The 288358-nt window shown below is 41.3% G+C and overlaps 4 protein-coding genes across 7 annotated transcripts in view; 2 read left to right on the top strand and 2 right to left on the bottom strand.

Annotated features, from left to right (window-relative positions):
* SLA (Src like adaptor) overlaps positions 1-27618 on the bottom strand; it is a 45540-nt gene extending 17922 nt beyond the window's left edge. Inside the window, exons 1-3 of one of the 3 annotated variants that reach the window (XM_075211690.1) lie at positions 27334-27618; positions 3180-3269; positions 1446-1545 (exon numbers count right to left, since the gene is read on the bottom strand). In XM_075211690.1, coding sequence (XP_075067791.1) covers positions 1446-1545; positions 3180-3237 — 158 coding nt within the window. In that variant the 5' untranslated portion in view covers positions 3238-3269; positions 27334-27618. Of the gene's footprint in view, positions 1-1445; positions 1546-3179; positions 3270-23034; positions 23146-27333 lie in introns of those variants that run through there. The other 2 variants (XM_075211691.1, XM_075211689.1) reach the window with 2 other exon arrangements.
* The window catches only part of TG (thyroglobulin), a 186108-nt gene extending 129429 nt beyond the window's left edge, over positions 1-56679 (top strand). The window contains exons 42-48 of the mRNA XM_075211467.1: positions 32617-32781; positions 34600-34767; positions 40039-40220; positions 50543-50650; positions 54013-54153; positions 54868-55058; positions 56404-56679. Coding sequence (XP_075067568.1) covers positions 32617-32781; positions 34600-34767; positions 40039-40220; positions 50543-50650; positions 54013-54153; positions 54868-55058; positions 56404-56513 — 1065 coding nt within the window. The 3' untranslated portion in view covers positions 56514-56679. The remainder of the gene's footprint in view (positions 1-32616; positions 32782-34599; positions 34768-40038; positions 40221-50542; positions 50651-54012; positions 54154-54867; positions 55059-56403) is intronic.
* An 82941-nt stretch (positions 56680-139620) lies between these two features.
* CCN4 (cellular communication network factor 4) lies at positions 139621-217464 on the top strand. The gene is made up of 5 exons (XM_075211692.1): positions 139621-139821; positions 205272-205548; positions 208509-208766; positions 210995-211188; positions 213145-217464. Exons 1-5 carry the CDS (start codon positions 139774-139776, stop codon positions 213445-213447), a joined length of 1080 nt encoding a protein of 359 aa, XP_075067793.1. The 5' UTR covers positions 139621-139773; the 3' UTR covers positions 213448-217464.
* Positions 217465-221769: 4305 nt separating this feature from the next.
* On the bottom strand, positions 221770-264744 carry NDRG1 (N-myc downstream regulated 1). 2 transcript variants are annotated; one of them, XM_075211687.1, is made up of 16 exons: positions 264595-264744; positions 252651-252725; positions 250963-250998; positions 240501-240606; positions 238151-238271; positions 236699-236761; positions 235687-235747; positions 233617-233703; positions 231451-231507; positions 229986-230089; positions 229838-229894; positions 228272-228323; positions 227753-227800; positions 226193-226228; positions 225696-225747; positions 221770-223278 (listed from the first exon to the last, which is right to left on the bottom strand). In XM_075211687.1, the coding sequence occupies exons 2-16, from the start codon at positions 252714-252716 to the stop codon at positions 223019-223021; spliced, it is 1206 nt and encodes a 401-aa protein (XP_075067788.1). In that variant the 5' UTR covers positions 252717-252725; positions 264595-264744; the 3' UTR covers positions 221770-223018. The 2 variants fall into 2 exon arrangements, with proteins under 2 accessions (XP_075067788.1, XP_075067789.1); XM_075211688.1 differs by lacking the exons at positions 250963-250998; positions 252651-252725; positions 264595-264744 and adding an exon at positions 243910-244016.
* Positions 264745-288358: the final 23614 nt, after the last annotated feature.

Below are 288358 nucleotides of genomic sequence, written 5' to 3'. Positions count from 1 at the left end.
CCCCCAAAGAGGAAAGGGACTTGTGGCATTTCCATATCACATACCATCTTGAAAGGCTGCTGTTAGGGCAATTTATCCTTAAGGGTAGGGTGTTATAGACAGAGTGACCCTAAACTGGCTTTGTCCATTTTTCATAATATTGTACAGTCTATAATGGCTGAATTTTTTAGTATTTTATACAAGTGGAGGGGGGCCTAGAGAGACAGAGTGACCCCAAACTGTCTTTCTCCATGTCAATTAATATTGTACAGTCTATAATGGCTGAATTTTTTAGTATTTTATACAAGTGGAGGGGGGCCTAGAGAGACAGAAACCAAACTGGCTTTCTCCATGTCAATTAATATTGTACAGTCTATAATGGCTGAATTTTTTGGTATTTTATACAAGTGGAGGGGGGCCTAGAGAGACAGAGTGACCCCAAACTGTCTTTCTCCATGTCAATTAATATTGTACAGTCTATAATGGCTGAATTTTTTAGTATTTTATACAAGTGGAGGGGGGCCTAGAGAGACAGAAACCAAACTGGCTTTCTCCATGTCAATTAATATTGTACAGTCTATAATGGCTGAATTTTTTGCTATTTTATACAAGTGGAGGGGGGCCTTGAGAGACAGAAACCAAACTGGCTTTTTCCATTTCTTTACATATTTAACTATAAGTGTAGGGTGTAATATACATTCAAAGACGATGGCTGCATTGCCAATATGCATAGATGGAGAGGAAGACAATCTGTTTTGTGTGTAGAATAGGCCTACCAACGAAGAATTAAACTGTTTTTTTGGATGATTTATTACCTCAACAATTAGATTACTTGTCTCTAAAACAGTTGGAGCACTAAATTGGGTTAATTTAGGCCCAAAAACATGGATTTTCCCAAAAAATAGCAAAACAAAACCAAACAAAACCAAAACCAAAACCAAAACACGCAATGGCGGTTTTGCAAAACCAAAACCAAAACCAAAACACGACGGTAATCCAGATCCAAAACCGAATCCAAAACCAAAACACGGGGGTCAGTGACCATCTCTATTTAGTAATAAGTGAGTCAGATTAAATAGGAGGGAAGGGGCTATGAGTACATTTTTATAACAGCTTTTATAACAGCTTTCATAAGTTCTGTATGTCAACCATATATCTGCAGGATATAACAATTGGGACAATTTGCAAATGGTTTTATTCTAAATTCAACAACAAAAAAATCTATTGCAAACACATCAATATATATCTCGTCAAGGGCTAGATATAGAATACTAGAGGTCTACAAGCCTCCGAAAGTGAACTATTCAAAAAGCAGAGTGACCATTTTCAAAGACATTTAGCACAAGGTTTGGAATGATAAAAGTGTATATGCTGATAATGTTTATTCTCCGTAAGAGAATAGTACTTGCATCTCAGAATATTAATATGTAACTTTCTTAAGGTTCATGATAAACATTATAACTTACTCTGAAATGACCCGAAGTTTTTCCCCAAAGTAAAAGATGGGCTCACTCACATCAGCTGGGGGATAGTCATATAGAACGGCCAGAAAATCACTGTCACCTGCTGAATGAAGAAAGAAACTAGTATAAATCTCAAATAAATCTGTTAAAAAAATAGTACAGCTAATTCTAATTTAACATTATAATGTTTCTGTAAAACGCAATAAAATGTCTAGACCACAAACAGACTTACTCTACATCACAGTATAGGCCTGGTTTAGAGTTGCATGAATAAATGTTACTTATGGAAAATTGTTTGCACTGCTGATACTTACAACTTACGGCCATTAGTTAGGCATCGGCATGCGCATGGGGAGGCGGAAAGGGGATGTTTATGTGTAAGATGTAAGTCATCCAGGTCCCTTAGAGATGAGTCCAAATTTGACTTATACATATCTTTAAAATACACCTTATAGGCAGGGGCTGCACAGGCTGGGGTCGGGGGGAGCTTGTGCCTAAGGAGTTGGGCCCATAGTGGGCTACCCTGGGCTAGGTCACAGGGCAGTCTGCTTTTAATGTCCTTTAAAATGTTCCTAATGGGCTGCTGAGCCGAGTCCTCTGCCAGCCAGCCCCTACTTCAGGGGCAAACACAGGATTTGTAGAGGGGGGGTTTCCACACCACGCTGCCAGTGGGCGTGACCAGCATGCATGGGGGAGTGGCTATAATATTAGACAGTGCTTGGCTGCTCTCCAACTCTTCCTATACCCATAATGTACATGGGCAATGCTGCGTGCGCTACTGTTAGGTGCACGCAGCTCTCCCTTTTCAAGCAGAGCAGGGTCCAGCCACCTCAATTATACAGTGCCCCAGGCTTGGAGGGGGGTTTCCAGGCACTAGGACCCCCCTCGGTTTGTCTATGTACTTATAGGAGGCTATCATTGCGCATCAAATACGTCTGTTGCAAATTTCCATTTTGATGGATAACCACTAAAAACGCATAACAATTCTCTTAATTGCCCTTCTTGCACACACTAAATATATTGGATATAGATAGGGAATATGAGCCACGGCTGTTAAGAGATTTCTGCCGTAAATAGTATTGTGGAAGAACTCCGCCTTCCTTCTAATACAGTGATTGGCTATGTGACCCTCCGAGACTTCACCCGCGGCCCAAGCTCCTTCCTGCTTTATTGTCACGTTTGTTTCTTATTACTTGTAACACTTGTTTAAAATGGCAGCTACTATGTTATTACAGATAGCTGTCTATTTCTTTGATTAAATATATTGTTTTAACTTATTACTGTGATTAACGGTAAGAATAAAACCACGGAAACCAAACCTTTCTACATGATAGGATTTGTGAGTGACTCTACAGACCACATCTAAGATGATGGACTTATGCAGTGCGTGTGCTGTGCAGACACAATACTCTGTTAATATGAAGCCTTTGGTTTATCTCTTTATCTAACGGCCCATTTGAAGGCTAGAGGGCCGCACTATGTTGCCCCCGGAGCATATACTGATCTAATAGACCTGGGACCACGACCGTTTGTTGTATTTAGTAGGGAGTGTCAGGAAAGAGTCCTGCAAAGCCTAATAACGGGGAAGGGGGGTGGGAACAATACTATTTAAAGTGGATAATCCCTTTAAATCAGAGATTGTTAATTCTTTCATCACTATTAAATACCATGCAAATGATATGCAAATTGTTTCATTTTGGGATAATTGTTCATATTTACAGTGTGTTAAGAACTGACCTGTTTGGGTTGCAGCAATATTGTCGGGCGGAGGTACGTTTTTCATCATATTCCCCATTTCTGTTTTATCCAAAGTTATTGATCATGTGCCTAGGAAATAAGAAAGTGAAGTAACAAGAAATGATTAGTAGGAACCTGTCACTTCCTGTCACACTCAATATTTCATAACCGAATTTGTTAAATCTATAAAAACCAAGACGTTGCCACATATTCCTGACATATATAGGCACCAATTCAGTTCCCATAGTGGTGCCGATATCCGGCTTCCGGACTTTCAGTCACTTACAGTATTTCTGTGGTCTCTCCTCCAAAAGTAATGTAAAGTATGTAATCTGTTCATTCTTAAAGGGCAAGCAAATCCACTATATATAATACTGGTGCTTCTCTACCTCTAATCAAGGGTTACAAGAGGTTATAGTATGTGATTGACTTGTAAGTCTTCTAGGCTACAGTACTGATCTATAGAGACAATGATTGGTGGATTCATACATAAGGTTATTGCCTGATTTGTCATCACTTTATAAAGTCGATCTCCTAGATCTGGTCGCTATAACTATTTATGATGGAAGATGATGCTGTATTAAGCTTTACCTTTCGAATAGGGTTTGAACATCTTACTTAATTCAATCTTCATCTACTTGAGATTAGCTCTCACTAGTGGCCTGTGAGATGCTCTAAATATTTACCTGTACTTGTTGAGTTCCAGAAACTGAGTGGCATGTTTGTAGCAGGTCCTCTTTTGTTATGTACAAACTATTTAAAGTCGGTTTCAGATCCTACTTCCCCCACAACACTAAACAATGTTAAAGTGATTCTCACAGATGAGTTACAATGAAGCATACATTTACCATTGGTTGGGTTACAGGGGAAGGGCTGCATCCATCTAATCAGATGCCTCTGTTCTGTAGATGCAGTCCTGACAGCTCTGCAAATTATACTTGCAGAAAGGCTAGATCTTTGGATTGCAGGGGAGTAAACTGTGCTAGAATTGGTTTAAATTGAAAATTTAAGGTGCAAGATCTTCACATGGGATTGATTTATGTAGGTAACGAGAAAGGTAAAATGCGTTAGAGTAGAGGTGCATAAAGAAAGCTGAATTGTGTTGTGTGAAGGAGATGTGTATATAGAAGCTCAAGGTCTTGTATACAAGGTCTTTAAATCTCATTAAACATTGAGCTGGGAATAAATTCAGATAGAAGAAGCAAATTTGCACCTTGGGAAAATAATGTTGCACTGCAGGGTGGTGCAGAAAATATGAAATGTACAGACAGATTTAAAGTTGAGACAGGGGAATGCTCCAACTTAACTCTAAATTCAAGCTGTCCAATATGTGTGTGCTACATGGAGAAACATTGTAATAATAATAATTATAATAATTGCATTTGCATCTTGTCTATGGTTTGTTCAGGTGTAAATTTGTACTCTTCAGCTGGACCCGCCCAAAGCTTTTGTTTCACTTTCCTTTTCCTCAATTTCAATGTTGCATTCAGCAACATTGAAATTCTATGTTCTATGAGAACGCTCAGTTAGTACAAAGCACATTGTTCTGCATGGGAGCTTTGAGAACATACTTTAACACTCTGTTCAGGTTTTGACTCTCCTGTTAACAAATGTGATTTTCCAGCGCTTGTGTGTACGAGTCCTAAGAGGTGTCAGGAGTCAGAGCTGAATTAAGTGTTTGAAAGTTAAGACCTTGCAGATACTGAGTTGAAGGATGTGTCTATTATCTTTACAGTAAAGGTTTGTTTATGGACAAGCTTGTGATTAGGATCTGTGGCTGTGAGAGCTGTTATCAAGAAACACAGAGTTCTTCATAGAAATAGAGAAGTTGGTCAGTAGCAGTTTGTAGAAGTTTCCATTGACTTAGCAGTTTACAATAGGAAGCCACCGCAGCACTGTGACAGCGAGATAAGATGCTGCAGATCAAGTTCAACACTAACTTAAAGGACTCATTTTAAATGTGTTAGGGCTCAGGGTTACCCGAATAAACTTTTAGAACTGATGGTTTAGAGGTCTTTGCCTTTAGCAGCTGCCTTTCCCGTAGAGCTTTATGTGCTTGCAGGTGCTCAGATGCCCCCAGGTCTTAAGCTCTAACGTAGTACAAGTGGGTTGGGTACGTTTTCACGAATGTGAAAACACCGACACCGAAGAATCCTACACAAAAAAACTGAGGACTTTGACACCGACAGGGATATAATCAAGACTTACCTGAGAAGCGACATTTGACATTTACGAACACAGCGTTAATGTCTTCGGATTTAGTACCTGTCAGCATGGCGCTGTGTTTGGAAACGTCAGATGTTGCTTTTCAGGTAAGTCTTCATTATATCCCTGTCGGTGTCAAAGTCCACGTTTGTTTGTGTAGGATTCTTCGGTGACTACGCATTCGTGAAAACGACTACCACCGGTATAAGTTTATCCCTGACAGCCCGACTAGAAATAGGAGGCAGTAGACAGGATCATAGCGGGTAGTCAGAAGTAGCCGAGGTCAAGGGTCTGAAGCGGCAGCGTGGACAGAAACAGGCAAGGGTCAGGGCTGGCAGCAAGCAAGAGTACCTGAGAAACAGGTCAAAGGTCAGGGCAACAAGCGAATAGTCAGAGTCAGAAAAGCCAACGGTCAGTAACGGTGGGACAATCAGAAATCAGGAGCCAAATGAAGCAGGTCAGCAAACAGTAACTGGGAGCTATAACCAGCAGGGAGGCTAAGCCCTCCCTGCCTTATATACACATATGGGCCAATGGCAGCCTGGGACATACGCCCAGTAATTATCCCCCAGAAGTTCCATAATTATTTAGCAGTCCTCTGCGCATGTGTCCAGCTGTCATCTGTAGCCGGGGCGCAGCAATGATACAGAGAGCTTCCCGGCCGTTGCCCTGGTGACGTCCGGGACGGTGAGGGGTGACGTCCTGGTCGTCATGACAACCGGGACACAGACTCGTCGACATCAACGAGCCACGGCGGCTCGTAACAAAATGGAGAAAACTAATAAATCTATCTACTTCAACATATTCGTTGTGTGTATGTTCTGCAGTAGTTAGTTAATATGCATTCAACATTACCAAACAACGTATTTTATATAATGTTTTATGCGCTTGTTTGGAAAATTGAATTGCATTTTTATTATTACCTCTTGTTCAGAAAATATCAGCACATTCCAGAACACTGTACAATAAGGAGACAAAGAAATCTACCCCGAAAACAGAGATGACCGTAATAATGTCAACATTTTGAGCTAGTTAAGTGTCGGAATGGAACAAGACATTCTGCAGAAATGTGAATTTCTGCTGATGCAGTCATCTGCGGAATCCCAGTCTGCTCTGCATTTGTAAATACGCATTTAGCTAAATTTATAGTATATAAGTCAGTCAATTTATTCTGCTGTATGGTCGGGGTGATACTGGGAATCCTTAGAGCTAAATTACACAAGCGGTATGTGCAGCATTTCACAGCCAAATGTGTAATGAGGTGAATATTACATAAGTTTTTAAATTTCACTTATTTGTAACTAAACCATACACTGAGGGTGAGAACGGGGCAAGCTAGACCTTATTATGTAAAGGAAGAAACAGAAATAGGCATTCTATGTTCACTAATGATTTAATAACAACAAATACATATTTCCCATTTGGAGCTGAGTGGTATAAAGGACAGTGAGAAAGTACTTTTAGGGCTCAGTTACATTTAGGCACTGGAACGCTGTGCACATGGTGCAGTTTGCATTTCATGGTCTACCTTTTGCGCTGTGCACTGAAACTACGTAGACATCAGTACCATTGATCGAGTACACCCTATACTTTCATTACTTTCAAATGTAGGATTTTGAAAGCTGAACATTTTAGGATAAAACTGAAGATTTTAAGGAAAAATAGGCTGGACTTTGAAATAACTTTTTTTACACTTTCTACCATACGCATTTTCACCTGGAATCTCAAAAAAGACATCGAAAAGTGATCTTATGGGGTCAGTTCCCAGGAGTGTCCTGTGAGTGTACACCTGTTTATTTTCATTGTGCATTTTTTGTGCAGAATGAAATGTCTGGAATGTCCCTATAATTTTGTTTTGCATCATTAAAAAAAAAAGATGTGTAGTAATGTGTAATGCACAGGCTGCGGCCACTGAAAGTAGTTTTCCCATTGGTATTTTTCAAATTATGTTTTCTTACATCATGGAGTGAAAATGGATTTATTAGGTAATTTTTAATATTGATCAGAACAAAATACTCTGTAATGTCAAATGATAAAAAAGTATCCTAAAGCTTTTTATTAATTACAAATGAAACCAATATACCTGATCGTTCTGCTCCTCTTCTGTTACTTTCTCTACCACACCCTTCCCTCCTGCTCTCCCTCCAGTTTTGCTTTCCCCCCTCTATCGACTCCTTATTACCTCTTGCACCTTTTATAACCACCATCAACCCACCCTTTACCACCCTCCACTTCTTTTCTTCCCTTTCACCCTCCCCTGGACACAATATATTAGGAGATTTCCTTATCCCCACCTTCCCATACCTGGATTTGATGAGAAGTGTATTCCTCTTTGTACACTGCCTTAAACGCATCCAAATGTTGCTGTTTAACTTTGTCTGCCAATGGCTACAAATTTGCAAACTCTTCAACCCCGATATTTCCTATCTCTTTTGTCTACTTCCTCTTTCCCCTTACCTCATATTTTCCCTACCCATGGGCTTGGGGGGGGGGTTTCTCTGCCTGACATCACATGTGTTTTACAACTTTACAGCTGCTTCTGATTTTTCACGATCACCTACAAACATAACTAACCTTAATACGGAGGCCTCACGCCCACTACATCCACAAGTTATTTTCTCATAACGTCAAAGGCCTTAATAGTCCTATCAAATTTTGCATGGTCTGCACAGACTGTGCGAAGAGACACATGATGTTAGATCACAAGAGTCTTCCTTTTGGCCCTCTTTATAACCTATGGTCTATCTGGTTAAATGGCAATGAGGAGTTGCCAACTTCCTGTACACAAGAGTACAGTTAGAACTTTCAGATCCTTCAGGTCACTTCCCCAGAGTCTTTGGAACTGTGAAGGTTCCAGCAATCCATTCTGAATGTGTTTTCCTGACATACTGTATATATATCAATCTCGCTCTCTTTTGCAAAGGCCACCTGGTAGTGGTTTGCAGACTTTAACACAGGGGTCAGGGAACTTTTTTACCTTTTGCCCCAAAATATATTTAGATACGCCGACATTACCCCCTTGATTTGAAAGGAAGGAAATCATATATTATTAATTATTGGAATTTAAAATGTTATTGAATCTATTAAAACTTTCTTTGAAAGCTTCAACTTCAAAACTTCAGGTTTTGGAGAAATGATGTTGCTTCATTTTTGATACGAGAGCATCAATATTGGGGCATTTTGATGTCAGAGCAATTTGGATACAGTCTTCAGCGTCCAATCGATTTCTCTGCTTTATTTTTATGTTCGTTAGAGTGCAAAATCCTTGTTCTCGAAAGGTAGGTTGTTGCAAAAGGCAGCAACGTTTTGACTGCCGGGTCATGTGCAATGTTGATGCCTTTGCAGCTGTTGACATCCAAAAATATGACAGATCTGCTTTGTTTTCAAATGCAATACGTGCTTCATTATTGCATCAAAGCTCAAGAAGTGCCTCTGCCAACCCTTGAGGCTCTTCTGGTACAACAGCAATTTCCCCTTTCAAAGGGGTCTACAATCCAACTGACAGCATGTGAATCGGCAGCATTACCCCCAGGAATTTCATTTTTACCCCGTTTGGGGTAATTTACCCCTGTTCCCTGACCACTGCTTTAACACTATCATGAATACTAAAATGGACAAATCTGTTTGAGAATTGATTTAACTCTTCATACTCCAAAACTTTTCCTCAATCTCATGAACTCTCACTTACTGATTGATATATTTTGTTGATTCACCTCGCGCACCCCCATGCTTCCTGTACCTTCAGAGTCTATATCTCAGCAACTGTATTTCTCAGTAACAGCCTAGTCCCCACTTCTTCGCTAATCTCAGATCGGGTTGGATCATAAAGTGTTAGAGACTATTTTACAGCTTCTTGACCAAGTGCAAGTTCCTGTTAGATACCATCAGAATGAGTCATTACTACAGGATGATACTTTATTACAACCTCTTCACAGTGATCTAGTCTCTTATTGTGAAAGGGCTTAAAGTGAGCAGAATTTTCAGTGGAAATTTATAAAGTTTATTTGATGAAAAGAGAAAACTTGATGTGATTACTACAGTGTAGGCTTCTGCTGCAAGAAATCAAAAGTCAAGCAAGCATAATACATATCCCATCAGGGGTGTCTCTAACCGTTCTGCTGTACGAGACAGTACAGGAAGTGGGGCCCCTCTTATCACTTATACAAATCAACATACACATTCAGAGCGGAGTAAACTGTAACACACATGCAGTGTTTCTATGATCACCATTCCAGGTCCAAGAGATGAGACTGTAACAGTGTATTAACAATATGAAGACCATTCTTAAGACTAACTCCTTGCATTTTTAAGTAAAGGTTAATAGGTTAAATCAGTGGTTTCCAAACTTTCTCAGTTCGAGGCACCCTTAGGGTCACCATAATCTTTCCAAGGCACCCCCTAAGCCAAAATAATTACCGGGTAGTCCTGTTTTTTCAGTAGTTGGGTCAAAATGACGTAAGATGTATTTAGGCCGCTTCATCATATCACTGCGCCCCTTCACCATATTACTCTGTCCCCTGCTTCGCCATCTCAATCTCTCTGTCCCCCTTCAGCGTGTGTCTCTGTCCCCCTCCTTCAGCGTCTCTCTCTGTCCCCCTCCTTCAGCGTCTCTCTCTGTCCCCCTCCTTCAGCGTCTCTCTCTCTGTCCCCCTCCTTCAGCGTCTCTCTCTGTCCCCCTCCTTCAGCATGTGTCTCTCTCTCTGTCCCCCTTCAGCGTGTCTCTCTCTCTGTCCCCCTTCAGCGTGTCTCTCTCTCTGTCCCCCTCCTTCAGCGTTTCTCTCTGTCCCCCTCCTTCAGCGTCTCCCTCTCTGTCCCCCTCCTTCAGCGTCTCTCTCTGTCCCCCTTCTTCAGCATGTGTCTCTCTCTCTCTGTCCCCCTCCTTCAGCATGTGTCTCTCTCTCTGTCCCCCTTCAGCGTGTGTCTCTCTCTCTGTCCCCCTTCAGCATGTGTCTCTCTCTCTCTGTCCCCCTTCAGCATGTGTGTCTCTCTCTCTCTCTGTCCCCCTTCAGCGTGTGTCTCTACCTCTGTCCCCCTTCAGCGTGTGTCTCTCTCTCTGTCCCCCTTCAGCGTGTGTCTCTCTCTCTGTCCCCCTGCAGCGTGTGTCTCTCTCTCTCTCTGTGCCCACCTTCACTCCCCTTTACTTACCTTCTTTCCTGACGTCCTCTCTGCTGCTGCTCCTCACTGAGGCTGGACGGACGCGATGACGTCACGCCCGGCAGTCAGTGAGGAGGAGGATCCGGCGCTGGATGATTGGTAAGTTTTTGGGTTTTTTCTCTTTTTTTTATTGGTAGGGATCGCGGCACCCCTGTGACAGCGCCGCGGCAACTCAGGGAGCCGCGGCGCACACTTTGGGAACCGGTGGGTTAAATTGATGCTGACCGTTCGTGTCTATAAGTAATCTTTCATCACAAAACAATTTCTAACATTTATACCAAGTTACAGATGGCCGTATAATATTGCATTGTTTGTTAAAATAGAACTTAGTTGACGAATGTTAATTTCATCAGATTACCCTTGCATTATTGCTATTTTAAAAATACAGTTTAGCCATAGATTATGTCAGCTAGTACAACGTTCCTCAATGTTTTCTTAACTGTTCATTCCTCAATGTCAGTAATCTTTTTTTTGTCAACTACGCCCAATAATTAAAGGTTGATCATGTGTTCTCTAATGCCGTAAATGTTTACCATGTACCCCCTTCAATCTATAAAAAAAACATCTAAATAAGTATTAATTATTATAAAAGGTTATTTTTACCAACAGGCTGCCAGAATTTTTTGCCAAGGTTATTGAATCCTGGGCAAAAATTCCATCAGCCTGTTGATTTTGATATTTTCAATTTTTAACCTGAAAAATGCTCGCTAAATCCATGAGGTGCATTGAAGACCTTAAATATAATAGTATTTGTCTTTTTCCATGTGTTTTTAATATTTATATCGACGTACGCCAGCTTTAAATATATAGAAGAAATGCGTTTTTCTGGAGCTGGGTAAAATTTACACTTTTAACATTCAAAACAGATGGAGCTGTTTTTATAAATGCCTCTTGATATTCATTTGTGATTTCCACATTTACCATTATTGACAGGTCAGTAAAATAACAGTAACCCCTTATTACTGTCAAATCTAACATCTCTTAGCTTCTTAAAAATTAAGCAGACTTATGAGAGGATGAAGGTTCTCATTAAATACATTTTACATTATCACTCATCTGTTGCTATGACACAACATTTTTCATTGTTCCCAGTACCCCATGTAAAACTTGTTGCAAACCTGGTCCCCATGGCTGTCCCGCAAACTTCTCTATCTAAAATTATTCAGATTTGTGAGTGAGTAATTGTTTAGAGAGATTCAAAATGTAATTATTGAACTCACAATATCTTTATTGCTGTTGTTTTGTTATTTAATGCATATTGCCTCTGTATATGTTTGTGGTGTACTTTTTTTGAAAGTTAAGTTAAACAAGTATACATTCCCTACCTCTGTGGTAATTATATTTAAATTTAGAGGTATGCAGAATTGGGACAAAAAATAAGTCCCACCCCTTATCATATCCAGAATTACCACTTTTGGATGAAATCCCACCTATCTTTACAAGCCCCACCTATTTCTGCAATTCTGTACTGTCCTGCCAAAATTGGGACATTTGGGAAGCATAGTACAGAAGTGGAACGTACTCATTCAATTTATAGGTTCACAGCGGGTGCTTGAAAGGGTGGGGTTATCCAGATTGATAAACAATAGAGAAAAAAAGTCCCTCAGCACACTACTATGAACTAGTGAAAGAGACACTTTTATACTTCTATATAAAAGTGCAGAGTTCTCAGTTACAAACATTTTCAAATGCATGATAAGCCACCCGGCCCGTCAAGGCGCTTCTGCTATTAGTGTAGTCCTAATTCTAAACAATGAGAGTCCCTATTTTTGGGTCATACATATATGTGTTTTTAAATTGAGGGCTAATTTACCAATAGGTCCCCCAAAAAGCTTCCAAATGGCAATACAGCACCAGCACTCCCCATCAGCTACTGATACCACACATGTCTCTCAAACAAACAATACAGAAGTGAAAGTTGCTCAATCAATTTATAGTGTCATAGCAGGTGTTCTTGTATTAGTTCATAGCAGTGTGCTGGAGATTTTTCACATTTGGGAAGTATGTCATTGCATTCCATGGGTAAGGAGCAGTCAGAAGTTCATGAGAGAGGAGTTGGAGTGGGTGTCCAAAAAAAGTAGTATTGAGAAAAGTGAGGATGACTCACAGCATACGGGGTGTGTAGGGTGGAGATGTGTATAAATGCAGTGCATTAATGAGTGAGTGGGGCAGCACGGTGGCTCAGTGGTTAGCACTTCTTCCTCACAGCACTGGGGTCATGAGTTTGATTCCCGACCATGGCCTTATCTCTGTGGAGTTTGTATGTTCTCCTCGTGTTTGCGTGGGTTTCCTCCGGGTGCTCCGGTTTCCTCCCACACTCCAAAAACATACTGGTAGGTTAATTGGCTGCTATTAAATTGACCTTAGTCTCTCTCGGTCTGTGTGTGTGTGTGTGTGTGTGTGTGTGTGTTAGGGAATTTAGACTGTAAGCCCCAATGGGGCAGGAACTGATGTGAGTGAGTTCTCTGTACAGCGCTGCGGAATTAGTGGTGCTATACAAATAGATGCTGCTGCTGATTAATTATAAGTACTGTGGTGAATGATTTAGCATTTCTTATGTCGTGGGATGACCCTTGCGACCAGATTGTGAGAGTGGATAACTGTTATTAAGAAAGGAAACTCACATCTTGATACAGAGATGTTGGTCAGCAGCTGTTTGCAGAAGTTTAACTTATGAAGCCACCGCAGATGCAATTCCTGCTTATCACTATCATATCAAGTTTAAGGGATCATTTTAAATGTAAGGACTTTGAAATGGATAATTCAGCTACATACTGTCAACCTTTTTTAAAGAGCACAACTGTCCTTTCTTTATGTAAACCATATGGTCTCTTGCTTCGCTCTTTATCTTTTTATTACTTATTATTTTTATTACTTAGTTTGCTGCTATCAGGAACTGAAGTAACAAGGAAAGGGGACCCTGCTCGCTAGACCTTGCAGTCTAAAGATAGAAACAAGATCTAAAGATAGAAACAGACCTTCCATTTTGAATAATCATTTTCTGACAATGACAATAGACCACACATAGGACATAAGGGTTTAAAGGTGAAGCAGGATGTTCTTAAATAACAGAATATCGAAAGAGAAAAGTTAACAAAGCAGTAGAACCAATACTCTCCTTGTTTCACTTGGTTGTGTTTTAATGTAAAATGTTGGAAATTGTAGTCAGACTCTTCAGTTGTTTAGGATTTAGTTACTTAATTTTAATAAATAATAAAGTGGCATGGTAATGTTGAAAACATGGTGCAAAATAAAGTAACTGAAACCTTTAGCTCATCAAATGATTTGGACGTTTCCATATCTACTGTTAGATCTAGTGCAAAGTCTGTAATTACCAGCAGCTCTAGACCCAGCCGGACGGCACACTAGCTACATAGTTACCAATGTGTATGACCTAAACACTCTACTGTATATAGGATTGCTGAATCTGATATTAGCTGAATTAATAAATATGCAGATTAAGGGAGTTAGGGAACCTCTTCAGTTGTTGTGGAACGGCAAGTGCCAACATGCTCTACCATGCCTATTCTGTAGTTCTGCCGGAGAGCCGTGGGTTGTCTCCCGCTGCCTAGCAGACTAATGTGTTTCTCCTTATCATGATGCTTTTATAAACTGATGATTATTGGTTCAGAACCTCTCTGATGGTATGAATTTTGCAAATATGCCTGTTCTTTCTATTTCCAATCAGACCCCTCCCCGGCATTCATCTCTCTAAGCGCTCTTTGAAAACCCAACTTTTTATTAGAACTTACCCTACTCCCACATATACTGCCCACACTGGTTCACCCTCACGCCCCAATCTCCAAACTCACTCCTCTTGTCTCAACTATATTTTTTCCCATTAGACTGTAAGCTCTCCCATGAGCAGGGCTTTACCTTACCTATGTTTTCATGCCTAAATTTATTTATTCTATCTTGTATGTCCCTGTTTTATCTATGTCCCTGTTTTCCCCACTGTCCTGTGCTACAGAGCGCTGTGGCATCTTTTAAATTAATGATAATAATAATATGTGGACAATAGTACAAGCAATTCTTCATTATTATTATTCAAGTTAAAATGTCCAGATTCAGTAACTTGTCACAAGTGGCCAAATCTATGATGGCTACGGCCACACACACACACACGTGTCCTAAATAGGCCACCTATCCCAGATGGACTATGAATGTTCCATTCAACACCTGGTTACTCACAATCAGACATAATCAGACACAATCAGACATTGATTGTGGTTGGTGGTTGTCTATGGGCTAATCCACACAAATATTTGCATCCAATTTGGTTTCAAGTCAAACCAAATTGTGCGTCATGATTGCTGCATGTATGGACCTGATAAGAGGGTAGGGGCAGTAAACCTGTAGGTTACACAATCACTAATTTAGAGTGTAGTCTATCACTGCATCCTGTGTCTTCACGACCTTTAAATACGACCAATCTCAGCCTCTTAACAGGTCTTTGGTTATAACGAGATGCAGAACACCAAGGTCATCAAGCTGAGGCATCTTTGATCTCTTCAATCACTGTTCTGTCTACAGATTAATCCACAAACACTGCAAATTACTTAACATGAGATGTCTCAACAACCCTCTATAAATAGTGTTATTTCCTAACACTCAGCATAGGATATCTTAAATACCGTGATGGTTCATTAGCAGTGGATAGGGCAAGTCGTTGTGTAAGTAACTTCCTGCTTTAAGCAAAACATTATACATTAATTGTGCAATAAAGAAAAATAAAAGCTTTAAGACTCCATTTGATGTAAAGTGGAGCTGTCACCAACGCTTAGTGTAGGCATCCGTCTTGTGGGCTGAACTAGTTTACAGCCTTTCCAATTGTTAGTTACCAGGGACATCACTAACATGCTGGCTGACTAATATTCATGAGGCCTGACTAGTATTCATGAGGCCAGACTAGTATTCATGAGGAATGACTAATATTCATGAGGCCTGACTAATATTCATGAGGCCAGACTAGTATTCATGAGGAATGACTAATATTCATGAGGCCTGACTAATATTCATGAAGCCTGACTAATATTCATGAGGCCAGACTAGAATTCATGAGGAGCTTGATCCTAGTGAACTGATAGGCTGCATTGTAATAAAGATTAGTTTAGTCCACAATGGGTTATAGGTGAACTTTCAGAACCACAGGCAGAACTAGCGAGCTGTGGGCCCCGGTACAGGGAGGCGGGGAAGAGGGAACCGAGGCCACCAATCCTCTGCATCTGTCATGCAGCAGGCCCCTTTATCTCCATGGGCCCCGTTGGTAGTTCCGCCACTGTTCAGAACCACCCGACCCAAAAGTTACCTTTTGGCCCTTGCAGTCCTGGGAATGCTATAGAATACTGGTACCCAAGAACTCTATGACAAGGTAGGGTTACCGCTACCAATGAGTATTATGTATCCATGGTACTCCGAGATAGGTCTCATGGTCAAGAAACAACGACTACTTCTAAGTCTGTTGCAGAAGTACAGAAATTATGCAAAAGTGTTTTCCCATAAGATCAATCTATATATTATTCATAAGTGATTTGCATCTTATGAAGGATTTTTTTTAGGCTATAATTGATTGTTCATCAACCAAACAAGGGGGATTGAGGCTACTTACTTTGGAGAAGGAGACAGTGGCCAATGTTCTTGACAGTTTAATTTGTCGCTAATTATTTTTAGATGGGAGTTGGTACTTAGAGTTTTATAATACACAAGGTATACACGGTGAGTTCTACTGTCATTGCTTATAAATTGAGGTCTGATATTATTTAGTGTTTATTAGGATAATGTGTGTATTATAAGGCATAACACACCCCAATGATAAATTAGTGTGAATATTAGAGGTGACCTTGGAGATCCATAACCTTTACTGAAGCACTCAGGCTACGATCCAGTGCATTTATATGGTCATAGAATTCCTCAGTGACTTATTATATCCTTATAATAGAATCCCATTCTGTATTGCTCTGATGAGAACTTACGACCTGCAGTCTACATACAATAAAAAGGCTCTTTGTGCTATTTTAAGACACATTATTTTAAAAATAGAGTTTTGGTTGACAAAAAAATACCTGTGGTTACCAGAGACCTAGAAAACAGAGAAGTATAGACCTCGATATGGAGGGCAAATTTGCTCCTAAACACTGCTAATAATTGAGCCTCAATGTTCGTCACTTACAATTACAGCCTTCGGCTGGGCTTCCGTTTGTTCCGATGACGTGGCCGGTTGTCAGCCACCTGTCTCTTTGTAATATTTGGCTTTTGATTTGCCGAGCTAAACATTATTATAGAGGACAGTGTAAGATAATCAGCAGATTGAGAGGGTGTTTCAGTTTCAATAATATAACATTGTAACGCTCATCAAATAAAGTAAGTATTTCATTGATGAGGAAATATACTTGCTTTACTGCTGTGGATTTATTTCAATAATGTTAACAGCTCATTTAATATTTCTGGATTGAAGGGGGATTGTAAACAGCTATAACGCCAGAGTGATTGCCTACATCCCACAAACATTTGCCTTAGATTCCAAAGATTAGGGCAAATTTTCTACAACACTGAGGAACACAAAACGGATTTGCAATCCAAATCCAGTGACTGGAATCTTTACCTTACATATTTCAGATACAAATACAAATATTTATGGAATAATACACCCACTATTGTAAATGATATGGTAGCTAGAAGTCACAGAGGTCCAAGGGGTATACATACTAAACGGCAGGTTTGCAAAAGTGGAGATGTTGCCTATAGCAACCAATCAGATTCTAGCTGTCATTTTGTAGAATGCACTAAGTAAATGACAGCTAGATTCTGATTGGTTGCTATAGGCAACATCTCCACTTTTTCAAACCCGCAGTTTAGTAAGTATGCCCCCAAGTGTTTTTATACACGTCAGAGAAATCCAAAGTTATTTCTAACATCTGTAATATATTATTGAAGGGGGGGGGGGGGGGGGGGCGGGACTTATACCCTAAAGTTCACACATTTCCTGACAGAAAACAATAAAGTGTAAAAAGTCTAAAATCCCTTTGGATTGTTTTGTTTGCTCCATCGTGTGAAATGTTTAATACACTTGTAATATCAGCACATGGGGGCTTTCCCGAAAAAAACACATCAGTAAAGTAAAATAAAAAGTTTACTTGAGAGAAGCAAAAATCGAACGTGTCCTTATCTGAGCAAACATACGCAGCCCTCTATGCAGTACACACAGTATTTTGTGCCTTTAGTATTACTAAAACATGAATTACTGTAGTCTACTGAACACTTGATGTAATTCTCAATAACAACTGCACAACAGCAATACAAAATACTGTTATGTAATTACTACAGTGAGAAAGCAAGGAATCCAGCATAACATCAGGGTAAAAGTCCCAATGAAATCAGGCCCGGTGCTCCCATTAGGCAAGGTTAGGCACTTGCCTAGGGCGCCGGGCTCTGGAGGGCGCCTGGAGGGCGCCACAGAACTGGAAATTAATTTTAAAACTGTGCGGCGACCGCTGACCATACCTGTCACGGCCGCCGCACAGCATTCAGATGCATGGGGAGGGGGGGAAGAGGCTATTGCTCACCACCGCCGCCTCTCTGCTCCGTCTCCTCCCCTCCATTCACTAGTGTCAGTGAGTGGAGGGGAGGAGACGGAGCAGAGAGGCGGCGGTGGTGAGACAAGGTAAGAAAAGACGGGGTGAAGGGGAGGAGGGATGAGGGAGGAGGGCGCCGATTTTTGCGGGGGGGGGGGGGGGGGGGGGCGCCGATTTTGCCTAGGGCGCCATGGACCCTAGCACCGGCCCTGAATGAAATACATTCGGGAATGTGGGGACCGTGAAAAATGTGTGAATTCCAGAAAACTGTAAAATTACGGAATGTGAAATGGGGGTTTCACTGAATATCTAGATCGCTTAATACCTTCCTTCAGGATTAATCCAGGTGTGGAATATCTATATTAAAGGTGCATTTAATGTAAAGAAGAATATAGTAACATAAGTGGAATTTTGGAGTTACTGACCCTGCCCTCAACCGAAAATGAAATTTACACCTGTACACTTAACATTACTGTCTCGCCTCATAACCTACTGTGTAGTAAACAATCTAGAACTCAGAGAACATCAATAAAAAGTCTTGAATGGTTTAATACTTCCTAGTAACTGATAATGTTACATGTTTCTTTTCTTAAATACCCAGCAGGGCTTAGTTAATAACATGACTTATAGAGCAATAAAGTTCTGTAACCCAGAGCAGCCAATAAGATATCAGCATTAAGAAGTTTAGCAGTCCTAAAATGAAAGTGATTATCTGATTGGTTTCTATGGGTTACAAGATATGTTTTCTATGTACCATTTTATTAAATAAGCTCTAATTAATAAAACTGTGTTATCAACATTTGTGCTATTTGTTTTTGGAGTGAAACATATTTATTGCAAAAACTGGCAGCAATATTACTTTTAAAATAGAGTAGTTGGTGCTGTGTACTATGTATCAATCAGTGCCTGTATCCACCAACTGCCCGGAGCCATTAATTAACACAGTACCTGTAATTACTACAGGAACTAGCACAGTGTCTGTAATCAGCAACTGCCCAGAGCCAGGAACTAGCACAGTGTCTGTAATCAGCAACTGCCCAGAGCCAGGAACTAGCACAGTGTTGGTAATCACAAACTGCCCAGAGCCAGGAACTAGCACAGTGTTGGTAATCACAAACTGCACAGAGCCAGGAACTAGCACAGTGTCTGTAATCACCAACTGCACAGAGCCAGGAACTAGCACAGTGTCTGTATCTAACAACTACACAGAGCCAGGAACTAGCACAGTGTCTGTATCCACCAACTGCACAGAGCCAGGAACTAGCACAGTGTCTGTATCCACCAACTGCCCAGAGCCAGGAACTAGCACAGTGTCTGTATCCACCAACTGCCCAGAGCCAGGAACTAGCACAGTGTCTGTAATCACCAACTGCCCAGAGCCAGGAACTAGCACAGTGTCTGTAATCACACACTGCCCAGAGCGAGGAACTAGCACAGTGTTGGTAATCACAAACTGCACAGAGCCAGGAACTAGCACAGTGTCTGTAATCACCAACTGCACAGAGCCAGGAACTAGCACAGTGTCTGTATCTAACAACTACACAGAGCCAGGAACTAGCACAGTGTCTGTATCCACCAACTGCACAGAGCCAGGAACTAACACAGTGTCTGTATCTAACAACTACACAGAGCCAGGAACTAGCACAGTGTCTGTATCCACCAACTGCCCAGAGCCAGGAACTAGCACAGTGTCTGTAATCACCAACTGCCTAGAGTCAGGAACTAGCACAGTGTCTGTAATCACCAACTGCCCAGAGCCAGGAACTAGCACAGTGTCTGTAATCACCAACTGCCCAGAGCCAGGAACTAGCACAGTGTCTGTAATCACCAACTGCCCAGAGCCAGGAACTAGCACAGTGTCTGTATCCATGAACATGTAATCCCATGAGTAACTACAATTAGTATCCTGCTATCTAATGCTTCTAGTATGACCTACACCTCTTTGTCAGCTTGTCTGGGCCAGGCCATCTTTACCTTTTGTTTCTTATCACTGTATGTTATTTGTTTGTATTATCCCCTCAATGTATAACGCTGTGTAATATGTTGGCGCTTTATAAATGAAATAAAAAAATTATAATAATATTGGTATAATAAGGAAAAATAATATTAGCATGTATTTGAAATTGAAAGAAAAAGTTAAATAGACATTTATCACAAAAAGATACTAAGTAACAATACAGTATAACTCTGCAATCCAGATATGAGCAGGTTGTGGTCGGGCCCTCCATTGGGGTCCCATAGTAATATATGCAAAGCGTTCTATACAGCAGCACCCCTTTTGGGGGTCCCAGAACAATGGTACCCTGACACCGGGGGTTGCAGAATCTTATGATGAAATTAAGTTTCACGGTGGGACAGGCTAGTTTTTCGGAGGTGCTAAATTTCCCCAATAAAATCCCCTTTTGTTTCCCCAATATACTCTGTATTTGTAAATTTGCAGTTTGCTGAATTTATAGCTGGGACGAGGACGTATTCTGCTGTGTAGTGTGACACTTAAGGCCCAGTGTGCAACATTTAACAGCCAAACTCAAATATTCTGCAGAACAGATTTAAAAACTTTACTTATCTCCGCTCAGAATACTGACACATTGACACTTGGGATCCCAGAACAATGGCACACTAACACCTAAGGTCTCAGAACAATGACACACTGACACCTGAGGTATCAGAACAATGACTCACTGACACCTGAGGTATCAGAACAATGACACACTGACACCTGAGGTATCAGAACAATGACTCACTGACACCTGAGGTATCAGAACAATGGCACACTGACACCTGGGATCCCAGAACAATGACTCACTGACACCTGAGATACAGAACAATGTCACACTGACACCTGAGGTATCAGAACAATGTCACACTGACACCTTAGGTCTCAGAACAATGACTCACTGACACCTGAGATTCAGAATAATGACACACTGACACCTGTGAACCAGAACAATGACACATTGACACCTGAGCTCCAGAACAATGAAACACTGACACTTGGGGTCCCAGAACAATAACACACTGACACCTGAGGTCTCAGTACAATTGCACACTGACACTTGGGGTCCTAGAACAATGGAACACTGACTCTTAGGGCCCCAGTACAATGGCACACTGACACCTGAGATCCCAGTACAATAACACACTGACATGTGGATTCTCAGAACTGACACAAGATTCCGCTGATGCAATCTTCAAGTCCAGCTTTTATTTTACCATTCTGCACTGTATTTAAACCTTCGCTTTTTGTTGAATTTATAGTCTATGAATACAGCTTGGATGACAACAGTAAATGAAGACCAAATTCTGCCCGTGAAAAGTAAAACTTTGTGCCCATATGCAAAAAGAGGCAAATTTTTAGTTTTGAAAATTTCACTCAATTCTATTCTGAACAACAGGCAACACGATCAGGTAGACAGTGATAATCCAGACACTATTTATTGTGTAATACAGCGACACATGAAAAGGCTGAGCTAGGGTGGGTACAGAAATGTAGCTCTAATGTGTACAGACATTTATTCAAACAATACACAGTAACATTGAGACAACTTTTATCTATGCAGAAAAAATTGCTAGTATGTGTTCCTTAAATCTTTGCATACATATATTTTACATATACTTTTTATTATACTGTTTCTTTAAATAAAGTCGGTCACACATAGAGATTTGCTATAAAAGCACAAATAACTCTTATGATCTTGAAGCTGTTAAATGCACTGTACTAAAAACAAACTTAATAACATAAAAACTAGTCCCTTTTTTACCCTATGAATTGCTGTGTTTCTATGTTTCTGTACAGTAAATCATTTTGAGAGTCCTTCATTTCTGGAGTAGTCATTGAAATTCCGCATAATAAGCGACACTTGTCTTTTTCCCACCAGGGAATGGCATTTGATGGGAATTTAATATACACTTTTTAATCGGATAATTCCTAACTCGCCATCCCCAATATAATTCGCATCAAAACTTAGTATGAATAATTTTTACTGGATTTTTCTCAGCTTTAATTATGTGAGAATCTCACACAGCAAAGACCACTGGAAAATTTTGTATTCGTGGCTACTTGCGTATAAATGAAGATTATTTTATTGACGTTTTGTTTATTAGTATACTGTCTTTAATAACAATGGATAATTATAATTGAAACAGATAATTAACCTCATAACTAATGTAAAAAAGAGAAAAAAACAAATGCAATTTTATGTTTTTTTGATTTACTCTGAATGTTTGTACTTGATTTACGATATATAATGTTGCTTTGATATTTTTAGCTCAAGCTATTTTTTTTCACTAGTGGTCAACTTCAGCGTAGATTCGGAATATGGGGGCTGGCAGCTAGTGCAGGCTATACTTATTGTGGTTTATGTCAAACCATAACAAAAAAAAGCCAAAAATCATCAATTAGAAGACTGCCAATTAAAATACTAACGGCACACGGCTTCCAGCCACAGAGCTGTTGCAAATTTACTGGGCTAGAATCATTACCAGGAATTATGACTTATATCCAAGTGTGTCCATCTAAACTAAGATTACATTGTCATCATTATTCTCGTTTAAAACTTATTTATTTCAATATACTGATATATAGCCCTTTCAGTAAATATTGTAACGGATTGCTTTTAATTTAAGCATTGTGATGGAAGAAAACCTTTCTTACCTTCACATATAGTAATAAGCACAAAAGAAGTATAAAAGTCCATTCTATTTAGCGCCACAAATAGTTTGCACCTTGCAAGGGAAGAGTGCGCCACAGGAAAGTTTCGGTAATCGCAGAATACGAGCGGATACGCAATTAGAATGCAAGAAAAATGTGATGTAATGAGCAGTAATTTAGCGCAAGTAAAACTCAAACATAGGAGCAGTTGTTCGGTCTCCCAGTTTAAATTAATGTTATTTCCCTTTAAATAAATTATGCAAAAACCATTTACCTGTGAATATCCCATGGCAGCAAATCCACGGCGCCGCTGTTGTTCTGTCAGCCTGCAGCCAGGAGAATGGCAGTGACGACTATAGTTTTACTGTTATGAAAGTAACACACTCAGGCAGAACGTCAGTTGCAACACAGGCCACAAACTTCCTCTGTGTTTGCAAAGAAAGTTTCTATCACTGACAGAGACGTAAAGTGCCTGTTTTAATCAGACCTACATCCACCCTGTGCTGCAAGTTATTTCTAAGCCGCAAAATTTGAAAACTTGATCTTACCTGGACGCCAGAGTTCTTTCCATGTAGAATCCATGCAAACTAATGTTCTATCTTTTAGTTAACACTCAAGGGATTCATTTTCTACCCCTCCTCCAATTATAATATGTCCTCAATTACCCTCATTGTGCAAAAGCATCACTGAGAAGCCCTGCTGGAGAAGCCCTGCTGGAGAATCCCTACTGGGGTGTACAGCTACCCCCATAGCATCTAATAGCCTATCTTCATGCCAGGTTCCCCAATATCTTAAAGCAGCAGTGTCCATAACTTGATACTTTTCTTGTTTTTCGACTTCGTACACAAGCATTTTGCCGATTATTACACTAGGTGCCACACTAGAAATCTGCGAAACATTACCCCGCCCTGTGTTTTCTTTATAGATAAATATTGGTGTATTTTTGAACCCCTTCTTCTTTAGCGTCTGCTTTACTTACTGGAAATAAACTGTATGGTTTGAATGTCAGTACAGTTTTTATCCTTCAGAGAATCATTCAGAAGTTGCACACAACTGGTTGCCATGTATTTGTGAAAGTCCACCCCACAGCGTCACTAACGGTCTTTTACAAAGCCGCAAACTTGCGTGTCTGCTGCGTAAATGCTATCCACATGCCATCTTTAATGAATGTGCCTGTCTGTCCTTGAAAGCTCAAGGATTTTGTGGGCCAAGATGACGGTATCGTCACAGGGATGGGGTGGGGGGGGGGGGGGGGGCAATCTTTAGCATCTTCTAATGTAAATAGCGTGGGTGACATTCGTTAAGTGTCGGCTGGGCACCTGAATGGTTATAGCTATAAACTCACGTGCAAAAACTTGATTTAATTTTGGGGGCTGGGATTATTTAAATGACATTCAAGGGCTGCAAAAGGCATATTTGGAGGGGTGTTCCCTGTTTAATATGAGGCAGCAGAACATTTTTAATCCCGCGAAAAGACTTGTTTTTTTTGCATCCTCAGAGGTGGTGGAAGTAATTAGGGGGGTGGCCAGTCTGCAGGGGGAGTGTGGTCAGCCCACAAGGATTGTGACATTTGCTTAACAATTGCCACTTCGCTGTTAATGCCCCTCTTACATTGCTGCAGACACAAGTTTGCAGGTGGTTACAAGAGGTTGACCGGTGCCAGAAACCTTTGCAGCGCTGCAACAAATCACGTCATTGAAGGGGTAGACATGAGACAGACGGTAAAGAGGGTCCTGCCTGTGGAGCTTACACTCTAGCGCAGGGTTTCCCAAACCCAGTCCTCAGGGCTCCCTAACAGTGCAGGTTTTCCATATCTCCTTGCTGGAGCACAGGTGTATTCATCAGTGACTGACACATTGTAACAGATACACAGGTGGTCCCAATTATGTCACATGTGATCCAGAAAACCTGCACTGTTGGGGAGCCCTGAGGACTGGGTTTAGGAAACCCTGCTCTAGCGGGATAGTGTGAAGCTGATATAATAGGAGCTAGTGGGAAGGCAGTGGGTCATTTGCATGATGATTCCAGGTTTGCAGGTGGCCTACCTCGGCTTTGTAGGAAATGAAGTGAGTTGTACTTGGTTAAAACAGAATTTATTTTATAGTTTAAGTTTTAAACTAACATATAAATGATTGTACGGATGGGTAGGACTGTTGGGCAGTATCTGCTGATCCTGGCTATAGATAAATGAGTGTGAGCGTCCTTAGGAAACTGGAGGGTCCATCTCCCCGTGCTCACCAAATATCGTCCTAGATTGAAATTACCGAGACCTGTAAGGTACAAAGTAGTCTCTCTGCGAATGGTCTGATTTCTGCTATGTTTATTTTACCGAATGAGCTCAGTTTTTCTTTTAGTTTTTTTTTGGTCCGATGCAAAATTATTTATGTAGAACTAAATAATTATTTTTTAACACATCTTTGATTTCGTGGCACTCAATTATCAGAAAATTCATTTTCTGTTTTAAAAACTATTTTGTGACATGCAAAGATTTCGAGGCACACAAATTCATTTTGTGACTCAGAAAATTGATTTTGCAGTTCAAAATTATTTTTGTTAACGCATGTCAAACTATTTTGATCTGCGACAACAAAAGAGGGATTTTGTGCATCTGGAGTCATTTTTTGTTTTACAAATTTGTAACACAGATTTATTTTGTGGCACAATAGATAAGAACGTACATGTTTATTCTTAAATATCTAGAGAAAGTGAGTGACTGAGAAATGAAGCCTTGTGGTAGATGATCATTTATGTAACTAATTAGGGTGAATCACTGAGTAGCTTCTGACTAAAGTACCCCTGAGGGAAAGCCCAAGTTTCTTAAATTTACAGGTGCTTAATTGTCAGAAAAGTCAATTTTAATTATTTTTTCCAAAACAGTGATTTATGAAAGCTGCTTAATAAAATAACATTTAACGCCTCAAGCAATGTAGCTAAATTAAAGGGAATTGATCAGTGTTTGACTGGGGTATTACAGATAAAGGCCGATCTTCTCACCAGGCCGAGTGCTGGGCAATCTCTTTCTAAGAAGGCCATTCACATGGTCAGTTTGTTGACAAATCTGGCGACAGTAAACCCAAACATAATACTTTGGTATGTTCCTGAGAAAGGTGTCTTGCCTCTCACTGAATGTCAGAAAAACTCTGCTTGCTCAGAAAATAACTGTACTGTGCCATATTTCTCAGAAAGTCTATCACACAATCCAAGTGTGATTTACAAAAGTGTAAAAGTCCAGTGCAAATGTCCATTTTTATAGGTAAGTTCATGTATTTGTTACCCAAGATGGTGACTTTTGAATGGATGTACGATGTTTCATTTGAAGTGACCGTTTTAATTTTTGCACAATTATTATTATTATTATTGATTTATATAACACCCCCATGTTTCTCAGTAATCATTCACATCAGTCACACCACATTGGAACATACCGTCTAAATTCACCACTGCACACACACTCTGCACTCACACTCCACGCACCAGCAGGAATCAAAACCATGTCCCCTGCATTGGGAGGCAGCAATGCTAACCACTGTGCATTCCACAATGTGCATTTTCAGTTGGATCAGCAAATCTTCAAATTTAGGTGCTTTCCTATTTTACTGGGGAAATTCCAAGAACTGGGAGGTGGGGGTAAACCTTGAAATACGCTTTTGGACAGATAGGTGCATTGCCCAAATAAGAAGTCAGTTTGGTATGTACTTATCTGACGCTCTTTAAACAACATGTATGCACCTCAAATCTTCATTATAAGTTACCAAGCATGAACTCTTCTGAATGCTGCAGACAACATCAAAACTGGCGTAAAGCGAACGCTTGTGAGAATGTGTGTATGTGTACAGGTCTGTTTGTTTCTTGAACTATCAGCAGCAAAGTACATTTAATAAGCTGTGAAACCATGTGTTAAATGCTTTAAATGCTTTGAAGTGCGCGTGTGCACGAGGCTTTAGAGACATCATTACTGCAGCTCTAAGTTAGCAATAGTCCATACTGTAGAAATTATATAAATCCAAAAAACATACTGGAAGGTTAATTGGCTGCTATCAAAAATTGATCCTAGTGTCTGTCTCCCTCCTGTGTGTGTGTGTGTGTGTGTGTGTGTGTCTATATTAGGGAATTTAGACTGTAAGCTCCAATGGGGCAGGGACTGATGTGAGTGAGTTCTCTGTACAGCGCTGCGGAATTAGTGGCGCTATATAAATAAATGATGATGATGATGATGATGATAAATCAGTGTATCCTATACATGAATCAATTTTGAAAATTTGGATAGAGCATCGATGCCTGGAGTTTAAATTGTTTTCGTTTAAAAATATTGTAGTCCCATCGTAGAGTTTTTCTCTGTAGATTGAAAGCTCAGTTGTCTTATTGAAATTGGATTAATTCTAAGACGCCATGCTGCCATTCTTAAAGACACAAGTCCTTCTAGCAAGGACTGTGAGAGAAAAGTAGAATTAGTGGTTATGGAAATGACAACAACAACAAAGCAGAGAATGACTCTACCACTTACAATAATTGAATTAATATCCCCCTTTGGGAGATGTTGTTTTGAAACCATTATGTGTCAGTACCCGCTTACCTCTAGTTACCCTTGCCTTCCGCTCGCCAGCTTCATTCTGTACCAAAACCTGGGCACCATGCCCTTGGGCTCCACTTCTCCCTCAATCACTGGCTCTGGTAGTTGCACTCACACGCCTGGGCATAGATGCAGCTGGCTCTGGTTCATTCCCCCACCAATTCTCCTTCTCTTTTATAGTTTTTAGTGGCCTGGGATACCCTTGTATTATTGCCATGTGTGGGTATTCATATCTGTATTGTTATTTGATCTTCTATGTGTTTATTGTTTTGTCCTTTAATGCTATGTATTGTTTTGGTCTATGCGCTCTGTACAGCTCTGTGGACCCCTTGTGGCCCCCTATAAATAAAGGATATTATTAATACTAATAATAATACTAGAACTAATAATTATGTGGCTGAAAGTACTTTACGTTAACTTGAAGTCACTGTTATCTGAAAATGTTGACTTATACATCTCTCAGGATGTGGGTAACTTTGTACGCTGTCATATCTGAGAATGGTACAAATTGTCTTGTATTCTATTTGTTGGGCAATATGAGTGACATCGGGAATAACAACTTGAATGATTACCACATATGTTAAAGGAAGATTATCTTCAAACAAGTCGGATGTTTGAACTTTGTTACTTATAAATTTGCGTAAGGTACATCAGTTTGAATCCTACTGAATGTATGGGAAATTCATTGAGAGTGCACACTGAAAAGGGCAAGGAAATGATCTCTGCCTGCATGATACACAATTAAGGTTTGGATGAAAATACAGAAGGAAGCTGGAAAGATAAAGTAGTAAATTAGTCGCATAAGGCCATAGGTTGTAAAAAGTGAAATAGAATTTATCTCTGCCATTTGTTTTATTAGATAATAATGAACTGTTGTAATTTTATTGATTGATTTGCTCCTTCTCAGTTTGAGTTTTAATGATTTTTAACGAAATGCAGTCCCTGCTTCTCTCCTGTAGATGTCACTGTAGCAATTGCTGCCTATAGGATTTATTTGGTTGACGACTAAAACCTCTCGAGAGACGCTGGTAAAAGTTGTTGATTACTTTTGAATGGGGCAACTTGCAACGATAGCACTCAGGTTCAAGATCAGTGCAGGAGGGGGGTGACGCTTCTGGCCCCCACACATTCAGTAAATGTTTGTCCACTCTCATCACATCCTCCCATTCCCGGTTACAGGACTTTTTTCGGGCTGCAGCCACTGTATGGAGTTCTCTCCATCGCACAATAAGACTCTCCTCTGGTCTACAAACTTTCAAGCGTTCTCTGAAAATTCACCTCTTCAGACAAGCTTATAATATTCCTCAACCACCCTCTTAACCTCACTGTGTTACCACCCGTTACACAATTTCACACAAGACAGCTACCCCCTGACCAACATTGTTGTGTGACGGGATCATTTAGCTTACGAATCATTTTTACCTTTGCAGTCTGGCTGGACTGAAATGCAAAATGTAGACTTAACCTCATGTATCAAACTCTCATCGTCCCATAGATTGTAAGCTTGCGAGCAGGGCCTTCTCACCTCTTTATCTGTTCTGGTTAAAACGTTATTATAATAAGGATGTAGGGAAGGTTTTGCCCATGTTTTAGTGATTACTTTGGTGGAGTTGGGCACCCCTGGGAGAGAGGGAGAGAGAACTGGAACACAGAGTTGTGGTGCCATAAAATTTAACTAGAGAGGTGGCTTCTGGGAGATTATCTGTGTAAATATACTTCGCCCTATACATCAAGGGGTCACTGTTGGCAATAGCATAGTGAAAGATAACATATAGTACTATAGAGGTGACTACTGCAGCTTCACCATTGAGACTTTTAGGTGAAATTGTTGTCTGTAGAGAAAGCATCCAACCTTATTTTCATGTTTGTACATAAATGTAAGTGAAGCACAATTGTGATCGTGGTGTCCCTTTAAAAACTTAACTCATACTTGCCAACTCTCCCAGAATGTCCGGGAGACTCCCGTATTTTGCGAAGTGGGCAGAAGTTAGTCCCAAATGCCGCGGTTCCCGGTTTCCCATTTGGCCCCGCCCCCCACTGTCAAATGACGCGTTTTGCGTCATCACGTCATGGGTGGCGGGTCCAAAATGACGCCATTTTGGAGCCCCGCCCCCCATTACGCCCACCTCCTCCGCAGGCTCCCGGATTTGACCAACAGAAAGTTGGTAAGTATGACTTAACTTGCACAATCTGCATAATAGAAACGGATACAGAGAATTATTGCATACAGCGTACATAACGCACAGCTTGGCACTGTGCCTTTTCTTATACACAGAGTAAAACAGAGAATGATAACTGATGTAACATTCTAAGGTACAGCGGATTCTAAGTATTGTATCCAGTGTACGGAACCGGAGAACCAAGTGGGCAGTTGCTTAGGAATACACAATAACAACAGATATTAAGAATTACAGGACACAAGAAATGGTTCAGACAGGATGCCCTAACGACAGCGTACATAGCAAGAGAAGTGTTAATGTCAGATCGTATATTCATTCATAATCTTAGTACTGAAAACTGCGAGAACAAAAGTGCTGCAGTGGAAACCTTCACATTATTTAAAAGTCATTTTAGGCATTCCTAAAAATGATGGGCAGATTGCAACCAAACTATATGTTGTCTTTAAAAACAAATATATTTGGATGCACCCATTACAGAGAATTGTGCAGGCAGACAGATGTTATTCACAATAACTAGCAGAGGTGAGGTTTCTGGTGACCAAAAGACTTTATTTAGCTCCTTTCGTGTCCAGTAATTAACATACTTAACAAAACCATGTTACTGATGTGAACATAGCAGAACCGCATTTCTCTTCCTACTGTGTGTCTAGATATGAAGAAAAAAAATACTTCCTGAAATACTATTATCTAAATTTGCAGTTGGATGGGGAAATAGCTGTTTTTGATAAAACAAGAAAAAATTATTTTGCAAACTTTTTTGCAAGACTTGACTTGTGCACAACTAGTTTCTGTACTGTTACATAAAACCTGTTCAGAGGAAGATACATTTTCTTTTTAATATGTTGTGAAACTGACTGTAAATGTATGCCTTCTTCAGAATTTATACATATTTTGTCGGTATTGTTTTATTGCGATGTCCTGTCTCCTGTGTATTTTGTTTGGTTTGGTTTTTGTAAGCTGTTGTTTAGTAAGGTCTACCAGTTCAGTGGAAGCAGCCATTGTGTAGTGTGACTCAATATTCATTACAAGGGCCTGACTATCTGAAGTCATGACTAGGCTGCAGCCTAGGGCGAGAGGCTTTTGGGGGGAAGCAAAATGTTTTGGGGGTGAAACATTGTGACAGGGAGAGGTGTAAGCTGAAATTTGTTTTAAAATATAAGAGAATAGTTGTTCTCCAAAGTAAAGAGAAAACATGATAGAAATATTTAGTGAGGTTCTAAAGGCTGAAGACAGTGAGTCATCCTTGGCGGGCGCTTGAGGATAAGCAAGTAGAAGGGACAAAGATGGCAACAGGCGTGGCAGACCCCTCCCGCTTCACATCTTCACTCTCAGTCGCGCTTGTTCATTCCTCCGTTCTGCTATTCAGTTCTGAGATTGCGGTGAAAAAACTTTTCGAGTGGAGCTGAGTTTCGAAAATACGGGAACAGGAAGATTGTGGGGAGATGAAGGGAAATCAATTATAAATTAAGGACGAGTTCGATTTTCCATACTGCATATAAGCCTGGCCTGGAAGACCAGGGGTGCTAAAAGCGTATTGGCCTAGGACGGCCTGAAAACTTAATCAGGCCCTAATCCTGTTTATCAGTCCACTAGGAACTGTTCACCTCTCTGATCTCTGGTGATTTTTGGTTTTCCCACTAGAAATCTCTAATGCACTATGCCTATTTTGCCACACTTCTTCCAACCCCTTCCAAAAAAGGAAGAGGATTAGCAAGGTAAACACCCAACTAAGGTTGACATTTAATTTGCCATAGTACGTTCTATAAGGGACTCTTGAGACATCCAATTAACAGAACTCCTTAAACCATTTTACTTTATTTTGGCATCTAAAAGAAAATATAAGTTGGCAAACTTCTGATATCCATTGTTTTCTTTAAGGCCGGATAAGTGTCCAGATGGGATTCGAAATTTGTTGAACATCATCATCATCACCATTTATTTATATAGCGCCACTAATTCCGCAGCGCTGTACAGAGAACTCACTCACATCAGTCCCTGCCCCATTGGGGCTTACAGTCTAAATGATGATTTCTGTGAAATTACTATTACACTGCTTTACCCACTGGATATTCAGAGCATGGCGTGGGCCAGTGCTGTTACAGGATCCCTTCTGTAGATAGATGGTTTCAATGTTTTTAGGGCTCATTAGTGTAGGCAGGGGCAAACGCAGGATTTGCAGAGGGAGGTTTCCACACCTCGCCGCCAGTGGGCGTGACCAGCATGCATGGGAGCATAGCTATAATATTAGACAATGCTTGGCTGCTCTCCAACTCTCCCTATCCCCATAATATACGTGGGCAATGCTACGTGCACTACTGTTAGGTGCACGCAGCTCTCTCTTTTCGAGCAGAGCCGTGTGAAACGGGGGCAGGGTCCAGCCACCTCAATTATACAGTGCCCCAGACTTGGAGGGGGATTTTCCAGGCACTAGGAAACCCCCCCTCGGTTTGCCTATGGTAGGATTGGTGTTCTGTTAAGTAAATGAAGCACTACAGAGATAGCCTCATTGAAACTATTCAAAGGGTTAGGAGTGTGTTATGGCAAAAAGTTGAATTCTTGTTTGTCATTACTAATCAGAAACCTTTAAACAGACAAGGGAGTACCTGTATATTTATCTTATAACAATTTTTAAAATACATTTTAACCCTCAGTGATACTTTCAGCATATTGTTTGTTTAAAGATTTGTTTTGTACTAGCTGATTATATTTTTTTTAGCAGAGTTCATGCTAGCCTTTCCTCTCCCTTAAATACACCTCTCTCTAACACACAATAGAGGCAGACATTTTGTGTGATAAACAAATATCCGAAACAAAGGTGCCTTTCACTTCATTTGGAATGTTCCTGAGACACATGGTGCCAAGTAATTTGACAGGTTTCTAGGGAATTAACAGTCTAAGAAGTATTGTTTCTGCACATATAATGGCCACCCCCACTGTGTGTAGGGACTAGATTTACTTTAAAGACTTTTCACTGTTCTATTTATTATATACCAGTGTGATTTATATGGAATCCTGGGAGGCAGCTTTATTATTTGAAAATCTTTTCTTGACATTTTTAAATGTACATATATTGTACTTTTAATGCTAATCTGTATTTTATTCCTAGGGTGGTTCTGCCTTTTCTCCAATGCTGATCGTAAGTGAGAGAAGAGCCCAAGAGCAAGCCAAGTTTTTGGCGTCAGAAGTGGGATGTTTATCTTCGGGAAATGAGGATACTTTGGAATGCTTGCGCAAAGTAGATGCCAACACTCTCAATACAGCACAGACCAAGGTTTGCCAATCCTTTACACTAATCAGTCGCTGCTGGAAGTGCACATTTTAGTGCGGGCGCGGATGTCGCGTTCATTTCTAAAGAAATTTACGCTTTAGATCAGGCCCAGCCAACCTGTGGTTTTCTAGATCCAACATGCACCGCCAGGTATCTGAAGAGCTGCAGGTTGGCCAGACCTGCTTTATATGAATGAATTAAGATGAGGAACTTTCAGGTTGTGTGAATCCTTAAAATAAAGGACTTTGTTGTGGTTCAGTTTACAATAGGTGTGCCAATTAATTAAACTATGACCATGTCATTTAATCACTAACTCCATTATTCCCACTGTAAAGTGATCGATTAGGTGCAAAGGATCCCCAATCTAACTGATTGATAATAATAGTTCGTGCAAAATACTTGCAATCAGTTCATATTAAAATACTCATCCATATCATATCATCCAATAGTCATAATAGTCAAATAATAGTAAAATAATCATACATAATATTGTTATATTATTATAGTGTATGTGGCTATTGTTAAGCAGAAACATTATCTGCCACCAATAATAAACAGCCATTAGTGACTGGCTTCGTTCAATGCAAACAAATTACGAACACAGCACACTTACATAGCCCACCTAGAAAATTGATTGATGAACAGGTTCATTAATTGGATAATAGAGTAATTATCAATGTTTGTAATAAATAGCAAAATGTCAATCATTTAAGCAGATATTGCAGATGACAATAACATTCATAAAACAGCAACTGTTTGTTAAAAAAAATAGTAAATATATTATATATATTTTATCTTTAAGGACAGATCCTTATGCATATACCATATCATCACCATTTATTTATATAGCTCCACTGATTCTGCAGGGCTGTACAGAGAACTCACTCACATCAGTCCCTTCCCCATTGGAGCTTACAGTCTAAATTCCCTAACACACATACACACAGACTAAGGTCAATTTTGATAGCAGCCAATTAACCTACCAGTATGTTTTTGGAGTGTGGGAGGAAACTGGAGCACCCGGAGGAAACCCACGCAAAACAGGGAGAACATACAAACTCCACACATATAAGGTCATGCTCTGGAATTGAACTCATGACCCCAGTGCTGTGAGGCAGAAGTGCTAACCACTTAGCCACCGTGCTGCCCATATACTTATAGATAGCTCATGTAAATCTTTAGTGACTTCTAGTTTCCTTGCGGAACTGGTGCAGGGGATCTCTGAGTAAATTACCAATCTGATAGTCAGACATCCTATATATTCCATGGTAAACCACCTCTTTAGAATAATGGTACCCGGAGGTCTAAGCTGACTATCATTGATCTAGAGTGCGTGATGCGTTATTCCTTATCATACACAGTGATTTTTTTTTAGTGAAACTAACGCTTACTTTTATTCCTGCTCCATAGAGGCGCGAGCGAAAGTAAGCGTTAGTTTTTACCGTATAAACGGTAATAAAGCGCGACCGCGATGTTCTCAGGAACGTGGTGGCCAATTGAATCTGTTCGTGAATAATAAGGCAAATAAATTTCTTAATTTCTCCAGTTTTTCATTTTCCATTGGTTTACCTAACATATTGTTCTTATTTTATGGATAGCTTCAATTTGAAACTAGCCGTCCCTTGTGAACTGGATAACAGTGTCACTGATGAGGAAGGTGTTAAGATACCCAAACATCTACTGTGATCTGTGCCCATATAGATCTAAATCAGCCTCATTGTCCATTAAGATGAGGGCGCGTTCTCCAACCCCCATTTAAAATTTACCTAACAACTTATACATACATTAAATATTGTGCATACTATCGTGCTTTTTATGCAGCTTCTGGCTCTACGTGGACCTTTTCAAACATGGGGACCTGTTGTGGATAGTATCTATCTGCGGGATATACCTTCAAGACTATTGCAACAGACGACATTCCAGAACATTGACTTGTTTATTGGAAGTTCCGAGCATGACGGACTGATCAGCAGAGCTAAGGCCATTAAGGTAATGAAACCTTCTCCTGAAAATATTTACTGTATATAGGCAGTGTCATATTATTGAAATTTCTTCTAATGAATCATTAAGTGTCCACATTGACTGGGACATCCTCCGGCCCAGTTCCACCTTCTTTTGAAGCCACCAGCCCTGGATCCTACATGTATGCATATTCGCTTTATTCATCTTCTTGTCAAAGACATTGCAAGCTAAATCTAGTTCATATACAGCTCATATTCGTCCCTCCAGCTCTATACACCCCTCCTTGAATATTCACGGATATTTCACAATGTCACTGTAACGCCATACACGCTTTCTTGGCGTCATCTGGTCTTGGTCCTGTTCTTTGCTGACCGCAGTCTGTGCATCCTGTCACTGTAACTTTCTCAGTACTGATAGAATATACCACTTCCTTACAAAAGGATTTCTCTAAACAGCTAATTCACTCTCTCATAATTTTCCACAGTAATTTAACATATACAAAAAAAAATATATTCTAACAATAGAATTAGTGGCTGGTCACAGCACCACAAATTATTACTACTATTTATTACTACCTATTTTTTATGAGACGCCCATTCCAAAGTATTCCTTATCTCCATTCTGTCTTCAAGCGACCACCAGACTCATTCAAACCTCTAGCTGTTCCATATCTCCTTACACTCTATGTCAAACCTTTCATTGGCTACTCATAGCCTCTCTAATCCTCTTACTTACAAAACTCTCCATCCCTCTACTACTCGTTACATGGCTGGCCAGGTCTCCAAAATACACTCCTGCTTGTCCACTGTGCTCCAACAGTGATCCCCAGCTTTGTTCCTCATCAACTTCTTACCTATGCCTTTTAGAATATTCTGTGGAATCCTTTACTTTGTCCTATTAGACATTCTCTCAACTTCCTAAGCCCCATTCTGATAAAAAGACCTATTGCCTGTATCCTGAATCCTTTTAAATCTCATATAATCCCTTCTCTTATACCACACATCCCAAACTCTCCCTGTGTCTATGTTGCCTATCTGTTTAGACTCTAAGATCCGACGGTCAAGTTACTACCACTTCTACTAGTTTTTGAATGTAAGTTAGTTTACATCTGTTTATCACTAGTTGTAAATTTATTTGTACTGCACAGAATGTGATTATTACTTTCTACATAAAATATAATAATTCTCACACACCCCTGCACTTGCTATTTTCTATTTTTAGTCAAAGACATTCACTGTAGGCTCTAGATACGGTAAAGTGGGTGTACTAGGTAAAGGTAACTAGGTTAGAAATTAAGGGCCATGGTAAATTAGCAGGCTGAAGTCTCAAAAAACATTGCAGCTAAAAACAAAATAATTTTAAATGATCAATTACACTTCCACATTATGGAATTTATAGTGGAAGTAGAGAAACTCCGAGTCCAGAGGGCCAATTTGAAGCTTGGAATCAAAGTAAAAGTCGTCGTTCCTCTGCCTTAAGCCAACTCCATGACCAATCAGATTCAAGAGAACTTCCTGATCCTAAGTTCTAGTCTCAAGAAGACCACGTAGCCTTCTGATCAAAGTCATATGTTTCCTGTATGCAGACTGAAAACTGCCACAGATATGAGCAGATAGTTCACTTTCTTATAAAACTATTTGTGAATCATGTTCACATCTCAAGTTTAAGCTCACCAACCCCTCCCCATCACATATAATTACACTGCCCGACAAATTTCTATCACTCCAAGTCCGCTTTTCTTTTCCGTCACTTCTTTTCTGTCCACTGTATAATTACTCTTAAGCATGTCTGTAAGTCTTTCCCCAAGCTTACACCTTTAAGTAATAATAATAAAATTATTATATTTAGGATTTATGGCCATGGCAGTACATGTATCGTTGCAATCCTCCTTTTGCTATCACCATCTCAGGATAATGATAGTAGTATATATTCAATGAAAAAAACTACTTACATTTTCTTTCATATATTTTTTATTAAGTAGGATTCATGACTTAGACTAGACCTCTAGCTGGTGCAAGAGATACGGCAGAAAACCAGCGTATGTCTGTGTCCCCCCAAATCTGCCATGGACGTGGCTGCGCGGGAATGGCCTTATTGTATATTGACTACATGTATTCGCCCATTGCTCATCTTGTTTTCTCCCGAAATCGTAGGCTTTAGTGAGTGTCGTTTGCGCTCAAACATGTCTTAGACGTGGCTGGGTTCTGTTGCCTATTGTCTGGTTCTGAGCTTGCGCGGAGTGATTTTGCGGACGATAAACACAAAATCAGCAGATCCGTTTCTTACTGACTCAGGCCCTTTGTGAGTTGTGAATTTGCATTGCAGCATAATTTCTGGGATTTTTGACTGCACTAATGTTATTACTGAATGTAATTGGCATTAAAAATCCTGTGTGTCAATTTGAAACCATTTGCAGTCCAGTTTGTGGTGTTGGTGCAGAGTCTCATGTTAGGGGTATGTGCCGGCTAAATTTCATATCACCCCTTCATTGCTGGTGTCCGCCATTTTTAAATGGAGATATATTATAATTACCCTTGAGCTCTTTATATCATATTATATATATATATATATATATATATATATATATATATATATATATATATCCTTTTGTTCTACTATTCACCTGTATTTATTTATTTGTATATATTTTCCCAAGTGAGTTGTACGGCTTCCATGTGTATGTATGATTTAAGCTCACTCATATCTCCTCCATATTATATAGAAAAAAATTATTATACTGACATCCATCCATCTCTGTGGCATTTGGGTCAAATGGCATCAACAAACGTTGCCATTTCCCCTTGTGGTCTGTACATCCTGTTCCTTCCTGCACGTGGTATACAGTACATGTATATTTTGTATTTGATGAATGTAGATGCTTTTAAGCTGAGAACAACTTGTGTCACATATTGATACAGCATCATTTACTGTATCGAGTGGTGAAGGAATTCCCGTTGTCAGTACTGTTACTTTGTTCTGCCGCTTATTAGAGCAAGATTGTTACATACGTCACGATAACACGTCTGTCCAATCTCTGCAGCGCAAGATTCCCATGGAGTTTATTGTTCTACAATGTTACAATGTTACTGATATACTTTTTCTTGTGGGCATTTAGCATAAAATGTTGTCCTATATCCAATCCTCTAACATAATCTTCAGGTAATATAGAAGTATTGGTTGGCATAGGAAGACCATATCAGCCCACATACTTCTAGTTTTACAGTAATACCTTGTTGTAGTGGAGCACAGGTGAGTTTTTCAGCATTTTTTTTGCAGAAAATTGGCTTAGTTTATTGTCATATGCAATTTTCCGCACTGCCTCCAATCACTATGCTAAATACTGAACAATTTTAGGTGCTGCTTAACATCAGTGAATACCCTATGGGTCTGCTGTAAGTTGCATTATAAAAAAAAAAGCATGGAACGTGTGCGTATTTCCGACCGTATTCAAATCCAAGTGGATCTCATGATATGTTTCGATCTATCTAAACGGTACTTGCCATACGTAGGTGGAACAGATAGAACGCATCAAAAAAATTGTAACATAAACTAAAAGAACAACTCTTTACAGTATAATGATTTACAGAAATATTGTTTTACATTATTTACATAAATAAATTACAGATGAGCGGTTCTGATTCGGAGAAATCTGACAGATCTGAGTTTTGAGGTTACAGGTGAAACCAAGTCATGACTCAGTTTCGCTCAAAAAATAATGGGATCTCAAAACGAGGCAAAATGTACTTTCCTGGAAAATATCGATGCAAAACTCGAAAGTGTTTTGGATTGATATCTTCTATATATAGCCCTCCCTCGTTTTATCGAGTGCCATATTACGACAGGCTGCGTGTAGGGAGGAGATTAGCTGCGGAGCTCTGCTCTGAAAATAGCATTCAGGGTGAAAGAGGGACATAGAAAGCAATAGAATGTGATTATTGTAAAGCAGTTCTGTAGAGATCAGTCAGCAGGAATAGTTTGCAGATCAATTGCTTTTAATTTCAATCTTTCAGAGAGTTTAGACTCGTGGGTACTGGTTGTTATCAATGTATATATAATAGTACTAGTATATAGACTGAGTTAGATATCATTCTGAACTAAGTAGTATATTTAGAGTAGGAAAACAGTGTGATTTTGCTAAATGACTATTTGCAGCAGAATCCAAAAGCCAAATAGATTTATTTCTTTTAAAATTTTAAGTTTTCTAGTGAAAGTAATCTTGTGTAGGGCAGTGACATATGGATTAATTTTGAAAAAACTGGGTGTTTGCGTGTGAGTGTTGCACACTCCCCCAAAAACGCTAAATTATTTAATCTTTTCTATTTTTCAATACTTATCAATTTTTAAAGAGTCATTCAGTGATATCTGTATTTAAAAAAACTGAAGTAAGCACATTAGATAAATTAAACAACATTTTTTTTAATGACATTTAAATTTAATAACAATCCAATGTCATTAGATGTGCAGAAGCATCAGTAGATGTTTAGACAAGTAGATACCCAATTGTAAAGCGATGCCTAATTTGCTGTCGCTATATAAATAAATAATGATGATAGCCAAAGGTGGCCTGTACTCATGTCAAAAACTTCAAAGACTAGTAGGGGGTATTCAATTGACCGCAAGCTTTTTTTTTTTCCTGCAGCGTAAAAAAAAATAAAAATTACACGCAGGTTTTTAATTGCTATAGCGACCGTTTTTTAGTTAATGCAGCATGAAAACTTGTGTAATTCAATTAAAAGAGAGAATATGCAGTAACAGAATACAGCTTTTTTATGTTTTGTTTTTTTATAATCTGGAATGTAATAAATGTTTATATTCTTTATTCACTAGAGTGTAAATAATAATTGTGCCTAGTCAAATTATTACTATTATTGTTGTTGTTATTATTATTATTATTGTAATTAATCATAATAATAATAAAAATAATATTAATAATAAAAATAATAAATATTCCTTTAATTTAACAATAACATTTTGATGCAGCATTTAGTTTGAAAACTAATATTTTCTCTATTTATACATTTTGTAAAGTAAGTTTATATCACTTGAGTTTCATGACAGTACTAAGCTGTAGTATATAACCATTTGGTATGACATTAAATCAGGATAGGGGAAAACAGTGTGTGATGTTTGGTTAAGGTAGTGAACACTCTTTATATATTGCACCCAGCGTGATAAGAGTTGAGAGTTTTGAAAGCAGAGCCTTTGTGGATGACATGTTTTGATAACCTTGTGTTTGAACTTCTCTTAATAATTTAGATCATGCTTAAACTATGTTAAAAATGTCTTTTATTCCATTAGAGGTTTGAAGAAAGTCAAGGAAGAGGTGAGAGCAAAATGGCTTTTTACCAGGCGCTCCAGAACTCCCTAGGGGGAGAGGAGATGAACAAGCTGGTTCAGGACGCTGCTGTCTGGTTCTACTCTCTACAACATTCCACCGAGGACTATTCTGGTTTCTCTAGAGCTTTGGAAAATTCTACCCGGTAAGTTACATTTTCTATGACAGGTTGCTGTAATGACCTATGAAACTTCATCTAGATTTAAAAACCAAAGTTTATTTCTAATAGTATCATCCTACCAATATCTCACATAAAGTACAGACTCATTTACGAAGCTTGCTTGCATTTGCATCACAAAATGTCTTGGTTGGTCATGAATTGAGTTACTTAAAATTTTTTAACCAGTTCGAGACTCAAATTTTCATTGACTCGTTGGCCATATGTCTGATCCAATTTTGTGCTTCAAAATGTTTAGCTTGTTTTCGTCATTCACATTTGAGGATTACGTAAAAAATTTTGTTTTTAAATAATTTTCTTTTTAAATACTATTTAGTTCATGTTTTAAAAAGTGAAAAGAGATTTTAAAATTTTTTGCTAATTCGAACAGCGAACACAATGTCCAGATTTTTGACGTTTACCATTTAAAAACCATTAAAATGTCTCAATTTAAGCTCGATCGTGTGCTTACCAGCTCTAAGATGGTACATTTTTTTAAATCAATCTAAATTTCGAGAAGTTCCCGTGACTTTTTGGATTTTTAAAGCCATTTCAACGAACAGCTTCAAGAAAGAGTTTGAGATCAGTTCGGACATCTCTAGTCCTGAGTGATTTTTATTACATGGGGTTCTATTCTGTGTTTGAAGACTGAGAGGGGTTCTTAGAATGAGACCTGCGTACCGCCAACTATGATCTGGACTAAAATTCAGAGCTCCCTTCTCCACTGAGCAGGTGTCATGTGAGGGCAATGGTATGGTACCGGGTGTGGGGGGGCGGAAAAGAAGTTGAGAGAAAAAAGGAAGTGAAGAGCGTGAATTGGAGGAATGGATCAGAGAGATAAGTGGTCTGCACAGCACATACAATACGGTGGCTGATCCCTGGGGAGGGTACGTACACCAAAGCAGGAAACGGACCCCTATAAATCTGGGCCATCCCTAATAAACACTGGCTCCACACCTTTCAAATTCGGACAAAAACAAGCTTTGAAAAAATGCTTGAGGAGTCCTCATGTCATGTTGGGTGCCAGGCAACTGGAAAATCTCCTGGTGCGGCCAATGGTTGATCCACCCTGATAAAAATATTGTGCTCAAATTTTATACTGTATACCATGCTTGCCATTTATTCTGCCATCTCTTAATTTTGTTAATGTAGTTACCATTCTTTATCCCCCTGTTCCTTCTGGCATTTCCTTTCTAATACAATAGACATCAGCGAGCAGATGATCAACATGTCTTCTAGTAAAGAAATATAACACCGGTCACTGTAGCTTTAGGGAGTGTTTGGTGTAATTACAGTAATTCATTGTTTTAAAGACTCCACAGTTGTCCATTTATTGTTAGTTTATGGTTCATTTTGCTAACACACTGCATCTGTGAAGATTTGGCCTTGAATCGAGGATCCTGGTTCCCATCTCACATAAACGTTTCAATATCTTGTGCAAGTTTTCAAACATGCAGAGTCGGAGTTGTTTCTTGTTTATATTCCACGGTCATTAGTTCTGCTTTCATAGACCAGGGCTCTCCCTGTAGCTCTGTCACCAGACAGAACATGCCAAACTTTAGTAGAGTGCCAATAAAGTGAGAGGCTGAGCAGATCTCTAACCACAGAGGGCCGGATGTTTTATGCAAATTTTCTCAAAATAATACCACTGGGACATTCAGGGTATTTCTTAATCTCTACTGGTATGACACTAGAATTAATTCATTCTTAGATATCATTGCATAGAAACATAAGGATTGTCTTATAAAAGATTTGCCTAACTTATCTTTAGGATTGTCCTTTCTGTACTCTTTATTCTGTAATGTTATAAGTCCAGCTTTTCAGGCACCTCCGCCTCCTTTTATGCTAATGAGCATAGTGGGTGTGGTTTTGTTAAGAACATAATAAATTGCTGCATGAATCAAGATACATTTACAAACTAGGAAATGATTCCCTCTGAAGAGAATAAAGAATGACCATAAAAAGGACTCATATAAAAATTACTAAATTAATAATAACTAAAATAAAGTTTTAAAATAATATAATGATATAGTCGTTCCAGCAAAGACTTTTTTAAGGACCTGTTCAGATGTCTATATTTTGTTTTTATGGAGTACCCCTAATGAATTGATAGAAAGTGCAGAGAGGCGGGGAGGAGGGAATCAGGGCCCCTGACCATCTGCATCTGCCATGCAGTGGGCCCCATTATCTCCATGGCCCCAGTGCACCGCAGCTTCTGCACCAATGGTAGTTCCGCCACTACCTGCCTCTCATGTTCACTGCTAATCTCATTTAATCTACAATACAGTAGGCAGCAGGCCGCTGTAAATCAGATGACACTTCAGATTTTGGAGTCTTAGCCGGATGTGCGTGATTCCATCTTGTCTGTTCCCTAGGAAGATCACATCAGTCCCTACCATAGTACAGCTTGCCATCTATATTCCTTACTGTATAGACACACACACACACACACACACACACACACACACACACACACTTGTTTTTGTTTTTATTGCATCGTCAGGACCCATGTCTGGGACATGGCGTATAGGGACACCCTTTTCCTAATGCCCTGACGACAGAACAATGATAGGGGTAGGTGTAGGAGCGGTTTGTCACCAGAGTTATTACATGAGATTGACACTTTGACTTTGCATAGTACTGACACGGACTGCACGATGGGGAACGTGTCATGTATTTTGACTGTCTGAGGACATCCACATTCCCGTATAAATGAATAAATAATAACAATGGAAAGGAAAGATTTGTGTATCCTGGCGGTCTGAGGACATCCGCACTCCCGCTTACACAGACACTTAGCCATGGAGGCTGAAGCCCTGTTTCAGCCACTTTGCATCATTTCAACAAGTTTGATCCCTCTTTAAACCTGTTATACGGTTCTTTATGTAGAATTTCACCCCCGACCAGTTCTGATCTTTCAGTATGGATGGTTCAGCCATGAGACACACAACACAGTCTCACTTTCTGGGCACCCGGTATGTCTGTATAAACCTCATCAGGTGTTTCTCCACAGCCTGGACCTCCTCTCTGTCCCAGGATTTCCTCCGCACTTCTTTGCAGCCTGAAAGGAAGTGGAGTGGTCCATTATGGTTCTGCAAAATACATAGAAGGCAAAGTTCTTCTGCCTAGCAAAACTGTGTGGTACACCCACCTGCGGAAGCCATGGTTGGGCACTGGTCCCGTGTTGCCAGGTCCATACACCTCCTCTCTTCTGATGTGGAAGTATTGACCAAACGCTTGCCCATTTGTCCCTCTGTCACGGGGGATTGCTCATTATTTGACATGTCGCTCTGTAGCTGGACCGGTTCTGAAAAGAAACAGATATGTAAATGACCAAGGAAAAAATCAAAAGTATACATCAGACACCAGATTTTCCACTTACCGTCTGGATCAATGTGCATCTCGTCCAATTTCTTGCCTTTGAATTTGGCCATCTCCCACTCTTGAGAGCCATTAACAGTTTGCTGATCTTGGCGAGTTGGAGGGTACCTTCTGTGAGGCAGTAATACTGCTGGTGCAACCTAATGTCCTACCCAAGCAAGTCTGCCAGTTGATCCAGTTCTGTGTCGTTTATGTTTAGGTCCTTCGAGAGAGTGGCAACGTGCTTTCGAAGCTTCGTGGAAGACAGCCTGTCGGAATGCTTGGCTCCACACTCTTGGGCAAACAGTCGTATGCAATCAGAGCCTCTGCAGTATGAAAAGACAGCTGGTCTGGCAAACACGTAAATATTTTGGCTATCCACTCCACATTTATTGCTTTTCTGCGAGAAGATCCTCTGCAGATTGCATGGCTGGTGTCAGCAGGATGGGGACTTTTCTCCCTCATGTGTGTGAAGTACCGGCAGAGCTTCCTCTCTTCCTCGGAAAGCACTAGGGACACATCTTCGTGGAGATCTGAAGTATCTCCTGAGGAGAAGGTAGTCAGAAACATTTTTGAAACTTCCTCAATTGAACAAGATCACCTGTGCCAGGGTATATTTTGCAAGTAGTGCCCAGTGGTTAACCGTAGGCTCGGTGGATAGACCACTTCGGTAGGCTTGCTGCTTCTCATCGAGGTACAAGTGCATGTTCCACTTGGACTCTTTAAAAGTTTTCAAGACAGCCAATGAGATCAACCCATTCCATCTCACCTCATATATCTTCCTGAAATTTTGTCTGTTTGCAACCGCAGCAGTGCAGCCCTCCATCATGGCTCAGCATTCCACAATGCTCACTACTTTTGCAGGCCGTGCCCGACCTTGAGTGCCACCGAGGGGTCTTAAATGTACCTGTCTCCTCGTCATAGCCAGTTAACAGCTTCAAAGCGTCTGCAGAAAGTTTAATGGGGTGGTAAAGTCTTCCATCCTCTCCAAAGGGGAAGCTCTTCTGGACTGTGGCAGTAGCCTGCTCATTTCTCTAAGCTTCTGACAGATGTACTTGTGCCTGCCAACATCTGATCCGACCAAGTTGAACAGATGCTGTCCCATCTGCATTATGCATCGGTTATTTTTGACTGCGAGTAAGACGTCTTCCTGGGTCATGTCACTCAAGAGCTTCCAAAAGTCATCACTGATATCAGGTGCAACAGGCTGAGCAAAGGCGCACAGTGACTGCTCTCTGTTCTTGCCAGGTGTGAGCTTCTTGCCCCTTCGGTTTAGCTTACATCTCTTCATGTGTCACCACAGGTATTTCCTTGCAAACAAGTCCTGGCAGGCTACACAGTGTGTGAAGCCTTCAGCATCCATCTCTTTGTCTGGAAGTTTGCACGGGACCAGAACGCCATGGGCTGCCCTCATTGTCTCAGTGTTGTGTGCAAATTTGCCCCTATTGCAAAGATGTGCCATTTGCATGCACCTTTCTTTCGCGTGCTTGGGGAATTTCAGGGCCCAGGCTACTTCAGTCTCATTGGGATGAACATGCTCCATGTGCTGGACAATTTTTAAGAGGGGCTTCTCACAGTACAGGGAGTACTGCTTTTTGTTATATGCCCCGGAGCCATCACTGTTTCTGGATAACGTTTGGACAGACACCGCTTCCTCTCTCTGACCCTCTGTGTTTAAAGCACCGCTGCCAAAAGGTCGAGAATGGTCATATATAGCACACATCTCTGGGTACCCGCACTCTGCTGCACTGGTGGGCAACGGGCCATCACCGCTGGTGTCTGAACCGATCTCCTCCGAAGTGTCAGGGGCATACTCATCTCCACTGCTCTCCGGGTTATAGTCGAAGCTACCGGTGGGCCCTGTCATGCTTCCCTGCCCCCGCTTTACCTTCAGCAGCAGAGGGATGTGACTGTGTCTTTACCCGCTTGGTGTATAAAGCGCCGGCAGGCTGCAGTCATTTTCTCTTCCTGCTCCTGCTATACATTTGGACCGTATACTGGCCTCTGGTGGTGGGATGCTGACACACTCTCCCCTCCGCATTGGACAGACGCACACTTTTGTTCTAACAAATGTAACTTGCGGGAACAATCCAGATTTTTATGCTGAGATAAATCAGCAAGGTCCCCTGCATTCATTAGACTTGCGAAGCTTTGTGGGGACCTAAATTTTTTCCCCACTACGACTCAGGTCCGCACATTGTTGGTGTGTAGACAGGTCAATGTCACCACAGGCATATAAATGCAAGTACACACACACACACACACACACACACACACACACACACACACACACACACACACACACACACACACACACATACACACACACTGTGAGTAATTTCAGCAGAAGCCAATTAACCTGCCAGTATTTCTTTGGAGTATGGGAGGAAACCAGAGCACCCAGATGAAACCCACGCAAACACGGAGAGAACATACAAACACCATACAGATAGAGCCCTGATCAAAATTGAACCCTTGACCCCAGCGCTGTTAGGTAGCAATGCTAACCACAGTGCTGCCAAGGTTATCCAGGTTAACGAAACACTTAACAGTAGAGATTAGCAAAGTTATTGGAAAATTTTGCACAAGTCAAGTTTCAGTACATAACAGGCCATTTTGTGGAGCGGTAAAGATGGTCAAACACAATCCTCAAGGCTCGATTTTGCTTCCCGTTCCGCACAGTGTCATTTTATATAGTATTATACGTATGCATTTTGCGCAATTTATATGTCTAGATGGTACCGTACGTGTCCAGCTGTATGTTGTAGACTGCTAGTTATTTGCATTATATCACCTTATGTCCCATCAATTAAAATTGCTAAAGCAGGACACAGCCATTCCTCCACCCAAAGGGGGGCAATGTCCACTTCACAGTGAGAGTGTTCACACCCTTTATGAGGTCTCTAGCGCTTCTGAAATTCTAGACTGCCCCCAACCCCAACACCTTCCCTTAAAAATCGTTTAATTTCCATGCCCAGAGATAACTGCCTCTGCCATGTGCCGCTCACATAGGGAGGAAGGTAGAGAGGTAGGTAGGGAGGTATGCCGCTCACCAAAGGCATGCCTCCCTACTTTCCACCAGTTGGGACAAGCGAACCAACCGTGGAGCAAAATCGCGCCAGTTGGGGGTTCAGGACAGTTGTGGGTCCGGTTCTCATGTTAGAACATTTTCTAGTCAGTAGATTTATGTATAATATTCAAATGGCTGCTTTCAGGTGTAATCAGAATCTTATAACTGCTTCTACTTGTCAATGACATTCGGTAAGGAAGCGTGGTACAGTATCCTCTATTTATAGCAATGTACATTCTACAGCTAATTCGGACGGGAATGTCTGATATCATGTACAAACATATACAGTGGATTATTTTATATCTGTTCTTTATACAGTGCCTTGGGCTATGCCATGGGGAGACAGCAGACATCTGAACATACTTATTATTAAGTTTTAAATATCTCATACTTGTATTTTATAAGCTCTATTGGGATGCAAGAAACCTGTGGCAATATCAAATATTTAAAATTAATAAACTGCCACTGCAGGGCTCCTGATGCATTGTAGAAATTAAAAAAAATACATGTCATCAAAGGTCATTTTTATATATCTGCAAAAAAACCACAGTGCATTCTTGTTTATTCTTGATGCATTTACATACATTCTACAAGGCTAACTATGCATCATTTAGAGTTTTATGCACTTTGCAAACATAGTGGTGAAAATTATATCACAAAAAAAAAAGGCTCTTACGCGTCTATGTTAATTCCCATGTATCTAAAGATACGTCCAATTTAGAACACACTCGTTGGGTGTATGTTATGTGCACAAATGCATATGCATAAAGCGTCAAGATGCAGCTTGACAGTGTTAGTAGTAAATGTGAATGTCACATTACCCTATTCGTACACAATATAAATATATATATATATATATATATATATATATATATATATATATATATAGAAAGATAATAAGCAAAAGGCGCTTAGTGCAATATTAAAAAAACACCAAAATGTGTGACAATGATTTACATATATATGTGTGTACCTCATACACCATATAAATATAAAAAACATACAAATTTGCGCAGCAGGCAGCTCCTCAAAAACAAGCACTCATTTGCAAGTGCTCAAATAATTCTAAAAGACAAAAGAAGAGAAGCGCCACGCATAGAGTATTAAATGACCAACAATTAGTCTTCTCAAAGTGGCAAACAAGTGAATTGGCCTCGTACCAAAAGACAAATAATAAACAGCTTATCTGTAATTAGATTCCCGACATCCTATATAGACTCCTTGATGTCCAGTCTTTATGGTTCCAGAAGTTCAGATCACTAGGGACTCAGAGCAAAACTATTATGGTGTAGTATGCCAAATAAGGCTACCAACAATTCCTCAGAACTGGGTACCAACACAAGCTCATAACATTATGATCCATAAAAGTGTTTTATTACAAAGATAAAATCCTTAATGTATATAAAATGCGCCCGTACATCATATAAAACAAATATAGGCTTATCTGCAGTCTTTCCTGATGGTAATCACGGATCTCTCAAAACCACCTGGCCGGGGTAGATGTGGTGATCCAAGGAAAACAACACACAGAAGACGCCTTATCCCCCTCAACGCGTTTCGTCACTCGACTTTTTCAAGAGGATTCTGGGTATGTAGTATCTATGATACTACATACCCAGAATCCTCTTGAAAAAGTCGAGTGACGAAACGCGTTGAGGGGGATAAGGCGTCTTCTGTGTGTTGTTTTCCTTGGATCACCACATCTACCCCGGCCAGGTGGTTTTGAGAGATCCGTGATTACCATCAGGAAAGACTGCAGATAAGCCTATATTTGTTTTATATGATGTACGGGCGCATTTTATATACATTAAGGATTTTATCTTTGTAATAAAACACTTTTATGGATCATAATGTTATGAGCTTGTGTTGGTACCCAGTTCTGAGGAATTGTTGGTAGCCTTATTTGGCATACTACACCATAATAGTTTTGCTCTGAGTCCCTAGTGATCTGAACTTCTGGAACCATAAAGACTGGACATCAAGGAGTCTATATAGGATGTCGGGAATCTAATTACAGATAAGCTGTTTATTATTTGTCTTTTGGTACGAGGCCAATTCACTTGTTTGCCACTTTGAGAAGACTAATTGTTGGTCATTTAATACTCTATGCGTGGCGCTTCTCTTCTTTTGTCTTTTATATATATATATATATATATATCTCACGTTGCCTTATAAAATCTAATAAAATACGCACTGCCCACATCCGTAGTTTACTGCTTTATAAATCCAAAGGGAATCTTCATTCCTGCAGTGGTCCAATTATAAATAAGTAGTCTGAATAGGTGTCATTGACTTGATATAATATAATTGCTATGCTCATGAGTTCAGTTACATCAGCTGGAGGGGTCTATACACGAACAGCCAATCAGAAGAAGCTGGATAGCGCTGCTGATAACCATCACGTATCTTTACACCAGGCCTTCAATACCCATTAAAGATCCCTCCTAAGAAGTGTGGTCGGGTCCCTCTCATCTCCCAAATGGCCAAGATGACTGCTGAAGCATCAAACTAATTAATACCCGATGTTGCTCTGCTGAATTGGTTAAACCTCAGCACTAAGGGATTACAGATGTACTAAAGGGTACATTTATTAATTTAAATGTAAATATGTAATGTATGGGTGCTGGTTAGTAACTGGCACGCAGCACCAGAAAGGGCTCAGTCCTGGCGGTGGGCACTGGGAGTGTAAATGTAGTTATTTTTATATTCATGTATTGATTTCTGATGCAATAGCCATTTGTTGGAGGAAGCTTGTTCTTGTAACTTTTCTAAAGAAAATCCCCCATGCTAATTAGGCCTTTTGATGTGTGAGTGTCCAACACATCCTTCAGCTTGAATACACAGCAGGGGGTTGTTACCTATAGACTGTCTTGTTAAAAAGATGGACAAACTAGATGAATAATGCAACCAGCAAGTTTTGGGAAATCACAGACTGATGTGAGTTTTGTAAGTTAAATTGCGTGAAATGCAAGATTAGAGGATATATTACCTCCTAATGGTAATTATTAAATATAATATATCAGATGTTGCGGTGTCAGCTAAGAAAGGGCTGGGTTACCTCCTGTCAAGTTCGGGCTGCAAAACTGTATAAAAACAGCCCTGTTTGACCATTTAATGTATCATTCCATCTGTAACTTCTGGAAAGATCGCTAGTACCAGAAACTGTCCTTATTACGACTGCTTGAGCTAATAAAACATCACTGTTTCAAGATCCTGCTTTGACCTCTACTTACTGGCTGTAATTCCTGTGACCTACAGATTAGACCCATCTAATCTGTTATCCGGCTGTTCTGAGGTTGGGACCCAGCATCCAGTACCAATGCTCTAACTAATGATGGCAGCAGGCCCCTCCTACTGCATTAAGAGGGACGCAATTGTTGTAAAGAAAGGGGATGGTGGCAAGGCAAGCTCAGCCAGTCCCCAGCAACACAGACAGGGTGGCATTGGAGATCCATCCTGTCACAAGAAGTATATTTGAGGATGTGTTCCATGTCTAATTATGTTGCACCTCCAAGTAGCAAGTACACTTACACATGCATGCCCTACTGTATTAAACTTATATTCCACCTCATGGATCCCCATTAAATATACTAACAAAGTATTTGAAGACTAAGGGGTAGATTTACTATAGCTTCTAAAAGGAAAAATGAACATGTTGCCCATAGCAACCAATCAGATTGTAGCTCTCATTTTCTAGAATATTCTATATAAATAAATAAAATAAATTCAATAAATAGTACTGCCTACGCACACACGTGTCTTCTCATAACACAATGGGCCAGACACACTCTAGTTGCAATGTAATTTAAACATTTTATGTAGTGCAAATTGCTTTCCTTTTATTAAAGGTAACTGATCCATTGTTTTCCTGTTTTCCTAGAGACCATTTTATAGCGTGTCCTACGATCAAGATGGCCGAGCACTGGTCTGAGAACCAGAAGGGCAGCGTGTACATGTACTATGTACCTGAGACCTTCTCGCAGAGCAGGTGAGTCAATGTGTTATTAATAAGAAAGACGTGTTATGAATAATCACCGCAATATCGTTCTATATGTGGCTTATTTAGCTAGTATAATGCCCTACAAGACAACCCTAATACATAGGTACACATTAATGTGATACAATAACATTATGGGTAACCCCATTTCCTGGATTAACATGAAGGATGTGAATGACGTATATCGGCCTAAGAGTGAATGGTTATAGGCAGTTGTAGACCGTGGTGTTCAGGGGAACTGTATGGTCTACGGTGCAGTAGTAAACAGTAGAAAAGGGACATTGTGACACTAAAAATAGTGGCAAACAATTAAGTGATAGTAAAATGTAGTAAAATGGGGGACTTCCTGCTTGTGCTTGAGACCCAAGACACCCTAACATGACTGGAGCCAGAATTAGAAAATAAATTAACAAACCATAAGAAATTAAAGGACAGTGATTGAAACAGGGGAATTAGACAGACAGGCCTATTTATCAAATGGAGAAAACCTCTATCTCTGCAGAAAACAGCTGTCAAAAGGTTTAACAAAGGTCATGGTGGTACAAGTATTGCTGCAATCATTGTATTACTACCGCCGTCTTAGGGTGACAATAGTAGAAGAAAATTTACGAGAAAAATTCTTTGTTATGTTATTAAAACATGTTTTCAACAAATAATAACATTACAATATATATATATATATATATATATATATATATATATATATATATATATATATATTTCTTTTATTTTCTTATTTGTTAGTGGAAGGGTGAATTGTGCAGGCACTAACTGGCTAGTCGCTACATTAGCATGTACACTGACCCGGACTGGAAAAGTAAAGAATAGTGATATTTTATCAATAATTGATTTTCTAATACTGTGTTAAGCGGCGATAGAAAATCAGCCTCATCATTACAAGTTGAAAATAAAGGCCAGTTAACTGAGAAAATGACAATTGACATAGGGGAGATTCACACAGAGAGAACGTGATAGAACCAAATAGCTATTAGGGAAGTAACGAAGGGAGGCGTTTGAGAGGTTCAGCACAGATAGAGAGGGGAAGCACCAGACAGGGGATGAGTGACTTAGAGAGTGAAACTAAGAAATCGCAAGTGAAAGTGCAGGTGAGGATGGAGATTAATCCCTGACCAGGTGAATTCCACTGTACACTCACTAACTATTCAATTGAACTGTAATCTTCTTAATGTATGGAAAGCATTGACTAACCTTACCCCACTTTGCATTAGCCACACCTCCAAACCATTAAGCCACGCCCCTAGCAGTGGTATATAGGGACTGCCTTGTGAAGTCAGGACTTTTGGTGTGGTATGGTTCTTAATCTTCTTCAGCCTTATTAAAAGGAAAATAAGTCCAGCATTACCCTTTATTTAGTAGTTGGTATTATGCTAGAAGAATCACGATGACCCATTCTAAATGTCATTAGCCATGTTTTGGGTTCGTCCTATTCCATAGGTTTATATACAACCATCACCGGCACTGTCTTTGGCGGGGAGTGAAATCTCTCCCTTCTTATACAAGCTGCCATAAACATTTGTACATACCTTGTGTGCACTTTAGAAGACAAAGGGCTTCATGTAGAGTTAAGTGCAATTTTGCAGCCAAAATCTGCTCTTAGGTGGTTGTTTTGAGATACGCAAATAAAGGTTAAACATTTTTTTTTATTCAGATAAAACTCCCTGAAATCTCTATTTTACCACTTTATTGTAAAAAATTGGTGTAACTCTAAACTTAGACACAAGTTTCAGCTTGTGGGCAAGTAAATCACAGCACATTTTTATATAGGGCAAATAGATTTACTTCCAACTTTAAATGTTCCAGCTTTTATACACCAAAATGGATTTCATGCACATAATGATAGCTGAAACTGTCACAGACCTTTGTCCTTTTATTTCCCAAATAGTTTATTAATAATATTTTGGGAAGTTCAAAACACTGTAAGGAAGTGCATATAGTCCAGGGTTTCCCAAACCCAGTCCTCAGGGCTCCCCAACAGTGCAGGTTTTCTGGATCACATGTGACATAATTAGGACCACCTGTGGATCTGTTACAATGTGTCAGTCAGTAATGAATACACCTGTGCTCCAGCAAGGAGATATGGAAAACCTGCACTGTTAGGGAGCCCTGAGGACTGGGTTTGGGAAACCCTGGCATATACTCTACATGACTCTGCGTGGTACTATCTGGAATCTGGAATATTTCCTGTGCTGTAGTACTGTATGTGTGAATGACAGGTCTACTTTAAATATACGTTAACATTTGCTGTTTAAGAATTATATTTATAATCCCTGTGCAATACAAAACAAAAATCAACTCCTATGGGCATGCATTTTTGCTTTGTACTATTAACAATTTGACTAATGCAAACTATCTGCAGCCCACGTATGTCTAAAGGATGATGGCATTACTATATGAAGATCCATAAATCAAAATAATTCATTAGTTTTCACCTTAATACAGGTTCCATCAATCATGAAGTCTTGCAGGGTTACAATATAACATCATGTAACTTTAATAATTAACTCATGATATCAAATGAACAAAGTATATTATATGTGTACAGGATAATGAAACTTGATGATGTGCAGCTGTGTAAGGGAAACGACTGCTCTCTAATGTTCGGTTAAAGCAGGATCATTTGCCAAAAATATTTGTGAAGAAAAATCTTAACTCTGATCCAAAAATAATATAACTTAAATAAAATATTCATGATCTATTGCATGAGAATGCTGTTTGTTTAATGACCTTCCCTTCCTGCATGTGAATATTTTCAAAAATGATTCTGTTCAGAGGACCTTGATCCTCATTTAGAGTTGTTTCGCATTAAACTAATTTGAAGTAACATTTGATTTAGACAGAAGCCCATAGCTGTAATTACAGTGGAACCTATGTGACTTATTTTCTGCTAGTCATCATCCTCTCAGTTCCCTTTGCATGTAGTTCAAGCTTTTATGAAGCTATGACCAGGTTTATTCCTACTTCCTACCATTAGGAGAGGTGAGAATTTTGGATGACAAAGTTCATTATCACTGTGTGCTTCATCCTGCATTATTATTATCACTGTGTGCTTCCTCCTGCAGTTACTGTATAAGCAGCACAGTGATTGACAGCAAGTGTAGAGAATTACAGGCTTAACCATCTTTTTTGGGGTGTTGATGACAATAGAACTGCTTTGTAGGAATTTATATATATATATATATATATATATATATATATATATATATATATATATATATATATAAAGCATTACATGAAACCCTACGCGTTTCATGTGTTTCACCATGTAGTGCTATTACATGTTCATTTATTTACTTTCGATTATTTATCATTTCTTGTTTTATTATTCAATACAGTTCTGGCCTGGATCTCCCTGAAGATATTGTATATGCTTTTGGAATTCCCTTCCACTCGAATTATAGAAATCAGTTCTCCACAGAGGAGCAGAATCTGTCTTTAAAGATCATGCAATATCTGGCTAACTTTGTAAAGAGCGGGTATGTAACATGTATCCTGTACACAAGCATAGTAACTATTTCCAATAACTATCTCAGTGTCTCTTATACTAAAAATATTGTTGACCTTACAGGTATCAATATAGTTGTCCAGTATGGTGTTTTTAAAGCAGTTGCTAAAGATTATTCTGTGCATGGCCAACAAACACAAGCATCATGTATATGCAGTGGTCCTAAGTTTTGTTAAGGCCAGTGCATATATATATATATATATATATATATATATATATATATATATATATATTAGTGAACTTTCCTAGTACAATGCATTGAAAACAACCTTTATTTCTAAAAATATAGTTATAGAAAGTATGTTTCCTATATTTTATTATTTTTACACATAGCTATTGACAGTTCTGATGTAGGAAAAATTGGGGATAAGTCAAAGATTATAGACACTGTATGGTTTATTTATTTTCTTATATTAACACTCAAGTTCACTTGAATAATCAGTGTTTCTATATTTCCAAATATTTTGTAGTCTACTATTTTAATGTCTGGGGTTTTTCAAACTTTCCTTCCAAAAATAAAAAAGAAAATCCATATGAAATGTCCCTTACATTAACATGGCATTTCATTGTGTCATTATTAGAATTTTGTTAGGGTTTATTATAATAATATCTAGTGGTTTGCTCTGACACTTCTCGGAGTCATCATATTGAAAATGTTTTCTTATTTAATCTTTTTTTTCCCCAGAAATCCCAACTTTCCATACATTTACTCAAGGAAACGGAACTCTGCGTTGCCATCCTGGACAGAGTACCTGAGTCACAGCAACGGCGATAACTACAAAGAGTTTACTAAACTTTTACCAAGTCATCAGGGTCTGAAAAGGGCAGAGTGTTCGTTCTGGAATGACTACGTCCCAGCGCTTAAATTGTCTACAAGTAAGTTGAGAGAGATTGCCATCAAACACGTTGGCAGATGTCAGGGTGGTCTATTTCTTCTTCTCTAAGTCAGCGTAGAAGTAAATGTCAGGGCTCCAGGTGTCAGGGAAATGAAACTGGGCTAAAAAAAGACAAAATAGAAATGTAGGTGAAGTGATATAGAAACATTTGGGAGGGGGGACAAGACAAATTAGGACAAAGCTGAACAGAACATCGCAAGAAAGTTGGTGAGAGAATATGAATACATTGGGCGCAAAGCTGTGCAGTCCATAATGGAAAGATTTAAATGGTCAATCTAACCACCCGAATCACATGATCAGCTACATTAATATAAGGCGATATGTAAAGTAGCTCTGTCGTCTACAACTCCCGTTTTTGTGCAATGATTCTTTTCGCACGTTGACGAATCAGCGCCTGTGTTTTGTACATTATACCACACGAGCACACATTATACCACACGAGCACCCTTCGGATGATGCACACGACAACTTCTTGCTTGTTCTTTGCTTTTATTGTCAGGATGGCAAAGTAGCTCATAACACAAAGTTCCACGCACTTTCTTGTGACCCTAATCCTAAGTTAACAAAAACCATCTCCCTAGTCACCGGCCAACTTGTTCGGCATCGGTCACACTTCATCATGAATAACTCAGGCTTAAATACTTAAATACACTTCTCCCACCGCCCTAGCTTGGTGAAGAGATAACACTCTGGTCTTTATAGAGGAGTTCTCTTCAGGTGCTCTGCTTGATTAGTCTCACTGCAGACACACTCTGTCAGCTGCTATTAGCTGTGGGAAAAGCATACTTCTAAACCAAACTTCAAATGATGTAAGCTAAATCAGACTCTATATTATTATTTTGTCACACATATACCCCCCACCTGTGTATCTTTAAACTAGGTGCACTGCTGTACAAATATGTAACTCAGTCTGCAGCCGTGTTCTGCAGACAGTCAGGTGAATACCAGCCTCTCTTAGAGGCCTGTGGAAATCCCCTCCCTTTGTCATAATTTTTTATTGTTAAATTAATCAAGCTAATGACCATGCCTCTTGAATAACTCTATTAAAAGTTCCTGTTCCCTGCTCACAGTGGAGGCAGCCTTTTTTTTTTTTTTGGCCAATGCACCCTTATGACTCAATAATGTCACTTTTTCTTAGCGAGATGTGTGGACGTGCCAGGTGCTGTCAGGAAAAAAACAAACCACAGTGTTTGCACACAGTCCTTAGTTGGTCTTTGGTGTGGTTAGGAATTGGCACCTTCTGTCACACAAGCACCTGCAGCTTGAGAACATTTTGTTAGACTCCGTCAAGTTTCACTGTTACAGTCTTTTATTTTGTCTTGTAGATCTACAAACTGGATCTGTGTCCACCAAAAATAGCTTTGAAAATGGACCAACATCTGCAGTCACAAGAGGCGGCCGAAAGCAGGCCCCACAGCGGACAGACTCGTATTGATATAAAGGTGGCGCTTGTTCCCGTTTCTTCCAGTTTTCACACCAGGGTTCATGTCCCAGATAACGGATCTCTAATGATAATAAATAGTCTCCTGTTTGATAGTCTGTCTATTTCAGCCATATTGAATTTATTGTCTCTTTCTTACAATAAACTGATTTACAATGAATTATTTCTACTGTTGTCATTACCGTTATTAAGGTGAAAGACAGACATATTAACATTTAACATTCTCCATTCTTTGTACAATTCATTCCAAAGCGTTACCTGTTTTCTGTGTTTCTTGCTGGTAGATAATCCTTAATATCATGGCAAATGAGAAGAGTCGTTGACAGTCATGCAGTCTATGTAGCAGGTTAGTGTGTGATTGGGTGGATTGGATATAGATAGATAGATCATCATCATCACCATTTATTTATATAGTGCCACTGATTCCACAGCGCTGTACAGAGAACTCATTCACATCAGTCCCTGCCCCATTGGAGCTTACAGTCTAAAGTCCCTAACACACACACAGGCAGACAGACAGACTAGGGTCAATTTTGATAGCAGCCAATTAACCTACTAGTAAGTTTTTGGAGTGTGGGAGGAAACCCACGCAAACACGGGGAGAACATATAAACTCCACACAGATGAGGCCATGTTTGGGAATTGAACTCATGACCCCAGCGCTGTGAGGCAGAAGTGCTAACCACTTAGCCACCATGCTGCCATATATAGATAGATATGAGATAAATGATAGATATTAGATAGATAGATAGATAGATATTAGATAGATAGATAGATAGATAGATATTAGATAGATATTAGATAGATAGATAGATAGATAGATAGATATTAGATAGATAGATATTAGATAGATAGATAGATATTAGATAGATAGATAGATATTAGATAGATAGATATTAGATAGATAGATAGATATTAGTTAGATAGATAGATAGATAGATAGATATTAGATAGATAGATATTAGATAGATAGATATTAGATAGATGGATAGATATTAGATAGATAGATATTAGATAGATAGATAGATAGATAGATAGATAGATAGATAGATATTAGATAGATAGATATTAAATAGATAGATATTAGATAGATAGATATTAGATAGATAGATAGATAGATAGATAACATGAATAGTGAGTGGGACTAGGGTCTCTTTAAATGTAAATGCATTGAATACAGAACTTTTCCTTTCTAATGAGTCTGGAGTGCCGCCCATTATTCATGCTCTGTATGCTTAAATTATTTGGGAAGGCTCCGGGACATGATTATTTCTAAATAGTGTTAGTACATGTCCGACAGCAATTCATGTATATATGTATTTAGCATATTTTATACTGCATTCTTGAGTAAGCCGGAGCAATGTTCTCCAGTTACAGTCACATATCTGACAATCAATCTCTAACTTGCAGCCCAGCCGGTATGTGATACAATAGACAGGAAGTGTGTGTAAAGCAATTATCCTACATTCAGGCTCGGACTGGCCTGCAGGGCAGCAGGACTATCCACCGGTAGGCCCTGCCACATTATAGCCACGCCCCCTCCATTGTTAGGGAGGAGCTAAGAAAACAGCTGACTCCCGACTTGCATACAATTCATCTTTTGGACATACGCGAGAACAGGAAGGGACAGATGCGTTCCACGCAGGCACCTTCCTCTCCAACAGTAACAAGCATGGACCACGAGAAACATCCTCTGATTTCAGCACACTGGGTACCCGGCCACCATCTCTATGTACATCGAAACTGCAAGTAAACAAAGCTAAATTTGAAAGCATCGCAGCAATAACCATGTGATATATGTGGACAGTGATCTGAATATTTATATTGCACTAGCAGAGACTTAAAGAAATACCAATTCCCATCTACTGGACTTGTATGCTATGAACATTATTTTATTGAGATATCAGTGACTAGTCCAGGTCTATATACCTAGGTTTGTCTGATTTTTTATGTATGTTCAATTGATGCCATACCATATGTATGTATATAGAAATCAATGCCTCATAATATAAATACTGTGGTTTAATTGGAGTATTTTATTTGTCTATATTAATGTATTTTTATGTATTTTAACCAGGATTCAATAAATTGTGATAAAACTAACATTAAATGTTATCCCACTAATTGAACCGAGCCTCTTGCTCACAACCTAATACAAGATATAGAAAAATACGAATTGTATTCAAGATAAAAGAATACAAATTTTATTATTAGCATTACACTTGGAATAATACATAAGTCAATGAGTGCTTAACTTTCAGTATATTATTAGTTCGTAAAGAGGGATAACCTGTGTTAATGCTGCTCTTGCAACAGTAGGGGTAGAGCGCAACTCCTCCCCCCCCATTTTTGCCAAACACTCCCGTTAAACTCACTACCACACAGGTGCAGAGAGTCGCGTCTGGGCTCTCTGAACCTGCGCGGTAGTGTGTTTTTCACTTTGAGCAGGGCAGATGAGAGTAGGAGTTCCGGATATCCAACTGCCAAGAGGAGCATGAGCAGGTTAGTAACTAAGTGCGCAGTCAGCCTGTCATTTTAAAAGAGAAGGATGAGCACACTACATTCTTTATATACTACACTATGGTGCTAGCTGTCCTTCGTGGGCTGACCACTCTCCCTTTAGTGTCTGGTCTCGCCTCTATGATGGCTGGCCACACCCCCTCTGGTGGGCCCCTAGCGTTGCAGTCTCCCGGTGGGCCCTTCATGCCCCAGTCCGACACTGCCTACATTACTGGGATTTAACACCTGTTCCGCTTTGTCTCTCTATATATACAGTTTTACTTCATTTCTGCTGTGCACAAGGATTGAAGCGCTGTCGATGTGGTTTGAACTGTGCTGTCTTAACAGCTGTTTATTCAAACATTATTCCAGTCGTTTCTCACTAGATGCTGCCATGTTTTACTTGATTAAAGTTCCCTGCCATGTTATTAGCACTGTATGCTGGAGCAGCACATTTCAACGGATACTTGCAAAAAATATACATTTCTTAACACCAGTAAAAAAGGGAGAGGGGGGTACGGTATATAAGCCCTCTTACCTCTCTGTCTGTATGTATTACCCAGTATTGTTCTATTAATGTTTGTTCCCAATTGTAAAGCGCTACAGAATTTGCTGGCGCTATATAAATAAATGATGATGATAGTTATAAACTAAATTTATGGCAAGTAATGGCACAGCGATTACTGGTACCAAGTTTAATATGCAGGGCCAAACCTAGTGCCAAGTTTAATATGCAGAGCCGTACCTGGTGCCAAGTTTAATATGCAGGGTACCTGGTGCCAAGTTTAATATGCAGGGTACCTGGTGCCAAGTTTAATATGCAGAACCATACCTGGGCCAAGTTTAATATGCAGAGCCGTACCTGGGCCAAGTTTAATATGCAGAGCCGTACCTGGGCCAAGTTTAATATGCAGAGCCGTACCTGGGCCAAGTTTAATATGCAGAGCCGTACCTGGTGCCAAGGTGACAGCACTAATGTGCAAAGCCATATCTATCTCGCTGTGCTGAACCTCTGTCTGCATCCACGGAGCCCACTAACATCAACTATTAGCATTGGGTGGAGGGGAGGGTTTTAATGATTTATGGGTATGGCTAATGGTTTAAGATTTAAGACCTCTTATATTATAAAGAATGTTCAACCACCAACTATTGTTTAGCCCTCCTCCCTTGAACTAGAACTCAAGGGGTTCATGCTGTGGATTCCAGTCAGGGCTGGACTGGCCAGATGGGCCGGTCCGCATGTCTGCCGAGCAGCAGCACTCTGCGCTCTGCTCGGCGGACGGAGAGTCAGTGACTGCCGACTATGTGAGTAATCACATGGGACGGCATCACGTGACAGGCGCCGTCCCATGTGATTACTGTATAGTCGACAGTCACTGATTCTCCCTTGACTGACCAGCACGCAGAGTGCTGCTGCTGCTGGATGTAAAAAGGTAAGTGTCAGTGTGTGTGTCTGTGTGTGTAAGTAAGTAATAGTGTGGCAAACAGTGGGGCTAACACTGGGGCTGGCAAACTGGGGCAAACAAACAAACAAACAGTGGAGGAAAAACAGTGGGGCTAACAAAGAAACAGTGGGGCTAACAAACAGTGGGGCTAACAAACAAACAGTGGGGCTAACAAACAGTGGGGCTAACAAACAAACAGTGGGGCTAACAAACAAACAGTGGGGCTAACAAACAGTGGGGCTAACAAACAAACAGTGGGGCTAACAAACAGTGGGGCTAACAAACAGTGGGGCTAACAAACAAACAGTGGGGCTAACAAACAAACAGTGGGGCTAACAAACAAACAGTGGGGCTAACAAACAGTGGGGCTAACAAACAAATAGTGGAGGAAAAACAGTGGGGCTAACAACCAGACAGTGGGGCTAACAACCACCGGGGCTAACAGTGTGACTGTGGGGCTAACAGTGTGGCTGTGGGGCTAATTATGTGCATGTGTGGCCCCATGTTGCTATAGTGTGCGTGCGTGTTTGGCCATGTTGATATAGTGTGTGCGTGTGTGCGCGCGAGTGCAGTATTTTAAATATAGCGTGTGTATGCGCGCGCGGTATTTTAATATAATATGTGAGGGAAGGGAGGATCTTAATATAGGGTGGGAGGTAGGCTATTTAATGGTGGAGTGTAGGTGGGGGCTAATTATTTAAGGTGAGGTGAAAGAACCTTTAATGCTGGGGTGGTTTAGGGCTATCAATTGAATATGGGGCTGATTTTGGGGAGAAGGGCTATTTATTGAATGTGAATATGAATTATTTGTTGTCGGGGATGGTTGTGGAAAATGGTTATATTTATTAAACTTTAATGCTATTTAATTTATTGCTGGGACTGTTTGGAGGGAGGGAAATATGTTTCGAGTAAATGGGTATACTGTTAATTTAATGTTGGGGCTGGTTGGATGGAAATAGGTCTACTTATTAAATGTGAATATTATTATTATTGTGGGGACTGGAGGGAGGCCTATTTATAAAACATGAGTGCTATTGTTTTAACACCGGGGCTGGTTGGAGTTTTCTAAATCTAATGTACCCATTTTTTTTTTCAAAATAGGGCATCCAATATTCCAGAATCAAGACAAGAATGAACTGAGCTAAAGAAACCAGCTGCTACAAGTGGTGAACGTGACCAAGACAGGTAGGAGAGAGCAGGACAATCTGCCAACTGTCCTGAATCTGGTGGAGCAGTCCTGAATTTGGGTTACTGTCTCCCTTAGTCAGGATTTGGTCTGACTGCAAGGACGGTTGGGAGGTATGTTCCGCTTCACAACATACTGCTTTGGAAGGCAAAGCTGTGTGCTTCTAACAGTAGTGCCTGTGTATTTGTCTAAAATGATAACCATGTTACATAATAGGGGCCCTGCTGTCTTAAATACCTTGGACTTTAATCCACCTCTGGTTAGGGGAAGGGAACTGATAGTTGCTTCCAGTTTCCGGACAGGACACAGACTGCAGAGGAAGCCGAGGAGCTCTAAGTATCACAAGATTTTGTAATCTCGTGAGACTAAGAGCTTCCCTGCTCACTCTACAGGAAGTTCCCACCCGTATGGATGTCAGCAGCAGCAGAAACATAGATAAGTACAGTGGGCTGGGGGTGTCATAATGTGCCTGGTGGATGGTGTGATGTGACTGGGAGGGCGTGGTAAATGTAATGTATTATTATAATGTATGTATCAATGCCCCATGTTGGCCACACCCACAACACAATGAGGCCACGCCCTGTTCGGCGCCACCGATGCGCTGTGGCACATATTTTCTTTCCTGCTGGAACTGAGGTGGGCCTGTGTACTTTAAATAGCAGGGCTGATTTTTAGTCCCAGTCCGGCCCTGATTCCAGTAGTAATTCTGGATTAGAGCAAAGCTAAATTTTCAAAACAGTTCTGTGATTCGGCATCTTTTAAAGTTTAGTGTGAAATTTTGCACATAACTTGGCCTAAAGTCTTTCTGGTCATAACCCAACCCCACCAGACAGCAGAATGAAGTGACTGTCATTGCCTCAGCTCTCTTTATAGACTATAGACTCTAACAAATGTAAATGTACATCTTTGGGAAATGGCCTCTTCCACCGCAGAACTCAATTTGTATGACATTTTGTGTTACTTTATTGTGCATTGAGTACTCATTCTCCGGCACTTCACCGGATCTACTCCCTGTCTGTAATACAGGTAAAAAAAAGGAGGAGCAAACAGCGCTGGCATGAGACCCCCACAGTTCTGCTGGTTGGGGGTGTTGACTATAAGTTCAGTTTGTGGATGGTCAATTTCTTAACTCTTATATACCTGTTTCCATATCATGTAAAAATAGAAAAACGGTTAATTTGTAGACAGGTAAAAATTTAAGAAAAAACATAATTTAATAGAAGCCTCTTAATCAGAGTTATGTTAGTGTTTTCATTTTATTTTACTATACTACCTTTATATTCCAGCTAAGCAAGACTGGGTTGACATCTTTCAAACCTTCATGGTTTTCTCATGAACCATCATCATCACCATTTATTTATATAGCGCTACTAATTCCGCAGCGCTGTACAGTGAACTTATTCATATCAGTCCCTGCCCCATTGGAGCTTACAGTCTACATGCTATAACACACACACACACACACACACACACACACACACACACAGACAGAGAAAGACAGACAGACTAGGGTCAATTTGATAGCAGCCAATTAACCTACCAGTATGTTTTTGGAGTGTGGGAGAAAACCGGAGCACCCGGAGGAAACCCATGCAAACACGGGGAGAACATACAAACTCCACACAGATAAGGCCATGGTCGGGAATTGAACTTATGACCCCAGTGCTGTGAGGCAGAAGTGCCAACAACTAAACCACCGTGCTGCCCATGTATTATTTATTACTATTTAGGAATCCACTTCACCCTTCAGACATCACCACAATTAGAATGCTTTTTTTCAGCTTATATCTTCTTGCCTAATTGTCGACTACAGCACAGATAACAGCAATCGTCCAGCTACTGCCAGGTATAAAGTCCTCATGGACTGCCCAATTTCCTGTAATGCGCTATGAATTTAAAGCGCTATGGTGGAGCCGAGCACCCACGGTGTCTTGTTTCTGTATTATATCTGTTACATATGTGAAGAGTGTCAGTTTCCATTGGAGGAATTGTTAAAGAACCACTATCATGAAACTGAAAAACGAGGGTCAGCACTATTACAGAGATAAAATATTGAAAATGACAAAGTTGAAAAAGCTCAAGTTAGAAATAAGATAATATTCGTAGCTTTGGAAATCTGATTAGGCAGTTTCTTGAATCTGACAGCAGTAAACGACCTAGTCTGAAATCTAACGCCAGTTACTCTGGGAGTTAATAGCAAAACTCTGATTATATACTCTTTCCTTTTGAGATTTTAAACATACCTACATACATGTATTATATTATATTATATTTTATTGTAATAATCCTATCATTAGTTTCAGTATTGTTGTCCTGAAGATCTTGCACTTGTCTTTTATTTATTCTTGAATTTCTTCAGTTACAAGGCACACATGTTGTTATGTCAACTGTAGCTGGTTATGTTCTTAATTTAAGCTTTGAGAACAAAGCTTTTAGAGCATTTTCCATCAAGCCCCATATGCTTTCAGACAGGGTAACAATTATATGAGATTATTAGTCAGTCAGGGATTCACTTTTATGTGTTTAATAAAGAGTGTAAAACCATCCACGCCAACTACTCCAGACCATCCACGCCCTCTACTACAGACCATCCACACCATGTACTCCAGACCATCCACACCATGTACTCCAGACCATCCACGCCATCTACTCCAGACCATCCATGGCATCTACTCCAGACCATCCACACCATGTACTCCAGACCATCCACGCCATCTACTCCAGACCATCCATGGCATCTACTCCAGACCATCCATGGCATCTACTCCAGACCATCCACGCCCTCTACTCCAGACCATCCACACCATGTACTCCAGACCATCCACGCCATCTACTCCAGACCATCCACGGCATCTACTCCAGACCATCCACACCATGTACTCCAGATCATCCACACCATCTACTCCAGACCATCCACGCCATCTACTCCAGACCATCCATGGCATCTACTCCAGACCATCCACGCCATCTACTCCAGACCATCCATGGCATCTACTCCAGACCATCCACACCATGTACTCCAGACCATCCACACCATGTACTCCAGACGATCCACGCCATCTACTCCAGACGATCCACGCCATCTACTCCAGACCATCCATGGCATCTACTCCAGACCATCCATGGCATCTACTCCAGACCATCCACGCCCTCTACTCCAGACCATCCACACCATGTACTCCAGACCATCCACGCCATCTACTCCAGACCATCCATGGCATCTACTCCAGACCATCCACACCATGTACTCCAGATCATCCACACCATCTACTCCAGACCATCCATGGCATCTACTCCAGACCATCCACGTCATTTACTCCCTACCATCCACACCATGTACTCCAGACCTTCCGCACCATGTACTCCAGACCATCCACACCATGTACTCCAGACCATCCATGGCATCTACTTCAGACCATCCACGCCATCTACTCCTGACCAGGCAACAAGACTGATCCCTTAAGTTTATTAGATAAACTAAGTTTCACTAGAATGCTCAGCTATTCTCTCACCTCAGGTTTACTTTATTGTTTACTAGAACAGGAATTTAAGAAGTTCCATTGCCCTAAGTGGGCTATTGTGGACCAATCCCTATGCATAGCTAACAACAGGGATGTAATAATCAATTATCAGGCCCCATAGCAAAATTTGGGGGAAGGTACCAAGTGATCCACTCTGTAGTCTCCTGCACTGGTCTTCTGAGCATGTAATCAGCTTGCATGCAGTGCCCCCATACGTTTCAAAAATGCAGACCGATGGCCCCCTTAGCAGATGTCAAGCATTGCTGAGCCCCTCTACTCGTCACTACAGTTGTAGCTCCACCACTGGCTAACAACTTGTCACCTTAATGCATAGATTTAATTCTACAGAAAAGCCCACGGTCAGATGATGTGTCCCTGTTTTCCAGGGCAGTCCCATTATTATTTAAAAGGTATCTCCACTTTGTCTCTACTTTCACTATAATGTTCCACCCAATCTAGCTAGCAGTTGTTATAATAGAATCACCCAACCGCACACACTTATTTGTTTTTGTCAACCAGTCTATCGTCAAGTCTCCTCCATTGGCAGTAGCTCCATCCCCCCTAGATCAGAATATTCAATCTGCCAGTGCAAATTTACGTGAGCAGAATGCGCCGATCCCCTCTGCCATATAAGAAAATATTAGAGAATTCAAAGTTGCAGTATGAATAGAGACTGATGCTGATAGTTATAGCAATCGGATATCAGTTATGAATCGGGGGCAGAAGAATTTACATAGCCCTATAAGAGTGGTATTGGCTGGTAGTAACAATCAGCAAGAAATCTGAAAAACCCTTTACTGTGTAAGGTACCTAATGGTACCTGGAAATTCAAAGCTAGAGGAGCTAGGTGGGGTGGATAAGGTTTCATATTTGAAGGATAGCTGGTTAGGTTATGGGTAATACATATATATAATATAAAGTTCTGTAAACTAATTTCTAAAGTATTTTCTAATACTAGCTAAAAGAAATGTGAAGTTATCATTTGCTGTAACTCTAAATCTGTATTTTTAGAGAGTTTATCTTCCGCCTTTGTTAACAGCAAAAGTTTCCAAGAGTTAATTCACCAAACCTGACACTGAAAAGCAAACATTGAAACACAATTATAGACAGGTGAAAAAAAACCTAATATAAATATATATTTATATAATAAGAAAAATGTGTCTGCACTGATGTAATAAATTGCAGCTGCTGCACGGTCAAAGGCTCCGAAATTTACAAGACATCAAATATATGAAATGAAACAGGCGCTCACCAGATTGAATTCCTTACAAAAGAATAATAATTTATTAATAGTGTCTATGATTCGCAATTTATGGCCTTTACCTCATATATAATATATGTGTGTATATATATTTATATATATATATATATATATATATATATACATACATACATGTATTCAGAATCTATTTTGTATCTATCTATCTATCTATCTATCTATCTATCTATCTATCTATTATCTATCTATCTATCTATCTATCTATTATCTATCTATCTATCTATCTATCTATCTATCTATCTATCTCATTCCTGGTGCAGATGTTTGAGGCATAAACCATTCACCTGTGGAGCAGATGAAGCATTTGGTTCCATTAACCAACACAACAAGCTCTTCTGTATGTTCTCTTCATAGAGTTATTACTTTATTTTACGTATGTGCTGTAATATTATTTTCTCTTTACATAGTTACATATTATAGTTAGTAAAGTTGACAAAGTAACAAGTACCTTCAGTCCAACCCTTCATCAACTCATTTTTTTATTCCAGAGGAAGGCAAAACAAAACTCCCAGGGGTATGAATGCCAATGTAGCCTCACAGATATGAGGGAGTGCATAAATATAAAAAACAGTGGTCTATCGATGTCATACTTAGTTCCTCTAGCACACATGGGTGTAACTGTACTTTCTCCTGTGTTAGGCAAGTAACAGTCAATGAAGTTCATAGGCTATTGGACCACATAGATCCTGCCAGTTTCCTGATTTGTGAATACAGACAAAAACCAAATTATTAAAAAGCATTTTTTCTTATTCACTATGCAATATTTTTATATGTTTTTTTATTCTGCACATTTATTTACGAGAAATCCAATGGTATCATATATTGTATTATTTCTGAATTGATGCATGAATGATGTAACCAATATATAAGTGCAGGTGATCACATTGAATGTGCATTTTCAATAAACAGATGCCTAAATTTCCTTGTAGCTTGAGATGCAATGCATATCACTTAATCTATTGAATGACACACGGATGAATTACCAAAGGGTCTGAGGGTACAGTTGGGCTTAGACCAAAGAAGTCAACAGTAGAATGAGAACAGGTGGTCCCACCACTAACCTTGATTATAAATACAACCTTATTTGCAGCATCAAGGCAAGTCTTGTCCACTTTCAGGTATACGACATTAACTTATTATTGGAAATGAATGTATCAGTTTTGTTGTAGGAGCTGGAAAATATGTCATAATTGTTTGTGGTAAGTTCTTAATTATTAGGTAAATGGGAGAATTTAGAGAGACTGAGACTGCAATTTTCAGCTTCAGGACACTGATGTCTTTTATAAGCACTTATTCAAGCAGATGTGCGCACACAGACCTACTCTCATGGATTTTCTGGGAGGCTCCATGAACAATAGGCACACTCCTAGATCCTGGCAGAGGTGTGGCTTAATGACGGACTTTGCCATTTGCTATATACTGGCAGTTGCCAGTACATATCAGGGAGTGGGACCATCACCACGTCCGCTCCTGCACTTGCACGTATGCGCCGGTCTCACATTCTCGGCACAGTAGACATTTAGGAGCAAGTAATAGAGGAGTGAATTTGTATTTTGGCTGGACCATATTGCACTATAAGGGGGAGGGGGCAAATTTTAAATTTGTGGATAGATTACAAGTTGGAGGAGGGCATGTCCTAGCTCAACTCTAAAATGCAGTGTAAAAATAAAGCTGTCCAGAATTTGTGTGCTACATGTAAAAGCAGCCAGTATTTCTCTGCATTCAAAATAATAAATGCATGTGCCCCCCCTTTGCATTGCAACATGGTTTTGTTTTTTGCTTTGCTCCTAACTGTAAATGAAGCCCATTATCTTTGTAGGATCTTCTCCCGCTTTGTTCCCAAGATCTTCTTCCATCGCTATGATACTTAAAAAAAAAAAATTCTGGAGAAGGTCCCACTTTTCTATTAATTATTTATGAACATTTATATAACACCAGCCTACTTTGCAGTGCTTTACTACAAACACAGTAAGAAAAAAAGACTGGGTATTACCAGACAGACACAGAGGTAAGAAGGCCGCGCTCGCAAGCTTACAATCTACAGTCATTTATTTAGACTATAGTAAATGCATCATCAAACCCCAGATAACCTGAAACCTCCTTGAATCCACGGATCATTGTTAATTGCAACAGCCCGGGTGATGTGACATAGATCTTTGTTGCTTTAGCTGCAGGGCTGTAGGATTTATAAAACCAGAGGGAGGCTGTTTCAGTTCAGTGTTTTCTGTAAATGATGGGACTGTAATGGAACGGCAGCCAAGAGACAACAGTTGTGTGTGGTTTTCATTTAGAATTGGTTTTCTTCCAGCATATTTCTCCCAAACTACAAGGAAGAGATCCACACGGTCTGTTTCTACCACGTTGTAGTTCTAGTATAAATAGAAGCATTGCAGAATGCAGTCAGGAACACGCCTTGTGCCGATGAAATGCCACAAATACACTTGTTTCTCTGTACAATTCAGGACTTTAGGATCTAGATTCATTTTATTGCTTTTTGTGAACATTTGTTGAAAAATTGTATGAAGAGAATGAAAATTTAATGTAAACATTGTGGGCTGATTCATTAAGGTGCGTAAATGTGAATACGTGCCGTATTGAGCGTAAGAACCGGACTATATGTCGGTGAACGCAGCAGCATCCAATTCATCTTTGAATGGAATTACCCTACAAGTTCATGGGCAGAACGGGGAGGGGACAGGGTGTATGCACATAGTCACTGTACAGTAAGGGCGTGCCAAACTGGAGCGTACGCAGCAGTGTCTGATTCCAGCTTTGGGCATTTCAAATGTACGTGTTTTTCTGTGGTGTCATTGGCACCGGCTACAGGGCACGTGTAAGCAGTGGTAATCGTTTTTTACGATTACCACCATTCCGACATGGAGAAGGGCTCCAACCAAAACCCGAAATACTGAAAAACCGATTTAAAAAAAAAAAAAAGACTTATGTCATTGTGACGGTTGTCAATCCAAATTTAAAGCGGCAATGTGGAAACCCCTAAGGTTAAGTGTCGCGATGACGTCAGCCTGCAGTGCCGAACAGTTCTTCAATCGGAATCAGGGCCGGATTAACCATAGGGCTAACTGGGCTACAGCCCAGGGGCCTATGGCATCCAGGGGGTCCTTGAAAGTGCTCAGCAGCAGTATTGATCGGTCGGGGGCGGGGGCACTTTCCCTGCGGTCCTTCCCCGGCGCGCTGTAGTCTCCTTACTGAGGAGATCTCGTGAGTCTCACTCTCGCGAGATCTCCTCAGTAAAGAGTGTACAGCGTGCCGGAGAAGGAGGTAAGTGCCGGGGGGGGGGGGGGCTGGCAGCTCGGATCACGGGGGGGGGGGGGGGCCCTCATGGGGGAATGGAGGCCCCCTTAGCCCAGGTTCCCTTAATCCGGCACTGATCGGAATCACTTGCTGTCAGCATAGTGCTTTCATCAGAGATGTCCAGAGTCAGATTGAAGGTAAGTCTTTTTTTTATCAAATCAGTTTTTCAGTATTTCGGATTTTAGTTGGAGCCCTTCCCCATGTTGGAATAGTCATTATAGGAAAAGCGTACCCAACCCGGTGTAGGTGCCGGGTGATAGTGAGATGGCTGAGTATGTATGCTGGAAGATATCAATCAAGAGCAACTGTAAAAATGCATTTTATATACAGTAGACATTCATAACATCCTAATAAATGTATGTTTTGTCCTTAATGACTATATTGTTAACAGGTGATATTAATTGTATTGTTAATATGTGTGTTCTCTTTGGACTTTATATTCTATATATGTATTGGATGGTTCCTGCAGTATATTGTCTGTTAGAGTAGAGTGTAACTAGAAGCGTATTCAACAAGAGACATTTTTTCAGGTCCACTCCTGGTTGAATACGGAAGTGTGTTCCCAATTTACGTGATTATTTTTTTTTCCTCTTTAAAAAGCAATATTGCGCCTCTTAATAAATAGGGCCCTGTGTTGGCTGCGTCAAGTTGCACATTAAGGAACATGATAACTTGCCTAAAGAATCAGAAATTACAAATAGATTGTCATCAGCTGTTCAAAGTTCAACTATAATAAGTAGAAGTTAGAAATGTCTCTTCTTGAAAAAATATTCTGACAAAATTAATATCCTTTGATTCAAGGAGTTATTTACACTGTCCTGTGAATTAAATGTTATTACCACTGAAATGTTCAAATGTTGTTTTATTGTTGTCGTTTTAGTGAATTAAAAAGATTATTGTTTCACAGCCTTGCTTCCCATAACTTTTACCATCATAAATGACATTGACACAAACACTTTTAAAGAAGGGAAAGAACTAAAGTTTATGGAGAGAATATAATATATTAACAAAATATTCTCAGAAACATTTGTCAAACTTAGTGCTATATTGGCCACATCCACTTTGCCCAAGTAGAATTCTACACTGATTTACATATCACTAATACATTTGTTAATTATGTTGTGAATTTAAACATTAACCCATTTGCTTTAGTGTTCTCCCACTAGACTGGAACTAAGAAATCACTGATAGCCTCAGCTAGAACAGAAGCACAACCAAAGACACTGACACGAAGTGGAGACCCCCACCGGACTTTACCAGGCACTCCCGCAAAAGGATATGTACTTCACCCAGTGAGGACCCAGGTCGCAGCCCAGTGTAGTTGGCTGCCTTTGAAGCTGCTATACTTCCTAGTCTAGTCCTGGAACAAGAGTATTAATGTTGGGTATGATTGATACTCAGGCACTGAGCAGGTTCTTATAGTGGCTGGTTGATTGGCAGGGCCCTCTTAAGAACATCTTGGGCCCACGGCACAGCAGTGCACCGGGGCCCCTATATATACAAATGTCGGGCGGGCGTGATGACGTCACACCCGACATGCACTGCGAGCGCGACGGAGGAGGAGACCAGGGAGGGAACCAGATTGCCAGCTGACCGCAAGGTAAGTATTTTCTTCTTTTTTTTTCAGGTTTTTTTTTTTTGCTGCCTCCGATGGGCCCCCCTGGGCTGCAGGGCCCCCGGGCACCTGCCCATTGTGCCCAATGGGAAAGACGGCCCTGTTGATTAGCGATTCCCTGCATGTGTCACCAGTACTGGAGGTTAGTGGTAAAACCTGAGGGAGGTGTTATGTCATCTCTAGCCTGAGCCTGAGCCCAGCTGGGTTCTGTTAAGGATTCTAATTGGGAAGGCCAGCGATCCGTTTGCTATGAGTGACACCCAGAATGAATATTGCCCAACTCATATATAAGACACTGACCACCCACATTTGGCTATTGCATGTTAAAATAAGCCCCACGAGTGTTGCCTGCATCAACACCTCCAATCCGGCTATCTCAGCCAATCAGACAAGTCATTTTAACGTGCAAACCTTATGTATGTTAGACAAGAGCAGGTACATGCCTATAAATATTACTGCAAATCACTGTACTTTTATAAAGTACCTTCTGTGTGTTGTAGCTCCAAACTCTCCAGAACGTGATAGGTAGTGAGATAAGGGTCAGCTACACGTGTGATAGGGTCTGAGGTTACCTAGCATGCAACAGAGTGCAACATGTTTTATCTTCATTTCCTCTTGCTGCAACTGGTGGTTTTATGTGGCTCTTGTGCTCAACTATTTTACTAGCTGGTGCCCAAGTGTTCATGAACCATTGTTCTTTGGATTCTAACCAGTGTCACATTGTTCTTGTATCTCTAGTGTCAGTGTGCCATCGTTCAGGTACCTCTAGTGTCAGTGTGCCATTGTTCTTGTATCTCTAGTGTCACTGTGCCATTGTTCTGGCAACCCAAGTCACAGTGTACCATTGTACTTGTATCTGTAGTGTTAGTGTGTCATTGTTCACATATTTCTAGTGTCAGTGTACCATTGTTCTTGTACCTTTAGTGTCTGTGTGCATTGTTCTGGTACCCCAAGAAACATTGTTCAATTATTCTGATGCCCCATGTCACTGTGTGTCTTTGTTCTGAGACCCCAACTGTCACCATACCCTTGTTTTGGGACAAGTGTCATTGTGTCATTGTTCTGGGACCCAAAAAGAAGCAGTTCCCAGTGTTTTGCAAATCTAATAACCAGGGAGCCCTGACAACAGATTATGGGGTCATTAGCCACCGGTTCCACAACTCTGCTCTGTGGGGCCGGCTTCTTGTGGTCCTCCGATGTGTGACTATTGGAAAAAGATGCTGCAGGATATTTGCTAGTTGTTGTATTTTCTGAACTAACTGTCACTGCTAGTTAAATAAGAGAGTTCTCAACAGCATTCACTGCCCTGCCAATGTAATTGTTGATTTTATTTCTCACTACTTCCTTTTGCTTACTTTCCTTGGTCCCTTGCCATCCATTCTGAAACTCCTTTCCAATCCGGTGTAATTTAACACAATTTCTTTCTTACTATCCCTCTATAACATTAAACTTAAAATTATAACACCCTCACTCCCTCCACCCCACCCTTTTATCCTTATTGCCCACTCATTACTCCACTCCTCTCTAACACCCATGACCTTCCTTTTTATCTTCATTCCTTAACTATAATATATTCTCAACCTGTCAGCACAAATAAGACCTTTGATAACTTATCAAATCATCTTCTTGGCCTCACAATCCGCCTACTTCTAGCATCCAGTGATATATACAAAAATCCATTTTATTTCAACATCTCCTATACAATTCATTCTCCTTTTGCATACTATAGAAATTCAGCAAACCTCATCATATCATCCATTACTTTCAAGATCCTTTACACTATGATTTTATATAACGCACGGAAAGGCTTTTATAAACTAATCTCCGTCCATGACGTCTTCCTCTAAAACAAAACTCAACCTTCTGGCAATAACAGAAACATGGCTCACAAAATAATACCCTGGCTTACTTGAAGCCCCTTCAGACGGTGGTCTCCACTTCACCTACACCTCCAGGTCTGATAGCAGACGAGGAGCTGGACTTCTCCTTTCCCCGCACTGAATATTCAAAGTCCTCCCATCTGTTTCTTCACTCATGTTCCTATCGTTTGAATTAAATACTGTTCAACCCCTTTTCTATATTTATTGCTATGATCTATCTTCCCACTGGGTCTACCCATCATTCCTTCATCATTTCTGGCTCCTTCATTTCTTATCCTTTAATATCTGCATCTCCATGTTGGGTAATTTCAATATCAAAATTCATTTTCCACATTCTTCTTATGCCTCCAAACTACTCTCTCTAACCTCCACGCATGACCGCCCCCAGTGAACAGACTCTTCTACTCAAAGTGGTGGCCACTGCTTTGACCTTGTTTTCTCCCAACTTTTGTTCTGGGTGTTTTTTTTAACACTTAATTCCCTCTCACAGACCATCACTTGATCACCTGCAATCTATCCTTCTCCACTTTAACATCTTTGCACTCTAATTTACTCTAACTTACAAATCCCTTCTCATGCTAATTTTCAACAACTTTCCACCGCTCTTCAACAAGTTATCTCTAGATTTTTACATTGTCCAGCGCTAATCTGGCAATACCATAACATAATAACACCCTAACAACAGGTCCATAATCTCAGCTGTAGCAAACAAAGGAAACACTGTGCCTTCAAAATCTCTCCTCCACAGTAAAACTTCATTCTTGTATTTCCCTTTGAATTACTGCTGTTTACCATTCCTACCAAAATGTCCAGGACACTGCAAAACAGATACACTTCTAATCTCTTGTTTTTTTTCTCAGATTTCTAGCCCTAAACACCATTCAAATCGGTGTAGAACTTTTCTTGACCTCCCAAGCCACTTCCTCTGATTACCACCTACGCCAAAGATCTTGCTTTTTGACCGAAGGGCAAAATTGACAAGAACTGGGGGCCTTTTAATATTTGGGCTGTGGTATTCATCAATATGCATGGATGCAAATTGCAGCAACTCATAATGAATCAACGCCCGAGCATTTGCATGGTGATTTGACCTGATGAGGATCAAACAAAGCCTTTCCAGCTTCACTGGACCCCATAGACGAGTTAAGCTAATGCCGTACTGAACCATACTCCCAAGAAAACCTCTATCACAGTTTGATAAATAGACCCCCTAGTATGAAATGGTAGCTTTATCCGTGAGCAACATCCTTCTCATTTGTTTCCCTATATCCTCTTAAAGCTTCTCTTCATTTGATCCCACAAATGAAGGTGAAGTCTCTACCGTGGTCTCCTCCCACTCAACTATCTGTCTATTCGACCCCATCCCCTCACAAATGAATTGTTTGATGTATACTGTGCTCATCCCAACCTTATCCGAAATTTGTAATCTCTCTCTCCACTGACATCATTATTTAAGCATGCAATAATTATTCCTATTCTGAAAAATGAATCTAACCCATAGGGCTAGATTTACTAAGCTCCGGGTTTGAAAAAGTGGAGATGTTGCCTATAGCAACCAATCAGATTCTAGCTTTCATTTTGTAGAATGTACTATATAAATGAAAGCTAGAATCTGATTGGTTGCTATAGGCAACATCCCCACTTTTCCAAACCCGCAGCTTAGTAAATCTAGCCCATAGTCTCTGTCAGATTAACATCCCATCTCCACCCCATCTCCATTCCTGTCCACTCGTCTTACACGTCTTCTTTCCTCACACAACCTAGTAGGCCATCTTCAGGCTTTCATTCCCAACACTACAGTGGTCAATACTAAATCTGAAGGCCACCAATGACTTGTAATTCTCCTTGATTGCTCTGCCGCATTTGACACTGTTAACCGCTCACTTCTCCGAGCTCCTCCTTTGGTTATCTCCGCAGCCTCCTTGGTGGCAGAAGCTTCTGCCACAACCTTTAATTTCATGTCTCCTCCTTCCATTACCCCCCATTATTCCAACAGCACCACATAACTGCCCAAACATGCCAGTCACAATGGCTGCTTTAGCAATGGTGGCTGATAAACCGTACAGCAGCTGCCTTATGTACCAAGTGTTCCCCATGTGGGTACAGACAACTTATTTAATTTGTTTGTATCATGATTTCATCAAAGAACAATGCTGTATAGTGTGCTGACGGTTTATAATATAAGGCTACTAATGATACTTATTTCTGTTGACAATACAACAATAAAGCCAACTCCGCCAACTCGCTGCCTAGGTGTCATGGTTAACATAGAATGTGGCTTAGTACTGTCCATTGTCCCCTACACCTCTACATGCAATTTGTCTCCAAATCCTGTTTCATGGATCTCATGCATCTCAGACACATTTCCAGAATATGCGCATATCTCTTGCCCTGGAATTCCTGCATTTATAATCTCCAGCGTGGACTAATGCAATTCCCTTCTTACTATTCTTGTCCTAATCGAAATTTCACCTCTAATATCCATTTTAAATGATGTAGTTACACTTATTTTTGTCACCAAATGTTCTTCGACTGTTGCTCCAATCTGCCAATCCCTACACTGTTTACTTGTATTTTACAGAATCCAATCAAATACTCCTACTAACATTCAAAGCCATTAACAAAACTGCACCAACGTACATCTTGTCCATTGTCTCATAATATCTCTCAACTCAATGTCCAAGATCTACACCTGTTATCTTCACTCATTAAGTGCACACATTCTGTAGAATTCCCTCCTTCATACAATAAGACTTTGCCATAGCTCCAAACCTGCAAGCATTTCCTTAAACCCACCTCTCCAAAAAAGCTGTTCAAACTCCCCAACCTCCCCCTTTTCCTAGGCTATTATACCAAATTACCATCATTACACAGTTCAAATGTTACGTGTATTCTCTTTCTTTACTCTCCACCTATACTATACCCACAACCAACTGCCCCTTAAACCAACATTGCTGTGTGACTAGAACACATTGTCCCACTATCATCATCACCATCATCAACATTTGTTTTTATAGCGCCAGCAAATTCCGTTCCACTAAGTACTGCTTCACATTGCAATCTGGCTGGAACAATACTCAATATCTGGCACTCAACCTCATGTATTAAACGCTTTTAGTTTGTATGCTTGCAAGCACTGCCATTTTACCTCTTTGTCTTTTTCTTAATGCTCAGTATTGTTTTATTATTGTGCTTTCAATAGTAAAGTGCTGCAGAGTATGCTGGTACTATATAAATAAATGTTATCAATAATAATACTAACATGTTTAGACAGCAAAGAATATGGTAAGTGGCAGAACCATGTTCAAGTGCCAAAAATCAAATTTACTGAATTTCTGAGTCATCTCATGAATAAATCCCTAAGCATACTGATACTGAATGGTCTTTTGGGCAACTTTCTACGAGTTGTCAACCTTACACAAACCCTCTGAAAATGAATGATCACACAACAGCTAGTGTAGCTAGTTCCATAGTGATCCAGAAGTTACTGGAAGATTGTTGAATAACTTATTTGTGGAAGAATTCAATAGTGAAATTTGCAAATATTCCAAGTTACTGAATTACAAAAACATAGCTAACATTTCCACGTTGAAGATTTTTGTTTTGGCTTGTGGTATTGAACCATATCCACAAGTAGAGTAGTTCTCAGATTGTCATTCCAGACATCATATTTGAGAGAACATTTAATGTATCCAGAGGCCATACGCCAATGTTCTAAAGCGTTGTGATGCAGGAAAGAATTCTATGCTAGGATCGTGTGATCATTCCTTACACCTACGGGCGTTTTACCTCCACAAACTGTCATGAAAGACTTTTTATAGTAAGTGAATATTTTCAGATCACATCAAGGGGAAGAAGAGTCGCTGTATATCCAGTACGAGGGGGAGAGAGACAGTATTAACCATTTCACTGCCAGTTGTTCAAGCCAAATTTTCAGTTGACACTATTTTTGACCTTTTCGCAGTCCCAACGCTTTGTCAGGAATCCCGTTTTTAATTTTTTAGCCACGCAAGTATATTTTTTAACAGATTTGTATTCCATAATTAGGTAAATATCTTTTAATTTTTTTTTGTTATATTTATTTTGTTAATAGACATTCCAAAGGCACAACATGTTACAGACAATTTTAAATGCCCCTTTTTTGTGATGCCTCCCATTAACTCGTGGAACCCATATTGTATTCTGTGATGCTGTTACTTTATACGCTTATAAGTATTTTATCAGAGGTTTAGTCTGTTTCGGCATACATAAGGTGTTTGTGTGTTTGTTTTACTTTATTGTATTTATTTAAACACCTTTTTTTTATAAAAGATAAAGAAAGAAACATTTGTTTTGGTGTAGTCTATACTAACATGCATTGCCATAGACTTGGATATAACAGACTTCCAGGTCTATGGTAAAGCATTTAATATAGAGATGCTCACTGACCCCCGTGAACTGGTTTTAGTTTTGGTTTTGGATCTGGATTAGCTTCATGTTTTGGTTTTGGCAAAACCGCCCTCGTGTGTTTTGGCTTTGGATTTTTTAGAAAAAAATCCTAAAATATGCTAAAATCACATCATTTTGCTCTTTTTTTGTTCCTACATTATTATTAACCTCAATAACACTAATTTCAAGTCATTTGCAGTCAATTTTGACAACCTTATACACTTTCGGACAAACACTGCAGTGACCTGGCTGGATGGTAAGCGACAGAGCAATGACACAAACACATGGCAGTTCCCACCACATCTAGGACCCATTGGCACACAGCGGTGGCAGAAAAGAAAAAAATGGGGGTCCGCCCTCCCACCCCCTGTTATGTTGGATCTTAAAAAGGAATCCAAAACTCGCAAGATCCGAGATCTGACAATGTAACAATGACGTTTTGTCTCATTTTCAATTCTGAGGGCGCGCGAAAGTACTGAGCCGCCTCGGCTCGGTACTCAGATCGGCTAAGTTTGGGTGTGTTCGGTTCTTGGGGAACCAAGCCCGAGCATCTCTAATTTAAACAAATGCTTGACCACTAGGGGCACTGTGGTAAGTTGCTCTGGGTCTTTCTAGACCCAGATTATCTTTATAATGCAGAAAACACTTGGTGTGCATGTTTTCTTCTGTGACTGTCACGCCATTAAGACGCATGAGCTTTCCTGTGTGTTTAATCAGGTCTCCAGGATGATATCATATCACTGTGTACATGGGAGCTGGGGACCATCCAACTCTGAGCTGCTGACTGCAGTTTAAAACATGGGAGAGGTGACAGGCAACATAAAATCTACGTCTTTAGCCACATCAGTGTGGGACTGGCCATAACCAAGAACCTACCTGGTTGGCTGTATAAGGGTTAATCCAATAGAAGCTGATGCTTTGGGCTTAACAATTTGGTTGTGGGGTTTTGGTGTAATTGGGGTAACGACCGGATGGATCATGACATGGGCAGCGGGGTTGTTTTATATTACAGAAAGAGTAGTGTTTATTGCAGTGACACCATATTTTTTTTTGCTAATTAATGCAATAAAAGCTATTCACTGCTAAATTATACAGAATCTGTCATACAAATCTGATATGTATCCTTAACTATGTTGCAGCATTAACTGCAATAAACTCTGCCCCATCTGTATGGACTAAGCAATTGAATATATAAAGCAGCCAGAAGCTTAACTAACTGTCACCCAGTAGCTTATCACTCTGGAGCCTCTGCTGGTCTCATCGCAAGCGTGCCACAAAGCAGCTGTATTGGCTGCCACGACGATAGTTACGCCGATTGCACCCATGGCTATATTTAAAATAAACTCGAATTTCATCATTTCAAATTTTCAAAGGGAAGATTAATTTTGGTATAGGGAGGCATATATCTTATGTGTAATGTTTTTCACAACAGGGAATTGATATTGAGTAAGATCTATAGGGACATAGAGCAGGAACCTTCAACAGCAGAGAGCCTCATATGTATTTTTACACTTCGTATTCGTGCGTGTGGTCTGGACAGACAAATATACTTCCTGTGGGTGAGAAGTGAAAATCCACGTTTGAAGCTGTCCCTCTACCGCAACATAAATCACACAGCTTTAGAGGTTGTCTGTAAAATTAGACTTTCTTTAATGTTTTCCCTAATGTACATTTTAGACATAATTCAATATTTTTCTAGAACTGTGTGTAACATTATATTTTCCTCCAACGTCTGCCCTGTGTGGACGTAACTGAAATGTTCAGAAGAAATCAATAATTATATTTCTTTCTTCATATTGGGAAGTTTGTGTAGTCTGCCAATGGAAAGTGTATTTTTAGTTTATTTTGCAAGTCGTCTATCAGGGGACTGTTTTTACAGCATGTGGCTACAGGCATAATTGCCAACATTTTAAAAGATAGATTTCACTCATAGTGATATGTTTAATGGACTTGAATACAATGAAGGTTACCAGTTAAATAAATGTAGAAAATAATATCACATAAGGCCTGACCCATCTTTGGCTGATAAGTTGGGCGACGTCAAGTCCGTTTGCCGTATCTTACGTGAAATCACTCATGCTCAGAAACTAACTTTACGCCAATGAACCCAATTGTAGGCAATTCATGTGTGAATGCAAACGACACTTCTGATTTGAGGTCTGTGTTTCTCAAGAGGGTTTTTTAGCCATATCATTTGCACCAGCTACAGGGCAGGTAGGTGTAAGTGCCAACTGATAGTGATGACTGACACGGCGTAGATTTTGAATTAAAATCTACACATATGCGTGTCACTAGATAGCAAAGAAAATTTGTATGCGAGGAGTATTGACTATATAAATGTATTGTATGTACAGTACGCATTCATCATCATCATCTATTTATTAATATAGCGCCACTAATTCTGCAGCGCAGTACAGAGAACTCACTCACATCAGTCCCTGCCCCATTGGAGATTACAATCTAAATCCCCTAATATACACACAGACACACACAGACACACACACACACACACTCACACACAGACCGAGAGAGACTAAGGGAAATTTAATAGCAGCCAATTAACCTACCAGTATGTTTTTTGGAGTGTGGGAGGAAACCGGAGCACCCGGAGGAAACCCACCACAAACACGGGAGGAACATACAAACTCCACACAGATAAGGCCATGGTCGGGAATCGAACTCATGACCCCAGCGCTGTGAGGCAGAAGTGCTAACCACTAATTTATGTATATAATGTAAAACAAAATAATTCTTACAACCCATTTTTATTAATCATAATAATGTTATGGGTGGTCATTTATTTTTTTTTGCATGCGTTCTGATGGGACACTACATTGCACATCTGCATGTGTGTATCCTGCCCTGTGTTCTGTCTATGCATGGAAAATAATGTTTAGACAGAGCGCACTTATACCCACATTCAAACGGAAACAAATTTTAGGATCCACTTGATTTTGAAAACGGATTCGCATACGCTCAAGTTCCGCGCTCGCTTTAAAAATGCAACTTGTATGCGGTTTGCGTTTGAATAGGAATCAGGACATACAGCCTAATACAAGTCCATGATTTACACAACATAGCAATATGACTTGCATAAAATTTGTTACCCTACAAATTTGTGCACAACTTGAGCCCGTATTTTGAGTTGAGCATATCTTGTATATACTTGTGCTTGGGTTAGAGGCATTCATATGTAAGTTCAATACAGAAGTCATTTGATAGAGATGCTCCTGATTTTGACTTACTCGTATATTTAAGATACACCTTTTATGAGGCGTATCTGAGTTTGTCCCATAGCGCAAGTTTCCAAGGTGATGATAATGATGAACGCATTTTCATGCTGGACGTAGATTTATAGCTACATGTATCCTTATATATGTACAACTGAAAATTTAGCCGAAAAAATTTAAGTATCTAGATAGACGAATCTTTGTGTCACAACTGTACGCAGGGCTGTAACTAGGACTGTGCGTCAGGGGCGACCACCCAGGGCGCAATGCTGAAAGGGGGCGTAATTAGCAATATTTTAGGTTAATTTGGTTAAAATTGATGGCTAAGGAGGCGGCATTTGTCTTTCTCGCCCCAGGCACAAGAATTCTAAGTTACGGCTCTGACTGTACATGTAAATCAGGCCCATAGTGAGAATTTCTTACAATGCACAAATTAAAAAAGGAATTGTACTGTGCAATTTGTCAGTACTGAAAAACAGGGACATTTACAGGCAGAAACCTTTAAAAGCTGGGACTGTTAGTAAAGATTAAGGACAGAATTCAGATACACTGAAGGAAACATGAGGAATGTCTTAACTGCTGAGAGACAGCTCCTGTGGGTTCATCGTTCATGTCATCACTCTGTGTTAAAGTCTTTTGCAGAGGAAGGCTGTAAGCATCCTGCTGATACTTCATTGGTAATTAAGCGTAACAAGAGAGGATAGGAACATTTTCTGCAGACCAATCCCTGAAGCCATCACGGTCTAAACAATTAAGATTGGATAGAACTTTCAGAAGAAGCAGAGTTTGGATGTGATTAACTGCTCCAACAGCTGAGTCCTACAATCCTACCTAGGATGCTCTATGAACCTTTCTGGTTACCTGGATGCCAATGTATTTTCACATCTGGATTGTATTACCTATTCACTAAAGCACATTAAAATTCTGTCTGTGATGCCTGGGGCTTTAGGTAGCCTTAATGCACCTGGATCATCCTGATGAGTTTTTAAATATATCTAAATCTATCTAGCTATCTATCTATATATTAGGTATATTTTATTTGCTTTCCTATATTAATATAGTACAAATGCATAAAACAAAATGCACAAGCTACAGACAAAAAAAACCTGCTAAATAAACAAAAGACTAATTATATATCTAAACAATCTGGAGGTTTAAAGCATCAAGTCAATAAAATATTTTTTCCGCATCCAGCTCAGCGTAATAATAGACAGCTGAACATCTTGGAACAAGGAGGCAATATTGTTCTTAGCCCAATAAATTACAGAATATACAATATTAAAACAATAGAATGTGAAAGCAAAAACAATACTATCTGTTGGGTGCTTGCGAGTCAACATGAGAGCACAAGTGGTGGATAGTGCCCTTGTGTCATCTACGTCATCATCACATATCTTTTTAAATCAAATATTTTTATTAAGATTTTAGTAACACAGTACAATACACAAATAAAAGAAAAGAGAAATACAAGACACAGTTCCGATGAAAGTAACATTCCACGTTGCTATAAAGACATGTTCAGACCACAGCTTGACACCTTCGGCAATACCACCCAAACGTGGCACCTAAGTGAATATATAATTAAAATGACTGATTACTAAATTATATTATATTCTATTTGGGTCTCCAGACTTCTTCTAAAACAGGAAGGGTGACAATACCCATTATGACCAAAAGAAGTACATATGTGAGGGGCGTCAATTGGTGGCGACTATAGAACGTATAGGGATTTAGGAGGAGCAACCCCCTAAACCACTTTTTCCCAACTCCAGTCCTCAGGGACCTCTAACAGTGCAGGTTTTCCAGGTCACAAGTGAAATAATTATACCACCTGTGGATCTTTCAAAATGTGTCAGTCAGTAATGAATACACCTGTGCTCCAGCAAAGAGATATGGAAAACATGCGCTGTTAGAGATCCATGTGGACTGGATTTGGGAATGACTGCCTTAAAGTGACCTCAGGCTATGTATAATTCAATAGGATCAAAATCTGGTGTTAAAGAACTAATTACATACCTAGATTTCCCCCATCATGACCATACTTTGTAGTATTTAGTCATGGCACCTCGGGACTGGTATGAAAAGCGCTCGTCATCTACAGCTATATTGACCAGGGCTACCCAGGCACCGAAGTCAGGCCCATCCACTGCCATCCACATTCTGGTGATTGCAACTTTGGCTAATGCGAGAAGATTACGGACGTATCTGGTTGCTGACCTCCCCTGCAGCAAATCGACTCCCAAACCAAATATACAGGTCTTAGGGTACAACAATGGAACATCTATGCTTGTATCCTGAACACCTTCCACCACCCACGACCAAAAGTCTCCTACCATAGGGCAGACCCAGAGTAAGTGCCAGAAAGTAGCGGCTGTACCTCCAAATTTTGGACAGATAGAGTCTGATCTGGCACCCTTCCGGAGCAACCTGCGGGGAGAATAGTACACTCTGTGTAAAATATATAACTGAATCTGTCTGTATCTGGTGCAGGAGGTGGCTTCACGGGCACTATCGAGCATACAGTTCCATTCCTCATCAGACACCGTACCCAGATCCAGTTCCCAACGCCATTGCAGTCGGGACAGGTCATTGGGAGTAAGTAAGGGGAGTACATTGGCATATAGTGATGGAATGGTCTTAGTGAACTCTTTTAAGGAGTAGTCGGCGAGGATCTGGGTCAAAGATAATCTGGCTGCTTGCAAATTGTACCTGTAGGGCATGAAGTAACTGTAAGTATGTATAGAATAGGTTATTTGGCAATTGAAATTCTACTTGTAGTTGTGCAAAAGATTTAAGGGTACCACTGGAGTATAGTTGCCCCAACAAGGTAATGCCTGTATTCCGCCATCGAGGGAATAATTGTAAGTTATAAAGCTTTGGGAGAGTGCTATTGCCCACAATGGAGTATCCGCATCCAGTCCATTAGGTTGCAACACCCTCCCCACCATGTTCCAGATCATTATGGCCTGCTTGAGCAATGGCGGGACCACTCTGGTGACTTTTGTCCCCAATAGGGCCTGAATGGGAGGTTTACGAAACCCAGCATATTCTTTAAGAAAACTCGTGAGCTCAGTTGTCGGGGAGTCCCCAACCCATTCCCGGAGATGAGCCAGTTGTGCAGCAAAGTAGTAGGCCCTGAGGTCAGGGAGGGCCAAACCTCCGGACGCTCAGGAACGACAGAGAGAGGACAACCTAATTCGTGCTAGCTTCTCCCCGCAGACCAGCATATAGCGCGACTTTATTTTCCCCATCTCCAGTCCACGAATCTCAGGGTGTGCCCGTATCATACAAGCCAAAGACTCTATAGCAATGGCAAGCAGGGCTGTAGAGAGGGGACACCCCTGCCTAGCGCGAATGGGGAAGAGTTGTGACCATTCACACACACTCTGGCTATTGGGGACGAATATAATAGCTTCACCCAGGCTAGAAATTTAGGACCAATACCGAATTTAGACATGACTGCCCACAAGTACTCCCATTCTACAGAATGCTTTAGCTAAGTCAAGGGATACAATCACTCCCATGGCCGCCAGGCATCTGTAGGTGGGCATATAAGCGATGAAGGTTAATGGCTGCATGAACCCCGTCTGGTCTGGGTGAATCAGCTGAGTAATAATCCTGTTTAGCCTTATGGCATGAATTTTAGCTAAAATGTTTACGTCCGTTGTCAGAAGGGAAATGGGCCGATAGAATTTGGGCAGTAATGGATCCTTATCCGGCTTTGGGACTACTACTATTACAGCCTCAGAAATGGAAGGCGGCAGACTAACTGCCTCATAGAATTCGTTATATTTTTCCAATAACGTAGAAATAAAAAAGGTACTAAATTTTTTGTATTACTCCATGGGCAGATCATATTACATGGAGAAGAAGCTATGGCCGCCTCAATTTCTTCAAGAGTAATGGGGGCCTCCAAAGAGTTTACAGCCTCTAATGAGAGCCTGGGAAGATGCACCTGGGACAAATAATCTTACAATTGGGGTTTGAAGTAGTCCACCCTGGAGGTATACAAGTGTTCATAGAAGGCTCGGAATACTATGGCAATTTTATCAGTCTGGACCTGAATAGTCCCCGTCCAGTCAGAAACCACAGATACAGTTTTGGTCTGCAATTCCGTTCTGGCCAAATATGCCATGAGGCTTCCACTCTTGTCCTCCTGGGAATACATAGAATGTTTAGAAAAGAGGAGCCTAAGTGCGAATTTGTCTAATAAGTAATCTACCCAATTTTTCTGCGCATTTAGCCATGTCAGCCGATCCGTGGGGAGCTTGCTGGGAAAATATACCTACTCCAAGTCCCTGCAGGACTGATCTAATCTTGATTCCTCCACCCTGGAAGACCTTTTCTGAGGCTCGACGCGGAGGGCCACGGAGAAACGCTTTAAAGGCATCCCAGAGGATCGGTGGGCTGACTGTGGCGGTATTGTGTGAGAAGAACCGCTCCCAGTGTACTATTAGGTCACCACCCGTTCCCATGAGCATCAGCCAAAATGGGCTATTATCAGGCGCCGGGTGTTCAGGCAGCGCACCTGACACCCGGCAGACTCACCTCTCATCGGCGCTCCGCTTCCCGCTGGGCGGCGCCATCTTGGATTCAGGTCTGCGCATGCACAGACCCGGCGATTATTCTAATTCACCTGCTCTCTGCTGATTGGTCCTTCTCCCTGGCGGCAAGTTTAAAAGGCACCTCCTCTCTATCTTCAGTGCCTGTTCTTCGTGTTACCTCCTGGTGATTGAAGTGGCTTCCTGTTACTTTCCAGTTATTTACCTCCATTCTGGACTGCAGAGCTGACGCTCATCTTCGGACATCTCCACTACATTTGTCTTCAGAGCTGACGCTCATTCTCCTGAACTTTTACCACATAGTGGCCTGCAGAGCTGATGCTCACTCTACCAAACTCTCCGCCACATAGTGGCCTGCAGAGCTGATGCTCACTCTACGGAACTCTCCGCCACATAGTGGCCTGCAGAGCTGACACTCACTCTACGGAACTCTCCGCCACATAGTGGCCTGCAGAGCTGACGCTCATCTCCAGACATCTCCTCTACATTTGTCTTCAGAGCTGACGCTCATTCTCCTGAACTTTTACCACATAGTGGTCTGCAGAGCTGACGCTCACTCTACCAAACTCTCCGCCACATAGTGTCCTGCAGAGCTGACGCTCACTCTACGGAACTCTCCGCCACATAGTGGCCTGCAGAGCTGATGCTCACCTCCAGACATCTCCTCTACATTTGTCTTCAGAGCTGACGCTCATTCTCCTGAACTTTACAACACATAGTGGTTTACAGAGTTACACCGATCTGCATCATCTTCATTGCCATTACTTATTGTATTGATCATCCTTCCTACGGTACTACTGCCTGTGGTCTTCCCAGGCACTCTCGTACAGTGCTCTAGTAGGGACAGCGACCTGCGAGGTAGACGCAGCTAAGCCCATACCGCTTTGCGGCGGTTCCTGGTGAACGCCGTCTCCTCGTTAGACTCCGCGCCCTGTTGGAGTAGTGCCAAACTGTTCGAATCTCTTGGTCTCGCTACATCTGCCAAGTCTCCTCGTAAGAACCGTGACAGCTATGTTTCCAAAATCTGATTCCACCGTCAGGTACCAGGGCAGCGACCATCAGCAACGGGGAGTGATCGGATATACCCCTAGACAAGTACCCGATCTCTCTAACCAGTGGAACCAAACTAGTGGATATCAGGGCCAGATCTATACAAGAAAAAACATGATGGGATAATGAGTAACAGGAGAATGACCTTTGAGAGGGATATTGAGATCTCCAGATATCCTTCAATCCCATGTCCTTTACTAATTTGACAAATGTGGAAGGACCAGCACTCACCGCAATGGACGTCTCCCGCCACCTGTCAAGACCCTCATCCATAACAGCATTAAAGTCTCCAAGGCAGATTACCGGGACATGTGGGGATAGTGCAGTAAATTTAAAGGCCTTCCTAAGTACTTCAAAATTGAAAGATGGAGGGATGAACACGTCAAGGAATATGACAGGGTAAATATCTATCACAGCCAAGAGGAAATCATCACTTATCTTTACATCCGGCCTCTGATGACCCTAAGGCCCATCAAAAGTCTCATTAGGTCTCATCTCCATGGGGTCGTGCTACATTTATGTGAACACTCCCTTACTGTACTCAACTTATACTTACCTGACCCCATTCTATCTCTCTAGACTTAAAGGGCCACAAGTCCGAGATATTCCAAATCTAGATACAGAGTCATTTTGGTACACATGGGCAGCATAGAAATGTGTATATTTCAAAACAAAAAATTGGCTCTAAATGAGTCCCAAAATTTTAATTTGTAGAAAATATGTTTTGTCTGACGGTATAAAAGCAAAAAAAGTGAGAAATAAATGGAACACTAAATCATAATGTGCTTGTTTGTTCATAAATCAGCGGGAAGCTTCATCTCTTTATGTCAGGGTTGTGTCATGTCTGTATTGGAATTTGCCACTCAAATTTATTGCTCAAGAGATCAAAAATCTGATAAACATATTTAGCGGCTTTAACCAATATAAGGCTGGGTGTGTTATACTGTGAACTGAAGAATCTCAGCAATCTCATGCTAGGTTATATCACTGACGTCAGTGGACACCGGTAGAATTATTTCTTTTTACCACAGTCTATAGAAACATTTCCATTTAAATCTGGGTATATGGGGGAGATTCAAATTTGATGTGTCACGCAGCCATAACTGCGATGTCGGGCTGCGCACGGAGCCAGCAGTTACGGTAGGAATCTCCACTCATTTTTCGTCGCACCTCTATGGAGAGATCCAGCCATAACATCTCGCCGAGATATCTCTGCGGACGTTCTGTAGACACTTCACGCCAAATTGAATCTCCCCCAAAGTGTGCTCTGTAGCTGGTGCAAGTGATACGGCTAAAAACCGCGTATCTAAGAGATGCCCAGAGTTTGAATGGGCTGCATGTGCGTTCGCTCGACCACGCCACAGCCTTTACTTTACATTGCATGCATTAGTCCACTTCTTCTCAACCCTGTTCCGCTCTTCGCAGGCAGTCGAAAGTGTCATTTGCATGCGGACATGAATTGTATGAATTTGCGTTCTCTGTTGTAAGTCCCATTCTGGTGCATGAACTGATCAATTTTACGCAAAATACAGTATGTACGGGGACTTACGTCTGAAGGCTAATCAGACCTTTACACTTCTGTGTTGATATGGAGCACTTTGGGGCTTGCAGTATCCCTTTGCTATGTAGAAAACAGGTGATCTGTATCCAATATGTGCCCTGCAACGCATTTCGAAATGCAGTACTGCTACATATAGTTTATAGCCCTTATCGCATGGATTAAAGTTCCAAAACAGTTCACATAGCGGTGATCAAATAAGGTAAAATTTCAAATTATTTCAGTTTAATAAATAATTTTATCAACCATCCAGAGAGCAACATCCATAAATCCTATGAATAAATTTAGGTATAATAAGAACTTTAGGCTACTACTAGGACATACTAACGGAGCTTTATTATAATCTCCAGTATACTCCACTCCTCTTATTCCAAAAATGACTCTGCTAATTTATGTTCTGCTTACTTCAATTAAGTTTAAGGGCTAGATTTACTAAGCTGCGGGTTTGAAAAAGTGGGGATGTTGCCTATAGCAACCAATCAGATTCTAGCTTTCATTTATTTAGTACATTTTACAAAATGATAGCTAGAATCTGATTGGTTGCTATAGGCAACATCCCTACTTTTTCAAATCCGCAGCTTAGTAAATCTAGCCCTAAGGCTTTTCTGACACTTAAGGAATGGCAAAATGTCCTCTAGGTGATTTATAAATGCCTTAGAATGAATTGGCTTTAATTGAATAAGATCATAATCAATAACGATCTTATTAATCTCTCATGTTTCCAACTAACCAATGACTTTTAAAAGTTATTTTAATTCAATAAAGCGTTTTCTATAAATATCATTAAGTGTTCCAGATGTAACAAATCTCTGCAGTAAGTTAAACAAAAAAGCTAAACAGATAACACATAGTTAAAGTACAAAAACTCTGATGGATTTAATGTAAGAGGACAGATTTGTATTTTTTATCCATAATACTTGATATATTGTTGGCCCTGTTGGTTTCCCCCAGTTATCCAGGAGAGAAAGACAGGTTATCCAAGAGGTAAAGGGACTGCCAAAGTCTGCTAATATTATTAGCACATTTGTGAGTGCGTACTTTGTGTGATTGTATTATTCTAATCTTCTTGCATTTAATATATTGTAGCTTCCTTTTACGTTTATTTTAGTGTCCAACCCTCATATTTAATATTGTTATCCAATGGAAAATTCTTATTTCTTTGCAATACAATGGTAGGAAAAAAAAGCATCAATTCTGATGCAGCTGCCCTACTGTGACCTGAATTGACCTGGACTATGCTTAGACACTAGCCAATCACAAGCAGCCAGTGTGGGAAAAGGCTTGTGATTGGCTGACTGACTAATGGGACTCTCGCTCACTCAGGGTCAAGTAATTTGGTGCTGGGTACATGTTGCGGGTGGTTGCATTGGCTTCTTTGGGGGAATTCGATTGACCACGTGTCTTGTGAAAGTAATGCAGTCAATTATTAACGTTAGAACGGTAGTTTCAATGCTGATCAAGAATGACACCCAGGCAACGGAGTTGGGGAATGAGGGAGCTAGTGGTGTTGTCAACAGTGATAGGGAGATCGGGAGGGGTGGAGACTCTTCATGGACGGAAGACAATTAGTTCAGTTTTGACCATGTTAAGTTTGAGAAAACGTTAGGACATCCAGGAGGAGATAGCAGAGAAGCAACTGGACACCCGAGAGAGGAGGGAAGGGGAGAGATCAGGAGTTGAATGGTAGAGTTGAGTGTCGTCAGCATAGAGGTGGTCTTGGAGCCTAAAGGAACTGATGAGTTCACCCAGGGAGGAGGTCTACAGAGAGAAAGCAGAGGGTGTCAAGGACAGAACCCTGTGGTACTCCGACGGGAATGATGAATAGGGGGGGCGATGGTCCAGAGGTAGAAACAGAGAAGGAGCAGTTGGTGAGGTAGGAGATGAACCACGAAACAACGGTGTCAGAAAGGCCAATGGTGTGTAGGGTGTTTAGCAGCACAGGGTGATCCATGGTGTCAAAGACCGCAGAGAGGTCCAGGAGAATAAATAGGTAGAAGTGGCCCCTATATTTGGCCAAGAGAAGATCATTGTTGACTTTGGTCAATGCAGTTTCTATGGAATGGAGGGGGTTGAAGCCAGATTGGAGGGAGAGAGAGATAACCGCTGAGACGGTTGTAGGCAAAACACTCATGAATTCTGGAGGTAAAAGGGAGAAGAGAAATGGGGCGGTAATATGTAGTGACTTCTGCTATTACTTAGTGTGGATACATATTTCATTATATACACAATTACAAAGTAAGAAAAGCACTGTTATATAAAGGAACATACAGGGTGGATGGTATTACAGTTTTAGAATACTTTTGGGACCCAAGAGAGGAACAATCCATACAGATGTGTATAACAGAAGAGGGCTCTCGTTCAAAGAATGTGGGTCAGGAGGATTGGAGTTATACAAAAAGTTCTAAAAGACAAGAAATATCACTCAGCTAGGTATAAAGTGTGAGTCATTAATGCTTAAAAGGTTACATGTTAGCAGGATGTTCCATTCCTTCATTAGGAGAAATACGAGTGTTCTTATTTTATGTCTAAACTGTAATAAGATAAATGTTCTCCCTGTGATGAATGAGCTAATTTTATAGACTATTATTATCTTATTTCAGAGAATTTCATTTTCTACAACCCACAACGAGTGTTTCCATCTATTTGCTAATACTTTAAAATTATTTTCTTTCATTTTTCTGCTGCCTAAGGCTGTTAACATGCTGCTGTTTAAAATGCACTTTTTATCACATGTTAAAGCGCAAATGAAAACCTATAAATAAACCACATTGCATTTATGTATGTATGCAATATGTGTCATATTAATATGATATGTGTTTGGAGGCATTTAAAGGAGCATTCAATTAGCATTTCGAAAAGTGTAACAAACACAAAGTTAACATATCAAGTCAACACATTTTAAAACACTTCTTAACATCATCTCATTCCATGTAGAATTCACTTATAATATTCAATTAAGTAGTTCGCCCCCCACGTCCAATCTCTTGCCCAAACCTGCCGCTTCCAGCTGCGCAACATCGCCCGCATCCGGCCCTTCCTTTCACAAGATGCCACCAAAATTATTATCCACGCACTCATCATCTCCCGCCTCGACTACTGTAACCTTCTCCTCACTGGCCTCCCCCTCTCCCATCTCGCCCCCCTGCGCTCTGTTCTCAACGCGGCTGCCCGACTCATCTTTCTCTCACGCTGCTCCCACTCTGCCTCCCCCCTCTGCCATGCCCTACACTGGCTCCCCTTCCCCTATAGGATCCTTTTCAAACTCCTCACCACCACTTACAAACCTCTCTCCCAGTCTACTGTCCCCTTATATCTCCAACCTCCTCTCCATTCACACTCCTGCCCGCTCCCTGCGCTCGGCCAATGACCGTCGCCTCTCCTCCACTCTGATTACCTCTTCCCACTCCAAAATCCAAGACTTCTCCCAAGCTGCTCCCCTGCACTGGAACGATCTCCCTCGCTCCATCAGTCTCTCACCCAGTCTGTGCTCCTTCAAACGTGCACTCAAAACTCACCTGTTCCTCAAAGCCTACCATCCTTCCACTGAACCCTAACCTTCTTGCTCATCGCTAACCTCCTTGTCTCGTTCTCCCCTCTCTCCCCTAGCCCCGCCTTTCTCTCCCTTACTTTAATGGCTCTCTTTTGTGCCTGTTTGTTTACCCTCCCTTAGGATGTAAGCTCGTACTCCCCTCCTGTCTCCATACCTGTTCTTCTGCTCCGTCTTTACCCATATGTCTGCCCGGAGTTTCTGAAGTATTGGTACTTTGTGTTTATTGTTCTGTACTATGTCACCCTGTATGGTCAACTGTTTGTACTGTGTACGGTGCTGCGGAAACCTTGTGGCGCCTAACAAATAGATGATAATAATAATAATAATAATAATAATAATAATAATAATAATGCTGTATTTTGGTCCAATACATTTTATTTTCACATTCATATTTATGCACTTTACATGCTTTAAAATCGCATCTTAAACTCATCATTCAATGCCTGTGTGTACATAACCTTACATAGCCTATACATAGCCTTATGGTTGAAATATAACACTTAAATAGACACATATGTTGGGATATTAACAGTCGTTCAACAGTCATATCACGACGTTGGCCTGATGTTGTAGCACATGTGGTCCGAAAAACTTTGGGATGACCGATAATGACCCAAATAACAGTCGGATCATTATTTGTGCATCTTCTGACCACTAACAAGCTCAGAAAAATCTGAACATTTGGTTACAGCCCTAAATGGCTGGAATTTCCCACTTGGCCATTCATGTCTGGTCAAACTGACCAGTGATCTTGCCTAGTGGCAGGATCGTCTAGTGTGTGGTCAGCTTTATAAATGTTGTGTAATACTGTCTGCTTCTTCACATACTCATGTGATAACAGATCTAAGTGATAACAGCTGCCTGCACATGTCTGTTGAAATAAACTAATCAGTGACAACAGGAGGTGATATTGGCTGTGAAATTTCAACAGGAAATCCAGCTTTAAAAAAGCAGATACATTTAAGCAGTATTTATAAATGCTGCATTTTCAACATAAGGCATAAAAAAATGTGTGCACCTTATCAATTTGCGAATATTATATTTTAATAGAATATACAGTATGGAGAGTAAAAGGTCTCAGGTGTCCTCTTACATGTGTCGTGCCTTTTATGTTCATATTATCAGTGTGCAGTGACAGAGGTGGGAAACTGAGGGGACAGCCATACATTAAGTAGTCCATTGGAATTGCTAAGTTCTTCATATAATGTAGTTAGAAGTGCTCGAAACATCCTCATATTGTTTCTTGTACCCGTTCATCGCATTTCTAGAAAATGTGAAATTGTGCCACAATTTCTCAAACTAGATCTATTAAAAAAAATCAAGTTGAATTTGATAAAGTCAAAGGGCCTGAGGCATTAAGATGAGCAAAGCATAAAAATGAGTAACTATGCCCCTGGGCAAAACCATGTTCCATTGGAGGGGGAGGTAAATTAAAAATGTGGGGACAGATTTATAGCTGGGGTAGGACATGTCCTAGATCAACTTTAAATTTCAGTCTAAAAATAATGCTATCAAGTATTTGTGAGCTATATGAAAAAACAGCCAGTATTTAACTTATGTGCAAAATAATAAATTCATTTTCACCCCTTGTATTGTAACATGGTTTGTCCAGGAGAAAACTTCCTCCTCTTTTTGCTTTGCTCTCCTTAATGATTCAAGCCCAAAAAGTCTTTAACACCATTGTGCTTGTTTGACTATGTTTGAGCTTAAATTGAACCACTTTAACTGGCGTTAACAGTAAACCTAGTTGTGAACGCCAGGGGCGGATCTAGACTTTATGTTTAGGGGGGGCGATTTTGCATAATCACGCCCCTCCTTTGCTCTGATTGGCTGGCCTGCGTTAACCCCGCCTTCCGCCAGCGATTGGCCCCGCCCCCTCCCATTGTGGTCGCCGGCTGGGACCACTCTGATTGGCTGGCCCACATTTAGCCCCGCCCCCTGCTCGCGCTTAGCCCCGCCCCTCCCGTTTTAATCGGCGGCTGGGACCTAGCTTTTTGCTGCTAGGGGGGGCGAATGCCCCGATCGCCCCCCTCTGGATCCGCCACTGGTGAACGCTGACTACAATGTTTAACCACTGCTATTCAAATTCGAAAAATGCTCCCAACAAGTAAAAAGCATGAGATGACCTATGAACATAAACAAAACTGTAAAAAGGGCTTAATTGCTCTCAGATTCCCTTCTTATATACCATTCAAATACCAGCACTACATAAAAGCTATTATTTATCAAATATAAAATAAAATAAAAACTCGCTTAACATAAGCTAAACACCTAATCAGCTGAATATGATAAGTAGCAAGAATAGGAAACACCAAAATATTCACATATGTATAAAAATTAGAGATGCTCAGGCTTGGTTCCCTGACAACCTAACATAACCGAACTTAGCAGATCCGAGTACTGTCGCACTTTTTCGGATTTGACAACGAGGCAAAACGCCTTTGTTACGTCGTCGGATCTCGGATCTTGTGAGTTTTGGATTCCTTTTTAAGACCCAACATAACGGTGGGTGGGAGGGCAGACCCCATTTTTCTTTTCTGCCACTGCTGTGTGCCAATGTGTCCTAGATGTGCTAGGAACTGCCGTGTGTTTGTGTCATTGTTCTGTCGCTTACCATCCAGCAAGGTCGCTGCAGTATTTGTCGGAAAGTGTATAAAAGTAATATTGTGACCTGTGAGGTGGTCAAAATTGACCGCAAATGACTTTAAATTAGTGTTATTGAGGTTAGTTATAATGTAGGAACAAAAAAAGTGCAAATTATGTGATTTTAGCATATTTTAGTTTTTTTTCTAAAAAATCCAAAACCAAAACCAAAACACACAAGGGCGGTTTTGCCAAAACCAAAACTAAAAGCTGATTCAGATCCAAAACCAAAACCACTTCACGGGGTTAAGTGAGCACCTCTAATTACAAAGACAGATTGATCTCCTTAAAGAATATAAAAACACCAAGGGGGTAAATGTATCTAGTTGAGAGTTTCTGGCGGGTTTGAAAAGTGGAGATGTTGCCTATAGCAACCAATCAGATTCTAGCTGTCATTTTGTAGAATGTGCTAAACAAATGTTAACTAGAATTTAATTAGTTGCTATAGGCAACATCTTAACTTTTCAATCCTGCTGGAAACTCACCGCTTGATACATTTACCCCCAGGAATTTTCTGCTACTCTGTACAAAAATCCAGGTATTGGAAGGAATCAATGATGATTAGCATCATAAGAACACTCATAATAAAGTACCTTCGTACATACAAAGATTTGTCCTGTTTTAAAGTCCAACAGCAGTCACAGAGGTTTTCAGTGCTCCAGAAATCGGAAGCATTAAGATGTGATAATTTTCCTAGACACTTTAAAGTAACTGTTTGGCACTTCCTCCAGTGCACGTGGTTGACTGATATAACAGTCACACATACCTATGATTTTTATCTTTCTGCTGATCACCGGATGGATTACATTTTCCTTGTAGCAGCATGACCTGGGTCATACAGACAGCATAAAGTCTATTTAGTATTTTAGTTGTGATTAAAATAAAATTCTTGGGTGATTCCGTTTACAGCAGATTCTTTTTCTTACGCATTTCTCTGCCCCATGTTGGCGGTTTCTTCAGCAGTATGAAGCTCTACCTGTCTGAAAACCAGCTTAGTGGGTGGAGTGTTTGGCCTTATTAAAAATGTATTTAATTCGTCACTTAATGAGTGATTTGAGAGTTTTAATAATCACCATTAACCACCCACTGTGAAGTTAAATGTGTCCTTAGAGAGATAAGTTTTCTTTTATAAACTGTGCTTAAGATTATCTGCCTCATTCTGCATTTGCCCGTGAAGACCTGCTCGTTTCGCCGGCAGAGCTTGGCCTTAAGTGTTTCCAGTCTTTACCCCAACCACACAACACAGTAGAAGGAATTGACCACTGTCGTCAAAGCTGTGTTCATAGACTATAAATTCTTCAAAATGAGCACTTAAAAATACATGGCGGCATTGAATCCCAGGGACTGGAGAAGCAAAAGTGAATCTCTAAGATTGTATTGAAGGAAGTTTGCACCCCTGTGAAACGTTCACTGTGAACAGGATTCTCTCTGCTTTTCAGGGTCTTATAGCGTAACCCTCTCAGTCCCCATTCAGATGTGGGTGCTCTTACTCCCTTAGATAAATACTTTAGGCAGCTGGTTCAGGTTCAGGGTTCCAGGGTAGTGTCTCAAGAACACAGCTTGTAAATTGTTTTTGGTATTTCAGGAAGTGTAGTGCCAGTACTGTACTTGTGGTGGGAAAGAGACCGAGATGCAGAGAGTGGTGAGTGAAGACAGTCTGGGTACACACTTCAGGGTTTTCAGCAGAATATTGGACCAATCACACGATAAACGGCCGTTTAGCCCAATAACGCATTAGTTAGCACGCTCCAATGATGAACGATTATCATTCCAAAGCTCATTGTATCATTTGATTTGATTTTTAAGCATGACTAAAAAATTTGTTTAGCGATGCAACAATGTCGTTCCGATTCTGCAGTGTGTATGCACTCAGCACCAGCAGTGGCCATAGACCTCTATGGACTGCGCAGAGTCACCATCTTTTCAGCTGATGGTTATGACAGATGAAGAGCACAGATCTGAAGGTAAATCATGTAAAACGTGTGTGGTGTGTACACGTGAATCGGCTGCTGATTGGTTGGGACTTTTTTTTTCCAGTCATTGGTAAAATCGTTAACTATATCGCATTGGGAGAAATTTTCTATAGCGTATCCCCAGCCTTAAGGAGAACAGACGTGAGACATACTTGAGATCATCATTGTTTAGTTATAAGGTGTAACAAATCTCTACAGCGCCAGACAGTCAGAATAACGACTACATGCATAATAACAAAACAATTCATGCATAAAATAGATCATGTACATCAGAGGTTAACAAATACGGTGCAGAAGTGAGATTTGTACTGGTGGAAGTTTGGCTGTAAATGATAAACAAATCGACATAAAGGACAGGGTGGAGCTTACAATCTAAATTCCCTTCCACACACATAAGGGTCCATTATGGTCAGAGGCCAACTAACCTACCCTTGTGTTTTTGGGCAAACTCCACACAGAGAGGCCCCTGGTGGGAACTGAACCCATGACCTCAGCACTGTGAGGCAGCAATGCTAACCACTGTGTCACCCTGTATATGTGTTACTGAATGCATACAAGCGTCCTGTAATTCATTCAAAATGGAGGCATGAACGAGCACTACTGAGGGTGAAGGGGAGGGGACTGTCACACCTGTGCCTGTCGTCATCATTGTCTCTCATACTCGCTTATCCTCAAGCGTCCGCTGGAGGCTGACTCATTGTCTTCAGCCCTTACCAGGGGAATACGTCAAGATTAAATGTGGGCAGCACAGTGGCTCAGTGGTTAACACATCTGCCTCACAGAACTGGGGTCATGAGTTTGATTCCCGACCATGGTCTTATCTGTGTGGAATTTGTATGTTCTCCCAGTGTTTGGATGGGTTTCCTCCCACAATCCAAAAACATACTAGAAGGCAGGGCCGCCTTCAGAAAAAACCGGGCCCAGTACGGGCCCCCATGCCACCCCCCCATGAGAGGGCCCCCTCCCCATGAATGGGCCCCTCCCCCATGAGCACCCCCCCCATGAGCAACACAGACTTACCTGGGGCCCACTGCTGGTCTCCGCTATTCTGTCTTCAGCCTGGCTGTCACCGTGACAGCCAGGCACCAGGATCCAATCGCAGGGGTGGAGGATTCATTCCCCCTGCAATCATGTGCTCTGCCTGTGACAGATCACATGATTGCAGGGGGAATGATTCCTCCACCCCTGCGATCCTCCTTGCTGTTGTACCGGGCCCCCTGGTGAGCGCGGGCCGGGTACCCCCCATACCCCCCTGATGGCGGCCCTGCTAGAAGGTTAATTGACTTCTATCAAATTGACCGTAGTGTGTGTGTGTGTGTGTTAGGGAATTTAGACTGTAAGCTCCAATGGGGCAGGGACTGATGTGAGTGAGTTCTCTAAACAGCGCTGCGGAATTAGTGGCGCTATATATATAAATAGATGATGATTAAAACTTTACTACATTTTTCTTTCATGTTTTCTTTGTACTATGGAGAGCAGCTACTGTCTTATATTTTAAAATTAATTTCAGTTTACACCTCTCCACAATTTTACATTCCCGCTCTCTGGAAGGGTAATCACCTTTCTTGCACAATTCTAAAGGCTTTTAGTAGTTCATGATACTGCTGCCAAATAATACAAATCACTGCCACAAATATTTCTCCTGAACCGGAACGGAATCCAGGAATTCTCTCTGTGAGATATATTCCATGTTTATAGAAAGTGTGAATTGTGGGCATCTGGATAAGGATTCAGATAATCTGCCTGTGAAAGTAAATAGCTGTTACTAGAAGTACGCAAGGAGGCCGTACAGTATGATGCCAAATTTAGATTTATCAGAATAATCATCATTCCAACAACTGTAGATAGAGATCGCTGGCATTTTACAGAACTTCTCTAACCAAAGGCAGGAGTGACCTGATAATTAGTAACTAGTGATGGACAACAGACAGCCCTCTGAGCCTCCACCTGTGGCCCCAGCTCCTCCCGGCTTTATTGTCAGATGTGTTTGTTATAGCTTGTAACACTTGTGTAAAATCCTGATGATCAGTTATTACAGACAGGGGTCTCTGTCTTTGATTAAAAGTATTGTTTTAACTTGTTACTGAGATTAAGGGTAATGTGCGGCCCTTTTGAAGGCTAGAGGGCCGTCCGTGTGGCCCCTGGTAGGGCCATCTTTCCAACTGGGGGCGATGGGCAGGTGCCCGGGGGCCCAAGGCAGGACTCCTGTAAAAAAACAAAACAAAAAAATAACTTACCTTTCGCGGTCACCTGACTGTTCAGGTCAGGTGGTCAGGTCAGGTAGCGATCCGGCATCCTCCCTGCTCCCCTCTGCCGTGCTGTGCTCGCAGTGAATGTCGGGCGTGATGACGTCATCACGCTGACATTCACTGCGAGCACAGCACGGAGGAGCGCAGCACGGAGAAGCACAGAACAGCGACAGCATCGAAGAAGGGAAGGGGATCGGACTCGGAGAACAAGGCGATTGAAAGGTAAGTTAATGGGGATTAGATTCTCTAGCTGAAGGGACGCTGAGTGAGCACATGAAAAAAAAAGAGAGAAACAGGCGCTCTTCTTTAAATTAATGAAATGTGTACAAGTGTATAAAATCATCTGAGGCAGCCAAGGACAAATAAGACCAATGTGCAAATAAAAGAAAAATGAAATGTTGTCCGGTGCTCAGAAACAAACAAAATATAAAAATCACTGTGTCAGCTTATACATAAAGGATAATTTTGTGCACAATATAGCTATATTGGGGTTAAGCTCACCTGCCGGACGTCAAGGCATCTCCTGTAGGTGAGTCCCGAAGCTAGTTATACAAATTTACATTCAGGGTGTTCCATTTAAAACCTTCCCCTGAACCTCCAACTTATAAAGCCTGCAGCACCTGTAGGGAGTGGTCAACTCCCAAAAAACAAACTAGGAAATAGATACAGGCGTGCTTCTTTATTTTTTCCCACATATATATATATATATATATATATATATATATATATATATATATATATATATATATACATATCTAGGGGCCCCGGTGCACTGCTTTGCCTGGGGGCCCATAATGTTGTTAAGATGCCCCTGACCCCTGGAGTATATCAGGTTGCCTATCACTGCCCTATACTGTGTGAGTTGCAATAAGGTTGGGTTGCCCTTTAACTTGCAACAGTATGACAGTAGGCAGATAGAACACATTGTCCTCTGTGTGAGACCAATTGCTGGAATACGTCTAAATTACAATGCATGTTGACAGATTAGCCCTGTCCTCTCATATAATCCTACGTATGTATGTGGGGTAAAGCCAGCAGCAACCAGAACGGTGATCTCGTTAACACATGACCAAAAACACTGTTTAATTAAAAACAGATGTGCTCCATCTGTATACGGTCATGTAACACTATACACTGCCCCCTGGTGGCCTTTTCCGGAATGAATGAATGGTGATTCAAGCTGTATTGATGAAAGCTCCGCACCCATGTATAGGGGTACGGTGTGGTGGGCCCAGACTATCTCTTCAAGCTGATTTAATTCATGTCAGTAGAAGTCTTCAACATACGTTTAGATACAAACAACTTATGTGTATGGTTATTACTCTACCAGAGGCTGCGGAGAGCTGGACAGTTAGTCTTCTTCCTAAGTCACACCTAGCTGTATACATGAGGGTTGGCACTATTTTTGCCAACACTTAAAAAACTCCACTCTGCCCACTTCACTGGGCGGCAATCTGGAAGAAAGGTCTTCTCTTCCTTGGGTCCAGGAGAACTACCTGAAATGCAGGAGTCTTCCAGACATTAGGGGAGAGTAGGCAAGTTGTACCATGAATGTTACTATGTATTGTGAATATACAGTCTGCCAATGTTGTGATATATTTTTAAGGTAAACTTATGCTCTTAATAACACGGGTATGTACTTGACATTTAACTTCAGGGCAAGCCAGTCATTGCACCTCTAGTTATATCATACTTGCCAACTCTCCCGGAATGTCCGAGAGACTCCCGAAATTCGGGTTGGTCTCACGGACTCCCGGGAGAGCAGGCAAGTCTCCCGCATCTGCCTAGCCTAAATGACGCAATTTGTGGTGATTCGCTTCATTTTGTCCCCTCCCTCCGTGACAAAACAGTATTTTCGTTGCGGGGGGCAGGGCCAAAATGTTGCGTTTAGCCACGCCCGCCCCCTCCCGCCCTCTAGTCACACCCCTCTCCTGGTCTACACTTGCCCGAAAGTAGGCAAGTATGAGTTATATGTTAATTAGGTTGTGAGCATTCTCTGTTTCTGTTGTTTAGGAAATGGTCTAAATCAAATAACCTTGTGATATGTGAATATTATGCAAACATTCTGGGCCTGATTCATTATGGAAAGTAAAGCAAAAAAATGAATAACTTTGAATCTTTGCAAAACCATGTTGCATTGGAAGGGGAGGGAAATTTAAAATATGAGAACACATTTATAGTTGGGGTAGGACATGTTCTAGGTCCACTTTAAATTTCAGTGTACAAATAAGCTATCAAGTATTTGTGTGCTACATGAAACAACAGCCAGTATTTAACTTATGTGCAAAATAATAAACTAATTTGCACCCTTTGTATTGTAACATGGTTTTGTCCAGAGGAAAACATACTCATTTATTTGCCTTACTTTCTTTAATGAATCAGGCCCACTATGTTAATTATTTAATTGTACAACATATGTTATATTGTGTGTGCATTGAAGTGAAGTCATGTCTTTACTAGAGATGAGCGGGCTCGGATTCCGCTAATCCGAGCCCACCCGAACAATGCGGATCCGAACGTGATCCGAGCACTGTTCGGATATTTCCGGCGGGCAAAAAAATGAAAGCGAGGATCTGTCGTCCAAGTCTCGCGTCGAATCTCGGGGTGGGAGGGAGGGCCCAGAACAATTCCATCTTGTACCTCTTTTTTTGGCATTATGTGCTCAAGCTACCTCGGTGCAACCTTTTGGCCTAAAAACAATATTGTGAGGTGTTCAGTGGAAATGATTGTTATTGAATGTTATTGAGGTTAATAATAGCGTAGGAGTGAAAAAAAAAACACAAAACTGGTTTTTAGCACTTTTTATGTTTTTTTCAAAATAAATCCGATTTCAAAACCTTAAATCCGAACCAAAACCTTTCGGCAGGTGTTTTGCGAAACAAATCCGAACCCAAAACCTCAAGCAAATCCGAATACAAAACACAAAACACGAGACACCAAAAGTGGCCGGTGCACATCCCTAGTGTTTACTGGGTGAGTTGATTTGAGCATAAAAGGAAGAAATTAAGTTAATGTTAGGTAGTAAGTAAGCTCTAGAGAGCTGGGGGTAAATGTATCAATCTGAGAGTTTTCTGGCAGGTTTGAAAAACCAATAAGAATCTATCTAGTTATCATTTATTTAGTACCTTCTACAAAATTATAGCTAGAATCTGATTGGTTGCTATAGGCAACATCTCCACTTTTTAAACCCACCAGAAAACTCTCAGCTTGATACATTTACCCCCTGTAGTGAACAACATCTGATGCAAGTGGGGGAGACACATGTCACACAGTTCGTGGTGTTAGGGGTACTAAGCAGTAATATATAGGTCCTGTTAGTGCGGAGTGCCTTTGGTGACAGGGATTTGTGTGACTAGGCATCTTGTTGGGAGACATGGCCTCTATCTGCGTTAAATTGCAGAAGGGCCGTGCCATGTATTTAGAGGTGCTACCAAGGATCTTGCCATCACATACCCAGAGACACTGACCTGCCATCTGCAGAATGCTGTTGCTCACCCGATTATCGTGTGTTGTATATTTGGAAAGCTGCTGTTTTGCTGTGTAAAGTACACATTCAGTACTAATAAAATGATTTTAAACCTGCACCTGGTATCGGTCTGAGTGATCTAAAGGACCCCGTACCCTGACAGTGTCATATTTATATCCACGTTCATCTAGGTTATATAAGAAAACAGGAAGCTTTGGTTTAAACAAAAAAAATCAATATTCAACATCGATAAGAATAAGATGAATAATTAATGACAACAATAGGAAAGAAAGATTATTTCTCTTGCAAGATGCACATATTTAAGCAAGGGTAAGGAAAGGACAGACGTTGGGCCAATATTGTCTTGTGCAAGGAATTTGTTGTTCAGCAAAAACAAGGCAGATTGTATTAAGCTTCCCCAACATGAATTATTACATCCTGTCCTTGCAAACAGCTCTGATACAATAACAAGTTACATTATCTGGCTTAAAGTGATATAATTATTATTATTATTATTATTATTATTGTTATTAACCTTTATTTATAAAACGCCACATGAGGTCCGCAGCGCCGGACAGAGGGCAAACAACAAGACAATACATGGTATAACAGTACAATACAGTAAACTAATAAAACTACAATTCCCATCACAGCTGCTGGGGTGCAAGGGGTATATTCAGCTCAGGGTGAAACCTGAACCAATTAGCGTTAGCGTAAATAACAGGTTTAGAGCCATTGAAAGAGGTGCCAAGACAAAGATATGTTCATAAATGTAGCCTTTTTTTGTTTAAGAATGAACAGAAAATATGTTGTGAGCTAAATCACCATGTATATGAAACTGCAAAAGGGATTAAAGGGATTTTTGGTGATCTTTTAGTTCCTATGGAGTCATCAGTATTATGCCCTCCTAACCGTGTCATTCTGTGTGCAAAGGGCCAACAAGTTATGGGCATGCTTGACTACTCTCCAGGAATGTATGAGTGCCTCCCAAAGTTTGGGGAGTCCTCCCGAACTCCAGGAAGAGCAGGCAAACATCTCAGAACCAGGGGCTTAATGATGCCATACACATCATCAGCTGCTGCCCCTGCGGTTTGATGCAGTGAATCTCAGCATTACATAAGCATGGGCGGGGCCACGGTGACGTTGCCACTTCTGCACTTGCCACCTAATCCCCTCCCCAGGATCTCATTGGCTCATGTGCCAATAATTGGATGCTATGAGTTATAGCATCTATAGAGTTGCAGCAAAGTTACCAGCAAAAGAGTTTTCGTAAATGTCCCTTAAGTCTGAAATATGCGCTTTTCATTTTGTTGTAACTGTTCCTAAAAATATCAATTATTTATTTTTAAAATACCTTTTACGGCTTTGAAAACCAAGACGTTACGCCATGTAGGTTCAGTATTACATGCACATTGCACAGTGTACATAAGCCATCAATATTCTGTCAACCTATAATTTCCTAATCATCTATTCGTCATCCTCTCCCGATTTGTTGAGAGTTATTTACAGCCATGTGTTGACTTGGAGCCATCACTCACTGTGACTCTATTCCAGACTTAGGAGAACTTTAAATTCTGAGTTGTGATTGCGACTCTGCAGGTTTTAGACTCTCTCTGTGAGATTCTCCTATACCAGACGAGATTTACTACCTGTATTTTAGTAAATAATAGTGTGTGAAAGATGAATTACAGCACTTTAAGTCTCTGCCAAACATATGTCTGTTAAGCTTTCAGATTAGCACAAATTGTAATGGATTTGTAAAGTCTATTTCCTAAATCTACAATGTGTGAATAATCCTCTGGTTAGGAACATACGATAAAACTGAAGAGCATGATCGCACAATACATACTAAACACTGGCTTGTTTTCCATATTGGGAATGTTAGGAACTACACTGTCAGTGGAAAACTCCAAATATGTTTATATTTGCTCCCCTGAGCAAGCTCATTTCAGTATATAAACAGGTTTAGGAGTCATATAGGTTTGATATCCACAGCACTTGTATCCTGCTTGTGAATGACAACCTCTCAATGACATCAGCATTTATTTTTCAATTATCCTCAATTTTATCTGCTGCTTTTTCAGAGTGCTGATTCTATAGAGTGCTGCTTTAACAGAGAGCTGTTTCTACAGAGAGAGTGTTGCTTCTACAGAGAGCTGCTTCTACAGAGAGAGTGTTGCTTCTACAGAGAGCTGCTTCTTTAGAGAGCTACTTTTACAGAGTGCTGCTTCTACACAGAGTGATGCTTCTACAGAGAGCTGCTTCTACAGAGAGAGTGTTGCTTCTACAGAGAGCTGCTTCTTTAGAGAGCTACTTTTACAGAGTGCTGCTTCTACACAGAGTGATGCTTCTACAGAGAGCTGCTTCTGCAGAGTGCTGCTTCTACAGAGGGCTGTTTCCACAGAGATAGTGCTGCTTCTACAGAGTGCTGCTTCTAAAAGAGCTGCTTCTACAGAGTGCTGCTTCTACACAGAGTGATGCTTCTACAGAGAGCTGCTTCTACAGAGTGCTGCTTCTACAGAGGGCTGTTTCTACAGAGAGCTGCTTCTACAGAGTGCTGCTTCTAATAGAACTGTTTCCACAGAGTGCTGCTTCTACAGAGTGCTGCTTCTAATAGAACTGTTTCCACAGAGTGCTGCTTTTACAGAGAGCTACTGTTACAGAGTGCTGCTTCTGCAGAGAGTGCTGCTTCTACAGAGAGAGTGCTGCTTCTACCGAGAACCTATACAATAGTTATAAAATAAGTGAACTAGGAAACAACAAATTACATTAATGTTAATCTTAGTACTAAAAATATGTTACAAAAGGACAAAATATATCATATTACATTATAGAATATTGGCGTCTCAAATGTTTAAACCGGTGGAGATTGTACTTGGGTTACTTGTTATTTGATATGCTCATATTCACCAATATGGAATATTAAATATTAACATTAATTAATTAATTTTATTCAGTTGGAGCGAATACATTGGGCTTGTTCTACTTTTCATCCTTTCCATCCCACATATGCAACTATTTTTTTGAAGTGTAGCAAAAATACCAACAGCTACATTGATAGCTTCAGTCTATTTCTCGGAGATATTTTAATACTATTCACTATTTGCCAACACCGAAAAAGATACCTTACAAACAGGTTGCTCTTCACACATTCTTATTATTATTGTTTTATAGTACACAGTGCTGTACATTCAGGGGATCATAGCACAAACAAATTACATACAAATGATTAAAGTTCCCCTCTGAACACAACGTTGCCGCTGAGCGCACTGACGCATGTTTGCTGTCACATATTTTCTTTTACCACCGTATGACTGTCAGAATATGTGGGTAAGCGTTTCTTGTCGATGCGCAGACATTGGCTCCCCTTCCAATGTCGCTATTTTCCACTTGTAGCTTTTGGAGAAATACAGAAGTTAACTTCACAATAAATCATCTGTTTATGTCTGTAAGACACTGCTGTTAATGAGAAGTCCCCCTGTAAAATTGTGCATTGCCCCAGGCAGTATATTTAAACTAACATCAAAATGTATTTCCTGGTATTTGTACACCTAGATAGCTAATGGTGCAGAAAACAGATGTGTTTTATGATGCTCAGTGTGTTGTAGCGAGAGGGTAAAATGTGTAAAAAATAAAGAAAGTGAAACGTTATATCACGCAGTCAGTGCTGCAGAACTGTTTACAGAGGTGAGGTGTGTGTTGATGTTTTCTTCCTTATGTACAAACAGTACGTGTACATTGTTTTTGTCAAGGTCAAGATATGTATTCGTAACAGCAACATCGTATGTACAGAAAACAGCTGATCCTGAGGTGATTAGTCCACCTAAGCGTTTTAATAATGAGCGTTTGAAGGTTCTGAATAAATCTCTCAGAATATTTCGTGGTGCCCCGGAGCAGCTGCCCAGAGTGCCCATACATTAAGACAACTCTGATAGACATGTAACATTTGTTTTTTTATTGATGCTTGCTAATTGGTTGCTCTACATTCCATGCACTGTGATTGGCCTGATTTTCCAGTTGATGTTATTCATTCATCAATTTATGAGCGAATCAGACCATCTGTCCAAATTTCCAAATCGATTTCTCTACTCGTTTCTCTATCACAATTTATTTGCAGAATGCGTAGCAGAGACCCTTTGTAACGGATAAAGCAGTGTACGGTATGAGCTTTCTGCCGAAGCGATTAGCAGACAACACCGAAATTGGGTCTCTTTTTCCTAGCTCCCGACATGCAGGTTATTTGCGGCCTGTAATAATTTTCCTTTTATCTTTAAGTATTAGTTATCATAGCGTTCCCCTAACAGATGCCATCGTGTGCTCTCATGTAGCCAAGTTCTGGAATATATCTGAGATATTTGCTGGTTCAGCAGCATGAGAATTCGTCTTTATTAAGTTTCCTTTTATTTTTTTCTTTTATAATCCATCCCAAGGCTGATGATTCACTTAGAGGGGTTAATTTGTATTATAGTTCAATTCATGTATCAGAGGATTAGGAAAAAAAGTCTCTTGTCTCCCAGTAAGTGACTAATATAATAGCTTGAATAATTTACAAGCCACAGCTCTCCCTTACTCAGTATTCTCTATCGATTTCACCATTCAGGCCTTGGTAACCCAGCCTGGGAATTGTCTCATGGTTGATTTCTGATACAGTTTGCAGACGGTCGAGTAATTAAAGTGCGTTCTTGGAAGATGCCTGAGTTTTGCTGTTTTGCCAAATTGAGGATTATCTCTTGTCATGGTTAAGACATTTCAATCTTGACCCCGCGATTCATCATTCGATAGAAGGCTACAACAAAGTCGATTTGCAGAGATAAATCCAGTTTATGTACGTGTAAGAACATGGGGTCGTGTAATACTGTAATACTGTATATCATTATAGTGCAGCTGGATGCTTTCTGGGGATATTTATGTAAAGGGGGGAAAAAAAGGAATCTGCTCTATTGCTCTGTCAAGAAGGACATTTATGATCCATCCGAAACAGCTTGTAGGGTGCACAGGACCCAGGCGTACTTGGGGAAGTATGTCTGATGTCTAGACTATAATTTGTATCAGTTTTAAATATACATATGTCTTGAATTTTGGCTAATGTACTTCCCTGTGTCACAGGCTCTACGTGCCTTAGAATTCTGTGTACACTGCTGCTGTGTTATACAAAGTATGAATCAGAATTATAAAAAAACTAAGCTTTTTAAGGTGCATGTGTCACGAGCCGCGGTACTCACAGCTGCCGTGGCTCGCTTCCTGCCTGCCCCAGCGTCCCGGCCGTCACCATGACGACCGGGACGTCACTTCCCCTTCCTACCCGGCCGTCGCCAAGGCAACGGCCAGACGCCTGTCATATAGCGCTGCGTCCCGGCGGTGTTGGAAGCCGGGCGCATGCGCAAAAGAGGACACAGCCTGTGGGCTAATTAAAGGGGACTAGTTACAGGCATTAGCCTGCATCTGTGTTCACCTATCAGGGACTAGCCCTTATTGGTCTGGTGCTATGTTTCTCATTAGTCTGCAGGGGTGCATGTAAGTTTTGATTGGGCCAACTGTGTATTTAAGGCAATGAGGTCTGCTGCCTCATTGCCGGTTATAGCTTCTGCACTCCAGTCTGCTGACCTGCTTGTTCCTGTTCTAGTCTTCTGAATCGCTACTGATTTCCCGTGTATGACCCTTGGCTTTGAATTGGACTTCGCTTGTGTATCCTGTGACCCTGATCTCTGGCCTGTTTACCGTTTCTGCTATCCGCTTGTGACCCCTGAACTCGGCTTGTTTACTGGTACTGTTGTCTGCTGCCGGCTCTTGACCTCTGCGTGGACCTCACTCCGCTTGCCTGGGTTCTCCCCAGCCGGTACACACTGCACGACCCTCTATCAGTCTGCGGCCCAGTCTGTCCCCACCATCAGGGGCTCCAGTGAACACCTGATTGGCAGAGTAGATTCCGGGTTGTGTTGTGCCGGCTGGAGGGGTTCCTAACAGCATGTCACTATTATCAAAGCACCTATATGTCATACTTGCCAACTATTTAATGTTGACCTCCGGGAGACCCAGGGGAGTGGTGGGCGCGTTGGGGCGATGACATACACGTGTCATTTTGTGGCGGGCCAAATTGACGTGAATCCCAGAGAATTGCATCATGCGGGCTCCAAAGGCTGCCAGCATCACTAGGAAGCTGGCTGATGCAGGAGAATGCCCTAGTCTCCCGGGAGTCCTACCCAGCTTTCAGGAATCTCCCGGACTCTCCGGGAGAGTGGGCAAGTATGCTATTTGTTATCAGTTTTCATCTCCTTCATGTCAGTGTGACCCCAGTAAGGATATTTGGATCTGAAAAATAAATCCAAGTTCACAAAAGTCATTATGCCTCAATACCCCCCCACTGCCAGCCATGTAGTACAGGGCCATCTTAACAACATTATGGGCCCCCGGGCAAAGCAGTGCACTGGGGCCCCTACCTACACAACCACTCACAGGAATAAAAATGTAAATTATCAATAAAATTAAGTTTATATTTATTGGTACCTGCAACAAAAATCAGTGTTTAAACATTAAAAAAACATGCTGTACAGCTCTGCCTTGATACATGGGTGAACAGATTTTTTTCTATTGGGCTCTGATAAATGGGGCCCCTATGCTCGTGGGGCCCCCAGGCAACTGGCCAGCGTGCCCAGGGGGAAAGACAGCCTTGATGTAGTGCACAGATAAATTCACATTGCCATCCACACATATAAATATAGAGGGTAGATTTATCAAACATCTAAAAAAGGAAAAGTAAAGGTGCTGCCCATAGCAACCAATCAAATTGGAGCTACCATTTTATAGAATGTACTAGAGAAATGATAGCTAGGATCGGATTGGTTGCTATGCGCAACACCTCCACTTTTCCTTTTTAACATAGAATTTGGGCAGTTATAAGGCAGAATTATCAGAGCCGTGCAAGGGGGGAGACTGTCTAACATTTTACCCAAAGCTTGTGTCCCGCAGATTTGGGGTTAATCTCCCTCCTCCTTAAACTGATGTCATCGTGACCACATGGATCACATGGTTTAAAGTTGTTTGGTTGTTTCAAATAAATATTTGCTTTTTCTATGTGTAATAAAACTGCTGCGACCTTTAACAATCCAGCCACACACAGGGTCAGTTTATGAACCACAATAAATGTGTGTCTACGTTGCTTTTATATTTGTGCAAGTTACCCTGCGTGTCTGACAAATGCATTTCGAAGGTGTACGCTCACTTCCAAGACCCAAACATAGATGCTCCAAGGGTCTGCTGCTGACGCTCAGGTATATGCGACTGGTGGAAATATTATAAATGCCACTATCATCATCATTATCATCATCACCATTTATTTATATAGCGCCACTAATTCTGCAGCGCTGTACAGAGAACTCATTTACATCAGTCCCTGCCCCATTGGGGCTTACAGTCTAAATTTCCTAACATACACAGACCGAGAGAGAGACTAGGGTAAATTTTATAGCAGCCAATTAACCCACTAGTATGTTTTTGGAGTGTGGGAGAAACCGGAGCACCCGGAGGAAACCCATGCAAACACGGGGAGAACATACAAACTCTACAGAGATAAGACCATGGTCGGAAATTGAACTCATAACCCCAGTTTTGTGAGGCAGAAGTGCTAACCACTGAGCCACCGAGCTGCCTGAAGTCCAAATAATTTCCACTTTAGGACCACTTCCATCATTCGTTTCCACTTTTAATATAGCTCTGCTTTGTCTAATTTATGTCTTAAATTAATCACGAAAGTAAAGGGACATTAGGGCCAGTGGCGGAACTAGCTGGTGGGGCCATGGGCGCAAAAATGTATTTTGGGTCCCCTAAGTCCTTTGCAGTCCTTCACCTCCTTCCCAAAAATAAAATTACGGACTGTAGTATATAAATGACTCACCCTTCATCTCTCACTGGGCCACTTCTCTTTGCATCTCATTATAGACTGGTTCCGAGTGCCGCTCTACCTACAAGGGGTAATGTCTGCGGCAACAGTCATTAAGCACTCAAGTAGCTCAAGTGGAGGGGGTTGAGGAGGTGCAAAGTACCAAAATTCGGGCCTGCCTGTGGCCCCTGGGCCACCCCATGTAGTGGGATCAGCCACCCTCCTGGGGTGGCCACACCCCTTTCTGTGGGTATGGAAGGGGCCCCAATAAGTTGCTGTACTGGGGTCCGAAATTTCTCTTGGCGACCTTGCACTCAAATCCCTTGTAGGTAGAGTTACCTGGAACCGCAGCCTATTGTGACTTTTCTTTGACCTTGGAATGGGGTAGATTGGCAATAAAGAGGAAAAAACAGAATGTCAGGCCCCTGTTGCATCGAAGGTTGTTCTGCAACCTGTTAACAAATTTATATTAAATGTCAGGTTTGTGCTTAAATCATCATCATCATCATCGTTTACTTACGTAAGGTGTCACAAAATTCCACAGCACCGGACAGTCTGAGCTACAAATCAAACAAATGCAATCACATATAAAACAGTACAGACAAGGTAGACAAGGGGATGCAGACATGAGACAAATGGTAGAGAGGACCCTGCTCGTTTGAGCTTACAAGTGATCGAAACAAATGTTAGTATTGTGTTGGTTAAAAAGAACCCAGAAATGTGTTTTTCCACAAAAATGCAACAGGAAGTTGCAGAATACTTTCCATTGCAAGTATAGGGAGCAGGGGAGGGCTGGCAAATATTAGCCTGGGGGGCAAAACTCAACTCAGCAGCCTATTTTAATGGGACCGGCCCGGGGGGCCACTGATAGAGAGGAGGTTGGACTTCCAGCATCTCTGACCAGCTTCAACATTATAGCTAGTTCGCGGTTTGTGCATCTGCCCATAAGACAGGCGACACCTCTATAAATGCGCTTCCTTCACCCCATACAATTTATTTAAATAATCCCAATCCCGCAAAAGGAAATCACATTTTTGATCAGATAATCTTGCCCTGAAAATCTCAATGGCTGAATTCCGTATAACTGCAGCACGTGATGTCACAGAGCAGCATTTGCGCTGTTCATTTGCTAATTTGCGAATAAGCTTTTCGTTATTTAGGGCTCAGGAATATATCTTACTCTTTGTATAGAGATAACAGAAGCTCTTCCTATATTATACACCTTCTCCATAACACCAATTACCTCCTGTGATGACTGACATCTTCTGCAAAGACAAACCCCAAATATTCTGTATTCTGTATTCCGGCATTAAGCATCTCCGTAATACCTTGGTTAAAATGGTACTTTAATGACTATGTTTTGTTTTACTTTTGCTGCTAGCTAGGAAAAAGTGCTGCAAACTTTCCATTTCCTAATTATTTACCCTCGGTTGATGATATATTTGATGTCCCAAGTCTAATGCCAGGATATGTAAAAAGGACAATATATCTTCTATTCTCCAGACAGTCTTATGTGCTGAAAATCCAACTCCAACTAAAACCAGCACACTCCTGTGACAACGTGTTTTCTTTGTCCATTAAAGACGCTTTTTGCTTCCTATTTGATGTCTAATGCACTGAAACAGATAAGGGACCCTGTTCCTGCCAGTAGTATTAGTTTTAGGTCCCTGCTTGCTATCTTCCATCCGTGACACTGGCCCTCTGCTATCTGACATAAAACATGCATATATGCAGTGCACATAGATGTCTAATGCAAACTGTGATCAACAAGCCAACAGAATTGCAATGTGATTTTGTTTTTATGTGCATATAACGGTACTAGTTAAAAATGTTATAGTTAATGAATAAAGAGGTTTGAATTGTTCTTATACTTATCATGATTTTTCGAACATTATCTTCCAAAAGGTTAAGAACGTTAGGTTTGGATTGTAAGGTTGGGACAAGCTCTGCTACAGTGACCAGTTGTTGTACGGTGCACACATTCACTTGCAGGTTGCAACAGAGGAGAAACATCAGCCACAGGGTAATGGAGCTATAAGCTAATCAGGCCTGGGATTTAGCCATTACTCTCTTCCAGCAATTGCTTGCCTGTTCCTTGTCATTGCTGGCTGAACAATTGCTTGAATATGCCTAAGATTGCTGCTGGATATCATGTAAGAACTCCCCCTCCACTGCAGACTAAGGGGTCTATTTATGAAATGTTGATAATAAGCCACGCTGGCTAAATTAGCAGTTTTCGCCAGTAAATGGCTCTTTAACCGTTTCGTCCACTCTATGGAAGGGTTAATGCCAGTGAAATCACAGATCACGGATGTATCCAGCATTAACCTAGGTATTACCAATTATTGGCAAGAGGAGTGTCATGAAGTGTTTCTGGTTGAAGATCACCTGCAGGTATTGACGCTGCAAAACAAGGAGGTGCGGAGTCTAACACGCCTCTGGCCTTCACCAGGAATCCCAGCAAGGGAGTTTGGGGTTCGCTGCAAGAGACGTGCAGGTCGCGGCCCTTCGAGATAGCTACCAGCGAAGGTGGGAGGTGAACAAACGTAGTCGTAGAGGCAGTGGTCAAACCGTGTGCACAGGCGAGGTATAGAGGAACAGGCAAAGGCGAGGTCAGGAGGCCAGGAGTCAAAACTAGGTAACAGAGAATACACCAAGGGGATTATCCAAAGCAGAGTCAGGGGAAGCCGGGTTGGTACACAGGTAATCAGGCAGAAGTCTGTAACACATACAGAAGTACTGGAGCATAGGAAGACCTGTCGGTGAGGATATACATCTGACACAAAGAAACTCTTCTCCATCCCTCCCCGACAGGCTGCATTATCCTCTCCTATTGACTCCATAGCTGCCAGTCAGATGGCACTCTGCCCACTTCGAAATATTAATGTGTACAGTGGTTTGCAAAGAAAAAATGAAGTTGAGTAAACACTGACACAAGACATTACAGTATTTTTAAACATAAAACAGTGTCCTGATGGAAAAATGTTTAAGGCTATTAAGGCATCAAAGCGCATTTACCATATTCAAATGTAGCCCGACTTACTGAGCGTTCGGTGCAATGGAGCATCTCTGGCACCTTAAGGTTCTTTGGACCACTCTGGCAACAGTATCCTTATTACAGAGTGCAATACAGCTGCAAAACAATAGCTGTGTCTAGAACAATGCAATTAACAGCATCCCAGAGTCAATATACAGGCAACCGCTATAAGTTTCAATATAAATCTGGGCCCATCTGTAAATCTCTCAGGCCAAGTTGTAGTTTCAAAAGTTGTCCTGATGTAGCTTCCAAGCCAACCACAAGGAAGGTGCACAAATACGCTGAGAGCCAATGGTTTGCCTGGCCAAGCTATTAGTGTGCATACAATGTGTTCTACACCTCGGCAATACGTTACATGTCCTATGTATTAGTGTGAAGCCAAGCTGTAGTTTTAACAGACCGGGTCAAGTTGTAACTTTGGAAGTGGTCCTGATGCAACTGCTACAGTAACTCCAACGGTTGTACTCCAGAACGTTGCGAGTACTATAGGTCCGGCCAAGATATTATTTCCTATCTCAATAGTGATTGTAAAATGTCTGACCAAGCTGTAGATTTTTCCCGGCCAAGTTGCATATTTTTCCTTGCCAGTTTGTTTCCAAGGGCAGTGGTCCTGATGCAGTTGCCAGAGCATCGGTTCCTTTGGATTCCCTGGATCCCTCCTATCTCTAATCTCCGGACAATTTGTTGAAACAAATCTCCTGGCCAAGCTGATGGTCCTATAGAATTACAGTGTACGGTCCACGGTCAAACTTTAGAATCTGTTCCTTTCTCTTGAAGCTCCCGGACGATTGGCTACAAGCTCTCTGCTGACATGGTAGGGGTCTGACCCCATTCCCCCTACTCCTGTAGACCCACTATATAGACAGAACCTTGAGCAACTTCCGATGGACCGATGAATCACTGGATTGAGACGTTTACCATACAATGCGATTCACATGCGGAAGAATGATGGAGCTGTTAGGAGTCAGAGCTCCAACACCAAGTTCTTTTCATCCATGAACACCCTCAGATACCCTTGCAGATCTTTTTTTAAACAGTTCAGAATTTCCATGGATGAAACTCTTCCTTGCAAGGTTATCCCAGGTTCACCAATGATGCCATTGGCCAACAAATTCATAGAGATTGGAAATGGAGTGTTGACTGATATCAGCACCTGCTGGGATGGTGCCCATGTGTCTAGTATAACCAGGAGAGGACAATGGTTGTTCAAACTGGTTATTGAGTGGGCTTGACAGGGACAATTGATGGAGCCTCACTATTTTAACCTCTTCCATGATTATGTGATGTGGAAGGGGGACTCCAGCTGATCTAAATTTCGTTCTCCTAAGGAACTACATTCTATATCTCTGCGATGAACAGTGTTATAGAATTTTAGTTAGCACTGTGAATCAAACATCATCTCAGGGGCAGGCGCCAGATTTCAGGCAGGGAAATGTAGTAGAATGGGACATAATATAGTATTTTCAAGAGCACGATTTCAACTTACTTGTCACTTGGTACATGCATAGAGCACATATTTCACATTTATGGCATATACTGATACAATAATCTACAAATTATATTCTATGATATATATACAGTTTGGGTAATATGTTTCTGTAATAACTGTCATAATGGGTAAATATATATATATATATATATATATATATATATATATATATATATATATATATATATATATATATATCTCTTCAGTTTTATTTATCCTGCAGAAATAACCTATTCTGCAGAGTACTAGACTCATTTTATATTTGGTCGAGACATTTTGCACATTCCCTGGCAGTTTTTAAATGTTCCTAGCTCTATCCCAACCATTCCACATAGCAGAATAAATTACTGTCGTCACAGCTCTATGCAAAGACTATAAATCCTGCAAAAATTGCAAAATGTGAAAATACAGGGCAGAGTGACATACTGCAGAAGGGTGAAGCAACTGAGGAACTTTAGTGGTGGAACGAGCTGTTCCACCACAAAACTTGATTCGTGCAAAATTTCACTCACCTCCACATCTTTTGAAATGTTTTGGACAGTATAACTTTACTTGGGGGAGTTAAAGCATTGTAATCACACTGTGCACATCCTCCTCCACCAGCCTAACCCTAACCTCCTATTCATTTACCTACCTCACACAACCAGGACTGACATTTGGAGGAGACTTCTATGGGAGATTCAGCCCAGAGCTGCAGGCAGCAAGCTAAATGCATGGGTGTTAGCAGAGGATTTATGGCAGGGATGCTGGTGATAACACTGTGACCTTTACTGAGTGAGAATATACAGGAGCTCAACAACATGTGGCTTAACCATGAGGTTGATTTATTACACAGAGGATGAAGGGAACTTCACACATGATCAGAAGATATCAGTAGTCAGACAGCAATAAACGTTATAGGAATCAGACCTACACACAGAGAGATAACTGAGCACACTGATCCCTAACAATGGTCAGCGCTCCTGAGCAATAGCTAGCAAGCAATTGTGCTTGAGCAATTGCCAACTTTGGTTAAACTTGAGTTAAGCTGTCAACATATTTGCAGATCAAAATTACACATGTAAGCCAAGCACAAAAAGAGCAACAACTTCGCTAACTTGAAATTGTAATTTTAGTTTAGATTTTTAGCTTTGTTGATTATATAACAGTTTTGGCATAGTTCCCGATAGTACCACAGTCACATTCTTTAGGTGTTTTCTGTCAGGACAAACAGGGTGTAGACAATATAATTAAACCTCTACAAAAGCACAGAAATCAACAAGGAAAGCAGTGTATTTAGCCCCACTACTTATCTCTAAGGCTCAGATAAGTTCCCCCGAGCGCATTACTGCTGGCAGAGTTTCAAATGTTTTTCAGTTCTTCCATTTCAGCTCTTCTCCTTATTTTTGACTTTGGGGTAGATTTCTTCCAAAAAGTAAAAATGGAAATGTTGCCCATAGCAACCAATCAGATTCTAGCTATCATTTTCTAGAATGTACCAGATAAATGATAGCTAGAATTCGATTGGTTGCTATGGGCAACACCTCCACTTTTCCTTTTTTTAAACAGTTTGATACATCTGTTCCTTTCTCCTTAATCTGCTCATTCTGCTGTTACATCACAGGATTCCTTTCATCCTGTCTGATTCTACGTTTCTCCTTTTCCCCTCATTGTTTCTCTCCATTGTTGAATTCATTCTCAAATCTTTCTTGATTCGCCAAAAAATGTTGTCAATAATTAGCGACCATTGGAGAACTAGATCAACCACAGAACCTAATGAAGACAATCTGCAACATAAACAAATGTCACATGTCAATAGCTTTATGAAAGGAGCTTCTTACCCCCTGGTAGTACTAGGGGTAAAATGTCTGTGGATGATGTCTCCGGCTCATGACTTGAGCTGTAACTATCAGTGTCCCAGACTACTCTATACTTCTGTACGCAGTGCATATCATCATCATCATCATCATCATCAACATTTATTTATATAGCGCCAGCAAATTCCATAACTCTTTACAATTGGGAACAAACCTTAATAAAACAATACTGGGTAATACATACAGACAGAGAGGTTAGATAACCCTGCTCGCAAGCTTACAATCTATAGGACAATGGAAGTTTGAAACTCAAGGGCATGTGCTATATCATAGTGCACATTGTTCCAGCTAGAATGCAAAGGTAAAAGTACTGAATGGGCTGTGTGTGTACCAATGTTGGTCAGAGGGTTGTTGTCTTGTGTTAGCTGTGTAGAGGGTGGTAATAGGGTAACCTACCGAGATTAAGATGTTGGTTGAGGAATATTATAAGGTTGTCTGAAGAGGTGGGTTTTCAGAGAACGCTTGAAGGTTTGAAGACTAGAGAAAAGTCTTACTGTGCAAGGGAGAGAATTACACAAAGTGGGTGCAGCCCGGAAAAAGTGCTGTAACCGAGAATGGGAGGATGTGATGAGAGTGGATGAGAGACGTAGATCTTGTGCAGAACGGAGGTGTCAAGTTGGGAGATATTTTGAGACAAGTGAGGAGATGTATGTCGGTGCAGTTTTGTTGACGGCCTTGTATGTTAGTAGAATAATTTTATATTGGATCCGTTGAAATACAGGCAACCAATGTAGAGACTGACAGAGTTGCTCAGCAGAGAAAGAACGATTTGCAAGGAAAATCAATCTAGCCGCTGAGTGCTAAATAGATTGTAGGGGTTCAAGTCTGATTTTGGGAAGACCAGTAAGGAGGGAATTGCAATAGTCAATGCGGGAGATGATGAGTGCATGAATTAAGGTTTTTGCGGTGTCTTGCGTGAGATATGTGCGTATTCTGGAAATGTTCTTTAGATGTATGTAACATGATTTAGATATAGAGTCGATGTTGGGAATAAATGATAGTTGTGAGTCAAGGATTACACCTAGGCAGCGAGCTTGCGGGGTGGGATTTATGGTCATGTTAACAACAGAAATAGAAATGTCAGGCAGGAAGCTTCTGTTTTTGAATGGGAATATTATTAATTCAGTTTTTGAAAGATTGAGTTTGAGTTGGCAAGAAGACATCCAAGATGAAATGGCAGAAAGACAGTCGGTAACGCGAGACAACACAGATGGTGAAAGATCAGGAGAGGATAGATAAATTTGTGTATCATTCGCATAGAGATGATACTGAAATCCAAAGGAGCTTATTAGTTTTCCAAGAGAAGTGGTGTAGATAGAGAATAGCAGAGGACCTAGGACTGAACCTTGTGGTCTCCAACTGATAAAGGAAGCAGAGCAGAGGTGGATCCGGAGAAATTAACAATGAAAGAGCGATTAGATAGGTAGGATGAGAACCAGGATAGGACAGTGCCTTCAAGACCTAGGGATTGTAGTGTTTGTATGAGGAGAGAGTGGTCAACAGTGTCAAATGCAGCAGAGAGATCAGGAGAATTAGAAAAGAGTAGTGTTTTTTATTGTTAGCACACAGCAATGCCACAATAATTAAGAATATGAAGCCTCAACACAGCAGCGATTATTGTAGACCTGTTCATTCTTGTTGTATCTTCACACACAGCGGAACATTTAAACATAAAAAAGTTTTGTTTGCTTTTACATTTTGTTTTTAGCAATAAAATATATTTATTAGCGTGTTATTTGTTTGCCGCCAGCCCAGGCTTCTCACCTTCTGGATAAAGTGTGGATGAGCAGCACCAGACCAATAAGGAGCCAAAAAAAATCACAGGTATAGTTTGCAGCCTCCTTCTAGAAAATGTTGTTCAAATATCCAAAGAGGATCCCTTGTTGCAGAATGGGTTACAAATAAAGGGAAAGCAAAATAGTGTATGAAGTGTAATACATGTGCTGCTCATCTAATAAAGTAAAAATGGATACATGTAGAAAGTGTCATTCGTCTTTATATTATCTGGGTGATTTCATGTTGTTTATCCTGTGAAAGAAAAAATAATATACTGGGATATTTGTGATTATCGTGATGACATTTGATGTAAAATAACTTCTAAATAAATTAAATTAGCTTATGTAATACTGATTAATGGGATATTTCTGACGACAATTATAGGATAGAGAGAAAAGATAAGAAAAGATTATATGTAGACAAAAGCAAAATCACTGATGTATATGCTGTGTGACTACACTACGCAAGGTGACAGTGTGACATTGTAATGACACAAACAGTTAATCACTTAAATAACAGAAAGTTGTGTATAAATAGATTATAAAGTGGTGTAATGTATATACATGATATATAAACTAAGGCAGGAGCAAAGACACCTTAAAATTATATGATTTCTCCCTAGATTTTTTTTTTTTTTTTTTTGGGGGGGGGGAGTACGAAACCAAGGACAAAATCAACCTGAAAACATGCGGGTGGTATTAGGAGGTTGCTCACTCTTCTCTAATAGCGATATTATAATGGTAATTCTCCCATTACTTCTGCAGCTGTAAGTTGACTGGTTGTATTGATTTGTGGATACATTAGTAAGGTTGCAGAATGTATCATATCTGCTCAGAGCCAGATTTAGACCTCATGGGGCCCTAGGCAAGATACTGGTTTGGGGCCCCCTCCCTATTAAAATCCATAGCACTATATTTTTTAGCATAACATATACCCCTATTCAGGGGCTGGCTGGCAGACTTTAGCCCAGGGGGGCAAGCACATAGCACTAGCCCATAAGTAGCGGCCCATTTTTAAAGGTTGGTCTCACCGCCAGCCCTGGGAGGGCCCTCTGGAAACCGCTGGGTTGCCTAGTGGTAAATTTGGCCCTGTATCTGCCACACTTGTATATCTATATATACAATATCTGCACCATGTTGTTTCATCAGCAAAATTGTACAAAAATGATAACTAGAATCTGATTAGTTTTTCAAACCCGCCGGAAAACTCTCAGCTTGATACATTTACCCCTAAGAGTGATGTATGGTCCTTTTGAAGGTTAAACGGCCAAAGTTTATTAGGTTGCCTATAACTGCTCTAGATTCAGTCGTTACCATTTAAACTCTTGGTTGTCTGGACATTAGCATTTTGGACCAAACTATTCCAGAATAAGCAAAGTGATTGAGCAGGTCTGCACAGATATTTACCTGCTGCTAATTACATATGTCTGCGCCTATTGTAGGTCTTAAGCATCTATAGATTGAAACTGTCATTTTATCTTCTGTAACGATGGTGTAAACTCAGTGCCAGCCAGTGGTCTTCATTTCTGAAGCGTAAAACAGCCAATGCGCTGCACAATATCCTCTTCGGTGGCTCCGGGATCCTCAATTTGCACAAATGCCCCGAGATTAGCGCCAGAGTACAAAGGTGGACGGAGAAGATTGAGACATTTACAGAGGGGCACACAGTGGCGGAGCAGCCGTGGGTGTGTCCGGTAGCCTAAGTAACAAGAATCAAGGGCGTAAAAATACCACCGAAATCCATTCTTCCAGTTTTAGTATATTGTATTTATTTATTTTTACATATTTTTATCATTTTTTTTTCTACTATTTAATTTTTTATTATTTTTCATTTTTTAATTAGTGGAACTGAAAGTCCAAGGGATATAGTTACGCGTGGTAATACTTACCTGGATCGGTGCGTTTGGAAGTGTCACGATGTCCTGTCATCGGATTTCCTTTGTGTCTTTTTACTGGTAAGTAGTTATTTTTTCTATGTCACTCTGTTCATTATCGGAATAATTATGTAGGAGTAAACAGTGTCGGTGTTTACAGCACCGATAACTCGTGCTTCACCCGTCTTTACTAAATGGTGGGTTTCAAAAGTGGAGATGTTGCCTATAGCAACCATTCAGATTCTAGTTATCATTTATTTAGTACATTCTACAAAATGACAGCTAGAATCTGATTGGTTGCTATAGGCAACATCTCCACTTTTTCAAACCCGCAGTTTAGTAAATCTGCCCCTGGGTCTGGCCTACAGCTCCAGTGCTCACCAGCAGCAAGCAGGGATATTAAACCATCATCTTGACATTAACCTAAGGCTAAAATAGGCAAACAAAGCAGAAAGACAATCTTGTAAGTGAGCAGAAGATATGACAATGGGGAAAAGAACTTTAATCAGCAGAATATTTCATTAAAATCACATGTGAATTATTTCATTTTTAATACTACTGTTGCATTACTCTTTAGATGTCTGTGAATAATTTAAATTTTCAGTGGCTCATTTTTAAGATTACAGACGGTTAAAGGAATGATGGGAAGACTCAGACATTTCTCTGGATATTTTAAAAGTGACTTAGCATCCGTGGTTTACATAAATTACCCTCAGCTTAGGAGCACAGGCTGTTGTCATTATTTTCCACTTCTGCTAGACTGATTTATTGTGTGATTTAAATGTTTCAGAAGCAACTGGTTTCACCATAGCGATGTTTGTTCCACTGTATTCAGGTGCAAAATTAATGTTTTAATAAAGATCTGAGAACAATCTGTATTTTGAATTTATCCTTTTAGGATGCCTGTATACATTACGCAAACTGATGTAGGAATATATTGGTGCAAATTAATCTGAATATTTCTTCCAACATTAAAGCAAAATCCTTCTCATGGGTCTCCAAAGGGCATTTTTTGAAATTTGGTGCAAATCTAACTGCAATCCATGTGCTGTATCCCATAACAACTAGTTTATCAGCTTCTAGTACAGTTTTAAAAGGAAGCAAACATTTGATTGGTAGCTATGGGTTACAACGTCATTTACTGGGTTTTATTAATGTCTCCCTTTGTTTTGCAGAAATTAAAGTTAACAGAACTTTTGCAATGCAGTTTCATGGAAAAAAAAGTGCATAGTTATGCTTATATTTATTACTTTCTTATAATGCATTTCTATTTTACTTTGCAGTATAGCAATGGTTTAATGTTTATTTTAATACATATAGGGGGGAATTCAATTGGCCGCGTTACTTGAAAAAGTAACGTGGCCTGCGCACTATTACCGTTATTACAGTAGTTTCAACGCCAGCTTGTTGCTCACAGCCTCCTGAGCTGTGAGCAGAAAGCCGGGTTAATATTACCGTAATATTGGTAATACGTTTAATGCGGCGGTACTTTGGGGGGAATTGAATTCCTCCCTTTAACTTTATTAATCTATTATTGTGGCATGCTCCTTAATAGAACCATTTTTTTTCTAACCTATCATCAGATTCAGAACGCTGCGCATGTTCATCCTGGGCCGCGGCTCAGCTCTCAGACGAAGAGAGCAGGGTGGGGGGACGGGGACTGTTTTTGCGCATGCTACTTAACTTTCTGTCTACTGGTATTCCCAAGTGCGGCTCCATTGCAGTTTTCCCCAATTGTGTTCTCTTTACTTTAAGTAGTATCATTGTTAACACGTTCTAGGTGTATAACCATATTATTCTACATACATGAATCTTCACCTGCCAATGCCCTGTGCTGTCTGCCATTATGTCTAGTCTGTAGCAAGTTACTCTCTTCCTATTTTTAATATTATTATTATCTTTTATTGACAAGGGGGCACAAATGGTCCCCATCGCCGTACTTAGGGAGTGAACAGAGAATACATTTAACAGTATTATATGATTCACATACAGATATGAATAATACATATTAATTCCACAATATAAAATGATACAATGACCAGTCAACAATTAATTAACAGAGTATAAACAGAGAACATTGAATTGTAGATCCAGCTATAGACAAGACAGTAAGCATAAGTGATAAGTAGTACCCGCGTGAAGAAGGTCTGTTCCCAGGAGCAGGGGCCCGAGAGATAGGGCTGGGGAGACAGGCCTAGAGGTGTTATGGTAGGAAAACATAAAGAAAGATCCTTGTGGGGCCCCGCTGATAGCTTTAGCTTAGTTACCCCTGGATGCTGCAAGTGTTGTTTTCAACCACAAGAAACCACAAGAAACCATATAAATTAATAACGGTGCCTGGTCAATCATCAAATTATCACTGTTTTTGTTTAGTAAGGTATCAATTAAAATAATGGCTTAACATTTCCATTAGGAGGTAAATTATGGGCATAGTCTAAAACAAATGAGGCATCATACAATCCCTTTTCCTCATTAAGAGAGGTAGATTTATCAAACCTTCCAAAATAGGAAACGTGGATGTGTTGCCCATAGCAACCAATCAGATTCTAGCTATCATTTATCCAGTACATTCTAGAAAATGATAGCTAGAATCTGATTGGTTGCTAAGGGCAACATCTCCATGTTTCCTATTTTGGAAGGTTTGATAAATCTACGTCCGACTCTACATTACAGATACAATAATAAAATCACGCCAATAGCATGGAACAAGGCAGCAAAGTGGCTTAGTGGTTAGCACTTCTGCCTCACAGCACTGGGGTCATGAGTTCAATTCCCGACCATGGCCTTATCTGTGTGGAGTTTGTATGTTCTCCCTGTGTTTGCGTGGGTTTCCTCCGGGTGCTCTGGTTTCCTCCCACACTCCAAAAACATACTGGTAGGTTAATTGGCTGCAATACAAAAAAAAAAAAAAAAAAAAAAAAAATTGACCCTAGTCTCTCTCTGTCTGTCTGTCTGTCTGTCTGTCTGTGTGTGTAAGTGTGTGTCTATAGTAGGGAATTTAGACTGTAAGCGCCAATGGAGCAGGGACTGATGTGAGTGCGTTCTCTGTATAGCGCTGCTGAATTAGTGGCGCTATATAAATAAATGATGATGATGATGATGGAACACACATTTACATTAGTGATTGAACACCGTTAATTCAGTGACAAGAGCCTGTCAATCATCACTGCTTAACATACAATTGTAATCTTTCGTTATTTATGAGTTAGCAAAACAAGCGATAATGCAAATATATCCTTTTTACTAAATATATTCTGCTACTCGCTGTTCCCTATCGATTTCAAATATAAATTCCACTGACATTAATGTGGGGCTGTTTAATGTCAGCTTACTCTGGCTGACATCTTAATGACAGGTTATTGTTTTTCAGATAACTTAAAAGAATGTAATTAAAAAACTGATCCTCTGTGCATGTATTTCTTTACCACAATCAGCGCTCACATCAAGGCTTCGGGGGCAGAGTTAATTTATGTCCTTAGTAAAAGTTATACAATCCACATGGTGGCTCAATTACAGAATTAAAACAGGTTTAAAATCAGGAGATCTGGTTCACAATTATTACCAGACAACGTACAGACCTTTGAGGAGTAATGAGCTATTAAGGGGAGAAGCATTCTTGTTGTGTGCTTTGGACAGCTACAAAAGTGACAATAGATACGAGAATATTTACTTTAAATTATTCTTGTAGAAAAGTAAATATTTGTATTGTGCATTTGCATACCCCTCATTTTAGAGGGACATTCCGATTCGCAAAAGGAATGGGTCTTTGGAAAATGGGGGGAGTTTTGCCTAAATTTGTCCATTTGTGAACAGAACGGGCTAGGGGGTAAATGTATCAAGCTGAGAGTTTTCCAGTGGGTTTGAAAAGTGGAGATGTTGCCTTTAGCAACCAATCAGAATCTAGCTGTCCTTTTGTAGAATGTACTAAATACATGATAGCTAGAATCTGATTGTTTTTTCAAACCTGCCGAAAAACTCTCAGCTGGATATATTTACCCCTAGGTCTTGTTGTCCTGCTTTCAGGATTTTAAATGTTGAGAGGAATGCATTGATTATTATCTACTATTCATAGTGATGATAGTCTGGTAAAGGGGTTATCTGCTTAAATGTTTAATTTTCCCAATCCTTCCTTCCAATCAGCTTATTTTAGCAGAAGACAATACCCATATTTACATCTTCACTGCTCCAAACCCTAACTGCAATTGGGTTAACTTAAGTTACTTTGCATTGAGACTGGGAGTCAGAGGCAAACGCAGGATTTGTAGAGGGGGGGTTTCCACACCATGCCAAAAGTGGGCGTGGCCAGCATGCATGGGGGCGTGGCTATAATTTTAGACAGTGCTTGGCTGCTCTCCAACTCTTCCTATTCCTATAATATATATGGCAATGCTGCGTGCACTACTGTTAGGTGCACGCAGCTCTCCCTTTTCAAGCAGAGCTGTGTGAAGTGGGAGCAGGATCCAGCCACCTCAATTATACAGTGCCCCAGGCTTTGAGGGGGTTTCCAGGCACTAAGAACCCCCCCCCCCCTTCCTCGGTTTGCCTATGGGAGGCTTCAGAGTTTTGTATCTGATGACAGTGTCTGATAGTGAGCACTTAGCACCCCACTCACTAATGGAAGGATCTGCCCACGTTTGTTGAGAACTAAATGCGAGCGAGGTACACGTGTGAGCCTGATTAAAGCCCCATGTGCAAAAACAAGATCATGGATTATCTGGAAGATGATCTGACACTGGTGCTATAAACATGCACTTTAATCATTAGTGACTATTCATATTACAGTCTTCTCCTTCACAAGAAACTCTAATAGCTGGTGACCTACACTGACTATGGGAGATCACTTTGGAAAGAAGGAAAGATAAAGTAGTGTAGTGTGAATTGTAACCAACGACTTGCAGAACATTGAAGTCCTGTCCTTCAGGCCAGTTTATTAGATGGTTAATGTTCACAGTGGTTTTGATAGAGGGGAAGTCTATGTGCCCAACTTGTTAAGTACAAAGCTAAGTAGGATTCTATATGCATATAATATAACGTTCTGTCCATGAGTAATATAAATATGTGTGTCTGGGGACGATTCGTTTGTGGACCATATTTATATGAAATATATAATGATTTGTGGGCAGCAAGGTGGCTCAGTGGTTAGCACTTCTGCCTCACAGCATTGGGGTCATGAGTTTGATTCCCAACCATGGCCTTATCTGTGGGGAGTTTGTATGTTCTAACCGTGTTTGCGTGGGTTTCCTCCGGGTGCTCCGGTTACCTCCCACACTCCAAAAAAACATACTGGTAGGTTAATTAGCTGCTATTAAATTGCCCTTAGTCTCTCTCGGTCTGTGTCTGTGTGTGTGTGTATGTTAGGGAATTTAGATTGTAAGCTCCAATGTGGCAGGGACTGATGTGAATGAATTCTCTGTACAGCGCTGCGGAATTAGTGGTGCTATGTAAATAAATAAATAGATGATGATTTATGGCTGATTTATGGATGATAATTTATGTTTTAGTATAAGAGAGGGAGACTAGATATGATTGTACAATCAAGCAAGTGATCTCACAGTGTCTCTTGTGTATAAGGCTGGGCACACACTGCAGAAAATAATGTTTTTAACGGCTGAAAGTCCCGATCAGCAGCCGATCCATGTGTGCACGCTACACGCGTTTTACACGATTTACCTTCAGATCTGTGCTCTTCATCTGTCATAACCATCAGCTGAATAGATTGTGACTCTGTAAGCTCTGTGGAGATCTGCCTATACTGCTGGGCGTGAGTGTATTCACACAGGAAGTTCCACAGCATCGTTTCATGTTTATAGAGACTTTTAGTCCATTTATAAAATCAAACAATCTGATGTGCTTTGGAATGATAAAACATCACCGCTCCGTACACACTAATGCGCTATTGGATCTAACACATTTTTGCCAACTCCTGGAAACAAGTTTCCGGGAGAGGGGGCGTGACTGGAGGGCTGGAGGGGCGGGGCCAAAATGACGCAATTGGCCTCGCTCTGCCCCCTACTGTCCTCCAAAATGGCGTGAATCACCGAGAATCGTGTCATTTGACGCGATTCTCGGTGAAACCTGGGATGCGGGAGAAATGCCAGCTGACCCGAATTTCGGGAGTCTCCCGGACTTTCCGGGAGAGTTGGCAAGTATGATCTAACAGTCACTTATCATGTGATTGGCACGATGCTCAGGTAATAAACCTGTCGTGTGTACCCAGCCTAAGCCGTGATACAGTAAGTACAATCCGGCCACTGCACACAGATTTCAGCCAGTGATGTCCTGTCCTTCTGCTTGGGAGAGAGACAGGCAGAGTTTAGTCAGAGAGGGTGACTCACGCTACCTCTGGCATCGTATGATTTACAATACATTACCACATCTCGGTCGCCAACCTCCAGGTGTCCAACTTAACACTTAACCCAAAACTGTAGTGTGGGGACCCACAGTCATATATTAACCTCTTCGAGGCTAAGGCATTGTTCACCCCTGTGCTCCGACTATTTAGGTACTTTTGGGTTCATCACATTCTGACTTCAATATCAGGAATGTTTCAGAGCAACAGCCCCACAAATCATAGCTTGTTGTTTTCAGAATGTGCTGTCGTTTCTGTAGTTCATGTACGGGGACTTCAGTGCTTCTGGCTTATCCCAGGCTATTAGCGCTTTTTGTGTGATTTGTTTATTTTTATTTTTTTAAAGTCTGAGGTGAGTATATGGCAAACATGGCAGAGACACAAAAAAAGAAAATGATACCACCTAGGACATCAAGGGCTTCATTTAGAGTCAGATGTAAGTTCATTTGTGTCCTGTAAAAGGCAACTTATGTAAATCTTTCCGCACTGTGCGTACGCACAACTTGTGGTCGTATTTAGAGTTGAGCGTGTCTTAGACTTGCGGCCCCTGTGCCTCGAGAGGCGAGTTAGAGGCGCGCACCGTAAATTCAGTACAGTGAGGCTGGGTACACACTACTGTGTTTTAGCCAATTATTGGTCCAATCAGACGTTAGACGACTGATTGGCCCAAAGTCACAGTAGTGTGTACCCTGGAACGATGAACGATTATCGTTCCAAAGCACATGAAACCGTTGATTGAGATATTTAAACTGAACTAAAATTCTCGTTCGACGATGGAAAAATGTTGTTCCAATTCTGCAGTGTGTATGCACTCTGCTGAATTGGAATGAAAATGTAGAGGGTGTCTTGGGGTCCAGTGGACTTACCAGTGGAGTCCAGGGGTCCAGTGCACTTATCATCGTTTGCAGAACGAAGGTGACCCAGGGACTCTTTCCTGGCAACACTGATAACATGAGAAGAGATGTAGCCCCCTCTCTCTGCAAGCCTCTACAAGGCTAAAAAAAAGTTTACTAATGAAGACTGCCTAACTGAGCTGTGGACAGAGTTATATAATCTGTATATTGAGTGCCCCCCTCCTGCAGGACCATCCGCCTTCTGTCCTGGGTGATTTATGTCAATCCATGACAGCTGTCACATTGTCACCGATGGTTATGACAGATTATAGATCTGAAGGTATTTGTGTACAGTGTGTACACATGAATCGGCATACTGATCGGGACTTTTATTTTTTTGCCTGGTCATTTCTAGTCGTTAGAATTTTCCTGTAGTGTGTACCTGGCTTAAGTGCTTAGTCTGTCTATAGTCAACCAAGCCCCTTAGAAATGCTTATCTTTTTTAATATACATATGTTAAAATACGTGCAAGTCAAAAGCTGCATGTCAGCCACAATGTTTCGCCCGTCTTTTTATGTGTAGATTCGGGCACCAAAAAATTAATTCAACTTTAAATTGGGATCCAAATGAGGAGTCAACTATCTTTCTATCCCAAGCCTGGAATGCACAATAGTTTACAGAAGGAAGTGCATTCGAATGGGAACATTTTTCCTATTTTTTATTTATTTACTAAATTCATTACTAAATGAAAGTAGAGCAAAGAGTTGAACGAGAGGGTTTGTCTGACCTTTCTGAATAATTGCTGATCTCCTGACAAGACTGGTACCCTAGTTCTATCAGAGGACACAGTGTAAAGGGCCACTAGGAGTGGAGTACAGATATGCAGCTACTAGTCTTGTTGACATAAATGTGTTCCTCTGTTTGGTGATCCTGAGCGATTAGCAGACAATGAAAAGGGGGCGTCCTTGCTTGAAAGATTGCTCTTTCCAATAAAGGTGCTTCTTCCTTAAAGCAATGTGGAGGGGCAGTATCATAGCTCTTAAATCCTCCCCCCCCCCCTTCTCTGGTTAAAAAAATGTTTCTATTGATCTAAAAAGGAAACATTTATAAAACACAAAAGATAGGGGACCTTTTTAAACTAGTGATAAGGCACAAAGTCTCACAAAATCTTCTGAAGTGAATATGAAATATTTATTGCATTCACATCAAGGGGTAAATGTATCAAGCTGAGAGTTTTCCAGCGGGTTTGAAACAGTGGAGATGTTGCCTATAGCAACCAATCAGATTCTAGATGTAATTTTGTAGAATGTACTAAATAAATGACAGCTGAATCTGATTGGTTGCTATAGGCAACATCTCCACTTTTCAAACCCGCCAGAAATCTCTCAGCTTGATACATTTACCCCCAGATATGGACACTCTTCAAGCAGAGATAAGTGTTTCTTTGCACAGACAAGTACAAGCTTTTATACCTTTTAACAACATATTATACACAGTGTAATGACCTTTACTCTTATTTACAGTTTCCTAATATGGTAAAGAAGTTTCTAATTGACATTGGCTACTTTGAGATATACAACATATATCAGCATTGTTTAAAGCATAGATGGGGACATCGTAAATCTTACTTCACCTTATTTTGGTTGACCTTTGACCTTTCTTAAGCCTAAAGGTAAATATGTTTGTCCAGTTTTCAGTAAGAACATCTGCTCAGACAATGTCAACTTTTGACCCCTTTCAGCTGAATTCTGAGAACTGAATTGGACCCACTTATTTACCTTACTAAAAATATAAGTATATTGTGTTGCTTAATTGATACAATATTAACAACAAAAGTCAATATTGTGTCAATCAGGTTAACTTCCACATCACTAGGATATTCCTATTTATTTCAGAGCCATGGGGACAGATCATCGCTCCCCTCTCCTACTAATTTTTAGGGGCAGAGGGGGCTGAGTTTGGTGCTCTAGTTAAGTCCCCTCTGCTATTTACTTTAATGCTAATTATTGCCCGTGATCAAAAACCGTCAGTAGACAATGATTAAATAGAGACGCACTCGTTTGAAAGAGGGAACTTTCCAAAAAAAAAGCCTACACCTACCCCTGGCATTTTCAGTGCTTACGACTTGGGGTGACGAGTACGTTGTGATGTCATAACGTACGTCCATGACCTTGTGACACTGTCATATGAACCCCACTGCAGTATTACAAGCAAAAACACCAATGACTTTGGGCGGTGATTGGTGCGTTTAATTGTAACCTAGTAAAGGCAGAGCAAGTGGGACTCGCCATTCGTAACTTTGGCATGTAAGCAGAGAGCCTGTCACACTAGCCGTTAGCCAAGGAGTTAAAAAGGGGCATTTGCCATGGACCCAACAGTTTAGAGAACCCACCATCGATTTCCCAGTGTTGGAGCTTGTATACTAGAATCTGAGCTTTGATCTCAGATGTTAGTTGTGCTCGGAATATCAGACCCTACTTTCAAACAGTGGTATCTCTTTTCATGTCTCTTTAAATGACCAAGTTAATCCTAACAAGTCCTTGGTCAAACAAAGAAAATGACGTAATGTAGTGTAATGCTAGACCTAAATAAAGTTCTAACCTAGGTCAAGCTATAAAACTAACAGACTTCAATGTCGTTTTCCAATTCCAAAAAATGTAGGAAGCTGTCACATAACTTAACTCATTACTGGAAACATAAAGAAAGAAAATATATGGTTTGTTTGTCACTTACTCTTAAGATCCCAATTGTGTTTTTCAATGTGGTCCAGGGGCGGATGGGGTGAACTAGTGTGATCGTTGCCCTGGATACACTGAATACTTAATGAGGGGCCAATGTGACCTTGATAAAGGACCGCAACACCATGAATAGCTGTTTGCAACAGACAACAAGAGATTAAATAGAAATGTAATGTAACAGGTATTTTACTGCTCATTAATATGTAAAACCGAAGGACCTGCAATAATTGCCAATCCGTATAGCATGTAAGGCGAAAAAAATGCAGCTGAACAAGTACTTCTTATTAGAATTAATAGTGCACTTACTTTAAATGATTGTAGGTTTCATTGTTGATCAGTCCAACACCTAGGGGGTATATTTACTAAACTGTGTGTTTGAACAAGTGGAGATGTTGCCTATAGCAACCAATCAGATTCTAGTTATCATTTATTTAGTACATTCTACAAAGTGACAGATGGAATCTGATTGGTTGCTATAGGCAACATCTCCACTTTTTCAAACCTGCAGTTTAGTAAATATACCCCCTAGAGCTTCTACATCTGCCCCTAGTGGTGGAAATATGTACATTCATCATTGCAGATTTAATAAATTTATATATGAAGTATTTATTGCAATTACATCAGATGTGGACACTTCTCAAGCTTAGAGAAGAGTATCCTTGTGCAGACAAGTGCAAGTTTTTTATATCTTTTAACAACATATGCTGCACAGTTTAATGATCTTTTATTTACAGTTTCCTAATATGGTAAAGAAGTTTCTGATTTGCAGTGATGTGAATTTTGCCTAAACAACGCGATTCACCACAAATTGCGTCATGGAGGCTCCCATCCTACTGAATTCACTAGGAAGTGGGCAGAATGGGGGGAGAATAGACTGCTCTCCCGGGAGTCCAGGAGATCTACTCAGAATTCAGGAGTCTCTCGAGCATTCCAGTAGAGTGGGCAAGTGTTCTTCTTCTACTCTGTAACAACTAACTCGGCTAATAAAATACATAAAGTGAACCAAGCACTGTCTAAAATTCTTAGTGCCCAAAGTTCAAAAGCAAGATTTAAAATACTTAATTTTATATGTGATGAACAAATCTCTGTCTTCTTATTTTCCATATGTTCAATCCAACTCAATAAACAAGTAATACACAAAAATAAATAAAACAACAATAGTGTAAGTCTGTAACACAGATTTGTGATTAATGGAAATATTAAGTAAACATCTAAGACTTTGGGTCTGAGTCATTAAGGAGAGCAAAGCATAAAATAAATGAGTAACTTTGCACCTGGGCAAAACCACGTTGTATTGGAGGGGGAGCTAAATTTAAAATGTGGGGACAGATTTATACTTGGGGATAGGGCATGTCCTAGATCAACTTTAAATTTCAGTGTAAAAATAAAGCTGTCAAGTATTTGTGTACTAGATAAAAAAAAACAGCCAGTATTTATCTTATGTGCAAAATAATAAACTAATTTGCACCCCTTGCATTGTAACATGGTTTGTCTCAAAGAATATTTACTTAAGTATCCTTAATGTGATGAATCTTTATAGTGGTGCCCCCCCCCCCACTCTGAGGTGGTGTCCCCCTCTCTTAGGAGGCACCCTCACCCCCTCTGCTTCTTACCTCAGCCAACAGGACTGAATGGGGGCGACATCTCCTGGGGAGAAGGGGGGGGTGGGGGGGGGGAGAGGGTGGTACTGTGGCCTCCGAGATCAGTGATTGGCCACAGGACACCCTCTGGGCCTTCACCAGTGGCTCTCAGCTCTTCCCTGTTTTATTATCAGATACATTATAACACTTGTTTATCATTAAGATGCCTGCTGATATGTTATTAAAGATTAATGAATCTTTCTTTGATTAAATGTATTGTTTTAAGTTATTACTGAGATTTGAAGGTTAGAGGACCGACCACGCGGGCCCTGATGTGTATCAGCTTTTTATCATCTGACTTGCTTAATAATTATATACCATAATACAATTACTGTTCTACGGTCCTTATTTTTGTTTTCTTTAAACTGCAGTAGCTGCCTATACGTATGTCCCTGTGTATCACAATGTTTATGGATTAATCCCTTAGCCCTGTAAACTGTGTTGTTCTGAGTACAAATACAAGTCACTGTTTACAGTTTAAATAAATTAGCTTCTAGAATGTAAATATTATGTTACAGGATATTTTCTCTCCACGCTATAGTCTGAGAAAACATACTAACAAACGGGAACACATTTAGTTATACATTGGCTCATTAAGGGATACTATAAATGTAGTCAGCATTGTGGGTGCATCCAGAAGGAGCTTGTGCTAGTTGTCTGAACAGTCAGAGGGGTAGATTTACTAAAATTTGTGGTTGTTGGCGGTTTTAAATCGCTGCATATCGACGGCGGTTTAATGCTCCAAACCGCTGCATTTATTATTGGGCAGTTTGAGGCTGCGATGTAAAATACATGGCGATGTGTGGCGGAGTGAATACCCCGATATGAAAGACAGGATATTTATTCCTATTTCTGCTGTTTGAGCTATCGTGCCGTTCAGAACAGGAAGCATTATTAATATATATATATATATTATAGTGGCCATTCGTTATTTATTGATTAAGGCACTAATTTTTCATTATATTAAGTTACCATAGTTAAATATTCATATTTCTCCCATAATATAATACAATAATAGTGTCCCTTTAATATAAATAAAATTTCCCCCATAAGTTAATTAGAGATTAATTGTACCCCTTAATCAATAAATAATGATTGTCAGCATTATTTTCCTCTTATATTAGATTAAACAGCAGTATCAGCAAATGTCATCTCTCACAACCACCTCTTTTTTCTGGCTGTTTTCCTGGAGCTTAAATAAAAACAGCAGCTTAATCAATCTGTCTCTTTGTATTTTGAACATGTTAAAAATCGGTTGGGCGATTTGTAAAGTGGTGGTTTGTAAAGATCTGGGGCCTGATTCATTAATGATCTTAACTTAAGAAACTTCTTATTTCAGTCTCCTGGACAAAACCATGTTACAATGCAAGGGGTGCAAATTAGTTTTCTGTTTTGCACATAAGTTAAATACTGACTGTTTTTCCATGTAGAACACAAATATCAACTTTAAATGTCAGTGTACAAATAAGCTATCAAGTATTTGTGTGCTACATGGAAAAACAGTCAGTATTTAACTTATGTGCAAAACAGAAAACTAATTTGCACCCCTTGTATTGTAACATGGTTTTGTCCAGGACACTGAAATAAAAAGTTTCTTAAGTTAAGATCCTTAATGAATCAGGCCCCTGGTTTTCAGCCTCTTAATTGGCAGTTTGGACTTTAGTAAATCCATCGGTTTCATCACATAGCAATTTAGTAAACTCTAACCATAGACTTGTCTGGCTACCAAGTCATTGGTATTGATTCAAAAAGGTAGATTTATAACACCTTCGAAAAAGGATATGTAGAGGTGTTGCCCAAAGCAACCACTCAGATTCTAGCTATCATTTATCTAGTACCATCTGATTGGTTGCTATGGGCAACACCTCCACTTTCCCTTTGTAGAAGGTTTTGATAAATCTACCCCAAGGAGTATGTCCTGGCTTCTGATTGGTGACTTCTTAATGTGACAGGGTTATATTGGGTGGGGATAGAGCTGTGAGCTGCAATCTCAGGGCGTATGGGGGAGAAATGTAGAAATGCTTAGCAAGAGTTTTATCTCCAGGTTGTCTGAGGTTGTGCTTTTCATGTACAGGTTGTAGAACTTAGTTTCTTGCACCATAGCTACTATATACACACACAAACCTCCTACAACATGGGCCTGATCAATGAAGAAAGCACCTAGCAGTGTCTCAGCCGTAATCATAAGCAGCCAATCAGAAGCGGCTAGCTAGTGCTGGGCACCGTCATCATCATCAATGTGTATTTGGACCAGCACCTTAGCTGGTACAAATAATACGGCTATAAAAGGCCTATCCGCATCTGCGTTCAGGTCTGCAGCAGCTCGCAATGCCACGAACGTGCCCTTACTGTACTCGGCCCCATCATGCCTCTTCAGGAGCGAACCAGATGCAATGGATCCTACTCTGCTCAGGTGTAGGGACTGATGACTTGGCGACTGTTTGCATCGCCGTTCTGCTTCTGTTTGTGGAGTGTTGATCCTGTTGGTCTTCTGCTAATTGCACGGCCATCTTTACAGAGGGAGGGCATAAGTAAAATTTGTCAAAAAGTTTTTAAGCGTCACTGGGTAGATGCACCATAATTCTGTACATGTCACCTGACTTCTCTGCATGTTTGTAGGTGTGTATATAAAAATAAAATATCAAAAATCCTCCTAAAGATCTTTCATGCATGGATCTTTACCTGGCATATATTCCAATGAGGACATCTCAGTCTACGTGTTGTCCACGTTCCATCTTGTGTGTGTGTCCAGTGGAGGAAGCAGGGGTGTATACGGTGCCATACCTCCACTTCTACCGCCTTCATTGTATGCTCTGAATTCTGAAACACTAAACTTGCTCAGGGGGAACTGATAACAGATCAGTTGCTCTTTGTTCGAGCAGGTATATGACTGGGGTTAGGAGGTGGTGCGGAAGTTCTCAGAGGGGAGCTGAATTTTGGTGTCTTCCCATCTGAGTAAATGAAGAGGAGAAGAACGACGGCCTGGGCAGGAGAGGAACTATACTTTGGGCCTGATTCATAAAGAGAGCAAAGCAAAACAAAGGAGTAACTTTACACCTTGGCAAAACCATGTTGCATCAGAGGGGGAGGTAAATTTAAAATGTGGGGACAGATTTATAGTTGGGATAGGGCATGTCCTAGATCAACTTTACATTTCAGTGTAAACATAAAGCTATCAAGTATTTGTGTTCTACATGAATAAACAGCCAGTATTTTCCTTACATGCAAAATAATAAACTAATTTGCACCCCTTGCATTGTACCATGGTTTTTCCAGGAGGAAAGTTACTCCAATTTTTTGCTTTTTTTCTCATTAATAACTCAGGTCCTTTGTGTTTAGTGGGAGAGTTTTCCAATCCCGTCCCTCGCTGGGCAGTCGTGTGACCTGGTTCACCCTTTATACAAATGCAGGGGGTATATCCACTAAGGGCAATGCCATTACACCCCCCCCCCCCGCCCTCCGAAGCCCCCTCTCCCCACTGAGGCACAGAAAGAGGCCTCTCTCCCCATCTGTCCTGTAGTTAAAAGAACAGACAACCTAATATCCAGGTCTATAGCTCGGGACGCCTTTACTACCAGATTATGCTGAGGCTGTAGTACTGTTTTTCAGGCCTCTTTGATGTTGATGTTGTTATGATTGAGTATGTTATCCATTATAACCAGACATTTGTATCTCGCACTTTTCATGAAACTCTATAACTTGTTATTTTAATATATAGAAAACGCGTAATACATTAAATTATAGTAATTGAAGCACTGTCGGATCTAGCTCTGTGGAATAGTTTGGACAGAAGCCTAGAGCACCTTGCAAAGCCAGAATCCCTAACGCGTTTTGCCAGCTGCTTCCCAGATGTTTCCCATGTTCTAAAATACAGCTGCTGCCATGATAGCATCCAGACCCGCGAAATCACAGCTACAAAACAACGTGTTTCGTAACTGCCTCCGTGACCTGATCTGCCCCTGGCTGGTGCCCCTCCCACCCTGGACCCGACGGGTCACATGACCGGTCCCACCTAAGGTTCAATATTCCTTTCATTGCCAGGAACGTAGATTCTACTTTTTCAGCAGTAAAAGGGATTTCAGAGCAATAATATTATGATAATGAAGGGGTTAACTGAGAATGATGATGACGATGATGAAGATGAAAGGGCGTTAATGATGGACGATTAAGGGTTATTCAATGTTTAATGGACATAGAGACACCCCCATATGGTGGGCAAGGAGCAGTCACAATGGATATGACAGCAGCCCCCCATTTGCAGAGGCCGACCCTGCATTAAACTAAACTTTTCAGTTTCTTTAAAATTTTGCTCGGTATATTAACCTCAATTATATCTTAAATTAATCTTGAGAATAAAGGGACACTGAGAATGCCTTTATTACATGTGGCTTTATTGCTTTTTTCAGGCTAAGTCCATCTAGTAACGCTCCTCTTCCCTGAAGAAGGTGCAAAATTCATCCCATTAAAAGTATAGAGAGTGGTTGGCTATATTTACTAAACGTCTAGAAAGGAAAAGTGCAGGTGTTGCCAAAAGTAACCAATGATATTCTGGCTATCGTTGATCTAGTACATTGTAGAAAATGATAGCTAGAATCTGATTGGTTGTTAGGGGCAAAACCTCTACCTTTCCTTTTTTGAAGCTTAGCAAACTAACCAACCCCCCCCCCTCACCCAATATCTCATTTCAATCATTAAACCACTTTTTGCAACGGACAGCAAAACTAGACGCACCATCTCCATACTTGGTAAGGGAAGCTTTTCTCTCCCATTGACTGGTGCAAACTTTTGTTACTCATCAAACTTTCTTGTTTCTGACTTCATTTAGCAATATGCCCAATAATGAGCCAATAGATTTAGATTGTATTTATATTATCGTGATTGATTTCTATTGGATTATTAGTGACTTCAAAAGTTATATTTGGGCATTCTGTGATAGTGGGATAATTGCACTATGTGACACACACACTATTCTATACCATTCTATAGACAATCAGCTTTGTGATTCCAGCTGTATTGCTTAGTCATAATGTAAGTTTGCTGTTAGTGGTGGCCATCCTGTGGGCTGAAGAACGAATGACACTTTGGAAGTGTTATGTTCATATTGTCGCTACCAATAAATATTGTCCAATGCGATAAATGTGGCTCCAACGCACAAAGAGATTTAATAGCAAAATATAGCAGAATAACAGAAAACCATGATGGAGTACAAGAGGTATCACAAAATACAAGAAGGTGTAACTGAATACATTATGCGTGCGCCCCTGGATCCAGGTACAGCTTCAATTCTGCAGTCAAAGAGATTTAATATTGGTCACTAGAGCTTACAATATAAAGGGAAAGGGGCAGACAAATGATTGACACATGGGGTGAGCTAATGCATAGTGGCCTACTCTCCCAGAATGTCCGGGAGACTCCCGAATCCCGATTTCTGGAGCAGGCAAGTCTCCCACATCCTGTCCCCGATGGGTCTCTATGGTGTGATTCATGGCGATTGGCGTAATTTTGGCACCACCTTCACAATACATGCCCCTTTCCCCTTCACAATATATATCCCTCACCATCACAATACATGCCCCTCCCCCTTCACAATACATGCCCCTCCCCCTTCGCAATACATGCCCTCTTCACAATACATGCCCCTCCCCATTCACAATACATGCCCCTCCCCTTCACAATACATGCTCCTCCCCAATACATGCCCCTCCCCCTCCCCAATACATGCCTCTCCCCTTTACAATACATGCCCCTCCCCTTCACAATACATGCCTCTCCCCTTCACAATACATGCCCCTCCCCCTTCATAATACATGCCCCTCCCCCTTCACATTACATGCCCCCTCCCTCTTCTAAAGACATGACCCCTCTCTCTTTACAATACATGACCCCTTCCCCTTCACAATACATGACACTGATAGACTGAGAGCCCGCCACGTTGTCACCTCTCTGCGCTCTCCCAGCCTATCAGTGATTGAGAGCCGCCGCATTGCACAGGGACGCAGAGACACAACGGTCAGCCTAGGGGGCCTAAACAGACTAGGGGGCCCAAACAGACTAGGGGGCCCGGACAGACGGAGCACTAACCTCGGGACCTACAGGTTACAATTACCATAATCATCATGTGAATTAATAATATTTCGGTCTGGGAAGAGGGTTATGGTTCATAGTTCCTGTGCAGTTTGAACCTTTCCTCTCCTAGGACCATGCCTGCATTTATATTTTGTTGGACCTATGGCGCTTTCCGGTTCTACCCCTTATTTGCCATAGAGCTCAATCTTTCCAATCTCTATCATATTCCATGTACATCCCATGCTCATCTTCCACAACCTGCACGCAACTTGCGTTTAAAGAATGAGCACAAAATGTGAGCGCAGTTCCAACTGTATTCAAATACAAGCGGACATCAGGATACGTTACCGCTTTAATATGGTTATAAGTACACTCTGCCTACACATTACATGTCATACGTACAAAGACAGAACACAGCGCAGGATACACACATACATATGTGCAATATAAAGTCTTATCAGACAACATGCAAATAAAAATATTCTGTAAAATAAATTAACAGCTCATAATACTATAATCATTTAAAAAAATGTGTTTTTTAACAAAAAAAAATTACATTAAATACATAAATCAGGATGTTCTTAATATGTACTGTGCAAACACAATGCATTTTTATGGTCTATTTTACTTGTATGTACATGTTCTGTGCTATCCGGTGACAGCATACGTGTAGTTTCTAATACACAGATGATGCCGTGTCAGTCATCGCTATCAGTCAGTAGTTACACCTGCTCTGTAGCTGGTGCAAGTGATAGGTGTGAAACCAGGGTGTAAATGTATCAATGTTTTAAACCCGCCAGAAAACTCTCAGCTTGATACATTTACCCCCAAGTGTACATATGAGAATCCTAGAACTTGAATTTGCGTTGTCACGCCCCTAGATTCATCCGCCTGTTCCTCCCATAGGCAGTCATAAGTGTCACTTGTATCCAGACATAAATTGCCTCCATTGGGGTAATCTCCGTTCCTGAGCTTGCGCAGAGCTATTTAACGCAAGATGCGGCACGCAAACTGACTTATATCGAAGATGAATCAGACACAATGGGCCTGATTCATTAAGGAAACTAAGGCAAAAAAATGAGTAAGTTTCCTCCTGGACAAATCCATGTAACAATGCAAGGGGTGCATATTAGTTTATTATTTTACACATAAGATACATACTGTCTGTTTTTTCATGTAGCACACAAATATTTGATAGCTTTATTTGTTTATACTGTTTAAGTTGATCTAGGACATGCCCTACCCCAACTATAAATCTGTCCTCGCATTTTAAATTTACCCCCCCTGCCAATGCAACATGGGTTTGCTAAGGTGCAAAGTTACCCTCTTTTTTTTTTGCTTCACTTTCCTTAATGAATCAGCCCCAATATATATATATATATATATATATATATATATATATATATATATATATATAATAAATAAAGGTGTTATTCCAATCACTGAAGTGATCTTTGTTTTTTTCTTGGGTTACGTCAGAAAAACAATGTCATGGTTTGTTTTTGCTTTGCCCTGTTAGTGGGTGACCGCCAGTGGTAGCCCCACAGGATTTAAGTATCACCGATAAAGTTTCCCCGACAGTAGTGTTATAAGTCTGTTTGCTGAGGCTACCATGCAGGAGTGCTGCCATTGATTAACTTACCCATAATCCTCTCTTCTCTTCCCAGAGCTCACCTGTCAAAAGAGTGTTTATAGCTTTAGGTAATAATAGGGTAAATTCCCCTATGTACTATACCTGAAGCTAAGGACATGAAGCTAATTCCCCTCTTATAGTAGGTTTGTATAAGAGTTAAAACATGGGCAGGGTAAAGACACTTTATTAAATACAGGTCTCATCGTTAGCTCTGGTTTTTGCAGTTGGATGAAGTTACCAAATATGTTTTGCAGACTGTCAGCAAACGTGGTATTGTCTGCGCATTAATTACAAGCAGACTCAGGCTTGTGTTGCTGCGGAGCCCCTTCCACAGTCATTGTCAGATAATAAGCAGCGTTGTTCTTACTATTCCTTTAAGAGCACACAGTAGAGTGAATGCTGAAGGTGGGGGGAGAGAGTAGGAGGCAGGCGAACTGTCTCAAGAAGGGATATGCTGGGTTTGTCCTCTGTCCTGACGTCAGACCTGTCTATTAGAAAAGAGTCAGACAAAAGGACATCACTACATTGATGTCTGTATCACTTGGGACTGCTTGGTACTTTATCCCCCCCTACACCAGTGATTCCTCCTCAAAGAGAACTCAGTCTGACTTCAATCAATGTATTTAACACTGGTTCCTAGTGATGAGGTGGCTCTTACATTGGATTATAGCAGCAAGCAGCATTTGTCAGGTGAGTTGCAGCAATCAAAGTATTTGGCTTGGAAAGTGATCTCTGTCTGAGTTCTTTAAACAATGCTTTGGCTATGAAGGAGTTAAAGCCAACATCTCAATATCTACAGAACTCACAGTAACATTTAAGAGCTGATTCCGCTTAATGTCTTCTTTTTTTTTGTGTATATAAATTAGGTGAAAAAAGTGCTTTTATCTTGCAGCAAAATATAATTGTGTTCAAGTTATCTAAAGCACAGGCAGGTGACCTGAGGCTTTCCAGCTAGCTGTTGTGGAACTGCAAGTTCCAGCATGCCCTACCAGCTATGCTGGGACTTGCAGTCCCACAGCCATTGCTGAGCCTACTTCTGACCCAGATTTAAGGAGTAGCTGCTGTCATATGGATGTAAGGAATAATAAAGGAGCCTGTGGAATGTTTTATAACACCTCCGAGTGTGACTTCATCCCATGCAAAGTATCCGCACGTTGAGTCCCCTCTCTCAGTTTTAAGATTTTGAGTCAGTCTGAACACACGTGGCAGAGACTGCGGAGAGAGACAGAGAGAGAGGAGGACAAATAAGATTAGAAAACAAGTTATGTGTTTGCAAGAGGGAACTCACAATAAACAGAGCCAGTGTTCTCTGAGATTGTGTCTCTCTCTTAGCTGGATGAATTAATTCTTCACATTGCCCTGTGAATCTCTGGCTGTGCCTGTTTCTGGGGCAATATGTCCTTGGCTTAGTCTGTCCATTGTCCTTGTTTTCCTCTGGTACATATCCGGGACGCTGTGGCCAGGTAGATCCACTGGAAGTTATGAAAAGTCTGCTAGCGATTACCAAGTACATATTTTAATGACAGCTGTGATGACACCCCCTGAGGGATCAGTTGAGTAATGTATATATATGCTACCAGCGTAAAGTACACAGTGGTTCTGTGTCACTTCGCTGCTGTCAGGGCTTAATCCCACAGAGGGAGTGTTACATCAACATTCTTTATTTTCTTTGGAGCAAGTGTGATTCCTTTTAGCTTTTCTGCTTTTATTTAAAAGAACTTTATTTTGATCCTTTAAGCTTCACCTGATTCCAGATGTGGTCAGATTCTAGTAAGAAAGTGTTTTGGATATGTTGTATCATAGGACGCGGCTATTACAGGTGCTTCTTCATTTCCTGGCGGATTTAAGGAGTCATCTTGTGCCAGGTGGGCAGCGAGGTCCTTGTGTGTTTGTGAAAGATAGACCGGAGTGAAAGGCGAGCTGTGCCAGTCTGCCATCTGCCTGAATTAAAGCGGTAGTACGCGTCTAAGCTAGCGGTCACTGTCAGGTCAGAGATGTATGGATTGAGCACTTAGTGGGAAAGAAAACTAGATGTGACGCTCCAACAATCATGTCTTATCATTCCAAAGCTCATCGTATCGTTTGATTTTAAAAAACGGACTAAAAATCTCTATAAACGTTGGAACAATGTTGGGAAAATCCTGCACAGTGTATACACTCAGGACCAGCAGTGTCCATAGATCTCTATGCAGTGTGCAGAGTCACCATCTTTTCTGCCGATGGTTATAATAGATGAAGAGCACAGATCTGAAGGTAAATCCTGTAAAACTTGTATAATGCGTACACAGGAATCGGCTGCTGATCGGGACTTTCGGTCCTTGGTAAAATCGTTAACGATATCGCATCGGGAGAAATTTTCTGCAGAGTGCACCCAGCCTAACTCTAAACACAACTTGCAAATGTTCGTCATGGCGACAGGTTAATAAAACAATTGGACTCATCCATCCATTCACTTAAAGTGCGTCCATCACAAAGTGGAGACAGCTCTTTTGTGGTCTAACACAATATTCATAGAAATGCCGCCTATTAATTCACTAACACCTAGTAACATGACTGAGGTATGAAGCACTTTGTATCTCAGCGATGTCACGGTGCCTAGTGATTATATGGAGTGACTATTGGTTCAGCCAACAAAATAGCATCTTGTGGCTTTGTTTTATGTAGCATTAATAGGTCTGGTCCGGTATATAAGCCGGATTACTTAATTACCAACCAAAGGTGCTGCCGTTGTATTGGATCCGATGTAGGTCGTGTTTTTTTCAAATGAATTGAAGCGATTAAACAAGAAGTAATTAGTGACCGTGTTAACTCTTATGTGTAGGATAAGGTAACAGTTGAAGTATTTTCAAGTAATCCTCTTGAAATTGTGTATAAGGATACAAAACAGAGTATAAAATCTGTGGCTCATTCTCTGAAGGGACCAACCATGATGTAAGCTTTAGAACAATCACAGCTGTTACTGTCTAGTACTTTGTACCGCTGGATTCTGTCCTTAAGTATTCGCTATTGTTATATATAAGTGTATTAGAAGTAGAGATGGGCGGGTCCGGTTCTCCGAGAACCGAACCCACCCGAACTTTGGGTATCCGAGTACCGAGCTGAGCAGCTCGGTACTCTCCCGCCCATTCCGAATCCAAATCGAGGCCGAATGTCATTGTGACGTCGTCGGATCTCGGGGCTCGGTTCTCGCGATACTTCAACTTTATAAATACACGCCTCCACAGCAATCCATCGCCATTTGACAGAGGGAGAGAGCAGGGTGTAGTCATAGGCTAATTAGAGCAGGGACAGAGAATACAATATTGTTCTTGCAATTGCTCTAACCAAAATCGCTAGTGCAGAGAGGAGGATAGAGGTTTATTATTTTTTCTTCATATTTGGCACTCCCCAGCGCTTTTGGGGTGTCCCCCATAATTGTGCATAAATATTTCTGGCTGTCAAAAGTCATATCTGTCAGCAGTATCTACTAAATAATTTTTAGCACTCCTCAGTGCTTTTGGGGTGTCCTCCCTAATTGTGCATTAATATTTCTGGCTGTCAAAAGTCATATCTGTCAGCAGTATCTACTAAATAATTTTTAGCACTCCTCAGTGCTTTTGGGGTGTCCTCCCTAATTGTGCATTAATATTTCTGGCTGTCAAAAGTCATTTCTGTCAGCAGTATCTACTAAATAATTTTTAGCACACCTCAGTGCTTTTGGGGTGTCCTCCCTAATTGTGCATTAATATTTCTGGCTGTCAAAAGTCATATCTGTCAGCAGTATCTACTAAATAATTTTTAGCACTCCTCAGTGCTTTTGGGGTGTCCTCCCTAATTGTGCATTAATATTTCTGGCTGTCAAAAGTCATATCTGTCAGCAGTATCTACTAAATAATTTTTAGCACTCCTCAGTGCTTTTGGGGTGTCCTCCCTAATTGTGCATTAATATTTCTGGCTGTCAAAAGTCATATCTGTCAGCAGTATCTACTAAATAATTTTTAGCACTCCTCAGTGCTTTTGGGGTGTCCTCCCTAATTGTGCATTAATATTTCTGGCTGTCAAAGTCATATCTGTCAGCAGTATCTACTAAATAATTTTTAGCACTCCTCAGTGCTTTTGGGGTGTCCTCCCTAATTGTGCATTAATATTTCTGGCTGTCAAAAGTCATATCTGTCAGCAGTATCTACTAAATAATTTTTAGCACTCCTCAGTGCTTTTGGGGTGTCCTCCCTAATTGTGCATTAATATTTCTGGCTGTCAAAAGTCATTTCTGTCAGCAGTATCTACTAAATAATTTTTAGCACACCTCAGTGCTTTTGGGGTGTCCTCCCTAATTGTGCATTAATATTTCTGGCTGTCAAAAGTCATATCTGTCAGCAGTATCTACTAAATAATTTTTAGCACTCCTCAGTGCTTTTGGGGTGTCCTCCCTAATTGTGCATTAATATTTCTGGCTGTCAAAAGTCATATCTGTCAGCAGTATCTACTAAATAATTTTTAGCACTCCTCAGTGCTTTTGGGGTGTCCTCCCTAATTGTGCATTAATATTTCTGGCTGTCAAAAGTCATATCTGTCAGCAGTATCTACTAAATAATTTTTAGCACTCCTCAGTGCTTTTGGGGTGTCCTCCCTAATTGTGCATTAATATTTCTGGCTGTCAAAGTCATATCTGTCAGCAGTATCTACTAAATAATTTTTAGCACTCCTCAGTGCTTTTGGGGTGTCCTCCCTAATTGTGCATTAATATTTCTGGCTGTCAAAAGTCATATCTGTCAGCAGTATCTACTAAATAATTTTTAGCACTCCTCAGTGCTTTTGGGGTGTCCTCCCTAATTGTGCATTAATATTTCTGGCTGTCAAAAGTCATATTTGTCAGCAGTATCTACTAAATAATTTTTAGCACTCCTCAGTGCTTTTGGGGTGTCCTCCCTAATTGTGCATTAATATTTCTGGCTGTCAAAAGTCATAACTGTCAGCAGTATCTACTAAATAATTTTTAGCACTCCCCAGTGGTTTGCGCTCAGAATGGATTCAAAGCAGTCCACATATGATCTGAATGAGCAACCAGGTTCTGTCACCAGTCCTGATGTTAGTGTTCCCAGTACGTCATCTGGCCAAGGCGATGTCAAACAATAGAGTGTTTTCAAATTAGTGCAAAAAACAAAAACCAAAAAATTTTTTACTGTATTGAAGCGAAAAAGAAGTGTAACTGAGCAAAAGTTAAGTGACGATAAAAAAAAAATTGCAAGCATGCCATTCTACACACGCAGTGGCAAAGAGAGAATGAGGCCTTCACTTTTGGCTATTAGTGGCAGATCCCAAAAAGTTACCCAGCCTACAATTGGTGCACAACTACTGTTACGCGTCAAAGCCGAGCTGCAAGATAACAGTGAGGCATTACAGGAGAATATTTGCTCTGATTCACAAATGACAACAATCCCTGTGGAGAGTCCATCCAACAGTGGGATGTCTAATCGTGAGCATTCTGCTGATGTGTGCCTTAATAGCCCGAGTGTAGCCGGTGATACCCAAATTGAGGATGCCACTTTGGAATTAGAAGAGGATGAGGGGGAGATTTGTGTAGGCGACGAGGGCGCTAATGAGGATGTTGATGAGGATGAGGTTGTTTGTGTAAGTCCTGCACCAGTGGCAGCAGTTCTGGCACGTGACAAGAAAAAGGCCATTGTCATGCCTGGGCATAAAACAAAAAAATCCACTTCTTATGTGTGGAATTATTTCTACCCAAATCCAGACAACAATTGTATAGCCATTTGTAGTGTATGTGAAGCCACAGTCAGTCGAGGGAGGGACCTTAACCATCTTGGAACCTCGTCTATGTTACGCCATTTAACGAGAGTTCATGGCAAAGTGTTGGGAAAAGCTGAAAGTTCTTCCCAAAAGAATACCTGCACTCCCTCATCAGCTAAGACCCTCCGCTCACCGACATACCGACGGCTACAAAATACACCCACCACACCATCCTCATCAATATCCTCAGTAGCGCTCGGAGTTAGCCCGGCATCCCACTTAAGGCTGGATGACTCCGGCACTATTATTGATTCCTCTGAAGAAAGCGTTAGTCCTGCTGCTGCTGTTGCTGCTGCTGGGGGTGAATCGTCATCCCAGAGGCAGGTTAATAAAATGAGCAGTCCTACATTTCAGCAATTAACTGTGAAACAATCATTTGCGAGGGGAAGCAAATATGACAGCAGTCACCCAGTCGCCAAGCGAATCACAGACGCCATGGCTGCAATGTTAGTGTTAGATCTGCGTCCAATCTCCACAATAAACGCAGCTGGTTTTTCACAGTTAATTGAGGTTTTGTGTCCGCGTTACAGAATTCCATCGCGACACCATTTCTCCCGTAAAGCTATTCCACAACTATACCAAAAAGTGTGTAAAAATGTAGAGATTGCGCTGAAAAATGCCATTCTGCCCACTGTTCACTTAACCACAGATATGTGGACAAGTGGAAGTGGCCAAACCAAAGACTATATGACTGTGACAGCCCACTGGGTTGGTCATTCACCTTCACCAGCAGGAACAGCAGCAGCATGTACACCACTACGTAACATTTGTCACAGGCAGGCCACTCTTTGTATCACCGGCTTCACTAACAGGCATACGGCTGACAATTTGTTACGCAAACTGAGAGATGTGATTGATGCATGGCTTATACCACTCGGACTCTCCCCAGGGTATGTCATTTCAGATAACGCCAACAATATAGTGTGAGCATTACAGCTGGGTGATTTCCAACATATTCCCTGTTTTGCTCACACCATCAACTTGGTGGTGCAGAGCTTCCTACGAAATAACCGTGAGGTGCAGGAGATGCTTTCGGTGGCCCGTAAAATTTCAGGCCATTTCAGGCATTCAGCCACAGCATGTAGGAGATTACAGCAGCTCCAAGAGCAGTTTAACTTGCCCTGCCACCAACTTAAGCAAGAGGTGGTAACTCGGTGGAATTCCACCCTGTACATGCTTCAGAGGATGGAAGAACAGCGCAAAGCCATCCAAGCATATTGCACAAGTCATGACATTGGGAAAGGAGGGGGGATGTATTTCACTCTTGCACAGTGGGGAATCCTTTCAGTGCTGTGCAAGGTGCTGAAACCATTTGAAGTTGTGACATGTGAGGTCAGTGCAGATTCTGCTAGTTTGAGCCAAGTCATTCCTTTAATTAGACTATTGGAAAAGCATCTTGAGAAAATGAAGGAGGAGCTGAAAGCAAGCAATTCAGCAAAGTATGTTGGCCTTGTCGATCAAGTACTTAATTCGCTTCACAATGATCCCCGAGTTATTAAGATCTTGAACTCGGATCAGTACGTTTAGGCCACTGTGCTTGATCCAAGGTTTAAAACCTACATTGAGTCTTTACTTGTAAATGAGCGAGATGTGAACTTTTGCAAGGAGCTATTGCTCAGCAAGTTGGCCGCTGAACTGGGCCTCAGCTTGACGACGTGTCCTCCTTCACTTTCTCAAGCTGTTGCTCGTAAAAAATTAATTTTCCAAAAAAGAAGCAGGGAAGACACAGGGGGCAGACCAGAACAATTTAACATCTGGGCTGGTTTGAAGGATTTTTCAAAAAAATGTGTCACTTTGCCCATAACTCCATCCAATATGAGTATAAACATGCAAAGGATGGTGGAGGATTACTTTCAAGAGGTAGTTGATATGGAAATGTCAGACAGTCCCTTTCCTTACTGGGAAGAAAAGCAGGCCATTTGGAAACCCATGTACAAACTTGCTTTGCAATACCTAAGCTGCCCACCCTCCAGTGTGTACTCTGAACGAGTGTTCAGCACAGCAGGGAACTTAGTCAGTGATCGCCGTAGAAGGTTACTTCCCAAAAATGTGGAGAAAATGATGTTTATAAAAATGAACTACATCTTCCACGAGGAAGGCCTTCACCATCCAAGACATCCAAGCACTGACTGTTCTCTAATGGCGGATTCAAGCGGCGATGAATTGATAGTCTGTGATGATACACTGATGAGGGTGAGGATTAAGCTGAAGATGATGCCGATAACATCTTTTTAAAACTTTCTATGTAAGTGTAGGGTGCAATCTACCCCCAAAGAGGAAAGGGACTTGTGGCATTTCCATATCACATACCATCTTGAAAGGCTGCTGTTAGGGCAATTTATCCTTAAGGGTAGGGTGTCATAGACAGAGTGACCCTAAACTGGCTTTGTCCATTTTTCATAATATTGTACAGTCTATAATGGCTGAATTTTTGGGTATTTTATACAAGTGGAGGGGGGCCTAGAGAGACAGAAACCAAACTGGCTTTTTCCATGTCAATTAATATTGTACAGTCTATAATGGCTGAATTTTTTGGTATTTTATACAAGTGGAGGGGGGCCTAGAGAGACAGAGTGACCCCAAACTGTCTTTCTCCATGTCAATTAATATTGTACAGTCTATAATGGCTGAATTTTTTAGTATTTTATACAAGTGGAGGGGGGCCTAGAGAGACAGAAACCAAACTGGCTTTCTCCATGTCAATTAATATTGTACAGTCTATAATGGCTGAATTTTTTGGTATTTTATACAAGTGGAGGGGGGCCTTGAGAGACAGAAACCAAACTGGCTTTTTCCATTTCTTTACATATTTAACTATAAGTGTAGGGTGTAATATACATTCAAAGACGATGGCTGCATTGCCAATATGCATAGATGGAGAGGAAGACAATCTGTTTTGTGTGTAGAATAGGCCTACCAACGAAGAATTAAACTGTTTTTTTGGATGATTTATTACCTCAACAATTAGATTACTTGTCTCTAAAACAGTTGGAGCACTAAATTGTGTTAATTTAGGCCCAAAAACATGGATTTTCCAAAAAAATAGCAAAACAAAACCAAACAAAACCAAAACCAAAACCAAAACACGCAATGGCGGTTTTGCAAAACCAAAACCAAAACCAAAACACGACGGTAATCCAGATCTAAAACCAAATCCAAAACCAAAACACGGGGGTCAGTGACCATCTCTAATTAGAAGTAACCTAGGAATTACTGACCATATAAAAGCAGAAAGCTGCCGGCAGCGTGCTGTTCTATAGATCACAGAAAGTGATCTTGATATTTTTATAAGTTTAGTTGTAATATTCTTACTTTTTCTTTTTTATATATATATATAAGAAAAGGCAGCTGTCACACAGCTCTGTTTTGTGAGAGGGTTGTGTCTGCCTATGAGGGACTGCTATACGGTGGCAGGACAAAACCGAGTTCAGGGATGTTGTTTATAACTGAACCACCCTTGGTTGTACTGTGGTTGGTGTAATATCTATTATTATTACCATTTATATATGTAGCACCACTAATCCTGCACAGAGAACTCATTCACATCAGTCCCTGCTCCTTTGGGGCTTACAGTCTAAATTCTCTAACACACACACACACACACACACACACTCACACACAGAGTAGGGTCAATTTGTAAGCACCCAATTAACCTACCACTATGTTTTTGAAGTGTGGGAGGAAACTGGAGCACCCGGAGGAAACCCACGCATACACGGGGACAACATACAAACTCCTCACAGATAAGGCCATGGTCGGGTATTGAAATCATGACCCCAGTGCTGTGAGGCAGAAGTGCTAACCACTTAGCCACCGTGCTGGCCAATATCTAGCTGCAATACTGCAATACCTGACATAGAAGAGAGAGAAATGAAGCTGAGAAGCTGTAAGTAATGTTGGAACACAGAGGAGGTCATTCAAGAGGGAAAGAAAATTGTCCTGTGCACCTTGATTTCTGTCCAAGCGCATAGGTCTATGGAGCAAGGTGGCAACATTTGAGGAGGATAAGATGTTGGCAGAGATAGAGAGGAGGAGATGGGTAGAGTGAGGTTGTTCCTTGCTCAGTATGGAGTAGGAGAAAGGCAGTGTCTAGTTTGCGGAGCAGTACAAAGGTGTGCTTTCATTTTGCAGAGCATCATCATCATCATTTATTTATATAGCGCCAATGATTCCGCAGCGCTGTACAGAGAACTCACTCACATCAGTCCCTGTCCCATTGGAGCTTACAGTCTAAATTCCCTAACATACACACACAGAGAGAGAAAGAGAGAGAGAGAGAGAGACTAGGGTAAATTTTTGTGATAGCAGCCAATTAACCTACTACTAAGTTTTTGGAGTGTGGGAGGAAACCGGAGCACCCGGAGGAAACCCACTCAAACACGGGGAGAACATACAAACTCCACACAGATAAGGCCATGGTCGGGAATTTAAGTCATGACCAAAGCGCTGTGAGGCAGAAGTGCTAACCACTACGCCACCGTGCTACCCCAAGCAAGATAAGGAGGTGGAGAGGATGCATTTTACTAGGTGCACCAATGTGCCTATTCGATACCTAGCACTAAATGCTCTTGCTCCTCTCAGCTCTTCTCCTTGACCCGTGCAAACTTCTGCTTTCTCACAAATGTCGCCATGTTGCTCCAAGAACCCATGTGCTTTAGTAGAAATCTTGGTGCGCTTGCGCAAATCAAGGCACACGCTGGGACCAGAGCTGATATTGTGTTGTGTCTCTGCCATTTAGTTTTCATAAATGACCTCCAGCATTCTGTTGTATATGTCAATCTCTGGCATGGATGAGGTATGTCCTAAAACAGACACCAGAGTCACATATATTGTTATCTTTGTCTCCAAAGATATGGACACGTGATGTTCATTACAGTAACCACTGCAGAACACTTATACCATAGGAATCAATACTGTATATAGAGACACTTGCTATAACCTGTGATTGTGGTTTGGCCATTGAGTTTGGCTTTTATCAATAGGCATTTATTGTATCCAGCTTGGTTTACGCTGGTATACATGTCTAATAATAGACCTGTCTGTCTTACTGCTTCTAATATAATTAAGTTATTCAGTACAGTACAATTATTGTTGCACTGGATGTGTACGATAGGCTTCTAGGCAAATTGTTTGTGTTTAATTACTTCCTTCCACCCACACATGAGCAAAAGTGTCAATACTTTTCAGCAAAATATTTGTCTCATTCCACACTTGGCCGCACGGTTTTGCATGTTCTGTGGGTGAAATTTGGTCTTAATTGTCCCCAATACAGTCATGGCCAAAAGTTTTAAGAATGACACAATTATAATTTTTCATGATGGTAAATTGCATATACTCCAGAATGTCATGAAGAGTGATCAGATGAATTGCAATTAATTTCAAAGTCCCTCTTTGCCATGACAATGAACTTTATCCCAAAAACAACATTTCCACTGCATTTCAGCCCTGCCACAAAAGGACCAGCTGACATCAGATCAGTGATTCTCTCGTTAACACAGGTGAGAGTGTTGACTAGGACAAGGCTAGAGATCACTCTGTCATGCTGATTGAATTAGAAATAGAACTGGAAGCTTTAAAATAAAGGTGGTGCTTAAAAACATTGTTCATCCTCTGTTAACCGTGGTTATCTGCAAGGAATCATGTGCAGTCTTCAATGCTTTGCACAAAAAGGGCTTCACAAGCTAGTAAGATTGCACCTAAATCAACCATTTATCGGATCATCAAGAACTTCAAGGAGAGAGGTTCAATAGATGTGAAAAAGGCTTCAGGGTGCCCAAGAACATCCAGCAAGTACCAGGACCGTCTCCTAAAGTTGATTCAGCTGTGGGATCGAGGCACCACCAGTGCAAATTTTGCTCAGGAATGGCAGCAGGCAGGTGTGAGTGCATCTGCACGCACAGTGAGGCGAAGACTTTTGGAGGATGGCCTGGTGTCAAGAAGGCCAGCAAAGAAGCCACTTCTCTCCAGGAAAAACATCATGGACAGACTGATATTCTGCAAAAGGTACAGAGATTGTACTGCTGAGGACTGGGGTTAAGTCATTTTCTCTGATGAATCACCTTTCAGATTGTTTGGGGCATCTGGAAAAACGCTTGTCCGGAGAAGGAAAGGTGAGCGCTACCATCAGTCCTGTGTCATGCCAACAGTAAAGCATCCTGAGACCTCTCATGTGTGGGGTTACTTCTCAGCCAAGGGAGTGGGCTCATCACAATTTTGCCTAATAAACACAGCCATGAATAAAGAATGGTAACAAAATATCCTCCAAGAGCAACTTCTCCCAACCATAGAAGAACAGTTTGGTGATGAACAATGCCTTTTCCAGCATGATGGAGCACCTCGCCATAAGGCAAAAGTGATAACTAAGTGGCTTAGGGATCAAAACATCGAAAGTTTGGGTCCATGGCCAGGAAACTCCCCAGACCTTAATCCCATTGAGAACTTGTGGTCAATCCTCAAGAAGCGGGTGGACTAACAAAAACCCACAAATTCTGACAAACTCCAAGCATTGATTAGGCAAGAATGGGCGGCCATCAGTCAGCATGTGGCCCAGAAGTTGATTGACAGCATGCCAGGGCGAATTGCAGAGGTCTTCAAAAAGAAGGGTCAACACTGCAAATATTGACTCTTTCCATAAACTTAATGTAATTGTCAATAAAAGCCTTTGACACTAATAAAATGCTTGTAATTTTACTACAGTTTACCATAGCAACATCTGACAAAAAGGTCTAAAATTACTGAAGCATCAAACTTGGTGAAAATAAATATTTGTGTCATTCTCAAAACTTTTGGCCATGACTGTACTACCCCATCTCCACACAGCACAATCAATCTATTCACAGACTATAAATTCTGTGAGAGGCAAATGTATAAACACAGTATGGAACGGTGAAGCAAAAGCGAAACGCGTAGATTCTATCACAGGAACTTTAGGCCACTGCAAAACGGCTTATTCTCCAGCGAAACTCAATTTGTGTGAAGTTTTACTGCAATTCCATTCATTTTTATTTTGGGTACAGTGGAGCAAATGCCTGACAGTAAAATGTCAGGACAATACAATGCATTTTGCCTTCATGGTCCATAACTGAACATTTCAATCAGAGGGCTTAGTGTTCCTTTGTATGAGCACAAAACTACAAAACTAATTTATCTAAACTGATTCTCATAGATTGTAAGCTTGCGAGCAGGGCCCTCTTACCTCTCTGACTGTATTACCCAGTATTGTTTTATTACTGTGTTTGCTCCCAATTGTAAAGCGCTACGGAATTTACTGCCGCTATATAAAAAAATGTTGATGGTGCTGATTATGATTCTCTCATTGCTTCTAAGAATAAACAAGATAATGTATTCATAAAATGAATGATTTAAGAATAAACAAAAGCATCTTGTTTGAGAACACAGAATTCACCACACACCTCTGCTTTCAAAGGCTTCTAAGGAATTGTCAATTCATTTTATAAATTATATTTCCTATCTGATAATAAGGTGGTAACTGCTCTACAAAATGCTGCATCATTGGTCCAAAAAAGTAAAACAATAGTCTCATCTGCCGTCCAAGTTTTATTGTAGGGAATAGGGAGATCAGATTTCAATATTTTCAATCTGAATTGATATGTCATTAGACATCTCCAGCTCACAAGTAGATACGGTAGATATTTTAGAAACAACTCTTATATATGCTAGAATGTAGTAAAAACATAAAAAAAAACCTATCATGGAAAGAAAAGAGACAAAGGGCTAGATTTACTAAGCTGCGGGTTTGAAAAAGTGGGGATGTTGCCTATAGCAACCAATCAGATTCTAGCTTTCATTTATTTAGTACCTTCTAGAAAATGACAGCTAGAATCTGATTGGTTGCCATAGGCAACATCCCCACTTTTTCAAACTCGCAGCTTAGTAAATCTAGCCCAAAATGTGGATTTCCTTTTTAACTCCAGAGTTTTCCGGACCAACACGGTGGACGGTCAAACTTCTGACCCGAAATTTAGCATCCTTTAATGCACCCACCCAAACCACACCCACGTATTTGGTCTGTGCATTCTACAAGCCAGGTGTATCGCTATTCCTTCCTCGTAAAGGCAATTTTTTAGGCTTCTAAATGCAGGTGTGTCTGTACTCTGGCCCTAAGCTAAAATACGACTGCGGCCATGCTTCTGTTTTCTACTCATGAAGTCATAGCCCTTGGGGGGGAAGGGGGGGGGGGGGCGCTGACGTCATAGGGGTCAGTTTAGACATTTAACTTAAACCCCAGACGCAGTAAATAAAGTTTATCCTCCTTTGTTTGCAGCAATTCTTCACTAGGTTATCACAAGTGACAAAACACTAATTGGTTAGCGAAGCCGTGCTTGAAAAGTTCAAGAGCTAAACAGCTCCCAAAGAATTTGTGACCTCAGGCAAATGATGTTATCTTTTGCCACAAGTACAGATATTTCTAGCAAAAGAATTTACCAAGAAGTCTTAAAGTTCAGTGAAAATTGAAACTTTAATACATTACTTATACAATGTATTTTTCTTTCCCATCTAAACCTCAATTGTGACTTATTTTAAAAGGGAGACACGTAATGCACCTCTGGTTGTCTTGAAAACAATCCATGTAAAATAAGATTAGAAGTGTGTTTAACAATTGTTTAGAAATATCCCGGGAGAACTTCCAAGAACATAAAAATACAGTATAACATTTTATGAACGGAAGGAAATATCATGCAGCACAATACACAATTATATTATTAACATCCCTGAAAACCAGATGTCTTGTGTAATTTTATAATTATAAAGCTAATTGAAAAAACCTCCTTTCTGCAGATTTCTACATTCCTATGTATAATAATTGGGGTGGGGTACAAACAAAGCAAAATGCAATTTGCAGAACAGACAATGATATTCATGAATAGTATGATATATATATAAATGCCTATACGTGCCATATTTTGCCCTAATCACTTCACATGTTCAGAAGCGGAGTATATGACAGAGAATACAACACCGTCCAATTCATCTTGGATGGCAAAAGACAATACTTGCTTAATCTCCTGGAATTCCCGGGAGGCTCCCAAGAATTCCCGTCACGGACTCCCAGAAGAGTACGCAAAGCTCCCGCATGTGCCGAAATTCACGGCAGTGAATGGAGGGGGCGGGGCCTAACTGCGCCAATGCAGTAAATGTCATTTTTTTTATAGTGGGGGCGGGGCTATGGTGTAGCGACAATGTCACCACACCCCCTCCTACCCATGTCACATGACTTCTCCCCCGTTGGCATGTATGCAAAAGACCCTTGCTGCAGCCTACAAATTCCGGGGTGGAACAGAGAGGGGCTGGGCGTATGCCTGTAGTCAATGTACAGTAAGGGCGTGCCAGGCTCCAGTGCACACAGCAGCATCTGCTCCAAGCTTTGGGGATAGCTAGGGTACTTGCTTTTCAGTCGTATCTCTTGCACCAGCTACAGGTCAGGTGTAAGTGCCGAGTGATAGTGATGATAGCTGAGTAAATATGTTAGAACATGTGTTTGCAATCAGGAGTGATTATAAAATTGTATTCCATTTACAGCAAATTAATAACATCCTAATAAAAGTATTTTATGGGGGTTGGGGACAAAACAATGTTTTTTATTTTTTAGTGTTTTATTTTTAACAGGTGACATTAATTGAATACTTTTTTTTTTTGTGCGTTCTTCTGTGACTTGATATTCTACATATGTACTGAAGAGCTACAGGTGTTCTAGGCCTGCTCTAGCGTATTGATAGGCTGAATGCAGACAACACGTCCACAGTCCCTTTAAATTCTACGTTTATGGATAATATTTTAGAGTTGTATTTTTAACATTGGAGCTTCAGCCTAACGCAGATAAAATTATGAGCATTTTGGCTTCTGTTTCTGGAGGAAGTACTTTAAAATGAGGTGATTTTTGTGTGTGCCTAATTCTACCAATTTCTAGGAAACAAGTATGAAACAATCCTTACAAGATGGACAGCCAAGGCCTGGGTCAGGCCAAGTAAATCTGGTTTGTAGGAGAGGAAAGCAAATAAAACACATTTAAGTTGTAACCCTACTCGAAATGATAAAAAAGAATCATTTGTATATTTTGAAATCATTTTGCCGGGTACCAAAACTTCATGGTGGGATTTCTACCCGAAATCAGCAGTTGGAAGTCTAAGGACTGCAATGCACAGTTATGGCTTTTTTAAATACATATGTTGCAACGGAATGTCAGATATTCACAACACGTCTGGCACATACCAGTAACGGCCATGTTTGAGTCTTCCAACAGCCGCTTTCATGTAGAATTTCTAATTTGAAGTGTCAGGGGTTATTCCTGTAAACTGTGGTATCCAAGATAATAATTGTAATTAGGCAAATTAAAACGGACCTGTCTCTTTTCCTCAAACTGATTGGTTTAAAGCTTCAAATAAGGAATTGTCTGGTTGTGTGTTAAAAAATATACTGTTGTTATTTAGCTTGTCATTCTATTGGCAAAGTCACAGTGGTAGGTGCAATCTTTTCTTCATTTCTTACCACTAGTCCCTACAATTATCTCTTTTTTTTGTGAGAAATTCCACTGGCATTAGGCTATAGCTGATACACAAATGATTACCAATTACTCACTGCTTGCTGTCATTTTTCTATGAAAGTCCATACCTCAATCCAGGTCACACCAGGCAGCATGGTGGCTCAATGGTTAGCACTTCTGCCTCACAGCACTGGGGTCATGAGTTCAATTCCCACCCATGTCCTTATCTGTGTGGAGTTTGTATGTTCTCCCTGTGTTTGCGTGGGTTTCCTCCCACTCTCCAAATACATACTAGTAAGTTAAGTGGCTGCTATTAAAATTGACTCTCTATCTCTGTCTGTTGAGTCTATGTTAGGGAATTTAGACTATAAGCTCCAATGGGGCAGGGACTGATGTGAGTGAGTTCTCTGTACAGCGCTGCGGAATTAGTGGCGCTATATAAATAGCTGATGATAATGATTAACTGATAAGTGAATAAACTGACCTGTTAGCAGTAGTGTGTGTGTGTGTGTGTGTGTGTGTGTGTGTGTGTGTGTGTGTGTGTGTGTGTGTGTGTGTGTGTGTGTGTGTGTGTGTGTGTCAGGATTTTACTTATTTCTTAATTTCATATCATGTTATTATAGACCTTTAACATTTTATTTTATTTTTTAAGTACTAGGAGCCTTATCTTGACTAGATTGAAAGAATCATCCTTATCGCTGCAGGCTGATAAATAGACCCCTAAACAGGGCCGGTGCTAGGGTCCATGGCGCCCTAGGCACATTTTCAAAATCGGCGCCCCCCGCCCGGCACATTTTCAAAATTGGCACCCCCACCCTGCACACTTACAAAATAGTGTGTAAGTGTGCAGGGTGGGGGCGCCGATTTTGAAAATGTGCATCTTTTCTTACCTGCTTCTAACTTGCCTCCCATCTGCTCCGTCTGCTCCCCTCCACTCACTGACACTGTCGGACCGTGATGATGATGTCACGCCCGACAGTCAGTCAGTGAGTGGAGGGGAGGAGACGGAGCAGAGAGGCGGCGGTGGTGGTGAGCAATAGTCCCTCCCCCCTCCCTGTGGATGTATCTGAAGCTGTGCGGCGGCCGTGAAAGGTATGGTCAGCGGTCGCCGCACAGTTTTAAAGAAATTTTTAATCTGTGGTGCCCTCCAGAGCCTGGCGCCCTCCAGAGCCCAGCGCCCTAGGCAACTGCCTAACCTTGCCTAATGGGAGCGCCGGGCCTGCCCCTAAAACACTGTAGTCATAGTCCATTTGTATAAGTGTATTCGACTGCCCTTCTTGGAAGAATTTAGGCTTGTTTTAAAAAAAACAAAAACAAAATGGTATTTGGAAAGAAGCTGATGAGGGGGATGGTTGGCTCCTCTGCAAAATATTGATGATGATAATTGTTGAAACTGACAATATGATGGTAAAAGGTGTGAAAGTAAATCTTACAGGGCACAGGGTGCACTTCCCAAAGTGGACAGAGGTGGCGCTCTTCTTACGCTTTTGTGAATTTTCTTAGTAGATCTTTTATATGAAATTATGTCTTAGGTTTAGTGGTCCATTAATAAAGAAAACTTTTCAGAGAATAGCAGAGTGGAACATTGGTGTCTTTTCATAGGACATGTCTATGTTTTAGTACATGGCCATTCTTGGTCTGTAAGACCAGTTTGTAAGTATAGTGGGGAAGTTACTACATGGGTCATTGGCCAGACAGCCCATAGAATACTGTTTAACAAGGAGGAAATTATTCTACAGTCAGGGGCAAACGCAGGATTTGTAGAGAGGAGTTTCCATGCCGCACCGACAGTGGGCGTGACCAGCATGCATGGGGGCGTGGCTATAATTATAGACAGTGCTTGGCTGCTCTCCAACTCTTCCTATCCCCATCATATACACGGACAATGCTGCCTGCACTACTGTTAGGGGCACACAGCTCTCCCTTTTCGAGCAGAGCCGTGTGAAGCGGGACATACCTCCCAACTGTCCCTACAATCAGGACACAATCCTGACTGAGTGTGTCAGTACAGATGACAGACTGTCCTGCTCTCTCCTACCTGTTCTTTCTGGTCTCAATACTTGTTGGGGAGAGATGGCTGTGAACAGTGCAGACAGAAACTATCTGCACACAATCTGCAAAGTGGCTGGTCCCGGGGCAGGGTCCTGCCACCTCATGCATACAGTACCCCAGGCTGGGAAGGGGTTTCAGGCACTAGGAAACCCCCCTTTGGTTTGCCTATGACAGTAGAGGAAATGTGCTTAAACTGTAGACTAGAAGGAAATAATTACTTTGTCACAAGGATAGTAGGTAGATGGAACAGCCTTCCAACTGAGGTCATAGAGGATAATACAGTAGGGGAAAGTAAAAGATAAAAATCATTGAAAAAAGTTTTACTCAGAAATAAGCATTTTTTTTTTTTATTAAATAATATTTTTTTAATTTAAAAATAAATTAAATCTATCGTTAGACTTTATTTCTTGTTTCTTTATTGTGACTGAAACGCAAATATTCTGGGTTTTCCGTTCCACGGAGAAGGCGAGAGCCGGTTCACACCTGCACATCTTCAAAGACTGGCGCAGTGAAGCGCTAAATCAACTCCAGGCCAGTATGAGCCATACAGCTGTATCGCTCAGCTAACACAGTGGATACTCCGCTCCCCCCCTAAGCACAGTGGATACACCGCACCACCCTCCCCATAGCACAGTGGATACTCTGCTCCCCCCATAACACAGTGGATTCTCTGCCCCGCATAACACAGTGGATACTCTGCCCCCATAACACAGTATATACTCCACTACCCCCCCTTCCCATAACATAGTAGATACTCCACTCCCCCCCTAAGCACAGTGGATACACCGCACCCCCCTCCCCATAGCACAGTGGATACTCCGCTCCCCCCATAACACAGTGGATTCTCTGCCCCGCATAACACAGTGGATACTCTGCCCCCATAACACAGTATATACTCCACTACCCTCCCTTCCCATAACATAGTAGATACTCCACTCCCTCCTCACCATAACACAGTGGATAATCTGCCCCATAACACAGTATATACTCCACTACCCCCCCTTCCCATAACATAGTAGATACTCCACTCCCTCCTCCCCATAACACAGTGGATACTTGGCTCCACCCTCCCCATAACACAGTGGACTCTCCGCCCCCCCATAACACAGTGGATACTCCGCCCCCCCATAACAGTGGATACTCCGCTCCCCCCTCCCCATAACACAGTGGATACTTCACCCCCCATAACACAGTGGATACTCCAATCCCCCATAACACAGTGGATACTCCGCCCCCCCATAACACAGTGGATACTCCGCTCCCCAATCCCCATAACACAGGGGATACTCCGCTCCACCCCCTAACGCAGTGGATACTCCACTCCACAACCTAATGCAGTGGATACTCCTATACCCCACTTCCCCATAACACATAGTAGATACTCCACTCCCCCCTCCCCATAACACAGTGGTTACTATGGTCCCCCCCTCTCCATAACACAGTGGATACTCCGATCCCCCCCTCCCCATAACACAATGGATACTCCGCTCCCCCATAACACAGTGGATACTCCGCTCCCCCATAACACAGTGAATACTCCGCTCCCCCCATAACACAGTGGATACTCCGCCCCCTCATAACACATTGGATTCTCCGCTCCCCCCCCATAACACAGTGGATACTCCACCCCCCATAACACAGTGGATACTCCACCCCCCATAACACAGTGGATACTCCGCCCCCCATAACACAGTGGATACTCCGCTCCCGCCCATAACACAGTGGATACTCCGCCCCCCCTCATAACACAGTGGATACTCCGCCCCCCCATAACACAGTGGATACTCCACCCCCCATAACACAGTGGATACTCTGCCCCCCATAACACAGTGGATACTCCGCTCCCCCCTCCCCATAACACAGTGGATACTCCGCCCCCCCCATAACACAGTGGATACTCCACCCCCCCATAACACAGTGGATACTCCGCCCCCCCATAACACAGTGGATACTCCGCCCCCCCATAACACAGTGGATACTCTGCTCCACAACCTAATGCAGTGGATACTCCTATACCCCACCTCCCCATAACACATAGTAGATACTCCACTCCCCCCTCTCCATAACACAGTGGATACTCCAATCCCCCCCTCCCCATAACACAATTGATACTCTGTTCCCCCCTTAACACAGTGGATACTCCGCTCCCCCCATAACACAGTGGATACTCCGCTCCCCCCATAACACAGTGGATACTCCGCCCCCTCATAACACATTGGATACTCCGCTCCCCCCTCATAACACAGTGGATACTCCGCCCCCCCCCCTCATAACACAGTGGATACTCCGCCCCCCATAACACAGTGGATACTCCGCTACCCCCCCCCCCATAACACATTGGATACTCTGCTCCTCCCTCTCCATAACACATTGGATACTCCTCCCCGCTTCCCCATAACACTGTGTACTGAATGGGTTAAGGTGCAGAATAAGTTTATAATTGGTGAGATCTGCCATAACCATTCTATGATTATAACATTATTTTTCATATACAGGTGTATTGTCTAATATGTAATATAATAGCACTAATGCCTTCTTTCTAATAAATTGCATTCCTCGATTATATTATTAAAAATATATATAGTGAAAATAATACCACTCCTTTAATTATATGAATTACCTGTATAAACTAGGCAGTGTTTATAAAGTTACCAGATAGGAAAATATTGCATAGTCTAAATGTGTAATTAAAACAACATCGGTGTCTTGTTTGGGGTGACATAAGTAAAGGAAAGAAATGAATGTTGTCCAGAAAGACTAAAATAAGCACTTTATGGAAGAATGTTATGCTACGATCACTCTTAGATGCTGAAAAAAATATTAAAAATGCATTTTCAATAATCTTGCCACGTGCTACAGTTTTTAAAGAGCAAGTAGAGCCGCTGTTTGACAATAATATATATAAAGTTATACATTACTGAGCTGAATAATATTCATTAGATACTTGAAGCATTTATAGTTAACTAATTATGTCCATCATGCTGTCTTTTACCAGTCTGCAGCATGTTAGGAGGGAAGTGTTTCTCTAACAGAGCATTGAATGACTGACAGTCGTGTAGATTTGCTATTTAGAAATGCATTGTGTGGATTGGTGGAATCATGCACAGGAGCAGTGATGTCACAACAGCTCAAATTACTGCAGCTTTTTGACCTTAATCAGATCCCACCAGGATACTGTCCAAAGATGTGGAGGGAATATACTGTAGCTGCTGGTAATGGAGTTGGGAGGTAATATTGCCATTTTGGACCATAGTCTGTGTGTGTATGTTAGGGAATTTAGACTGTAAGCTCTAATAGGGCAGGTTCTCTGTACAGCACTACAGAATTAGTGGCGCTATATAAATAGCTGATAATGTTGATGAATGCTAAAGTTTGGTAGTTCTGCACACTGGTTAAACACCTTCTGCCAATATCCAGTGGACAATCAGGTGAAAAGAACAATTATAGAGTGGTCAGGTGCTGCCATCATCTTATGTTCATGTTCAGAACTGAATGGTTCAAAAAACATCTGCACCATTACCATGAAGATTATTTTTTTTTTGGATGAGGGTCAATAGATCTTCTCTTTCCGTGTCAGTGATCATTGGCCACAGTTTGTTCCTTTCATCATTGCGCTCATTACTACGGATACGGTTGTCGTGAACACGCCAGAGGTCATTTACAAAGAGCTAAACGTCCGCCATGCAAAGCCAAACCATCTTTGGGCCTCCTGTGTGCCACGATTTGCAACTATATTTCCACCAGAGCAACATGGCAGCATTTGTGCAGAGGAGCAGAAGTTTGAGCAGGCAGTGTGGGGGGGAATTGGGTGTAGGGTATACCTTGCAAATTATGGAGAAAAAAATTTAATTTCTCCATTATGTAAGGGCTTGAATATCACTATTTGCAGATATCTTGTATTGTACTATGACTCTAATACGACGCATTTCGATCTTACATATTGCACTTTGGCAGAGAGGCGCATTTTAGGTGCCCTCCTAACAAAGTAATAAAAACACATTTTGCGTGTAGGGACATCTCCGGAGAACAGGCATACACCTTGATTTAATCTGGCTGGAACAGCGGTGCCAAAATGAGACTATTGGAAGTGCATATCGAGTGTGCTTTGTAAAAGACCTTTTGAGACCCATCTTCTCTATGACATATTGCCTTTTCTTGCTTACGAATGTCTGAATGGTTTGCGGAAGCCTTTCTGGAAATGTACAAAAATTGTGTCCCTTTCACATGCAACAAAAAGTGTCCTCTTCTCATTCAAAGATAACATTTTCATAAATACACAGGATAATATCACAGAGTGTTACCTAGCTATCAGCACACCTATGTAACTAATAGTACTAGTAACATGTTCTGCTCCAGTCAGTGAATATTAAGTACAACGCTTGAGACCACAATGAAATGTCTGTGTATTTCTGCACTTAGATAGCTGAAGTTATAGTAATGACAAGTACAGGAAACAATTGTGACCCCCACCCCCCTCCCCAGTACTCAGTTTGTTATATTGAAGGTCTAAAATGTGGAAGAAAAATGGGAAAATATAAATCAGGAAGGCAATGTTGTAGTATGGTTTAAACAGCTATGTGCCATATTCAGTGTGTACACGAGTGTATAATAGTCTACAATAGACTACTAATTGTCACAGAGACAGAGAGCTCTTACTATAAGGCTATAGACATGTGACAGTTGTTGAATGTTTGCCAACTGTGGCAAATTAAATAAACAGATACATATAAAACCATGAAATCAGTGCTGGGATTGTGTTAGTTTGCAGCAGTTCACAGTTCAGTTAAACAGTAACACTAAACATTCCACAACAAGTGGAATGTTTAGTGTTACTATTTAACTGTCAATAAAGGTAAAACACTTCTACAGATGGACTATGTTATGTCAGGATAAATTTCACGTTCCAACCAAGCCAAGAGCATGGTGGGCCGCCTGAAGTTCATACTTCAGTGATGGCCGCATGGGGCTAAGTGTGAATGATGCACAAAGTCCGACTAAAGTTCTTTTCAGCCCACAGAATCGTCTGATACTTTTAAACTTTGGTTTGTTCCTCCAGGCGGTTGTTAATGATTTACAATTGTGACTTTTCCACAGTGTCATGTGACCACCACAGCAACAGTCGCATGACACCTAAGACATGATTTAGTGAGCAGAGAGGCTTTGGAAAGTCCCTCTGAGTTCAGTGTCCGCTGTAGACACCCCCCCCCCTCCCCCCTCAATCTACCCTCTCTGACCTAATGAGAGTTTGATTTTGTGTGTGTGACTGGCATCCATACTTGTCTGCCCTCCGGAGAGATTTTGAAAAAAAGATCATGATTTGTAGGTCGGACAGCTAACAATAATGAGATTAATTACGAATACTGTAATCTCTGAAATTGACAGAAATTTATTGATTTGCCGCTGGTGAATGAAGTCATGAATCATACACGGTTCTACAAAAATTGAAATAAAATAAAAACTGGACAATTAGGCAATTTGCCCTCTGTTTATAAAGCACTGGTGACCAGCGATACTGTATTGCAGTGACAACAATATCAAAATTGTGGTTGTGTTTTAGGCTTGTTTTTTTTTCTTTTTTTTAGTATAATGTTTAGGGGCCTTAGGGGCCCTTGTAATAAAATAGGGTGGAAGAGTTGCCTTGCCTGACTCTCTGCAATACAATCAAGACAAACATCACGCCTAGCCATGTATATCTTTCTCCACCGCAGCACCGAATGCCCTCTAGTGGTCATCCAGAAGTAAAGCTTCTATCAAGCAGGCAATACAAGAGTTTACACTGCCTGGATCAATGTTCAATTTGGACAAGATCCAGGGGTTCGGTTCATGTGGTCAGGCAGGTAAATCACTTCTGACAAGACTGGGTCCAGTTTAACGCCAGTGGCCGTCATCTATGCTCAACTTCTGACTGCATTTACCAACATAGGACAAGATATGACCATTCTTTGCAGCAGTAACAAAATTCCTTGGATACATTTACCAACATGCACGATAATGATCCAATTAATTTCTATCAGATTATTACCCAGAATTGTGGTTGTTTGCAGGCCACATGCCCTGCGATAGAGAATACTTAAGTATTAATATTAGAAGATGCACTGACTTAACAACTTAAGACAATATAATACAGGTTCATCTTATTTATCCAAGTGTAAGTCAATGATTTTGCATTTTGCTGCAAATATAGAGATTTCTTTATTAACTATACACTGTTGTATCATCATCATCATCATCATCATCACCATCATCATCATCATCATCATCATCATCACCATCATCATCACCACCACTGCATTTAAGTAGTTATAAAGAGAGGAGGAGATAGATGACAAGATCAATCCGGAGGAAAGCTACCAATATGGGAGACCTTAAAATAAGTAACTTAGAATGCCATGATAGTAGTATACAGTCCGACAACAGGGAATAGGGAAGATCCAATTAAAAAATAATATTGCAATTAGATTTTGTGTTTTGTTTTTTTTTTAACAGGATTTGGAAACGTTTTTTACATTTGCAAGTTTTAAAAAAACAAACAAACAAACAAACTGTTTGCGGAGAATGCAAATGGACTTTTATTTCCCAATATGCACTATAGTCAATGTTATTGACCTGGTAGTTGTACAAGTCTCTAATATTGCTCATTGTGTTATTTTTTTTTAACTAAAATAAATACTAGAGTATCCGCTTTCCCCCTTCTGAGTTTTCGGTGCCAGGGCTCATTATTCACTGCAATGCAGATTCCTTTGAAATATTTCCTTTCTATAGGTAGCGTGTACCGAGGGAGAGAATACGCCACTGACTTTGATAAATGATTTCACAGAGCTGTGAGCGCAGTATGACTTGGCAGGGAAACTCAACACCACATCTATAGGATGAAGCGTGTGGGTTATGGTCTCTGCTCAGGATCCTTTTCCTCAGCAGCATTTGGCTTTGTCTTGTATTTAAATGATTTTTAGGTCTCTGTTGGCTGGGTACCCTCCAGCATAACACATTCCAACTCTCTGCCGTAACCTGTGACTGGTAATCATATATATATATACACCAGTAATTATCCTTTTAAAGGACAGCGTGTGTGCACATGGTACAAGTCTTAGAAATACAAGTTAAAATAATCACACTTTAATTATTAATTACACAGCAATCATGTGGTGCAAGTACCGTGGGGTCCCAATTTGGGGCAGACTGGGGGACAAGGCGGCATATGCCCTCCGGACCTTTAAAATGTTCCTAATAGCCTGCTGATTCTAGTCTTTTCCCCTGGGCTAAATTTTGCCAGACCTCCTCTGGCCCCTGAGGTCATGGATAAGGATGGTGAACTTTGCATTAGGACAATTGTTGGTACCAGCTAATGGGAGGGTTTGGATGGATTAGGGGCAGTTCTTGCATTAGGTTCATGTGCGCACTTTGTTTTTTCGGGACAAGATTTTTAAATGTGATGGACTGGGGCACACGGACTGGAGCAGTCTCCGCTTTGCAGCTGTCATTTGCAGTCTTGTGGAAATGCACATTTGTGGGCTGTCCCCTCAGTCAATTACTTTAACACTGTAACAATTAGTAACTTAGGAGACAAAAATTAAAAATTTAAATGAAGGGGACACTTCAGCTTCAAGGTACTGTGAACTAAGAGAGAGCACCTTAATATGCACTTGTTGGACAAATAAACGATCTAGAAACTGTATATGAGTTTCATAAATTAGCTTTATAAGCCCATATAGCGTATATATGCTAGATGTTATCTTTACATTTGAACCATTTGGCTGTACTATGTGCTGTTTTGAGTGCTCTATGGGCATATGTATCTAAATGTAGATATTGCATCAGGTTGCCCATCACTGTCTGATAACTTTCTGCATTTGTTCAGTTAATATTGTCATTCCCTAAGGGCTAGATTTACTAAGCTGCGGGTTTGAAAAAGTGGGGATGTTGCCTATGGCAACCAATCAGATTCTAGCTGTCATTTTGTAGAAGGTACTAAATAAATGAAAGCTAGAATCTGATTGGTTGCTATAGGCAACATCCCCACTTTTTCAAACCCGCAGCTTAGTAAATCTAGCCCTAAGTGTTTCCGCACTAGCAAAAACTATTTATATTAAATTTGACATAATGGTGTTTATACTTAATATTGTTTAAATTTTTTCATAAATCACAAAAGCAGGTTATTGAACTATAATGTTGATGGTAAATTTATATTATTTTAATAGGTTCTCAATGACGGTTAAGTTTTAAAATGAATTTCCCTGTATCTTTTTAAAAGAAAGCCCTTTGTATCTCCCCAAAGAATTGCACATTACAAATACATTTCAATTGGTCATTGAGGTAGATAATACATCTGGACAGTAAGGGTTTAATAGCATGTATCATGCAAGTGTAAGGTCCCTAAAGGAGATGTGCCTCACAGGGCGACTACCTCCTAATACCTCCGAATTTACCACGATCCGCGTGGATGACTGGATCCCACCTCGGTCCCGGTTTGGGTTTTCTCCGGACGCCCGCAAGTAACGCCTAAGAGGGAAACACACAGTTAAACCGAGTCTACCAAGTAAGGGCTGTCCGAGACTACGGCAAGGGACGAAGACACGGTCAGTCCAAGCTCCTTGCCGCCTCCTCACTTTGTTCTTGCCAAGACGCGGGGGACTACAGGCACTGAAGGCCAAGACTAATCCGAGGACTAATCCCGCCTCAAGTGCCTCACACACCTGCCGGTGAGGGCCTAACCGAAAGGAGGAATCGAGCGTGATACTCACCGGGACACTCCCACTTCCGATCCGGTTCTCCTGCACCTTCCCGACTCCTGCGGATGACAAGACACACAGCCTCCCTCTACGCTCTCCGTGAACTAAGATGGCACCCACAAACTGGACTAACTACAACGGCGACCCGACCCTAACAACGTTCTAATGGTCGGCAACGCAACTAAGTCAAACACTAGGACTAACTAAATGTGGTGCACTAACGGAACTACTAGTTACACGCTACGGGGAACACCAGCCGGTGTTCACAGCCTAAACCGGAGGGCGGTTCCTAACCCCCTCACCCAGGTCTTACCAAGAAGCTGCCTTCTTGCTATGGAGTCACACACAGGCCCTAAGTACGGGTTCTTTAAGCCCGGCTGAGGCTCAGTAAAACAGCACACTAACCCGCGGGCCGACTGCCGCACGGAACAGCCGATCGAACTGAACCGCCCGACTGCCTGTACTCGGGTATCTCACACGTGTCCCTACGTCCGGAACCACAGGTCCACCTGCACGGAACCGGCCTTGAGGACCCTTGATCAGAACCACGGCCGCCCCTGGAACTGCCTCAAGGTGTGCTGTACTGCCACCAACTCACTCAGCCACCCCCCTCTGGGTACCAGTGTGACCCCGGGGACCTAAGGGACAGGAAAACTACATGTGTTCTCCCCTGACTATGTGTATGCTGGTACTTACACTTGTCCCCCACAGCACGGGTTAGCACAGGAAAACCACAGGAAACAAGAGCCTACCTTTAATGGGGGCCTGACGTCTTGCCCCTGGACACAGCTAGAAAGCACACCAAAATACTGTAAGGTAAACTACACTCGCCACACAGACAGAATAAATACAGTCTACAGTACTTTGCCGCTACTTACCCGAACACACCGCTGCTAGCCAACCAGCAGGTTGCTACAGCACCAAGGGAGCCTACGCTCGACCGTACCTCCTAACCACGTGTGCTCACCTCACACAGGACCGCGCCTACTCTCACGAGGCTCCCACGCCTCTACCACACACCACCAGGGCCTTATGCCCTACACACCATGGGTCTCTGCCCAGCTACACACAGAGCCTTCTACTCTGACTAATGGGCCTCAGCCCCCTCTCTAACTCAGGGCTCTGAGCCCACTCACTAGGGCCTTATGCCCTACTACCTAGGGGGTCCTAGCCCCTGCCTGAGGCCTGTGGCCTCTCTAACTAACTGAGGGCCTTGTGCCCTTAATAACCTACAGGCTACCAGCCTCTAACCAGGCCCTCTGGCCTTCCTATGGCCTCTAGGCCCCTAACTACCTAAGGGCCTTGTGCCCTTGTACACCTGGGGCTCTGAGTCCCCCTTTCTAACTAACAGGGGCTTGTCCCCTTTATATCAGTATACTAATGGCCTACTGGCCCACTACTTCGTTGGGGCCTAGTGCCCAGGTCCCTGGGCCTTGTGCCCCTACTTTAGAGTGCCAACGGGCCTTGTGCCCGGCTGTGCCCACGGGCCTAGTGCCCGAATTCAACGTTGAGTATACTTACCTGCTCTGCGCAGGATACTCAACTTGACACGCCGTCTTCTGTTTCTTTCTTCTCCGGGCCTTCCAGACCCTCCAGCCGGCGGCGCCTCTTCTCCGCTTCGGCGCTGGGTCTCCAGTTGCAGCTGGGGCGGGGGCGCTCTCAGCCCTGACAAGGGCTCCCCGCCGACGATCTCCGCTCCGGCGGCTTGATTGAAGTCTTCTGGCGGCAGGGTAGCTCACGGCCCTTACAAGGGCCCCCTGCCGCCGCTGCTGCTGCCTCAGTTGCTGGACGTCTGGACGAGACGTCCTCTCTCTTCCCCGCCGACGGACTTCTGCCAAAATGGCGCCACCCGGCGACTTATATAGTCGCCGGCGTGACGTCATCCGCCGGCGCGAGCGCTGATTGGCTCGCGTCGGCGCCAATCTTTTGAATGGCCGGGCGCGAGCCGCGATTGGCTCGCGCATCCGGCCGCTGATTGGCCAGCGGGGAAAGATGAGCCCTGATTGGCTCATCCTTCCCCCGCGCACAGGACCTGCAAAAAAGAAGTTATACTCACCGCCGCTGGATCGATGGACGGGTGAGTACTTCTCCTCTTCTTTCTTGTAGCTGGGCACCATCGGGGACCTCTTCAGCCCCTCCAGGGGCACAGCGCTGCCGGATATCTTCGCCCTCTTCACGGGCACCGGCTCCAGCGTCTTCTGTCCCTCCACATTTCCGCCGCCTTTTTCCATTGTGGTCCCCACAATCAACGTCTTCTCCTCTACGTCCACCTCCAAGGGTCGCTTACCGGCATCCCTGACTTGCGTCCACCGGGTCCTTCGCGGTAAAGCCCTCTCGCGCAGGATCCCCATCATCCTGGCAACTTCCTCGCCCGAAGTCGGTATCCAGGGAGTCTCTTCCTCGGCGCATGCCGGGACCTCCCATCCGTCCGATACCTCCTCGGTTGTGCGGGAAGCTTCTTCAGAAGGTGACAACATCCACCACTCTCCAGCTGCGCTCTCTAAAGTACAGTCTTCGTCAGGCAGTACTTCTTCAGCAGCTCTCTCTTCCGGGGTACTGATGGCTTCCATCCTCTCAGGTACCACCGGGCAGACATCTTCACATGTCTCCGGACACAACGTTGCCCCGTGGAGGGTCTGCTCAGTTCTCCCTTCGTCCTCAGGGACCAACTCTTCCACAGCCACGGACAAGTCGTCTGACGTATCCGACGTCTCCAATACCCCGGCTCCAGCATCCGGCTGACGCGGGTATTCCTGTCGCGAATCTTGCTTGGACGGGACGACCACCTGCGATCCAACAGTCAGCAGGCTCTGCCGATCCTTCCCTCCGGATTCCGACTTCTCTTGAGACCATGGATGAAAGGCTTCCTCGTCCTTCCACTCGAAGACTTCTACGTCTTCCCATTCATCGGAGACTTCTTCGTCCTCCCATTCATCAAAGAGCTCCTCGGCAACTGGGCACTGGTATGCGAAGTGTCCAGGCAACCCACACTTCCAGCACAGCATTTCTTCCACCGGTTGCCGTTTAGTACCTTTGTTCTTCTTCTTCCTTGTCTCACAACGTTCCAGGATTTGCTTCGTGAACGCTGCCACTTCGTCACGAGAGATGACACAGCTGTATCCCTCGTACAGCGGAATGATCCCCCAATGAGCCATCGTTGATCCTGCCGACTACGCCAAAATGTAAGGTCCCTAAAGGAGATGTGCCTCACAGGGCGACTACCTCCTAATACCTCCGAATTTACCACGATCCGCGTGGATGACTGGATCCCACCTCGGTCCCGGTTTGGGTTTTCTCCGGACGCCCGCAAGTAACGCCTAAGAGGGAAACACACAGTTAAACCGAGTCTACCAAGTAAGGGCTGTCCGAGACTACGGCAAGGGACGAAGACACGGTCAGTCCAAGCTCCTTGCCGCCTCCTCACTTTGTTCTTGCCAAGACGCGGGGGACTACAGGCACTGAAGGCCAAGACTAATCCGAGGACTAATCCCGCCTCAAGTGCCTCACACACCTGCCGGTGAGGGCCTAACCGAAAGGAGGAATCGAGCGTGATACTCACCGGGACACTCCCACTTCCGATCCGGTTCTCCTGCACCTTCCCGACTCCTGCGGATGACAAGACACACAGCCTCCCTCTACGCTCTCCGTGAACTAAGATGGCACCCACAAACTGGACTAACTACAACGGCGACCCGACCCTAACAACGTTCTAATGGTCGGCAACGCAACTAAGTCAAACACTAGGACTAACTAAATGTGGTGCACTAACGGAACTACTAGTTACACGCTACGGGGAACACCAGCCGGTGTTCACAGCCTAAACCGGAGGGCGGTTCCTAACCCCCTCACCCAGGTCTTACCAAGAAGCTGCCTTCTTGCTATGGAGTCACACACAGGCCCTAAGTACGGGTTCTTTAAGCCCGGCTGAGGCTCAGTAAAACAGCACACTAACCCGCGGGCCGACTGCCGCACGGAACAGCCGATCGAACTGAACCGCCCGACTGCCTGTACTCGGGTATCTCACACGTGTCCCTACGTCCGGAACCACAGGTCCACCTGCACGGAACCGGCCTTGAGGACCCTTGATCAGAACCACGGCCGCCCCTGGAACTGCCTCAAGGTGTGCTGTACTGCCACCAACTCACTCAGCCACCCCCCTCTGGGTACCAGTGTGACCCCGGGGACCTAAGGGACAGGAAAACTACATGTGTTCTCCCCTGACTATGTGTATGCTGGTACTTACACTTGTCCCCCACAGCACGGGTTAGCACAGGAAAACCACAGGAAACAAGAGCCTACCTTTAATGGGGGCCTGACGTCTTGCCCCTGGACACAGCTAGAAAGCACACCAAAATACTGTAAGGTAAACTACACTCGCCACACAGACAGAATAAATACAGTCTACAGTACTTTGCCGCTACTTACCCGAACACACCGCTGCTAGCCAACCAGCAGGTTGCTACAGCACCACGGGAGCCTACGCTCGACCGTACCTCCTAACCACGTGTGCTCACCTCACACAGGACCGCGCCTACTCTCACGAGGCTCCCACGCCTCTACCACACACCACCAGGGCCTTATGCCCTACACACCATGGGTCTCTGCCCAGCTACACACAGAGCCTTCTACTCTGACTAATGGGCCTCAGCCCCCTCTCTAACTCAGGGCTCTGAGCCCACTCACTAGGGCCTTATGCCCTACTACCTAGGGGGTCCTAGCCCCTGCCTGAGGCCTGTGGCCTCTCTAACTAACTGAGGGCCTTGTGCCCTTAATAACCTACAGGCTACCAGCCTCTAACCAGGCCCTCTGGCCTTCCTATGGCCTCTAGGCCCCTAACTACCTAAGGGCCTTGTGCCCTTGTACACCTGGGGCTCTGAGTCCCCCTTTCTAACTAACAGGGGCTTGTCCCCTTTATATCAGTATACTAATGGCCTACTGGCCCACTACTTCGTTGGGGCCTAGTGCCCAGGTCCCTGGGCCTTGTGCCCCTACTTTAGAGTGCCAACGGGCCTTGTGCCCGGCTGTGCCCACGGGCCTAGTGCCCGAATTCAACGTTGAGTATACTTACCTGCTCTGCGCAGGATACTCAACTTGACACGCCGTCTTCTGTTTCTTTCTTCTCCGGGCCTTCCAGACCCTCCAGCCGGCGGCGCCTCTTCTCCGCTTCGGCGCTGGGTCTCCAGTTGCAGCTGGGGCGGGGGCGCTCTCAGCCCTGACAAGGGCTCCCCGCCGACGATCTCCGCTCCGGCGGCTTGATTGAAGTCTTCTGGCGGCAGGGTAGCTCACGGCCCTTACAAGGGCCCCCTGCCGCCGCTGCTGCTGCCTCAGTTGCTGGACGTCTGGACGAGACGTCCTCTCTCTTCCCCGCCGACGGACTTCTGCCAAAATGGCGCCACCCGGCGACTTATATAGTCGCCGGCGTGACGTCATCCGCCGGCGCGAGCGCTGATTGGCTCGCGTCGGCGCCAATCTTTTGAATGGCCGGGCACGAGCCGCGATTGGCTCGCGCATCCGGCCGCTGATTGGCCAGCGGGGAAAGATGAGCCCTGATTGGCTCATCCTTCCCCCGCGCACAGGACCTGCAAAAAAGAAGTTATACTCACCGCCGCTGGATCGATGGACGGGTGAGTACTTCTCCTCTTCTTTCTTGTAGCTGGGCACCATCGGGGACCTCTTCAGCCCCTCCAGGGGCACAGCGCTGCCGGATATCTTCGCCCTCTTCACGGGCACCGGCTCCAGCGTCTTCTGTCCCTCCACACAAGTGACAGTAATAAATACATAACCCCTTGTAAATAATATGGGCAACTACTAACTCGACCACCGTACTTATCCAGTTGCCTGCTAACTTTCATTTATCAAAAGGCTTAGTGGTTAGCACTTCTGCCTTACAGTGTTGGGGTCATGAGTTCGAATTAATTGGCTGCTATTAAATTGACCATAGTCTCTCTTGGTCTTTATGGAATTTAGACTGTAAGCTCCAATGGGGCAGGGACTGATGTGAGTGAGTTCTCTGTACAGCGCTACGGAATTAATGGCGCTATATAAATAGCTGATAATGATGACTGAAGAAGATGACAAAGATTAGTTGTACTTGGCAGACAGGCACATTAAATTGTTACTAACATTACTTTTTATTTATGTAGCATCAACATATACTGCAGCGCTGTACAGAGAGGACCTGATTCATATCCAAACGCAACTTGCACGCAACTTTTGTTTCAATAAAAAAATTTGAAAAGCACGGAATTTGAATGTACTTCTGCCCGTCTCCAAATCTGTGCGGACCTTGAGATGTGTTTCCATTTGAATCTGGGTGTAAATACGCTGTACCTAATGTTACGTGCTATATGTTAACAGACAGAACAGAATGCAGGATACGCACATGCATATCTGAAATATAAAGTCCCATCAAAGCGCATGCAAGAAAAATATTTCATAAAATAAATAAACTCATAATACTATAATCAATAATAAAAATGTGTTTAAAAATGTACTTTTTTTTTTACATTATACTCATAAATCAGGATGTTCCTAATGTGTACGGCTAAAACAACTGCATAGCCACACCTATGTTACCAGTGGTAATTGATTTTACGATGTCCACTACTCCAACATGGAGAAGGCCTACAAAGAAAATCCGAAATGATGAAAAACCGACTGGAAAAGAAACAGACTTACCTTCAACCCTACGCTGGAGATCTCCGATGGAAGCACCAAGCTGACAGCAAGTGATTCTGATTGGAGAAGTGTTCGGCACTGCAGGCTGATGTCATCGCGACGTCTGTCAATAGAACTTTAAAGCGACAATGTGGGGACCCCTAAGGTTAAGTGTCTAAACACTTAACCTGACATTGCCGCTTTAAATTTCTATTGACAGACGTGGCGATGACGTCAGCCTGCAGTGCCGAACACTTCTCCAATCGGAATCACTTGCTGTCAGCATGGTGATCCCATCGGAGATCCCCAGGGTCGGCTTGAAGGTAAGTCTGTTTCTTTTCCAATCTGTTTTTCATAATTTTGGATTTTCTTTGTAGGCCTTCTCCATGTAGGAGTAGTGGACATCGGTAAAGCGTACCCAACCCTTTGTTACGTCCTTACTGCACAACGCCTACATTTATCCGCCCCCTTCCTAGTCCTTTCATTTGCATTTGTACATGAATTACTTGCAATTGTGTCCACTGGCACAAGTTCCGTTCCGGTGTATGCACAGAGCGAATTCACGTAAGATACGGCACACAAATGGACTTACGTCCGACCATGACTCAAGCCCAGAACGTGTATCCATTCCTATCAGCCCCTGTACAAGTTGAGCTTTCAGGCTTATTTGTGGATGTTAAAACAGAAAATTAAGACCAGCCCAGTGTTAAAATAACTGTTCTGTTTAATTGTTCTCAAGCAAATACAGTTATACTTTCAACTTTGTTTTATGGCTAATATGTTTTTAATGGTCAATTCTAGCAGCTCTTTGTTTGCAGACTGCAAGCCCACATGCTAATTATTTAGTCTTTATATAATGAAAAATAAATACATTTACAAAAAGTGCTTTTTAATAACAACCATCTGGTTGAACAAAGAGATGAAACCGCCTTTGACAAAAAAAAAGGAAATATCGTCTAAAACACATTGCAAACATTTTCTTCAAAGCAGTATAGCATGGATATGACACAAGAATTTTTCCAGAAATGAATCGTCATTATTTGTAACAGGACATTAGAGGAAAGCTAACAACCAAAGGATTTTTATTTAAATATCACATTCCTATAAAAAGAACTCTAAAGATTAACCGTGAATAAAGATCATCAATGAAATAACACACTTAGAAGCGCTCACTAATCCTTCTCCCAAAGACCGCCACTTAATAGCTCCTGTTGTTTCTCTGCCACCTCCTCTCAACATCATATTGCTTCTGTAACCCTGCCTACTGACTGATAGCTCTGAGTCAGAAGCTGACTGTGATTGGTTCCTGGGAGGAAGTTAAGGCCAACAAGCACAGAGATGAAAGTTCAGCTCCTCCCCTGAGGCACCAGGGGATGGGCACCAGGGTTAGTGATGAAGCTGGAGAACTAGCCAACATTTGTGTTGTGGTTATTTTAATTCATACCTAGAAAATAACTACATGGATTATGGTTTTCTTGCACTTTTTTCTTTTCCTTATTTTTATCCCCTGGCTTATCACATATTAGACATATTTTATTTTTCGTTAGTCATTTTTTCCTTCGCATTATTTTGCACGTTAAGAAAACATTAGATGTGCAGATAAGAAACGGTTGAAGTCAGATAAGACAAGGGAAATGTCACGGGCACTAGGAGTCTTTACCCAGGGATCACCAGGTGATAGGCTTACCAGAGCAGTATAGGTGGTAATATGGTACTCTGGTAGCAGGGTGATCACGGAACAGGAAATAGCAGATGATGAGATGCTCAGGAAAGTCTATGACTAGCAGCACTGGCAATATGGAGGTAGTAATACACGAGGAACTGTATGGACAAAGGACACGTGAAGGTAGTCAGTGGTCTGCGGTAGCAAGTTGTACCACTGCTATAGTGAGGAGGAATGTCCAACAGAAACGAGGAGGTGATGAGAGTCAGCGGTCTGCGGATAGCAAGTTGTACCGCTGTCTGAGTGAAGGAATGGAATCCAAGTGGAGGTATCCGGGGAGTCAGTGGTCTGCGTTAGCAAGTTGTACCACTGCTATGTGAGAGGATACTGGAGCAGGTGAAACTGGAAACAGGGGTCGGTGGTCTGCCACTAGCAAGTTGTACCACTGAATATATATGTGAGGAGGTGCACGGGGAGAGACTGCAACACAATATATACACGGGCACCTTGACTTTGATCCACAGTAATATGCACAATATAAATGTATAAATGACTGAACAACACTGCCAATATAGAAAGTCTCTTGAAGTAATCCAGCATGAGATAACCCAGTCAATGATGGCAATAGACTCAGCGGATAGTACACTCCAGAGGAGAACCAACACAGTCCAGCAAGGTATGCAATACACAGCACAGTCAATGGGAAGTATGCATACCGTGGTTCAGGAGAAGCAGTCAGACAGAAGTGCAGAGATACCTGAACGGCAGGAGGCCGGCATGATGCAAAGTCCCTGGATGGGTGAAACGGTGGTCTAGCAGGTGCAGCGCACAGGTAGGTAGACCAGCAGGGAACCCAGGAAGGCGTTGAGAGCGGATCAGCAGTAGATGGATGCGTAGCGCTGAGAAGTAACAGCAGCGGGTCTCTGCGGGAACACGGAGGTAGCCAATAGCAACCAGCAGGTGCAGTAACGATGGGACACCAGAGCAGAGTTGAACTGGAACAGTTGATCACGGAGAGTAGCGGGTAGCAATAGTGGCAGCAGACTCAAGGAAACACGGGAGAGTTGACAAGGGCTGAAGACTGAAGCGCACAGAGGCGGCGGATAGGAATCAGCTAAACAGTCACGATGAAACACAGACGGGTTGCAGGTTGAAGACTGTAGTGCACGGAGGCAGCGGATAGGAATCAGCTAGCAGTCACGATGATGAAACACAGACGAGTTGCAGGTTGAAGCCTGTAGTGCACGGAGGCAGCGGATAGGAATCAGCTGGCAGTCACAATCATGAACAGGTGAGTGGATGTGAATGAAAGACTGTAGTGCACGGAGGCAGCGGATAGGCATCAGCTAACAGTCCCAATGATACAAGGTAGAGTTGAAGTGGTTAGAAGACTGTAGTGCACGGAGGCAGCGGATAGGAATCAGCTCACAGTCACGATGATACAGTAGATGGTAGAAGTGGTATGGGAACCACAGTAGTAGAAGTGGTTTGGAAACCACAGAGGTAGAAGTGGTTTGGAAACCACAGGAATCAGCTGGGCTGAATAAACGAGGAAACACAGGAACACCTTCAGAGACTCATGGGGAATGAGACTCCAAGATCAGGCAACGTGGTGTTGACCACAGGTGCTTAATATAGGGAGGTTGCCTGATCTGCCAATTAAGTTAAAGGAACATACACTGAAGGTTTGGAAAGGGCTGCGCATGCGCAGTCCCTCAGGATAGAGGACGTCCACGGTTCCTAATAGTCCGGGAAGAAGCACTCACAGTCCGGTGAGTGACAGTACCCCCCCTTTTAAAGGTGGGCACAGAACGCCTGGAACCGGGCTTGTCCGGATTTTTGGAATAAAACTTCTTCAGAAGGGCAGGAGCATTAAGATCTTCAGCTTTGATCCATGAACGCTCTTCAGGACCAAAGCCCTTCCAATGAACGAGGAAACGGAGGACTCCTCGCGAAATTTTTGCATCCAATACCTCAGTAATCTCGAAATCCTCCTCCTGATGAACTTGAACTGGCTGCGGTGCTGAGGGAGGAGTCGAGAAACGATTGATAATAAGAGGTTTGAGTAAGGACACATGGAAGGCATTGGAAATCCGAAGATTCTTAGGAAGAAGAAGTTTAACACATACTGGATTGATAACTTGAATGATCCTATATGGACCAATAAAACGAGGGGCGAATTTCATAGATGGAACCTTCAAACGAATATTTTTGGTAGATAACCAGACACGATCTCCAATTTTTAGTGGTGGAATAGCCCGCCTCTTCTTATCTGCGAAAGACTTATATTTATTAGATGTCTTCTTTAAACAGGTTTTGACCTGAGACCAGATATTTTTGAAGGTTTGACAAGCAGTCTCCACAGCAGGAACTTGGGTGGGCGGGAGGGCAGGAAATTCCGGAAAAGACGGATGGTGACCGTAGACCACAAAGAATGGAGTTTTGGATGATGACTCATGGTACATGTTGTTATGGGCGAATTCAGCCCAAGGGAGCAATTCTACCCAGTTGTCTTGGTTGGCTGAAGAGAACATCCTAATAAAAGTCTCAAGATCTTGATTGACTCGTTCCGTTTGTCCGTTAGATTGCGGATGGTAAGACGATGAGAGTGCTAATCGTATGCCCAAGGTTTTACAAAGGGCCCGCCAGAATCTGGAAACGAATTGTACTCCTCTATCCGACACAATCTCAGACGGACATCCATGGATGCGGAAGATTTCTTTAATGAAATGTTCAGCCAGAGTAGACGAGGAAGGTAAACCGGACAGAGGGACGAAATGGGCCATCTTCGAAAATCTGTCTACCACTACCCAAATAGTATTGTGATTCTTACTTGGTGGCAAATCAGTAACGAAATCCATACTAATATGGGTCCAAGGCTTGGACGGAATGGGTAGTGGTCGCAGCAACCCTGCTGGAGTTCTGCGGGAGGATTTGAACTGAGAACATAAATCACAGGAAGCAATAAACTCTTTGACGTCTCTCCTCATTGAAGGCCACCAGTAACTACGAGAGAGAATCTCAAAGGTCTTGTGTTCACCGGCGTGTCCAGAAAAACGAGAGGCATGGAACCACGAAAGGATTTTCCTCCTCAGAGTAGGAGGCACAAGGGTCTTCCCAAATGGTAGCATTTTGGTGGATGAAGCAGCCAGAGAAATACATTTGGGGTCTAGAATAGCATGGTTGGGAACCTCTTCTACATCAGAGGACGTCACAAAAGCTCGAGATAGAGCGTCAGCTTTCTTGTTCTTAGCGGCTGGTTTGAAGGTTATAATTAATTCAAAACGGGAAAAGAAAAGAGACCATCTTGCTTGACGAGGGTTCAAGCATTGAGCAGATTGCAAATATGACAAGTTCTTATGATCCGTGAAGATCGTCACCGGATGGCGAGCTCCTTCCAACAAGTATCTCCATTCCTCTAATGCAGCTTTGATGGCCAGCAACTCCTTGTCCCCGATAGTATAATTTTTCTCTGCGGGCAGAAGACCCCGAGAGTAGAAGGCACAAGGATGTAATTTTTGTTGCTCCGAGCGTTGGGAGAGAATAGCTCCTAAGCCCACATTAGAGGCATCTACTTCTAGGAAGAAGGGGAGTGTCACATCAGGCTGTCGCAGAATGGGAGCAGACGAGAAGGCCTCTTTGAGGATTTGAAAGGCTTGGAGAGCCTCAGATGACCATTGCTTAGTATTAGCCCCTTTCCGAGTTAGGGCCACAATGGGAGATGCAATGGATGAAAAGTCTTGAATGAAGCGTCTATAGTAATTGGCAAAACCTAAGAAACGCTGGATGGCACGAAGAGTAGTTGGCTGAGGCCAATGTAGTACAGCATTTACTTTGTCTGGATCCATCTTCAGGCCAACTCCGGAAACTATATACCCCAAGAATGGAATCTGGGGTAACTCGAATGAACATTTTTCCAATTTACAGAACAACGAGTTTTTCCGTAGTCTGGAGAGGACCTCTGCCACATGTTGGTGATGAGAAGGTAGGTCCTGTGAGAAGATCAATATGTCGTCTAGGTAGACAACGACACATACATATAATAAGTCCCGAAAGATCTCATTGATGAAACCCTGGAAAACAGCGGGGGCATTACACAGCCCGAAGGGCATTACTAAATATTCGTAATGCCCATCTCTGGTGTTAAACGCGGTCTTCCATTCGTCACCGGAACGGATTCTAATTAAATTGTAGGCACCACGAAGATCCAACTTAGTAAATATCCGAGCTCCCTTGATGCGATCAAATAGCTCAGTGATCAGCGGAATGGGATACCGATTCTTGATAGTAATGGCATTGAGTCCACGAAAATCTATACAAGGGCGTAATGATCCATCCTTCTTTTTGACGAAGAAGAACCCAGCTCCAGCGGGAGAGGTGGAAGGTCGAATGAACCCACGCTGGAGATTCTCCTGTATGTACTCAGATGTGGCTTGAGTTTCAGGTAACGAGAGAGGATAGACCCGACCCCTGGGAGGAGTCTTGCCAGGTAGAAGGTCGATCGGACAATCCCAAGAACGATGAGGAGGAAGACGTTCAGACTGAGCTTTATCAAACACATCGGCAAATGAAGCATACTGAGGAGGGAGTCCCGGGAAGGAAGATGAGATGGAAGATCGCTGTACTTTAAGAGGAATAACTTGAGAGAGACAACGATGGTGACATTCAGACCCCCAAGACGTAACTTGAGGGGTGCGCCAGTCAATCTGGGGAGAGTGACACTGAAGCCATGGAAGGCCTAAGACAATCGGACTTGTCGTAACTGGAAGAATTAAAAACGAAATTTCTTCATGGTGTAGTACACCAATCTGAAGGGTTACTGGAGACGTACTCTGGGTGATGAGACCATTGATGAGGCGTGATCCATCTATAGCCGTCACAGTAATGGGTGTTTTTAAAGTGATCACTGGTAGGGACCATTGATTCACTAGTGATTTAGAAATGAAATTTCCTGCTGCTCCGGAATCAATCAATGCCTGTGACTCAAAGGATTTGGTAGCAAAGGAAATCGTAACATCAAAAGCGCAGACTTTAGATTTCATAGACAATGGAGAGGACTCCAGGGACCCTAACTTCACCTCTCCAGAACTAGTTAGGGCCTGGCATTTCCCGATCTCTTAGGACAAGAGCTGAGCATATGCGTGGAATCAGCACAATAGATACAGAGTCTATTCTTTACTCTTCGTTTCCTTTCCTCTGAAGATAATTTGGAACGTCCTATCTCCATGGGAATCACAGAGGATGGAGCTGGACGAAATTGAGGGTTTAAACGAAGAGGTGCTTTGACAGCTGTTGTTTTCTCAGACTCTCTTTCACGAAATCTCATATCTACACGATGGCAAAGAGAGATCAAATCTTCTAGTGACGAAGGGAGCTCTTGGGTAGTCAGTGCATCTTTAATTTTATCGGAGAGCCCCTGCCAGAAGGCGGCAACTAATGCTTCAGTGTTCCACTGAAGTTCAGAGGCTAAGATCCTAAATTGAATGACATACTGTCCTACTGTATGGGAGCCTTGTCGCAAACGAAGAATGCTGGAAGCAGCGGAGGTCACACGACCTGGTTCATCGAACACACTTCGGAACGTGGAAATGAATTTGGCACTATCTTGTAGAATTGGATCGTTTCTTTCCCACAGGGGGGAGGCCCAAGCCAGGGCTTGTCCCGAAAACAATGAGATAAGATAGGCCACTCTGGAACGATGGGTAGAAAAATTTTGAGGTTGGAGTTCAAAATGGACTGAACATTGGTTAAGGAAACCTCTACAAGTTTTGGGGTCCCCGTCATATTTTGACGGAGTAGGCAGGTGAAGCGTAGGAGCTGTAGACACCTGGGATGGCACTGGGGAAACGGAGGAAAGCACAGGAGCTTCAATATTAGCTGTAACAGTCTGTCCAGATGTTCCTTGGGATGTTAATGATTGGTAACATTGAAGTAACAGCTGTTGGCGAGCATCCTGTTGCTCCACACGGCTGACCAGATGCTGCAGCATCTCTTTAGCGGTAGGTTCCGTATCTGGGTCTGTCATGGCCTGATCTTACTGTCACGGGCACTAGGAGTCTTTACCCAGGGATCACCAGGTGATAGGCTTACCAGAGCAGTATAGGTGGTAATATGGTACTCTGGTAGCAGGGTGATCACGGAACAGGAAATAGCAGATGATGAGATGCTCAGGAAAGTCTATGACTAGCAGCACTGGCAATATGGAGGTAGTAATACACGAGGAACTGTATGGACAAAGGACACGTGAAGGTAGTCAGTGGTCTGCGGTAGCAAGTTGTACCACTGCTATAGTGAGGAGGAATGTCCAACAGAAACGAGGAGGTGATGAGAGTCAGCGGTCTGCGGATAGCAAGTTGTACCGCTGTCTGAGTGAAGGAATGGAATCCAAGTGGAGGTATCCGGGGAGTCAGTGGTCTGCGTTAGCAAGTTGTACCACTGCTATGTGAGAGGATACTGGAGCAGGTGAAACTGGAAACAGGGGTCGGTGGTCTGCCACTAGCAAGTTGTACCACTGAATATATATGTGAGGAGGTGCACGGGGAGAGACTGCAACACAATATATACACGGGCACCTTGACTTTGATCCACAGTAATATGCACAATATAAATGTATAAATGACTGAACAACACTGCCAATATAGAAAGTCTCTTGAAGTAATCCAGCATGAGATAACCCAGTCAATGATGGCAATAGACTCAGCGGATAGTACACTCCAGAGGAGAACCAACACAGTCCAGCAAGGTATGCAATACACAGCACAGTCAATGGGAAGTATGCATACCGTGGTTCAGGAGAAGCAGTCAGACAGAAGTGCAGAGATACCTGAACGGCAGGAGGCCGGCATGATGCAAAGTCCCTGGATGGGTGAAACGGTGGTCTAGCAGGTGCAGCGCACAGGTAGGTAGACCAGCAGGGAACCCAGGAAGGCGTTGAGAGCGGATCAGCAGTAGATGGATGCGTAGCGCTGAGAAGTAACAGCAGCGGGTCTCTGCGGGAACACGGAGGTAGCCAATAGCAACCAGCAGGTGCAGTAACGATGGGACACCAGAGCAGAGTTGAACTGGAACAGTTGATCACGGAGAGTAGCGGGTAGCAATAGTGGCAGCAGACTCAAGGAAACACGGGAGAGTTGACAAGGGCTGAAGACTGAAGCGCACAGAGGCGGCGGATAGGAATCAGCTAAACAGTCACGATGAAACACAGACGGGTTGCAGGTTGAAGACTGTAGTGCACGGAGGCAGCGGATAGGAATCAGCTAGCAGTCACGATGATGAAACACAGACGAGTTGCAGGTTGAAGCCTGTAGTGCACGGAGGCAGCGGATAGGAATCAGCTGGCAGTCACAATCATGAACAGGTGAGTGGATGTGAATGAAAGACTGTAGTGCACGGAGGCAGCGGATAGGCATCAGCTAACAGTCCCAATGATACAAGGTAGAGTTGAAGTGGTTAGAAGACTGTAGTGCACGGAGGCAGCGGATAGGAATCAGCTCACAGTCACGATGATACAGTAGATGGTAGAAGTGGTATGGGAACCACAGTAGTAGAAGTGGTTTGGAAACCACAGAGGTAGAAGTGGTTTGGAAACCACAGGAATCAGCTGGGCTGAATAAACGAGGAAACACAGGAACACCTTCAGAGACTCATGGGGAATGAGACTCCAAGATCAGGCAACGTGGTGTTGACCACAGGTGCTTAATATAGGGAGGTTGCCTGATCTGCCAATTAAGTTAAAGGAACATACACTGAAGGTTTGGAAAGGGCTGCGCATGCGCAGTCCCTCAGGATAGAGGACGTCCACGGTTCCTAATAGTCCGGGAAGAAGCACTCACAGTCCGGTGAGTGACAGGAAATCTAGGAGGGGGTACGAAGTTATAAGTTACTGTATATTTTTGTATTTTGTAGGCAGAGAGTCACAGGGGTATATTTACTGAGTGGCGGTTCCGAGGAACCGCAGATTCTCGGTACTTTGCTGTCACTTTTGTAAAATGGTAGTTTTATAAGAGTCAAAACCTGATAAATTTTGTCTTTAATAAAATTGTCGTTTTAAAAAAATTACAGCAAAGCGCCGAGAATCAGTGGTTCGTCGGAACCGCACCTTAGTAATTATACCCAATAGAGTTTCTTCTTCAGAATGCCTATCTATATTTATGCCCAAATGCTGTCCAATCTTTAAGACTCCACGATCTGTTGTACAAACTGCTTATAATGTCCTTTTATGGTTAAATCAGCTTGTTAAAGAGTAAAGTAAACAATCACATTAACTAATTCCTTCCAAATTCTTCAATTGTTGACGTGTCCTCTGTTTCTTAATAAGATCTTGTATCAGAGGCATCACTCTAAATGCCATCTGCAGAGCGGATTTGGCTGTCCAGCCAGAGTTTTGGTGGATTAGTTATTTCCCATCTGTACTAAGGACCTGTGCTGGTGACTTGGTGTAATATGTTATAGTGAAATCACCATTTTCTAACAACAATGATGATGTTTTTTTACATCACATCCCTACATTTTTTTCCCAAAGCAAAAGGTGAATATATTATCCAATACTACACAAAAAAATAAAAAAAAAGCAAATCTAAACTACAAAATAAAACTGCAGTTCCAGATAGTAAAGTCGATCCTTCCGCTCAAACATTATGTTCACTGTACAATTTTCTATTTCGCCCCAAGGCTCCGCCAAGTGGCGGCAGGGGTACCGCAAGATAAAAAATGCTTAATGACAAATAAAATGTATTGCCGTTATTAAATTAGTACGTACAAATTAAAATTTGTGTGGCAACATTTATCACTAACCATTCCAACAATACACAGCTGCTTCAATCCAGAAAATTCTTAGTACCATGATCCCACCCCCGAGGACCCATCACCAAATGCTGCATGGAAAGTTCAAAGGCCTATTTTACTTGGCTTCGATTTCTGCACCTTTCCACAGAAGCAGATGATGCCTCACCAACAACCTAACAGACAAATTAGTGCTGGTATTTTATGCAACTTCTTATTTAATTTTTTACCTACTACTCAAATATATATATTGTTAGTTGAGGTACCAGAAACTTGTAGCCCAGCTTTGAAAGGGAGCTTTATGTCTCAGTCATTTCACTGGTTCCCATGCATCCGTTGTCTTTGATCTAATGCAAACATAGTAAATATTCATCATCATCAGCTATTTATATAGCATTATTAATTCTGCAGTGCTGTACAGAGAATTCATTCACAACAGTCCATGCCACATTGGAACTTACAGTCTAAATTCCCTAACATACACAAACAGACAGACAGAGAGAGAGACTAAGGTCAATTTGATAGCAGCCAATTAACCTACTAGTATATTTTTGGAATGTGGGAGGAAACCGGAGCACCTGGAGGAAACCCACGCAAACACGGGGAGAACATACAAACTCCACACAGATAAGGCCATGATCGGGAATCAAACTCATGACCCCAGTGCTGTGAAGCAGATGTGCATGCATTACTGTTAGGTGCACGCAGCTTTCCCTTTTCAAGCAGAGCCGTGTGAAGCGGGGGCAGGGTCCAGCCACCTCAATTATACAGTGCCCCAGGCAGTGCCCCAGGCTTGGAGGGTGGTTTCTAGGCACTAGGAAACCCCCCCTCGGTTTGCCTATGTTATAGGATAGAATTCAGATAGGTTTTAGCTGCTATTTGTCTGTAGAGAGGCTCAGGGGTCTTCAGAACTGACAGGTAATTGTATACGTCTGTATCCCCAGGCTGCTGTATCTCACATTTCTACTGATATCTCCACTCAGTACTATAAGGGATGAGTCATTTTTGCCCGTAGAAAATAGAACACAAAAAAAAAATCACATTTCATGCTCATTTGTTCCTGACTTGCTTATGTTTTGTTATCTTTATCGTTTGGTGTAAAGAAATGTCTCTAAATAGACGCAGTGGACGTGATTCATTAAGGCACGTAAATGGTGACTTTGTGCGTCTAATCAGCAAAATCCCTCTGCGCGCGCCGTGAATCGGACCGTACACCACAAAACGCAGCCGCATTCAATTTATCTTCAAGCTCAAAGGACACTTACTACAGCCTATGATTTCAGGAAGGGAACGGGGTGGAGAAGGGATGGATGTCCGTAGTTGGGGCTTTGTTTTTGTCATATAATGCTCAGAATGGCGTTCCAGCACCTTTTTTCCATGGGTTTTCAAAGTTTAATTAACTTTTTAACATTTTATTTTCTGTTCGGTGCTGCTGCAGTGCAGCACCGCATCTTAGTGTGCGTCCTACTTCCGGCTCTGGCAGGGTCGTGGCGTCACGAGGCTGCCAGTGAGAGGAGCCGCGATCAAGCAGAGAGGCGAGAAAAGAAGCATAGAAGGTAAGTACAGATTACAGAAAGCGGGGGAGAGGCGCAGAAAGAGAGGGCTACAGAAAAATGAGGGGGCAGAAAGAGAGGGCTACAGAAAAACGAGGGGGCAGAAAGAGAGGGCTACAGAAAAACGAGGGGGCAGAAAGAGAGGGCTACAGAAAAACAAGGGGGCAGAAAGAGAGGGCTATAGAAAAACGAGGAGGGCAGAAAGAGGTGAGGTCCGTCACCTTTTTTCTTACAAAAAAAGTACTGTCCATAGTCCATGTACAATTAAGGCGTACCAATCTCGAGCACACGTAGCAGCGTCCGATTCAAGCTCTGGGCTTCACTCAGGTACTTGTTTTTCTGCTGTATCTCTTGCACCAGCTATAGGTCTAGTCTAAGTGGCGATTACTAGTGATGACAGCTGTGTATGCATGCTATAACATGTGTTTGAAATCAGGAGCAACTGTAAAAAATTATTTTATATGCGCAATAGACATTCATAACATACTAATAAATGTATTTCATGGAGAGAAAAAAAAGTAAAACTTTTTTTTCTTTTTTTTAATGTTTTATCATTAATGTCTATATATTATTAACAGGTGACAATTGTTGAATAGTTTTTATTTTTCTGTGCGTTCTTTTGTGATTTTATATTACACATCTGTATTGGACGTATCCTCTTTACTAGAAGAGCAGAGTGGACCTAGACCCGTAATCATCACCGCACGTATCTTCATATATACTCCTTGTTGAATTCGGGCGTACGTATACCCCATTTATGTGCGTTTTAATGCAATGAATCAGGCCCAGTTATGGCTTGGAGAGTTACCAAGACTCTTTACAGTTGGGTTTCCAGAAAATTCAGATTTTATTTATAAATCTATAACTGGAATCCTTAGTTTCCACTTTTTTTTAATCCTTTTGGAAGTGTGAACATACTGAGGCATTCTCAGGCAGCAAAGGAATTCGGGGGTCAAAAAATTAGGGAATGTAGATAAAATGAAAACCTTCATACTATAGATGTTAAATCAGTGTTTTTATATTGCTGTTAGATGTAATAATGATTATGGATAATATTTGTCTTTTACAGTAAACACTATTCATGTACAAATGTGTATAGTAGCTTTTGTTAGGGGTTAGGAGGGTCAAATTTCAGGATCATCTCTTATCAAACCTAATATCACTGAGGTGGTTTTTGTTACAGAATTATGAGATGTTTAATTTACAGGACAATTCAGTGTCACTGATTATGGCAAGTGCTGTTAACATACATAAAAGTTTTAACAAACGCCGGACAGAACATGAATATGAAAAGCTGAATTATCTGTGTCTGTTTTAAGAGAACTCTCTCTCCCGTTACCTGAAGCTGGGAGCCATCTTCTTCCTCTGCCCCCTGAACAAACAATAAATAAAAATAAATCCAATATATCATAAACACAGATAGGCCCGGGCCCCCAATATAGACCCATGTACTTTGTACCCACTCCCCTGAGCACAAGCCATCTCTCAGATTTAGGCAACAAAGGCCCCCGTGGCCAACCCCTTTAATGTCTTCCTTTTCTTAAAGCCATCTCAAATGGCGTAACGGGCAGGGGAAGGCTGATGCTATTTGCTGTGATACAGGGAATAGCTGTATTGTGGAAAAGATAAGGGCGCCAGAGTAGCGAGGGGAGAGGGAATGTATAAACCCCTAAATCCCAGAGACTGAGAATTGTTTTAAGAACTGAAAGGACGCCTGTAATCTCTTTTCCATCCTTTTCCCAGTAACGCAGGTTGCTGTTAATCTCTGTGTATCACAAATCAGCATCATGTCATATCACAGTGCGGCACTCAGGAAATATGTCTGCGCACAGCAAAGCCATATTTAGCTATTCTGCTCACACTGCACCCAGTTTAATAACATATTTTGTATTATTATAAATAGTTACATGGCATTATAAATCCAGGAATGCATGCAGCTAGTGCTCACCATTATTTCAATCTTCTTATAGTATAAAACATTTTATAATATTTGGATACATCATTAATTTGCTGTGACACGTCAGTACATATTTTAGGAATAGCTTAAGGCCAATTACTAGAGGCATTTAAGTAGCACAGTTGTCCCAGTTTCACCTTTTTCAGCTAAAAAAAACTCAGTAAAAGTTGGTATTTCAATTATACATCCAATAACTTTGAAGTTCTTGTACTTGGCAGTCTGCAGACACATAATGTAATGTCATTAAGACCTGTATTTCCAGAGAATTATTCTAGTGCAAGTACAGTAAAGCCAAAATTGGACATAAATGTATATTGAAGTCTGAGATCAGTAATGTACCTGCTGCATACGTACAGATTGTATACGTAGCAGATATCCTTCATCTACAGTACACATGGCACACACAGCAATACCAATATTCATGCAGCCTATCAGTTCACTCGCTGGGAACATGTGACTTTACTGAGGCATGAGGCACTTTCTTTCCTTTAGTGAGGTCACAAGGTCCTATAGCTCATTATATGACAAGCTCACTCACCAAGAGAACAATAATACCATTTCTCAGGTACGGGATTCCCTGTGCTGTGCCCGCTGCTTCAACTGTCTGCTGGGCACCTCTGCCTGTGTGTGTTTGACCCCTTCAGATAATGTACACCCTTACTAACCTCAGGCTTGTGATTGGCAGTGCAGAGAGGCTGATGATTGGCAGTTCAGGCTTGTGATTGGCAGTTCAGGCTTGTGATTGGTAGTTCAGGCAGGCTTGTGATTGGTAGTTCAAGTAGGCTTGATGATTGATAGTTCAGGCAGGTCTGTGATTGGCAGTGCAGGCTGGTGATTGGCAGTTCAGGCTTGTGATTGGCAGTTCAGACAGGCTTGTGATTGGTAGTTCAAGTAGGCTTGATGATTGATAGTTCAGGCAGGTCTGTGATTGGCAGTGCAGGCTGGTGATTGGCAGTTCAGGCTTGTGATTGGCAGTTCAGGCTTGTGACTGGTAGTTCAGGCAGGCTTGTGATTGGTAGTTCAAGTAGGCTTGTGATTGGTAGTTCAGCCAGGTCTGTGATTGGCAGTGCAGGCTGGTGACTGGCATTTCAGGCTTGTGATTGGTAGTTCAGGCAGGCTTGTGATTGGTAGTTCAAGTAGACTTGTGATTGGTAGTTCAGGCAGGTCTGTGATTGGCAGTGCAGGCTGGTGATTGGCAGCTCAGGCTTGTGATTGGCAGTGCAGGCTTGTGATTGACTGTTCAGGCAGGCTCGTGATTGGGCTTTATGTGATGACACTGGGCTGTATGTACTGGGTATGTTGGTATAAGGAACTGTTTAAAATGTCTCTAAAATATAATTGGTTTGGTTTCTGCTACCATATACAACTAAGTGCACAGAGAGCGAGTGTCAAGATATAGGGGTACAGTATAATTAGCAATATCTGGGAACTTGTGTGCCTATTACAACAGTGATCCTTAACAAAACTTGATATAGATGTAACCCATGTCAATGAGAATGTTTATTTTTATTACCAGTGTTACTGAAATTGTTTAAATAATGTTAACACTAATAGAAAAACAGTGTTGACATTAGAAATTAGTGTGCACGAGGAATGTGTTGAGATAAAGAGCAGGAAGGAGTATGACTAGGAATAAAGCAAAGATAATTGTCAGGTGACAGGGAGCACGATGGGGTTAAACAGTTGAGTGAAGAAAAAGAAGAGAGAAGGGGGAGGACATGTGAGAGGTGAGGTAGAGGAACATTGAGGAGAATTTAGCAATAAAGTATGGGAAATGAGAGTATTGTGACCGACTAAGAATATAGAGATCAATACAAAAGGAGGATTAGCTATAGAGATACCTCAGGCCACATGGATAAAATTATGGGTGTCGGGAATACATCAGTTGTGAGAGATAAGTGTATCAACCCACAGTCCAGTAGCAGCGTCCGTAATCTGTCTACAGATGTTTATATAACTGACCTACATTTGTTTCCATTTCTCTAAATAAAATAACTGGATTTAGAGATAATCAGACTAAGATTTTACTTCAAGCAGAGACAGTTGTTACATTATAATAACCTTTCACCTCAGTTACTGTAGTAAGACAATGAACATATAAACATATAGTATACGGGGTGTGTACTTATTACCCCAGACTTTTGTGTCCTCAGTCATTTATGAAACATTAAATGTTATGATTAAAAAAACAACATCTTGCAATTTTAAAGAAACAAAGTGAGGTTTTAATTCTATGGTCTATAATATCGTTGGAGATGGATGCAAATAAAAAAAATGATAAAAAAAATGCACAAGAATATTCAATACACTGATTATATTGGACACCTCAGCACAACAACAGTTAAATACCTCTTAGTGATTTCATACAGAGTGCAAAAAAAATTAAAGAAACGGTTTATTAAGAAGAATTATTAGTAGCGTAATAATGCAATTTGCCATTTGTAAGTTTAGGGGTGACTAGTTATAAATGAGTGATTTAGGGAGTAATATGATATGATCCAGAATATTATATAAAATATATAGACCACAAGTTGATTTCTATATATAATAAATGTATTAATTTATGAGATGTCCTGCATGATATTCACCACTATTGTTATTGTGTAATCAATACTTTCCATTGCTATAATCAAAAATATAATATAACACATGTTTTGGATGTCTGCGTGAATCAATCAGATGAAATATTATCAGGGAACTATAGGGAGGGATTTCCTGAATCACCCTGGTACTTATGTCTCAAGTATTTACTCTATGGGGTATATTTACTAAACTGTGGGTTTGAAAAAGTGGAGATGTTGCCTATAGCAACCAATCAGAATCTAGCTTTCATTTATTTAGTGCATTCTACAAAATGACAGCTAGAATCTGATTGGTTGCTGTAGGCAACATCTCCACTTCTTCAAACCTGCAGTTTAGTAAATCTAGCCCTATGTGTAGCATAGATTCTGGTGGAGGCACTAACCGCTCAGTAATACCTAGTAAAAGGGAGTTACACAGATGAAACAGAATTTATTGTGGATAATGCATCACGGCACAGAAACTGATTATAATTAACTTAAATCTCCAGAGCAAAATTCATCAGAAAGATGTGAAATACGCGGCATCCTGTAGCCTGTGCAGTTCTAAGCATGAGGCTATGTGGTTTTTCCCCATAAAGCCTGTATATCTATTGATAATCATTATTCTTCTACAATAAGCTCACAGATAATTCAGCACAGAATTCTGCTGATCACCTGCTTTGTCATCTAGGAAGAGAGGTTGAGCACCATCTGCTGGCCTAAATCAGATATGCAGCAGCAACCTTAACTCTAAGGGTTATACGTACTAAACTGCAGGTTTGAAAAAGTGGAGATGTTGCCTATAGCAACCAATCAGATTCTAGTTATCATTCATTTAGTACATTCTTCAAAATGATAACTAGAATCTGATTGGTTGCTATAGGCAACGTCTCCACTTTTTCAAACCCGCCGTTTAGTAAATATACCCCCAAATGTCTCTTAAGGACGTTTCGAAAATGTTTAAAATGAAAATATTTTTTCTTATATTTTTCTTTTATTTCTTGCCTTACAATTGCATCACATTAGAGGAGGATCAAGAAAAGTACTTTTTCATTGCTTTATAGCAACAGTTTCACATTTAAAGATTTTATTTTGTACTTTATTTCGGTTTTCGGGACATTAGCACTGTCATTTGCCTCATTGCTGTTGTTTGCTATATTGGAGTTTTTTGGGTGTACCTTAGAAGTATAGTGGTCAGCTGTCTTGCGGGGTGCCTTTTGGATTAGTTGTGTATTCTTCAGCAATTAATTGCTACCCATCAAAAAAAGCCTAAATGAAATAATAAAATTGCTTCTAAAGTAGCAAAAAATCTTACCTCCTCTGAGTTTTGGGGGCATCTTTTGCTCCAAATGTGTAAATACATTAATGTAAGTACCTTGATAGGACACTATATAGATCCTCTTATAATATATATATATATATATATATATATATATATATATATTTATATGTATATATATATATATATATATATATATATATATATATATATATATATATATATATATATATATATAAATCATAGGCAAACCGAGGAGGGGGGGGGGGGGTTCCTAGTACCTGGAAACCCCCCTCCAAGCCTGGGGCACTGTATAATTGAGGTGGCTGGACCCTGCCCCCGCTTCACACGGCTCTGCTTGAAAAGGGAGAGCTGCATGCACCTAACAGTAGTGCATGCAGCATTGCCCATGTATATTATGGGGATAGGAAGAGTTGGAGAGCAGCCAAGCACTGTCTAAAATTATAGCCACGCCCCCATACATGCTGGTCACACCCACTGGCGGCGTGGTGTGGAAACCCCCCTCTACAAATCCTGCGTTTGCCCCCTGTATATATATAAAGACTCTGTAGTACTGAGCTAAACAATATTCAGCACCAAAAATAAATTCCCTTTAAATGAATCTGTCTAGGATAATATCTGTGACATCTCCAAATCTCTGAGCAGAATTTATTAAGCCTCCATTTCTCTTGGGACTATGCAGAGACCAGATAGTGATTGGATTACAGACTATTAGATAACAGAATAAACTCCTTACAGATGAATGCATTCAGGCACACACAGGGACATTGATATTACAGCGGACATAACTGCTATGTTATAATTTACCATTTCATGTGAGATTTTGGTCCTACATTAGATCCTCTTTAGCTACTTATGATGATTTATGGGTTTCCGAGCAGTGAGGAAGTTCTTCATTTAGAGTTTTCTTTTTAACAAAGCTACAGTGGAAAGTAAAGATAAGACTAAACAAAAGAGTGGATATATCAAACCTGAAAAGGGAAAGTGGAGATTTTGCCCATAGCAACCAATCAGATTGTAGTTATCATTTTTTAGAATGTGCAAGGCAAATTATTGCTGGAATCTGATTGGTTGTTATGGCAACATGTCTACTTTTCCTTAATAGAATTTTTAACCAATCAGAATTTACCATTTAAGTGTAGCCTGACTCAGTGCATGATTATCTATTTGACTGACTAGGCTGCGGCCCAGGGCGCAAGGCATTAAGGGGGGTGCAAAAGGGCGACAGGGAGAAGTATAAATGGATTTATTTTTAAAATATAAATAGTTGTTCTCCCCAGTAAAAATAAAACATGAAAGAGAAATGTAGTAATGTTGTAATCTTGACGTTTTTCCCTGGGTTCGTTTTCACCTACTGCGTATTAGTCTGGCGTGGATGGGGAGAGGGCGCTACGAGGGTATAAGCCTAGGGTGGCCTGAACCCATACTCAAGCCCTGGGCACACAAGAGTAAGTCTTTGCACCATGTTATTATATAAACCTTGCTGTGTGATACATCCACACATAGTTTGTTCCACAAGATGTTTCTACTGTACGAACGACTTTCATTGACAATTGCATTCTATTGGAAGACTTATAGAATGAGCAATGTTACTCAAGTGGGCCTGGTCAGTTTCTTAAATACATACAAAACACAGTTACATCAGAAAGCACCAAACTGTTTCTGTCTTTTATTAAAACATACGTAAGAACAGAAAAGCCATTTAGATGAATGAACTTGTTTCTAATAGAGATATATGTGACATCACAATCTTCCTGAATTAGTGTGACAAGAGCATAGTTGCTTATTCTCACGGAATGTCCGGGAGACTTTTTGGGAGTCCTTACGGATTCTTGGGAGAGCAGAGCAACCTCCCGCATTCCAGCCAGTTCAGTAAATTGAAAGAAGGGGGTGGGGCTTAGTGAAATGATTCATGCTTCCTATGACGCTATTCTCTGAGTCCCGCCCCCCACACGCCACCCTGCTCCCTGAGCTCCCGGAAAACCATTTGCCAAAGTTGGCAAGTATGGACAAGAGCCTCCCATCTCTACTTTGTGCTGTTGGGGGATTCAGCTGCTTCCTTTATATCATTCTCAGTCTGTGACTTCCTGATTCTTCTTTTCCTATCCTCACATCATGTCACTGCCCCTGTCACATGCAGCCCGGTCCTCACTTATACATCACACATCTCCTGATATACTCTGTGCTGCTGGGGGACCCTGCTCCTTCCACTATATAACTCTCAGTCTGTGGCTTCCTGCTGTCTCCATTCCCCTCCTCACATCATGACACTGTCCTCACTTACAGAATCACACAGGTGAAATGCTAAAACTGGTTTGGGACTGTTTTTTTTAACAGGTTTATTGAATTAGTACAAAAATGTAATAATTCACTGCAATTCTTAAACTCTCAAATGAGTAAAAAACTGATAACCTGTAAACTCGCTGTACAAATAATCTAACCAGGTGGAGACGAAAAACGGAATATGTGTAAAATGGAAACGTTCCAAGATAATATTTGGAAACCATGGAAACCAGAGTGAAGCTTGTAAATTCATATAGCCAAAAGTATGTACAAATCTCATACTTCACACACAGTACTTGTGGCAGATGTATCAGGAATGCAGAGTGAGAGGTTATTTAGCTCAAGTCACATAAAGAACGATGTCCAAAAATAAAAAGTCACTGTAAAAATAGCTCAGTGTTTGTTTTCTAGAATAGTAATTCCTAGTTTTTAATTTCTTCTAAGTCCTCATTTGAAAAACGTCACAGACGGCATCATCCGAACTAAAAATCACAGATGGTGGAGAGATTAACGCCAGACCGTTGTTTTCTTTGTGCTTCAGGGGGAAAGAAATATGTAAAACCTGATCTAGAGTGAAAAACTGAAAAAAAACCCCAATATAATAATATACTATATGTATATATATATATATATATATATATATATATATATATATATACACACATATACATTCCATCTCTTGCCCAATCTTGTCGCTTCCAAGTATGTAGCATCGCCTGCATCCTTTCACAGGATGCCCCCAAAACTGTTATCCATGCACTTATCATTTCCCATCTTGGCTACTGTAACCTTCTCACCGGCCTCCTCTGCTCCCTCGCCCTCCTTCATTCTATACTCGGCGCGAGACTCATCTTCCTTTCACGCCGCTCTTCCTCTGCCTCCCCTCTCTGCCTCGCCTTACACTGGCACCCTTTCCCCTACAGAATTCTCTTCAAACTCCTCACCCTCACCTACACGGCCCTCTCCCACTCCACCTCCCCATACATCTCCAACCTCCTGTCCAATCACACTACTTCCTGTTCCCTGCACTCGGCCAGTGACCGTCGCCTCTCCTCCACTGTGATCACCTCATCCCACTCCCAAATCCAAGATTTCTCCCGCACTGCTCCCCTCCACTAGAACGATCTCCCTCGTTTTATCAGACTCCCCCTAGTCTGTCACCTTCAAACGGGCACTGAAAACTCACCAGTTCTTACAAGCCTACTGACCATCCGCCTAACCATCTCCCTCTGCTTGATTACCCCATCCTCTCTCATCATCCCTCCCTCATTGTGCTCCTCTTGCCCTAGATCCCCTCCATGGCCCCCCCCTTGTGCCTGTTGTCTGTTTGCCCTCCCTTTAGGATGTAAGCTCTTACGACTAAGACCCTCTTCCCTCCTTTCTCAATACCTATTATGTCTGCTCCAGTTACTCAGGTACTAGCTATGCTTGGGGCTTTTGGAGTTTCAGTAGTACCCGTTAATTGTTCTGTGCTGTTACACCTTGGGGTAAATGTATCAAGCTGAGAGTTTGCCGGCGGGTTTGAAAAGTGGAGATGTTGCCTATAGCAACCAATCAGATTCTAGCTGTCATTTTGTAGAATGCACTGAATAAATGACAGCTAGAATCTTATTGGATTTTCAAACCCGCCGGAAAACTCTCAGCTTGATACATTTACCCCCTTGTATGATCTATTAATAATAATAATAATAATAATAATAATAATAATAATAATAATAATAATAGTGTGTGTGTGTGTGTGGTAGCATTGCAGTTATTGCCCTACTTGCAGAATTTACATCCCTTTTAGTACAACATGGTTTGGTTGGCTGCAAATTCTGTACACGGGCAATACTTGTGCTAAGCTCTATATCACCCCCTAACTGTGGTGAGGTGTAGCTTCTTGTTGTCCAGAGGTTGTGATTGGAACTTTTTACCTTCAGATGATTTTAGTTTGTGGGCCAATGTGCAACTTTTACTAAATACATAACTTTATTATTTTAGAATCCTCCCAATATTTATAATTGGTTAGAGGATTTATTTGATTTTTGTTACCCTTGAATACAACACATATGTGCTCTGTTCTCTGCAATTAATACAGATGGACACCGGTAAGTTAAAGTAATGTGCAAAGTAATGAAGTAGAGGAGAAAGTAAATCATCCAAAGGTGGAAAATCATTGCATAATTTGATTTAAAAAATCTTACTTTTTCCTTGGATTCTAAATAGAGCAGAGATCAGGGCAAAGTGTCAGATACAACACAGCTCGTATCCACAGCACCAAAACACATCATACAACTGTAAAGCGGGGATCAGGAACCGCGAATGCGTGTGCCATATGTGGATGGCGAATCTTGAAGGAGGCAGCTTACTTCGCATGTCCGTGGCGTACTGCGAACAGCAAACATTATCTACAAGATTCCAACCACACATTTACATTGGGGTTAAATGGCGATTGTACCACAAACATGTTTGTGACCATTGGACCGCGGAAATTTGATCAGTTCATGAACAGTCCTAAGAAGATGAATTGGTCTGTTTGATATTGGTGATCAGTGGGCAGCAGTAAGATTCATGTTTATATCGCTGCACACTGCATACCTTGCAACTGTCCCGATTTCAGGTGAACAGTCCCGATTTTACTGCTGCTTGAAGTTGGGAAACCAGAGCCGGCGAATGGAGGATCTGATCCCAGCGCCTACTGCGCATGCGCTGCTAAGGTCGCGAGTTGCAATGGGAAGTGGCGCTGGACGAAGCAAGACTTTTCCAGCGGCGATGGAGTCCATAGGGACTCCATTAACAAGGTAAGCTAACGCCTCAAGATGGCGTTAGTTTTTTAAGGCTTCGCTGTTCACCGCTTGTCAAATTTGGGTCACATCGCAGTCCCCATTGAAGTCTCTGGGGCTGCAGGGACCAGTATTAGATGGGTTAACGCAGGAGACATCTCTGGTTTCTCCTGCTTTAACCCCTTGATTAATTATAGTCTTTATCCGGAGAAAACAGGTGTTCTCTCCAGATGTTTGGCTCATCGCAGCATAGTAAATAAACTCCTTAAGTGCTACAGACCGTGTAAGCAACTTGTGGCATGCCTTAGAAGTAGAAGCTAGCTGGGCCTTGCTGGAACTTCTAGTTCCACAGCAGACAGCGTCACAGCCTGAGTTATAGTCCACAAAGTAATAGTCCCAATCTAAATCTCCTGCACGCCTTCATAGCTGCGATCTGGCCTCTAAGCCTCTCGACATATTTTTTGGCTTCGCCATTTGGCAGTTTGACACCGTTCGCTGTTAGTTTCATTTCTATGTTTGTGATTTGGCAGCTGTCTGCGGCTGAGTAGATGAAACCAGGCGGTGATGGTCTGTCTGGACTGTAGTGCTCTGCTGGATGGGCCCCGGCTCTTTCCTTAGGTCGAGGAAATTTCAGTAATTCATAATGATTTCATGTGTATGGAATGTACATCTCAGGCTGTGTGAGATGAGCGCAGTAACGCTGCTCACTCTCCTTTTCCTGTGTACTCTCCCAGCAATGATATGGTCATGTTATATCGGACACTGATATTGATTATACATCGGCAGCAACGACTTTCTCTCATCCTGTGACAATTCATTAGTGGTTTCCTTGGAGCATCAAACGTTCTGGACCACCCAGGGGATAGAAGGTCTGAGCTGTAGACATGAGCTGGATGATTGACACAGTAATACAATATGCAGGAGATGCAGTAACTGGACAGGCTGCTTCCCAGGGCTTCCGGCTCTGGTGTATGGGGTGAAAAGCTGCTGGCTTAGCGCAGGTATTAACACTTCATTCAGGGAGAAAGACAGAGCAATGTGCTACAGCAACTAGCTTCAGATTCAACTTATTATTTACTAACAATTATTAAAAGTTCACTTAAACCTAAAGCTAGTGTTAGATTATATAATGCTATAATGCCAATATATAAATATATTTATACATTTATATATATATTCATATGTATTTACACACACACACACACACATATATATATATATATATATATATATATATATATATATATATATATATATATATATTAGAGATGCTCAGGCTCGGTTTCCCAAGAACCAAATATACCCGAACTTATCCGACTCGGCTCGGTACTTTCGCGCTTTTTTGGATTTGAAAACGAGGCAAAACGTCATCATGATGTTGTCTTATCTCGGATCTCAAGTGTTTTGTATTCCTTTTTAAGACCCAACATAACGGTGGGTGGGAGGGCGGACCCCCATTTTTCTTTTCTGCCACTGCTGTGTGCCCTAGATGTGCTAGGAACTGCCGTGTGTTTGTGTCATTGCTCTGTCGCTTACCATCCAGCCAGGTCGCTGCAGTATTTGTCCGAAAGTGTATGAATATAATATTGTGACCTGTGAGGTGGTCAAAATTGACTTCAAATGACTTGAAATTAGTGTTATTGAGGTTAATAATAATGTAGGAACAAAAAAAGAGCAAAAATTATGTGACTTTAGCATATTTTAGGATTTTTTTTTAAAGTATCCAAAACCAAAACACACGAGGGCGGTGTTGCCAAAACCAAAACATGAAGCTAATCCAGATCTAAACCAAAACCAAAACCACTTCAATGCGGTCAGTGAGCATCTCTAATATACATATATATTAGAGATGGGCGGGTCCGGTTCTCCGAGAACCGAACCCACCCGAACTTTGGGTATCCGAGTACCGAGCTGAGCAGCTCGGTACTCTCCCGCCAATTCCGAATCCAAATCGAGGCCGAACGTCATTGTGACGTCGTCGGATCTCGGGACTCGGTTCTCGCGATACTTCAACTTTATAAATACACGCCTCCACAGCAATCCATCGCCATTTGACAGAGGGAGAGAGCAGGGTGTAGTCATAGGCTAATTAGAGCAGGGACAGAGAAAGAATACAATATTGTTCTTGCAATTGCTCTAACCAAAATCGCTAGTGCAGAGAGGAGGATAGAGGTTTATTATTTTTTCTTCATATTTGGCACTCCCCAGCGCTTTTGGGTTGTCCCCCATAATTGTGCATTAATATTTCTGGCTGTCAAAAGTCATATCTGTCAGCAGTATCTACTCAATAAATGTTAGCACTCCTCAGTGTTTTTGGGGTGTCCTCTCTAATTGTGCATTAATATTTCTGGCTGTCAAAAGTCATATCTGTCAGCAGTATCTACTCAATAATTTTAAGCACTCCTCAGTGTTTTTGGGGTGTCCTCTCTAATTGTGCATTAATATTTCTGGCTGTCAAAAGTCATATCTGTCAGCAGTATCTACTCAATAATTTTAAGCACTCCTCAGTGTTTTTGGGGTGTCCTCTCTAATTGTGCATTAATATTTCTGGCTGTCAAAAGTCATATCTGTCAGCAGTATCTACTCAATAAATTTTAGCACTCCTCTGTGTTTTTGGGGTGTCCTCCCTAATTGTGCATTAATATTTCTGGCTGTCAAAAGTCATATCTGTCAGCAGTATCTACTCAATAAATGTTAGCACTCCTCAGTGTTTTTGGGGTGTCCTCTCTAATTGTGCATTAATATTTCTGGCTGTCAAAAGTCATATCTGTCAGCAGTATCTACTCAATAATTTTAAGCACTCCTCAGTGTTTTTGGGGTGTCCTCTCTAATTGTGCATTAATATTTCTGGCTGTCAAAAGTCATATCTGTCAGCAGTATCTACTCAATAAATTTTAGCACTCCTCTGTGTTTTTGGGGTGTCCTCCCTAATTGTGCATTAATATTTCTGGCTGTCAAAAGTCATATCTGTCAGCAGTATCTACTCAATAATTTGTAGCACTCCTCAGTGTTTTTGGGGTGTCCTCCCTAATTGTGCATTAATATTTCTGGCTGTCAAAAGTCATATCTGTCAGCAGTATCTACTCAATAATTTGTAGCACTCCTCAGTGTTTTTGGGGTGTCCTCCCTAATTGTGCATTAATATTTCTGGCTGTCAAAAGTCATATCTGTCAGCAGTATCTACTCAATAATTTTTAGCACTCCTCAGTGTTTTTGGGGTGTCCTCCCTAATTGTGCATTAATATTTCTGGCTGTCAAAAGTCATATCTGTCAGCAGTATCTACTCAATAATTTGTAGCACTCCTCAGTGTTTTTGGGGTGTCCTCCCTAATTGTGCATTAATATTTCTGGCTGTCAAAAGTCATATCTGTCAGCAGTATCTACTCAATAATTTTTAGCACTCCTCAGTGTTTTTGGGGTGTCCTCCCTAATTGTGCATTAATATTTCTGGCTGTCAAAAGTCATATCTGTCAGCAGTATCTACTCAATAATTTTTAGCACTCCTCAGTGGTTTGCGCTCAGAATGGATTCAAAGCAGTCCACATATGATCTAAATGAGCAACCAGGTTCTGTCACCAGTCCTGATGTTAGTGTTCCCAGTACGTCATCTGGCCAAGGCGATGTCAAACAACAGAGTGTTTTCAAATTAGTGCAAAAAACAAAAACCAAAAAAAAATTTACTGTATTGAAGCGAAAAAGAAGTGTAACTGAGCAAAAGTTAAGTGACGATAAAAAAAAAATTGCAAGCATGCCATTCTACACACGCAGTGGCAAAGAGAGAATGAGGCCTTCACCTTTGGCTATTAGTGGCAGATCCCAAAAAGTTACCCAGGCTACAATTGGTGCACAACTACTGTTACGCGTCAAAGCTGAGCTGCAAGATACCAGTGAGGCATTACAGGAGAATATTTGCTCTGATTCACAAATGACAACAATCCCTGTGGAGAGTCCATCCAACAGTGGGATGTCTAATCGTGAGCATTCTGCTGATGTGTGCCTTAATAGCCCGAGTGTAGCCGGTGATACCCAAATTGAGGATGCCACTTTGGAATTAGAAGAGGATGAGGGGGAGATTTGTGTAGGCGACGAGGGCGCTAATGATGATGTTGATGATTATGATGCAGACAGATACCAAATTGCCTTTCTCAATTTCTATTTATATTCTAGATTATATAACGGCTGAATAGTTTTCTATTTTACTCCTAGTGGAGAGAGGATCTGATGCAGACAGATACCAAACTGCCTTTGTCCATTTCAATTTATATTGTACAGTCTATAATGGCTGAATTTTTTAGTATTTTATACAAGTGGAGGGGGGGCTAGAGAGACAGAAACCAAACTGGCTTTCTCCATGTCAATTAATATTGTACAGTCTATAATGGCTGAATTTTTTGGTATTTTATACAAGTGGAGGGGGGCCTAGAGAGACAGAGTGACCCCAAACTGTCTTTCTCCATGTCAATTAATATTGTACAGTCTATAATGGCTGAATTTTTTAGTATTTTATACAAGTGGAGGGGGGCCTAGAGAGACAGAAACCAAACTGGCTTTCTCCATGTCAATTAATATTGTACAGTCTATAATGGCTGAATTTTTTGCTATTTTATACAAGTGGAGGGGGGCCTTGAGAGACAGAAAGCAAACTGGCTTTTTCCATTTCTTTACATATTTAACTATAAGTGTAGGGTGTAATATACATTCAAAGACGATGGCTGCATTGCCAATATGCATAGATGGAGAGGAAGACAATCTGTTTTGTGTGTAGAATAGGCCTACCAACGAAGAATTAAACTGTTTTTTTGGATGATTTATTACCTCAACAATTAGATTACTTGTCTCTAAAACAGTTGGAGCACTAAATTGGGTTAATTTAGGCCCAAAAACATGGATTTTCCCAAAAACTAGCAAAACAAAACCAAACAAAACCAAAACCAAAACCAAAACACGCAATGGCGGTTTTGCAAAACCAAAACCAAAACCAAAACACGACGGTAATCCAGATCCAAAACCGAATCCAAAACCAAAACACGGGGGTCAGTGACCATCTCTAATATATATACACACACAAGGGGTGGTTGTACAATTTAACCCCAGGGGTCAAGACCAGTTTCAGCAGCCGATTAAACGCATTGTAAAGGGCAATAAATGCAGGTAACCTAGTGACCCAGCCCAAGGACCAGCCTGGGGGTCAGATGCCCCCTGCCCCCCCAGCCCTGCCTGCCCTTATTTCTATGTATATATATTAATAAAGCAACATTTAGAAGTTTATCACATACCAACCTTTCACTGTTCCCCTGAAGGGGAGGTAAAAGGTGAGAAAGTTAGGGGGCGGGGTTCGACGAAACGCGTTATTTTGGCCCTGGGAAAGCGACACACTGCCACGAGGGGCGGGACCAAAAGACATGATTCTTCGCGAATCGTGTTGCAGAGGCTCCCACTTAACTAGGAAGTGGGCAGGATATGGGAGAATGACCCACTATCCCAGGATTTCTGGAGAACTACTCGGGATTCGGGAATGTCCCAGATATTCCGGGCTAGTAGACAAGTATGGTTTATCATAATATCTATTTATTAAAGGGAGATAAGCCCTAAATCTTGAGAAAATGATATTTTTTGCAGACTCCCAGTTCCGGTACGTATGACTGAGCTGCCATTCTGGTTCATCCGCAGAGAGTCCCAGGACTGATTTACCGCACTCAGTATCAATACCACAGGGACCAATTTTCTCATTCTCAAGTAAAGTAAAAATAATATACAGATCACTTACATACAGGTGTGAGAGCGAGTAACCAATGAAAGGTCACGTAGTGAGTGAATATGTATTACAACCATTTAAAGATACAGAAACCACAATCGTCCACATATAAGATAAAATATAGGAACTCTATATATTGGATATTTTTGCTCAGACCATACTTTCTGTGTGCTCCAAATGAAATCTTCTATTTGAACTCAATTTATAACAACACTCTCAATGAACTAACTCTGCTTACCTCCCACTCGAGGCTGCAGGATTGGATTAAATCTGGATTAAGTCCATTGTCCTCTTCAGTAATTAGATAGAATTACTTCTAATCTTTTACATCTAGTTTGCGCAATACATGAAAGTCAATAATAATTGCATGCCGTGTTATTTACCCCTCCTTATAATCCTACAATTGAAATCAAAATCACGACTGATGATTATTTTTAACAACAGATAAAAAAAAGTTTTGTTATTGCTTTGTACGACGTCACAGTGCTCCGCAGCGATGGACACATACAAGGTAGTTATAATGGTCCTTAGGAGCAAAGCAAAAAAAAGAGCAAATTCACACCTTGGTAAAACATTCTTACACTGCAGGGAAAATGTGCGAGAGGAGATATAGAGTTGGGAGGGGTCGTGTCTTAGTTTAAAGCTCTCCAATATTTGTGTGCTTTTGTCTTGCAACCTGGTTTAGTCAGGAGCAAACTTGCTCTTTTTGTTTATTTGCTTGCTCCTAGCTGAGGGAGGATCAATTCAACCTGAGGCGTCTCCAGAACGTCCATGGAACGGTGGGGAATGTTATTGCGATTCTGTTTATTCCGCCACGTCATGAATAAAATGTAGACTTACTATAAATGAGACACAGAAGATCTCCGACCTGCCTGCCATTAATTCCGAATAGAAAAAATGCCGCGCTTCACATGGACGGAACTTAATATAGCGACATTGGAAATTCCGTATTTAAAGCAGCAATGTCAACTGCTAACCCTAACCCTAACCCTAACCCTAATCCTAACCCTAATCCTAACCCTAATCCTAATCCTAACCCTAAACCTAACCCAAACCCTAATCCTAACCCTAACAGTAACCCTTACCCTAACCCTAATCCTAACCCTAACCCTAATCCTAACCCTAAACCTAATCCTAACCCTAACCCTAATCCTAACCCTAAACCTAACCCTAACCCTAACCCTAATCCTAACCATAACCCTAACCCTAACCCTTGGATTAAATTGTACAGTTTACGGGTCCTGGCATTGCTGCTTATAATATAGCGAAATGTCTCTATATTATATGACGTCAATGTGAAGCACCGGCATTTTCTCTATTTGGAATTAATGGCATGCAGGTCGTAGATCTTCTATGTCTCATTTATAGTAAGTCTACATTTTAATCATGTCACACTGATCTTATTCGGAATTCTTTTGTATATATATTACGTGTCAGAATAACCAGCGTCGTAATAATGAGTAAAACCGCCACAGAGACATTTAGCGTTTAAATATTTCACAGAAATCTCCGCTGATTTTTTTTCTTGAAACCCCAAAGACATGCGCAGAAAAATGAGCGGAGATTCCTATCGTAATGCCCGGCAATGCGCACAGCGGACATCGCGGTCACGTCTACGCACCACATCTCCGGCAGTTGAATCTCCCCCTAAATGAGTGTCCATGAATGCAGACATGAAAACAATGGGTAGGGGCGGCCAAGCTCGTTAGAGAGCTTACAGCCTAGTGGCTTGGCTGAGACAAGAGGAGCGAGTGGGGCTCAGAGTGGAGATTTGGATGGTTGTGCGAGTCATTTGTTAGGCAGTAGTTTAGGCTTTCAGAGAGTGTTGAAGGATTTTACGAGATGCGCTGCTCTTGACAGTTAATCAATATTTAATGTGTTTAAAGAGCTACAACTGTGTTCTGCTTCACATCTTGTATATTATGATCTACCAGGTTACTGACTTGCTTGCTCAGTCTTTCTAAACTTTACCAACAGCTGCAGTTTATCTTTCTGTGTTTGTGGGGAAGGAAGGTCAACCTCATATGCTGTAATAAAAGTACGAAGCCTTTGGCTTGGAAAGTGATGGCCTGTGACAATGAGAGAGGGAACTGCAGTCAGATCCTTAATAATTGTCTTTTTAGTGATCTGAGAATGTATTACTATTGTATTACATAGCGCCATACTGAGAGTATTTATCATTCACAGAAGTCTCTGCCCCATTGGAGCTTACAATCTAAATTCCCTACTACTCACACACTGGGATACCATTTTGACAGCAGACAATTAAACCCCCTCCGTACAGCACTGGGGACCCCTTTTGGCTCCTCATAAATAAAATATATCAATACTACTGCAATGCAGACCATTGACACCAGCGGTCATGATGACTAATGCTTCTTGGAGCTCTTCAATCAGAGATACCATTTTACAATGCTTTATCCATAACTTCTATGGGAAAACTACCATTGAATTATTGGGGAAAGAGATGTAATTCACAGTTTATGGTGTATTTTTAATAAATTTGTTTTATAAACGTAAATATTAAAAATATTTTTTTGATCCTTTGACCAACAAGAATTTTTTATTTTTCATTAAAATCGGCCTCTAACCCTTTATTATTTTCTCCAGCTTCACGTCATGCTTACAATGAAAAGTCTTAAGTGTATATTCAACTATAACTCAAGTGTCACCAAGGACATAATGCTGGGAGAATGGTTTAACTCTGCATTTTCACTGGTTCACAGCTCGAGATAATTGACACATTCAAAGCTGTTCGGCAAAATATTTGCTTCGCTACGCATTTCGCCATGAAATATTGTACAGTTTGCCAGCGGAATTTGGCTTTAAGCGACCCCAGTTAAGACCAAATGATGCTGGTGAAGTGTGCAAAATTGTACTGCTAAATACAGAATGAAGGCCAATATATCATGAAACAGTCTTACATGTCTTATCTGTAGTCTTACATTTTGGTACCGGTTTAGTTGAATATTATATATGTTGGATATTAGTGTCCATTTAATCATTTTCTATAAAGGATTTTGAAGTTATGATTTGCACAAAACTAATAGTAACCTTGAATCTTTCACCAGATTATACACGTGTATATAAACAAACATTTAAACAGTATCGTTCAATATTAATTATCAGTTACTAACCCTGATTAGTGTTGGCACAAGGCTCTTATTGTTATTTAACAATGTACTTTGTAAATGTATTACAAATAGTTTTCTTATGCCAAGGTCATATATTGTCTTACCCTTGGAGTAAAAACTCTACCGTGAGCGCCCTGAAATCCACATCCTTATAATGTAACATAAAAGGCAACCTGTGGATCTGCAGCTTTTGTGGGACTATAAGTGCCAGCATGCCCTGCCAGATAGCTAAGGGTATGTATTTATACACGGGCCCTTGTTTTGGATTGTGGAACTCTTGGTTCACGCTGCGTTTTCATTCTCCATCAAGTGCTATGGAAAATGTTGTTGTGTCATTGAAATCATGTGTCACACTAATCGCAGCTTGAACATAACTGACCCAGAGTGCAAAGCGAGCATCCGTTTGTATAAGTCTTGAAGCGGCTTGCTCATCGTAGTTTAAAAATCTGTATCCTAATGGCCTCACTATGGCCCACAGTTTGTCCAATCAGTTCACTAGGATCTAGTGATAACACTGAGGTACGAGGCACAAGGCATTTACTGACACATCAGGAACTCTCAGTTCAGCTCTGTTCAGAACACAGTAAAATTATTTAATTTTTCTCGTTATTCTGTATCTAAGTTCTGCTTCCGTAATAAATCTCTGTCTGTGTTATTTTTAGGTCATATTACAAAACACCACCACAATGCCACCTGCCCCTGCTGTCTCAGAAGAGTACATTAGGACCCAGTATTGTAAGTGGCCCTGCCAATGCCCTTCAGGCCACCCTGCGTGCCCGCCAGGGGTCAGCCTGGTCACAGACGGTTGTGACTGCTGCAAGACATGTGCCAAACAGCTGGGAGAGAACTGTACGGAGGCAGATACGTGTGACCCTCATAAAGGACTATACTGTGACTACAGCAGAGATATGCCTAGGTATGAAGTAGGTGTCTGTGGACGTAAGTATCACATATATTTATTATTCATGTGTTTTTATCATGTGCAGGGAGCAGGGTTGCTGAAAATAAAGATTAAGCTCACCTGGCATCCCCTATCTGCAATACATGTTAATACTGCTAAAAATAATGTACATACCATCATTGATGTATCTAATATATTAATATATGTATTAACACAGTTCTTAAATGTCACCAGGTGGGATCTCCATGCACCTCTATGCTCTTTAATGTCCCCTAAAAGATCCACTGTCACTTAGAGTCATCAGGATACCTGGCCAAACGGAGGCTGAGTACCTTGAGGATGAAAAGTTGCACTGACCATTGATTGGTTGGACATGTTGTACAGGAAATGCTGGTCGTTCCAGAGCATATAATCACTGTATAGGAATAAAAAGGGTCATGACTCAAGATGCCCGGGGCCTTATGTGATCATACGCCTTTTGTCTGGTAAAGTGGGTGCTCATTGATCAACTTCATGAACAATTAGACTGTCCGGAGTTGTTCACAGCAGGGTGCCAGTTATCACCTGAGGACTTGGGGGAGGCTAGGTGACAGCCCCTTATAAGCAGGTACCAATCATGTGAAGGCTGGATACCTAAGGTCTTCCTTGTACTATGATAACCGCACCTTGGGAAAAAGAAAGGTTCACCCCACCAAAAGGAGTCTTATGCCTTGACAGTTCTGACTAGGGGTTTGTGTCAGCAACTTTGATCATGAAAGTCACTGTCTGTTTTTTGAGCCTGCTCAAAGTGGGATGACATTGGACTTAGTCCCTACCTTACTAATAGAGGAGTGAAAAGCCTTTCTCAGCACCCGGGACAGGGTTACCAAGGAACGATAACTATAGCTCCTTTGGGAAGGTTTTTAGATTAGGTAGTAATACAGCAAACCCCCTGACAACTGCTCTGTAAACTTTTGCTTTTCACTGAATGTGCTTTTTGCAAAGCACATTCTTACACCTAGCTCAGGGGATAGCATTATATATAAAAGAGGGTGTTCTCCTCTAATGATTGAAGGATAGAGGCTACCCAAATTAAATGGAAAGATCAGATAAAGTACAAAAAGAAAATACTACCCAAGGTGGCACTTGTACTCTACTCCACCCCTCTCTGCTACTCCAATCACTGACCATTCACTCCAGGGGGTAAATGTATCAAGCTGAGAGTTTCCGACAGGTTTTAAAAGTGGAGATGTTGCCTATAGCAACCAATCAGATCCTAGTTGTCATTTATTTAGTACATTCTACGAAATGACAGCTAGAATCTGATTGGTTGCTATAGGCAATATCTCCACTTTTCAAAAGCCGGGAAACTTGCAGCTTGATACATTTGCCCTAAGGTGTCCGCACAGTGACTGACACGGAGAGAGAAATAGAGGCGGGAAAGCTCTCTCTCTCCTTCCTTTCTCACCACACTGCAGTGACTGGAGGAAGGGGGGACAGGAGACTCTTATTGCCCTGCCCTACTTCTCATCTGTGTTGACCCTAGGATGGAACCACCTAAAACGATGTTCTCACCATACCTCATGGGAGGAGCAATCCCAATAGTTGCCCACAGACAGTGGGCACAGTCATTATGTGGACAGGGCCCATATTCAGCCTGTCAATTCATTAGAAACTAGTTTAATACCTGAGGCACAAAGTGCCTCATACCTCAGTGATGTCATTAGTCCCTATTGATAGCCTGCATTCTCAAGACAATTAATCCAGCCTACAAACTGGCCGCTTAAACTGTGTTTAGGCGACATGCACATGTATAACCATGGTCTCTACTTTTTTTGTACTTTATTTGAGAGCATAGGACTGTTTTAAACAGTTACCTTCAAGTCTATTTTTTTGTTACCATCACCCACACCCATCCCATGCGCTTACTGATGAATGAATAAATCTGACTTAATCTTTTAGCTTTCTCCCTGATTGTAATGTTATATATTCTTAAGATTCATTGTATTAGTTTGTGCAAGCTGTTCTGTGCCTTTAGCATTGGCTATGTTTGTATTGTTCAACTTGCTTTTATACTGTTTTTATTTTTAAAAATGTATTATTATTATATTTTAAATCTACTCAGCTACTAAATGGAACGGTGAGACCTGAAGGCAGCTGAGTGACCGCTGTAAGAATCTACGCATTACATCTATGATACTAAATTGAGTTGAACATAATGTAATTTATTCTGGACTAACATTTAATCAACTGCTTTTGAAAAATGTTGAATATTAAATATTTCCACTTTTCAGTAGCTGCTAAAATAATCTCTTAACGACACATATTATATTGTAATTATTGACTTTTTTTAATGTGAGTCATTGAAGGTCATTTATTAATATTGCTGCAAGGTGCAATTCATGCAAAGTGGGATTAGGGGAAGAGGATTATTTAAATGAGCTGGCAGAGGTATAGACGGTGCATTTCGGGAAGTGTTTCCTGTTTTATGAGAAAGTGCACATCCTTCGCCTGTCCACAACTTGAATTCTCCCACTGGCACAAGGTACCGGAAACCCAACCTCATTCCTGTACTTTCAATGGGACACGTTTTGCCTTCAGTGGGAATGTTGTCACTTACAATGGCCACAGTGAGATTGCCGGTTTTAAGCCGGCAATGCAACAACCCGCCGCCTGTATAATGTACTTAATGGAAATAAATTGTTCACCAACATGACGCGTTTCGCCAATGACTGCACAAAAACCCACGAACAGTATATGAATTTGAATCATACAAGATGAAAAAGAAAATTGCATTTTCATGGGTGAACCATTCTCATTCTCATTTTGCAGCTGATTGACTTCCCCCCTTAATGTCTAGCTTGCCCAGGATGAAAGCTGCTTGCGTAGAGTTTCCGCGGTTTAGTGTAATTTTTCCACCTAACTGCAATGTTAGTAAATGAGCTTCTTGATTGGTGCAGAGAACAATTTCAAATTATAATCGCTGACACTGGTTTTTCTCTGTTGGGCTTTTTTCTAGCAATGACCGGAGTGGGTTGTGTTCTCAATGGCGTCAGATACGTCAATGGTCAGAGCTTTCAGCCAAACTGCAAGTACAACTGCACGTGTCTGGATGGAGACATAGGCTGTGTCCCGCTCTGTATAAACTCCCGCCCACCGCTGGTTTGGTGTCAGAGCCCCAAGCGTGTTAAAATTGCAGGAAAGTGCTGCGAGCAGTGGATATGTGACGAGTCAAAGAGGTTCAGAAAGGCATCTCCGCGTCACGTCGCTTCTCCAGGTGTGTTTACTGCTAGCGGTGTTATTGCAGAAGGCCCTGCATGGGTTCACATTTCCCCCCAAGCCTAGTGTAACATCAAGCTGTTGTGTACTGCCTGTAAGCAGAGATTTGGAACACTTTCACAGTTGCTGTTACAGTACATTATGATGCAGCTTATTCAATGACTAAATAGCACTCCGTAGATAGCAACATGTTGGAAAGAAGGTATGATATAGCAAGATAGTGAATATTGTACAAGTATTGTACAGTATTTAGATATTCTGTATTGTAAATATTGCACTATATTAAATATTAAATGATTTACAGATAAAACAGTAAGTTATTCACTTAAGTTTAATGTTAACAAGTATATTAAAGGAGAAATCCACCAACTTTTTTAATACAAGTTATCAAGCTTGATAGCAAGATCATCTGCAAATCAGTGTTACTAATTTATTGTCTATCTTATTGATGAAATAGAGCATTTACAAATGCTGGGCCTGATTCATTAAGGAAAGTGAGGTAAAAAAAAGGAGTAAGTTTGCTCCTGGACAAAACATGTTACAATGCAAGGGCTGCAAATTAGTTTTTTATTTTGCACATGAGTTACATACTTGCTGTGTTTTCATGTACACACAAATACTTGATAGCTTATTTGTACACTGAAATTTAAAGTTGATCGAGGACATACCCTACCCCAACTATAAATCTGCCATCACATTTTAAATTTACCTACCCCTCCAATGCAACATGGTTTTGCCAAGGTGCAAAGTTACTCCTTTTTTTGCTTTCCTTTTCTTAATCAATCAGGCCCGTTGTGTTGATAAATGCATAGAGCAATTTACCTTTCACTGTTTTTAAAGCTTATGTTTGTTTCAAGCAAAATTCTGTTACTATTTGTCAAGTGTATTTACAAACAATCACGTCAGGGTTTTTATCTACTACAGTAGCTCTAACTTAACATTTATTTTCCGGTATTTTGCTGTATTTCAGCGACAAGGCAGCAGAAAAAATAAGTATTGTCTGCATATCATCAAGGATGCCTAATTTTAGCCATGATTACCTCTCATTAAAATTAGCAGAACTGTGGGGATCCAAGGTCAAAGAACCAGCAATTCTTGAGTACTAACCCAAAGGGAGAATTGAAAATAAAACAGCGCTATGCTAATTTATAACACATGTACTGATTGGGCGGAGACAAGGCTTTGTCCAATCAGCTCCTTGGTTTCAAATGAACACAGTGCTATTTGCACTTTATTTTCCAAATGTTGTCAATATTAGGAGGGGTTTAACTACTCAAGGATTGTGAGGGTCCCTGGCACTGGACCACCAAAGTTCTAATACTTGAGAGAAGGGGGCTGTTGGCTTTTACTAAGCATTGCTTTATATATCTGGCTTTGTTATATGTTTTTCCCAATGATACGTGCAGAGTTGTTTAATTGTTGTTAGTCTTGTATATAATATAGTAGTGCTCTGTTTCTGTAATTTTATGCAAAAATCAGAGCAAAGAGTTGTTATATTCAAGAGCAAAGAAAATAAACATGTATGAAATAAGGCAGCTGTTCAACTCTGGTTCTCAAGTAACCATAATAAATTATATTTTGAGAGTTTTTATCTGTTGGATTATTTATGACATGTCAAGTATACTTACCTACTTTTTGGACCTTATCTTCTGGAGAGAGGTTCAAAGTGACAAGTTTCATCAACATAGCCATGACCCCACTGCACAGCGGCACGCTTTGCGCCATTGCGAAGCGGGGTGCTGGGCCATGATGATGCAAGTCACTGCGAACTGCGTCATCACTTCAGAAGCAAGTGAAGATTAATCTGGAAAGGTGTCCTACTCTGCTGGAAGTCTGGGAGGACTCCCAAAATTCGTAAATCTCCTGGACAAGTAGACGAGTATGTTCACCAGTTCACGGTTTAGTCCCAAATGACGGCGTCTTTGGGGTAGTTGAGAACCACAGTTGAAGAACTGCCTTATATTAGCCAAGCCTAGTTGTTTACTTCCATTGCTCTTTGGTATGTTGCAGGGGCAGGAAGGGATTTATGGATTAGAGATGTCTGACCTTGGCAAAATAAAAATTAATAGCACATAACTAAAATATATGTAAGTTTTTATTTAAAGTCACTTTTTTTATAAGTTGTTTGACACATTAACCATGGTCAGCAATATAAAGCAAAGTAGATTTTGTCTAGGGTGCGAGACGATTTTTGTCTGACTCACATTGTCTTAAAAAATATTTCAGCTTACGGTGGTGAAAGTGAATCCTGGCACAATAACTGCATCATTCAGACGACTCCCTGGAGCCCATGTTCTAAGACCTGCGGCATGGGAATATCCACACGGATATCCAATGATAACGACAAGTGTAGGCTTCTCACGGACAGCCGCCTGTGTAACATGAGACCATGTGAGGTGGATATAACAAAACACATTCGGGTATGAATTTTACAAGTATATTTTCTCAAAAATTTATTTGGGAAATGCAACATGGGAAAGATGCGAAACGCGCTGTATTAAAAGTGTAAGATGGGACCCGACCTCTGCTCAGAGCTAAAATTAAGTCCTTTTGCCAAGTGGAAATGATTCTGTGCCCCTCACACAGAGCAAGAAACATCCCTAAAAATGAACCCCTGTGTCCCCTTATCTAATATTAATCTTGTTCCACAAAATAAACTCTCATTTGAATTACTATTAGGTGGACCACAGCAAGGAACACCCACACATGGCTCATCTTCTCCCACCAGCCCGTGCAAAATTCTGCTCTCTTGCTCCACAAACCCATAAGCTTTGTTGGAAGTCTTGCAAAATCTTGCCTTTGTCATTTTTTTGCTTCATAAATTAACCATTTTGTGATCTAAACCAATGTTCATGAGAATGCAGCCTAAAAATGTGCTCAGATCTAATGACATGACTGAGACATGACAACTGGTACAACTCATTAAATGGCTAATAAATTAATAACCACTGACACTAGTGTAATATATAGTATATAATTAAATGAATAATGCAATATTTTCTGCTTTTGGGTTTATATAAAAAATAACAAATAGTAAAAAAGAACCTTCCAATAAACTTTCCAAAGCTTTTAATGGACTCTTGTTCATTATACTTGGACCACTGTGGTGGAAAAGGTGCAACTTTCACCATCTTGTTCATTTTTCTGACCCCCATAACCAAGGGTATCAGGTAGTCCCAAAGCTTTTCAATGCAGTCTGGTAACCTATGAGATGGGGACACACTTTTTGTGTCTCACAAAGCAGTGTATTGGCAGAAATCTAGGTACATTTGTGGATATCCACGCTCACAGTTATCTTTTCATTACGGAGCGGCTGTTTTGTCCTTCATAAATGTCCTCCAGTGGAGGCAGCCATTTTGTGTGCTAAGTTATACCTCTTAACATTCCCAATTTCGATGTGACTGTTTCAATTATTGGAACCCAAAAGGGAGGTGGCATTGTGAAGATGTTGGCATGATTAGGATCTGAATCAAGCACCTCCTGACTAATATTTAAATGACCTGACTAAAATGCATGAGGTAGCGCCCCTTACCAAGTTGATTCATTTTCATAAATACAGGTTCAACTCACCAAATGGCTGCCTCTAGAGTGTGCGAGATAAGAAAGCTTTAAGCTCTTTTTTGCTTTATCAAATGTTGGCTGGAGTCTTACAGGTAACGTTCTAAACAGGAAAAGCGAAGGTGTTGCCGATAGCAACCAATCAGATTCTAGCTATCATTTATCTAGTACATTCCAGAAAATGATAGCTAGAATCTGATTGGTTACTATGAGACAGTTCTCCAGCTTTTCTTTTTTGAAGGTGTGATACATTTACCGTTTGTGGTTTGGGGGGAGTATTTTAGGATCTGTGGTACATTTATTTTTCGGTCAGGCTAAAGTCCAAAAAGAGGTGATTCATAATTCATTAGATTGGGGTAAGTTACTAACACTACTAAAAAAAGAAAAATGGAGGTGTTGCTCGGAGCAACCAATCAGATTTTAGCTATCATTTTCTAAAATGTACTAGGTAAATAATAGCTAGAATCCGATTGGTTGCTATGGGCAACACCTCCACTTTTCCTTTTTAGAAACTATATTAAATCTACCCCTTAGCTGTCACAGCTAGGGAGTCAGGTGCTGCTTTTCCTACTTTTCAGTCTTTCTGTCAGTCCTAACTCTGCTAGAACATTACTTATTTGTATTTAATGCCTCACATAGTTCTGTGCAAATCGGAGATTTAAAATAAAACAGCATTGACTGGCTGTTTGATGGGCATAGCCTAAAATGTGATTCAAGGTTAAGATGAAAAAACAAAATAACTGCAATGCAGCTTAAAGATGGGGTTGGACTTATGTAGAACCCCAATGAATATTTTACTTTTCTTTATTGTTTTACAGCCTGGCAAAAAGTGTTTGGCAGTTTACCGGGAAAATGAACCAAAGAATTTTACTATTTCTGGCTGCACCAGTAAGAAAGCCTACAGGCCCAAGTACTGCGGATTGTGCACCGACGACAGATGTTGCACTCCCTACAAGTCAAAGACCATCGAAGTCCAGTTCGACTGTCCAGACGGCACCGGGGGGGTCTCCTGGAATGTCATGTGGATCAACGCTTGCTTTTGTAACCTGAACTGCAAAAAGCCCAATGATATTTTTGCAGATCTTGAAAGCTATCACGATTATACCGAAATCATCAACTGACCAGCCAGAAAGACACGGACGTTGAAATAGGACAGTCAGGGGAAAACATAAATACCATGTTATTATTGGTGCTATACCTTTTAAAGTGCATTAATGAGTCTCAGGGTCAGAAATGACTTCATAATCAGCTGCCTAAATTATTATCATTATTTTCTATATTTGGAAGCTCTTTGCAAGAATTACAGCAACTTTCTCTATGAAGATATTAGAATGTAAACAGTGTACAATTTTCTTCTTTTGCCTTTTTTTTTGTCTCTTTGAAGCCAATACTTTATCACACTAAGCCACTTTTTGTCACTGTTTTTCGTTGAGATGCCTCTTCAATTTTTATCTGAAGAGTAAGTACAAATGTCATAGTTGCCAACTGCCCCTAATTGTTATTCCCCCCTTAATATATATGTAACATAAATACTAAGAGATAAATGTTTAAATATATCCTTGTTATAGGACTTTAACAAGTTTCTATGGTGGTGCTAGTAATTTTGCCTGCATCGTTAACCAAATCAGTAGAGATGTCATTGTCTGCCTTCTCTTCCATATATCATCATCATCACCACCATTTATTTATATAGCGCCACTGATTCCGCAGAGCTATACAGAGAACTCATTCACATCAGTCCCTGCCCCATTGGAGCTTACAGTCTAAATTCCCTAACATATACACACAGACAGAGAGACTAAGGTCAATTCTTCTTACAGAGCCCTCCTGTCAGTCTTATTGAGCGGTGATAATTCTCTTGCGATACAATAGATCAGGCCTTGCAGGAAGGGATTTGCATGACATTATTTTGCCAGGTTATGATGTCATCAAGAGCAACCCACTTGGTTTACAAAGAGCCTACACAGGGATTATGTCAAAAGTATATAATATATACATTACCCCTGTGCTGGGCAATTAAGCAAATAAAATGTTTGGCTTTACGGTCCTTCTAAAAGTTTGCATGCTAAAATATCCCGACTGTAAAAAATCGATAAGGTGCACAGAATAATTCCTCTTTTAAGGTATATTTCTGTCCTACTCACTATTTATGCTTAGTCTCTAGGAATTATAAGATAATATTTATTTAAGTGGAACTTTTAAAACTTCAGTAAATATATTTCTATGAGGATTCCAAGTTCCATCTAAACCAGCAATTCTTAACCAGGTATGTGAGACACCTTTTTTGGGTGTACAAAATACCCTTTCTGAGGGTGTGAGGTACAGAAGATTCTTGTGCCATTCGCAACACGTAAAGATTAAAAAACCGCTACTATCGGGGACATTTTGATGACATGCAGATAGGTACTTTTATTTATTGAATGCAAGCAAAAGTACATGAATATGTATATATATAATCTATAGCTTTTATGTTTATATATAAAGTTTCATTTTAATGAATGATTTTTCGCAAAGGGTGCAAGAACATATTTTCAGAATCTACTGAAAAGGTTAAAAACCACTGTTCTAAACATTACCACAGGTAACATGCTTGGATAACCCCCTCACCAGAATATATCCAGAAAATTATTTTAATATGTTGGCAACAATGAAATGCCTGTGTGTGAATGACGTTGTGTTAATTTAAATGCTAAATATCTATTTTCTGTTTGCCACCTAGTGTTAGGATCTGTACCCTCAAATATCCCAAAAATATAAATGTCTAGCAAAACATTCTTTCTTAAATTCACTTGATCTTCAGAAATTATACATTTCTAGGGAACGTTCTATAGACGACATTCTATAAACAATGGAGTACAGTATTAAAGGGTTAAATAATATATTATTTTAGTGCTTTTCTTATGGTTTAGGAATTATTCAATGGCGGAAATATATGCACAAAGATGTTTACTGACATTCACTAAATTGTACGAAAAACATATCAGTTAGAATCTGATTAATTAGTGACAGAAATTGTTTTTAAGCAAGAGAATACATTTTTTACACGAAGTTAAACTACGTTCAATGTCTAAGACCCTGTATACAATAGTATCAACACTTGTTTTAGAAAAAATAAATAAAAAATTATTTAAGCAAAGGAAAAAAAGAGAAAGAAAGCTGATAGCAACCATGGAAACCCTGTATTTTTTGAGAGTATTGGAAGATCAGTATAAATCATTTGATTTTGACATTTTTCTCAAACTATCTACAATGCTTCTTTTAGGTCATGTACATACTAGCATTAAAATTCTGCATTTAAGAGGCATTTGTAATACATGTAAATGGATGTGGACATCATTCTGCAAAATTGATAGCATTTATTTTCATTCTTACATGTGTTTAATTTGCTGTGTGGTTTGTTTTTGTTTAAATACATCTTGTTCCATTGCAGTGTATGCGAAATGCGTTGAGCCAGTATAAAACTTTCCTTCAGTTCCAATAGTTAGGAACTGTATACAATTGCGGCTCCATTTGTATTTAGCTTGAACAAGATAACAAAAACCTTTTTTCTCATAGATGCATGTTTAAAAAATGCAGATTGGGTTAATGCATTTGTAAATGCTTCTAAATGCATATTTAACACATACAAAAATATATTGCCAGTGTGTATGTAGCCGTAGAACGTATCTTGGTGGGTGCACAAGTTCTTTTATTTAACGTCACCTATATAGCAATTTTATGAGACTTATAAAACATGTCCCATTAAACCCTTATTAGGTATCTGTGTTACCTTCCATGTCATTGGAATGGTATAAAAAGACGTTGTCTACAGAATATATTAAGTGGCTAAAGACAATTTTACCAAATTTTTGCTTTACTCCATTATTATAGAATGTCCTACAATTAGATTGATGATTAGGTTAATGACTTATCTAGCTATTTTTACTTTCCAGTAGTGCTTAGGCTAGGTACACACTGAAGAATTTTACGACCGACGTGTTATCTCAAACGATTGTACCTACGGCTGAAGATCCGATCAGTCTGGCGATTCATACACACTGACACAATTTACCTTCAGATCTGTGCTCTTCATCTGGTCCTCTAGTCTTCAGAGAATGACAGCACAATATTCATTCATTCATTCATTCTTGTCACATTGTCACACTGATTAAAACCGCCTTGTTATAGCTATCCACATGTCCTAACGAATTTCGTTAGCTTCTGTGACTCTGAAACGAAACATTCTGTCTCAGAACGAACAAATTAATTATTCCTTCTACAGCACTCTCTACATTTATTCTTCGGGACATTCATCGCTAGCATCGGCCGAAAATAGGCCGACTCTGTAAACTCTATGGAGATCGTGAGTATGAGTGTATACACACTACATGATCGGTCGGTAGTTGGTCAGAAAATATTAAACTGTACGACCAATCAAATGAGCCGGCAATCGACACCTTGAAACGACTTTGGACCATCATGTCACTATACACACTAACCCGACTTCCGATGAAATGGTCGTATGTCGGCTGATTTGCCCAATGCAAAAATGCCCCAGTGTGTACCTATCCTTAGTTATAATTTAAGACATACATTTTCCATATTAAGACTTTGGACTCATACTATAGGGCATGCTAATGACATTTAATGTTTACCTGTTGCGTAGACACAAAGACAGGCAGTGGATGAACAGGTATTTAGGAGAATACACAGCCAGTTCAGTAGAAACGACTGACATAACTGTTCCTGGTGAATTGATTGGCTGAATATTCCATATATTTTCATTCAGCCCATGAACTGTCTTCTTGTACGGTAGCTAGGTTACCGACACACTTTAGAGCTCATTCTTGTGAACTGAAATGAGTCTCTACAAAAGAGGGTAACTGGAAACACATGGAAGAAAGGGAAGGAAAACAATAGTTTATGCTGCATCCTTATATCATCATCCACTTTCTCTATGCTACACGTGATGAACATATCAATCAATGTCACCTATTTCATGCCTCGTTACAGCTTCATTCACCAGAGGTTGATCAAAAAGATCCCAGTCAAGACCTTAAATGCCATTAATTTACCCTTGTGTATGAGCCTGGATGTGTCCCAGCCTACAGGATTATTGAAATGAGTATACAGTTTCCAATAAAGTTTATTTTATTTAATATTTGTCATTATTTGCATCTTTTTATTACCGTCTTTTTACTTTTTTCATGGCACTATGGACCATCTCCTTGTTTTTTACTTTTAATAACTGGTTCCCCTGGGCTTGAGTTTGTTATTTTACGTAAAAAAAAACCATCATCCACCAGGTTATCTTCCCCTGGGCATGTCCAAATCTATAATAAAAGGATGGGAATAATTGTAACATGTGTCACTCAATATAAAGAACAAATAGAAGAACATTTTCAATATAAATTTAGGACATTTGGATAGAAAAGTGGTAGAATGGCTTTCAGTAGACAGGAGCTATGGCTATCCAATCAGAATACACCTGTACTGAAATCCTCCTACCTTCAATAACTGTGGAATCCAGCTTAATGATTGGTTCAAGTGATGATGTGTAGGTAACAGCAGAATTTCCAGGAAAATGAGCCCAATGAATATATTCTCCACTTGTTCTGATTAGTTATAACTTCAGAAGGTGTTTAATTAAAGTTTTCAATAATTATGCATATACTGCCACACAGGTTATCCTTTGTCTGTAAACCTCTTTACTTTTTTCCCTATAAGACTTAGGAACTCTGCATACCTCCATATATTTCTAATGCAGGAATCCCTTCTAGTAATGGGGGTTTCGACTATATGACAAATATTCACCCTACCCTTACAGCAAATGGAAATTTATATATCCTCATAAGGGAATGAGAATGTGAAAATGGCATATAAGTGAACATGGACCATGAGCATCCAATCAGGAGCTAGTTTAGTACATGCATATTGTTTTAGCCTATTAAATCCCTCGATCTCCAGTACTGAAATCTCTTTGTTCTGGATTATTAAGGGACACCTCTTATCATTTAAGTGTGAGGGTGCTGGTAGAGGAAAATGCACTGAATTCTTACACAAATAGGACTGATGAACACCGCAGGATGTTGTCCTAAAACAATGTGTTTAATTACATTTATGGATGTCACTGCATTATTTAAATAATTTGTCCCTGTGCTTATCCTGTGCAGATAAGTAAAGTAAACCCTCTCCATAATAGATATGTAGATGTAACTGATGAAAATAAGTATTATTCATTGAATAGTTATGGTTACTTCCTACAATCCATGTGCAGTCACACAGTTCCATTGTGTTAGTTTAATGAGTTCAGTGCCATAGAATACTGCCCTGGGAAAATAGGGACATGTGGAAGCCTTACTTTAGACCCATGTGAATCCTGTGGTTAATGATTTAACTCCTTCCAAGCCACCGGATAAAGGTGAGCAATTCTATTTACCAAACATTTTTATTTTGATGATCCAAATGTTCTAGGCTCCAAAGTGATTTATGCTGGGGACTTATGTACCAATCGGAGCACACATTATTTTATGAGTACAAAGACAAAACTCTTCCACTTCTTGGAACTGAATGAGTCTCCAAACAATTGGCTGATATGCATTTTTCAAATCTCAAATTAAATTGCTTTGTTCTCCAGTGCTGAAAGCAATCCGGGAGTTATTGGAAGTCCACTTTCTTAACACTAAACACTTTAAAGGCATTTCCTCGCTCTAAAGGTATGATGACGTTTGTGCTGAGTAATCTCAATTTTATTTATCTTAGTAGGTGTGACTTGCTTGTGCATGCCAAATTAAAGCAATTATATAGTTGCCAACAGTCCCTAATTTCACAGGATTGAACAATTTGTAAATGGAACTGTTTAACCCTAGAAATGTCCCTATTTTTTAATAATGACAACCTATAAAATTCCTCTTAAATCTGTAAATTGGATGCAATTTTTCCCAACTTGTTCTTGGGAGATAAAACTTGTTTATTATTTAATAAATAAATGTTTTATTTAATAAAAGCACCATGCTGTCAATTGTTGCATGCTGGTCAGCCTTGTGTCAGGAAGTTGATGAAGAATATTCACATCTATGCAATTAGAAGAAACAAATATAGATAAATTATACCATGCCTCTGTGATTTCACCAGCTCCTCGCAGACCCGCCAAGAAGAATTTCAGGCCCTGGTACAGCAACTGCTTAGGACTCCTTCCATAGCCACAAAGGGGCGTGGCTACCCCAGGTTAGCGGTTCCGCCCACTTAACCGACAGACCAGAGCTCCCAAACAGGTACAGAAAATGGCTGCATCCATTGTCTTTAGGCAAGAATGAACATTTTAACTGAGAAAATAGAATATCACATGCACATTTGGCTATTTGACCTGTTACTTTTCTGTTTGTTTTGCATCTATTTTAACTTTGTGTGATTAAGGAGCCAACAAAATATTTGATGGTAAAACAGACATGTGAATTATAAATGCCATTCGACTATAATAATATTTTCTAAAGTCATATAAATAATTAATGCTTTAATTAATTATGAAGTATTTTGGATTTGATTTATTTACGACAGAAAACATCCAGTTTGTGTAATGGTGACGGTTTGATACAGGATTAGCGAAACAGAGTCACAAATAAAATTTAATCTTAATTCCCACTGCAACGTACCGCATGTAAGAGTTGATACTTACAGTATGATCTTTAGCCAAATTCTAATTCTTGCTCTCAGGATGCTTCTTAACCTGACTCAAGTGAAATCCCTTGGGAACCGTTATATGTCGTGTTTTCATCACTTGAATAAATTATGTTCTCTGAAAGATGTTTTTGTGTTCAGAGAAGGAAAGTAACGTTAGTGCTCAGTGCTGTGAGGCAGAAGTGATAACCACTGAGCCACCGTGCTGCTACATCTATCCCCGATGTAGAATCAGCTTGTCACCAGCAGGACAGCCCTCTGCTCCATGAGGGCCAATCAGAGGAGTCTTGTGCATGTTCTCTGAATTCATCCAGAAAAAGAGTGTCCTCTACAAAGTTTGTGAGGGGGGACAGAGCAGAGGGTATGGAAAAATAAAGCTGGGAAAAGAAGATAGAGAGCTGGGTATATAAAAAAAAAAAAGATAATATTGGAGAGGTAAGGAGGGGGGAATCAGAGGGTAAAAAAGAAATAGAAAACCAAATTGGTGTGTGTCTGGCTGGTGGGGGAACCTCTCATGCTACAATGGGCTCATGTTCAGGTCAGTAGGACTTCTGTACACAGGGTTTCTTCCCAAGGACCTAATAATGGTTTGAATGTCACAGGAGCCTACGGAGAAATGCGTTGACATATGCAGGCAGCACTGTGGCACATTAGTTAGTATTTCTGCCTCACAGCACTGGGGCAGTGGGATCGATTCAGACCAGGGCTATCTGTGTGATGTTTGTATGTTCTCCCCATGTTGGTGTGGGCTTGCTCCGGGTACTCCAAGTTCCTCCCACACTCCAAAAACATACTAGCAGGTTAATGGGCAACTGCCAAAATTGTGTGCGTGTGTTAGGGAATTTAGAATGTAAGCTCCAATGGGGCAGGGACTGATGTGTTTACATACATACAGCGCTACTGTGCATAGAACAACATGATTAGTGGTACATAAATAAGCAATAAAACTTTGAAAAGCGCTGAGATTAAGGGTAGTACTCAGTGGTAAATTAATTTTTTGGAATGTACAAACATGGCTGTTCTGCTATTATCATGACATGGTGATAGGAGCCCTAGGGATGGCAGGACAGCCAGAATCTATATATTTTTGCAATTAGTGCAAGCCTGCACGGTTTTCAACTAAATGGATTGGTTTCGGGAAGTCTGTCAACAATGTATCCCGACACCACATTTTATCGCCTTATCCCTAGTTTTAAAAGTAAAGCATTTAAAACACATCTAGCACCCTCAATTATTACTATACAATGCATTACACAGTTATAAGATCTTCACCGGTCCTGCCCCTGACAATTGTGTAGGTCGACAGGTTCAACTCACATCCACGTCACTGTGACACCTCCATACATATAAACAGGGGAACGTTCTTAGCGGAAACATTCTTGGAAAAAATAGAAACATTGGGAGGAGTATGGTACGTTTATAGGAAAGACTAAAAAGTTATTATAAAAGTTATACATAAGATACATTTTAACTTGTATTTTTTTGTGTAGTACCGATTTAAACAACAAAAGTTAGAATAGAAAGCTTAAAGTCATTTAAATCTATTTTCATCATCATCATCATCACCATTTACTTATATATTTTCTTTAATGATGTGTTTTTTATTGGAAACTTTTATTACCTAAACAAAAAAATGAACAAAAAAAAATAGTATGTGAAATAATTGATTAGATTACCAACTGCTTGTTAGATAACATAGCTCATTTAAATAATTTAGCAGAAAACAACAAAAAAAAACAACAGACTTCATTGTATAATCATAGGACAAATAAACACAAAGACACAGGCAGTGCAAAGTTACAAGTTTATTGTTCTTTAATAAATACAATGATCCCATTCATGTGTATACAATAAGCTCCTTCAGCTTCAACAAGTTCTAGAGAAATCACAGTTTTTCTGCCCCCCCCCCCTAAAAAAAAAAACACATTTGAAAAAGAAAATATAGAACATTGGATATTGAATAACAGAGAACGAAAATAACATTTTTGAAATCAACAAATGCACAATTTAAAAGTAAATTTCGATTAGAGATTAGATTTTGGTCATGCTTAAATATGACATCAAATGAGCTTTGTTAAATCCTCCACTAAGTAATTTTACAAGGTTCCATTACTTGTGAATTTCATATAATTAAATCACAAGGATTACTAGAAAAAAATTTTTTTATTTTTTTTTAATTAGCAGCAATTAGCTATCCAAGACAAAGTTTATTAAACAGAATATTCATTATCAGCACCAAAATTCAATGCATTTTATATTGTTAAATGACCAGTGGTACCCATAGTTTATTAATTTTATACAAAATAAGTTTTTCTCCTCTAATCAGGATGTAACAAATTTGATTCACTATATTCTTCATTATTTAATTTTATATCTTTATTAATGGATTTAAATTTACAGAAAATGCAGATTGCTTTTGGTTTAATGAACTCACACGGTATAAAGAAAAATTACCATTAAAAAAAAATATTCCAATTAATTAGACTCTCCATGTCACTTAAAATGTTTAATTCTCTAAAAGGAATTTAATAAAATCTGAAGTACATTTTTTTTACATAGAAAAAAAAAGACCACATATACGTGGCTTATTGTAAAAACTATTTTTTTCCAGTATTTATAAACTATTAAAATAGATTTAAATGCACAACACATTTATAAATATTTTCAATTATATATTTACATTTTGCAACACTTTCTCGCTAGAGAACTCATCATGTGCTGCAAACTCTTATGTATTTAGTGGTATTAAAATTAAAAATGCCCAGTGTTGTGGGGGATAAAATTGCACAGCCTGAAGCAAAAGATTTATTTATTTGTGCTAATACCACGTAGTGACGACATCGTAATTTACTGGAGTGTGTTTGGCTAGTAGAAGCTGTTTACTAAGGGTTAATCGTCACACAAACTATCTTTGGTCCTCAATCATCTCTGTTCCCCATTGTAACCCTTTGGCTGTCAGAACGCTCTCCAGGGTTACCCTTCTCTTAATCTGTACAATTGGCAGGCAAGTTTCCATTGGTACAATAGGATTCTGTTTTAACAAGAAACCTCCATGGATTTTACGTTGTTGTGGTCCGGACTACTGGCGTTATTGACATCCATCCTGGTGTCTGTGTGGGACCGGCTGCGGTTCCCTTCTCCGGTCTGAGCTCTGCTTCGGTTACCTTCGCCGGTGTGGGAGCGGCTCCTCGAGCCTTCGTTGGTGTGAGACCGGCTCCTGTTGCCGTCCAGGGAGGAGACACTGGCGCCCGAGTTTGTTCTGGATCTCATCAGTCTGGTCATGCTGGCTGCCGGCACTAGGGCAACAGACAATTATTTCATTTTTACTTGTTAGATCAGTGGATCCCAAAATTTTCTCAGTTTGAGGCACCCCTATGGTCTCAATAATTATTTCAAGGCACCTAAAGCCAAAATAATTACCAAGTATTCCCCCGCCTTACCACCGGCCCTGGCCGTGGCACCCCTGTGAGATCGCCGTAACCCCCCGGGGAGCTGTGTCACACAGTTTGGGAACCACTGTGTTAGATCATTGAATAAAGATAAACTGGCATTAGGCAAGGACCACTTGATTTCAGAAAGACTTACATACTGAGCACCCCTTGCTGTCCTCTTGTGGGCCCACTCCTGAATCCCCATCACTACCCATATTTGGCTCACTGAATATGACAGCAAGGAGAGAGAACTGCTGTCAGATATCAGGCACTAAATCCAATTGAGTATCTAGGAAAAGTGTCTGCATTCTATGTCGCAAGTGACCAGATTACCTACATACCCTAAATACCTACAGAACTGTAGGTATCAAAGAGGAGAATGCAGTTACCAGTTAGGGAAATTGTATTTAAAGTGGTCACATAGTTAGACAACTCCACAGTTATCCTAAGTAAATTTTTGAAGTTCAATAGATAAAGGGCGTTTACCGTTAACACCTCTTATTCAGTAGGTGCCCCATACATGAAGCAATTTGTTGGAAGTTCCTTTCCTTAGACTATCACTGTTACCATGTGGGCAAACACTGCACCCCATCAGAAAAGAGATCTCCCAGTGCTGAAGACTGGTAATTTTAACCTATTGTTCTTGGAGGTTTGCAGAGGATGTAGCACCTAATTGGACAGGAGACATGGTCATCGAATTAGGTGACCCAATCAAGCATCTACCGCCACCAGCACTCATGAATAGCTGTGGTTCATTAGTGCCGAAAGTTCTCTTTTCCGACAGTAGGAATTGGAGCTGATTAGAAGTCTATGACTGGGGATCAAAGATACCAAATTGCTACTCAGGGGGTGTATCTAAAGGAGAGGGAATGTTGCCTTGAAATGGATAGCCCCATAACATTTTAAGAGTAGTGACTATTTAGACTGGGAAGATTTAAAGGAGTCTCATCGCAGACTTATTCAAAAAGCATTGAGCTTTACTAGTCAGTCTTGGTTATCAGTCATGATCTAGGTCAAATCTATTTACATACAGTCCCAAAAGTTCCAACAATTTACTGCAACCAAATGGAATGTGGTCTAACATTTCAGCAGTAATGTCAATGCATAATTAGGCACTAATGTGAGCCTATTTTTAAATCTGTAATGATGGGAGGTACACAATTATGGGAGGCCCTGGAATATGTTTAAGTGCATTAATGGGTGAAATAAGAAGTGTTTTTTTGCAGGATGCAAATTTAGTACAACTGTTCTACATGCAGGGGGCTTGCTGGGTCGGACGTCCAAAGTCCATTTTGGGCGTAGCAAAAACCCTTCTGTGACTTTTTACACTTTAAGAAATCAGCCCTTGTGTTCAGTACTGTAATAGAATAATTTAATATAATCTATCACTATAATATGAGATACATATACATATTATAATCAGCCGGGTATGAAAAAAAAAACGTTTCATAGGACAAAGGAACATATAAAGTACAAAGCAATATAAAGTATGGTTTGGTTTATGTTGCATAAGGATGGGCTGCTACCTATGGGCCATTGCTGTGTGCTTGCCCCCCAGGCTACAGTCTGACTGCCAGCTCATGCCTACATGTAATAGTTTGGGAACTATTGTTATTGCACACATTTGAAATATTTTCATCAAAGCAAAGGCATGAAGTCAGAATTATTTTTCCGATTACAATTCATCTTCTTTTAAATTCATATGTGGCAAGCGATGATAACATGAATTGCTAATCATTGCTACTATATCTGTCTACTGAATTCTGGTCAAATCAGTTCACACAGTACAGCTGTTCTGCTAATCTCTGGGAAGACCCAGCTTACCCTATTATATCCCTCTCTTTACCTATATCTCTAAAACAAAACTGACAAGCAAACATCAATTGGGCAATAACTGAAACAAAGTTGATACATCATTGAAGATATTAGTGTAGTGCCAGACAAGCTCTTTACCCACCAGCATATTTTATCCAAAACATTTGTAGTAATATTTTTTTTACACGTTATTAATCAGTGAAATTTCTTAACTGATGTCTCAAAAAATCTTCAATCAAGTTCAAGGAAACAACAAGAATGGTCTGAAATTTGTTATATTCTCAAAATGGAGAAATTAATTAAAAATCCTTAAATATCTCATTAAAACATAGTTAGCATTATCTGCTTTATATCACCGAAAAGTGATTTGTCAACGTCAATAATGAAATATAGCCTTCAAGAAAACACCAACAATGCAGTTGCAGGGTCAATATCTACCAATACATGCTCAATAAACCAATACTTACTGTAGCCCATGCCTTGAACAAAGTATTTAAAGGCTTCAGCAAGCTTTGCAGGCTACAATGAAAAATAAAGACAGATCAATGAACATAAATCACTAGAACATTGATAATAGTATCTTGTAAGGTTTCAGCAAATATTTCCAATTCCATATACCAAATGGAAAATGTACAAGGAGCATAGGGAAACCGAGGGGAAGGGGTTCCTAGTGCCTGGTAACCCCCCTCCAAGCCTGGGGCACTGTATAATTGAGGTGGTTGGACCCTGCTCCTGCTTCACACAGCTCTGCTTGAAAAGGGAGAGCTGTGTGCACCTAACAGTCGTGCACACAGCATTGCCCATGTATATTATGGGGATAGGAAGAGTTGGAGAGAAGCCAAGTACTATCTAAAATTATCGCCACGCCCCCATGCATTCTGGTCACGCCCACTGGTGGCGTGGTGTGGAAACCCCCCTCTGCAAAATCTGCTTTTGCCCCTGAAGAGATATGATCTGTATTTACCTGGACCACTTGGGGAAATCCACCACAGTCTGACATCTGTGGAGAGAGAATAAAGATATAATGAATGAAGAAAATTCAGGGAGAGTACACGTAAGGACTAAGGTCATGCAAACTTGGTGGCACTTTTATCTCGATCTCTCCTCTGTTCCGTGTTTTAACAGGACATGTTTTACTACTGAACCGGCTACGACATATGCTCTGTAAAGTGCCTGTCTGCGTTACTTGACAGAGTTCCGTTATTTGAACTACAGAGGAGAAATGGTAATACAAATGTCTGTGTGTGTATATGGCTAAAGTGCGTCGTGTTGCTGCGCGACATAAAAAAATAAAACATTTTAAGCCACGAACTGCGTCAGCTTCTCATACATTCACGGAATTTTCCGCCTATTCTTCTAGATCCGATTTACTATAACATTTCTTCCTATTTATTCCAGATTTAACACGCAGTACTCAGCATATATCTATTTGTGTTGGATCTGGTCCAGATACAAGACCCATAAAATTGACAATCCTGATCATTGTTGCGTCAACTCTCAGCTACCTATAAAGATAAAAGCTCTTAGACACAGGACTTACAATATTTAAAACTGGTAAAGTTAATTACAATTTCCAAATACTTCACTAGTTGGTGGAGAAGACTAGTTAGTGGACCAGGAGACTGTACAAATAAGATGTATGTGCTGTTACTCAGTTGTTGACAGCCAGTAAAAATGACAATGTCAGTAAAATGACAACCCTTTTTAGTGAACACATCATCATCATCACCATTTATTTGTATAGCGCCACTGATTCCGCAGCGCTGTACAGAGAACTCACTCATATCAGTCGCTGCCCCAATGGAGCTTACAGTCTAAATTCCCTAACACACACGCAGGCATCCAGACAGAAAGAGAGACTAGGGTCAATTTTGATAGCAGCCAATTTACCTACTAGTATGTTTTTGGAGTGTGGAAGGAAACCGGAGAACCCAGAGGAATCCCACGCAAACACGGGGAGAACATATAAACTCCACACAGATAAGGACATGGTCGGGAATTGAACTCATGACCCCAGTGCTGTGAGGCGGAAGTGCTAACCACTGAGCCACTGTGCTGCCCAGAAAATACCGAAAACATTTTGCCATATTTCGGTTATATGTACGTTAGCGTTGTTTGACCTTTAGGGCTTGTATACATGTCCCACCTTACTTAACCGGCATGTCAACTAGGGTTCATTGAACCATATGTAGAACGAGTGGATGAATTGCGAATGTAACAAACTTATTGTATCCATTATCTGCCCAGATTTCTCAACATACAACGGCTGCATGGAAATCACCTGTGTGTACATACCCTTTACTTATATTTCCTGAAACCTAGAATGCAATATGTAGTACTGATGTTTATAATACACTGCTGATATTAGATAATAATATAGAAATACTAAAAAAAAAATAAAGTGTTATATAAAATACAGGGGTTGACAAGTAAGTGGACAATGTACTTGAAAAGTCATCAATACAATGCTGCTACCAGCGCAGATTATCGTGAAATTAATCATAGGGATTTTCAGAGGTCCTACCTTTAGCAATGTGGTTTTGGTAGGATCCAGTTTTGAATTGCATTCCACCTAAACAGTGGTTGAAAATAAAAAAAAAGGTTAATATTAAAGATTCTTTAATTCAGAAACTGCTCTGCAAAATATAGGCAGAGTTGGTGAGAAATCACAACTAGAGAAAAATAAGAAGCTGTCACACACTGACTGCTTATTGTGTTCTTCCTTGTATAGTAAATATTAAGCAATTTTTGCATTAATCCTTTCCTGCATTAATCCTTTGCTGACACTGATTACTTTGGTTGATTCACTGGCTGCCTGACACTGATTCCTGAGATATAGATTGATTCACTGGCTGCCTGACACTGATTCCTGAGATATAGATTGATTCACAGGCTGCCTGACACTGATTCCTGAGACATAGATTGATTCATTTGTTGTCTGTCCATTATGGGAAGAGAAACCCACAAATCACTTTAATGTCATATAAACATTAGAGATGACATCAAATTATTTTATGTTCTAGATATCATTCTTAGAACGTACCACAGCATCCACTGCAGGCGAACTGTCACCAACCACCAGCAGAGAAGGACACCTAGAAAACAGAACAAGAGATAGTGGGATAACCAGAACACTAAACAGAAAGATATTACATACCTAGGACAATGAATATGAGCTAATAGGACACCTGGAATATTGATCAAAGAGTAATTGGAAACATTTAGAATATGAATCGATTAGACATTTAGAGCATAGATGAAATACCTAGAACACAGCACAAGAATTAATGGGAAATTAACAAGATATAACAAAACATCTAATTGTGAAACTGGGCTGCAAACTACCAATGGTATGGAGGTCACCTACAGCACTATTAGGCATGACATTTAGGGCACCTAAATCCATACTTGCCAACTCTCCCGGAATGTCCGGGAGACTCACGAAATTCGGGTAGGTTTGAACAAAGGACACTTATGACAGCCTACAATGTCAGTGGTGGAACGGGGAGGGCAATGGGCATGTAGTCAATGTACAGTAAGGGCCAAAGCTACAGCGCACGCAGCAATGTCCAGTTCAAGCTCTGGACATCTCTCAGGTACGTTTTTTTCTGTCGTATCACCTGTGCAAGCTACAGGTCGGTTGTAAGTGCTGATTATTAGTGATGACGGCTGTGTACGCATGCTATAACATGTGTTTGCAATCAAGAGCAACTGTAAAATATTTTACGTACAGTAGACATGAAGATCATCAAATAAATGTATTTTATGGGTGAAAAAAACAAAAAACGTTTTTATTTTTGAATAGGTTTTCTTCCCCCATGTGTTCTTTTGTGACTTTATATTCTACATATGTATTGGATGTACCCTGTGGACCTAGACCCGTGTTCATCAACAGACGTAGCTTCAGATCCGATGTAAATGCGTTTTTTTTAAAAAAATGCGCATTACGTTAACTTTGTGTTTGTTAATGAATCAGGCCCTGAATGAGCGGCATCATATCAGACATTTAGGGCTAGATTTACTAAGCTGCGGGTTTGAAAAAGTGGGGATGTTGCCTATAGCAACCAATCAGATTCTAGCTGTCATTTTGTAGAATGCACTAAATAAATGAAAGCTAGAATCTGATTGGTTGCTATAGGCAACATCCCCACTTTTTCAAACCCGCAGCTTAGTAAATCTAGCCCTTAGTGTTTTCATTTTTTCATGAGATTGCTGCTTAAAATGGCAAAATGATTTGAACTCTTATTCAATCAGCCTCGATGTTTCCCTGAACATCGCGGCTCTGCATGTTTTCAGGTACTGCAGTAACTTAACATTGCGGATTTCTTCTTGCACCCGTATGGGGGGGGGGGGGTGGAGAGAAATCCGTGAGGTTACATCGCTGCGGATTGCCTTGGTGACCGTCCCGGAGGAGCTCCTCAGATAACTGAATATTTCCCCTAATGTGCAAATGTATTAGACAGTCAAATGATGTCCTAATATTATGCCAAGAATATTTGTAACCTATTCCACCCCAATACCGACACCCCTGTGCTAGGAAGTGCAGATGACCTCCGTTTCAGCCACAGCAATTATTGACTGATATTTGCAAAGAAAATATGGTACTTACTTTAATGTAACTGCATTTGTCCCGGGGATGGGGCGTTCAATCTCTAGATCCCTCCGGCTGAAAATGACATAAGTAAAGACCTTAAAAACACACACACACACACACATCAGAATCAACACATTCTCCACCAATGCCTCTGGGGCATTACCTGTTGTATGACCTCACAAACAGAGCAAGATTATTTTGGTTAATGTCATTACTAATGTGCTTCCGATAGGTCTTCACCAGATCATGGTTGTTGTGGATTTCATCCTAAAAAAAGAGGAGAGTTTAAGCTTAAATGATTAGATCCCAGATTGAAACCAGAGTTTTGCTGCTGTTATGAATTTCTGAAAGTAGGTCAGTCCACAAGCTGCTTCTCCGGAGCGAAAAATTCATCAACAACCATTTCACTTATTCCAGTCACACTCCCTGCAATATAGTTGATATTGTGCTATTATCTTCTTATCGGGGTTTATAAAATGCTAAAAGGTATTTGTTAACAGGGTCTGGGATAAAATGCACTTTGTTTGACCTACGAGTGGTGGTTGAAAGAACATCCTCTCAGTGTGTAATCATTGTAATGACTGGGTCATACCAGGTACAAATGTGGATATGATTGAAATGGAATTGTGGAATGGAATTTTGTGAATTGAGTTTCGCTACAACAATGGCCTTTTTTCGCAGAGTGGTGAATTTCCAGAGATACAAAGAGTAGGACCGGGTATAACATTAGGGGGTATATTTACTAAGCTGCCAGTTTCAAAAAGTGGAGATGCTGCCTATAGCAACCAATCAGATTCTAGCTGCCATTTTGTAGAATGTGCTAAATGAATGATAACTAGAATCTGATTGGTTGCTATAGGCAACATCTCCAGCACAGTGCACTCCCTCGTTCTCCATGTAAGACCGCCCTGTATTGTGCAGAGGAGGTTATGTGACGCGCTAGTTCTGATAAGATGGGGAGCAGCCGGCTTGTGGCCGCAGGTGAAGGTTGGGTTGCCCAACGTTGCTCTACAGTCTGTTCTCTGACAGTATTTTGAATTATGTTAAATGGCATAAGGCACCAAGATTTGTGAGCTTACAGGCTCCAGTGAGGCAAGACAGCTGGAATAAGCTGGATATACTTTGACACCCTAATTCCTGAACCCCAGTGGACTCCTTATAACTTTTTGTGATAATTCCATTACCTTTTACTTAATGTCAGTCTTCACTTTTAACTTTCACTGAAACCACCGTAATGTGGGACCAAGCTTGTTTACAATTGTGCGTCTAAAACCCTGCCCCTGCTTCACTAGAATGCTCCTATGCAGTGTCATAATTACATGGCCCCGGGCCCCTTCATACATAGTCACCAGCCTGGCCTGGATGGCCTTGGAGACTTGCTAGCTGGGACATCTTGTGGCAGTGCCACCTTTAACCTATAGTTACTGAACAGACCACGCTAGTGCTTCCATACAGGGGGAAAGAGCCAAGTGGCCCCTGAGCCCGTGTAGTATACCTGGGCGATCCAGAGCCCACAGTGGGATCGCTACCCCTAGTGCTACAACACTGCCCTACGACAGCTCCACCCATGTACTAACCAGTATATATAAAACAGGTCAGACACAATCTGTCTTTGCAATCAAACTTACCTTTGCGAACAGATGGGAAATCAGCATATCGGGTAAACCGTGGGTCAGTCCAGAAAGCTTTTAAAGCAACAAATAAAAAAAAAGAAATGAAATAAGCACATAGAATTAGGTTTGTTATCCTGGTAAAATGAAAAACAAAGTGTTATTAATATGTAGAAAAAGGAATTACTGTGTGTAACCATGATATAATAATCACGGAAATAGAGCATCTCAGTTGAATGTGGATATAAACTGAATACAAAGTGTATAGAATAGCATGATTGTAACGTTAGCATTAAATAACCACTTTAATATCCCTCTTTTGAATTATGAGTGGAGTAAATATATTTTTAAGATGCTCCATTTGAATGGTTTATGCATGGGAGTGAACAACTGTGTGTAATTTGGTGATATTCAGACAGAGTTATAAATTAATGTGCCCTAAATAATGAATTGTGCAACCTACATTTTCATACACAGCTTTGAAACTCACCCTCCAATTTCAGTGAAGAAAATGAACACAAAATTTGTCTACTGCTCCATGGACAATGACCTATAACACCCTTGTCTATTTATCCACCCCCTCACCAACCCTCATTACATCCTCCCATTCCCCGTTACAGGACTTTTTTCGGGCTGCACCCACTTTGTGGAATTCTCTTCCTCGCACAATAAGACTCTCCTCTGGTCTACAAACTTTCAAGCATTCTCTGAAAACCCACCTCTTCAGACAAGCTTATAATATTCCTTAACCACCCTCTTAACCTCACTACATTACCCTATTACTATCCGTTACACAATTTCACACAAGACAACTACCCCCTGACCAACATTGTTGTGTGACGGGATCATTTAGCTTATGAGTTACTTTTACCTTTTCAGTCTAGCTGGGCCGAAATGCAAAATGTAGACTTAACCTCATTTGTCAAACTCCCATTGTCCCATAGATTGTAAGCTTGCGAGCAGGACCTTCTCACCTCTTTGTCTGTTTTACCCAGATTGTTTATTAGTTTACTGTGTTTGTCCCCAATTGTAAAGCGCTACAGAATATGTTGGCGCTATATAAATAAATGATGATGATGATGATTTATACTAAAATATTAAATGCACCATAGCTGGACCATCCATTAGTCAATCTAAGCTCCCATCTGGGGCCCAGTGAGGACTGAGGGGCTACAACTACCCTAACCCTATTTTATGCTGGTGCAATTAGGGAAGAGGCCCAATCCAGTTTGCTGCCTAGGGTCCCAAAGGGTCTTAAGCTGGCTCTATAGGGCACCGTATACGCTAGTAGATTAGACGCGGTTGGTATATAAGTCTAAGTAAACACAAATGTTTAACGATAGCTGTTCATGGAACTGTAGATAGAGTTTTGTGTTAATTTTCTTTACTGAAAACCGAGGGTGCCTTCACAACGCGTTTCGCAGCACAAGTCAAGTTTCTGGAGCAGAGAGTTGCCCTATGTAATATTGAGTTATTATATATGACGCAGCTGTGCTATTATATGGAGCAGTGCTGACCTCCACCAGCTCACATCTAACAGAGGATTTTAGGGCAGGAGGGATGGGGGAGAGCGATACAACATTACTATATGCGCACCCCTGCTCCACCCTGTCTCCTCCAACCATCTTCCACAGTCGTATCGCTCTTTCTTCTATTTAAACATAGGCTCTTAAATACTAGTTTGCCTTTGATGCTACACAGTAATGTCTATTCGCTATTACAACAGGCGTTCCAAAGACTTCAGAATCAACTTGATGCCATCTCATGTGTTTTATAAATGGCATTTACCAACAGGAAAAAATGATGCCTTTCACTTGTTGCGCACCTGCGCAGGCGCGCACTCGCATTTTACTATTTGCACAGCAGATGCTTAGCACAACATTTTGATGACGGCAATAAATGGTGTTTCGACAAAACTAAAATTGTCACTTCAAAATCCTACCCAATAGCAATTATTTAATTTAATAATTTAATTTATTAAGGGTTTGCTTGAAATAGTTGCTGCCATCTCAAGTGCTGAATCACATATACATAAAAACTGTAGAAAATGTACAGAAATATATACATGACATCACATTGGATGTGCGCGGTGGGTTTGCATTTGTTCCCGTTGGTAAAAAACCCTTAATGCCCAAGACAAAATCATATTCAATGGTGAAAGTGAAACGCGTGACTCCAATTTACCTTAGTGGCCGCCCAGTCCATCCATCCTTCTGCACAAGGGTTAATGTTAATGAGTACCAGACCTTCTACCATGCTGGGGTGATTCAGCTGGAACAGAAAGCATTGTTTGTTCAAAGTACAAGTCAGTAATTTTCCACAGCTATAACGCTGATATAACAAGATGCAGTCAGTCACTGCTGCTGAAGCCAACTGGAATTCCCAAGCTGGTTCATTGTGAATATAAGAGAGCAGCTTCAGCTCTTTAACACTTAACAAGTAAACTGTGAGAACTTTAAGTTCTACACAGTGATAATTTAAGGAAGAAAGGATTTGAGATGTTTGCTACATTCCATTGTCCAATAATTAAACGTAAACAGCGTTTATGTCCGCACCTCACAAGCGCTCTGAAACTGAATCAACACCTTTTCCAAAAAGGTATAACAACTATGTAAAGTGCACTAGTCACTTGTATACACTTTTATGGTATAAAATAATATTTGTGTGGATATCGATCATCAACTCACTAGGAACCAGAGCCGTCACTGAGGCATTTAAATCGTAGTGAATCAATAAGTTGCATTTAATGGTTGCCTCCATTTTATATTGTAGATATGTTGCACATGACAATTTTTTGTCTTATATTATTGGGCAAAAATGCTAATGTTATCCACATAAGCGCTAAAATATGCCAGCAGGCCATAAAATTTTCTGGCGAAATGCGTTTCAAATGAACGTTATATGTATATAAATGTGTGCAACATTTTAGAAACAAAAATGTAATCCATCTGGTTTCTTTTTTGCAATGTTTTTATATTCCACCCATTGCAGAGATCAAATGCAATATATTTTGTGTCAACTTCTGGTATACAATCAATTATTTTGAAGCTTCTGAATATTATTATTATTATCTTTTATTTATGAGGTGCAACAAATGGTCCGCAGCGCCGTATATAGACCAAGGTATAACTGTACAGGGTTACAATACATGGGGTACAGGGATTTCCAAAAACAAAGTGTAGTAAAAATAAAGTACAATAAGTATAAGTCAAAGTACTAAGGAGAGAAAGGTGTGTAGGGCAAGAAGGTAAAAGTGAATTTCAGTGTAGAGTTAGAATCGGAAGGGAACGACTTCCAAGGGAGGAGGGGGGTGACTGAGGGGTTGAGCCTGTGCTCAGTCATGAGGGTGCCACTTACAGGATCAGGACAGAGATCATCGTCATCTATTTATATAGCGCCACCAATTCCGCAGCGCTGTACAGAGAACTCACTCACATCAGTCACTGCTCCATTGGAGCTTACAGTCTAAATTCCCTAACATACACATACAAAGAGAAACTAGGGTCAAATATGGTAGCAGCCAATTAACCTACTAGTATGTTTTTGGAGTGTGGGAGGAAACCGGAGTACCCGGAGGAAACCCACGCAAACACGGGGAGAACATACAAACTCAACAAAGATAAAGCCATGGTCAGGAATGGAACTCATGACCCCAGCGCTGTTAGGCAGAAGTGCTAACCACTAGGTCACCGAGAAGCGGAGGCACGAGAGAAGAAGAGATCAAGAGATGGAGGGGGTCAAGTGACGAAATGGAGACGAGGTGGGAAGCCGAAGCCAAAGGTAAACAAGAGGAAAGAGGACCCTGCTCGAGGGAGCTTACAATCTAAGTAATAAAGCATCAGTTATGATATGTGATCTATCTAAGGATGTGTTGCACCAACAGGAAGGACAATCAAAATTAATATGACAAGAAGTACATTATTGGCGTTGGTACATCCTTCTTTAATTGCTTATAAATTTGCACTTTTTAACATGTGTGTTAACTGGTGGCAATAGGGGTATACAGCACATGACATTTTTGAGAAACATTAAAGGGGAACAATCTCTAGTCATTTTTTCATTTGTAAGGAAGCAGTGTGCCGTGCATTGGATACAGTTTTATGAAACATGTATCTAAACTGTCTTGTATCTAACTAAGCACAATGAAAAACAAACAAATCTGTCCTCTCATTGACCCTCTTCCCAGGGAACCCATTTATTTATATCAGGACCTTATCAGATCAAAGGACATCTCAACATGCGAGTGATACTTACAGCAAACCTAGTGAGGATGTAGGCACCAGCTCCAATTCCCATTCCAAGAACACTTCTTAAACTATGGACAAAAATATAGATGTTACCTTCTTTAATCATTGGATAATTTACAAAATTCTCAATATTTCCTGCAGGGGGCGCCATGCAATCAGGGAAACAAACATGGAATGGACATCCCATTATTTCAGTAAAATATGAAGCATACATGGTTTTAAAAAATTGACAGCAACAATTTTGCTTGACATTTATCTACTGAATTGTGGAAACAAACAAAGAATTGTGTATCAGGCTGAATGAATTTTGCTGTCGGAGGAACCTGCTCCTTCCACTGTCTAGCTCTTGGTCTGTGGCTTACCACTAACCTTCAATCCCCTCCTCTCATCATTACACAGACACTCTCCAGAGCCACAAAGACAGGGTCCAAAGTGGACCTCCCTTTCAGTGGCAGTTATGGGGGAGGGGGCGATTGGGTTCTAGCTCTATATACCCATCCACGGTCCTCGTCTGAGCTTAATTTTCACAGTCACCCACTTCCAAGGCGGTATGAGAATCATTGGCTTTTCACAAAACTGCAGACGTATCCTCAAGGGGGAGCAAAGAAGATTTCCGCGCTGTAACATTCCCCTAGGCTGGTGGTAAGGCTTAGAAAGTGGGTGAATGTTGGCCCAGGCTTCTACTCGGTGACCTTCACCTATCACATGCCCCACAAGATCAGCACACTATTCTGCTGGAATACTCTGTGCTGCTGCAAACAATTCAATGATCTGATTGGCTACAGATTTTTCTGTCACCGCCCGCTTGAAAACTGGGGACTTCCAGATGAGCAGAAGATCTAAATGAAACTGAAGTCAAATGTCCCTATAGAATCGCACAATTTCATGGCCAAATCTTTGTATCGCAAAACTGCCTTCCAGGGAAACGAACCAAATAATATATAAACATTTTGCTCTACAGTATACAATACGGTTTAGCAGTTTTGTCATATAGCCATCAGAAGGAGTGTAACTCTTACCCAAGCTGCTGTATAACTCCAGGTAACATCTCAGCCAGCTGGTCCATCGATGGGTACAAATACCTGAGCAAAACAATGATAACATTTAGTACAATTTTGGCGGCTATGAACCCAATCCCCTTAGAAGCAGAGGCCCTAATATCGTTGTTACACGTGAGCTGACACAGCGTCTATAGAGGGATTTTATTAGTCTACAGGGATCCCTCTTTGTACCACCAAGCTTAAGACACAGACAAGGCATAATAGCGCGGGTGGCATTATAAAGTGGGTGGAAAATAGCAGAATGAATACAATTTATTGCAGAGATTTTCTGCTGGTTACATTTAAAGCAGTTTTTTTTCATATTATATATTAGTCATTGATGGCAAAAAAACAATTTTATCATAATTGGGAAATAATTTCCTAGGACATTTTAATGCCGAGCTTATCCATTAATCACAGTCACATGTGGACCATTGATCGATCTCCAGTAACTACACTGTACTGGATCCCCCATTACTTTTTGATGGCAACATCTGACCAATACAAAAGTATGAAATACAAGAAGATTATGGAACAATAAACAGAGGAAATGTCTTTGCTGTAGATAAATATAAGGGCATTTACAATGGCTGCGGGAAGTGTGCCGGCATTTGTAATGGCTGCGGGCAGTGTGCCGGCATCTGCAATGGCTGCGGGCAGTGTGCCGGCATTTCCAATGGCTGCGGGCAGTGTGCCGGCATCTGCAATGGCTGCGGGCAGTGTGCCGGCATTTCCAATGGCTGCGGGCAGTGTGCCGGCATCTGCAATGGCTGCGGGCAGTGTGCCGGCATCTGCAATGGCTGCGGGCAGTGTGCCGGCATCTGCAATGGCTGCGGGCAGTGTGCCGGCATCTGCAATGGCTGCGGGCAGTGTGCCGGCATCTGCAATGGCTGCGGGCAGTGAGCCGGCTTCTGCAATGGCTGCGGGCAGTGAGCCGGCATCTGCAATAGCTGCGGGCAGTGAGCCGGCATCTGCAATGGCCGCGGGCAGTGTGCCGGCATTAAAATAAAAATCATAAAATTAAAATAGAAAAATGTGCAACATTTTTGCTGTTTTAATTATGTTTACGAGAAATAATACCGTGCATTTGATGAAAATACGCAAAATAGAAACTGTCCAGGTCAAAATTTAAAGGCTCAAATTGTAACAGAAGAACCAACAGCAGCAAAAAAAAAAACCAGGGCCTGTCTCTGGAGTTACAGACAGTCTGAAACACCTGCAGACAGATAAAACATTACATGACCTTGAGCTTTATTTAGCAATGATTTCCTGAGCAGCAATTAATTCCTGAAGTCACTAATCGATGCTAAATCTTCATTCCAAGTAAGTCTCATTTCAACTGACAAGACTTAGTGGTCCATTAACCTCTTATACGCCAGAGTCACTAATCCGAGCTGGGGCGAAATGGCCAACAGCTCATTAGAGTCTTACCCAGCTGGAAAAGACGCGGCCCCTTCGTGCTGGCCTGGTGCGTTGACGTGGCAGACGGAGAAGTGTTGCGTAATCTCATGCATGTCCTCGTAGTTGAACAGTGAATTGAAGCAGGTTTTATCTGTATACGGGATATAAACAGCCATTGTAAGTGTCTGTCTGCACCAGGGATATACTTGATTCATGTATCTGAGCATTCTAAACATTCTATTTACATGAAGAATCCTTAAACCACTCTGAGCATTCTAATTAATTTCCACTTTGTCGAATGCTCTGCAGCTGTTAGAACCTAAGCTCACATAGGGAACCAATGTTTAAGGACATTTTATTTTCAATGTTTTAGGCAGACATCTCCTTTAAAACGTACTGTACTTTAAGCACCAATTAATGTATTCAAGCTAAGTTACTGCAATGGGAAAATAAAATAAGGTTTTATTTTTCACTTTTAACTTGAAACATTTTTAAAGATCAACAATAAAAATTATATTTTATTATACTATCCCTCAGCCCCTGTTTGTCACTGACATGTTGATTCACTATTAGGTCCCTGTATAACACAATCTCGATCGAGTAAACAGTAGTTCTTCTCTCTTGTCCTATTGTACATTCTATCAAGCTACTATGAGATCAGCCAAGTACATCCATTCTATAGATGAAGGATTCTTTTTAAAACAGTTGCTTAAGGATTTAATAAAGACCAATACATTTCCTGTGCTGTCGGTCCTTCCCCCAATTATCTCTGCAAATGGAAATTAAGAGGGTAAGACAGGCAGAGAATATTATGATGCTGTGAAATATGTTTCATGTGGGCAGGTTTGTATTCATATTAACACAAATATGGCCCATTGTGCCAATATGTTTATTTGATATTATCTTAAATTGAGCCCATCTCCCCACACAAGGGGGCTAATAACTAATAACCTCCTTGAAGAATGAGGCACAGAACTGATTTGATCAATTATGGGGCCTGCAGACTATCTGTATCTCCCAATGAAAATTACAGCTCCATTCAGGGCCGGATTAACGGAATGGAGGCCCCTGGGCTAATGGGGCCCCCATTCCCCCGTGAGGCCCCCCCCCCATTAGCAGCCTGGCCCCTCTGTTAGCCGACCCCCCCCCCCCTCCCCTCCCTCCCAGCGCTTACCTTCTCCTCTCCTGTCACTGCAGTCCTCCTTCCGCGGCGCGCTGTAAGCTCCTTACTGAGGAGATCTCGTGACACTCTCGCGAGATCTCCTCAGTAAGGCGATTACTGAGCGCCGGAGAAGGAGGACTGCAGTGACAGAGCTCAGCATTGATCGGGCCGGGGGCGCCCCCGCCCCTGCCCCGATCAATACCTCTGCTGAACTCTGTCAAGGGCCCCCTGGATGCCCGAGGCCCCTGGGCTGTAGCTCAGTTAGACCTTGGGTTAATCCGGCCCTGGCTCCATTGGTAATCAGTTATTCATTATTTGTATCATTGCTTTTTCTTATACTTTACAGAGTATTATGTTTTCTATGTTTAAGGATGATAACTTTGTGGCACTAGTTTGCCTTGTTTTTAAAACATTTAACTAAAAAAAACTGGAATAGTTGACCAGTAACAGACCAGTGATACAATTCTAATTAAAGTGGATTAAACTAACAAGATTGGCGTTATCAAGCAATAACCTTTGAACAAATATATGACAGGATCCTAATAAGCCCCTCGGCAGCTATGAGGAAACAGAAAATTTCCCCACAAAGATTGAACCTATTCTGATAAAATGTAAAACTCTTGTTATTTATTTAACGAAATGACAGGGTAACATGAACTATATACACTGTTTACCAACAGAGGCAAACAAATTCTAAAAAAAAAGCATAATTAAATTAAAATGCCAACAATGTGGGGCTCCTAATGCTCCCACAAAGCATTCACAAAGTAGTTGTATTGGATATTATGGGCCTGATTCATTAAGGAAAGTAAGGGAAAAAAAGGAGTAAGTTTTATCCTGCACAAACCATGTTACAGTGCAAATTAGTTTATTATTTTAAACATAAGTTGCTTTTTCATGTAGCACACAAATACTTGATAGCTTTATTTATACATTGAAATTTAAAGTTGATCTAGGACATGCCCTATCCCAAATATAAATCTGTCCCTACATTTTAAATGTATCCCCTCCAATGCAACATGGTTTTGGCAAGGTGCAAAGTTACTCCTTTCTTTTGCTTTACTTTCCTTAATGATCCAAGCTCTACTCTGTAGTAAACCATTTTCTACAACATGTGATGAAACTGGCTATGTCCCTTTATACATAGTGTACGCTACTTATACTATCTATAAACTAGACTTATAAAACACACATTGGATTACAAAAACTGTCACTTACGATTTAGTCCAATGTCGTGGTAGGTTAATATGACAGGTCTGTTCTGTCTCGGTGTCCCGCACATGACGACGTGGAGCATTCCATGAGCCGTTTCAATGTCATGCTCCTGGGACATATAGAAAACATTATTTGTAAATGTAATTTTATTCCTGTGAGAAGCAATTACATTACTGTGGAAGATAATGGGCCTCATTGACGAAGGACCTAAGATTCCGTTGAAGCACACGGGCTTGTGAACCCAAAGCTGGCGGAATTGGAGGAAGAGCGGAATGTCGCTCAGTTTGCAACAAACCACCTTCACTCGGCTCAAAGTAAAGTACACAATTATTTTGTGAAGCAGTGCAAAATCAAGACTTCGGGAGCGAGATTGTTGAAACGACAGAAGTCACAGAAGGGGGTGCAACATGCTGTGCGGAACGCCGCACTTTGCAGAAGGATGCGATTTGTGCACAGCTCTGCGTTGGTGGTGATCAGATCTCTTATAGGACCTCATTTAGAGTCGGACGCAAAGTCCGTTTTAGGCGCATCAAACAAAAAAACACTATCACTCATGTGCCGCAAGCACCATATCCACCTGCATCTTGGACGCAATTAACACTTACGACAGCTTGCGGCTCACTACGAGAGAATGGGCGGAACGCGTAATTGTGAAGGCGTGACCCTGTAAGTAAATCCTAGTCGCAGTGAAGCGCAGAAGCAACACACGTCAAAATAGGGCTAAAACTGTGCGGCAGGAATTAGTTGGCGCAAGTAGTTAGCTAGCTGCAGGAACTGCTCGCAGCTCAGTAGGGTATTACGAGTGGGACGCGACTGGGGTTGCATCCCACTCGTAATACCCTACCAAGCTGCGGCACACTCCCACTCCTACACTTCTTAGACGGACTTTGCTTCCGACTCTAAATGAGGTCCATAAACTTTTAATAGGATGCATTTTGCGCGATGCAGTTGCTCTTCAGCGGTAAATCGTATTTCTACATCTACTGTTCCCAATTTAAGAAGAATAAGAGCTTCAAACACACAAAAGCGCCACTCGCAAAGAAACAAACCCAGCATTCCCACTGGCATTTTACTGTGATAATTAATTTAAGCCATAAATGTGGCTACCAGACTTCTAGCAGTGCAGAATTGCTGTGCACTTGTTTAAATGCTTTCCACTGTATTATTATCATTAGTAAGATCTCATACAGGTCAGGCAAACCCTCCTGGGCATTCTCCTCTGTATCAATTGCGGTCTATTATATATTTGCTCTCTCTGTACCCCTCTATTATTTAAGGAACACACTATAGAAAACGATTGCTCCACAGTTCTATATAGAATTGTAATCTGAAATCTTTATCATTGAGCCGCAGACCAAACCTGAACTTTACAATTTTAGGGTCAGAGCGCCAATTGTACTCGTTCTCCCAAAACAAATGTCCTTGGTTTTTTATACTGGCTTCTAGACTGTCAATATGTGTCTTCTGGTAACTGTTCGTCACTAACAATCTCTGCTTTGTATTCTGCTGGACAGACCTCTCATGTGAACGTTTGTATTCTTGTCACCAGACCGGTGACCGGGAGCCGTTTATAACAGCCACTAAGATGAGGTCATTATGTTGTTTTACATGGAAAATAAATAACTGCAGCTGCCTTGGGTTGGTTATTCAGTAAGTTGTGAGACACATTAAAATGTTGTATCTGTAGTTTACAACCCAACAAAACTTGCTGCTTGAGATAGCCGCCTCTATTTCCTGGTTATAGATACGTCTCTTGCCATCATTTATTTCAGAATAACACTATAGAGTTTTCATCACTATCCTAAACTGTATCCTCTTCGTTGTATGCTCTCAGCTACTTGCCACAGTGAATTATTAACTGATCTATAGAAAGATACATTTATGTTGGGTTATGTGGTTTAGTTATAAGGTTGTTCGGGATAAAAGGCCTTCGATTCACTTGTATCCTTCAGGGCACATCTAACAAGCCATGAAAAAGTTCTCTGTTTGGGTCTCCATAGTGATATAGATTAAACGTCACTGTGTAAAAGTCTATGCAATTATAAGATCTAAAGTTCACACTCAGGAACTCAAACATACAGCACTTGCTACATTATCCAGCTCCTCCATAGTGCTAGACCAAACTGATTTATTATATCCAATCAGGAATACTGTCTGAGTGCACCCAGCTTGCCTTATAATTGGCTGAAAAAGTCCATGGTTTATGGTACAGGTGTAGACTACATTGACTGAATTAAAGGGGCTCCCAAATTCAGATAAATTTATTTTATCGCCTTACATGTGCAACCCTGCAACTTTTGCTAAATATCAAACTTTATTTGTTAAGCTGCCTTCAACGCTATCCCCCCAACATCTGCATACCAGCCTGAAGAGTTACTCATGCAAAAAAAAACACGTCACCCTGAGACATCTATATCTAATGTACAGAACACAGTTGTGTCGTTTCCCAGGACAAACAAACGTATCAATCTGTTCTCATAAAGACAAGGCAGAAGAGCAAGCAGGAGAACCAGAAAAAGCAGCATAGTTAGTAAAGGGTACAGACAAGACAATAAATTAAAGTTGTCTGAAGATAGACAACCTCTTTAATTTAATGGAAGCAACATGTATGCACAACTTGATCTGTAGTAATTCTATATAATTGTTTTCTCCACTATCCGGTGCAATATCTCCCTTTTAATTCACCAGCAGACTGACAGCTGTCAAACACATCAATCAAGATGAAAAGCCCCCTTAGTCTACATACACACAGCGTTATTTTGAAGCATTTGAGGCGTGTTCTCAAAGAGCATTAAACGTGCTAGGACGTGAATAGTCTGTAAAACAATGTAAGAGCGTGTAAACATAAACTTCTGAAGTGTTCGCTTTGCGTCAATTCCAAAGAAGCGTTTAGCGCCGGTTACACGATTGTCAAACACATCGTCAGGTGTTTCACCTGTGCTTGACTGCACTGAAAGCAGCGTGGAGGCTGCAAGATGAGCCCTATAGCGCACTGGGAACACGTTTCAAATGCAGTCAAAAGCGATGGCGATATGCAAGTGTGTACAAACAGTAGGACTGAATGATATATTCATTGGTGCAAATAACAGTGGAGAGCGGAAGTTCCTGCGAAAATATAACTGCAGGAACGGTGTTCTTTTTATAAAAACAGCACATTTTAGGATAACAGGATCAATGAATGCAGTTTGTGAGCAGCTTTCTAGTTTGTAAGTACGGTGAGGTGCTCTTTAAATAAAACATGTATACAGCTTGAACCGTAATTGCTGTGTAATAATCTGCCTTCACCCTCCAAAATAAAACATATAAAAATAATCACAGTCTGTACAAGGTGAAAAGCTGGTGAAAGCTAGTGAGACGTGTAACCAGTCTATAGGGTTATATATAGCTCTAGGAGATATAGCCTCGTACTTACATCGCTGATGGTACAGAAAACACTCTTGTCCACATCCATCACCATTATGGAGCAAGCAGGTAAAACCAGAGCGTACAACTAGTGAACGAAACTCTCGCAGGAGCTTCCCATGTCGCCGGCTTATATAGCCCAACATGATGTTTTGCATAAGTCCCCAAATCTCCCAGCATGCACTGCATGGCCAACACAACAAGCTAAATTGGGATAAGGATGTTCTTAACCAGGATCTGTGTCAAAGGTTCATGATATGTCAAATGCTTTTTCCGATACAGCGCAGACAACAAAAACAAGGTCACGATAACAAAAGATAAAAAAGATGGGGGGGCAGATGTACAAATCCCCTCATCGCCTGCTAAGCGGTGCGTGTCTAAGGCTGTAAGCCAGGCATCTCGGAGGCCACATTACGCAGCTCTGGGCTGTGATAAAGCAGCTTACACCTGCTACTGTCAGACCTAATTTCTGGGGCTATTTGGGGGCCGATTATACATCAGTCTTTAGCAGCTTAATTAATTTAGAACTAAAAATAAAATCTTTCTAAAAATACTCAACAGCCACAGTGTCTATGAAATCTGTCGGGGGATCAATGCTAAGCAACTACATACTTGCCAACTCTCCCGGAATGTCCGGGAGACTCCCAAAATTCTGGTCAGTCTCACGGAATCCCGGAGGAGCTGGCGATTCTCCCGCATCTGGCCCATCAGCCAACTTCAATAAAATTAGAGCCTGAATGTACGGGCGGAGGGGGCGTCATTTTGGCCCTGCCCCCAGTGATGTAATGCTTGTTTGGGGTCTTTTTACACTATAAAAAAAAAGACCCAAAACAGGCATTACATCACCGGGGGCGGGGTCAAAATGACTTGAATCGCGTAGCCATGCCCCCTCCGCCCCTCCAGGATCTCCCAGACCTGGCAAACATAAGGTTGGCTAGTATGAGCAACCAATCAGATTCTAGTTATCCTTTATTTTGTACAATCTAGAAAATGACAGCTAGAATCTGATTGGTTGCTATAGGCAACACCTCCACTTTTCAAACCCACTCGGAAACTCGCTGCTTGATATATTTAACCTCACTCATTTAATATTCAATGAAATCACAACTGTATGGGGGAACTGAGGTATGAAAAGCACGGCTGTCACTCGTGTCTGTCAACATTTGTCTCTCCCACCCAGTTATCCTCAAGCGCCCGCCCAAGCAAGAATTGTTGTCTTTAGCCCTCACCATATGAATATGTAACGATAAAAACCTTACTATATTTTTCTTTCATGTTTTCTATTATATTATTTTTAAGGCAAATTTCAGTTTATATCTCTCTCTGTCACAATTTTGCTCTCCCCCCCCCCAAATCCTTGTGCCCTAGGCCGCATTGCAGTCAGCCTATTGGTTAATTAAGCTCTGCTGATGTCAGAGATTATACGTGGTGAGTTCTGATGTAATCACTTCATTGTTCATTAGCAAAAACTTGTGAATTATATGAAATAACATACAAGTTAAATCTATAAACCTCTTTACCCATTACACCATTCACAAAATAAACCAAATAGTTAGATGCGGTGCGCTGCCCTGATTTTATTCAGCAAAAGTTTCAAATGGAGTCATGTGACAGACGTCGGAGGAACCTGTTTTACCATACTTGCCAACTTTTCCTTATTGGCTTCAGGGAGATCCTGGAGGAGGTGGGCGTGTGGGGGGCGGCGTTTGATTAATCACATCACTTTGGCCCCACCCCCTAAAAGATTGTCACAATTTTGTCAAATTACTGCAGGGGACGGGGCTAAGATGATGCAATATTTGCGTTATTAAGACCCCCCCCCCCCACCACCACTTATTTATTGCGGGGCGAGAACCAGGAAGTTGCCCTGCTCTCCCGGGAGGTCTCCCAGAAATGCAGGAGTCTCCCGGACATTCCGGGAAAGTAGGCAACTATGCGTTAAAGAAAAGCAGCTAATGAATCTCTAGAGACTGAAGTGTCTTTTACATTTCTGTCTCCATTACTGAAGTCATGTTGTATTACCTGTCAGTCTTTGATTAAATATTGGTCTCCATGAAAATGGCCACCTGCATAGGCATCAATACAAGGACATAGGACACAATTTCTGAACTGTGTCATCATGCCACAGATGGCGAAGCCAACCACGTCTTGTACTGGCTCAGCATCAGGGAGAATGCCAGACTCTTCAGGGAGTGAGGGAGATCACCCCTAGTTCAGGGAGTCTCCCTGACATTCAGGGAGTTGGCAAGTATGTGTTTAACTATGGAACAGACAAGTGAGCGCAATGCAACTAACAATTAAAATCACTTCAACATCTACTGACCAGTATAGTACTGGGCCTGTTTCCCTCTTACTCTTATTGCTACTAAACCTCACTATGACCTAATATACCTAGAAATAACAGTAGAGCAAGATAACACCCCTTATATTATAAATGCAAGAGCTCGGTAATAATCAGACTTCTAAACATGTAACAAGCCAGCTCCTAGGAAGCAGTATGTGCACACAGAGGTCACATAATCAGCTAATGTGATTTTTCCGTCTGCTATTGATTCAATAAGTGAAATCTGAGCAGTTTTCCCGCAGGCACTGAGTGTGATTTGATACAATAAGCACCAGCACCTCTTATAACTGATATGTCCACAGTGAAAGAACATTTCAGTCATTCCTGTTGTATAGATACAAAGTATAAACATGTACAGTATAACGTACAGAACCTAAGCCATACTACAGAGTGTCAGGTTTACTTCTGTACTATTAATATAGATAACAAATATCAGGTGCACAATAGATTTTGAAAGAAGGTTCTGCAGGGGTGCACAGGACACCCCGTACACTATCACAACAGTTCTGTTGGTTATTTAGAAGGGGAATTGGCTTTTTTTGAACCCCTTCCTCTTTCTGTCTGCATTAAAAAACAAAACAAACCTATAACAGTCTGCAGTCTAAAACCATGTCTGGGAGACACCGGAATTACTGGCCATGTCTTTAGTTGAGTGGTAGTGGGCAGGGCTTATACGCGATTCGTGCATCATTCAGCCCCGCCCCCTGCTGTTATAGGATTAGAAAGGTTATGCTAAGTTAGGGGCAGGGCCACAATGAATCACGAATCGCGTATAAGCCCCACACCTACACGCCCACCTCCTCCCCGATTTCCCACGTCACAACTTGCCAAAGTCTAAAACACATTTTTGTGGGGATCTGCCTATGTTTTAATGGACTTTGGCTTCGACAAAATGGCCGCTGGGATTATTCTAGCTTTTGGCTCTAGTGTTTCTGTCACTTAAGCGAAAAGGAAAACACTGAGAAAAAGTTACTTGTGATATTCTTCTGTCTCTTGGCTGCCGAGAGTTATGTGAAGCACTTATTGGGAATCTGCAACACTAACTCATTTTTTTATTATTATTTACTTGGATGTGAGTGGAGAATTTGTATGCATTTTGCTGTATTACTTTACAAGGCATTACATTATATTATTCTGGTAAGATGGTCAAGACTAAATTATTTTAAAAAGATTAAGACGTTGTAGTTTTCTATTTTTACTATTGCAGAAAGTAGGTATTTTTGTTTGTTTGGCAACCTAGCCTTTGGACCCCCCCCCCTCCCCTCCAGAAATCCTGCGTTTGCCCCCTGTCATAGAACCTATTTTTAAGTCCTATTTATGAGAACAGAATCTTGCTGCAAGGATACAATGAAACACTTGTCTGCACACGGGAGCAGTTGTTATAATTGACTGCATATTATAAAATCAATTGTTGTTTTACCCAATTACTATATTTATTGAGCTAGAGTAGAACTAATTGAAATATAGACCCAGGAAATAACACTTTATTGCTCAGTCTAAGCCAATTATCTCCGCTCCTGACGCCGTATGATAGAAATCTAGATACCTGTGATCTGAGCCCAGACTGGGAACAGATGGCTGCACATAACAAGCCAACGTCAGTGTTATTAGTGGAACAGGCTCTTTAACCACCGATTTGCATTAAAACACCATCTTGGGGCAGGGGAGGGAAGACCTCAGTCTGGATGTGTAATCTGATGGAGGGATGAAGACGCCGGCCATCTGTCCAGGCACTGTGACCTTTAAATAACGCAGCATTCCCAATCATAACTCCGGCCTTGTGTGTGCAGAGAAGCACATCAAAATGTCACAATAACCTTTCAAAGTATTTATTTAATTATCCGAGCTGGCCTTTGCTGCTGTCTGTTTGGGTGCGTGTGGAGGTGTTTTACTGCCAGGCTAGTTTTAAAGCTGAACTAAATAATAAAAATGTTAAAAAAAACAAAAACAAAAAATTATATATGCTGATAATTGTCTATATCTGCTTGACTTTCTTACTGAATTTGGCCAAGTACAGAAAACCACCTGCTTGACTTAACTTCCTTGGCCTAAGTGCTAGAAATGACGCCGTCTAGACTTCTCACACCTACTGTTGCGCATGCGGAGTTGGCGTTTGCGGAGAAAAGAGCACAGGAGAGATCAGCAACGATGTCTAAGATCCGTCTCCTGCGTTGCTCTCCCCCTAGGATTTAAAGGTTAATGCTATCTTTAGTCAAGCTTTTCGGAGCTAGATAACATTTCTCCCACCGCAGTCCCCATTGAGAACTATGGGGACTGCGGTTTAATGCAGTAATTTGCCTAATACAGGAGATATCTCTGATATTTTCTGCCTTAGGCTTTTATTAAATGAACAGTTTACTTAAAAATGCCTAAACTATGCGAAAAAGGCAGTTTCTGCATGGTGTTGGGCCTTATTAATAAGCCCCTTTGCAGAGGCGGAACTAGCGAACTGTGGGCCCCAGTGCAGGGAGGTGGTGAGGAGGGAACCGGGGCCCTTGACCCTCTTCATCTGCCATGCAGCGGGTCCCATTATCTCCATGGGCCCCGATGCACTGCACCTGCGGCACCAATGGTAGTTCCGCCACTTCCCCTTTGTCTTATAGCTCAGTGGTTAGCACTTCTGCCACACAGCGCTGGGGTCATGAGTTCAATTCCTGACCATGATTTTATCTGTATGGCGTTTGTATGTTCTCCCTGTGTTTGCGTGGGTTTCCTCCGGGTGCTCCGGTTTCCTCCCACACTCCAAAAACATACCGGTAGGTTAATTGGCTTCTATCAAAATTGACCCTAGTCTGTGTATGTGTGTGTGTTAGGGAATTTAGACTGTAAGCTCCAATGGAGCAGGGACTGATGTGAGTGAGTTTTCTGTACAGCGCTACGGAATCAGTGGCGCTATATAAATAAATGATGATGATTATATAGGGAAGAGCCTCTCCTGCAATGCTATTTATCATTTAGCAGTGGTACAAGTACTGCCACTGTCCTTCCATTGCTAACGCCATCCCAGGTTGGCGTTAGATGGGGGGAGCAGCAATGGAAAAATGCTTTACTATTAAAAGAAAGCCATTTTTTTAAACATTTTTTTTAATTGCAGAACTTTTTTTTATTAATGGAATCAGAGTCCCCTGCTCTGGCACGGCAGGGGTTAAGATTCCTTTGACCACTACCCCACTGCGACCAGTGTCACCGGGGAGCCGAGCATCGGTATTTGTAAACTGTCTGATTGAGAGACTTTCTATGGCTGCAGTGAGCGCAGACGTATTTATTAAACCAATGTTTCCCAAATATTGGTGGTTGTGTGAGAAATGACCACATAAGACAGTTTATAAGATTACATACATAAATACACACTGACATAAATACGTCTCCTTTGTTTTACCATTTCAGCTGTGTCAGTTTCCACAATTTCATTACCGTTCTATCTGGTGTATGTCTCTCTATCCGGACCTCAATAAAATGGAGGCAGTCCTGACCAATGATGGCCGCCCCAGAGTTTAAGAACCACTACAGAAGGATGTTCCATTGCAATGACGTGTGTGGATGTGTGCTTGATTGGAAGCCTATGGACAGCTACACACGTACAGCGGCTTTGGGGCTTGGTGGAAATAACAATGATTAATTGGATTAGCCTCTGTGCACTCGCTGGCACACTCACATACAGCACGTCTACAGAGTAAACAAGATGAGTGAGACGGCGTAGATACACAGATAAGGCACTGGTGAGACCAAGTCTCGGGTAATTGGGAAAAATGTATTTATATCTTGGTTATGGTGAGAAGTAATCACTAAAGTCAGTCATCCATTTATTACCAAACAAAATAACGACAGCTGTAGGTACTTTGGTTTACTTATCAAGAAAATACCATGGGGTATATTTACTAAACTGCGGGTTTGAAAAAGTGGAGATGTTGCCTATAGCAACCAATCAGATTCTAGCTGTCATTTATTTAGAACATTCTGCAAAATGACAGCTAGAATCTGATTGGCTGCTATAGGCAACATCTCCACTTTTTCAAACCTGGGGGTAAATGTATCAAGCTGAGAGTTTTACGGCGGGTTTGAAAAGTGGAGATGTTGCCTATAGCAACCAATCAGATTCTAGCTATCATTTTGTAGAATGTACTAAATAAATGATAGCTAGAATCTGATTATTTTTTCAAACTCGCCAGAAAACTCTCAGCTTGATACCCTTGTTACCCCCTGCAGTTTAGTAAATATACTCCTATGTGTCTATTCACCAAAGAATTATGGGTAAGTTAAACAAAAACAATATAGTTGACTTTTCTTTAGAAAAGTACAAAGACATATAATTGCACACATTAAAATGTAATTTTAATTTCTCGGTGAGTATGGACTTCACCAATTTACGACAGTGAAGGGCCACTTCGGGAAGAAGGTTTGGGAAGAGGTTTTAAGACCTAAATAAGGATTTACGTTTCCGTTGCAAGATATTATGTCAGTTTTACTTTTTTCTCAATATTCATGATTTATTTTCCCAGATCTATACTTCATCTGCTTGAGAAGCCCAGTAAGTGTAGCAAAATCACAAAGCTTCAAATTGTCAGCCAAATGTTATATATTTTTAGAATGTTTGTCCTTTTATCCTTATAAAAATACACAGTTCCTATAGATGGCACGGGTCAGAAAACTGGTATAAAACTTTAAATGTACGATCTTATAGTGAGGTAAGTATTTCATGATCGGTGTAATTGGTCTTACCTGAATTTCATAGTCCTGTACCAATACAGTGATTCCCTAGAAAATAAAGGAAGGAGAAGAATATATATTAATTCAATCGGAAAAGAGGTCTGTGATACATCGCTTATGTTATGGTCAAATAAGATGTGGTTCTTGTCCAATAACTTATTATTAGAGTTAATTTGCTTACAGGAGATTATATGATAAGTTGAATTATTACAAATAACTATTTCATATTGAACAAGTTCTATAAAAAGAATGAAAGACAGAAAGTAACAGATTGAGCAATATTATATGATAAATTACTAAAATGTTTTTTTTTAAATTACGTTTATTATTAGAACCAGGAATATTTACAAAAAGGTTAGGCCGAAACAGAACCAGTTCAATATAGTTAAAGACACAGGTTCGACCTTCGCCACTTCAATTCAATTCCCCCTAGTGTGACGAAAAACAAATTCCACCCCGACTTCAAAAATGCCATTTGTCAGAATGGCGGCACAGTGGTTAGCATTGCTGCCTCCCATCACTGGGGTCATGAGTTTGATTCCTACCATTCCCTAACTGTGTGGAGTTTGTATGTTCTCCCCATGTTTGCGTGGGTTTCCTCTGGGTGCTCCAATTTCTTCCCACAGTCCACAAACTTACTGGTAGGTTAACTGGTTTCTAGCAAAATAATGTGTGTATGTAGGGAAATTTACAATGCAAGCTCCAATGGGGCAGAGACCGTTATAAATGATTATATATGTAGCGCTACTTAATACTATTATTGCTATATAACAAAACGATAATAAATAAAATAATAAATTGGATACATTTCCTGAATTAATCACTGTAATCCAAAGTTTTGAGTTGCTGTATAGAAAATGTTTTAAAAAGAGTCAAAATCTATTTAGTTAAGTGCATTAAAATCCCAACTAATGAGTTATATCACAGTGCAAACACCAATTTTAATTCAACTTACTTATAAAAACATTATAAAATACAAATTTGCCAAGAACAGAATCATTAGATCAGAGTGAGTACGATCGCATGAAGAATTCACTGATGACTTAATGACACCACTGCCAGCCAATCAGATTTGTTTTTAACTTAAAAAGAAAATGGTAACCTTTATTTGGTAGATGTAGGAAAAACACAACCCACATTCTGGACATTATATAAACTTCCAGTCTTGAGTAATAAAGAAATCAATGGTGTTTTATGGTAAATAAAAAGACTTCTGAATAAAGCAAGGTATGAGTTCTTTGGAATCTGCACAGAACAATTGCTGATATTGAGAATGGGATGTGAAAATGGCAAAATAGGTTCGGCACAGGGTGAAAAAATCCTGCTGAGGAGGTTAACACCCAGCGATTGTAGGAAACTTTAGCAAATGTATTTATGAATATTACAAAATTGTTTATGAATCATCCTTTAGTCCCTTGGAAAAGCTTATAATTTAGCTCAATAACTTAACTACCTACAGTTATGTAACAGTAATGTAACATACATTCTACAACTTGTGTTCTAGCCTACAGTAGGATCTTCTATCAGTTTAATGTCTGGTACAGTTTTCCTTACATTAAGAAAGTTAAATTCCTGAAAAATTGCTCCCATCCAAAAATTTTGCCAAACACATTCTGTAACTATAGGGACTGGGAAAACTTCCTGCCAACACTGTGATGCTGCAAAGTGTTTATTTCCTGCGTTAAAGAGTTAATAATTACCTCTTCTTTTTCCACCAAGAGGGGTTTCCCCTCTACAAAATTTAGGTCTTGCAACTGCGTGGACATTTTGTTAATCTGCAAAGGAAATAAATGTAATTCATTAAAATAAGCAACACATGACATTGATTTACATATCACCAGTATTACATAATCCTACACAGAGAGATGACATCTATCACAAGAATTAAGGGGGAGAGGCAGGGCCGGATTAAGGGAATGGAGGCCCCTGGGGCCTCCATTCCCCCGTGAGGGCCCCCCCCCCCCCGGTGAGCCGAGCCACCCCCAAGGCACTTACCTCTTTCTCCTGGCATTGCAGTCCTTCACCGGCGCGCTGTATGCTCTTTACTGAGGAGATCTCGTGAGAGTGAGACTCACGAGATCTCCTCAGTAAGGAGACTACAGCGCGCCGGGGAAGGTCCGCAGTGAAAGTGCTCAGCAGCATTGATCGGGCCGGGGGCGCCCCCGCCCCTGACCGTTCAATACTGCTGCTGAGCACTTAAAAGGGCCCCCTGGATGCCCGAGGCCCCTGGGCTGTAGCCCATTAGCCCTATGGTTAATCTGGCCCTGGGGAGAGGTGTGAACACATAATTAAATACAATTAGTTACAGCTCCATTCTGGGGGGCTTTAAGCAGCAAAGGGATAATTATTTGATTTAGGATATTTGGAAGACGTAACAAGGTGGAATATGAAGTCTTTTTGCTGAAAGTCAACACAGGGGTTTTACAGTCAATGAATAGACAAGCTAAGGCAGGGAAGTATGTATTGTATAACATGCACCACAGGTCTAATGAGAAGTGAGCAATAGGGTTTCTTCCCTTACTTGACTGGTCTATTCATCCATACAGCAAATGTGAACCAGAAGCTTAATACATACACACACACACACACACACACACACACACACACATATATACATATACACACACGGCATAATACATTATTATTATTATTAGCATTTATTTGTTAGGCGCCACATGGTATCCGCCGCGCCGCATACAGTATTAACAGTAGACTATACAGGGTGAAACCATACAGAACAATGAACAAAAAGTACCAATACTTCAGAAACTCCGGCCAGTCATATGCAGTAAAGACGGAGCGGAAGAACAGGTATGGAGACAGGAGGGGAGGGGGCGCTGCTCATACGAGCTTACATCCTAAGGGAGGGTAAACAGACCAGGCACAAGAGGAGCCAGTTGAGGCAAGAGGAGAGAAGGGAGGACGAGCAAAGGGAGGAGATGGGGGTTAAGTAGATGGTTGGTAGGCTTTGAGGAAGAGGTGAGTTTTGAGTGCACGTTTGAAGGAGCACAGAGTAGGAGAGACACGGATGGAACGAGGGAGGACATTCCAGAGAAGGGGGGCTGCACGGGAAAAGTCTTGGATTCTGGAGTGGGAAGAGGTGATAAGAGTGGAGGAGAGGCGGCGGTCGTTGGCCGAGCGCAGGGAGCGGGCAGGAGTGTGAATGGAGAGGAGGTTAGAGATATAAGGGGCAGTAGAGTTGGAGAGAGCCTTGTAAGTGGTGGTGAGGAGTTTGAAAAGGAGAAATACATTATATTAACAAGTTCATACATAGAAACAAGACATATGAGGTTGATGGAGAAGTAGTCGACTTGAGACTAATGATACTGAGGGTCCTGCTTACGAGAGCTTACAATCGAAAGGGCCAATGGCTATGTTAATGTTACTTGTAATCGTACATAAAGCACTTTTACACATTGTGAACCTTCTCACTTATTTTGAGCTCCATGATCAATCAGATATTGGTAAGAAATTGATTTTAATGCTATAGTAACACATCAAGTGTTGTCTTAGCATGAGCCACTCCTACATGTAAACCTCCTAATTAGTACTGGTGATGCTCCAGGCTCTCTGGCTTCAGACACAGTCAAGATGATGATGGAGATGTCTAACCAATGTTAGATGGATATTACTATTAGTCTAAATTTACATTACATTTAAAATTAGAAGCAGAAAGAGGAACTGCAGAAACTGAACTAAAGCACCAAGATCTGCAGACCTGCTCCACTCTGGTATAAGCTCCAGTCAGCAGGCCCAGTGCCCGCTCCACTCCAGCAGGCCTAGCGCCCGCTCCACTCCAGCAGGCCTAGCGCCCGCTCCACTCCAGCAGGCCTAGCGCCCGCTCCACTCCAGCAGGCCTAGCGCCCGCTCCACTCCAGCAGGCCTAGCGCCCGCTCCACCCCAGCGAGCCTAACTCCTGCTCCACCTCTAACAGGCCTAACACCCGCTCCACTCCAGCAGGCCTAGCGCCGGCTCCACTCCAGCAGGCCTAGCGCCCGCTCCACCCCAGCAGGCCTAGCGCCCGCTCCACCCCAGCGAGCCTAACACCTGCTCCAACTCCAACAGGCCTAGCGCTTGCTCCACCCCAGCAGGCCTAGTGCCCGCTCCACTCCAACAGGCCTAACACCCGCTTCACTCCAGCAGGCCTAGCGCCGGCTCCACTCCAGCAGGCCTAGCGCCCGCTCCACCCCAGCGAGCCTAAAACCTGCTCCAACTCCAACAGGCCTAGCGCTTGCTCCACTCCAGCAGACCAAAAGCCTGCTCCGCTCCAGCAGGCCTAGCGCCTGCTCCATTCCAGCAGGCCTAGCGCCTGCTCCATTCTGAAGCATAGTTACAGAAAAACAATTTATCAGCTATTCTGGGTCTCTAGGATTTGGGACAGTAACTCCAAAGGAGAAAATTGTGGGTAGGGATAGATAACCAGCTCCAAGTCTTCTTGTCCCGCTAACTCACAAAATTATCTAACTCAATAATAATAATAATAATAATAATAATTATTATTATTATGAATGTATTTTATAGCTTTATTGTGTTTGTAGCTATAAATAGTAAGCAGAGTTTACAGTAGTTTGTATCTGAAAGTCTATGTGTCTGTTAGCTAGAAAACGCACTTGTTATAAAATATAATGTATCACTGATGGATCTCTGGCAAACATAGGAGATAACACAACTGATCTGAATGATCCATCATTGATAATTTGCCTAATCTGACAATTTTACAGCAGTGCAGCCGGATGATTTAAATTCCTGTGTCTGTAAGAAAGACATTGATCTGTCATAGTAGAAGTTATTTTGCAACTGAGGTGTTCAGCAAAGCTCAGCAGCTGCTTTATCAGACGCTCCGTGTTTCCCCCGCACTGGGCTTCAGAAACCTGGACGGTGACATCGGGTGGGGCGCACAGGACTGCTCTGGTTAATAGGCAGCTGCATAATGAATATGTCCTAAATATAACTGTATGGGTGTGTTTATATTGGGACAACCTGCAATCACACAAGCCAAAAGATTTTTAAAAACACAGAAAGCGTTTAAATAAAATAAAAAATATAATAAAAAATAAAATAAAAGCAGACTCCAGTACCACTTATGACCACCAGGTGGTGACCACCAATGACCACCAATGCTATGACCTGACCAACGGTAAATCTATCACCGATGCTAGGGGTGCAGCCGCTATGAGGTTTGGAGAGTAGGGGTCACTACTGGACCTGATATTATCTTTCACAAGTACACTGAAGAACCCTAGTGCACAACCAACGGAGCGATCAGAGAACTGTACGTACTTTGGAAAGTAAGATTAATCGTGCGCTGTACGCAAACTGAAATGCAAAGTGCTAGGCTAACATGCCTTAACACCAATGACCCCTTGGTGTAGACTTAGCAAACATTCCAAAAAGGAAAAGTAGAGGTGTTGCCTGTAGCAACCACTTAGTTTCTCGCTATCATTTTCTAGAATGTACTACATAATTGATAGCTAGAACCTGAATGGTTGCTATGGGCAACACCTCTACATTCCTCGAAAAAAAATGTTAAAGCCCAAGAAGCAATCACCTTATCAGTATATCTGTATACTGTATATACCAGTATATCTTGAGCCTGGGAATTAATCTGATGTCCTTTTTGTGTTGGCTGAAAAGAATCAATATCAGGGCCTTGATTAAAATCTGCACTCAAAATGAAGAAAATAAAAAACCAAACAGTCGGTAGTGATCCAGCCAGAGGTTCACAACTACAGATAAAACAACAAGCCTGGAGTGTACATTGTATCATGTCCTGCACAGAGCCCTATAATGAGCTGATATTATCCTGGTAACTCCCGGGAGCCATGTAATCAGTTTTAAGTACATTTGTTTAGGAATTGGTTCCAAAAAGCAGCAACAGAATGTACCGGGATGGAAAAGTAATGTAATTTTCCTCCATTTAATTAAAACACAAAAAAAAAATTATAAATGAAAACACAAAAGTAATAACAGCCAACGGCATAGTTCTTCCTTGTGCATTGCGTTTCCATTATTGACAACATTTGAATACATTATCCAGGGACACTTTGCTGTTAGGCAGGTTCATGTGTACATGTATGTGCACATGTATGTGCACAGACATAGGACACTACACCCCCAACATGACCTGACCACTGGACATGATCATAATACAATTCTATTACACACTATACAGACATAGGACACTACACCCCCAACATGACCTGAGCACTGGACATGATCATAATACAATTCTATTATACACTATACAGACATAGGACACTACACCTCCAACATGACCTGATCACTGGACATGATCATAATACAATTCTATTACACACTATACAGACCCAGTAAGCCTTAATCTACAACTAATTTTCACATTGGACCAACTTGTACTTTAGGTTTGGCAATCCTTATGTCAAATGTTAAAAATGTGTCACAGCTGAAGAATATTTGTTTAAATGAAGAAAACTGAAAACATTACAGGAAGTGAAACAAAAGTAGAGGCTAACAAGCAGCTGGAGAGGTCTCACCCATCTGAGCAAGAGAGAGAGCGGGGACTATTTATAGAGGACTCAGCGTTTTAGTAGGAAACACAAAGATTTCAGCAGCAGTTAATGAACTAGATTAAAAGAAATGCACACTGCCCTGCCTAGTACTCAGATATGTTTTATTATTATTACACATTATGGGACTTAGTTAATAAAATAGCGCTAGCGCTGGGCTACTGTTTTTTTGGAAGCATCACCATCATCATCATCATCAACATTTATTTAAATAGCGCCAGCAAATTCTGTAGCGCTTCACAATTGGGAACAAACATTAATAAGACAATACTGGGTAATACAGACAGACATAGAGGTAAGTGAAACCTGCTCGCAGGCTTACAATCTATGGGACAATGGTTTGATACACAAGGGCATGTGCTACATCATATTGCACAATGGACCAGCTAGAATGCAAAGAAAAAAGTACTGAGTGGGCTGTGTGTGGGGCAATGTTGGTCGGAGGGTTGTTGTCTTGTGTTAGCTGTGTAGAGGATGGTAATACGGTAACCTAGGGAGATTAAGAGGGTGGTAGAGGAATACTATAAGCTTGTCTGAAGAGGTGGGTTTTCAGAGAACGCTTGAAGGTTTGAAGACTAGAGGAAAGTCTTACTGTGCAAGGGAGGGAATTCCACAAAGTGGGTGCAGCCCGAAAAAAGTCCTGTAACCGAGAATGGGAGGCAGTGATGAGAGTGGAAGAGAAACTCAGATCTTGTGCAGATCGGAGGTGTTGAGTTGGGAGATATTTTGAGACAAGTGAGGACAATTTTGTTGATGGCCTTGTATGTTAGTAGAAGAATTTTATATTGCAGGCGATTGCCAGCAAATCTTGCGTGCATTTTTTCCTGCGTACATTCATGGCGCAAATGTGTACAACTTTAAATGAGCCCAGGTATGGTTAGTGGAGTCTTGTGGAGTTATAGTGCAGCTATGTCACATTAGTAGCCAGCTGAATCCATGGACAGGGGCCGTCCATTGTCAGAAGAGCTTTGCAGACCAGGATTGCCGGGCCTCCCGTACCTCCAGGCCCCTGACCTCCAGGTTCTGTAACGTCTGCGCCCCTGGCAGTGGAGGTAGTTCTGCCACTGATGCCCGCACACACTGAATAGCTGCCATATTTAGCAATTAAATCGATATGGCAGAGTGAATGATCTAGAAACGACCTTAATGCCCAATGAAAAGACAACCAAAATTGATTAAACCAATGTGGGACTTGAGTTGGTAAATGTAGTTGGACGATAACCACAGATGACCGCTATTAGTTATCTAGGTAGTCATCTTCTGAGAAGATCCAGCTCGTTGGCCCGAACGCCCGGATATCATCCAATCAGGCCACTTACATGTGGAGCCAAATTAAACTCTGATCTTTGTAAAGTTTGCCATTGTTTGATCTCAATGACTACCACGAGCTGCATTGACAGATATCCCCTACTGTAGGTGATTAGTAAAAAAAACAAGCAGCAAACAAACAATAAAATGGAAAAAAAAGCAATAGCAATCCACATGAATTAATACAATAGCTCTGTCCATGTGGCTAGTTTGTCTATGTGGCATATAGAGCCCTGTCCAGTACAGAATGAACGATACAGTAGATGAAACGTGATATCTATTCTTCGCTTCAAAGCAGTTTTTCCACTAGAAGATATTTCACGTTTTGTAAACTATTTTCACAAGAGGACACACCTTTACAGTACTATACTGCATTGTCGGCAGATTCCTAACCTTTGGCATATAATATTTAACTGGTCTTGTGACAATCCTTGTAAAGGTAGAAGCTAAGGAGCTATCAACCAGCATTAATGATTACATCTGCTTGTTGCTGAAGTATTAGTGCACAAATATATTGGCGCCAAAGATCATTGGGGGAGGGGGTGATGGTGGTAAGATTTCAATTTTTCAGAGGGTGCAGAAAATGTGTTCAATTATTCAAAAATATCTCTAAGTCTAAAGCTTTTCCTGGCCAGGTTTGAACAGATGCGCTGCTATTAGATTGAAAGCTCCCTTCTATCATCGATCTTTCACTTTTTTATTAATTATATTCAAGTAAGGCGTCAAGAAGACTTTGTTAAATGATAAAGCATGATAAAGACTTCTGCTGACACAGAATATTCACCTGCAGGTTCACAGGGCTGCCAGGTAGATGGAATTTTCCAGAACTCCCTTCTCCTTCTGGAGAGGCTTATTTGCATATTGTGTTTCCCATTGAACACTGCTTGAAAGTCTCCCTAACACTACTCATTGTTCTAGTGAAGTTGGTATGACGTACATTTGATTGGTAACGCTGATAAAACAGGTATCCTACATTCAAAATAATCTCACACATTCTGTGCTATTATTTTGGCCACGTTTGGGAGAATGTGGCCTCTAAGAGGCTGACTAATAGACACAAGGACATTGCATGGATGGCTATCCAGGGGGGTCTGCCTCTCAGGACGTTCATGCACTCCTGGAACCTGTGCAGATATGTTCACTGCCCCTTCTGCATCACCGTAAGGGAAACAGCTCAGCATATTTTTTGGGACTGCCCCACTGCACAGGCACTGTGGATGCTCTGGAACATGAACTTAAGGACAATGTGCCCAGGATTTGCCTTTCATACCATTCGGTATTTTATGGATTATTTCCTGGGACACACACCGTTGGGGCAATCCAGGAGGCCTGGCGCCTTATGAACTGTTTTAAGGACGCTATGTGGCTTATCAGGAATCGCCTCATCTTGAAGCGGGAGAAGATGACCATCCAGGACTGTGGCAGGCTGATCCACAGCCTACTAAGAGACTATAACACCCTTGACAGTCCTGAGGAAGAAGAAGACGACGATTAATTGTTGTCTCCATCTTCTCTCTCCTTCTCCCCCTATGTGTGTTTTCTATCAATAAAATCTTTGATTTGTGCCTCACCTCCCTTACCCCCTCCATTCCCCTATCACAGTTTAAAGTATTATTGAATGTCATGTCTTATTTATGCATAACCCTTTGTGTCTGTCCTCAATAAAACTTTTTGCTCGTGACTCCCCCATCCTACCCCTCTCACATTCAGTGTTTTTTTTATTGTAATGTGATATTGTTTAAAGTTTGAATGGTTAGTGCAGTACCTGATGTATAGTGTAGGATGTTATATCTTGTACTTTATACCTTGTATTGTTCTAAAATGTATGCGTGATTATGTTTTACGGTGTACTGTGTACACTTGAATGTAATGTATCGTCTGTGCTTTTTGTACTTTATGCAAATAAAGCTATTATTTGTCCTCATTCTGCCTATAGCTATAGTTCTTAACGGAGAAACCTGTTCCTGCAAATATTTTCTTACAGGAACTCCCATTGCTTACAACAATGGCAGAAAAATGATTGACAGATGATATTTTAGTTCATGGATCCACCATTGGTTTTGAAATGGTCTCCATGTCTCAAAGATGTTTAAGTTCGGTTTATTGGCTGTTCTGGATATTATTTATGATGAGCAAGCGAGATAAAAGTAGATGTGTAGCAAAGAGTGTCTGTAACTGTACAATAAAATTAGGTTTAAGCAGTTCCAGAATAATTTCTCTCTGCAAGAACATCCATGATGACAGAAAACTTCTCCGGCTTTTCTGCTCCTTTCATTGTGACCTTATAGTAACACAACGCACCTCCATCCTCAGTATTAATCCATTATTTTAGCGTGCCAGAGAATGTCCCATATCTTCATTCATTGGAGGACTATATACACCAGAAACCCCACATTCCTTGTTGACTACAGTATGGTTTTGTGCCAGCAGAATATTAAGGTCCTCTTAGTGCTTCCCCAAAGTAGTACTAAGATGTCCAAAAACATAAGTCTTCCTCTCCTTGTCCTTCCACAGTAATGCAATTAGGTCCCATCATAAAACTTCACAGTGCAGTCCTATCATATCAATGGATTCTTTGTCCAAAACAGCAGTCTGATGACCTTCATTCCATCGTTAAAATTTTTCACATGCTCTTTACTAACGGAGGATGGTACAATTTAGTCCAAAATATTGTTCAACACTCAAAGGAAGCTGCAAAAATACATCATTTTTTGACTGTTTTCTACAGTCATTTCAGCAGTTGGTTGAAGCAGCGAGAGAGATGATGATAGGTACCTGCCAATAACAACACCGTCTAGAGCTTTTTCAGGTAAACACTTTGCAGGTAAGCTCTCACCTTGATGCAGATCTACACACTTCCTCTAGGTGGCGGCAGATGGCTGATTGTTCATATGAACATACACAAACAACTGAATAACACTGGTGTTTGGTTGACCCTATTATACAACATGCTTAATATTTTCTGATTGATCAAATAAGGCTTACGTTGCAAAATGTGGTTACATAACATCTGAGAAGGTTTACATATCTTGTGTTGAATGTTCCCATATGGTTATAGGTGTCTAAAACATTTTTTCATGAAAATCACGAACATTCTCTTCATTTACTATATAGCGCCACCAATTATGTAGCGCTGTACAGAGAATATTTATCATTCATTTCAGTCCCTGACCCGTTGGAGCTTAAAGTCTACAGTCCCTAACATAACCACACACACACACACAGACTAGGGTTAATTTGATAGCAGCCAATTAACCTACCAGTATGTTTTCTCTACGTAAACATGGGGAGAACATACAAACTCCACACAGTTAAGGCCATGATCGGGAATCAAATTCCTGACCCCAGTGCTGAAGGGGCCCCTACTTTAACTGTCGAAGATTGATGGCTCCTCCCAATACGCAGGCAGACCAGGGTCCTGGTAATTTGCACTACTCCCCCCCACGCTCTGGGCCCCTGAATGTTCATAGAGCCCCAGCGCTCCCTTGTTGGAGCAGAACTTTGTTGTATGTAATACTTACTAACTGGATTTTAACATCAGGATCAGAGGAACAAAGTGGCGCAATGATTCATCACATCACCATGCGGACATACGCCAAGCATCTGTCTGGGGTTAGTATGGAGAATAGAGTGGAACTGCATTGCTCTTTCCCCCATATTAGCCTTAATATATCCCAATTGTAAAGCGCTATGGAATTTGTTGGCGCTATATAAATAAATGTTGATGTTGATGATGATGATACACCGACAAGATATTACAGTATAGGCATCACCTTTTGTTAATTTTATTTACAAACCTGTTTTATCTATTATACGGTTAACACCAACCACATATTATACGCGTCACTTTAAAGGTAATAAACTACCTAAACCTGCTAATTCTAACTGAATAAAATAGATAAATGTGAACATTATATAAAATTACTGGGTATTTAATTTATCCCTTTCTTTTTTTTCATCTAATTTAGAATCATTTAGGCATATATACTGACACGATAAAATGTGCACTGTAATGCAGCAACCAATGAGGAATTAGGTTTTATCTGCCAAGAACAGTTAGAAAATAAAAGCAAGCATCTGATTGGCTGCAAAAGACCCGTTTACCAGCACTGCATTAATGTTCATAATTTAGACTAAACCCGTAACATCCAATCAGACTATTGCTTTCATTGAACTAGACGGATAAAAGCTGATTGCTGATGTTCAGTGCAAATTTTGCACCTAGATAAAATGCAATGTTAGTAAATGAACCCAACAGCGTTCCTCCCAAATGGACAATGGGCTCGTGCACGAGAAGTCGGACTGTTCACGCATCCTGGGCCACATCACATATCCAGTGCTCCGAAGCACTCCGTAAATGCTACCCAGTGACAAAGTAGTGCCTCCAACCTTCCCACTGCGAGCAAAGCTGTCCGTTGGCAGGACAGAGCCCTGTCCCACCTGAATCAGGTCAGTCGAGAGGTATGCCAAAAGTATTGCTTAATAAACAAGTCACCATTGACATAAGGTACATATTAGAGGCGATGCCAATATCATCCTCCATGATGTCCTGATAAAGCGCAAAATGACTTTATTTAAAGTATTCCCATAAATACAGCGCTACAGACACAGTGTGATCAGTGACAGGACAGTTTTACCTCCCTGCACCCCTACATGCTCGGTCTCTGAGCATCTGGGTTGTGTAAGACTGTTTGTGGGTGTTTTTAAGATTCCTGTTTACAAACTGTTGCTTTTCATTAGGAGTTCTGTTTATTTGGAGAGAAACGGACACGACATAAAACCAAGCCCAGAAATGTATATTTCTTTTTTTCCAACAACACACAAGAGTTCACTTCAGTTGACTGAATTAAGTGGAGCATGAAACACAACACACCAACACACACACACACACACACACACACACACACACACACACACACACACACACACACACACACACACACACCAACACTCACCAACACACATCAACACACATCAACACACATCAACACACACACACCAACACACACCAACCACACTGTGTTTTCAAATAATGTGAACTGTATACATTAAATTATGTTCTACCAAAGCAGATGGGCTGAGAAAGCTACTCGTCCATCCCGGAGCTAAGCCCAGATAAGCTGGACGTCGTCTTACATCTGTGACTCAAAAAACCCAAAATAAACTATTGTGATTATTCCAACTCTGTTTACTAAGACAGGGTGCAGAATTTAACATTTCTCATTCCCAAACTGCACCGTTCACAACCTCCTTTTATAAATGTGAAGTTTCATGGCAGCTAAATATATCTTGTTATCCATCCACACAAGCCTGGGTCAGACATTATCATCCAGAAGCCTCTTTATGCAACAATAAATCAAATGCAACTTGATATCAACACAATGAGGCTGAAGAAATACGCATTAGGTTAAGACTTTTGTGTTGATCCAGAAGAATGTAAACAAAACTCTCACGCATAACTAAAATTACAATGTATCTGGGGAAGAATACAATGTATCTGGGAAAGAATACAATGTATCTAGATGAAATAAAATGTATCTACTGCTGAATGTCCTGAGCAAGTGGTGAAGTTTAGAGTTCAGAATGTAACAAGAGTTAAAGATTGTCTTAACACATCACTGACTGCGTAGTCCAGAAGTATGTAAACAGCTGCTGTTGAACTACAAGTTCCAGCATTTCCTCCCAGCCTCTGAAAACTTTTGCATGGACTGGTAGCTCCCTAGCTGTCATCATTGCTGGGACTTGTAGTGCAGCAGCTGATTGCAGAAAGCTGATGTCTCTCTTTTCTTACCTCTCACAAGTCAGATGTCACAGTGGATGTCCAGATGCTGCTCTCTCTTCAGTGTTTTTTGTGTGTTGCTAATCCACTCTGCTCAGTGCTGGGGGTTATATTGGGATGGTTCAGCCCCACCCAGCTCTTCCCTGCAGGCAGAGCACAGAGTAAGGGGCTGGAGGGGCTGGGTCTGGAGTGGGTCAGTCAGACACGCCTTGTACACAGCAGCTCAGAGTCACACTCACATCTGCTGAGCTCTGTACGTGCCTGCTCTCTGCTGTACCATGACACTGTAGACACGTTACATGGGGCTTGTGCACAAACCACTATATCCACTGTCTTATGCAACATGTGGCTCACAGCTCACAGGCTGCTGCAGAATTACAAGACCCTGGAAGCCTTGTCAGAGGCTGCCAGGTCATGCTGGAACTTGTAGTTCCACAGGTCACCTTCCTCTTGTTTATAATCCTCTGTGTTGCAGATGGTGCTGCTATCTTTTCTCTGTTTCAGTTCTTAAGTACAAGTTTCAATAACACTTTAGTTTACTCCACTTGACACATTATGGTTTTGTAATTGATATTTGTGTCTGTACAGAAGGTATATTTTTATTTAGACGCAGTTCTACAATAGTACTTAATGTGTTTTTCATACTGCGCTATTACTCTGGCACCCTCCACCCCTGTGGTGCCAGGATGAGCCCCAGTTGCTATTTAGTAGTGGGTTAGTTGTGTCTAGGAGGGGGAGGGGCTTGCATTTTTGTGGCCCCGAATTCCATAAGGATGTTGGCCCTAGTGTTAAACGGACTTGTTACATTATGACAAACCTGGTCAACCTGTGGCTCTCCAGGTGAAACTACAAGTTCCAGCATGCCCTGCCTGTTATCAGCTGGCTATCTGCTGGCAAAGCATGCTGAGGCTTGTAGTTTCACAGCACCTGGCGAGCCACGGTTGTCCAGGCTTGTCATTATGACATAGGGAACCCACACTGGGGTCTCTCTGTGATCATGTGACCGGCCAAACCTGGCAAAGCCTGCTAGGGGACCCAATTGCAGGGCTATCAAGAGGAATGTCAAAATCCCAGTATAGCATAAGGGGGTGTGGCCACACCAGGTTGATGACTCCTCCCACCACATAGGCAAATTAGGGCGTTGGTACTTTGTATCGTCTCCTCAACCCCCTCTCAGTGCCCCTGACCCCATGCTCGCTGTCCCCCTGATATAGTGGTAACCAGCCCAGTCTATGGCACTGGTACAGGTTATATATTTAATATTGCCTTTAGGTGCGCGCATACTATGCCTTTCATCTGGGGAGTTGGTGGAGTAAAGAGGCTGAACTCCTATTGCACAAGAAGCCCAGGATAAGCCCAGGATAAGACAAAACGAAGCTGCATCCTACAGAGCGTCAGAAATCCTGGCATGCAGGACAGTATATTAAGCTCTCTTCCTTCCCAGTAATTCAACCTTGATTTAATATGTTCACTTTGATATAAAGTCTATGGGACTGATTCATTAAGGAACTTAAATTAAGAGACTTCTTATTTCAGTCTCCTGGACAAAACCATGTTACAATGCAAGGGGTGCAAATTAGTATTTTGTTTTGCACATAAGTTAAATACTGACTGTTTTTTCATGTAGCACACAAATACTTGATAGCTTATTTGTACACTGAAATTTAAAGTTGATATTTGTGTGCTACATGAAAAAACAGTCAGTATTTAACTTACGTGCTAAACAGAATACTAATTTGCACCCCTTGCATTGTAACATGGTTTTGTCCAGGAGACTTAAATAAGAAACGTCTTAATTTAAGTTCCTTAAGTATTAATTAATTTTACACATCATATCAGATTTCTATGCACCATATAAATGCAGTTGAACTGTGGTCTCGTTCATTTATATAGGCATTAAATTGTGAGGTCAGTTCCTTAATATACACAAGTGATGTTAATATAATATATAAACTCTTGTAAGTAATAGACCCAGAAACCCCCTCTGCGTGCACCACTGGCTGATAATCTGCGAGTTCTGATCTCATCATTTCAATGTTCCATTAGAACACTGTATATTATTACAACTTATATTAATAAGGAGCAATGTACCCCTACTGTAAATTATTACAGATATTAAAGTCAACCTTGAATTTATGTGATCTATATAAAAGTACTCAGCTTATAGGTTCAGGATATTATATGATCACAGCACTCCTGACTGACTTATAATATCCATATAATTTACAGCAGGGACTGCATTGTCCCATAAATATTTCACAAAAAGAGTTACATTACCCCATGTATAATAAGCACAAGACAAATAATTTTGCAGCATTTGGATTAAGGCGAACATGGGAACATAATATTTGTCAGAGCAATAACTTTTATGAGCGTTTTTTTACTGCGAGCTAAAATAAAACTTTAATTGATGTCTGACTTTGTTTTGTAGGTTGCAGTAATCTCTGCAGGGTTCTCTTACAACTATTTCTGTTTTATTTGTCAGCTTGTAATGAGGTTGATAAGTTGATGAACCACTGAACTGTTATCCACCTGCTTTGGCACAGGAACTGAACGTTCCTTAACAGCGGGGATCTTCTGGACCATAGTGACCTACTGCAGTTTAGTTATTAGGAAGTTTTCTCAGATTTGCTTATATAAGTCGTTATTTGTCTTATATAATGAAATTAGAGGTGAATTCAGAACACTTTTTATTTCATTCTTGACACATTTAAGTTACATCTTATGGTATATTTTATGTCACTCTGACCATTGTGTATAGACTTTGGGGTCTATTTATGACCCAACCATAAGCAAACCGAAGGGGGGGGGGGTTTCCTAGTGCCTAGAACCCCCCCCCCCCTCTAAGCCTGGGGCACTGTATAATTGAGATGGCTGGACCCTGCCCCCTGCCTCACATGGCTCTGCTCACACGGCCTAACAGTAGTGCACACAGCATTGCCCATGTATATTATGGGGATAGGAAAAGTTGGAGAGCAGCCAAGCACTGTCTAAAATTATAGCCACGCCCCCATGCATGCTGGTCACGCCCACTGGCGGCGTGGTGTGGAAACCCCCCCTCTACAAATCCTGCGTTTGCCCCTGCCATCGTATTTCTCTCGCGTTAGTTATCATTACTTAATGCAATGATAAGTAATTATATAATGTGTCTATTTATCAACATTGCTACCACTTTACTTACAGGTTCCTATGGCCAGGCAGAGTTTATGATGGGGAGAGCACGAAGCCTGCCGAAGATCCCTCTCCTTCCATACTCTCACCCCATGACAGAATTTTGGAGCTTGATAAATAGTTGATGATCACAGTCCTTATAGACACCTATGGGGACTGGATTTGCGAATGATGAAGCTTGTTACTAATTAATGCTGCAGTTTTCAGGGGATTTTAACCTCTTGAGAGATTTATAAATAGGCATCTTTGTCTACAGTGATGTAGCAGGGGCGTGCTCTGCTGGAAGGAGTGTGCTAGTTTTGGTTTTGACATAGGGGGCGCACTTTACCTGTCAATCAAAACCTAGGTCTGGGACTCCACAATAGACCTGCTTTCACCTGTCCTAACAATGGTGGCTTTGTTTGACATTCTGTAAGGCATAATTAGCCCCAAGGAAGTCATCAATGGGATTTCGGCAAGCAAGATACCAACTTACAGTATGTGCTGCCGACAAGGCTGATTCCACTCAAAATAGCAAATTCTGTTAGAAAACAAATTCATAATCATCATCACCATTTATTTATATAGTGCCACTAATTCTGCAGCGCTGTACAGAGAACTCACTCACATCAGTCTACATTCTCTAAAACACACACACATACACAGATTAGAGTCAATTTTTATAGCAGCCAATTAACCTACCAGTATGTTTTTGGAGTGTAGGAGGAAACCGGAGCACGCAGAGGAAACCAACGCAAACACGGGGAGAACATACAAACTCCACACATCTAAGGCCATGGTCGAGAATTGAACTCATGACCACATCGCTGTGAGGCAGAAGTGCTAACCACTGAGCCACTGTGCTGCCAATCCAATCGTGGTCAACAATTGCTTCACCCAGCATAGCACCCTTTAGACCAGATGAATGACCCTTCACTACCAGTAGAGATATGAAAGTATGATGGGATTCACAGCTTATGAGAGAAACACATGAGAGCGTGGACCGTGGGTACGAATGTTACATGTAGTACCCTCCTTTCTCAGCAAAAAATCACCATAACCTCTCTCCTCTTCCTCCTTTCATTTCAAATTTCCAAAGAGACAAGTGTAAGATTAGATCCATTCAATGGACATTTGTTTGCAGAAACATCTATGCACTTTGGCAGAGTTACTGATATAAACTTGCATAAACAAACTGCAAAAACATCACAATAAACTACAACATAATTATACAAGCCGAGGGGCATTATTAAATTTAAAAGCCATGTGGACACTGGAGCAGTTTATTCATAAAGTCCTACACATCAATCAGATCAAAATGAGTCTGCAAGTCCTGAGACACACAGATATAAGGGTCAGGAAGCATTTTTGAGGTGTGCAATAAAAACAAACAACGGATATTACAACTGTTAATAAAAAAGAGAAAGAAATATTACAACATTTAGGTAAAAAAATAAGTGAGGCAACAAAGGGCGATAGGAGAAGATCAAAGTGGGTGGGAGAATGGAATAGGGTGTGATAGAAAGGATTGGGAAGGAAAGAAACTGTAAGGGAAGGAAAAGGAGAGGAAGAAGAGATGGAGAAGGAAGGAAGGAACTAGAGATGGAGTAAAGGAGAAGGAATGTGATATTGGAGAACACAATTAAATAACATTGCATATGGAATAGCGGGACGAACTTAGGTATGACCATGTACCCCTGTCCACATGTCAGCCAAAAAACTTAAGAAAGAAAAAAGGTTAAATAGAAAATATACAGTATATAAAATAAGGAAATACATTGTTACTGTATTAAAATCTCAGAAAAAAATCATAGTTGTGCAATCAGAGATAATCAACATCTGTCTGTTCGTTAACAGTATTTAATGTCATTAGCAGAGACAATAGTCTGAATAGAATGGCCTTATCTGTGTGGAGTTTGTATGTTCTCCCCGTGTTTGCGTGGGTTTCCTCCGGGTGCTCCGGTTTCCTCCCACACTCCAAAAACATACTGGTAGGTTAATTGGCTGCTATCAAATTGACCTCTGTCTCTGTGTGTGTCTGTGTGTGTTAGGGAATTTAGACTGTAAACTCCTTTGGGGCAAGGACTGATGTGAGTGACTTTCTCTGTACAGCGCTGCGGGATTAGTGGCGCTATATAAAGAAATAATGATGATGATGATGATGAAAGGTGAAGACAGATGAGTTTTGTGCCATAAAATGTAACTGACTCTGTTATCTGTAAGCAGCAGAAATTGAAGAGAAAAATAAAATATTACATTTCTCAGTTTGTTACGGGATGTAAACTGAGCCACCTCTCTGTTTATTTAGCTCAAGTTAACCAAAAACTAACCAACAGTTTCCTTGACAGCAATTAGGATCTTATGTCTTACACTTTGTCCAACAGACAGATGTGCTTTGCATATGTAGAACATCTCTACAGTTACAGCATTGTCACTGCTAATCCTGGCACTGAATTCAGGGACATTTCATTCTCAATCTTTTGCCGCACGTTCTCATCACAGAAATCACTGATTTTCATTGAAATTATTATAAATATACCATTTGTCCGCACGTAAGGTACTTTGACTTGCTCAATCGGCCTCTGCGCTAGTGAACTACAGAACATTCTTCCCATTACATAGACGGAGCAGCCCTGAGCTCCAGATGTATTTGGTGCCATGCGCTAATTTAATCTCTTGTGTTTATAATCTTGGGATGTTATCGTGAACTATCAAAGCACACGTTTCTTTGGCAAATTCTTCTACAATCATATTAATCAAATAACAAAATATATTAGATATTTATTAACTAATGTAATACTTTTTTTGCTGACAAAATATCCCCAGTTTTTCTACATGCAAAGAGCTTTTGAATTGACCATTTACAGTATTTAAATGTGAGCTGTAAATTGACTTTATTCCAGTAAATATTAAGTATTTAGTATAATTGATACTTTTTTAAATGATATGCCCTCCTAAAGTAAAGGTCTTCAAACATATTACTTATGCTTGAAAGGAAATTTTATCTAATAGTTATCACTCTTTAACTTTAGTTAACTTTAGAATTTAATGTTACAGCTACCCACTGGTAGCTGCAAAAACTCTCTCCTTGTTCAGATTGTTTTAGATTGTTTAGTATTTAATTATTTTTAGTATCCAGTGCTCTGCTCAGGTCTAGAATGAGAAGCAAAAACAGTCCTGACATATGCAGCACACCTTGACCCACATATTGAAAGCAGGTCTGGGAGACTGAAAAGATCATTTTAGCAAATGTTTGGTATCTCAACTCACTCCCCTAATACTCCAGTACACCAGCACTACTGGCAAATGCCAGTTCAGGCCTGATTCAGGTCATATATGTAAGTATAAATAATATGCTGTCTTTATCTGCCATAATGGTGCACTTATTATGTTTATGCCACTTGTGAATGAATGATGAACTGTATGCAAGTACTAGGTTTCTGACCTATGGTTTTGAACTCCAGGGAGAATTGTTGATGTGTGAAACACAGCGTTCCAAAATCTTTATCTCAAGTAAGAGCCGGATCAAGGGTTCCCTGGAGTGAATGGAAAGAGAGGGATGGCCTTCTAACCTGCCAACCAGACAGCAGGATAATTAATAGTTGCTCCTGTAAGGTGTAGTTTAAAAAGCTGTCACTTTTCCCAGTCAGTCTCTTTCATAAGATGGGGAAAGAGGCTGAAGTCCTCCAGAGTGGGAGAAAAATGCTATTTGTTTGTAAGTGAACTAAATTGGACCTCTGCTGTTTGTGAGATGGACATTGGGCCCTTCCACACTTACAGAGGGATTCTCTAACATATTAGTTGGAGGCGGACAGTGCACAGTTTATTTTTCCTCTTTAATTAAACTAGCTAAGGCTAGTTGTACCAGAACATGGGACTGCTGTGACTTTTTATGTCTGCTGGGTGGAAAGTGCCCCTCTACCCCAGGAGACGGCACCTGTACCCTGATCTCGTGATACACATTATGGTGAAAATGGAATTGTCCTCTTACCAATGTGTGTCTTGCCTTCGCTGCTTTAGGCAGACATTCCATTATGAAACCCATTTCATAGGCAAACTGAGGGGGGTTTCCTAGTGCCTGGAAACCCCCCTCCCAGCCTGGGGTACTGTATGCTTGAGGTGGCTGGACCCTACCCTGGGATCATTTCTGTCTGCACTGTTCACAGCCATCTCTCCCCAACAAGTATTGAAAGCAGCAAGAACAGGTAGGAGAGAGCAGGACGGTCTGTCAACTGTTCTGACACACTCAGTCAGGACTTTGTCTTGACTGTAGGGACAGTTGGGAGGTATGTCCCGGTTCACACAGCTCTGCTCGAAAAGGGAGAGGTCTATGCCCCTAACAGTAGCGCACGCAGCATTGCCCGTGTATATGATGGGGATAGGAAGAGTTAAAGAGAAGCCAAACACCGTCTAAAATTATAGCAACGCCCCGAAGCATGCTGGCCACGCCCACTGGCGGCATGGCATGGAAACCCCTCTCTACAAATCCTCTTTTGCCCCTGCATTTTTGATATGATTAATGCAGTCAGGCACTGTCTATTCAGACCATCAGGGCCGGATTAAGGGAATAGAGGCCTCCCCCTGTGATCTGAGACCCCCCCCCCATCTCGATTAGCCGAGCCGCCCCCAAGGCACTTACCTCCTTCTCCTGGCATTGCGGTCCTTCCCCGGCGCGCTGTATGCTCTTTACTGAGGAGATCTCGTGAGAGTGAGACTCATGAGATCTCCTCAGTAAGGAGACTACAGCGCGCCGGGGAAGGACCGCAGTGAATGTGCTCAGCAGCACTGATCGGGCCGGGGGTGCCCCCGCCCCCGACCGATCAATACTGCTGCTGAGCACTTTCAAGGGCCCCCTGGAAGCCCAAGGCCCCTGGGCTGTAGCCCAGTTAGCCCTATGGTTAATCCGGCCCTGCAGACCATACAGTACATACAGGCTGAATAACTGCATATGGTACAATACCAGAATCCAAAATACTTAGTTACAAGCTAGAAAAAGCTGCAAAAAAATTAAAAACACCACATAGCACTAAAACACTCAGTAATATACAGGGTGGATGCGATTGTTAATTCAAGAGCCAGACACTTCATGGAGCTATTTAAAAAGTTTTCTCCATAATGCGTTTATAACACACACATGAAACAAACTAACAGAAACTAAGACTATGTATAAACAAAAAAAACAAGATTTGTTACTGTGCTGCACTTTAAGGTAAAATCTTACTTTTGTTAACATGTAAGAGAAAGTAACAATGTAACAATGCTTTCTAAAATCCATACGTATATGGGTGTAATACGTCTCACAGGCTTTCCAGTACACAATCAACCCTTTGGTATCATAGTTAATCCTGGTGTGTTTACAGTATATTGTATACAATTAACAGCAGTGAATTGTTGTGGTTTTGACAAGTTATGTTATATGAAGCTCATACCAGGGTTCCGTTGAATTTTTCATCGTCCTGTGTCTTTAATTAAGTGATTTATTACATGATGAATCATGCTCAGCTTGTGGTTTCCTGTGTTTTTAGTAGTTTGTAGTTGAGTTTTGCCTTAGTGGTGTTGCAGTAATTGTAAACTGGTGAATGTGTTCACTGTTGCATCACATTGTGGGTGAATAACTATTTACTACTTTGTGTCTTGTGACTTCTTGTAACTTCAGGAAATGAAGACACATTTAAAGAGAAATAAACATAAATTAAAATACAATATTGTGTGAAACACAAAATTTCACACTTAGGGCTATATTTACTAAGCAGAGAAAAGCCAGATTGAAATTAGTGGGGGGTTTTCCCACTGTATATTAATTATTTTTTAAATATTTTTGTATTTTTTTACATATTTTTTTTTTTACAAGTGGATCTGAAAACCCAGCAAGCCAGGTTAGGCATGTGCAAATCCACCAAGACTGGCACGGCAAAACGGTAAGACTATTCTTACCACTACCATCCAGTATCACAGCTGAGTATTACGTGCAGCAGGGTATTATCGGCATCTGAGTATCACAGGTAGCAGAGTATCATGGGCTGCTGAGTATCACAGGTAGCAGAGTATCACAGGTAGCAGAGTATCATGGACAGCTAAGTATCACGGCTGCTGAGTATCACAGGTAGCAGAGTATCATGGGCAGCTAAGAATTACGGCTGCTGAGTATCACAGGTAGCAGTGTGTCATGGGCAGCTAAGTATCATGGGTAGCAGAGTATCATGGGCAGCTGAGTATCACAGGCTGCTGAGTATCATAGGTAGCAGAGTATCATGGGTAGCAGAGTATCATGGGCAGCTAAGTATCATGGGCTGCTGAGTATCACAGGTAGCAGAGTATCATGGGTAGCAGAGTATCATGGGCAGCTAAGTATCACGGTCTGCTGAGTATCATAGGTAGTAGATTATTATTATTATTATTATTGTTTATTTGTAAGGCGCCACAAGGTTTCCGCAGCGCCGTACATGGTACAAACAGTGGACTATACAGGGTAGGACAGTACAGAAAAATAAACACAAAGTACCAGTACTTCAGAAACTCCAGGCAGGCAGATACAGTAGAGACGGAGTGGAAGAACAGGTATGGAGACAGGAGGGAAGATGGGCCCTGCTCATACGAGCTTACATCCTAAGGGAGGGTAAACAGAATCAGGTACATAAGGGAGCCAGTGAAGCAACGGGGGGAGAGAAAGGGGGCAGGGGAGAACCAGAAGAGGTGAGAGGTTAAGTGGATGGTTGGTAGGCCTTAAGGAACAGGTGAGTTTTAAGAGCCCGCTTGAAGGAGCACAGATTGGGTGAGAGACGAATGGAGCGAGGGAGGTCGTTCCAGTGAAGGGGGGCAGCTGAGTACCACGACAAATTTTATTAGTAAATCAGAGCAATAAGAGGTTTTCTACAGCTGTGAAAAGTGGCCATAGAAAACCAGCCCCATCAACATCATCATCATCATCATCATTTATTTATATAGCGCCACTAATTCCGCAGCGCTGTACAGAGAACTCATTCACATCAGTCACACTTTTTAATAAATAGACACTTGGTCACTGGACACTTCTGTGGCTGACCTACTTTATGCTTCATATACAAACATGGCCTTTTTTCCCTTAAAACCACAACTTGCTGAGTAATTCCCAATTAAGGTCATGCCGCTCATTTAACCAAAGCATGCCCGGTCCAATCAAATCATGCCTGCTTATGGTGAAGCCATGGGCATTTTCAGGCAGACTGTACCCCTTTCTACCACCAGAACTGTCCTGCCAAAATCAGGAGTATTGGGAAATACTGTATATGCTCTAAATTATCATCTTCTGTTTGTTTCATATCTGCCTACTGTAACTGGCCAGTAAGTTCACTCCCCAATCTCAAACATCAACCTGTTCTTTATAGTTCTCCAAGTAATGTACAGTATACTGCTCCTGGTACTGTATAGTGTAAATGTTGTGCTATCGTCTTAGTGGAACTATACAAATAAACATAGACAGACTTCATTTAGAGTATAGCTGGGTACACACTATAGAATTTCAACCAACTTTTTATGCCGAGCGATTTTACATGTGTGTGCTACATGAAAAAACAGTCAGTATTTAACTTATGTGCAAAACAGAATACTAATTTGCACCCCTTGCATTGTAACATGGTTTTGTCCAGGAGACTTAAATAAGAAGTTAAGATCCTTAATGAATCTTGCCCAAAGTCCTCAAAACCAAGTCGGGGAATATCATTCCAATGGAGGAAGGTTTCACCCGAGGCTTGCAGGAGACAACGTCCCCAAACAGACCAGCCCTGTAGCAGGAATGTGAAGTTCATAACAGTGGAGCGTACAGGCCCCCTACATAATGGTCAATGATCCTGCAACATTCGCTCCTCCGCTCAAATCTACATAGGCTGATCTTCATCTCCCAAATATGAAGATTCACAAAAGTAAATAGCTCAATACACCCAAATTCTTTTTAGACTAGTGTTGCGGCCGGATAAATAAAGTTACATCCTTAACGCGTTTCACTGCTGCCAAAACAGATTTATTTATTTTTTTTCAAACTAAAACATTTTAAAATTGTGTTCAGGAACATTTGGCTGTTAATCCAGCACATTTAAGCAGACCATCCCAGCGGACCCTTCAGCACTACAATTTCCAGTTTGTCAAGTTTACTCAATTTGATTATGACATACCATTTTATAGTGTTCTCCAGAAAAAAATATTGACTCATAAAATCAAGGCAATAAAAATAGATAAAATTGCATCTAACATGCAGAAAATGAGGATTTTTATTGTGCAGTTGGTTAATACTAAAAAATTGGGACATGTCCAGGGAAAAATACACAAATCCAAAATATATGGAAAGCATTTCCACAACATGACAGAATTTATAAGATAAATCCATTGCTGTGGACATTTTTTGAAATGTGCATTGGCTGCTCACCGATAACCCTTTCAAGTTAAGAGACAACCAGTGATTCTGGCTTCTGATTGGACACCCGCTATGCAGCCAGCCAAACGCAGCTCCGCCAGTAAAACAAACTTTTGTTATGCTAAATGTTATCCACAAAAATCATACCTATATCATACTTTCAAATTACAAAATAGTCACCCTCCATTGACCTATCACCCCAATGTCAGGGAACTTAAACTGTATAACTTTCAAGAAGCTATTTCTTGGTTTTATAGACTTAGAATTACTGTGTGTACAGTATTGTGCATTTTTACAAGAACACTTAGATCTTATTTTGCCATCGTTACATTTACTGATATAACAAAGCTGAATCAACACTAGTCAATGATTAAAGGGCTTGTAGAACTATGTGTTGTTAAATTCCTATCATTGGATCTAAGAGCATTTAGCAGGGACAATTTGAGGAGGGGGGGGGGGGGGTGTCCGTTGCCATAGAAGGTGGCATCGGATTCTTGTGAGCAGCTGCCAACCAATGATTCTCTGCCCTTTATCAATCACAATATAAAATACAAATAAAGAACCAACATAGACTGTACATTCAAATGTTCACTCCAAACTCAGGCGTGTGCCACTGTGCTGGGTAGGGGTTACCCCTAGAGAATACATCTAATATTGGTTACATCTCTACCTGCGCCACTGTCACAAAAATATAACAGATAAACCACATTGCACAGCATATTAATGACATGGAAATGAATGAGAATCGCCAAAATAGTGGCAGTAATTGCAAAAGCTAAACATTATCAGAGCTTCAAGGAAAACAATATTAAAATAGAAGAATAACAAACTAGTTACAATGTTGCCATTTGATCCCAGCAATTCACACAACCAGGAGGTTTCACAGAAAGGTTTTCACAAAATAACAACAAAAATAAAGATTTTACTGACATATTCTTATGTTATATTGTAATTTGATGAGAACTGAAAGAAAAAGCAGTGGCTATAAGAAAAGATAAAGGCATTGTTGAAACGGGGCTCAGAACGCTGCGTGAGTGAAATCATTGGCGTGAGACTTCTGTGTAAATTGTTGTAGAGTCAACAGAGGTTACTGATTGTTACTGACATCTACTTTCTTCCTACTTATTGGTGAAGGTTTGACTTTATTTTTTACTGTCCAGAAATGAAATGATTATTGACAACCCAAGAAAGAATGCTGCAGTCTACTAACTTAGTTCTTTGATTATCTCTACCACGGGTTACCCATTACACACTGCCACATTTCTGTTCATCCACCAGCCTACCTCACTAAAGCTTATTTCGGACAGTACAAAAGTGCAAACCCAAGCACAAATGCCATTTTGTGACATCACTCTACTACTTCTGCACAAATGCACCTGTTTTTATAGGCAGGGCTTTTGTAGTCGCAGAACGCTCAGAACGGCGTTCCGGCACCTTTTTTCCATGGGTTTTCAAAGTTTAATTAACTTTTTAACATTTTATTTATTTTTTCTCTGCGGTGCTGCTACAGTGCAGAGGAGCCACGTTCAAGCAGAGTGGCGAGAAAAGAAGCATAGAAGGTAAGTACAGTCTATAGAATGCAGGGGAGGGGGCGCAGGAAGAGAGCGCTACAAAAAAATGAGGGGGACAGAAAGAGAGGAATATAGAAAAACGGGGGGGGCAGAAAGAGAGGGCTACAGAAAAACGAGTGGGGGCAGAAAGAGAGGGCTACAGGAAAACGAGAGGGGCAGAAAGAGAGGGCAACAGAAAAGCGAGGGGGGGGGGCAGAAAGAGAGGGCTACCGAAAAATGAGGGAGGCAGAAAGAGAGTGCTACAGAAAAATGAGGGGGGCAGAAAGAGAGGGCTACAGAAAAATGAGGGAGGGCAGAAAGAGAGGGCTACAGAAAAACGAGGGGGGGGCAGAAAGAGAGGGATACATAAAAACGAGGGGGGCAGAAAGAGAGGGCTACAGAAAAATGAGGGGGGCAGAAAGAGAGGGCTACAGAAAAATGAGGGGGGCAGAAAGAGAGGGCTACAGAAAAATGAGGGGGGCAGAAAGAGAGGGCTACAGAAAAATGAGGGGGGCAGAAAGAGAGGGCTACAGAAAAACGAGGGGGGGCAGAAAGAGAGGGCTACAGAAAAATTAGGGGGGCAGAAAGAGAGGGCTACAGAAAAACGAGGGGGGGCAGAAAGAGAGGGCTACAGAAAAACGAGGGGAGGCAGAAAGAGAGGGATACATAAAAACGAGGGGGGCAGAAAGAGAGGGCTACAGAAAAATGAGGGGGGCAGAAAGAGAGGGCTGCAGAAAAACGAGGGGGGCATAAAGAGAGGGCTACAGAAAAATGAGGGGGGCATAAAGAGAGGGCTACACAAAAATGAGGGGGGCAGAAAGAGGTGAGTCCCGGCACTTTTTTCTTACAAAAAGAGCACTGGGTAAGGGCATAGATTTGCGGACGGGGTGGAGGTCAATATATTTCTACAGGTGGAGTGGGGTGGATTGGGGGAGATACTTGCTAAATGCAGGTTATTAGGGGGATGGGTGTGCCTACTTTTGCACCTACATGGAAAGATCAAGATTATTTAAATGACTTAAAGAGGTGGAGAAGGCAAAGGGCCGCTCCCCACTTTGTAGGTTGGACTTTAAAAGTACACTTCACTCTTTGTACCAGGTGCGTTCTCAGGTGAATCCAAGAAGCTAGGTATAGATTAATTTTCCGGGAGCTGTTCCAAAGAATCGGAAGCAGGTGCGCACCTTGATCTTCACTATGTGGACAAATAAGTGCAAGTCTGCAATTTTTCCAGCTTATAAATGACTGGTACTGATAAATAAATTTCATTTAGCAGTATATTCTACAGCAGGATTGTTAACCTCCTTACTTGTTTACATATTATTTTTGATTTGTTTTAAAAAAAAATCAGAGAAAAACATTTCCAGTCAACAAAAACGGATTGTGAGAATGTAGTCACTGTAAAATCACTCTAACCTTACCTTCCTGAACAAGGAATGACAACCACAGTCACATGGCACGTGATGTCATGAGCAGAGAAACTTTGGAATGCCCCTCTGAGCTCTGTCTACTCTGTGTAATGTAAACTCCTCCCCCTAACCCTCTCTGCCTTCACATGACCTTCTGAGGGCTGTGAGCCTGTGTCTGTGTAACTGGCAGCCAAATTTTGGAAACCTCAGAGAGATTTTGAAAAGGAGATGATGATTTGTCGAAGAACAGCTCAAATAAAAGATGCATGTTGAATCTTTACATAACTTACTATATAAAGAAAAATATAAAGCTTCTTTGTGGGATATGACTGTCATTCTTTCTGGTCATGTCTTAAAGTAACTCTGTCCTTGTTGTTGCTTGTTTGTGTAATGTAATTTCTTCTACCTCACAAAGCTGTCCAGCTTACCACCTTGATGACCCCAGGTGAAGAGCGGGTCCATGTCCTACGCTCAAGTTGTAAATTCTGCCTATTCTGTTGTCCTTGCAGCCGGGCTTCCTGCCAGAGGACGTACGAACGTGCACAGAAATGGCTGATTATTTAGAGACTATAAGGATTTCAGGCAATACAGCCAGAATCTACTACTAAAGTCCTTAGTACTGTACGGCAAATTGCTTGTCCGCAGGGGGTGGAATGAAAAACATGTTATTTCAAATGCAGTATGTTCTGTCAAGGTTAGAGAACTGACAGTGCTACTATAAAGCAATGTGATGTCTTCTGTGTGTGCACAGTAAGTATAATAATTATAGGCAGTAGCAACAAAAGATACAGCAGCAGGAAATAGTACCTAATTATTTTTATATAACACGTAGAAGATCAATATTACTAAAATATGTGAAGCCATGTTGTAGTTTAATTATTGGATGAAAGTGGTAATTAGCAATTTCTGTACACTGATATCGGTTGCGATGCGATTAGTTCGCAATCGAACAAATATCTTTAGCAAATAACAAGATGAAAATAAGTTTAATCAATTCATTGCAGTTAATATAAACAATAATGTGGTGAAGAAGCTAATTAATGTTAGCTGCACCCAGCTTGGTCTCATTCTGTTCGCAATCTCATGAGAACTTTCCCAGTAGTATTTATGAAGCGTTCGCACATTGCAAACGCTGGGTATAAATAATATTACTTTTCATACACCAAATAGTAACTCTAGAAATGCCATAAAAGAACCAGTTTATACAGGTCCAGGGGTCCTGAGGAAGAACACCTGGCCACATAAGGAAAGACCCCGACCGCATGGATTGAAGACTAGGGGAATCAGCCAATGGGGTGTCGAGTTCTTGGGAGATCATGAACCACCGACCTATGAATGTGGACATTAATACTGTATCTGTGTATCTTTGTGATGTCACTGCTTTTTATGGCTGTACAGTGTATAAATTGTTCCTCTTCTGGCTTTGGAAACCAGAGCGTTCTGATTGTTGTCGGTGCCAACCGCTCAGGCGTATGCCTGCGATACTGTAATCTGTTTTGCGAATAAAACTTTTGTGCTTTTTAACTACAGCGATCTTATCGGAAAATCTTACGTTACAACGGACATATCAGTCAAGTAAACAGAGACATAAGGGCATAAGATATAATAGTCTAAGGTCAGAAAAATCAGCAAGGATGTGTTAGAGTTCTGTAGAGACTATTTGTTTACATTTTTTCTGAGTATTTTTACATAGAAAAGGTCTTGGACCTATATGGACATAAATAATATTACAATGTATTTGGGAGCAGTCATTTTTATTATTTAGGGTAAGTCAAAAACAAGGAATTAGGTATCACAGTCATTAACATAGTTTTGGTCAAACACCCATGGCCAGAATACACACAAAGGTCATCACCAGCAGCATTCACCACTAGAATTTATCCATTCAGGTTTTTCTCGTCATTCTGACGTCCATGTTCCAACACGGAACCCTCAGGCAACTGTAGCAGCAGGATAATCCATGGCTGCATGCTAGTCTTCTTTCTTAGTTTATCACCTGCCTGCTAACCATAGTTAAGGCAGCATGGGGGCTTAGTGGTTAGCACTTCTGCCTCATAGCACTGGGGTCATGAGTTCAATTCCCGACTATGACTTTATCTGTGTGGAGTTTGTATGTTCTACCTGTGTTTGCGTGGGTTTCCTCCGGGTGCTCCAGTTTCCTCCCACAATCCAAAAACATACTGGTAGGTTAATTGGCTGCTATCAAAAATGACCCTAGTCTTTCTCTCTGTCTGTGTCTGTGTCTGTATTAGGGAATTTAGACTGTAAGCTCCAATGAGGCAGGGACTGATGTGAATGAGTTCTCTGTACAGCGCTGCGGAATCAGTGGTGCTATATAAATAAATGGTGATGATGATGATGATAGTTGTTTACTGGCCACACAAGCTGCAGTCAATCTGATCTATTTTGATCAAGCTGGACCTACATTGCACTGTGTGTCTCCCATAAATGTCCATCTTGTAAAATACAAATCCAGTTATGATCAACTAGATTTTCTCATTAGTGGACGGAATATAATATTTTGTGTTTGCGTTCTTGTTTAGAGTGCAATCTGGTTGTATGAACTGAAAACACACCAAGGTGCTGCCCGTAATACGGGAAATAATAGCCACAGCGCAATTACAATCAGCATGTTGTTGTTTGGTCTATCTCTAAGTGGCTTTTTAAATAAACAAGAGCCACATATCAGGCCCTTTATATATAGCATACCATATTGAATTAAAGGACACCATATTCTGGGATGACGATACATTGCTGCAAATTTTAGTAGCAGTTTACTTACTATGTTTGTTGGCGACTAGTTATAATGTTATTAAAATATAATTTTAGAAGACTTATACATTTATAGTATACATGGTGAGTGTACCCCACTGCCTCTATCTTTTGGGGTTCCTCAAGGCTCTGTTCTTGGCCCTCTGCTTGTCTCTGTGAGCTTATACGCTCCCTCTGTCTCCAATACCAACTTATGTTGACGACACATAAATCTACCTCACTTCCTCTCATCTCTCTCCTTCTGTCTTATTCCATGTGTTCAACTGCCTTTCTGCTGTCTCCATCTGGATATCCCAATGCTACCTAAAGCTCAATATGCCCAAAACAGAGCTCATCATCTTTCCCCCTCCTCCAGTCTCCATCACGGATGACAATATCACTAGTTCCCCTCTTCACTAAGTCCGCTATATTGGTGTCAACCTTGATTCTGCCCTCAGCTTCACTCCAGGGGCAAACGCAGGATTTGCAGAGGGGGTTTCCACACCACGCCGCCAGTGGGCGTGACCAGCATGCATGGGGGAGCGGCTATAATATTAGACAGTGCTTGGCTGCTCTCCAACTCTTCCTATCCCCATAATAAAAATGGGCAATGCTGAGTGCACTACTGTTAGGTGCACGCAGCTCTCCCTTTTCAAGCAGAGCTGTGTGAAGCAGGGGCAGGGTCCAGCCACCTCAATTATACAGTGCCCCAGGTTTGGAGGGGGGGTTCCAGGCACCTTGGTTTGCCTATGCATTCCTCACCTCCAGTCTTATCATCTCCTCCTTAGAAGCATTCCTAGAATTCACCAGTTTCTCACTCAGGGCATTACGAAAACCCTCAACCATCTGACTTTCCCCTCACCCCTCTTTTTTATTTACAATAAGTCCTAAATGCCGCAAGTTTTAACTTTATCTCTTGGCTCTCCACATTTGCTGTGCAACTCTGCAAATCCCAACACTGATTCCCAATTAAGTTCAGAATTTAATTCAAGATTCTCTCTCTTGGCTTCAAAGCCATAACCAAGTTTTTTTCTTCATACATGTCTACCCTCATCACAAGATACGTTCCCTCTCGCTCTTTGGGATCTGCCTCCGACCTTCACCTCCCCACCTCTCTCACCTTCAAGATCTTTCTCATGCTGCTCCTCACTTATGAAAGTCCCTGCCCACCACTTTATTATAGCCCCTCTACCTCATCTGATACTGATATTCTGCATGTTCTTCCAGCTCTAGTCCCATGCCCACTCTTACTTCATTAGCGCCTTTTGCCAGCCTTGTCCTCTCCTTCTATACTGTCAAGAGCAGGGAGCTCTCTACCCTTTGTCTCACGTCTGCACCTCCTTCATCAACCTGTTATACAAGTAAAAAGTCTTCGGTGTGCGTACCAAGCTGGAACGCTCGCCAGCCCGAGATATACCATAACAGGATTCATACCAGCAAACCCATCACTCGAGACGCGGTTATCTGCTCCACAGATTATGGACAATCAATGGAGAGGCACAAGGGCAAGTATTTGAACTTCATACCAAACTGACTTTATCCACTACAATTTTTCCACCTGCCCCGATTTAGAATAGTGCTGGTCACGAATCAGGGCATCCACCCATTAGATGAAAGTGGATTCCAAAGACTGTTTACTTGTATAACATTCTTAAGCTAAGATAATTATATAAGACTACCTATTTGTATTGCATCAAATGAGCCTAGGGGGTAAATGTATCAAGCTGAGAGTTTTCTGGCAAGTTTGAAAAGTGGAGATGTTGTCTATAGCAACCAATCAGATTCTAGCTATCATTTTGTAGAATGTACTAAATAAATGATAGCTAGAATCTGACTGGTTTTTCAAACCCGCCGGAAAACTCTCAGCTTGATACATTTACCCCTAGGACTAGATATTGCATTAGTTTGTACATTACAAGTAATGCTCTACAACATATTCAGAGTGCCAATTTGTCGTTTGTTTACTGAAGAAATTGTATTGTTTTATCTATGACACACAGAGTAAGCCCAGATTCATATATCAAAGTGCCAAACACCTTGGATTTGAGCGCTGAATTTTCTTTTCTCTTATTTACTTTTGGGAATTGGACCTTTCATTTTCAGCTGCTTATCCTAGAGATATATTAGTCTACATCCCCCCTAATCCGCTGTGCACATCTTAGCTTCTTTGTATCACTGTACGGTATACATTGATAGTGGTCCTACTGTCTATTACCACCCCTACTTCTAGAATATAAACTCTGGGTCCTCTCTACCTATTGTTCCATGTCTGTCTGTAGCACCATCTAAATGAATAAATAATAACAATAATATTATTATTAGTAATAATAATAATAATAATAACAATAATAGGCTTATACATTTTTCAACTCCCATTCACACTTAGACACAAGAGCTTACAATTTAATCCCCAACCATGGGCACAACACACTAGAACCAATATAGACAAATGCCAATTAACCGACCATTATGTTTCGGACTGTGGGAGGAAACCGGAGCACCTGGAGGAAACCCCCTGAACACGGGGATACCATACAAACTTCTCCTGGTGAGAATTAGGACTTTGTGGCTGCTACTGTGTCACATCATATTTAGGGGGTTACTTCAATAGTAATGGCACTCCGAAAGTTCTAAATATAACATACAAATAGATAGAATTTCATCTACCTCATTGAAATGTACATACAATGTGTTCCTACAGTTCAGCAATTATTTACAAAGATAGGCATTGGTCCAACACAGCTACAACTGCCAATGTTAACTTGTCCACCAACATCAAAGGAGCAGAGCTGTAATTCAAAATGCTGCCAACCATTTGGCTTTCGGTCTAAGTCCTGTTTTATTCCTTGTACTCTTCTTTATATTCTATATATATCATGAAATTGAGAGAAAGATGAAAAATGTGAGGTCAAACCCTATGCCTTGTTTTCATTGTGACCCACAAAACATCAACTAATTAATCCTGCAATAACCTTTTGTATTCTTGACAAGAGCTATAATGTTAAAGTTGAATTCACAGACGAGTAACAGTTTGAAAATATTTTGGGTCTTCACGCTTGGTTGCCCGTTGGACACAGCGGAGGCCACACTTGCAGGTTAGATTTGTAAACTGAATTTTAAAAGCGCATAACATAGTTGTTGCTTGTTGACCCCCAAAACAAAGCAGAAGTCATATGATTTCTGTCCTGACTAATTAGCGGTGCACCCAAGCACGATGTCATTAATGCTGTGCAAAGTGCACTCAGAAGAGGTTATATGGGCACGGCTGACGGTCATTAATTCCAGGGCATCGGTTTAATAACACAGTGTGTCTTTTTGTAGAGGACTCAGAGTTCGTTGAGGTTAAGTTAAAAGACAAATGTTATTTGGTCCTGTGAACGGTGATAGAGGTTCAGAAATTTACATTACTTTGTATAATAGTTAAATATATTTGCACCACTAAACTTATATTCTCAGATATGAACCATGAAGGGACAAATAAGCCCCACCCCTGATCTACCCAAACCCTATCCCTGATTGACCAAACCATGCCCATTTTTCACTTATCCACAACCATTTTGTGTGAAGCTTCTCCCACTTCAGTTCCAGTTCAATTCCCTTTGGAAGTGCGCTCATCGGGACTGTCTTGCTGAAATCAGGATAGTTATACGGTATGTTAATGTTTACCTAACATTCCATTGAAGCTCTGTTAAAAAGTAATGTATTACTTCCCCACTAAATTACAGACAGCTAAAGCTCCTCCCACATCTTGGAATCTGATAGAGGTCAAAAAGCTGTAACTGTGTTTCTGTCACATCACTGGTCCTGCCCCCTGGGCATGAATCAACCAATACACAATGTGTTTTCCTGCAAAGCAAGTTTTCCAAGCTGTCAGTCACTGCCTGCTCATACTTATATTTGGACGTGGTGTGCATTATTTTTTTACACTTCTTCAGAGGAGCGCAATTCTAAGTACACTTCATGCAATGTAAAAAGACATGCAGACACACAAAATTGCCAAATATAATAAAGACATCCCCGATGTCTTCTTACTTAATGTACGCCATGAATGAGGCTAAACAAAGCAGTATTTTAAGAGGAAAACTAAAAAGTTCTTTTTGAATGAAAGTGGTGGTTCTAAAGTGGTAGGAGGTTGGATTTTTAGTAGGATGTTTATACTTTTGCCCAATGCTCTTCTTCAGATCTTTCCACCTCCAGGGCCGCACTTAGGGGGGTAATTCCGGTTACCCAGAACCCCCCCTTTCTATAATCATGGAACCTCCCAGCAGCTATATTAAATGTACTATAACACATTGTCTGCAGCCTAGGACACATTTCTAAGAGCATGTCACTCACCGGACTGTGAGTGCTACTTCTCGTGTGTTTAGGAACCGTGGCCGTCCACCATCCTGAGGGTCTGCGCATGTGCAGCCCTTTCAAGCCTTCAGTACCTGTTCCTTTTCATTAATTGGCTGATCAGGCAACACTCCCTATTTAAAGCACCTGAGGTCAATACCTCATTGCCTGATCTTGGAGTCTCATTCCCCATGAGCCTCTGAAGGTGTTCCTGTGTTTCCTCGTGTATTCAGCTTCTGCTGATTCCTGCTATTCGTTTGTGGCTTCCAGACCACTTCAACTCTCCTGTGTTCCTCGTGTCTGCAGCAGCTGATTCCTATCCGCTGCCTCCGTGGTGTCTACAGAGTTTCCAGACTCACTTCAACTCTCCTGTGTTCATCGTGTCTGCAGCCAGCTGATTCCTATCCGCTGCCTCCGTTGTCTCTACAGAGTTTCCAGGCTCACTTCAACTCTCCTGTGTTCATCGTGTCTGCAGCCAGCTGATTCCTATCCGCTGCCTCCGTTGCTTCTACAGAGTTCCAGCTCATCTCAACTCTCCTGTGTTCATCGTGTCTGCAGCCAGCTGATTCCTATCCGCTGCCTCCATTGCCTCTACAGAGTTCCAGCTCATCTCAACTCTCCTGTGTTCATCGGGTCAGCGCTCCGCTGCTTCCATCTCTGCTACTGGAGTTCAGACCACCTCAACTCTCCCGTGGTCTTCAAGTTCCAGTTCCATTTACTACTGCTTCCAGAGTATTGCCTCGTTCATGCTGGTTTACTTGCCGTGCGCTGCACCAACTTGATTACCGCTCCCACCTTCCAGTGGTCTCTCCTCCTGCCGGCCTCCAGCCGTTCAGGTATCCCTGCACATCTCTCTGACAGCCTGCTCTCCTGAACCGCGGTATGCATACTTCTCATTGACTTTGCTTGTGATTGCATATCTAGCTGGACTGAGTTGTGTTCTCCTCCGGAGTCCTTTATCCACTGAGACTATCGCTACCATTGACTTTGTTTCCTATTATCCTGGATTGTTATTGTGACTTTGTATACCTTAGCAGTGCTGCTCTGTTATCATTTGTATTGGGATATCATTGTGGGATCAAGTCCTGTGTGCCCATGTATACTCTGCATAGCATTCATCTCCTCGTGCCCCTCCTCACATATATATAGCAGTGGTACAACTTGCTAGATGCAGACCATTGATTCCTGTTCCCTGTGACACCAGTTTCAAGTATCCTCTCACACAGCAGTGGTACAACTTGCTATCCGCAGACCACTGACTTCCCTGTTATCTACCTCCACCTGGATTCCAGTCCTTCACCTAGACAGCGGTACAACTTGCTATACGCAGACCGCTGACTCTCACTGCCTCCTCGTTACCTCTGGACATTCCTCCTCACTATAGCAGTGGTACAACTTGCTATATGCAGACCACTGACTATCCTCACGTTTCCTTGTCCATCTGGTTCCTCGTGTACAGTTATATACTCATTACCAGTGCTGCTAGTCATAGACTTTTCCTGAGCATTATCTCACCATCTGCTGTTCCTCCTGTTCCGTTGTCACCCTGCTACCAGAGTACCTATTACCATCTATATTACTCTGGTAAGCCACCATCTGGTGATTTCCTGGGTAAAGACTCCTAGTGCCCGTGACAGAGCATCTGCATATGTTTTAGTGAACACTGGCCTCAACAAAATGGCCGCCATCACTTTTCTCTCTAGTGTATTATTTTTACAGTTTTGCATATAGTGCTCTAGTGTTTGTCTGATATAGAAAATGCAGAAAGTAAATGACCTGTAATCTGCAGTCTGAGGTGCAGCACATGGTAAGGAACTATAACACTGATTGTATTATTTTTTATATTGAGTGTGAGAGGAGATTAATATTAGTTTTGTAGAGTAATATTAATTTGGTTAGATGGTCAGATTTGTCTAAACATTTGTTAACATTAATGTGCAGCTTACTTTATGCCTCATTGTTATGTAACATTTTATTATACTTATGTACATTTTACTGTTCTAATTATAGTTTTCATATCTGAATACAGCACTACTGCCTAATTTCTGCATTGTATGCAATTCTGAATTGGTTTTGCTATGCTGAATGTGTGGACCCTGCACAGTACCACTTCTCTTTATGTCTTTTCCATGTTATACATATATACGCTGCACAGTACCACTTCTATCTATGTATTTTCTATGTTATACATATATACG

Source organism: Mixophyes fleayi, chromosome 5, assembly GCF_038048845.1.
Source record: "Mixophyes fleayi isolate aMixFle1 chromosome 5, aMixFle1.hap1, whole genome shotgun sequence".
NCBI lineage: Eukaryota > Metazoa > Chordata > Amphibia > Anura > Limnodynastidae > Mixophyes > Mixophyes fleayi.
Note: the sequence above shows the minus strand (reverse complement) of the source record. Positions and strands in the feature narration are given on the sequence as shown.

What these genes read in the sequence shown, in the direction of transcription:
- NDRG1 (XM_075211687.1), bottom strand. Translation starts at nt 252,716, where the DNA reads ATGTCCACGCAGTTGCAAGACCTAAATTTTGTAGAGGGGAAACCCCTC. An exon ending in TACAGGACTATGAAATTCAG is followed by an intron (nt 240,607 to 250,962) that starts GTAAGACCAATT and finishes TATATGTCCCAG; the next exon opens with GAGCATGACATTGAAACGGC. An exon ending in CCACGACATTGGACTAAATC is followed by an intron (nt 238,272 to 240,500) that starts GTAAGTGACAGT and finishes TCCCGTATACAG; the next exon opens with ATAAAACCTGCTTCAATTCA.
- CCN4 (XM_075211692.1), top strand. Translation starts at nt 139,774, where the DNA reads ATGAGGTGGCTCTTACATTGGATTATAGCAGCAAGCAGCATTTGTCAG. An exon ending in CAGCAAGCAGCATTTGTCAG is followed by an intron (nt 139,822 to 205,271) that starts GTGAGTTGCAGC and finishes TGTTATTTTTAG; the next exon opens with GTCATATTACAAAACACCAC. An exon ending in TGAAGTAGGTGTCTGTGGAC is followed by an intron (nt 205,549 to 208,508) that starts GTAAGTATCACA and finishes GCTTTTTTCTAG; the next exon opens with CAATGACCGGAGTGGGTTGT.